The sequence below is a fragment of the Oryctolagus cuniculus genome, chromosome 8 (genome assembly GCF_051225735.1).
Source record: "Oryctolagus cuniculus isolate XC-2025 breed Fujian yellow rabbit chromosome 8, ASM5122573v1, whole genome shotgun sequence".
NCBI classification, from domain to species: domain Eukaryota; kingdom Metazoa; phylum Chordata; class Mammalia; order Lagomorpha; family Leporidae; genus Oryctolagus; species Oryctolagus cuniculus.
Genome location: NC_142874.1, coordinates 98626252 through 98914609, shown reverse-complemented (window position 1 = coordinate 98914609; position 288358 = coordinate 98626252). Strand labels below are relative to the sequence as shown.

At 38.2% G+C, this 288358-nt stretch overlaps 1 long non-coding RNA gene and 1 other non-coding gene across 2 annotated transcripts; one reads left to right on the top strand and one right to left on the bottom strand.

The window, feature by feature from the left end:
* Positions 1-35595: 35595 nt before the first annotated feature.
* LOC127483383 (U6 spliceosomal RNA) lies at positions 35596-35702 on the bottom strand. Its single transcript, XR_007909556.2, has one exon. It is a non-coding gene; the product is annotated as a U6 spliceosomal RNA (small nuclear RNA).
* A 35646-nt stretch (positions 35703-71348) lies between these two features.
* Positions 71349-192870, top strand: LOC149125098 (uncharacterized). Its single transcript, XR_016212572.1, has 3 exons — positions 71349-71493; positions 182115-182213; positions 192168-192870. It is a non-coding gene; the product is annotated as an uncharacterized LOC149125098 (long non-coding RNA).
* Positions 192871-288358: the final 95488 nt, after the last annotated feature.

Here is a 288358-nt window from a genome sequence, read left to right as displayed (position 1 = left end):
GCTGCTGTCTGAAGCCAAACACAGTTATCTGAAGCTTTACAAAGTTTTCTTGGCACACTATTTGGGGTTTCCTTGAAAGACATATCACATTGCTGTCACCTCTCATTTTTCTGGGATTTGTACTGCAGTTTCTCTGCAACAGCTACACTAGGCATTGCTCCATTCAGGGACTCCATCCCTGCATTACAACCCTGCCTGATATCCCAGGCTTTTCTTTGACTTCTTGGGAGAAGTTGCCATGCCCTCATAACCCTTGCATTCTTCACATCTGCAAACCCAGCATCATTGGATGGCACCAAGATGTGCTGACAGCAAGAAACATGCCTGCACCTTGCAAACCTGAATCAGAAGCTGATCCTGGGAGACCAAGGCACCCCCAGTACTCTTCTTATGAGAGGATTTTACCCTGGAAAATCTTTGAGACAAATTTGTACTTGTAGACCTCCAATGGTATTTTGATGGGAGGGGCTGCCTTGAAAATCTTTGAAATATCTTAGGATCACTTTCACATTGTCTTACTCATCAACACAGGATTCTCTGTTAATTGTGCTAATCTCTCTAGTAAATGGTTCTTGCCTTCCATTATCCTGTCCAAAACATACTACTTTCCCCTCATTCTTTCTCTGAACAAGTGGCAAAGTGCTCAAATCTTTCTACTTTGCTCATTTTGGCTTCCAATTCTCACTGGAAAACTTGCCAGCAATAGTCAATGACCCAAATACAGCCTGAACACTTTGCTGCCTTGAAATTTTGTCTGCTGAATAAAACTAGTCTACCATTTGTAAGTCAGTCTCCTCAGAAGTCTTAAGACAAAAAAATCCATGTTTATTGCTGCAATGTAATAAGGATGTGGTAGGTTCCAATTCCCAATGGAATCCACAATTTCTTCTTAAACCTCACCAGTGATACGGTATAACTAGTTAGTGTTAGTTAAAGTTTAGGTTGGCTAAAATTCTTATATTCCTGCAATGTAATTTTGTTTCTTTAACTGTCTGATGCACCCATCATCCCAGGATGCACTTGTCACATCCAAGACCAAGGTGCATGTTCAGACACCACGCTGTTTGTATATCCAATTGTGATACCAATCCTTTTCTTATAAAGACAGGTGAAAGACAGAAGAGAGCTCTCTTTCCAGCACAGACGTCACTTACATGTACCACCCTAGATTTCTGCCTTTAAGCTTCAGACCAATCAGATAGACCCCTCCCACTACTGGATGCACTTCTATGGCTGAGGAACTGTCTTAAGGTGTTTTGTCCCTCTCATTTGTAGACAATGCTATGATCCATGTCTGTTGGGTATTTCTCAGTGTTGGCAGCCCACGCACATATGTGAATGTGTGTTTACTCCCTCACTGCTAAATGAATTATGTTCCTATTTGCACATACCAGTCTCTGCCCAGTACTTCTATCTTGGAAGAAGACAAGAACCTGAGTTAAAAATACTATATTCATTGACTAAATCATATAAATGAGCCACATAGGAGTTTGAAATAAATGGAACAGAGCAGTAACCCCCAAAACAACACTGGGCAAATAAACCTAGGTAACAATCTATCCAAGTTTTCAAAAAACCGCTAGATCAAATCCAATTGGTCAGTTTAATTTTTTCCTTATTTTTAGAATTTTGGATAAGTTTTTGATATATAAATCTGGTTACTCTTGTTCTTTGTATTGGTAATTGTTGGAGGCCAGCCACAGCTGTAAACATTTAAAAAAAAATCCATGGGAAATTTTGGTAATTGCTGCTCACCAGACCTTGGCTGGGAACATTATTCTCATGTGTTCATCTTCTGGAGACAGTTTGTCTTTACAGTTAGTGTCGTTGGTGACCAGTTAGCTCTTAGCATTGGGCCATAACTGCTGGAAGACATTTAGCCAAACCAGCATTGTTCTCCATGTTGTCTCCTGCTCACACATGGCTTTTAATCTGCTCCCATTTGTTTAAAAGAAGGAGGGGAAGCAAAGAGCTCATTATCCCTGCATCTGGTTGCTTGATGCATTACTTCCTACCATGACATCAGTTGCTGCATCAGGAATCTGTGGGTATTTCCTGGTCTAGGGGATGTAGGCCCTTGCTTCTGGTCTGGGACAGTGGAACAGTGCCAGCAATGTTTAGGTGGCAGCCAGTCTACTCACTGTTAGTTGGGGCTTGACAGCTACTGCAATCTCTGTGCTCTGAAATTAATATTAGCTGTGAGGAAATCAGGTTTAATATGCAGTGAACTTTTGGTTCTCGGCATATGAATGTGTCTTCTGCTAGTCAGGAGGGACTTAATATTCCATGCACAGTCAAGCCCTCCCTGACTGCAGGGGTTGGCTTTGAGAAATATAAAGCTGGGATTTCTCAGCTCCAATGTCTGAAGATACTTGGATATGGTTGCCACCCTGAAGCATAGATTCTATGCATGGGATTCAAGGACCCCAAGGATTTGGCTCAGTAGGGATAGCAGAGAAAACCCTCCAAAATATTAGGCTGCTGGAGCTTCAAGATTAACACTGAAATATGAACATGGGTTTCAGTTCATGCTGGTATACACTTGATAAAGGTGTGGGATTCAACACCCCTAGATTTCCTAGATTGTTAGTCTTGGATAAGCAGGGCAAGTATGTTTGTGGCTCTGGGGGAAAAATTCTTGAGTAATGCATCTCATCAAGCCAAATACCTCCTTTGGTTTACTGGAACTTTCAGTGCAGTATTGCCCCATAGATGCCAGATACCCTAGATGCAGTGGTAAAAATGGCTCCCAAAAATATCTTGGACATTGGGCAATATTAGATATAGATTAACATACAGGGAGCCTGCAAAGCAGGCTGTGTTATGGGACCACACTTTAAAGTGGCAAAAAGGAGATCTTGGGATGCCAGATCTCATCTAAGACAAGGTATTCAAGTCGGCTGCTTAAGCTTACTGAGCTTGCAGAGTCATAGCTATTTTTGTCTTCTCAGGTTCTGCTGAGATTTTTCATCTGTATATTGTTCTGCAACCGTTCATATGAACTCACTCCTAAGTGTACTGTTTTAACAACTGATGTTGGGCCCATTAAAGCCCATGAGTCAAATGGTAGAAATAGCATTTCAAGTGTTTAATAATAGGGGCAGGGCTGAAGAGGAAAATGTATTCCAACATGGGAAGAAGTCTAGACAGTACTCATAGGGTATCAATTGCTTTAAACATTGCTCAGTGACCTCATAATCAGCACAGGAGGCATTCTGGTCTGGCTATAAAACCCACAGAGAGAATATCTCAGGTATGGAAAGATTAGATGTAGACATAAGGAGTTTCACACTGTGAAGGATCCAGGTTCATGCCACAAATACAAGAAAGGTGGTCACTGGAAGTGGGATTATCTCCTCCTCTAAAGGGAGTAGAGGACTCCCACTTAACTCATGGCTTTGTTGAAAGATTTATGGGGCCTCAGGACTCAGTAGACTTCCGTATCCTAGGTATCTCATGTCAAGACCCTTTGGTGATTACTGACATCACAGGTAAGGGTGTTATGTTTTTCTAATTGTCAACAGGAGTCATAGTTACTCTGTGCTAACTTCTCATGAAGGATCCTATCTTAAAGAAGTTGTATTATTATTGGAAGTTGGTGGTAAATCTCATTCTAGGAAATTTATTTTACCTTTAGTTTGTTAATGAAGAAGTTCCTATCTCTCACCTGATTTTAGTACTGTCTAAATGTTCAATTTCTTTACATAAAAGGGATTTTCTAATATCCCTGTGTGCTTATTTCAAGTTAATTGCTTCTAAGTTTAAGTCATTTGTTATGATAACAAGCACTGAGGCAGACCCCAGCCTGCATGATCTTACTGCAGAAATGTGAAACAGTGTGGATTCTCATGTCTAAGTTCAGGTAGCCCCTGTACTTATTCATACCATATCTCTCAGAGTCCTCTTACGTGGCAAGGCTACATTTCCTCATTGGCATTGGTCTCTTATAAAACCTGAAGCCACATGGGGACTTTAACCCTTGATAAATTTCTTAAACACATATTGTTGGTTCCGTGACAGTCTTACTGCAATACCCCATTCTATACATTAAAACAAAACAAAACAAAACAAAACAAAACAAATAGGGAATATATAATGTTTCAGGACCTCAGGAGCAATAATGAAGCAGTCATTCCACTTCATCTTATTGTGACAAATCCTTATACTATTTTAGATACATGGAAGAACCTCATAGTACACAGTCCTAGACTTAAAATATGTTGTATTCTGCATATTACATTAAGCCTAGAATCCCACTTTTTGTTTGCTTTTGAATGTACTGATCCCTCTTCAAATATAATTCAGTAGTATACTTGGATAGTTCTATTTCAAAGCTTCAGGGATAGCCCTTATTTGTTTGGCAATGCTCTTACAAAGGAACTCAGAAAGGTCCAATTAAAGATTGGAGCCATTCTACAATATGTAGAAGTTGTTTGCAGGACCTCCAAAGAAGACTAACATGAACATACGATCCAGGTGTTAAATAGCTTTGGGAAGCAGATGTACATTTTTTCCCAAACAAACTCAGATATCTAAATAAGAGATAAACTGCTTCACATATATTCTGACCCCAGAGCAGTATGCTCTTTCACTTAACAGAAAGGAAACCATATTATATACAGGGCCCCCACAGACAAAGAAACAGCTAAGGACATTCCTGGAATGGCACATTTTGTAGGATATGAATTCAAGGAAGGTAGTTAATAGCTAAACCTTTATATAAGACTTTCAAAGGCCCTAACCCAGACCCAAGTCATTGGACAAGAAATAAACAGGAGATTTTCCAAAGAATTAATGAGTTACTAACAGAAACACCATTACTAGGAATCCTTAAATTAGACAAGTTTTTCATCCTGTTTGTTACAGAGAAATAGGGAATAGCTCTCAGTGTACTCACTCATTCACAACCAGTGGTCTACTTTTCTAAGCAACTAGACTCAGTGGCTGCAGGGTGACCTGCGTGTTTAAGGGCAGCTGCTTCTTTGGCATTTTTGGTGGAGGAAACCACCAAGCTGATTGTAGATCAACACTTAAAATTCAGACTATACCACGTGCATGGAATTCAGAAATTAAAGGATATCAGTTATTGACAGGAAGATACCTTATGAGATATCAGGCACATTTTAAAAATATCTATTTATTTATTTATTTTAAGGTTAGAAATACATAGAGAAAGGAGGGAGGGAGAGTGAGAGAAAGAAGGAGAGGGAGAGAGAGAGGGAGTGAGAGAGAGAGAGAGAGAGAGAGAGATCTTCCATCTACTAGTTACTCCCCAAATGTTTATAATGGCCAGGTCTGCACCAGGCCAAATCCAAGAGCCAAGGGCTTCTTCTGGTTCTCCCACATGGGAGTCAGAGGCTCAAGGACTTGTACCATCTTCCACTGCTTTTCCAGGCTCACTAGCAGGGGGCTGGATCAGAAGTGGAGCAGCCAGGACTTGAACTGACCCCATATGGGATAGAATGAGCTCAGCAACGTGATTACACTAAAGATGTCAAAGTGTGGTGGACTTTCAACCACAGGGTCATGCTTCCAGCTTTCCAGTGGAAAATTATTAAGGGAATATATGAGTCTACCCATCTGAGAAGAGCACCCTTGCTGCAAATAGTTTCTTGTGTATTTGGAAGGAAAGACTGCATACTGTTAAAAGGGAAATGACCTGTTGCCATTCGTCTATTTATAAATTAGTCCTGGTGGTCACATCAGGCCACCATCTTATTTAACAAAAGATAGGAACATATCCAGATGAAAACTACTGAATAGAATTTGATAATATATCACCAGCAAATGATATCTACAAATATCTACTACTCTTTATTCATGCTTTCATGCAATGGAGAGAGGCTCTCCCAATGGGTGTCAGAACATCCATGAACAGAAAAGACACAAAACATATCTAAAGTCTTTCTAGAGGAAATAATTCATTGCTTTGGGCTATTAAAGTTACTTCAAAGTACAATGGACCTTCATTTGTGTCTAAAGTAACTCATCAAACAGCTACTACACTAGGAATCTCTCATCATCTTCTTGCATTGGTGACCTCAGTCACCAAGTAAAGTTGGAAAAAACTAATCATTGTCTTTAAAAGATTCTGGCTAAGCCTTGAAAAGAGACCTCAGAATTATGAACTAGGCTATTGCCTATTGCCCTCCTCAGGATGACAGCACCTAAGTCTGCTTTAAGATTTAGTGTGTTTGAAATGCTATATGCAAGACTCTTTCTCATTTCTGGCATCTTCTATAATTCAGGAACACAAGATCAAATAAAACAGTCTAGGTCAGGTACAAAAGGCTCTACCTGACTAGAGCAACAAAGTCGCAAATAGCCAATTTCCCTAGATGAGGAGATTTAGTTTTGTTAAAAATATGGAAGGAAGAATCCTCTTCTGACCAATTTAATCCTAAATTGAAGAGATTTTACCGGGAGCTACTTAGCATCCCCATTGCAGTTAAATTACAGGGCACTCAAACCTGGTTATATTTGTCAAGAATTAAGCTTTTACTTCTAGAGTCTTCACAGGTGCATGCAGAGGGTGAATCTACCTACTCTTGTGAGCCATTTGAAGACATCAAATTTCTCTTTAAAAAGCAAAAAGTAAAATAAAATAAATAAAAATAAGTAAAATGTTGCATTTTGTAATATGAAGGCGATATGTTCACTAGAGGAGACATTGCAAAGCTTTATACCAAGGTTAAATTTTTCTCTAATTTGGTTAAGGAAGACTATCAGCACCCACTGTTTGAGAAACAATACAATGCAGTCTCCTTTCCTAAGTGTAAGCTCACTTTTGATCTGTTTTTCTGCAATTATGCTCAGTCTGAATGACAAATTTCTTTCCTTCAGAGTTGAACAGCTCCTTAAAGTAATGATGACCATGCAGAGGCCACAACCGTTGGCAATAACTGATGAAAATGTTCTGGTTCACAAGGAAGATCCCATCTGGTGAGATAGGTAGAGCTTTCCATGCCCGGGATAGGCAAGGGCTGTTACTCTAACTAGTAGAAGTAAATAATAAAGATGGATTATCATCCTTCAGCAACCACTTAAGATTAAGGGCTGAACAATCTCTAAGGGGGGAATGATATGGTGTAACTAGCTAAAGTTTATGTGAGCTGGAATTCTTGTCTGCAATGTAACACTATCTTTTAACCATAAGATAACTATATCCACCTTCCCAGGAAGTACCAGGGTGAATGTTCAAACCACATCCTGTTTATATATCCAATTGGAGTACCACCCACTAACTTATAAAAAGGGGTAGAAGGCTATCTTTCTGCTGCCTACCTCACTTATAGGTATCACTTTGATTTTCTCTCTTTATTTTCTAGACCGGTTTCAGATGGATATCTCCCACTGTCCTACCCTAGGATGGACTTTTCTGGCTGAGGTACCATTTTTTTTTCTTTCTTCCTCATTTAGCTTTAGTTGATGTTGTTTGCCACATCACGCATGGACTCCACACAGGAATAAACATGTCACTTTTCAAGTCCATTTTAAAGAAAACAACTTCAAGAGAGGGTTATCACACCACTTGGCACTTCCACGTCCCAAGTTGGAGTGCTTGGGCTCCAGTCCTGGATCTGATTCAGGCTTCCTGGAATGCACACCCTGGGAAAGAGTGGATGATCAATTTAGTAGTTTCACCCTTTCTACTCACCTGAGAGAACAGGACTGAATTCTTGGCTCTAAGTTTTATCTTGTCCCAATCCCTGTTGATGGAACAAGGATATAGCCCCTGCATTCTTAGATCTGGTCCTATGCTCTGTAGGCTTCTCTATCCCATCTTCTGCATTCTTTTCTAAATAACCTGCCTGCAGAGTTTAAAAAGCCTTCAAAAATCGAGCTCAGCTTCACCCTGCATCCTATGGCCCTTATCTGGTTTATGCTATATAAACCCAGCCCATGAATATACTTTTGCTATTTGCCGCATGTTCACTCTGTGTGCATGCTGGCAGTTAACCATCTCTGCAAATTTATATCCCTTGAATAAATTAGTTTTTGGCTTAGAGTTCATATTCTGCCTCCTCTCTGTTCTGCCCCCACTTTCCTTACACCTGCTATTTGAAACTGGTCTATGAAGGCCAATGAATATATAAAATGATGATATTTTAAAGCTATAGAGGTAGCTGTACTTCCAAATTGGAAATACATGCCTAGCTGCTTCAAATATTAATCATAATGCAGTTATCAAATTGACTAGAAACTGAAAAATGTTGCAATGTAAAGATGTTTCCTAAAGAGTAAATTAAAAATGTCAAATAAAAATAGTCTTGTAGATCAAAGTTTTGCTTTTCTAATTTGTCTCCTATTATCAAGTCTATGCCTTATTGTAAAGAGCTAATGAACAATAGCTCTTTATTTCTACTTTCCTTATGTTCCATCTATCCCATAGCCAACCAAGTGTAGGTATCACAGGTTTCTACTTAGGGAGTCATTGGGCTAAACAGAGTTGAACAATTTCAACTCTGATTTACAATGTGGCGGCCATTGTAAACTGTAATGTGGTTGACATGATGCCTCCAATAAATACACTTTTAAAAGAAAAACTGCTTTGAAATGTTACATATTAAAATTTCCAAGGTAATAATAAAATGGAGCATTACTGAGATTGCTGACTCACTGTGCTATAATCTGATGAAGAGCTGAAATACTTGTTTTACTTTAGGATTTCATTAGATCTAAAATAGCTTTGTTTCCATTGTGCCTCATAATAGTTTAGATTTTGGAAATGCCATATATTCTCACAACATGTACAAAACTATTAGAAGTTATTTTTAGACATTCAGGTGTTCTGAACTGTAATTGCTATGTGGAAAGAAAATAATGCCATATTCCAATACTGATACAATCAAAGTGTTCTGTTTAGGCAATGTCAAACTTTTCTTCTGGGAATTCCAGAATGCTCTGTCCTATTTAACATAGCATATGGACATAGCATATACTATTATTGTAGTCTTCTTTTCTATTAAAATGCTAATGAGTTAAAAGGGATTTCATTTTTATTAAGGAGGTTAGAGGTACAAGTGTGGGAGAGTGAATTAAAAACAAACCTACTGGGAGAAGAGATAAGAATTCTAGACATCTGTGTGATTCTTCCTCCCACATATCAAACTCAGAATCATACAACCACAGGGATATTAAAATACAAAGGAACGCTGGACCCAAACTTATAAAAGAATAGCAGACTACACTAAAAGAGTTCAATAAAAGCAAGCAATGTTCTTATTTTACTCATAAATAATGCTGATATTCATAAGCCCATAGGCATACACAGTGGGTATTTTTACCTTTTGTTCTCACTGTCATTTAAAAATTTACTGTATTTAAGAAACATGTAACAATACCAGCATTTTATTATTCTGGGCTTTTCTTATCACATGCCTGCTTTTCTCTTCCTGACTTGCCTTTGGCTAATTCAGTATTCATCGTTGCCTGCTTTTGCCCTGTTTAGTCCTTATTCCAAACACAAGCTTCCCTTCCAGGTTTCAGAACGATTCAAGCCTTTCTGATATGTGGTCATTCAGAAGGATGGATTAGCTTTCCTATAAAACCAGCAGAGGATGTCACATTTTAGAATTTTAGTCAAATGTTAGGTAACTAGCATTTTTTAATACAAATATTTATTTATTTATTTATTTGAAAGGTTGAGTTACAGAGAGAGAGGGAGAGGTGAGGAGGGAGGGAGAGACAGGTCTTCCATTTGCTGGTTCACTTCCCAAATGGCTGCAATGGCTCGAGCTTGGCCAGGCCAAAGCCAGGAGCCAGGAGCTTCTTCCAGTCTCCCACATGGGTTCATGGGCCTAAAGACTTGGGCCATTCTCTGCTGCTTTCCCAGGTGCATTAGCAGGGAGCTGGATTGGAAGTGGAGCAATTGAATGTAAAACCAACACCCATATGAGTTGTTGCAGGTGGCAGCTTTACTTGATATGTCACAACACCAATCCCAGTAACTAGTATTTCTAAAGCCAAAGATCTTTTCAGGCTGACATTCACTTGAGTTGCTTGAGACATTTTGTTTACCATGATGAGTACTAACAAAGTTGATGAACCTGAAGGAAATAGTGCTGTTCACTGTGGTCCTACTGGAAAAGGGAAAGGGAGGAGTTTGCCAAGTTGGATGTCTTTCAAAGCTGGACTAGCAGGAAGGGAGTTAACTGCTATAGTGATATACTTAGAATCATCAAGCAATAACAATTCCTGAGAAAATAAACAAAAGCCTTTTGTATTTAAAATTCCTACTTAATGAGCAACTTTGCCTTCAAGATTTGAAACTTGACTTTAATCACTCCTTTATCCTTGAAATACTTTTAAAATGCAAATTTTAAAAAGGGATCACATTTCCAAAAAAGATTGTCATGATGTCCTACAAATTCAAAATGTCCAAAATAAGGAGTAGCTGTTTTCTTCCAATATTTTATAATGCCAAATCAATTTCCTTGATAGACGATATGAAGATTTATTATAGTTTCCAACTGGACAACCAAGCATTGTCCTGTGTAAACACTTCCTACCTCATAGCTAACTGTTCAGCAAATACCTATTGCTTTCAATTCTTTTCTGTTACTCCCCATTCCTTCTGTCACTTTCTTTCTGAGAGATCATCCATAATTCATCCTGCTGCCAACGGATACCTTTTAAAACCAAAGTGCGGTTTTTACCTCTCCACTGCCAGAGACGATGCCATCACAAGACATCATGACATCTGCAGTGTTTTAATGTATAACTTTGATCCCCCAAAACCATTTTCCACAGGTCCAGTGTTTTATCCTTCACTTAAGCTTCAGGAAATATTACTTTTTCAAGTTTCCTAAACAGTATGTTCCTTTTCACACGTTCACATTTTTGCACTATTTGCTACCTGGCTCCTGAAGTTCTTCCCTCCCTACTTAAACAAATACAATAATTTACAATCCAGAACAAGTCTAGAAAATCTTTGCAGTTAATACCTCCCACATGAACATCCATACATCCTCTATCTGCCTTTTTGAAATGTGTGAGTATATGTGTTTGCTCCTACTTCATCTCACAATAAACACAGACTCCTTTCAGCCTCCCAACTAAGCTGTGAATTCTTGGAAGAACCACATCAACTTTCATTTGTTAGTATTTATTTAAGTATGATTTGAAAGGAAGAGACAGACAAGTTCCCGAATTCAATCTGGGTCTCCTTTGTGGGTGGCAGGGACACAATTATCTGTGCCACTGCCTTCTTCCCAGAATGCTCATTGGGAGGAAGCAGAATTGGAAGTGGAGCTGGAACTCATACACAGGCACTTTGATACAGGATGTGGGCATGTAAATTGGTGCCTTTATCACTGCTCCAAACACATGTACCAACACCATTTTTCAACCTTCACAATTAAAAAAAAAAGGTTGTTGGGCAGAATAGATAGAAAAATTCACACTAAAAAGTGTGATTCCCATCAAAGAAACAGGTACATGCTAGTGCATTAACAAATTCAAAATGGCAGAATGATAGTATCTTAGGATAGAAAACTAAACCCTAGTTATTGAGGGCTCAGTACAATATGGTTTTAGAAAACTAAACTGCTCCTCTTGTTTGTTTGTTGTAGATATTAAGAAGCCCATCTGCTTATTGCTGAGTTGGATAAGCAAATTCCTTTCTTTTTACAGCCTACCATACCTTTCTATAGTGATTTAGATAGAAAGGGCAAGTGTTAATGGCCTTGTCATGATTATCTAGATCATATGGTTTTGAGCCCTGGGTAAAATCTTCGTAACTTAAGTAACCTCTCAGCTTCTTTGACATTTTGGTGTTCTTTCTCCTCTCTTGCCATGAAATAACAGTCTTGCATCCCATCTTCATTTTATTCAGTGTTTCGTTCTGATTTTTCACAGCCATATTTTTGGTTGACTTAACAAATAGAAGGTATGTTTTAATATTTAAATTTTTTAGATGTAGTTAGGAAACACCTTTTATTTTTTGGTAAATGTCCAATTCAAGGAGATAGTTACTCAAATGAAAGGAATATAGGTTTTCACTTACATTTAGATAGTGTTATATGCTATTATATTAGGAAACTTGAAAGCTGTAGTTATTGATATTCTATTGTAACAAACTAAAGAAGAACCACACGAGATATGTGGGATGTTTTTTGCTTTTGTTTTTTTCTTTTTTCTCCTCTGACTTGGTGTTACTACTCAACCTGTGAGTGATTTAGAATTGAAAATGCATGAGGGTAGTGTTAAGGCCATGCTTGGCATGCCCACATCCCATTTTTCAGTGCCTAATATGAATTCCAACTACTCTGCTTTCTATCAAGCTTCCTGGGAAGCAGTAGCTGATGACTTAAGTATTTGGGGCCCTGTCACCTTTGTGGTGTAATGGGTAAAGCCACTGCCTGCAGTACCAGCATCCCATATGGGTGCCGGTTCGAGTCCTAGATGCTCCTCCACTTCTGAATGTCTTAGGCCTGAGACTGGCCCCTGACCAGGAGGAGACAGTACAAGCACTCCCTGACAAGGCAAACGGGAGAGGTAAGGTTAACAGGTCAAGCACAGCGCAGCGAGCACCCATGAGTTCTGTCAAAGCAGGAACTACTTTATTGAGGAAGTATACAGGCTTATAAAGCTTATAAAGCTTATAAAAGACATGCGCAGTAGGGGAGCCAATCAGTGAAAAGGTCATGCAGGCGTGGGTGGACCACGCACAGGGGCATCTTAAGCAAGGTATAGGGATCATGCACTGTCCACGTGTCTGGAACTAAAGTGGACCTATCCCTGCAGGTGGTCCGATCTTGCGTGGCTTAACTGCAGCGGCCACAAACATGCCCCCCCGAACATCTGCCAGGCGCCATGTTGTCAGGAACTATTTTAGGCCATGTCCAATAAATGAGTATGGATGCATGGATACTAATGAAATCTACATCCCTTAAATGTATACTGATTTTGCAGGGAATATTGTATCATTATGAATTGTAATAAACAGTGGTTTCTACGAGAACAACTACTACGAAACAGGAGACCCGTCATATTTTGTTGTTAAAATAAGTATGGCACAGTGACTAAAGTACCAGTTGGAATACCTGCATCCCATAACAGACTTTTTTTTTTCCATCTGCTTGAAAGGCAGAGCTATGGAGCAAGGTGAGAGAAAGGGAGAAAGGGAAGGGAGGGTATCTTCCATAAGAAGTAAAGAAGCCAGGACTCAAATCAAGACTTCTATGTTGGATGTGAGTACAGTGCCCGTGCAGGTGGTTTGGTTTGAATTGCAGCTCTGCTGCCAATTCCAGATCTGCGAATGTACATCCTGGGAGTCATCAGGTAATGATTCCAAGCACATGGACCCCTGCCACTCATGTAGGAGTCCTGTGTTGAGTTCTGGACTCCTGGCTTCAGCCTGGGTCAGCTCTGGTTGTTGCAGTCATTTGGGAATTGAACCAGTGAATGGGAGTTCTCTCTGTTTTCTCTCTGTCTGTCTTTATCTCTGAATTGTTACTTTTCAAATAAAATCCTAAAAAACTCATTATTTTAAAAATTATTTAATTCATAAGTAAAAGATCAGCCTCTTTATTTTTTAGGTACATGCTCTTTTTAAAATATCTATTTAGAGGAAATCCCCTGGTTATTGGTCAGAATGGAGAAATTGCATTGTCTGTAGCTGCATTTTGTGATAGTCCCAGCCTCTATTTGCTCCTTTTGTCCACTAAAATAAATCACACTGTAACCAGTATCCATATATTTTTGTCTCCTCAGAGAACTCCCTTTACCAAGGCATGTCCTTTATTTCAAGGTCACTGCATTAATGACAGCACATTACTCTGGTGAGCCAGTCCAACTCCTTAGCTTGCAAAATGTTGAAATTTTGCTAAAAGCAATTCTTAAATGAATTGTAACTATTTGGCCACTTCAGACTCAAATGATCCCATCTGGATTTGCTAAATTGGACTGTACAGAAGAAAGTGAAGCTTTTTCTAAGCACTAGGCTGTCTTCCACTTTGCTCCTGAGATGGCCAAAGAATACAGCTTTCTCTTCTGCCTCCTGAATTACCTACGGCACAGCACAGGGTAATCCTTCCTATGATTGTTCATGCTCTGTTCTTTGTCTCCTGACATTGGAAGCTTTTCCATTTGTCTGGTATTTCCACTCCATGATCAAATTAATTTATGTCTACCCCTCTACTCGTCTGCTTTCAAAACCCAGGCTTAATTAGAAACAAATCTTTGTGTTAGATAAGCAACAAAGGCTGCAGTGTAGAGGAGAAGGTTGATGGGAATCTGTCCACATTATTTACCAAATGGCTCAGTATTTCCAAACAGCTGATGACAGACCAGTCATCAATCCAAATTCATTTCCAGGGAGGCACATAAAAACTTTACTGCTTAACAGAGCTCAAAATATCCACCTGTCCCTCTGACTACGGTGCAAACAGAGACTATTCTGCTGATGCTGGGCATCTTCTCTCATCTTTTAGATTGGATTCCACCATCTGATGTTAATTATATCGTTAATGTTTGTAATTACTGTGGAGACCTGAAATTTTTATTACCTCAGGTTTAGGTGATTGTGTAACCAGGGGGAAATGACAGGTCACAGAAAACACTTCTGAATCTACATGTATGTGCGGAACACAAAGGCTGTTGCGGACTCCGTAAGTTCAAGCTACAAATGCACTCCTGGCTCTTCAACGTGTCTACCTAATGTTTGGGCACCTTTACTTCCTGGCTGTAGGAACAGTTCTGGCCTCCCAGGGCTGCAAGCACTTTCACAGTATAACCAGTGGTTAAAAATCTTGGTTTCAGTACTCTATACTTTGTGTGTCTTTGTGGGTGCAGTCTGTTGAAATCTTTACTTAGTATATACTAAGTTGATCTTCTGTATATAAAGATAATTGAAAATGAATCATGATGAAGAATGGGATGGGAGAGGGAGTGGGAGATGGGATGGTTGCGGGTGGGAGGGAGGTTATGGGGGGGAAGCCACTATAATTCAGAAGTTGTACTTTGGAAATTTATATTTATTAAATAAAAGTTAAAAAAAATCTGGGTTTCGACCAACTGTTGTTGAAAAAACCTGGGTCTGATTACTTGTCGCTGTCATGGCTTCTTACCACAGTATATGGTGCATTCTAGCTCTGCTTTTCCTCAAGATGGGTTAAGCACGGTTGCTATTTACCTAGGTTTTCAAAAGGACTTTTTTTTTCTACTCACAACAGCATGCACCTGCTCAGTGATGCCACTGAGGTCTCTGTAAACTCAGAAGCAGGCATTGCATACACATCTCTTCTTAGATTCAGTGTTCTCAGGGCCAGCACTGTGGCTTAGTGGCTAAAGCTGCAGCCTGCAGTGCCAATATCCCATACTGGCAACAGTTTGAGTCCAGGGTGCTCCACTTCTGATCTAGCTCCCTGTTAATGTGCCTGGAAAAGCAGCAGAAGATGGCCCAAGTCCCGGGTCCCTGTATCCACATGGGAGACCCAGAAGAAGCTCCTTGCTCCTGCTTCAGTTTAGCCCAGAGCGCCAGCCATTTGGAGATTGAACCAGCAGATGGAATCCCTCTCTGTCTCTCTCTCTCTCTATTACTCTTTCAATAGATAAATAAATCATCAAAAAAGGAAAGGATCCTTTTTCCTTCATGAAATTCCAACTTAGAATGATTAGGTGATTCACTTTGTTAAAGAACTCTGTTAAAATAAGCATTCCTCAAGCATCGTACATCTATGCATGTATCTATGAATTCATATCTTAAAATTTACAATATGGGCCCAGTATTTTGGCATAGAAGGTTAAGCCTCCACCTACAGTGCTGGCATCCAATATGGGCACCAGTTCAAGTTCCTGCTGCTCTACTTCTGATCCAGCTCTCTGCTAATGCACTTGGGAAAGCAGCAGAGGATGCCCCAAAATGCCTGGGTCTCTGCCACTCCCTTGGGAGACCTGGAAGAAGCTCTTGACCCCTGGCTTTGGCGTGATGTAGTTCCAGCCATTACAATCATTTGGGTAGTGAACTAGTGGATGGACTCTTTCTCTCTCTTTCTCACTCTCTCTCTCTCTCTCATCTATCTCTGGATCTCTGACTTTCAAATAAACAAAGAAATCTTGAAAAAAACATGTTATAGATGCATACACATATTAAATAATTAAGTCAATTATGCCATTTGCATTTGTGATAAGCAAATAAGAATACTATTTCATAAATATCGTAACAAACACAATAACACAAGTGTTGATATTTTCCTCATTATTTGCCTGAAAAAAAAAGGTTATTATACTATTCCAATGCATAGTCTGAGCTCTTCCAATCTCATGACAGGCTGCATGTAAATCTATGTACCAGTATTATTTATATGTATTTTTAATGCAATGATCTCTTTTGAATTATTTGTGACCATTAGATAGAAGGGAAATGTGCAGCAAAATTGGATCCTGTCTAAAAATCCAGTAATGATTTTTTTCAAAAATATAGAACGCTCTGATGCATTAGGCTTTTACACAAAGTGAAATCACTATGCCGGAACCATAGTCATTTAATAAAAATAAAGGAAAACCTGTTAGAGGCAAATACCTTAGAATATAGTAATAGCCTTTCACCTTTCCTTGCAATTTTTCCACTTGGCTCAAAGAATCTTGATGCTTTTAAGTGTTTTTAAGCAGCTGGCAGAATGGATTTTTCAATATATCTTGATTCCCAGAGGCTTTGCAAGTTTTGCAAACCTATAGCGAACCATAATTTGTGTAAGTGTTATTTTCTTCTATGGATGGCATTTCTCCATAGACGTGGGCTTGCTGAGTGGTCAGAGTGCTGCACTTTTTCTCTGCGGCATACTCAGAATCTAGTGCCATCCCAAAGGCTAAAAAATTACATAAATGAAGAACAGATTTCAAGTTAAGGGAACCAAGAAGCCTCAGCTGGTGGAGAATGGCTTCACATACTTTGTAATGGTTTGCATAAGAGATTGCATCCAAGGAGTAAAGGTATCTACTAAAGTTTTTATTTTAATCACTCATTCTTTTCTAACTCATGAATATAACAGTAAGCAACACATAGGAAATCTAAGTCACAGTTTATAACAAATGTATGGACCCCTCCAACTTCTTATCATCCACTGATTGAATATGCATTGATCATTGTTATGGATTGACTCATGTCTCCCCCAAATTCAGCCAAATGCAAGGAAGAGAAAATAAGAATTACCACGTTTACTCAAAAAGGGAATAGAATGACCTGTGGGCAGCATTAGTGCTCTCTAGAAGCAATGTAAATATTTCAGCAATTTCACAGAAAAAAAAATTCCTGTCACTATGTCAAACTGATTGAGTTGGTGTAAGGATGTGTGTGTGTGCAAGTGTGTGTATGTATAGTTATGTGTGTGTGTGTGTGTATACATGTTCTTGAGTGACTAGCTTCATAACATTATCTGAAGGCACTTTTTTTTTTTTTTTTTTTTGCTTTTTTAAGCTACATCCTACTCTACATTTTTCTCTGATGTTGAATTGGGAGAAAATGTTAGAGTCACACATTCAAAACTCCTATGAAAGAGATCCGATAACACCTTTTTCACTTACACCCCATTGGCCAAGTTGTAGTCATTCAGCTATGCCTAATTAAAGAGACTGAGGCATTACTGGTGTATTTGAACAGGAAGAAAAATGTGGGCATATTTTTGGTAACTGTTTGGTAGACTGGATAGATTGCAAGTCTCTAAGTAAAATCCCTTTAATTTATATTTATTTACATTTAATTAGAAAGAAAGGTACACAGGAACACACACACCCAGAGAGAGAGAGAGAGAGAGAGAGAGAGAGAAGGAGGGGTGGGGGAGAAGACAGCAGGGAGAGAGATTTTTCCATTCATCGGTTCACTCCTCAAAGCTCACAAAAGCCAGGGTTGGGCAAAACCAAAGTCAGGAGCCTGGAATTCACGTGATCTCTCATGTGGATAGCCTTCACCCCCTGCCTTCCAGGGTGCACATTTGCAGGAAGTTGGAATTAGGACCAGGCCAGGACTCGAACCAAGCACTACAATAGGGACATGGGTGTCCTAATTTTTGTCTTAGCCATTGTGCCAAATATCTGCCTAGAAACTCCCTTTAATAGAAATGGAGAGATCACTGCTCATTTCCTCTAGAAAAATTGAAAAATCCTCTCAAAACTCTGTTTAAGAAGTGAAAATGAATTAACAAAGGTGAATTATCAGCTTATCACATTTGATTCCACAGAGAATTACCCTCTTCTCTCTCTCCCTTTCTCTCTCTCTTTCTCTCATCCTCTAAACTTCCTGATAATCCAAGTGTGTGAAGAATAAACTTTCATCTATTTATTGAAGTAATTCCATTTTTATTTTAAGTAAAACTCATTGTCTACTCCAAAGGGTCTTTTGACTCAGGAAAAGAATACTAATTAAAAGGATACATTAATATTTGTTCCGCTTACAGAGGGTCAGAATACAGATGAATAGAAAAGCCATTTTGTTAAATGGCTTTCTAAGACTTTTGTTATCTCGGTAAAGAGGAACAAAGATTTTTCTATTCATTTCTATTGAATGAGGACCATAATATGGTACCATCATATATAATAAATGTTATTTGAATAATACCATTTAACAAACTTGGTCTGGTCTCAAGGTGGTGTGAGAATCAGCTTGCTGCAGGGAATATGATAAGACAATGGATATTCTCTAGTATTTGCTATCTTTTGATTATACAAGACTTTGCTACAGAACAGACAAGTCGTTGATTTTCACTGAATGTACTAAAATATATCTTGAGGTTATTGCTAAAAATTCAGGAAAGCTTGTAAGGCAATGTGAATGAATTCTCTGTGAATTGCTCTGAACCTAGGGTCCATATTAATTTTAAGTATTGTGCACAGCTCCATTTGGAAAAATCACCTTACGCATATCTGCTTTAGGCTACAATGGGTATGGGAAACAGTTCACTCCATGATTTTAATAATATAGATCCAAAAAGCTGTATTTAGAAACACTCACAATAATGTTATAATTGTAAAATTAGATGGAATAAATATACTACTTGGAATTTTCATACACCTTACTTAGAGATTTCACTTGATATATGCAAAGTATTTGCCAATACTGATCAATTGCTTAGTAATTATTCAGCAGAGCACAGAAACAGGATTCCTCTAATTTAGCTGCATATTCTTTTTGTTCTATGTCCTTGTGCACGGGCTTCGGGATTACATTGATGTTCTTGAATCTGAAATCTTTTCTATTAAAAACAGCACATTTTAGGGCATGGGTATTTGATGCAGTGGCTAGTAGAACGTAAGATGCGCTCATCCACTTCCAGAGTGCCTTGGTCTGAATCCCAGCTCTGATCCAAACTTTGCTTTCCTCCTAAAAGCATCTCTTGGGAAGCAATAGTACTGACTCAAGTACTGTGGAACCCGCCTCCTACTAGGCAGACTCAGATTGAGTTCTGAACTCCTGGCTCCAGCCAAGCCTATTCCTGGCATTTGGGGAGTGAATCTGAGGATGGAAAATCTTTCTTTCTGTCTCTGTCTCTCCATCTTTCAAATAAATAAACAGCATATTTCTAATTGCACATTAAAATGTCATTAAAGTGGGTGTTTGCAGCTATAATATTTTGAGAATCTACCTTTAGGTATGCACTGTGTCAAAAACTAAGCACAGAAAACTCTAGGGATTAAGTATTATTTAGTTCAAATTTAAATCTAAGAGAAATGAAGAATCAAAACTTTAACTGTCAAACTTCATGTTAATCAGAGCAGAGATTAAACTCCAGATCTGCCTCACTGCATGTTATTTACCTAATCTACTATATTAAAATATGCCCATCAACTCGATATTTTGGAGGCTGGATATGAATTGAAAGTGAACCCAACAGTAGGTTTCTGCATTTAGAGTTGGGAATAAAAGTCTTTGAAAATAGTAACCTAACAGCGTGAAGTTTCCTTGGGAATCTGCTGCTGTGGTGACTCCTCAAGGTTGTCCACGTAGCGACTTTGTGGGCTCTCTTGGCTGGAGTTTCCCCTGTCTCTGCCAGATTAACTCCCATTCTTCTGTTTCTTCATTGTCTCTTCTAACCCACAGAAAACTCTGTTGCTCCCAATATGTTTTCCTTACAGTTCGTATCTATTAGGAAAATGTGGCATTATTACTTATTTTTAAAATTTTTTCATTAACATAAACAGAATACTTTGTGCATTCCATAAGTACAGTTGCAAGAAGACAACCACACTTCACTCAGTTTCCTTCTCCCCACAATACTCTTCTCTCCCTCCCTTCACTTCATCAGTTTTTAAAGACATAAATTTAATCCACTCTGTATTCACAAGCTTATTTCACCACTAATCATAAAATACAACATGCAAAAAATAGGAAGACCACAGTTCCACAGGAGTATGAATATGAGCTAAAAATGACAATCATATCCCAAAGTAACCATTTCATTCCTATATTTTTTGTATTCAATATTAACTGTCACATATCTGAGAAAACATATGATATTTGCATTTTTGAGACTGGCTTATTTCACTAAGCATAATGGTTTCTAGTTGCATCCATTTGTTGCAAAAGATGGGATTGAATTCCTTTTTATGGCTGGATGATGTTTCATCGTGTATATATACCATATTTTCTTTATCCAGTCATCAATCAATAGACATATAGGTAGATTTCATATTTTAGCTATAGCAAATTGAACACAAAAATCATGGAGGTACACAGAATTCTTCCTTTTCTTTTTTTTTATAAAGATTTATTTATTTATCTGAGAGGTAGAATTACAGAGAGAGAGAGACAGAGAGAAAGGTCTTCCATCTGTTGGTTCACTCCCCAGATGGCGACAATGGCTAGAGCTGATCCTATCCAAAGCCAGGAGCCTGGAGCTTTTTTTGGGCCTCCCATGCCAAAGTGCTTGGACCATCTTTCACTGCTTTCCTAGGTCATATGTAGAGAGCTGGATCAGAAGATGAGCAGCTATGACACGAACTAATATGGGAACCCAATGTCACAGGCAGAGGCTTAGCCCACTATGCCACTGCACCAGCCCCCAGATAACTCTTCCATATGTTGATTTGATTTCCTTTGGGTTAATTCCCAGGAATGGGGTGGCTGGGTCATATGGTATATCTATTTTTGGATTTCTAAGGGATCTTAATACTGTCATCCATAATGGTTGTACTAATTTACATTCCCACCAACAGTGCATTAGGGTACCTTTTTTTCCCCACTTCCTCCTTGCCGGCTTTTATTATACTTTTGATTTTTGGATGACAGCCATTTCAACCCGGGTTAGATGAAACCTCATTTTTGTTTTCGTTTGCATTTCCCTGATGCTGGTGATCCTGAGCACTTTTTCATGTGTCTGTTGGCCATTTGAATTTCATCCTTTGAAAAATGACTGTTCATGCCCTTTGCCCATTCTGGGCTGCATTGTTTGTTTTGTTGTTATTGAGTTTCTTGAGCTGTTTGTAGATTCTGTATGTTAATTCTTTATCAGTTGCATAGTTTGCAAATATTTCCTCCCGTTCTGTCAGTTAACTCTTCACTAAAGCACTCTGGTACTGGCACAAAAATAAGCACATAGACCAATGAGACAGAATAAAAGAGCCAGAAATTAATCCACACAGCTACAACCAACTATCTTTGACAAGCCTGCTAAAACCAGCTCCTGGAGAAAGGAAAATCTCTTCAACAGACCGTGATGGGAAAATTGGATCTATGTGTGCTAAGTATGAAACAAGACACCTGCTTTATACTAAAACCAACTCAGAATGGATCAATGACCTAAATTTATGACCTGATACCATCGAATTACTAGAGGAAAACATTGGGGAAACTCTGAAAGACATTGGTGTAGGCACAGAATTCTTGCAAAAGACTCCAGAAACACAGGCAATAAGAGCAAAAATAAACAAATGTGATTACATCAAGCTAACATGCTTCTGCACTACATAGGAAACTTGCCATTTAAATGCTAATTTTCCCAACTAGATTGTAAGCTCCTTGAGGAGCATCTCAGATTCCTTTGGAGTTTTCACTCACAGTGACTGAGTTGGGCAGTGGATGATAATTAAATGTCACCTATATAAACCATAGTGGTATTATGTTATAAAAGAAAGAATATATAACTGTGTGAGTACTTTATCTGGACTTTGTTTTCTGTTCTATAAATTGAGGCTCTGGGCTGTGTAGCATCCGTGTTAATTCCAAGTCTACTTTTTCATACACACAAGGACTGTGCTTTTACTGTAAGAAGGAAGCAAACGCTGAAATCAACTGAGATGTAACATTTTGCTATATTTTTTCTAATCCTTCTATCATATTTTCAAGAAATATAAGAACTCATACCATCTATATCATAATGATAAATTATAATATACATATAAAATACATAAAATAAATGATAAAATATGATAAAATTTTATCATAAATTATAAAAACTCAAATGTCATGGAGGTAAAAGTAATTTTCTGCATACGATTCTTACTTCCTTTTGCTGTGATAACTCAGTAATTAAAAAAACCTTTGTTTTGTAAAAACACATGTATGGATTATTTCAAAGTTTCATTTTAGTGGATAAAATTATCTATGTTGATGTTAACACTCATAAATAATTGGGATGGAACCCTATAATTATTGTTGCAATCTTCTGAGTGTCATCTTGTCATTCTTTCTCTTGGTGATATTAGATAAATCACTTAAAATGAAAAGACTGATTCTTAGTCTAAAATGACTCCACAGAGCCAGCTCTTCCATCGGTTTACTTCAAATTCTAATCTATCAGTTAAGGGATTTTCTTTCAAATTGTATAGTAATTGTGTTTTGCAGATGAACAAAGTAAAAATACCATATTTTCACTCATTTTGTCAATAAAAATAGAGACCTATTTCAGATGATTTGACACATGTGCAACAGAAAGTAGAGACTTCCCTAAATGACCCAAAGGAAATAAAACATAATTACTTGCCATGTACTCATTGAAAATACTTGATATCAAGAGATTCAGGGCAGAGGGTAAATGATGTAATAAAGTACTTCTTGTCTGGTCAGAGTAACACATTAAATACATTAAAATAATTGTTTTCCCAACAGGAACAAACATCATATAATTTCTGACTTTCAAAGATTATCCCTTTTTCTATGATGACAAATCTTCAATGCTCTCAAGAACCATAAACTTGTAAGCATAAAATGATAACGCTTCCACAAATACATGTGAAAGCCTACCAAGTAAGAGATTCATTCTTGGTGTCTTTGCTTGTAATGTACTGTTAAGGAAGATTCAGATGTTGGTTTATAGCTGAACCTCCTGGATGCACAAACTTTTGGAAAGTGGAATGTAAAGTATACTAAGGAATGAACACAAAAGTGACATGGTATATGGTTTTTATCACATACTCCTTACAGTCCTCAGAATCAGTGATGATAGTCAAGTGATAAAAATGTCTGCTTAAATTAACACAAATAAATTTTTAAAAAAATTAGGCAGCAAAAGATGAACTAAGGGTGAAAAATATTCTTTTCTTCAATGGATTGGTAGCAACTTGCAAAAGTGACTGCAATCAAGGGTATTTAAAACACTGTACAAGCCAGATTAGTGACTTGAGTTTTTAATTCAAAAGCTTTGGTTAATATTACTGTCTACATTCAATGCAGAGCTCAATGTCTAAAAGCTGGTCAATAAACACTTTAGTACGCTCTTTTCTAGTGATCTGAATTCAATAATGTTACCTTTCTAGAAGCTGCAAAATGGAAAGTGAAAGAATGATTTATGAAGCTTGGCTATGCATGGCCAGATAAGAAAGCTTTAACTGATGCTTGCAGGATTCTCTTTAATGAAGTACAAGTTGCCAAGATAAGTTTAGGTAAATGAAGCTTCTGTCACATTATGTTACAGTGAAAAAAAATGACAGACCCAGCCCAGCAGATGGAGGTTAATACAGAATGCTGGTGTCAAGCAATGTAGTCTAGGTAACTGCACAAAGAGGGAGCAGATGCATTAGTGTTATTACTGTAAACAAGTTCATAATACCACAACATATTCATGGAATCCGTTCAAATTAAGCACAGCAGCTTTCTTTGTTTAAGTTGTCACTTGGGCTGTATGCAGATTATATTCCTGAGCCATCAATTCCTTTCAAGTCAAAGCGCCCATATTCACAACTGACTCCTATTTAGATGGTACTGTTAACCTTAAAACCCCTAGTGTTTTGCCCTTTCAATAATTTCTTACGGCTGCATCTGAATACTTCATTGAAAATGTGACTTTCAGGACTATGACTTAAATGAATACATTGCCATTCCTTCATATCTCTGGTTTTCTCAGTTTGAATTCAAACTGGAATGGTGAACACAATGGATTGGGGGAACTCAGCTGTGTCACTTAAGCAAAACAATGGGGAGTGGATCTGGGAATCTAAAATGTCCTTTGTGATTTCAGTTCAGGAGGCTCTGGGGGTTGACTTTGCTTCAAAGGAGTAATTGCCTTACATCCATCCTGCCATTTCTCTGTGGGAAAGGCTGCTGGGCCCCAACTACTCTGGAAACAGTCAAGGGTGTAAGGAGGGAGTTAATTGCTCTGTGACATTTGACACTGAACTTGCCTAACAAATGAATACTAGATTCCTCTTAGTCATTAAACTCCATCAGTTACAGATTTCTTTCTAGGTGTAATTACACACACACAAGCATTGACAATAATAGATATAAGATGTGTATACACACCCACATACACAGAGATGCTTAGAAGGAAAAAAAAACCCACTCAATTCAAACCACATGTGTTCTGTAATCATCAACACAGAATATCAGAATTTTCATATCTGATGTTGAACAGAGAAATTTTTGTAGGAGTTGCTCATATTGCAAATTGAATTACACTCAGAAATGTATGAACCACTATTCCCATAGATTTGAGAAAAACTCCTAAATATTTGATGCTAGACTTTTGTGATAGGCTTGGAGCTATACTTTTGAAATGACAGTGTTTTTTTTTTTTTCCCTTTGTACTATTTGCTGAACTTTTTTACTTAATGTACTGTTAACTTTACTATCATTAAATAAATTAAAAATAGATCTTTGTAAAAATTAAAAGTTGGAATGTGAGAGGGAGGAGGAAGAAGGGTTGGAGTGTGGGAGGAAGGGAGGCTAGGAAGGGAAGTATCACTATGTTCTATATATATGAAATACATGAAACTTGTATAATTTAAATAAAATTAAGTGGCAGGTGATACATGAGGATGAACTGTATGTGCAAATTTTTGATTTTAAAACTTCTTTGTGCTATGTTTTCTCAATAATTTATTAGAAAATGTACTTTTTTTTTTTTTGCCAGGCAGAGTTAGACAATGAGAGAGAGAGAAAGAGACAGAGAGAAAGGTCTTCCTTCCATTGGTTCACCCCCCAAATGGCCACTATGGCTGGCGCGTTGAGATGATCAGAAGCCAGGAGCCAGGTGCTTCTCCTGGTCTCCCATGCGGGTGCAGGGCCCAAGTACTTGGGCCATCCTCCACTGCCTTCCTGGGCCACAGCAGAGAGCTGGACTGAAAGAGGAGCAACCGGGATAGAATCCGGTGCTGCAACCAGGACTAGAACCTGGGGTGCCGGTGCCGCAGGCCCAGAATTAGCTTAGTGAGCCATGGCGCCGGCCAGAAAATGTACTATTTTGGCCAGTACTGTGGCACAGGGGGTAAAACTGCCGCCTGCAGTGCCAGCATCCCATATGGGCACAGGTTCGGGTCCTGTCTGCTCCACTTCCCATCCAGCTCTCTGCTGTGGCCAGGAAAAGCAGTAGAAGAAGGCCCAAGTCCTTGGGCCCCTGCACTCATGTGGGAAACCCAGAAGAAATTCCTGTCTCCTGGCTTCTGATCAGCACAGCTCCGGCCACTGTGGCCAATTGGGGAGTGAACCAGCAGATAGAAGACCTCTCTCTCTCTCTCTCTCTGCCTCTCCTTCTCTCTGTGTGTAATTCTTGCTTTAAAATAAATAAATAAATCTTTTTAAAAAAAGAAAGAAAATGTACTATTTTGACTTATCCTTTTTAAAGTTTATTTATTTCTATTTATTTGAAAGACAGAGTGACAAAGAGACAGAGAGAGAACAAGAGTGAGAACAAAAGCCAGAGAGGTCTTCAATTTGCCTGTTTACTTGCAAATGCCTGCGCCAGCCAGGGTCCAGCGAAGGAACTCCATCTGGGTCTTTCAGGTGGGTGGTAGGAACCCAAGAACTGGAACCATCATCAGCTGCATTCCCAGATGTGCATTAGCAGGAGCTGTATTGGAAGTGGAGGCATGACTCTAACCTAGACACTTGGGTATGAGATACAGGCATCCCAAGCAGTGACTTAACCAATGGTGACACAATGCCTATCTCTACTTACTCTCATCCAAAATCTTCCCTTTTTGACTAGGAAGCATTCAACAAATGTGTACTTAATAGAGAATAAGTAGATCTTTTATGAGTCAGGTATTGCTTGTTGTTAATAGGTCTCAGATATAGGGACATCTGAACAAGAACAAGCAAATTACTTTGGCATATCCAGTTTTAAAAAAATAATTTTATTAGCAGAAATGACATTATCCAAGTCCCCAAATAGAACCGTTGGCAGCCCAGAAACATTCACTATCCTCTCCCATTTTCCATTTTTAAAAGCCTTTGACCCATTTAAGTCTTGGTTTGTCAATTATGCGGTCAAACATTTTCTACAATAAAGTTCTTCCACTATATTATTTAAAGAACTGAGATTCAGACTCCAGAATAAGTTAAAAAAAAAAAAAAAAGGATCCAACAGAATGTGCCTGGGACACAGCATCATTTATTCCTTCTCTTACACCAGTTTCTAGTAAACTTTAGACCTACCTACCCAGAAAACCCCGTTTTCAATAATATTTTCAAATATTCATTAGCTGGTATCCTCCCCCTCAATGTACCCACACCAAGTTCTAAGTCAAAGGCATTTATAACACAAAGGCCAGCCTTTAGAAATTACTCTTACAGAGACAGATTTCGTGTGGAGCTGAGGCCTCCCCGTTTTGTTGTAAGGATCTCCTACTGTGCTGTCCACCCCAGGCACACAGTTGTCCAGAGTTTCAGCTAAGACACACTGAGCCTACACATAGTAGAGCTGTGAAGGAAAGTTGACAATAGTGACTCCACTCTATGTCCCAGACTTATGTTGTGGTGACCACTCTGTGAAGCTCCTGACGTGTCAAAAGAATTATTTGCTGTGTAGCAATGGGCAGATGATCTTACCCTGAAGATTGGATAAACTAAACTCTGTCCCAGTAAGCATGATGTGGTCTGACTTGGTCTGGGCTAGATCAGTGAGCTTGTAGAAGTAAATTTATCTTCCAATCATAATTCTTAAAGTCTTGCTTGCTAAACTTAATGGAACCCTGCAAACCTCTTCCTAATGGGTTGCAGTTTGCTCCCTACTTGAATGAGTGCTTCCCAAACTGCTATTTTCACATTCCAAATCAATGCCTTTGGCTTCACATCTGAGCACCTGAGCCTCTTTGGTGACAGACAGCAGATTGGACAACATGCTTTCTATGTTAATAATGGTGCACTTACAAACTTACAACACTCCTCACCTTACTCAAGATTCACCAAACTTACTGATTTCCCCACTCAAAGCCCTTGGGCTCATTTGCCATGTGCCTTCAAGTCTCCACGGGGCCCATTTGGCCCCTCACTATAGCCAGCTCCTCACCGCTGCCTTCCTTGATCAAATGGCACCACACTTTATCATTGCTCTTTGCTCACCAGACTACTCTGTGCTCTATGCTTTCAGTCATTCTCCTACTTTTCAAGAAAGAACTCCTCTTTCCTTCATCTAGTAACTCTGACTTATCTTCCTAATTTTGGGATTTTTTAAAAAAAGATTTATTAGCTTACTTGAGACAGATGGAGAGAGAGAGAGAGAGAGAGAGAGAGAGAGAGAAAGCTCCCACCTGCCATTCACTCCCTTTCATCACAAAGGCTACCCGGACTGAAGTTAGGAATGAGAATTCCATCCAGGTCTTTCACATGGGGTTCGTGGCAAGGTCCCAATGACTTGAGTCATCACTGCTTGTGGGTGATCCTGTACCTGGCTGGGAGACTGCCCATGCAGGGCATGGCAGCCGGCAGGAGCCCCAGGCACACTCCCCCCACTCCCGCCAATCAGGTAAACTGCTTCTGGGTGTGGCACAGGCCAATCAGGAAGGCTATGTAGCCTACATAACCTTCAAGCTGATTGGAGAAGCATACTAGTGCCAATATCGGCTCTATCCTATAGAATTAGTGTTGCCCTGAATTAGCTATGACCCTTCTACCTGCCATTTAAAAGGTGTGCTTGATCGTTAATAAAACAGACATGTTCCCTGAAACTTGTCTCTGGTGCTTCTTGTTGAAGAACGCGTCCCCCCACCATCCCACAGTGTGGGGGCCTCGCAGGACGAGCCCGCACCTGCTGTCTCCCAGGGTCTACATTAGCAGAAAGCTAAAGTCAGAAGATGGAGTAGGGCATCACGTCCAGTCACCCCTACATTGCATGTGAGCTTCCTAATCATCATCTAATTGCTAGGCTAAAGACCTGCTCCCTTATTCTCAGTTTTAACTCAGCTTCTTTTCTTTGAAAACCAAGAGTTAAGCTTTCTGTATTCTTCAAAGCAACCATAAGAAAAAGAATTATTTTTTTTGCATTTTTAAAATGTCTGTCTTTTCTAACATATTTTAAGCTTCATATGTCCAGAGACAATGTTTGCTATGTTCACTGCTACATCCCATGGCCTATTAAACCACTGAGCATTTAAGGACAGTTGTTGGATGGGTAAATGAATAAATAAATATAAAACACAGTGAGTAAAATATTTTTGATTTACATCATCAAAGGGTTATCTAAACTCTTGGAAACTCAATTAACATTCCCCCTAAGCACTTAAAAATTCTTAGGAACCCACTCCACTAATTATATTGAATGTTTTTATATTCACTGTTATAAAATCTTGTTATATAATTAACTATATTTTAGAAAATGTTTGAGAGCTGGCGCCGCGGCTCTCTAGGCTAATCCTCCACTTTGCGGCGCCAGCACACCGGGTTCTAGTTCCGGGTGGGGCGCCGGATTCTGTCCCGGTTGCCCCTCTTCCAGGCCAGCTCTCTGCTGTGGCCAGGGAGTGCAGTGGAGGATGGCCCAGGTGCTTGGGCCCTGCACCCCATGGGAGACCAGGATAAGTACCTGGTTCCTGCCATCGGATCAGCGCAGTGCACCGGCCATTGGAGGGTGAACCAACAGCAAAAAGGAAGACCTTTCTCTCTGTCTATCACTGTCCACTCTGACTGTCAAAAAAAAAAGTTTGATTCCATAAGCAAATTGTGTAATTTGTTTTTTGATTAATTGTATTAATATTTGCCATTGATTTAGTATTGATTTATTTGCTTATGTCTTCAGTGTGTTTGAACTTCTAATCATAGGTTTATTTAATATTTGTTAAGGATATTTATTATTCATAATCAGTTACATGTAAAAATACTCCCCAGATTATCATTGTCATTTTTAACATAGACTTTAATTTTAGATAAGTTTTAGGTTTGTGGAAAAATTGAATAGAAAGTATAATTGTTCTTTTCCCCACTAGTCTCAGTTTTCCCTATTTTTATCATTTTGCATTGATGTGTCTTGTTTGTTACAACTGATGACCCAATATGAAAACATTAAACTTCACTGAAGTTAATAGAGGGCTCTCTGGTTTTACTGGAAGCATAATGTCATGTATCTACTGCTGCAGTACCACACAGAAATGTTTCTCTGTGGACCAAATCCCCTGGGCTCCACCTGGCCACCCTTCTGCTCCTCCTTCCCCTCTGCCTTTGATAGCTCAGCTAGTGGGCTCCAGAGGTCTGTACACTGCATATCTTCAATTTTTAGGTTATGTTGTCTATATTGTTGTCTAGACTATGGTATATTTAATATTCTATGAAGTGTAATCTATCATGTAAACATTTCTTTCTGTGCAGCTAGTAGTTAAATTTAGCAGTACAGTCCAAAAGAAATGAAATCATTTGTGTATCCTATTTAATTATTGTATTCATGTATGTTCCCTAACTAGGAAATAAACAATTTGGGAGTAGGAACTGGTTATATTCTATAAAATATTTTGAATACATACCTATGCTTTTATACATAACAGAAACTGTAAAGTTATAAACAGACATTTGTTGTGCATAACACTGTAAAGAAAATACTCCAGATGGGTGAACAAAGTCATGACTCACTTCCGTGAGGTCCTTTCTCCCAAGAGTGAAAAGCTGAAAAGATCATTTACTTCATTCTAGCGATATTGAATGTGTAGGTATTCACATTTAACAGCTCTTCAACTTGTCTTGACAGGGAAGAGTTAAAAAGAAAGGCTGGTCTTCTTGCCTGCTGCCTTGCCTTTTCTGATTCTTTCACTGTGACTTTCATGCCTATTCTTCAAATACTTGAGACCCATGCTGCCTGTCTTCTCTCCTCCTGCTCTACCCTCAGACAGTTTTATAATAATTTCTTTTAGGTGCCGTCTGCATTGTTATAACAGAAGCTCTTTGAAGGATGGGGTTATGACTAATTCAAATTTGCTTCTTCTATATTCCCTAGCACAGACTCCAACACAGAGCAAGTCCTTCCTGTCTTCATCTCTCCCTCTGAAAAAATAAATAAATAAAAAACAAACATAATAAAAAGCTGAAAGCAATACTGAAATACAGTAAGCTTGGAGTACACTTGATTTCCAGTCCTTGACAGTCTCTCAAAATATTCATGTAACCTCCTCTATTGCTTTTTTCAGCTACTTCAGAATAATAAAGAAGTAAAAAGAAAAGTAATTATGTTAGAGTTCTAAATTCATTATTTAAGAAATTATGCTTTCATAATTGTATTTCTAGATAACAGTTTTACTTATGTCAGACTTACTAATTTACTAATTTATTAGCTGCAGCTTGATTAGCCAACATGAAAGGATCTCTACACATTCTTGGAAAGTATGATTTTCATGATACAAGTATATCATAGTTCTAAACATTACTAGACCTGGAGATTTATATTAAGTTCTCCAGAGGAAAAACATCTAAAGTATATTTCATTTTAAATGTGCCTTGTAGTTTTATTTTTTCCTTATCAAATCATTGTCTTTCTGTCCATGTATCTATTTTCAGACAAAAATGATAAAATAGCTGCTCTGTATTGAGTATTTATGATTGGGACTGGGCTAAATGAGTCTTTTGCATGAATTCAGCACATCCCACAATAAAGCTATTATAAAGAATATTATTTTTCTCATTTTATAGAGAAGGAAACCAAAGCTCAAATAGACTAAGTTTTCCAGTGTTTCAAGTACAAAGGAAATAGTTTAGTAAAGGTTTCAAGAAGAATATGTCTGATTCAAGTGCCTTTAAAAGCACATATATTTGACTTAAAAACTACTGCCGGAATGTGTAGCACTGAAAAGAACATTCATGCATTGAACTTTGGTTAATAAAGCAAATCTAGAGTGTGTCCAGTGAGGATCTTAATTGCAGGTGCTTAGCCATTGATAGTTTTTTTTTTTTTTTTTTTTTAGATGTGTTTATTTGAAAGACAGAATTACAGAATTACAGGCAGAGGCAGAGGCAGAGGGAGGTCTTCCGTCCACTGGTTCACTTCCCAAATGACCATAATAGCCGGAGCTGCATCGACCTGAAGCAGGGAGCCAAGAGTTTCTTCTGGGTCTTTCATGCAAGTGCATGGGCCCAAGGACTTGGCCCGTCTTCTACTGCTTTCCCAGGCCACAGTAGAGAGCTGTATCAGAAGTGGAGTAGATGCCAACACTGCACGCGGAGGCTTTACCTGCTATGACCACAGCGCTGGCCCCAGATTTGTTCTTAATAGTATTTCCTTGATTATTCTACATACTACATTTTCCCATTTTCTATATCCCTGTGAGATTTTAATATCTTGGCTATGAATTATCAGCATAGACCAATGAGTATGACTTTCCGGCTTGGATCCCAATTTTGCTACTAAAATATGCTTTTATTATGCTTTTTCTTTTTTAAGAAAAAAATAAATTTTACATTTAGTATGTAATAACTGCACATATTTCTAGGATATGGTGTGATATTTCTGTATATGTGTACAGCATATACTGATCAAATGAGGGTAATTAGAATTTCCCTTTCCTTATTTTTTCTTTATATTTGGAGGCTTTGAACTTCTGTCTTTTAGTTCTTCATAAACCATATTGCATTAACTGAGGGCTATATTCACTCTACTGTGCTCTGGACCATGGGAACTCTGGGTAATTCACCTCTCATCTCTAATCCTCACAAGTATGCAGAAAGTATAACAAGAGTGCCCACTATCATGCTGTTTTAAGATTTAGTTTCTATAATTAAAGTGCTTAAAGTATGGCCAGGACATGGAAAAAAAATGGACACATCTAAACTCTTTTTCTCATCCAAAAATAATTAAAGCATATTTGACTGTGGATGACAACGTGAGAGAAGGAAAGGATGGAGAAGAAAGGGAGAGAAGGCACACAAAGACGGGATCTCCAGAGGATGAGTAAAAGCAATGGGATGACAAAAGCACACATTCCTCTCTCTCTCTCTCTCTCTCCCTTTTTTTTTTTTTTTTTTTTTGCAACAAAAGAACAAGACTTTATTGTATAACAGAATTGCAGATGTGGAAAGGTGCTCCTAATACAGACAGAATATTTCTGTTTCATAGAGCATCTGGAATGCCACAGGATCTCTGAGTTATCAGGAGCTAATGTTAGACAGCCTTGGCTTGTGATTAATTTAATATTCAGAGAAACTTTTTTTTAAAGCCTTGTGCCATTCATCATCATAATGTCATTTTTGCAATCCTAAAATGATCTCTCTCTCTCTTTTAAAGATTTATTCATTTATTTGAGAGTCAGAGTTACACAGAGAGAGAAGGAGACGGAGAGGCAGAGAGAGGTCTTCTATCCACTGGTTCACTCCCCAGTTTGTTGCAACAGCTGAACTGCGCCGAATCGAGGCAAGGAGCCAGGAGCTTCTTCCGGGTCTCCCATGTAGGTGCAGAGGCCCAAGCACCTGGGCCATCTACTGCTTTCCCAGGCCATAGCAGAGAGCTTGATCTGAAGTGGAGTAGCCAGGACTTGAACCAGCACCCATATGGGATGCTGGCACTACAGGCGGCAGCTTAACCAGCTACGCCACAGCGCCGGCCCTGTAATCTTTTCTGTTATAACAACAGTGGTTCTCCACCAGTTGCCAAGTTTGGATTCTCATCCAGCACTTCCTGCAAGGATATCCACTTAATTGAGAATTCTCGGATTCTCCAGGCAGCATTGGTTTCCCCAATACTTAAGGGCATTCTATTCTGCTTCTCTGAGCATTTGGTCTCAGTCACTCCATAGCTCCTGCCCTGTGGACCTTCAGAATTGACCATATGTCTTGTGGGGAACTCAGGCATGCGTTTGAGTACCCTCAATTCCTCCATTTGGTCTCCAGGCGCTTGGGACTGACTAAAGCTCTCATCTTTTCTGGGTCCCTCTGGGTCAGCCTGAGGCCCTTTGTCCTGCTTTAGGATTAGAAAATGTCCCTTGGGAGACCTAAGGGCCTACGATCCACTTCTCTGAAATTTTGCTCCTTTTTTAAAATTTATTTTTACTTTTTTTAAAAGATTCATTTATTCATTTGAAAGGCAGAGTTACAGAGAGGCAGAGGCAGAGAGAGAGAGAGAGAGAGTAAAAGAGAGAAAGAGGAGAGAGGTCTTCAATCCGCTGGTACACTCCCCAAATGGCTATACAAGCCAGAGCTGCACGGATCCAATGCCAGGAGCCAGGAGCTTCCTCCGGGTCTTCCCATGCAGGTGCAGGGGCCCAAGGACTTGGGCCATCTTCTACTGCTTTCCCAGGCCATAGCAGAGAGCTGGATTGGAAGTAGAGCAGCCGGGACTTGAACTGGTGCCCATATGGGATGCAGGCACTGCAGGCTGCGGCTTTACCTACTACACCACAATGCTGGCCCCTTGCTCCCTTTTGTCCCTGTTTCTTTAGCCTCTGCTGCTAGATAATTGTTCCTAGAGCATTTTATTTAACTACTCTAAGAAACTCATAGGTTTTTTTCTTAATCTCCGGATATGCATTGTAGTTGGGTACTTTGACAATCACTGTGTCTCAGTTTCATCTATTAAATGGGGCTAGTTAGAATATGGTTCTCATAAAAGAATTGTGGGGATTATATTCATTATCTAAAATGCTAACAGTGCTGTTTGGCACACAGTGAGGATGGGGGTAATAAGTGTTAGCCATCATTATCGAAGATGTTAGATTTCTTCTTAAAATTTTATTTATTCCTATCCTATTGAAAAGAGGGTGGGGGAGAGAGAGAGAGAGAAAGAGAGAGAAGAGAGAGAGAGAGAAATCTACCTGCTAATTGACTCTCCAAATGCCTGCAGCAGCCAGAGCTGGGTAAGGCCAAACTCAAGAAACAAACAGGAAGTCAATCCGGGTTTCCCTTGTGGATAGCAGGGACCCAAGAACTTGGGCCAGCACGTGCTGCCTCCCAGGGTGTGCAGTAACAGAAGTGAATCAGAAGCAGTGGAGTGGGATGCAGGCACCCCAAGGGATATCTTAACCACTACACGAAACATCCACCCTCCCTATATGGTGCAGTTCGTGACCCCACGTGCTGCTCATTCCGGCTTTCATGCTGACTGGTTTCAGTTCACCTATCTTAATTCTGTTTCTGAAGCCTGCGCAATTTTTTGTTAGTTTTTTGTTGTTGTTGTTTTTGTGATTATTTTTTATTTTTCTGTTTGTGTGAAAGGCTCAGAGGAGAGTATTTCTGATTTTGGAGTTAGAACAGATGATAACTTATGTTTTTGTATATAAAGGTAACATTATGTCTAAGCATCCGTCCTCTGTGGCACTGAGTGTCCTGCTAGTGTGCCCTCTTGCTGTGTCTTCACCAGGAGCTATATTTCCCCACCTGTGCGTGATCTCTGTCTCCTCCTCTTCAGACCTGAGTAGAACAGTTGTAAAGGAAGATACAGATACAGGGTTGGGGTTGGTACTGATCTACTTTCTCTAAGCCTTGCATTGCATGTATACTTTTGGTCCCAGAAGGAATTAGACTGTATGAAATGATGTGAGTTGCATACTGTAGAGGCTTCAGGAACGCACAGAGATTAGCCTTGAGACTGTTCATTATTGCTTTCGTCTCCTAGAGTTGTTCTTAATAGGGTTGGAGCCTACTTACAGATTGGACTTAAATTCAAGAATTGGGATAACGTTCTGAAAAGTCAAAATTTTTTTTTTATTTGACAGGTAGAGAGTTATAGACAGTGAGAGAGAGAGAGAAAGAGAGAGAGAGAGAGAGAGAGAGAGAGAGAGAGAGAGAGAGAAAAGTCTTCCTTCCCTTGGTTCACCCCCCAAATGGCCACTATGGCTGGCGTGCTGGAGCCAGGTGCTTCAGCCAGGCACTTGGGCCATCCTCCACTGCCTTCCCATGCCACAGCAGAGAGCTGGACCAGAAGAGGAGCAACTGGGACTACAACCCACTGTGCATATGGGATGCCAGTGCCACAGGTGGAGGATTAACCAAGTGAGCCATGACGCTGGCCCGAAAAGTCAAATCTTCTTTTTTTTTTTTTTTTTTTTAATATGGAATGCTTCACGAATTTGTGTATCATCCTTTCACAGGGGCCATGCTAATCTTCTCTGTATCGTTCCAGTTTTAGTGTATGTGCTGCTGAAGCGAGCACCAAAAAGTCAAATCTTAACAGGAGCTAAAATAGTCTTAGGTTATCTTTGCCACTAACTTTTTTGTAGACATCTAAGAGGATGCAGGAGAAAAGGAGAGTCAAACAGACTGTCTTACCTCCAAACAATGTTTTTTGCGGGGGGTGAAGGTAAGTTAGGAGGGCATTGATCTACTCTGTCTTCCTTCCAATAGAAAACTCTGATAATTACATTATTGTTAACATTTTGACCTTTTTCCCCATTCTGACTGAAGAGGGCAGTGGGAAGTAGTTTTGAGTAATGGTTTATTCACATTACTCTCTTCTTGTTTAGTAGCCCTCTGTCCTTGCTTGGTATAGGGTGGTCTTTGTCCAGCAGGTTCCCTGAGGGGACATACTCCTTTCTGAGGAGAAAAATAGTCCCTACCATAATAGTTCCCAGTGATTAGGAATTTCTGCCTTTCTTCTAATCACCAAATTCCTATTCTTCCTTTTCAATTAAATGTATTGATCACCCTGTCATCCTATGAGTGTGAGGGTGTGTCAGTGTGTGTCGGGGAGGGAGGATGAGAAAGGGGTTCTTGAAAATTTCTGTGGTTTGCAGCTTTTCTTCAGTACGTTAGTTTCTTTTTTTTTTTTTTTTGCTTTTCATTATCTTTATTTTTTTTAACTTTTATTTAATGAATATAAATTTCCAAAGTACAGCTTAGGGATTACAATGGCTTCCCCCCCATAACATCCCTCCCACCCGCAACCCTCCCCTTTCCCACCCCCCTCCCCTTCCATTCACATCAAGATTCATTTTCGATTCTCTTTATATACAGAAGATCAGTTTAGCATACATTAAGTAAAGATTTCAACAGTTTGCTCCCACACAGAAACATAAAGTGAAAAATAATAGATGATTTTTTAAATGATGATGAAATCAGATCAGACCTATTGTCATGTTTAATCCCAGTGAGAGTCAAGTTGGGAATTGATAATTTCTTTTTTTTATATATAGAAGATCAGTTTAGTATACATTAAGTAAAGATTTAAACAGTTTGCACCCCCATAGAAACACAAAGTGAAATACACTGAGTACTCGTTATAGCATAAAGTCTAAATGTACAGCACATTAAGGACAGAGATCCTACATGAGGAGTAAGTGCACAGTGACTCCTGTTGTTGACTTTACAAATTGACACTCCTGTTTATGGCATCAGTAATCTCCCTATGCTCCAGTCATGAGTTTCCAAGGCTATGGAAGCCCCTTGAGTTCTCTGACTCTTATCTTGTTTAGACAAGGTCATAGTCAAAGTGGAGGTTCTCTCCTCCCTTCAGAGAAAGGTACCTCCTTCTTTGAAGACCTGTTCTTTCCACTGGGATCTCACTCACAGAAATCTTTCATTTAGGTGTTTGTGTTTTTTTTGTTTTGTTTTGTTTTGTTTTTTTCCCCAGAGTGTCTTGGCTTTCCATGCCTGAAATACTCTCATGGGCTTTTCAGCCAGATCCGAATGCCTTTAGGGCTGATTCTGAGGCCAGAGTGCTGTTTAGGACATCCGCCATTCTATGAGTCTGCTGAATATCTCGCCTCCCATGTTGGATCACTCTCCCCTTTATTTATTCTATCGGTTAGTATTAGCAGGTACTAGACTTGTTTATGTGCTCCCTTTGACTCTTAGTCCTTTCATTATGATCAATTGTGAACTGAAATTGATCACTTGGAGTAGTGAGATGGCATTGGTACAAGCCACCTTGATGGGATTGAATTGGAATCCCCTGGTATGTTTCTAACTCTACCATTTGGGGCAAGTCAGCTTGAGCATGTCCCAAATTGTACATCTCTTCCCTCTCTTATTCCCACTCTTATGTTTAACAGGGATCACATTTCAGTTAATTTTCAACACTTAAGAATAACTGTGTATTAATTACAGAATTAAACCAGTCATATTAAGTAGAACAGACAAAAAAACTACTAAGAGGGATAATGTATTAAGTTGTTCATTAACAGTCAGGGCTATGCTGATCAAGTCACCGTTTCTCATAGTGTCCATTTCACTTCAACAGGTTTCCTTAGTTTCTACCACCGAATGCCCAGGGGCCACTGCCTGGCATTGTCACTTGCTAGGATCACTGTGGGAGGATAATGAAGCTCACAACTGTCCTTTGGTGTAGAGTTTTTTTTTTTTTAATTTTTGCATAAGTGATTATCATGCATTGAAAGTTGACAATTCTATGTGTTCCTCTTGCCCCTATAGCTGCAGTTGTAAACCAGTTGCATCACCTCATTGGGTAAATTGAAATAATAAAGAAAATTTTAAGGAATGAAAAAATAAAAAAAACAAATAAACCCAACCCACCCCTATTGGATACTTCATAAAATAGGAAATAAGAATGTCCTTGTTCATACAAGATAATCTTTAACTTAAAATACTAACTTGAAAGAGCATTTGCTTTTAATAAATTAGGTTATCCTACCAGGTCTTAACTCTAGTAGACTCAATGCATCTTCCTCCTTTAAAAAATAATTTTAATCCTTCATTTAGTAACTTGCAATGAAATACATAAATAATGAAATCTATGTTTAAAAGTAATTATATAAAATTTTATAGTAACCAAAATGGAATATAAGTATAAAAAGAAAGTAATTTATGATTGATTAATATGAATTTTAATATAAACATAATTAAGCATGAGTATACTAAAAGAAATACATGTAGTCAAATAATGCATGTAGTCATCTGGTTTTATCCACTTGTGATGAGTAAATTTAGATTATAAGAGGATCGAAGCACTTTTTGTTAAAGAATACAACATGGGATCCTGGAATAAAACTAGTGTCATAAAAAGTAGTAACATGCCACCAGCATTGCGGCATAGCTGACATCCCTTATGGGTGCTGGTTTGAGTCCCAGCTGTTCCGCTTTTGATCAGGCTCCCTGTTAATGTGCCTGCGAAGGCCGTGGAGGATGACCCACGTGCTTGGGGCCTTGCCCTATGTGGGAGATCTGAAAGAAGTTCCTGGCTCCTGGCTTTGGCCTGTTCCAGCCCTGGCCATTGCCACCATTTGAGGGTGGGGGTGAACCAGCAGATGGAAAATCTCTCTCTGTCTTTCTCTGTCTCTCTCTCTCCCTCTCACTCTGTGACTATGCCTTTCAAATAAATAGAATAAATCTGTTTAAAAAACAGTAATAACAGACTACATCATAAAAGAAAGACAACTATTACTCAACTCAGAGTAGAATTTATTTGCCAGGGCGTATTATTATTGAAGTGGAAAAAATAAGTACTGTATTTATGCAAGTGTACTAGGCAATATTTGCTATGGGTGATGTGTGATATCATTCAGAAATTATGTTATGACACAGTCGCCGTAATAAAATGTATCTAATAGCACCCAAAGAAAAGTTTACATCCAGTCTTTGGATGTTTGCCAGGACACACTTGTTAGTCATTATACAACATGAAAATATTTTTCATTCTTCCATGTCTGGATATTCAAAAGATCTACCATTCTATTCAATAAGAATTGACATCAACCAATTGCTTGAGTTAGATACAAGAGACCTTTGTGAGACCAGATAATTACAGTTAGTCGCTAGATTGTTACACACTGATGAAGCCAGGGGCCCCTGGCCTCTACCTGCCTCAGGAGGTTCAGACACACTGCTGTTTTAATCCACCAGCATTTCAACATTTTAAGAACCAACACAGCTACACCAAAACGAATACCTGAATATAACTTGTATTGCACAGGATTCTCCTCACTGTTGCAGGCATCTAGGGTCCTTGCTTCTGTTTAAGGGCTGTGGTTTGAATGTGGTTTGTCTCCTCTGAGACTTGTGTTAAGACTTGATTACCATTGTGGTAGTGTTGGGAGGTGGGTCTTTGAAAGGTGATTCAGGTGTGAAGAAGGACTAGGTTAATTGTGGCAAGAATGAGTGAGCTCTAGTTTGCATGGGACTGCACTTGTTGCTGAAAGAGCGGGTTACTATAAAATGAGGCAGACCCTCAAGTTCTGTCTCTTCTATCACTCGCCCACTTCAATTCCGTTTTCTGCCATGTTTTGAAGCATACAAGCCTTTGCAAGAAGCCAAGCAAATGCCAGGGCCATGTTCTCAGGCTTCCAAGTCTTCTTTAGAAATCATCCAGTCTTCTGTATTCCGTTATAGTGACAGAAAATAGACTAACCTGCTGTCAGTGGTGTGTTCCCGATTCCAGTAACAATGCAAACAAAATTCAGAACTTTAAGAACAAGTTTGAGGTGAAGGAGGATAAAACAAACCACATGTTTTCCAGATAAAGTGAAACTAATCCTGTATATCTATGATTAACTAGAAGCATTTTTTATGTGCTACCTTAAAAGCAATATGAAAAGATGATAGAGAGAAGGCACTATCCTTTTGCCATAGAACCTGAGAATAATATGAGAGACGAGGTTTCACTTTACGTATGAAATAACTCATGTGGTCAAATGCTGTATATATTGGCATGTGTAATCTGGTGACTGCAGCTCAAACAGACTATAAATTCAAATCTTCTCAAGTTATCTGATAAAATAATACTAGTGACACTAAATATCATCTCCTGCTTTGCAGTTGAAACAAGGTGACCATCAGTTTCTTCTTTGTGGAGCGATTTACAGCTTGGGAAATAATTGCTACTGTGTCATTTGCATTCTAGACATAGTCCTTTTTATTTTTTTAAAGATTTATTGATTTATTTGAAAGTCAGAGTTACACAGAGAGAGCAGAGGCAGAGAGAGAGAGGTCTTCCATCTGATGGTTCATTCCCCAATTGGTCGCAAGGGCTAGAGCTGCACTGATCTGAAGCCAGGAGCCAAGAGCTTCGTCCGGGTCTCCCATGTGCGTGCAGAGGCCCAAAGGCTTGGGCCACCTTCTACTGCTTTCCCAGGCCATATAGGAGAGCTGGATTGGAAGAAGAGCAGCCAGGACTAGAACCGGTGCCCATATGGGATGCTGGCGCTTCAGGCCAGGGCGTTAACCCACTGCGCCACAGTGCTGGCCCTGACACAGTTCTTATATTAGGGGACCATAGCTAAAATTAAGTAAATCAAATGCACAGTATCTTAAACAACTCTATTAACAATTGACACCTGTTATAAAGAGATGCAATGTCAAATTTACTTCCAAATGAAAAATTTTACCATTTATTGCATTGTACTTTTTTCTCTCTGAAAAGGATAGTTGTTTTTTCCTTATCCTCACAGTATTCACCTAACCAATAAAATATAAACATCTAGATGAGTCTTGAAAATAGCTTACCTTTCAAATATCTACATGGCTATGTCAACTTTAGTTGGTGTTGAATAGTAGAGGACTTGTCTATAAAAAATTAAATATCTTAATTTTACTTCTTTTTTTAGAAACTTAATTAACTTTAAAGAAGCATCCAAGAATGATACATCTTTTGCAAGTACTTAGACATAATTATAATACAACTCTTTGAGGACAGAGGACCTGCATGGGAAATTAGTGCACAGTGATTCCCGTTGTTAATTTAATAATAATTTGTATGAAGTCAGTGGTCATCCAAGGCTCTTGACATGAGCTGCCAAGGCTATGGAAGCCTTTAGAATCCACAAACCCTGTCAGTATTTAGACAAGGCCATAAGCAAAGTGGAAGTTTTCCCCTCCCTTCAGAGAAAAGAACCTCCTTCTTTGATGTCCACTTCTTTCCACGGGTATCACCCACCAAGGTCCTTCATATAGGACATTTCTTTGCCACAGTGTCATAGCTTTCCATGTCTGAAATGTTCTTGTGGGATTTTAGCTGGACCAGAATGACTTAAGGGGTGATTCTGAGGTCAGAGTGCTATTTAAAGCAACTGTCATTCTATGAGTCTGCTGTGTGGACTACTTCCCATGTTGGAGCATTCACTCCTTATAATTCTATCTACTATTATTACCAGATACACAATCCTATCTATATGATCACTTTAACACTTAAGATGGTATTTTTGCCATCCAACCTAAGGGTATTTGGGATACCATTAGATTTTAAACTGTACCCTTAGAAGTAGTCCATAGGAATGTATGCAGAATTTTATAGCTTTACGGTTACAAACTTCATATACTTCATAATTACAACTTTAGGAATATTTTGATACTTTTAATAGTTTTTTTTTTAAGATTTATTTTATATACTTGAAAGTCAGAGTTACACAGAGAGAAGAGAGGCAAATAAAGAGAGAGGTCTTCCATCCAATAGTTCACTCCCCAGATGGCTGCATTGGCTGGAGCTGCATGGATCCAAAGCCAGGAGCCAGGAGCTTCTTCTGGGTCTCCCATGTGGGTGCAGGGGCCCAAGGACTTGGGCCATCTTCTACTTCTTTCCCAGGCCATAGCAGAGAGCTGAATTGGAAGAAAAGCAGCCGGGAATCAAACCTGCGCCCTTATGGGATGCTGGTGCTTAGGGCCAGGGCTTTAACCCACTGTACAATAGTGCTGGCCCCATGAACATGTTGATTCGTACCGCCATGGCTACCCTCCTACCCTTACTGCCACCCCTCTTCCTCCTCCCTCCAAGATATAATGACTTTAACAGCCCTTGTCTTGACTGTTGAGGAACAGTTTTGTTGTTGTTGTTGTTGTTTTTCATTTTTTTCATTCAAAGGGTTGAACTCTGCTTAGTATGGAGTTGGTCTTCTGTGTATACAGTTAATCAAAAATGGATCTTAGTAGTGAATGGGACTGGGGATGGAGGAGGGAGGAAGAGGAGCGGTGGGAGGTCAGGTATGGTGGGAAGAATCACTGTATTTATAAAGTTGTATTCCTTCAAATAAAAGATTTCTTTAGGGGGCTATACAAATAAAAGAAAATTCTAAATGTTTAACAAAGCTTAAATGTATTTATCACAAATAGAGAATTAGGGCATATTTTTGACCAGAAAAATAGCACTAAAATTATGAAATAAAATGAATAACTGAAATTTCTATTCCTTCTGGTTATAAATGAGATTTCAAAGAATCTTTAATTTGTATGTGTTAGAATTATTATTATCTTATTTTGACTATACACTTCCAATTTATATAATTTTGCTTTTGGATTATGTAAAAACTGATTAGTTTGTTGAAGATTTTGGGGGAAATTTCAGTAATATTGCATAGAAAATGTAATTAAATAAAAAAGAATTCTCACAGTTTTAAAATGATATAGACAGAATAAAAAATTCAAATAGCACAAAAATATTTCCCTCACTCTTCCGAATTACAGCCCCACATTAGCTCTGAGAGGCAACTGTCATCACTAATTTATTTTTAAAATTTCTAGAGACATTTCATTAATACAGAGTACTTTAATCAACACATTATCTGAAGATGGGTTCCAGTTTACATTGAGCTAAGCTCTTTGCTTTATCTCTCTGTGTCTCCTGTAAAGTTGGTAAATCAATAACTTCTTAATTCTTTAGAAATAGAATTCAGTGGATTAAATTACTGACTAGGGTTTTTAATAACAATATATGGAGGGAGAAATTTGGTATAGAAAGCTAAAACATGGCTAATTTCCATGTTATGGGTGAATCCATACAGATAGAATCTAAACAAGAGAAAGTGAACGAATAGGCCACCAAAGAGAAGCAAATGAAAGAACCAAGTATTTTTTTCTCATTATTTATAGACACCCTCCAAAGAATAATTGAAGTGTTAGCTGCCCAATAAATATTGCTATATGACGAATGAGTGAGTGAGTTGTTCTGAACTCAGAGAGAGGCTACTAAAACATTCTTCTTTATGTCAACATCTGGTTCAATATATCTAAAACTCGAACAAAATCAAAAGCAAAATTTTTCTGTGCCTGAAGGATAGGAAGTTGACAAGATTAAAACCTTAGCCAAGCAAATAGTAAGTGGGAGATTTGTAATGGTCATAAAAAACTTGATATTCAGGTTAAAAGCTACTATCACAAAATATGTGAGTGCCACAAAATACTATTACTGTGTCTACATTTTAACTTCTGGATTTTTCTAAAATTTATGGTTATCTCCAGGACAGGCATTTTCAGTAGTGGTTATCAGTTTGTCCTTTTAAGATAAAGATTTTGTATTTACTATCAGAACATCATAAACTCAATTTTTTCCCGTGAAATGATATTTGCAGGTGAATTTATTGTACTTGACAGGGACCAGATTTATAGCCCTGGTACCTGAATCACTGGCTTATACACTAACAATATCACCTATCATTTGATACCAGGAAACTATTTTTTTTTCAAATTTCCTATATAACATAGCTATTTACTCCAAAAACTTCTTGTTAATGGTTCCTAAATCTATTGCTTTACCTATATACATACGAAGCAATTATTTTTCCTACCCAGAGATCCCATTCAGTTATTTGGTTCATTTGTTATAAATCATCTTGAACAAAATCCACTATTAAAATTTTTGCTTAGGGGACTGTTTTTGTGGTATAGTGGGTTAAGCTGCTTCCTGCGGTGTCAGCATTCCATATGAGTGCCAGCTCAAGCCCATGCTGCTCCACTTCCAATTCAGCTCCCTGCTAATGTGCCTAAGAGTTGGCAGAGGAGGGACCAAGTGCTCTGGCCCTCACACCCACAGGGGAGACCTGGAAGAAGCAGCTGGCTCCTGGTTTAACCCTAGCCTGACATTGGCTGTTGCAGCCATTTGGGGAGTGAACCATTTTTGGGTGGAAGACCTTTCTCTCTCTTTGTGTGTGTCTCTCCTCTCTCTCTCTCTCTCTCTCTCTCTCTCTCTCTCTCTCTCTGTAACTCTGCCTCTCAAATAAATGAGTCTAAAAAATTTTGCTTGGTTTTTCAGATTAGAGGATGAGCAGATAGGATTATATTGTCTGAAACCCTAATTCAATTGGACTTTCATCTTAATTAAGATGTGTAAACAGGAGAAGGGTAAATTGTCTTCTTTTCACTTGATTCTCATTTGAGATATATTAAACACAACAGGTAAAGGGTCTCATCATCTGAAGCTAAAAGATCAAAATTCTAACCCAAACTTTATATCATTAGCAAATAGTTAATATCTGTATTTCAGTTTTACTATTTGTAAAATGAGCACAATAATTTGTATATGCCATGCAATTTGTTGATTTGATAAATAAATATAAAAAGATTAGGATAAGACCAAACACAAAATAAAGACTTCAAAACACCTGATTGTTGACAGTGATGTTGATGCTGGTGATGAGGAGGATGGTGATAATGTTGATTGGCATGATGGAAGAAAGTCAACATACTTAATAAGCCGTAAGCTAAAGGTCAGGTTTGTGGGTTCTTATTTGACAAAATATTTTTCAGATAACTTTAATTATAAATGAGGATAATAGTAATTAATTATTGAGTACTCTACATCAGAGCTTTGAACTATTCACATGATCAATCAACTGTCTGCTTGTTTTTTAGCTCAGAATTATGGGAATCAAGCTATGGCATTTCATAGCCTAGAAGTAGGGATGCCTTTAGGAGTGTCCTGTGAGCAGGAAAAATAAAATTCCAGTATGTTTCATAATAAAATCTAAGAATTTCAATATTATATGTCCACTGAATGTCTATGCTTTTATCATGATCCTGATAGCAAATTTAAGATTGATAACTTACACGTTGAGCTAAGTATAGAAAAATATCCAATTAATGATATGTAAATAGAGAAAATATTGTTCAATTACTTGTCACACTCTGTGGAGAACGAAATAAACTTCCGTTATGTGAAGGACTGTGTCTCCTCCCCACACTCAAATTCGTATATTGCAGCCTTAGCCGCCAGTTTGAAGTATTTAGAAATAGAACTTTTGCTATTAATTACATTTAAATGAGTTTATGAGGATAGACTTGTGTCTTTATAAGGGGAGGAAAATAGGCCAGCACTTGCTCTTTCTCTCCATAATGTGTGTGCATGCATCGTGAACATGACTGTCTTACAGCCAGTAAGAGAGCTCTCACTAGGAGCCTGATCTGCCAGCACTTTGATCCAGGATTTTCTGGCCTCCAGAACTATGAGAAACAAGCATCTATTGTTTAGGCCATGCAGGCTATAATATTTTGTTATGGCCTCATGAGCAGATGAAGACAAGGTTTACAATCATTTTGAATGAAGTGATCCCTCTCTCAATTCATGCTTTGATTTTTTTTTTTTTTTCAAAAGGGAGTAGGTTTCCTACTTCTGATGTGACTGTTTAACACATGGACCATACAGGGAATAGATGGAAGTGTGCGGCAATTTTAAACTCACTGCCTAAATAGATACGAAGGTATATAACAAAGACATGCCTTGCATTCTTTGCTGTTCTAACCTTTATCCCTTAGAGAGACACTAGAAAGAATGAATTCTACCAGTATCATTACGGAGTTGCTCTTAAACAAACAGAGTTCACAGTAATGGTATTAGCTGGTGTTCTAACCTTTATTCCTTAGAAAGACACTAAAAAGAACAAATTCTTCTGCTTTCATTATGGAGTTGCTCTTAAACAGAGTTCAGAATGATGGCATTAGCTCATGTTGTAGTCTCTCATAAGAAATAGTGATAACTCATTGGTACATTTGTGTAAGCATTACATAGATAAACAAGATAATAATAATTCACTCATCTATCCATTTATTCATTCATTTAAAATTTTTTGTTTGAATAGTTATTAGAGGCTAGACATTGGGGCTAACATTACATGATTGAAATTTTTCTTTGATAGCAGATTAATAACAATCAAAAAGTCATAAATAACCAATATATGTGTTCATATTTTATAACTGACTGGTCTTCTCCATGATAACTACAAAGAATGCCAGTGTTAAAATGATCTTTCTAAAGACACAATTGATAGATCATTTTCTAGTGTGCCTTAAAAACTTAGCCACTTTCTCATCTTCTGATATTAAAACTCAAATGAGTGCAGTGAGAGAACATTTGACAAAAATGGATGCCATAGAAAAACTCTAACTTGTTTAATAAACTAGTGCTAAAACATAGAAAGAGTACAGCAAAATCAAGATATTAAAAATATAATTTTATGGATTAAAATTTTAAAATGCATAAAAGTAAAGAGATTCAATGCAAGGTTCTATTCTCTAATGACATTTGCCATGAGAGAAAGAAAATGCCCTTCATGCAGAGGAAAGCATGATGATGCGTAATTAAAAATGAAAACACCCCTCACCCAGTAATGCTGGGTGTGCTTCCTATCATTTCTGACTTCCAAAACTTATGTGAGAGAATATAATTGACAAAGCCAAGACTCATCATATCCCTAGGTAAGGCCAGCCAGTAGGGTGTCCAAGAAATTAAGTTTGGGTATTTGCAACCCTGCAGTACAGGAAGGCACAGGAAAAGGAGGCAATGGGTGCTCAAGGTTAATTGACCACAGATTAGGTAATTAACTTAGTGTATCTAATTTATCACACCAACTTGAAAAAAATTACTTTCCCACCAGTTTCCACATTTTGCTGTGCTATATGAAGAACACTGCTATGTCGGATTGGGCACAGAAGTATACCTATAGCTAAAAGGGAAAAAGAAATAACAGCTGATTCTTAGTACACTTACTTTTATGCCAGTATATCCCAATTTTAAAGTTAAAGAAACTGAGACAAAAAGGTAACATAGTATGTCCAAGTAAATGGTGGGGAAACCTGTCTGCATAATACCTGATCTAATCAACACCCTATAAATGGAAATCATGGGAAAATTTGAAGAGCTGACTGTCTATCATGAGAAATGTATGAGGCCAGCCTCAGACCTTCATTTATCACCATGTGCCACATAACTCACCGAACTCAGGACTCTTCTGCCCAACGGTACCTGGATAGAAAGAGAGGTCAGGGCTTCTTGAGGCTATCCTCTATCCTGGTTTCCAGAAATGGTTGAGCCATAGAAAATGATGGATTACTTACAAAGAACATGAAGATCTAGATGATCAGCCCCCAAGGAGCTTCACCTCAGTTTCCTAAGTGGTGTAGCCATCTGATAGACACAGTAGGTGATCCACCATAAACAAGGCATGCACTGATGTTCAAGACCTACCATAGCAAGCCCTCTTGGGTTACCTAGTTGCCCTGCTAAGTGGCCCTCTAGGAGGCTCCACTTCAGAGATTAAAGGCAGAGGACTATGTCAGCCTCATGTGTTAACGCGGAGCAGGGGTTCAGTTATGCCAGGACAGAAGGATGTCTTACTCATAGCTGACCTATGATCTCAGTACCAGAGTCTACCTGTCACCTCCATCAGCCCTGATGTCTCCCCATGGGTTAACTGAACAAGGATAGACAAAGCAAACTTTGATAGCAAATAAGGAAAAATGTAAAGGAAGGGTGTATGATCACTTATTGAAAACAGTTAAAATTTGAAAGCATGAAGGGATAGAAATGGTATCTGGTATAATCCTGGCTTTTAAAATTCTTTGTCATATATTAGAGCCAATTCTCTTAAAAAGTAAGAATATCTAACTCTTGAAATTACAGATCTAACAAAATCTGGAGCAAAAGAACTAAACTCCATTTTTAAAGACCTGGATTGATATGACAGACTAGGAAGCACACAGGGCTTTATGAAGAACAAATTCTGTCACTTTGATAATGGATATCTTTCTATTGACAGAATAACAGCATAGTAAATCAGTGAGAGTCACTAGATAAAATTTATTCTGACTTTAGAAAGACTTTGATTCAGTCTTGTATGATGTATTAATCAAGAATTGTGGAAAAGTGGGATGATGACCTCACTGCTTTTAAGTGAATCAACATCAGGTGTATTTAGTCATTCAGAATATTGCTATTAATAGTTCCATATATTTGGAGTCATAGGATACATACTATCACATTCAATTAATGCCATAATATAAAATGGTCTGAATAAAATTTAAAGTAAATGTGAATTAATATCTGCATTACTAATATTATTGTTTATGTTTGAGTTGATTGGATAACTCAAAAGTGGATGGAGAAAACTGGCATGCTAAATAGTTAGCAACATGATATTTTAGCATGAGAGGAGTAATAACACAACAAATGAACTACTTTATATCCTTTTGTGAATATACCTATGGAGGATATGTTGTTATTACATAATCTGTAGTCTTAGATCTCTAGATGATCACAAATGTAAAGAATCACAGGACTCAGGATTTGGGAGAGAATATAAATGTTGTCTTGTCCAGACTTCCTCAGTTGAAGGCATGTCTGTAAAACCCTTGCCATAAACAGATTGTGGAGAATCTGTAAAGATAAAGTATAGAACATTGAGAAGAGAATCTATTAAGAAAAATGTGATAAAGTGTCTTGTCCCATTTTTTTAATGAAAGAGAAGTTTCAGAAACCGAGTGAAATAGAGAACAACAGGACATTAGGTGACGCCATTTAAGCATGAAATTTTGTGTAAAGACTGGGGCACTACTCTTGAGAAGTTCCGCATTAGTAGGTAGAAATAGAAAATATTTTATACAAGTAAAAGTGATATGTGTGTATGTGTATATGTGTGTGTGTTTGTATGTTGTAGAAATTTAGAATAAATTGGTTCCCCCAAAAGAATGACAAATATAAAAGCAATGAAAAGGATGGAAGAATAAAATAAAGATTATTTTAAGGAATTTGAAAAATAAACAAATGAGAAAATAAATCTTTAATGGTAAAGCAGTAGTGAAATCTTTCAGTGCTGGAAGTCAAAGTGCATTTTTTCATTGACTACTTTTTTCTTTTTTTTTTTGACAGGCAGAGTGGACAGTGAGAGAGAGAGACAGAGAGAAAGGTCTTCCTTTTGCCGTTGGTCCACCCTCCAATGGCCGCCGCGGCTAGCCATTCTACAGACTAGGAGAGAATTGAAAGACAATCCAAGTCCTAAAACACTCACTCACACACACACACACACACACACACAGAGAGAGAGAGAGAGAGAGAGAGAGAGAGAGAGAAACAGTCAATCCAGAATATTGTCTTTAGCAGTGCTCTCATTTATAAATGAAGATGAAATAAAGACCTTCCAAAACAGAGAAGGAATCTGTTACCATCTGTCCAGCCTTAAAACTAATATTATGAATGTGCTCTACACAAAAAGAGCGCTAATCAGCATCATGAAAGAACTTGAAGGCAGAAACTTCCTAATAAAAGTACAAAGGAGATCCAAATCAAATGCTAGGAATATCTATGAGAAAATAATAGGACCAAGTCATTACTTATCGATAACAACCTTGAAGGTTAAGATCTATATGGCAGATTGGATTAAAAATCAATACAAATCACTATGCTGCCTACAAGAACCACACCTCACCAACAAAGATACACAAAGACTGATAGTAAAAGATGGTAAAAGATATTTCTTGTCAACAGAAATAAAAATGATTAAAAGTAACCACCCTAATAGCAGACAACGTAGACCTTAAGAAAAAAAATTGTTAAATGAAGCAAAGAAGGGCACTTTTATAATGATTAAGGGATCAGTTCAACAGGAAGTGATAGTAAGTGGATATGCAAAGCTCCTGGACAGCAAAGGAAATACTGAACAAAGTGAAGAGGCAACTGAGAAAATGGGAAAAATATTTGCAAACTAAACATCTGATGAAGGATTACCATCCAGAATACATAAAGAGCTCAATAATAACACAACCATACATCCAGTTAAGAAATGGTATAAGGAAATGAACAGACATTTTCCAAAAGTTGAAATACAAATGAGCAAAGAACATACAAAGAAAATGCTCAGGATCACCATCTATCAGAAAAAGGCAAATAAAAACTGCAATGACTTTGTCTCTCACCCCAGTTAGAATGGCTATCATTCAAATTAAATAAAATAAAAAATTCTGGTGAGGATTTGGGGGTAAAACCTACCCTAACACACTTCTGTTGTGAATGTAAACTAGTACAACCATTAAGGAAGAGGGTCTGGAAATTTCAAAAAAAAAGAAATCTGAAAATGGATCTACTATATCACCCAGCCATCCTACTCCTGGGAATTTACCTAAAATAAATAAATTCAGCTATGAAAGAGTTATCTGTTCTCCCATGCTTATAGCAACTCAAATGACAATAGCTAAGATATGGAATCTATCCAGATGTCCTTCAACTGACTGGATAAAGAAATGTGGCATATATATATATATATATATATGCACTATATATAATGGAAAACTTTTAAGCCATAAAAATAATAAAATCCTGTCTTTCACAATAAAATGGATTGAATTGGAGTTCATTATGTTTAGTAAAATATATCAGTCCCCAAAAGACAAGTACCATATATTTTCTCTGGCTTGTGGTATATAATATGTAGACTACCAACAACAATGTAATGTTTATGAGTGAAATTGTCATCTTGAGATTTGATTATTATTTATAGATCTTGTATATGCCCCTTGGAAACAGTGGCCTTTCTGGTTACTACTTGTTGAATTCTTTATTTAGTGAAAGATTAAGTGTTTGATTATATAGTAAATTGAAAATATGCCATTGCAAGCATTAAAAGAAATTTAAGAAAAGAGGAGGAGGGATACTTGGAGGGTGGAAGGAGGAAAGTATCATTATATTCTTAAAAGTATGTATATGAAATATATGAAATCTGTTCCCTTTACAGAGAAAGGGAGAGTGAGAGAAGAGGTAGGCAAAAACTGTACTTAGTACTTTGAAGGTATTTTTGTGTTCACTCTTTTATCTTAGAAATTTAATTATATTACTTCATAGTCATGTTATTTTCCTTTGAATAATTTAATATATTCTTTTTTTACATCCTACAATTTCTCTTTGTAAGTCTAGGTATAGATTGAGTGTATATTACATATTTGGACTTTCTCATATGTGCTTCCTGGAATTGAAAATTCTCATGCCCTTTAGCTAGTCACTTTTATACCTTCAAATATCATCTTTTCCATTTTCTTTACTTTTTTTATGGCTATTCCTAATACAGATATGATGGTAAGTTTGTCTGATGAATCAAAACTGCTTTAAGATATGAATTTCAATGACTGTCTATTCCTATCAAAATATACCATAAAAATAAAAAAAAATTGACCTAGAAATGAAAATAACTTCTTTATGTTTAAATTTTGGTGCAAGAATATCTTTTGCCTTTGTCCTGATTTGCTGGACTATTATTATTATTATTATTATTATTAAATATTTATATACTTGGAAGACAGAAAGAGAGAGAGAGAGAAACACTTAGATCCACTTGTTCATTTCCCAAATGGTTGCAAATGGATGCTGGGGCTGAACCAGGGTGAAGCCAGGAGCCTGGAGCTTCATTTAAGTCTTCCACATGGGAGGTCAGGGCCTAAGCAGTTGGACAACCTTCTGCTGCCTTCCCAGGTACACTAGCAGGGAGTTGGGTAGGAAGTGGGGCAGCCAGGAAACAAAACATCACCCATAAGGGTTGATGGCATTGGAGGCCAGGGCCTTCACTGCTACATCACAATGCCGACCCCCACTATACTATTTTGACTATGTAGTCACTTGATTCAATATAATGTATTGGTTAAATGTGTTATATGTTGTAATTTTCTTTTTACTTATTTATACTTATTTGCTTATTTACGCTTATTTAATAGTCTATATGAAAAACCACCATTGTTCCTGTATTTTGAACATAAATAAGATTTTTTTCATTAACTGCTTTATAATCTTTTCCATAGCAAATGATGAATGAAAATGAATACGCTGATCCTGCTATGTTTATCACTATTGGCTGATGAAGTTTGAAGAGATAGGAAAAAAATTTTTAAAAAATCCATTATATGTATGTGTGTGAGTGTGTGTGTGTGTGTTTGAAGGTAGATATAAAATGTTTTTCTTTTTTATTCTGAATGTTTATTAAATCTCTGAATTCCCTATGTGCATTTTTGCACAATGTTGCCCTACATTTTCATGTAGTTAAAGCAGACTCTCAACCCCTCACAGCACGATTTCTAATAAAAAGTGTGGAATCATCAAATGTATTCCAGTTTGACCTAGAAAGCTTTGACATTCAAAATCTGAGTGGTATGAATGGCTAGGTCAAGATGCAAGTCTAAATTAATTGGGAACTTTAGTTATAATTACTGTTGAGGAAAGGAATGATATATATTGGAACATATTTTGCATTAAAGTGATACCTTTGTAATATAAATGAATAGTTATTAATAATATGGCTAAAACAAAAGTGTGTTCAAGCTAAATTAAATAATCCTTTCAGTTATACTGATTCAGAATTACATACAGTTACTACTGCAATCAATTGTGTTGAAAAGCATTTTTAGCAAAATATGAATGTATAACCACAATTTTTAGAACAGTAGTGAGATAAGTATGTATTTATTAAATAAGTGCTAAATTGTTTTATATGCTTTTAATTTTATATAAGTAAAAAGCAGAGATATAGAAATATAATCGGTATGCATGATGATTTTTAACATACACAATTATATTATTCCATACATATCTGTTTCTTTCATTTGCATTGTTATTGAGCATGCTGCTAATTGTCCAGCATTGCTTTTTATACCTACACAGTATACTTAGTTCAAGAAATTTAAATAATTAGACAGAGGTATAATTGTAGCCCTTTGCAATTGTTAGAGTTACAATTCAGCATCACAATAAAACACTTTGTAAGCTTCTACAAACAATAATTTTAAGTGTAAAAAAATTACAAAGTTTGCAAAGTTCTAAAATTATATCCATTTCTTCTGTTTGTTTTTTTTTTTTTTTTATAAATTACCATTCAGTTATTCATTGAAACACTCAGCACAAGCAAACACACACACATTCTAAACTAGTAATGGAATTAAGGAAAGTAACTAGACGAACATCTGTCCTTCCCTGTTAGCGCCCCATAAAAATTAAATTCTAGTGATAAAATAAGTTAACATTTAAAATACAATTATCAATTTGATCTTAGTTCTTACAACTGCTAAATAAAATAATGAAATATTTTTATACATTCTATAATGGGACTCTTCTTAAAGAAATAATAATTTAGCTGAACTAAGGCAGGATAGAAAATGACTCCATCTAGACAAAAGTCTGACAGTTTAGGAAACTTGAGATGGTTAGGCCCTTAGTTTGATGAAAAAAGTTTTCTCGGGGTCATGAGGTTACTGAGGAATGGTGGAGAATGGGTATGAGACAGTCAGATTAACTTGTCCAGATCATGCTGAAATGTGCAGTTTTATTTAAAGATTTTATTCATTATCTATGTAACAAGGGAGAGTCAAAATATTTTAAGCAGCAGACTACAATGTTCATATTTTCTTTAAAAAATTTCACTCTGCAGCAGAAAATGAATTGAAAAAGGATAAAAATAGAATCCAGGAGGCTGGTGAGGAGGTTCTTTCCTGGTCCAGGCGACCCATCACAGACACTGCAACGAAGGAGAAAAGTACATTCCACAGATATTTAAGAAGTGAAATGCACAGCACTCTGATAAAAAATACACAAATGTTATGGGCATGAAACAATTGATTTTTTTTCTAGCTTAAACCATGTGTACCATTGAGTCAGAGGATGATTTCAGAAGATGAAATGTTGAGATTGAGACATGATGAGCTTGAAGGACCTCTACACATTCCCTACAATGGCTGAGATAATGTCAGATGACATCAAGGGGTGGCATAGAATTGAAGACATCAGAAAACCCTCATGTAATGCCGGTAGGAAAGTAAAATGGTACAGGCAGTCTGGGAAATAGTTTGATATTTCTTCAAATGATTTTACAAGTAGAAAAACATATGACCCAGCAATTCCACACTTTGTATCCAGGACAAAGCAAGACATGTGTTCAGACACAGATCTGTGCTCAGCATTGATGGTAGCATCATTCCTAACAGCTCAAAGATGGGAACATGAAGTGACAAAGGGAAACACAATGTAATATGTCCAATAACAAAATATCATTTGGGTTTAATGTAACTGGCACAAGAAGCTAGTCATAAAAGAGCACATAGTAGATGACTCCATGCATATGAACTATTCAGAACAGTAAAATCTATAGAAATAGAAACTCGATTAGTGGATTTAGTTCTGCAAACGTGGATGGGAGAATAAAAAATGATAACTAAAATGCGTGAAATTTTTCTCAGACAGTGAGAAGTGTTTTATATCAGTTAAATAACACATGATTTATATCCCTATATAGGTATTTAAGAATGCAAAGTGACCTTGAGAAACAACAGTAGTTGGAACTCAGAGAAGTGACCCTGACAAAGGGAAAATATTTGAGGCTGTTTGTAAATAAGTACATTATAATTAAATAAAGCTAAGCATCCAAATTGCAGACATTCTGTGTGTGACTATTGATATCTCATCATATATATGCAAATATACATATATATATACATATATATATATGATGAGAACATGAGGATGAGTCTGTAGAAGATATTGAGAAGAAGCAATGAGAAACAAAGTATAAAAAAGAGGATATGGGACTGTGGTGGTTTGAAGGAAGTCAATACAGAGTTTTCTTTTTGCTGTTGTATTCTGGGGGAAACAGAATGTGTGAATGGTTTAAATGAAATGAAGCATCCAGTGTAATGTAGTCTGAAAAACTCCCATTATACTGACTGAATTGAAACCTACTATTTCAATGAGAGTCATTTTGTGCAAAAATGATAGAAAATGTGACCAACAAAAGGATTACAGATTTCATTGAACAGGAGGCTATTTCAGAAAGTCTATGAAAAAAATGAAGTTAAAAGATATTTAATCAGATGCAAAATACTTTTGAGATTCATGCAGCTTTTTAATAGTACACATTTTCCACGAACATTTTGAAGCTGCCCTTTGTACATGGAAGAATGTGGTGGTGAGATATGTGTGTGTGTTTGTGTGTATGTGTATATATATACACACATATATATGTATATACATACATACATATATACACATACGCATACATATATAGTGGTGAGATATGTATAGATAGTGATTTTATATATACACACATATATGTATGTGTGTGTGTATATATATATATAAAACAAATAATCAGTAAAGGGACTGGGAAGGAGCAGATAATTTGGTTTGGATCTTATGTTATTGATAGACCTTAATTTTTACAGTTACATACTGCAAAAGAATGACCTCTACATACCTCGCATGAGATTGATGAAGCAGGGTTGCACCAAGCCCTCACTTTCTGAAAACTGAGTTATTTGAAGAGTATTGCCACTAAACACATGTCTGTATCAATACTTAATAGTGTTCTAGAACTCAACTTCCTAAATACATAGATATCTAGATATTGATTAAAAACAAAAACCAAGCAACTTCATAATGGTTATAAATAAAGAAATAGGGCAAAATAACTTCCGAAGAAGTGTGGAAACGTTTGCAGGAATCTACACTGCATCACCTTCTTTATATGATATTGCCTGTTTCTTCTGTGCGGATTGAATGGGTCATTTGCTAGATAATTTCTTCGATAGTCATAAGAAGCTAGTCAGCAAAAGGCATTAAGTGAAGAAATGTGACTGATGGCATTCTTTCATTTACCAATATTTCAGTAACTTATGTTATGGTGAATGAAATGGACTCAGTGCTAATATTCTACTTTCACTCAACTTTCAAGTTTTATTTGTCAAAATCTGTAAATGTGTAATAAAAACCAGTCATACTTTATTTATCTATGTCTCAGGGACTCCAAATCCTTCTCAACTCAGGAGACAAAAAAGCCAAAACCAAATAACCACAGTTGTCATCCATGATAAAATTTACTGGACACCTGTATTAGTTTTTTCTGGTCATTATAACAAATCACTGAGATTTGGTAGCTTAAGACAACAGAAGTGTATTCTCTCCTAGCAATAGAGTACAGATATCTTGCATCAGTTTCAGTGAGCTGAAGTTATGGCATTAGCAGTGCTGCCCTCCTTTGAAAAGCTCCAAGGAAGAATCCTTGCTCTTCTGACTTCTGATGCCTGCCTGCATTCCTTGTCCTTTGCTCACATCACTCCAATCTCTGTCTCCATGGTGACTGTGAATCCTCCTCTTCTGTGTGTATCAAATCCCTTTGCCTCTCATGGGAACATATTTGATGATATTTGGGACTCAACCATACAATCCAAGATCATGTCCTTCTCCATATATTGTTTTTTTCAAAGATTTATTTATTTATGAAAGACAGAGAGCGGAGAGGCAGAATGAGAGAGAGAGAGAGAGAGAGAGAGAGCTCTTCCATCCAATGGTTCACTCCCCAGTTGGCCACAATGACTGGAGCTTCGCCGATCCAAAGCCAGGAGCCAGGAGCTTCCTCCAGGTCTCCCACGTGGGTGCAGGGGCCCAAGGACTTGGGTCATCTTCTACTGCTTTCCCAACTGCTTTCCCAGGCCACAGCAGAGAGCTGAATCAAAAGTGGAGCAGCTGGGTCTTAAACCAGCACCCACATGGGATGCCGGCGCTTCAGGCCAGGGTGTTAACCCGCTACACATAGCGCCGGCCCCCAATCATTCATATATTGTAACTTCAGTTTCTGAGAGGTGGAACCCTTACACGATTAGGTCATGAGGGTAGAATCTTCTTGAGTGGTATTTGTGCCACTATAAAAGAGGCCCCCCGGGAGCTTTTCTTCCTTCTCCGCCTGTGAGGACACAGCAAGAAGACTGGCATTTATGAACCAGGTGGAGTTATGTGCTGGCATCTTGATTTTGGACTTTGCAGACGTAAGAACCCTGGAGAATAAAGCTGTTCCTTATAAGCCTCCCAGACCAAAAAGGATCAAGATAAGTCCTAAGAAAATTAACTCAATTATAATGAAATATTATGTTACTATAATTCAAAATCATTTGATGTAATTAATAGAGTGTTAATGAAGTATATAGATAAGCAATATATTTATATTATTTTTAATTTAAAATTGTTTTTGTAAGAAGTCTTAATTGTCTCCACAAATAAGTGAGATAAAGGAATCATTTTACTTACTAATTTATAAATTGGTAAAACCTGCAGGCTTACCCAATGTGTATAAGATAAAGACCAACACTGTTTGAATGTCAGACTCCCTCATTTGAAAAATTTGTTTCATAGCTTTAGAAGCTGTGGGTACTCCATCTATTTAGAAACCTTGCAATTTCAGAAAAAAACAAATAGGGAGAGACCACAATCATTCTTTTCATCCATGTTTCAAATTCTTATGTCCCCATGTCAGACTCAGCTTTGACTGTGGGGAAGAAGAAAGACAACACTGGCGACCAGCTCACACTGTGCGGATGAAGGCCTGCAACAGCTCCCACAGGGGCAGGGAGCGCAGCAAGGCCACGGGATGTATTGATCAGGCTTTGCAAAGCTCTGTTTTCCCCATTTCTCTCAAATTTCTGTACCATAACAACAGCTTCCTATCATGCACAGTGCCACGATGTGTTGGTACAGGTGACCCCCTTTCAAGTTGTCTACCTGCCAGTGACAGCAGATCCTGTCATTCATGTGCGAGAGCAATGGGAACTCAAATATTTAGGTATTACTTTGGGCAATTTCCTAATATTATGGGTCATCTGGAAAACAAAATACTTAATAGAACTGCTAATTCTTTAAAATGACAGTTTCCAAGTTTGGTGGTCTTTTTTCCCCTATGTGTATATTAATATTTAACTCTATCTTTAAATTCTTTTAATGATTTATTAAGCAGAGAAAATAACTTTGACATATTTTTTAATTGCTCTGTGTTTTAGACGATCAGAGACACTTCACTTTTCAGACCCTGTTTGACTTTGAACTGAATTTGTAATATTATTTAACTGACACATCTATCTTTACATAGAAGTGTAATTTTTAAAAACATCTACAGGCTGCCAGAACAAAGTTCCGCATATCAGAAGTCTTAAGCAACAACAATCTATAGTTTCACAGCTCTAGCGTCTAAGTCTAAAATTTGGCAAGGAAGGCTCCTTCTGGGTGTTGTGAGGGAAGGAGCTGTTCCAGGCCTTTCCACTTGGCTGAGAGATGGCTGTCTTCATGTTCACACACATTCTCCCTGGACTAAGTCTCTGTCCAAATGTTCTCCTTTGATAGTGACCTGTTTTCCCTGGATTGTCCTTTTATTGATCTTACCTGTGAACGAGGTCACATTTTCACTTGTTCAGGTTAAGACTTTGAATTTGTAAATTTGGGGAGGGACACAATTCAACCTATAACACTATTATTACAAAGGTTCCATATATGAGCTTTCTAAATAGTATTTATTCCCTGTTGCTTATTCATTCAGGAGATTTGTTTGACAGTGTTTATTTTTAAATGTTCATGAAAAGTTGGACTAAAACATAATAAAAATTCTGGTGCAAAAAATTTTGAAATTCATGTATATGAACATTTTTCAAAAAGTTCAGGAATAATGCCTCTTTGAAAAGCCATGCATATATTTCAAAACCTTTATACCTTAAAAAACTTATTTTAGTTCCAGTTTTCCAAGAACAGTTTTGAAGTACTCTCATATAGTTCAGAAAAAGAAAATGTGGTGGGATGTAACAAAATTGATTAGAATTAGAAAAAAAAAATTCCAAATCCAATGCATTAAGAAGCCAGAAATTATTTACAACCAAGCAACATAAGGTAAAAATAAATGATAGAAATGTAGCCAAATCAATCACAATTTATAAAAAATCAAAGCGCCTTATTACAACTTGAAGGGCATGCCCATATTGTAACAGTGAAGCTAGAAAGGAAGGAAGTTTTCCCTTGAGTGTTGGGGATCTCCCTAAGCATTAGATGGACAATTTTCTTCTAAAAAAGAAAGAAAAACACTGAAAATCAGTCTGAATCTCCTGATTATTCATCTCTCAGTTGCAAATGTGGTTTTTACAAATAAAATTTATATAAAATTTAAGGCCTCAGTTTCAGTGTTTCCTCTCTTTGATGCTTGTATTTGTTAACATGAAGTGTCTGTATTTATGCCTTATTATAAAAGTAAATTTAAACCTAATATGTCAGGAGGTTTTTTTTTTAACTTTTGAAATTTCTACATTCGTGCTGGGGATCCTGATAGTGTTTGAAGTTTTAATATATGTACTTGTTTTCTTGGAGGCTTGCATATCATATGTTACAACATACTAAAATAATATATCTTCCTTATCATTTATAATTTGATCTCGACTTTTGTCTGAATTTTATAATTTGTGTGCTTATTGAACATCTAGTATCTTCTAGGTGTTTTCTGGCTAGTAGGAATACAGCAGCTGTCAAAGTGACAATTTCTTTTAGAATTTGTTGAATTTTTGGGATAATAGATGACAAGCAATGAGCTGAATGAATTATAAAGCATACTGAAAGCTATTATAGACTAGTTACAGGGCCAGGGAGAGTGATGAAGGCTGCTGTGTGGGAGGGAGGTCTGTATCATAAAGTAGGTTCTCAAGGAAATCCATATTGAGGTGTTTGAGCAAACACTTGAAAGAGATGGAGCAAGTTCTCTTAAAATCTAGAGGAAGCATAAAACAGTGTTCATCTGATGCAAAGGTCCTGAGGCAGGGGAACAGCAGTGAAGCTTTTGTGCTTAAGAGTGTAGTAGACAAGAAAGAAAGGGAATAAATGATGAACTTGAAGAATTAATGGAGAGAACTGGGATCTGTATTAAAAAACTCAAGGTGTCTGCATAGTGTAGTGGAGTATTTAAGATATACAAACTCAAGAAGATTAGCTTCCTTCACTAAATGTCAGCATAGACTTCAACCACCCTTATCTCCCACCCCAGTCTCTAAAACCACATTAAGCTAATGTTTCAGAAAAGTAAAGAAATTTATTTCCCAAGTAATGACACTCCAGAAAGCATTATATAAAATTTAGAGATAGTGGAGTTGATTTCCTTCAGTTTCGTTAGTGTGCTGATTACAAGCCTGCAAAGCATTGCATGCTTATCATTCCCATTGCAATTGGCAGCAGAGAAGGAAGACTGTGTACCTAATGCTGAAGTTTGAACTATTAAGGCACAAAAAAAATTGGAGCTTTGCATGTTGAATATCATCTCTGATACTATTTGGTGATCAGAAGGACATTTAAAACAACATGGGACAAAATTGTAAAAAGAAGAAACTATTAAGAATTGTCTTATACATACAAGACTTTGCTTTTCTCCTAGTAATTTATACCTGATTGTTAATATTAAGACAGCACTTTATTCATACATTGATACCATAAATAATTTGATAGAGATATGTTTAAGTTAACTGTTTAATACCCTACACACAATATATTTTATAGATTTCTTTTTTTTCATTTTCAAATGCTTTTTATGTGTCTCTTTGAAACTTCAGAGTAAAGAGAAACCCTTCAGATATTGCTAAAGATTACTTCCAAAGATTTAAATTATTTGATAATTTCAATCAAACAGGAGAGTCTGGAATAAATTTTGTGCAATAGTTTTTGATTAAGGAGGCTTCAGTCTATGTGGGCATGCTGGTGGTTACAAAGACAAAATAAATGTCACAACTTAAAAGATAAAATGTTATTTGTCATATTTGTATCTTGAAAGCCTCTGTGAATAGAAATGCAAATCCTCAGAGGCAGAGAAGGCTGTCTGCCATCTGAAGTCATTTTCAGAGGAGTTACTAATTTCAAAGGGTTAGGACTCCACAGAGATAGCTCCTGTCTCCAGTACTTGGTGAAACAATACATTGGCTCAGGATTATTTTTATTGGATAAATATAATGCTAGTAATAAAAGCAGAATTACTTTCCCCAAATTGAGAAATAAGATTAGTGAGTGCTTGAATCAATTAAAACTGATAGGAAAGGTCATGTATAATGTCCTATTATGGTGCATATTCTGTACTTACTAAATTCAGCCTGTTTTAGATCCTGTTAGTTGAAAAGATCCCTACCATTAGGCAATTTATTCATTGTATCTAGTCAACATTTTTATGAAAACACAAGTTAAATGCAAAGAGAGTGCCTTTTCAGCAAAATTTTAATGTAGTTCTTGTTATGGAACAAAGAAAACCACACTTTACCTGCTACTGAGTACAATTAAGTATAATTACAATCTAATGGGTTTGCTAAAGCATCTCATGATAAATGCCATTAATTCTGTGTACTGTGAAAGGTATCATACACATTGACAGGTTCAATTTGGGTAATCAAATGAATACACAAATATAAGACAACATTTAAGGATTGTTCCACAACCCACTGAATGATTTGCTAGTTTCAGGAGTGATGAGCGATGCTCACATAATCTTTTTAGTTATATGATTTAGGATGAAAACTATGATTCTAAAACTACAAAGCAATGTAATTTACCATAGGATCTCTCAGATTTTATGGCAAAAATATACTCGCTACTGTGAGGATAAAAGGTTTATTAAAATCATTTAACATTTTCTTTATAGGAAGCCTGAAGTTACTTGTAATTTTTGTTTATTATATTTTATGTTATAAATCGTAAAAGTCATTTAGCTGCTAAGGATAAATGAAGATTCATATAAAATACACATAAACTAAACATTACAGGTTTATAGTTTTTCAGTGTGAGTCATTGAACATGCAAAAGAGTTTAGCAATTTGTTTCATCTGATGATAAATTTGAAGGATTAATGTTTATGCCAAGAAACATGGACTTATAATGGAGTCAAAAGGAACAAACCATGTGGAGACTTGCCCATGCCATTTCACTTAAAGTTTGTTAGTGTGCTTGCTAACAGATGCTGTGCCATAGGTATGATCCATGCTCTATGTGTGAGTGGATCTTTGTGGAAATTAAATCCTCATGAGGGTAATCTAGCTCTCTAAAGGATATCTGGATAATAAGTAGGTCAGCGAATTAACCAAGGCTACAATAGCAGTTAGAGTAACTCCCCCTTATTCACAGGGAACACATTCTAAGATTCCCAGTGGATCCTTGAAGACATGGATAGTATCAAACCCTACATATTCTCTGTGTTTTTCCCCCTATACGTAATTGTATGTCTGGTACTTAGGGCCCAAAACAAGCAGATTCAAATTCCAACAGGTCACAGAACAACTCGAAGTTGTTTGTTGATTTATATCTCCTATACTCACAGTGACAGTGAGGAGTGCACAAGGAATAGCCTTGCCCCTGATGGTGGTGGGGCCACAGGTGATATCAACTTTTGTGTCTATGGTGGCAGTCAGATACACAGAGAGACACCTACACACCCACATACAGCCACATACACCAATAACTACCTACAGGCACACATCCACACAACCACAAGCAACAACATGCATCCCCAAGCAGGCACACATGTGCCCACATCCATCCCCAAGCACCTTCATATGAGCCTGCATCTATCCCCCAAGCAGCCACATATGTGTCCACATCAATCCACAAGTAGCTGTCCCTAGGCATGCCCACCAGTTGCTTATATGGCTTTACCGACAGAAATGGCCCAGAGACAAACTGTGACATAACAGACTTGGTGGGCATCTAGCCACACAGGCAGATCTGTCTGTTACCATAATTCCAGTTACCATAGAGGTATAGATATATGGGAACAAAGACACAAGAAGGCATGGGCAAAAGGAGTGGGGATGGGATATCATCACTTTCCCCAGTTCATCTTCTTTACAATAATATGCACATGTAGGTTGCCGGCACTGCAGGCAGCGACTTTAACTGCTTTGCCACAGGGCGGACCCCCTGAAATTCTTATATTGATGTCTGAAATGGAAATTAGACCATCTCCACACACACACACACACAATTATAGTTGGAAGTGATGAAAGTAAAGGAAACAAGGGGGAAGGAAGGCTTCCATAACTCACCTGAAGTAGCAAAATGTTACCCTGGTATTCTGTGACAAGTCATATGTGTGTGTTACAAAACAAACAGCAACCTCTAAGAAATACATCAAAGAAGGCACACTTAAACACTCTATAAGTAAAGATGACTGCCTAAAAAAATTCAAGTAAACCACAGACAATAAAAATGAAATAGAAGAAATAGAAACAAAAGAAAAAATCTTAAGCACAAACATATCAATAATTACTTGAAATGTAAATAGTCTTAGGCCAATCAGAAACCAGAAATTGACAGGGTAAATATTGTAGGCAGTGTAACAGTTGGTGATGCAAGACACTGAGGCCATCCTAAATAAATGGAGAAATATACCATGACTATGAAGCTTCAATTTTATCCACAGCTTAAATGTAATTGAAATTAAAATCTCAGTAATGTTTTTTGTACCTAAAGGCAAAATTTTTCTAAAATTTATATGGAAAGGTATAAGAAACATAGTGGCTAAAATAAAGAGAATAAGTAATAAGGAGAATAAAGTGAGGGAAAATAAGTTTTACTATATAAATACAATAGTTGAGATTAATGTGTTGTTGTATATAATGTGTATGTTATAGGCAGAGAAAAGATAAAAAAGATTAATGGAACAGAATAGAGAATTCAAAAATACATGAACGTCAACCTGTTCAGTTGCATTTGACATGGTATAGCATCAATTTAATGCAGACTGGATAGAATTTTATTTTTTTATTTTTTAAAGAGTTTTATTTATTTGACAGGTAGAGATACAGACAGTGAGAGAGAGAGACAGAGTGGTCTTCCTTCTGTTGATTCACTCCCCAAATGGCTGCAACGGCTGGAGCTACGCCAATCCAAAGCCAGGAGCCAGGTGCCTCCTCCTGGTCTCCCATGCGGGTGCAGGGGTCCGAGCACCTAGGCCAATCTCCACTGCCTTCCAAGGCCACAGCAGAGAGCTGGACTGGAAGAGGAGCAACCAGGACTAGAACTGGCACCCATATGGGATGCTGGTGCTGCAGGAGGAGGATTAACCTAGTGTACCACGGCCCTGGTCCCATGGATAGAATTTTAAATAAAAGATGTTAGAATAATTGAACAACTATGGGTTAAAATGAATTTTGCTCTAAAATTAACATATTAGCCTAAATTAAATCAAATAGATTATGAAGTTATATGTAAAGTATACACTAATATGGTTTTTATTGAAAGAAACAGGAAAACATTCTCAGAGTCTCCACAAAGGCAGAGAGTTCCTAGACTTAATACAAAAGGCACAACTGATAAAAGGAAATGTATAAATTGGATGCCATAAAAATAAAAAAAATTCTTGAAAGATGTTTATGTAATGAACAGACAAGCTGTAGAGCCAGATATTTCCAACAAATGATCACTATTTAGAATGCATGAAGTTTCCTCAAAACTTAAAAGTAAAAACAAAAATAGCACAATATAGGAAATGGTCAAGATATAAATAGACAATCCATTTGAGAGTATATACAGATGGCAAAGAAACAGGAAAATATGCTCGATTCCATTAGCTATTAAAAAAGTGCAAATTAAAACCAAAATGAGCTCTTTATCCAAGTATGCCTATTCGAATGTTTAAGATAAAAAAAACAAAATAATGCAAGAAAAGGGGCTCGGCATTGTGGTGAAGTGGATAAAGCTGCTTCCTGCAAAGCTGGCATCCCATATGGGTGTCAGTTTGTGTCTTGACTGCTCTGATTCTGATTCACTTCTCTGCTGATGGTCTGGGAAGAATCAGTGTAAGATGGCCCAAGTGCTTGGGCCCCTCCAGTCACGTGGGAGATCAAGATAAAGCTCCTGGCTCCTGGCTCCTGGCTTTGGCTTGGCCCAAAGCTGATCATGGCAGCCATCTGGAGAGAAAACCAGTAGAAAGAAGATATTTCTCACCTTTTTCCCTCTTTTTCTGTAACTATGACTTTCAACAATAAATCAAATCTTTAATAAAAGAAAAAACAGTGGTGATGTTAAATTCTAGTGAAGATGGGAAGAAATGATATCAACTGCATCACACACCCTTGGCAGGAATGTAAAATGACACAGCCATTCAAAACAATGGTTTCTACAGTCCTTATGAAAGTAATCATACAATTTTCATATGATCCAAAAATTGCTCTGTTGGTCATTATTTCCAGAGAAATAGATAACCGTGCTCATGCAAAGTTCTTTACACAAATGTTCATGGCAATTTATTTATATAACTTCCAAACTGGAAACAACTTGCATGTGTTTCAACAAATGAATAGTTAAGCAAACTGTGGTAGGTCCATGCCATGAAAAGATTACTCAGCAGTAACAAGGAATAAACCATCTATATACTTAATGACTTGGCTGTATCTCCAGGTAATTACCCTAAGTGGATAAAACCAATCACAAAAGACTATATACACTAAAATTATGTTTGTATAAAATTCTTGAACTTTCAAATTTGTACAAAAAAAGAACGAAGTTTTAGTGAGGTTATAATTACTTACATAGTCCATTTCCGCTTAAATGAATATTACAAAGTTAAGACTGAATGGAGAAATGGATATCAAAATTTAACTATACCTTTTGTGATTTAGCCCATATGTAATGATTCAACTAACGGCTATATGATTGACATAACCCAAATAATATTTTGAGAGGATTACCTAGATATAAATGTAACAGAGGGAAAAATAAGATACAGCAGTGGGGTTAAGTGGAAGGGTAAGTTAGAAAAGTTATTACCTAGTCCTCGGTTGTGCAATGATTTCCTGAGGGGCTGAGGTGTGATAGACACATTTGAAAGCTATTGTGGTGGTTGCATCGAATCTAAAATGAATTTTTATTCAAAGAAACAGAGAGACAGGTGTCATGGATGATTTTATGATTTTAAATCTTAACATTATGAGACAGAAACAAAAATAGGAGAGTATTGGAGTGAAAAGGAAAAAAATAAGTTTACTGGTAGTTGTGCATTTGAGATGACTGCAATATATACACATAGCACTGTCCACAGTAGGATTTCTCAGTCTTGGTGGTGCTGACATCTGAGCCAGATTACTTTTTGGTTTGGCGGATGTGTACAATGTAGGGTATTTAATAGCACCACTGCTCTTAACCCAGTAGATGTCAATAACATTCTTCCACTACTTATCCACTGTGATCATCAAAGGAATTTCCACACATTGCCAAATGTTCTCTAAGAAGCAAATCCACCCTGGGTGAAAACTACTGGTCTCAAAGAGATGTTGGTTTACAGTGAGATCAAGATTGGAGATTCTGAGAGTAAATGATTCCTTAGTATTTGCTAATAATGTGTACTTTTAAAAATATTGATTTATTTGGAAGACTTTCAAAGAAATGGCTAGAGAGCCAGGAGAAGAGAAGAGAAGAGAAGAGAAGAGAAGAGAAGAGAAGAGAAGAGAAGAGAAGAGAAGAGAAGAGAAGAGAAGAGAAGAGAAGAAGAGAATGAGAGATTGATTTTCCAACTGCTAGTTCTTTTTCTAAATGGCAACAAATGCCGGGCTGGACCAGACCAGTGTTTTCCCAGGCACATGATCAGGGAGCTGGATGGGAAGTGGCATGACCAAGACTCTAACTGGTGCTCACATGGGTTGCTGGCATAACAGGTGGCAGCTTAACTTGCACCACAACCCAGATCCCTGAAGCTTATTTTTTTAAAAAAACGGGTTAAAAATCTTGACAACACTAATGGAAATTTTTGACCATAATAGTGATTTCCTCCTTAGGAGCATATCCATATGAAATACACCTTGAGTTGACTGATAACTTTTAAATTATGGAGAGGTGGTTAACTTAAAAAACAATAACTCCAGATCTGGAGAGAGAAAAGTCTGTGGCCCAAATTAAAATTTGAAATTTTACCATAATTCAAGTATCATATGTTTATGACATATGTTTAGTGTATTTTACAGAAAGATATGCTTTCAATCTAAGAAATTTGCCATTTTGAAAGTATATAAGGTAAACACATTATATAACATAGACTACTTAAGCCATGATTTTTTTACAAAAACATTTTACTCTGTCCATTACTTCTATTTTACTTTCTATTAATTATTCTGAGGAGACAATTGTCATTTGTAACAAAAGATAATGTGTTCTAAATTTGTATTATTAGGGCTGTCATTGATTTGAAATATCTATAACTTTCATTTATTGAAATTGGGAAGTAAATTTCTAAAGAAAAAAGCTTGTCTATACATTCAACATCTTTTAATGTTTCATAACAAAGCCATAATACTATCACAAAACTTCAATAGGTGAAATGAGTTTTATGACCTATATTAAGATGAATATTTGTACTTTAAAAATATTAACTTGGGATGCACTTTTTTTCTTTCAGAAGAGCAAATCTTTTAAATCTCTTCAGGATTCTACAAGTATGGAGCTATAGCCTCAGCATTTCCACAAAACAAGAGTATTGGAGAGAGAGAAGAGAGCTACTTCAAATCAAATCTGCTATTCACAGTCACGTAGTATAAATTATTACATTAGCCACTCTGAGAGGTTTGCAATATAGCAAACTCTAATGCTGTCCAATCCAGTGTGTTAAACAATTTATACACAACTCTTATATATGTTCTTATATATACTTGGTATCTAGTTTGTGTTATTCCTCTTATATACATTTATGTAGAAAAATGTTGCCCTTTGCCATGCCTAGCAATTACTGAATACTCAATAAACGTTCTTAGAGAATTTCAAGATAATAATATTATTACATTATATTATTATAATAATTTAGATAACTGGAAAAGCAATTATCAATTCACTTACTATTTTATATTTTAGTGCATTTGTTTGTGTTTTTCAATAGACCATGACATTTTTTAGAGATGGAGTCATCATTTGTTCTTTTTTTAAAATCATTCTGACCCTGACACTAACAAAGTATGTGATAGAGCATTAGTGATAACCTTCTCTACAACTGCCAGGTGGTAGTCAAAAAACACCTCTGCTTCATTTTTACAAAGGAAGTTTTCAAGGACCTTTCATTTTTTTTCAGTAGTTAAGAAAGTGTAGATTAAATACTGGTTGATTGAAGAATACAGTTGTCTTTATGAATAGAACACTAACAGCATCCAAAAGTAATACATTAGTCAATATTTCCAAATGACAGCATTTGTGCCTATGTGTGTGTACATGCATGTGTGTGATATATAGGTATGTATGTGTGTGTATACTTGTTTTGGTGTGGGTCTCAACATATTGCTGAGTAAATATTGGCTAGTGGCATCATTATTACTATCATCACCAATGTTACTGCTGTTGTTTGCCACAGACATGGATAGGGCAATACCACTGATACCAGTGTGTGTGACATAAAACTCTCTCGTGCTAAAACATCCTAGTGCAAATGGAAATTATCCAGTGTGATAGAGTTTTAGGTCTAGTTTCTTAAGACTAGAGAAAAAAAATCATTTTTTTTTCCTTTAAGAGTTATTCGGAATTTCAACCATAAAAAAGGATGGGCTCATGTAGATCTTCTCTGTAAAAATGAAAATATTATTTAAAACAGATAGTTGTCTGAAGGCAAAGTTATTTCATCTAGTCTCCTTTTTTTAAATTTAGTAATATAGTCAAAGAATAATGCAAAATCTAATTATCTAGACAAACTAATGTATTGTAATATATACACTCCTGCCTAAAACATTTAAAATTTAATGAACTTATTATAGCAATGCTGTATCCATAAACATGCATCTGTTTTCAAAGAGGTTATCAATGACACCATCTGAAGCTGATGATAAGAGAGTAATGACTTTCAGACCATAGATGTCTGTATTTGTCATGGCCATATTTTTACATTTGCAGCTTTCATATTACTTTAGTTACAGTTTCATATTTATTTCTGTAAACACATATTTCAAGTGGTGGGTGGAAATTAAGGCAGCCAGATGGCTCAGTGAACTAAGTGACAGAATGGAATCTCAGAGATCCAAGTTCCCTACTTCACTTATCTTCATAACCTCACAACTCAGAAGATGATCTTGGGTTTATTGGCTCCTGTTAGGTAACTGTTCTAAGTTCAGGATTTCTCCCTGACATAGTTGTAGCTTTCTAAAAATATGTATCACAAAAAGTTTTCACCTCTATTTTATTAAAGACAGCTTCACAGAACCACATGCAGATGGCCTAGCACTGTCATCAATATAATTGAAGCACTTCTATACCTTTCAGCCTTCCATACACTCAGACTGAAAGTCCATGTAAACATGCACAGGTGCAGAAACAGTTGGTGACACCAGGTTGACAAGTGAGCAGGCCAAAGTGGGCTGGACAGAGAAATTATAAACTTGAATGGGGGGCTTGTAGCAGTTTCTACTGATTAGCAATGAGAGCAGATCAACAAGAAAAGAGACAGTTTCCATGTCATATTCCTAGGAAGCCATAAAGGCCATCATGACCCTGGAGACACACAGAATGACTTTAAAGTTCAAGGCTAGGTAGGGATCAACTCTTACTGCAGTATATGATCATAGGCAAGTCTGTTTTCTCGAAACCAGATTAAAGAATAAATGATTCAAAGGATAGCTGAGACATTTTAAAGAGATAACACACTCAATTTAGCTTACGCATAAATTCAACAGAATATCATCTCAGTGGCTATATTTCCTGTCCTAGACTGTGTTCAACACAATGTTGAATATCTGGCTCCACTTGGAATATTATGGCCTAGGTTTTAGCAGGGCTTTTAGGAAGAATGGTATTTTTCAGCCAATCTTGTACACAAATATAGCCAGGTGATAAAATTTTGATTAATAAGATAGCAACGAAAGTGCTGTGCATTGCTTTCTGAAAAAGAGGATGGTGGCTGGTGCCGCGGCTCACTAGGCTAATCCTCCACCTTGCGGCGCCGGCACACCGGGTTCTAGTCCCGGTCGGGGTGCCGGATTCTGTCTCGGTTGCCCCTCTTCCAGGCCAGCTCTCTGCTGTGGCCAGGGAGTGCAGTGGAGGATGGCCCAAGTGCTTGGGCCCTGCACCCCATGGGAGACCAGGAGAAGTACCTGGCTCCTGCCATGGCTCCTGCCATCAGATCAGCGCGGTGCGCCGGCCTCAGCACGCCGGCTATGGCGGTCATTGGAGGGTGAACCAACGGCAAAGGAAGACCTTTCTCTCTGTCTCTCTCTCTCACTGTCCACTCTGCCTGTCAAAAAAGAAAAAAGAAAAAAGAAAAAGAGGATGGTAACCTTCTTTTTTCTCTTGCATCTTCTGCTAACTGGAATGTGGACCTGATAGGGGAAGCTCAAGCAGCCATCTTGGGCCACTAAGTGTGTGTTATGCACTGAGAGTGGCAGATAAAAATGGCAAGATGAAAGTCTTCGTCAGCAATTTTGTGAAACCACCTTACCAGTCACACATCTACATCATGAAATGATTCTATGACATGAAATGGAAATATAATAGCATTTTAAGAATGCTGAGTTGTCTCTGCTACTAAAGCCACCTTCTCTGAAATTGTGTGCCAGAGAAACACTCTGTGTCTTCATAGAGTTTACATCATAGTGAAGAAAAAAAAATAAATAGAAAAATTCAGCTTGCCGATTCCTAGATGATATATTCCATGTGATCTGGAGAATCTGTGCAGTATTGGATTCTGTGTTGATGGTTTGTTAACAAAATATTTTCCCACACCCAATATAAGACCTAGTGAACTCAACCCCTTCAGAATCAGCCTTTGAGAAATTAATTTTTTCATGAAAGACCAATATTAGACACTATACAACACAACTCTCTGCTGCCTTCCTTGGATTTCGGAGTTAAAGGGATTTTTACAGCTCATGCTTTAAAATATTGTGCAGAGTGCCTATTCAATGAAATACACACAAATATAAGGGCTGGTGGCATTTGAAGCAATGATAAGTATACTTTTGGATCAAAATGTGAAGTTTTGTGTGTTCTGTTAAGAAGTGTAAAGAGTTATTGGGGTGCCAGCGGGGTTGGGGGGGGTAGGGTCTTTAGCCCCGCCTACCACATTGAAGTACTGAGTTTTGTTTCTGTTTCTGGCTCCTGCCACTGACCTGAATCCTGAATATGAAGTGCTAAGAAAAGTAGGTTAACAAATGGAGAGAAGACAGTAGCAGAATATAAGGTTCTATGAGGAAAAAAGGCCAGCAGGTGCAATAGAAGAAAATGAGATTGGGAAATAGAGTGAAGGAAGGAAACTACAGATGAGGAGGTGAGTTCATTTTTTTTAATGCAGAGACAGGCAACTTGGCAGAGTCAAAGAAAGCACAACTGTGACTAGAGTGAAATCCTGGGCAAAACTCTAAGCCCTGAAAGATCTTTGCACATTTAAGGAACTGAGAGAAAGCCAGCAGGAAGAAGAATAAGTGAAGGAGAAACAAGCAGAAAATCAGCTGGAGATTTTGATGTTTACTCTCTATAGATCAAGTAGTTATCATGTAGGTTAATCTCTCTAACAATTGAATGGAAACAGGAAAATGTAAATGGCTGATAAATATTATTAGAGAAATAAAAATGAGTGATATTAATAATCTTTCTTCAATTCTGGGCTTGAACAGTTATATCAATAACTAAAGATATTAGAGACTAATATATATATATATATATATATATATATATACACTCTCCATATATCTCAGACAAGGATTTTACTTGTCATATTATCGTTCCTTCATTCTACAAATTGCCCTAAGTTGCATAAAATAAACCAAATTTTCTAAGTCAAAAAGCGCTGACATGCAAATTCAATGTTTAATTCACAGAAAAAATATTTTATTAGCCTTAAATAGAAAACAATATTGGCACAATATTTGTGCTAGATCTTGTAATGGATGAGTAGATTATAAATAAAGATGATAAATTCCTGAAATACAGAGTTTGTAGACTATGCATCTGGCAAATACAGAATTCTTTAGAAAGTAATCAAATATCTGCTGATAATACATGTACCAGAATGTGTTGTTAATAGAAGTTACATGCTTTTCTAAGGATAAATAGGCTAAAACATTTGGCATTTACATCGTAAGGAAAGTATTTATAAAATGAAAATTATCATTAAAACTCTTGCAGTGCAGTTTGAACTTGAAATCAAATCAAATGGATGACAACTGATTAAAAAGAAAAAAAGAATCAAATTCATGCTGATAAATGTGACACAAACAACCAAGCTGAACAAATATTCTAAGACATTTCTTAGGGAGGTTTTCTTATAATAACATCAGCCAACAATTCATAGATTTCTTTAAATCAGTATAATAGCATCATCTACAGAATTAGCTGTTCCAAGAAATGGCTACATAATCAGAATTGTTTGAGTAATGCCCTTTCATGTTTCTTAAATGGTGATTCATGCTCACTGCATGATTAAAAGAGTGAAATTTTGCACCACAAAGTCTTTGGACAGCAGTAGCTCCTTTGGTATTCTTAACAGCATACTTTGTTTTGAAGATAATGAGGACATTATAATCTGTTTGGACCTTTTGTTTAAAAATTCCCACCAGAGACTCTTTTAAGCCATTGTGGTTTTCAGTGCCTGATTCCTTCCCAGCCCAAGTCTGGTTTTGCTGCAGCTTCAGCTGTTACTCATGCTTGTTGGGGCCTGTGTGCCATTCGTGGGAAGATACTCACCATGAGTGAGAAATCCACTCACTTTAAGTGCTCTCCCTTGGGGGCATAGCTTGGATCAGATTTTCAATACAAGATTCTTCTTTTTTGAAATTCTGAGCACAGTGACATATGTTAACTTGCCTTGCCCCAACCTGAACAGAAATGAAACAGAACTAATAAGTGGCATGTGGTAATGATAGGAAAGTCCATAGTAACTGCCTAGCAGGAGACATTATTATACCCTTTGAATTCTTCAGAAAGACAATAATGTTCCTTCAGGAAAATCATAGTAATTTTTGATTGAGGTGACAAAAGTTTCATCTTAAATAACGAACAATAATGGACAAGTGAGTTGAACAGGGAATTCCTGTTTTCTTAAACATGTCATTGACCTGCATAGAAAACAAGATAATATACCATAGGAAAAACACTTCACTGGCAGTAAATTTGTCCGAGGAGTATAAGAGTTGATTAGCACAGGGAAGAGTCCAGAGAATTCTTTGAAGAACTGCTGAAGAATATAGAACAAGATTAACCAGAGTTCTGAGGCTAAAATATTGAGAATAATCAGAAATAGCCAGACAAAGCAAATCAAAAAGCTTGAGTCTGGAGATTTGGTACAGAGGGTTGAATTTCTACTTGTGATACCAACATCCCATGTTGGAGCGCTGGTTCGAGTCCGGGATTCTTTGCTTATAGATCCAGCTTTTTGCTAATGCACCTGGGAAGACAGAGATTGATGGCCCAAGTATTTAATTCCCTGCCACTCATGTGGGAGAACTGGTTTGAGTTCCTGGCTCTTGACTAGCTTGGACCAGCCCTGGCTGTTATGGATGTTTGGATACTGAAAAAGTAGATGGAGGATTAGTCTCTCTCTCCCTCTCCCTCTCCCTTTCAAGTACATGAAAATAGATATATTTATTTTATAAAGTGTATGGAGACTGAAGGAGCTATATGAATGGGGTACCGGTGAAAGAATGCCAAGGGTTTGGCAATTTTTGAAATTAGATGATGGGTACAGAAATATTCTTATATCATTTGCCATCATTTTATGTATACATGAAGTTTATTATAATCAATTTTTCTAAGAAAACTATTTTTCCAGAACTGATCCCATAAACTGTCCTGTCCCATATACATTATATATTATAATGTTTTCAGTCTCCCAGAAGATGATTGGTTAATTCTTACAGTCTTTCATTTCGGTTGACCTTTTATCACACATACAGAAAATGAAAAAAATAAACTGTACTTGTATCTGCATGTATATATATAAGATTTTGTATTTGTTGACTTTATGAATTTCTATTTACTACATGTATGTAGCATATAATATATACACTCAATACTATCAGAAAATCACTTGGCATTGTGAAGACTTCAGCATTTTAAAAAATTATGCCTTTTAAGTGACTTTCAGACTAATAATAATGAATAATTGCATAATTATGCTCTCAAATAATTTAATGTTTTATCTTGAGCTTTTGAAGCTTGTGAACTTTTTCTATGTTAATTTGAAGCTTGAATTCTGGACACCCTGTATTCTTTCAAGCTTTCTGAGGAATCCTTAATGGGATTATTCAGGTGCATTTTAAATCAAAGGATAAGAAATGACCTAATTTCAAATCCTGACTTAAAGCTTCAAATTGCACAAAATTTTCTAATATTTCCAATATTTAATAAATCAGAAGATAAAGGGGAAGTGTAGATGTCAGGAAGATGGCTAAATACAAAAACGCTTATTGACCGACTGATGAAATAAATCCATAAATGCATTATGGTTTTCTTACCCTGCAAAACTACTTGCTCCACAAAACTATTGAAACCTATATTTGCTGAAGATGGTAGATGAGTCAGCAAAAGAAAAAATAAGGCAAAATAAAATAAAATAAAATAAAACATACATAGGAAGAACACATAAATACATGCATACATATATTATTTTACTAACTCTCATATAATGGCTTAGTTAATTCACATGAGAATTGTTTCTGAGGATAAACAATTGAAACCCAAGGTTCACTGAAGAGATTCTCTGCGAGGTACTCTAGCAATTTCTACAAAAATCAGTTTTGTTTCTGTTTGCCTTGAGGTAATTTTATACCAGGAAGGGACTAATGCAAAAAGAAAGGAGATAATATTGACCTAAACTCTACAGTGATGTCAACCTTGATTTACTTACATGACCAGGTCACTGACAGTTTATTTCCAAAATCAAAAGTCCTGGGGCCAGTGCTGTGGCATAGTGGGTGAAGCCACTGCCTGCAGTGCTGGCATCCCATATGGGCACTGGTTCGAGTCCTGGCTACTCCACTTTTGATCCAGCTCTCTGCTATGGCATGGGACAACAGTGGAACATGGCCCAAGTCCTTGGGCCCCTGCACCCATGTGGGAGACCCAGAGGAAATGCCTAGCTCCTGGCTTTGGATCTGTGCAGCTCTGGCTTTTGTGGCCATCTGGGGAATCAACCAGCAGATGGAAGACTCTCTCTCTCTCTCTCCCTCTCTCTCTCTCCCCCTCTCTGTAACTTTGCCTTTCAAATAAATAAATAAATCTTAAAAAACATCCTCATTGTGATAGATTTTTCAGTAAAATAAATGAAGACACCTTAGCATAACTGTCTTCAAGTAGTAATTTAAATTTCACAATATGTAAATATTATTCTTAACTTGCTATATAGACTGTTAGAACTACCCTGCTGTTTTATCTGAAGTCTTTCATTCGTTATTTCAAAATAAATGAAAACTGAAAATTACAAGTGTATCACTTTTTAATTTCTTTAAAGTCTTGAGAGTAGTTTCAAAACCAAAGCATGATGAATTTCCTGTAATAAACACAAGAACAGAAGACATATTGGAATAGAAAACTGCCTTTGAGGAGGCTAGCCAAGGAGAATGTGCATTTAGTGATGCTTCAGGTACAGATTGTGCTGGGCTGTTTCCTTTGGAAACTAGAAATAAAACATTTCTGAAGGCCTTCAGACAATGTTATTTACCTTTTATTGCAGATGGCATCATCTGTAATCTCATGCTTTTTGAGAAAAAAGGTATACTAAGAAATAATTAGCAGAGCAAAAGAATAAAGAAAATAGTGAAGGAATGAGACTACAAGACCAGGAAGAGAAAGAAATGGATGACTACAAAAGAGGGTGTGGAGAAAGCAGCTGGTAGAAGAACTTCTGGATTTGGCCCTCGCTGGTTACATGTCTTTGGATGCATTATTTGCTATCGCAGCACCAGGCAAAACCATTTGTGCAGAGTAGCTGCCCATACAAAATACCCACAAAATAGTAAATGTGATAAAAATATACCTAGTCCAATCTTCAAAATAATTTCTACATTTTTAAGTATTAACTTTAGAACTAATGAGCTCTAAGAGAAATACCTCATTAATTTATAATTGCAATTCATAGTTAAGATTTTTGTGTTGATGACAGACAAAAGTTTCATGATTTTGAACTTTTAATTATAGATGCAGTTTCATGTTCTAACTATATTAGTAGCAATTCAAAATTACTTGAATTCAAATTATTTCAGTATTTTACCCTGCTGTCTAATTCATCCAAATTTATATACACTCTTTTGACAGGATTCCTAAGGTAAGAACTGCCTCTCTGCAAACATGAATTCTTAAGTCATTGGCGTATTACAAAGAAGTAACATAAAATCGATACTTTTCTGTAAGTTCATACTGAATCTCCAAATATATGATTTTTTTAACCATTACTATTTTCACCTTACACAATCCTAAAATAAATGTGAGGGAAATGTTCTCATCCCCATATACCCTACAGTCAGATAACATCATAATTGGAGTGCTCAGTTGCTATGGTGAGTATCACTCTAGCAGTACTTTCATGGGAAATATAAGATCATGTAACCTCCCATCAGAATTCTGAAAATTTCTCAGGTCCAGCTAGCACACTGATGATCAGGCAGTGAGAAACGTGCCTATGGTAAACATAGCTTTAGAATTTTGCTGTGTGAATCTCTGGTTTCATTGCACTTTCAAGTTCTCTGAGAGGGGACAACAGTTTAAACAATGGCCCCACTCTTTGTATTATAGCCTTGGGTGTCTTGTTTTCTTAGTTCTTACTGTGCTTTGGACGTTTATTTGAGCAAACATCTCAGGACATGGAGAAGAACACTCTTTGAGCCAGCTTAGTTTTAATAGTTTTGCTCTCTCAAGTGCCTAAGTGATTCCTACTGGCTCTTAAGAGCTCATTGGCAAGGTATTACCTAGCTGCTTGGACTTCCAGCACCAAGGCCTGTTGCTGACAGAGGTGGTATGGCTGCTTTTGGTTGTCACGTGGCAACACTTGTCACGTGGAGGAAGAAACGATGCTTACATGGCCTTTAAGTTACCTGCTCAGCCTGCATGTATCTTACCATGGATTTGTAACAATGATGCACTCCGGATTTTTAATGTGAGTATGAAATAAGGTGGTGGTGTCACTGTGTGTGTGTGTGTGTGTGTGTGTAGGGGAAACCTACGCAGGTGCAGTTGACTCCCTTAAAATGATCTCTTTTTCTACTGAAGCTGGAAGATATGTCATGATGTGTTTATGAGGAAATTCATGCCGAGGCATATTGCTGCTTTAGAGATCATAAAAGAAATCTACTGGGAACTGCAAAGCAGATAATCTGAGAATTTCAAAAGGTTATACAATAAAATCTGGGAAAGTGTCCTAATTGTTGCCCTAATGACTCACCATGCTCAGCTGCTCCCTTCCTTTCTCATTGCTGCTAATACTCATTTTATGTAAAAACCTGAACTGGAACTAACTAGAACATCTTTTAGGGTAATGTTAGTTTCTAGGCCATAGTAATTTTCAATTAAAATTGCACAGTTTACCAGGGACTTGAAAGTCGGCGACAAGGATGCTGTGTTATGCATGTTTTGGTTTTTCTAATCAGCCCCACACCCCACACGTTTCTTAAAATTGGCAACAAGTTTCTGGTTTGTTTTCGGTTTTATGCCACAGTGCTTATCTGGTTTCCACTCTTCTCTGTGGAGAGGAGACAAAAATCTCCCCCAGCCTTAGGTTCAGCTCTCCTCCGGCTGTCATGAGGCCTGCACAGCTCAAGATAAGAGAAGAAAGCACTTCAAACAGCTAGGAATTAATCAGGCAGCCTGGCTTCAAGCTTGGTGTTACAACTGAGCAATTCAGTTTCAGGAGCTCACTTACATTAACTGAAATTAAATGAGACAGGCTCATTTAATTCTTGCGTATAAAAGGCTCTTGAAGCACAGTTTAAACCAGTTACTTTGTGATGTCATGGAGCAAAGGGGCTAATTGAGCTCATTGGAAATGGAAGGGCCCCTGGGTTGGAATCAGAGCGATTGGACTAGCTTCTGAAACAATTTCCTTATGTCTTATTCATACCTTTATAGTATCACATTTTCTGCCATGCATTATCGTTTAACCAGAACACTCACCCCTCCTCTCATGTCAGCACTATTTGTAATAGAGGAAGCTCTTTAGGGAATATACATGATAGTTTAATTGTCCTGTGAACCAATGCAACTTAAGGCCTTTGTCATTGTGCCTCAGAACAACTTTTCTACATTTGTTATCTACATTTAGTTATCTTGTTAAAATAATTCTAGAAAACAGACTTTTACTATATTGATGGAGTTTAATAAAGGGCTCAAATGCTGAACAAACACAATAAACTAAAATATTTCTCTGGCACTTTTAAAATGAGATATTTTATTTCACTAATAAAAAATATGTACAAATATTCACATTTCCTTCATGTTTCTGTTGGAATTAATTATTTTAATAACTCTCACATAAAAGCAACATTAAATCTCAAGGATATAGTTACAAGAAATAGGACTAATAACTCTTTCCTGTAGTTTGGAAACCATGTCCTGAGCTAGTTTAATAATAAAGGTTATCTAGTTCCTAATGAAATTAATAGCCAATCAGAGTAATCAATGAATGCTAATGATACAGCTAAATTTAAAATCACAGACAGGTTTAAATCTATGACTGTAAATTCAGAATCATCTGCTTTAATGATTAAACAAGTTGCCCTCCATATATCAGATGCTACCCTATCAGTTTCATTGAAGATATTGAAAGCTTTTTCTTGTTAAGCTGTTAGTAAAGCAAAGGAAACATTTTTCTATGTTATTGACAAGTTCTTAATGGATTTACTAAGTGGCCCCTCAACTAAGCTTTGGTCATGCAGAGACAGAAATTTAGGGGCAAATCAACTGTTTTGGTGTTGATTAAAATAAGAACCTTTGTGAAGGTTCAACATATTTCAAATATATTTTGTGGTTGGGAGCTCAATAACAGCACATTAATTAAGATTTCTTTACTCATTTTCATGAAAATGTGATTTCATAAAAACACAAATTGAAAATCAATAACACTGTAAAGTGTTGGATGTTTTTATTATACACTGATTTCTGTGGAGACAAGATTCAAAACAGGTGATCAATTCAGAAGAATTTAAATATGAAAGAACTCTGACTCAGTAACTTGTTATTGTTCCACATGAATTAAGAAGTTGATTGATGATGTTCACCCCCAACAGGTGCACATTCTATCAAAGTGTGATAGATATGAAATGATCTGAGAACTATTGTATGCAATAAAAATATATAATAGTGTAACTAATCCAAATGTTTAGCAATATAAGAAATGATAATCAAATGGATATGGAGTTATCTAATGGAATATTAGATGATGAAAAAGGATGCTGTAATGTACAAGTGTACATTTTTTAAAACATTTATTTGATAAATATAAATTTCCAAAGTAAAACTTTTGGATAACAGTGGCTTCCTCCCCCCCATAATTCCCCTCCTACCCACAACCCTTCCATCTCCGGCTCCCTCTCCCATTCCATTCACATCAAGATTCATTTTCAATTCTCTTTATATACAGAAGATCAATTTAGTATATATTAAGTAAAGATTTCAACCCTTTGCACCCACATAGAAACACAAAGTGTAAAGTACTGTTTGAGTACTAGTTATAGCATTACTTCACATTGGACAACACATTAAGGACAGAGATCCTACATGAGGAGTAAGTGCGCAGTGACTCCTGTTGTTGACTTGACAATTTGACACTCTTGTATATGGTGTCAGTAATCACCCTAGGCTCTTGTCATGAAATGCCAAGGCTATGGAAGCCTTTTGAGTTTGTGGACATCAATCTTATTTAGACAAGGTCATAGTCAAAGTGCAAGTTCTCTCCTCCCATCAGAGAAACGTACCTCCTTCTTTGATGGCCTGTTCTTTCTATTGGGATCTCACTTGCAGAGATTTTTCACTTAGGTCTTCTTTTTTTTTCCCAGAGTGTCTGGCTTTCCATGCCTAAAATACTCTCATGGGCTCTCCAGCCTGATCCGAATGCCTTAAGGGCTGATTCTGAGGACAGAGTGCTGTTTAGGAATCTGCCATTCTATGAGTCTGCTGTGTATCCCACTTCCCATGTTCGAACATTCTTTGTTAGCAAACACTTGTCTTGTTTATGTAATCCCTTTGACTCTTAGTCCTATCAGTATGATCAATTGTGAACTAAAATTGATCACATGGACTAGTGAGATGGCATTGGTACATGCCACCTTGATGGGATTGAATTGGAATCCCCTGGCACATTTCTAACTCTACCATTTGGAGCAAGTCAGAATGAGCATGTCCCAAATTGTACCTCTCCTTGCTCTCTAATTCACACTCTTATATTTAACAGCGATCATTTTTCACTTAAATTTAAACATCTAAGAATAATTGTGTGTTAATTTAAGAGTTCAACCAATAGTATTAAGTAGAATAAAAAAATACTAAAAGGGATAAAGGATTAAGTTGTTCATCAACAGTAAGGACAAGGGCTGATCAAGTCAATATTTCTCATAGTGTCCATTTCACTTCAACAGGTTTACTTTTTGGTGCTGGCTTAGCTGTCACCCATCAGAGAGAACATACGATATTTGTCCCTTTGGGACTGGCTTATTTCACTCAGCATGATGTGTTCCAGATTCCTCCATTTTGTTGCAAATGACTGGATTTCATTTTTTTTTTACTAATGTATAGTATTCTATAGAGCACATTTCCCATGATTTCTTTATCTAGTCTACTGCTGATGGTCATTTAGGTTGATTCCAGGTCTTAGCTATTGTGAATTGAACAGCAATAAACATTAAAGTGCAGACAACTTTTTTATTTGCCAATTTAATTTCCTCTGGGTAAATTCCAAGGAGTGGGATGGTTGGGTCATGTGGAAGGGTTATATTCAGGTTTCTGAGGAATATCCAAACTGATTTCCATAGTGGCTTTACCAGTTTGCATTCCCACCAACAGTGGGTTAGTGTCCCTTTTTCCCCACATCCTCGCCAGCATCTGTTGTTAGTAGATTTCTGTATGTGAGCCATTCTAACCAGGGTGAGGTGAAACCTCGTTGTGGTTTTGATTTGCATTTCCCTGATTGCTAGTGATCCTGAATGTTTTTACATGTGTCTGTTGGCGATTTGGATTTCCTATTTTGAAAAATGTCTATTGAGGTCATTGGCCCATCGCTTAAGTGGGTTGTTTGTTTTGATGTTGTGGAGTTTCTCTTTGTAGATTCTGGTTACATCTTCCTGTTGAATTGACCCCTTAATAATTATATAGTGCCCCTCTTTGTCTCTCCTAACAGTTTTTTGTGTTAAAGTTTATTTTGTCTGATATTAAGATGGCTACGCCTGCTCTTTTTTCATTTCTGTTGACATGGTATATCTTTTTCCAACCTTTCACTTTCAGTATGCATGCATCTTTGTTGGAAAGATGTGTTTCTTTCAAGCAGCAAATAGGTGGGTTTTGTTCCTTAATTCATTCAGCCAGTTTGTGTCTTTTAACTGGAGAGTTGAGGCCATTAACATTCAATGTGACTATTGATAAATACTAACTTTGCCCTGCCATTTTCCCAAAGATATTTCTAATATATGCTTTGTACTTCCTGTGATCTTTTACTGGGAGGTTTTCTTCGTTTAGCTTCTTTCATATTGATGGCCGTGTTTCTGTGTGTAATACATCTTTAAGCATCTGTTGCAGGGCTGGATGAGTGGCAACAAATTCTTTCAGTTTCTGTTTGCTGTGAAAGGTCTTTATTTCACCTTCATTCACAAATGATAGCTTTGCAGGATATAATATTCTGGGCTGGCAGTTTTTCTCTCTTATTACCTGGGCTATATCTCGCCATTCCCTCCCAGCTTATAGGGTTTCTGACGAGAAGTCAGCTGTGAGTCTGATTGGAGATCCTCTGAGAGTAATCTGACATTTCTCTCTTGCACATTTTTGAATCTTTTCTTTATGTTTCACTGTGGTAAGTTTAATTACAATGTGTCGTGCTGAGGATCTCTTTTGGTCATGTTTGTTAGGGGTTCTATGAGCTTCCGGTACTTGGATGTCTCTGTCCTACTCTTAACCCGGGAAATTTTCTGCTAGTATCTCACTAAAAAGGCCTTCTAATTCTTTCTGTCACTCCATGCCTTCAGGAACTCCTAGAACCCAAATGTTGGGTTTTTTAATAGTATCCTGTAGATTCCTGACACTATTTTTTAGATTTCTAATTTCCTCTTATTTTCTTTGGTTTGACTGTATAGTTTCCTGTTCTCTGTCTTCTAAGTCTGATATTCTCTCTTCTGCTTCACTGTTTCTGTTTTTAAGGTTCTCAAATGTATTTGTCATTTGATCTATTGAATCCTTCATTTCTTCTTTTCTTTTTTACAGAAGATTAGTTTAGTATACATTAAGTAAAGATTTCAACAGTTTGCACCTCCATAGAAACACAAAGTGAAATATACTGTTTGAGTACTCGTTATAGCATTAAATCTCAATGTACAGCACATTGAGGACAGAGATCCTACATGAGGAGTAAGTGCACAGTGACTCCTGTTGTTGACTTTACAAATTGACACTCCTGTTTATGGCATCAGTAATCTCCCTATGCACCAGTCATGAGTTTCCAAGGCTATGGAAGCCTTTTGAGTTCACCGACTATTATCTTGTTTAGACAAGGTCATAGTCAAAGTGGAGGTTCTCTCCTCCCTTCAGAGAAAGGTACCTCCTTCTTTGAAGACCCGTTCTTTCCACTGGGATCTCACTCATAGAGATCTTTCATTTAGGGTTTTTTTTTTTTTTTTCCCAGAGTGTCTTGGCTTTCCATGCCTGAAATACTCTCATGGGCTTTTCAGCCAGATCGGAATGCCTCTAGGGCTGATTCTGAGGCCAGAGTGCTGTTAGGACATCCACCATTCTATGAGTCTGCTGAGTATCTTGCTTCCCATGTTGGATCACTCTCCCCTTTATTTATTCTATCAGTTAGTATTAGCAGGTACTAGACTTGTTTATGTGCTTCCTTTGACTCTTAGTCCTATCATTATGATCAATTGTGAACAGAAATTGATCACTGGGACTAGTGAGATGGCATTGGTACAAGCCACCTTGATGGGATTAAATTGGAGTCCCCTGGTATGTTTCTAACTCTACCATTTGGGGCAAGTCAGCTTGAGCATGTCCCAAATTGTACATCTCTTCCCTCTCTTATTCCTACTCTTATGTTTAACAGGGATCGCATGTCAGTTAAATTTCAACACTTAAGAATAACTGTGTATTAATTACAGAATTAAACCAGTCATATTAAGTAGAACAGACAAAAAAACTACTAAGAGGGATAATGTATTAAGTTGTTCATTAACGGTCAGGGCTATGCTGATCAAGTCACTGTTTCCCATAGTGTCCATTTCACTTCAACAGGTTTCCTTTTTGGTGTTCAGTCAGTTGTCACCGATCAGGGAGAACATATGGTATTTGTCCCTTTGGGACTGGCTTATTTCACTCAGCATGATGTGTTCCAGATTCCTCCATTTTGTTGCAAATGACTGGATTTCGTTGTTTCTTACTGCAGTATAGTATTCTAAAGAGTACATATCCCATAATTTCTTTATCCAGTCTACCGTTGATGGGCATTTAGGTTGGTTCCAGGTCTTAGCTATTGTGAATTGAGCAGCAATAAACATTAGGGTGCAGACCGCTTTTTTGTTTGCCAATTTAAATTCCTTTGGGTAAATTCCAAGGAGTGGAATGGCTGGGTCGAATGGTAGGGTTATCTTCAGGTTTCTGAGGAATCTCCAGACTGACTTCCATAGTGGCTTAACCAGTTTGCATTCCCACCAACAGTGGGTTAGGTCCCTTTTCCCCACATCCTCGCCAGCATCTGTTGTTGGTAGATTTCTGCATATGAGCCATTCTAACCGGGGTGAGGTGAAACCTCATTGTGTTTTTGATTTGCATTTCCCTGATTGCTAATGACCTTGAACATTGTTTCATGTGCCTTTTGGCCATTTAGATTTCCTCTTTTGAAAAATGTCTATTGAGGTCCTTGGCCCATCTCTTAAGTGGGTTGTTGGGTTTGTTTTGGTGGAGTTTCTAGATCTCTTTGTAGATTCTGGTTATTAGCCCTTTATCTGTTGCATAATTTGCAAATATTTTTTCCCATTCTGTCGGTTGTCTCTTTACTCTCCTGACTGTTTCTTTTGCAGTACAGAAACTTCTCAATTTGATGCAATCCCAATAGTTGATTTTGGTTTTGACTGCCTGTGCCTCCCGGGTCTTTTCCAGAAATTCTTTGCCTGTGCCAATATCTTGAAGGGTTTCTCCAATGTTCTCTAGTAACTTCATGGTGTCAGGTCGTAGATTTAGGTCTTTAATCAATGTTGAGTGGACTTTTGTGTAAGGTGTAAGGTAGGGGTCTTGCTTCATGATTCTGCACGTGGAAATCGAATTTTCCCAGCACCATTTATTGAATAGACTGTCCTTGCTCCAGGAATTAGTTTTAGATCCTTGATCAAATATAAGTTGGCTACAGATGTTTGGGTTGATTTCTGGTGTTTCAATTCTGTTCCATTAGTCTATCCATCTGTTTCTGTACCAGTACCATGCTGTTTTGATTACAACTGCCCTGTAGTATGTCCTGAAATCTGGTATTGTGATGCCTCCAGCTTTGTTTTTGTTGTACAAGATTGCTTTAGCTATTCGAGGTCTCCTGTGTCTCCATATGAATTTCAGCATCATTTTTTCCAGATCTGAGAAGAAGGTCTTCAGTATCTTGATTGGTATTGCATTGAATTTATAGATTGCTTTTGGGAGAATGGACATTTTGATGATATTGATTCTTCCAATCCATGAGCATGGAAGATTTTTCCATTTCTTGATATCCTCTTCTATTTCTATCTTTAAGGTTTTGTAATTTTCATCATAGAGATCTTGAACGTCCTTGGTTAAGTTTATTCCAAGGTATTTGATTGTTTTTGTAGCTATTGTGAATGGGATTGATCTTACAAGTTCTTCCTCAGCCATGGCATTGTCTGTATATACAAAGGCTGTTGATTTTTGTGCATTGATTTTATACCCTGCTACTTTGCCAAACTCTTCTATGAGTTCCAATAGTCTCTTAGTAGAGTTCTTTGGGTCCCCTAAATAAAGAATCATGTCATCTGCAAAGAGGGAGAGTTTGAGTTCCTCCTTCCCAATTTGTATCCCTTTAATTTCTTTTTCTTGCCTAATAGCTCTGGCTAGAACTTCCAGAACTATATTGAATAGCAGTGGTGAGAGTGGGCATCCCTGTCTGGTACCAGATCTCAGTGGAAATGCTTCCAACTTTTCCCCATTCAATAGGATGTTGGCTGTGGGTTTTTCATAGATTGCTTTGATTGTATTGAGGAATGTTCCTTTCAAACCCAGTTTGCTTAGAGTTTTCAACATGAACGGGTGTTGTATTTTATCAAATGCTTTCTCGGTGTCTATTGAGATAATCATATGGTTTTTCTTCTGCAGTCTGTTAATGTGGTGTATCACATTGATTGTCTTGCACACATTAAACCATCCCTGCATACCAGGGATAAATCCAATTTGGTCTGGGTGGGTGATCTTTCTGATGTGTTGTTACATTCTATTGGCGAGAATTTTATTGAGGATTTTTGCATGTATGTTTATCAGGGATATTGGTCTGTAATTCTCTTTCAGTGCTGCATCTTTTTCCAGCTTAGGAATTAAGGTGATGCTGGCTTCATAGAAAGAAATGGGAGGATTCCCTCTTCTTCGATTGTTCTGAATAGTTTGAGAAGAATTGGAGTTAGTTCTTTAAATGTCTGGTAGAATTCATCAGTGAATCCATCTGGTCCTGGGCTTTTCTTTGTTGGGAGGGCCTTTATTACTGTTTCAATTTCTATCTCAGTTATGGGTCTGTTTAGGTTTTCGATGTCTTCCTGGTTCAATTTAGGTAGGTTGCATGTGTCCAGGAATCTATCCATTTCTGATAGGTTTCCCTGTGTGCTGGCATACAAGTCCTTGTAGTAATTGCTGATGATTCTTTTTATTTCTGTGGTGTCTGTTGTTACATTTCCTTTTTCATCTCTGATTTTATTGATTTGGGTCTTTTCTTTTTTTAGTTAGTGGGGCCAATGGGGTGTCAATTTTGTTTATTTTTTCAAAAAACCAGCTCCTCGTTTGGCTGATTTTTTGGAATGTTTTTTCTTGATTCAATCCTGTTGATTTCTTCTCTGATTTTAATTATTTCTCTTCTCCTACCAGATTTGGGTCTGGTTTGCTGTAGGTTGTCTAGATCCTTGAGGTGATTTTAAAGCTCATCTAATTGGTGCCTTTCCAGTTTCTTGATGTAGGCACCTATTGATATAAACTTCCCTCTTAACACTGCTTTTGCTGCGTCCCATAAGTTTTGGTATGTTGTGCTGTTATCCTCACTTACTTCCAGAAAGTTTTTGATTTCTCTTTTGATTTCTTCTATGACCCATTGTTGATTCAGGAGCATGTTGATCAATCTCCATGTGTTTGCGTATGCTCTAGGGATTCCTGAGTTGCTAATTTCCAACTTCATTCCTTTATGGTCTGAGGAGCTGTATCGTATGATTCTAATTCTTTTGAATTTGCTGAGACTTGCTTTATGGCCTAGTATGGGGTCAATCCTAGAGAAGGTTCCATGTACTGCTGAGAAGAATGTAAATTCTTTAGCTGTAGGATTGAAAGTTCTGTATATATCTGTTAGATCCATTTGGGCTATAGTGTCATTTAAATCTACTGTATCCTTGTTGATCTTCTGTCCTATTGATCTATTTCTGAGAGTGGAGTATTGAAGTCCCCCAGTACTATTGTATTGGGGTCTAAGTCTCCCTTAAAGTCCGTTAACAAATCTTTTAGATAAACTGGTGCCCTGTAGTTAGGTGCATATACATTGATAATTGTTATATCTTCTTGTTGTATTGATCCCTTAATCATTATATAGTGCCCCTCTTTGTCTCTCTTAACAGTTTTTGTGGTAAAATTTATGTTGTCCGATATTAAGATGGCTACGCCCGCTCTTTTTTCATTTCTGTTGGCATGGTATATCTTTTTCCAGCCTTTCACTTTCAGTCTGTATGGATCTTTGTTGGAAAGATGCATTTCTTGTAAGCAGCAAATAGATGGGTTTTGTTCCTTAAGCCAATCAGCCAATCGGTGTCTTTTAACTGGACAGTTCAGGCCATTAACGTTCAATGTGACTAATGATAAGTGGTAACTTTGCCCTGCCATTTGCCAAAGATAAGTTCTAATATATGCTTTGAATTCCCTGTGATCTTTTGCTGTGAGGTTTCCTTCCTTTTATCTTCTTTCATATTGATGACCGTGTTTCTGTGTGTAATACATCTTTAAGCATCTTTTGCAGGGCTGGACGAGTGGCAACAAATTCTTTCAATTTCTGTTTGCTGTGAAAAGTCTTTATTTCACCTTCATTCACAAATGATAGCTTTGCAGGATATAATATTCTGGGCTGGCAGTTGTTCTCTCTTAGTACCTGGGCTATATCTCGCCATTCCCTCTTAGCTTGTAGAGTTTCTGATGAGAAGTCAGCTGTGAGTCTGATTGGAGATCCTCTGAGAGTAATCTGACGTTTCTCTCTTGCACATTTTAGGATCTTTTCTTTATGTTTCACTGTGGTAAGTTTAATTACAACGTGTCGTGGTGAGGATCTCTTTTGGTCGTGTTTATTAGGGGTTCTGTGAGCTTCCTGTACTAGGATTTCTCTGTCCTTCTCCAAACCTGGGAAATTTTATGCTAATATCTCACTAAAAAGGCCTTCTAATCCTTTCTCCCTCTCCATGCCTTCAGGAACTCCTAGAACCTGAATGTTGGTTTTTTTAATAGTATCCTGAAGATTCCCGACAATATGTTTTAGATTTCTAATTTCCTCTTCTTTTCTTTGGTCTGACTGTATCCTTTCCTGTTCTCTGTCTTCTAAGTCTGATATTCTCTCTTCTGCTTCACCCATTCTGTTTGTAAGGCTCTCTATTGTGTTTTTCATTTGATCTATTGAATTCTTCACTTCAGTCACTATCACAGTTTCCTGTTGTACTAGTTGTTTCGTTTCATTTTGATTCCTCCTTAATATTTCATTTTCATGAGAGAGATTTTCTATCTTGTCCATTAAGGATTTCTGTAGTTCAAGAATTTGTTTTTGAGAACTTCTTAATGTTCTTATCAATTTTTTGAGATCTGCTTCTTGCATTTCTTCTATGTCATCATCTTCATAATCTTGAATTGGGGTGTATTTTTCATTTGAGGGCGTCATGGTGACTTCGTTGTTTTTATTACCTCGGTTTTTGCGTTTGTTATTTGGCATATTGGAGATATTTGGTTTCTTCACTGTGGTGCTTTTTCTTGTTATACTATTACTCTAGATTAAGTGGACTATCTGTTTTTGATGGAGCCTTAGGGCTTGAGATGGGTGTGGCCTGAGAGCTCTGTTTGGTGTGCCAAAGGTGACACTCCCAGGTTAGGCGTGGTAAATCTCTCTCTCTCTCTCTCTTTCTTTTTTTTTGATTCAAAAGGGAAGTAATTCCACACAGCTGAACGAAGTTGGAGGTAGTTAGCAGGCAAATGATATACCCACAGGAGCCAGAGATCAGAAGCTCTTTCCCAAGGACCACACAGTGAATCTGTTCGGCCCTCAGAGTGGGCTCAAATTCTCCTTCAGTCTCCCACTGGGTTGCCAAAGTTACGGAATTGTAGCGTCTCTGGAGAGTGCTCACGTGAATTCCGTGAGTTCTCTCCCCCACCATCTCTTTTTTCACAGTCTCAGTTCAGTAGCACCACAAATTTACTAGGTCCTAATCTCCTGTTAATTCGCCCTGCCCAGAGCCAGGTTTTTCTGCTGGGCTCAGGGCCGGTGCAGACCTGAGGTTGCACTGCTTATGACGTATGTCCAAGATGGCGCCTGCTCTTTGTCTTGCTCGCCCTTGAGAGGTGAGCGGAGAGAGAGAAACCCGTGTCCGTACCATTCACCTTTTTTTTTTCCTCTCTCTCTCTCTCTCTTCCAGTTAGCCTGGTGAACTCCCCCCCCCCCCCCACCGGGGGTCGTTCCCTCTAATCTCCTCTTTCCGCTTGTCTGCTGGTTTCTCAGGCTATTGAGGTTCGGCTCACCTCATGTTCCAGCGCTGGTGTGTTGAGTCTGCCGCTGGTGTCCCGAACTGCGGGCTCCCATGCTCTCCACGCAGGTCCCCTGTGAATCACGCGTTTCAGAAGAGTTTCTTCTGCTGTTTCCTCCCCTACTCTTCCTTGAACCTGCAGTATCTCCACTTTTATTAAACTATCTCTCCCCGGACTATCAGTGTGCTCCCTCCCTATTCCGCCATCTTGCCTCCTCTGTCATGTACTTTTAACAAAATATGTATTTTTACTATTACTATTATTTTCAGTTATACATGGAAAATGAAATACAGAAAGATTAAGTTATAGTTCCAACATTACACAGAAATAAAGTAGAAGATCCAGGACTTAGATTCAGCAGCATTGGCTCATCAGATTTCTGAATAAGAGGATTAACAAAAAAAAAAAAAAAAAATTGTTGAATGTGTTTACCCATTCAACCCACTCAGTTGAATGGGGAGCAACTCGGAGATTCAAAGTAATGCTAATGTTTTCTTTAGATGAGAGTTATATATATACTCATTTTGTTAATTTTCTAAAACTCACATATACTCTGTACACTGAGAGCTATTATTTAGCTGCCAGTCTCTATCTTTTACCTGGAGAGTTCAGGCCATTTACATTCAAGGTTACTGTTGATAAGTAACAACTTGGCCTTGCCATTTTTCCATAAATATTCCTATTGTTTACTTTGGATTTCCTTTGTACTTTTCCTGGGAGATTTTCTGCCTTCACCTTCTTTCTTAGTGATGACTATGATTTTGTGTTTCTGTGTGTAACACATCCTTAAGCATCTTTTTAAAAATTGGATGAGCGATGACTAATTCTTTCAATTTATGTTTGTTTTAGATCTTTATCTTACCTTCATGCATAAATGAGAACTTTGCAGTATTCTGTGTTGCCTTTTTTTTGTTTTCTCTAAAGACTTCAAATTTATCTCACCATTCTCTCAGCCTGTAGGGTTTCTGATGAGACGTCAACTGTGAGTCTAATTGGAGATCCACTAAAATCATCTAATCCTTTCTCTTTCTATGCTTTCCGAAGCTAAGACCCGTATGTTGGTCATCTGATAGTATCCCATAAATCTCTAATACTGTTTTTTTAGTTTTCTAATTTATTTGGGGATGGGGTCTGACAGTAAAATTTCCACATATTTGTCTTCTAACTTGGATATTCTTTCTTCTGCCTCACTGAGTCTGTTGTTAAGGCTTTCCATTGCATTTTTTTTTTTTTTTGACAGGCAGAGTGGACAGTGAGAGAGAGAGACAGAGAGAAAGGTCTTCCTTTTGCCGTTGGTTCACCCTCCAATGGCCGCCACGGCCAGCGCGCTGCGGCCAGCGCACCGCGCTGATCCTATGGCAGGAGCCAGGTACTTCTCCTGGTCTCCCATGGGGTGCAGGGCCCAAGTACTTGGGCCATCCTCCACTGCACTCCCTGGCCACAGCAGAGAGCTGGCCTGGAAGAGGGGCAACTGGGACAGCATCCGGTGCCCAGACTGGGACTAGAACCCCGTGTGCTGGAGCCACAAGGCAGAGGATTAGCCTACTGAGCCGCGGCAATGGCCTTTGCATTGCATTTTTATGTGATTTCTTGAATTCTTCATTTCCAATATTTCATTTAGATTTCTCTGTAATCTCTGAACTTCACAGGGAATATTTTCATTCATGTCATGTATGGTTTTCTTTAGTTTTTGCATTTGCTTCTGATTGCTTCTAAGCAATCATATGATTGACTTTTTGAATTTCATTTGTGGCATTGCTTCAATCTCTTCATCTTCATATTATAGTTGAGGTGTTGCTGTGTTCCTTTGGGGATGTCATTTTGTCTTCCTTGTTTTTCTTTTGTGAATTGATGCCTTTATTTTTAGGCATTTCTGGAGTTTTTTTTTTTTTTTTCTGATGGTTTTTATCTTTGGACTATGTCTTTGTGGTTTAGTGGTGTGTTTGCTCTTTCAGTGAAAACCCAGAGGTGTGTGCTGAGTGTGGCCAGGGAGCTTTGTTCAGTGTTCCAGAGTGTGGCAAGTATCCAGGTGACACCTAAGTTGGGGGTCATAGTTCTCTCCATTTTTATCAGAGGAGAGGTTTTAATCAACTCTGTTGGCATAGTCACACCCTCACCTTCTCTCTTCCAAGGCGATCAATGTGGGTGCAATACTCATTGGCACTGCCATAAGGACCACACAAAGAATCTGTGCAGTTCTCGATGTAAGCCTGGATCCTGTTGCCATGACTCACTCCAGGCAATCAGGGAGTTCTGAGTGTGTGGATCTGCTCACAATGATTGCCCAGAGACTGAACTATTCCCTATGCCCTTACATGCAGTCACAGTGTTCCCATTGTCTCAGCACACAAAACTCTCACAGTCACAGGGTGCTGAGGATCTGCTCCACGCAACTGTCTGTCCTGTCCACAGAGAGGCAGAAACACTCCCAGAGCCAGCTGCCTGTGCGTGCTCCACCTAGGCAGTTTGAGCCCCAGAGCCTGTGATGTGTTGGTAGGCTGGGGGAAACTCTTAGTCTCACAGTGCCCAGCCCCCTGACAATCCTCCAAGCGAAGCTCAGGCATCTCAGGCATCTCCTCTTGGTTGGTTGCTGGGCACACAGATACAAGTTGGTACAGCTGTTACGTATGTCCAAAATGGAGGCCAACCTCTCTCAGCCTGTTTCCAGGGCACTGTGGTTGGGGGGATGGGAAGAGAGAAATATGCCCCCCCCCCACCTTTTCCCTCTAGGTTGATAGGTACCTTATCCCCGACAAGGCTCCAGGCTCCCCTAGACTAGAGTAGTAACTTCCCTCTCTATTCTACCATCTTGGAATCTTAAGTTGCAGAACTTTAGAATTCAGTGCTTTCTGATGCCAAAGTTAATACACCTAATCATTAAACTCATTTGATTTTTATATGCTTTTAGACTTGTTCATATGAAAAATTTTAACTATATGACACAGTTGAAAGAATTTTATAAGGAACAGCTGTCGTATTAATCTTTTTGTATTGCCGTAACAAAATAAAACAATAAAACTAGGTGATTGTACTAGAGAAATTAATTTTATAACTATTCTACAGCTTGGGCATTCCAAGATCAAGTTTCCAGCAGGGTTTGTTTTCTGATATGTTGTCTTTTCCCAGTTTGTAGGTGAATGCTGCCTTGGTGTGGGCATACGTGGCCATGGCCTCCTCTGTGTGTCCAGAATAAAAAGGGAGCTAGAAGGAGGGAGAAGGCTAGGGAGAGGAGGGGGAGGAAGAAGGAGAATGAGAGGAAGGGGGAAAGTGGGAGATGGAGCAGAGAGAGAGGAAGAGGGAGAGGAGGGACAGGAACAGGGAGAGGAGATAGAGGGGTCAAATATAAATAAACGTTTTTCTTTGTGTAGACTCTTTCACTGAGTACAACATTTCTGAGATTTATCTATGTTGTAATTGTCAGTAGTGTGATTTGTTTTAATGGTAAAGTGTATTCTATTATATGAATATATTACAAATTATATACAATTTATCCTATTTTGGCAACAGCCCTTTCTATAGGGAAAGGGAGATATTGTTTAGAAGGACTCTAGTCCTATAGGGTTGGAGACCCATTCTTTATCCTCATTTAATGTTATTTATTTACTTATAGACCCAGTTTTCAAATACATTCACATTAATTTTTACAGCTCAACATATAAGTTTGAGAGAATAGATAAATTAACTCTATTTACTTGCCACTTAGCTTCTTCCACTCATATTTCATTATATCCAATACATATATGATTGCATTCTATTCCTGTGTTTATCCATCTAACCATCTTATTGTAGATTCATTTAAAGGTGAGTTAGATAATCATGTACTTTCCACTAATAGTTTACAATGCATAAGATTAATTAAACTTCAAATTTTGTTGCTTTTTATATAAAATTTACATATAATAAAATGGCAATAATGTACAATCCAGTGAAGCATAGAAAATGCAAACACCCATTCAAAATCTAGAATTTTACCACATCTGTGAAAATTAAATCATGCTCTTCCAAGTTAATCAGTCACCTAACCTCTGGCATATGGAGACCATTGTTCTTTTTTTTTTTTTTTTAAATAAATTTATTTATTTGAAAGTCAAAGTTACAGAGAGAAAAGGAGAGACAAAGAGAGAGATCTTTCATTCACTGGTTCAGTCACCAAATGCCTGCAATGCTAGGGCAGGGCCTGGCTAGAGGCTAGAGACTTCTTCCAGGTGTCCTGTGTGGGTGCAGGGGCCCAGGAACTCAAGCCATATTCCATTGCTTTCCCAGGGGAGTTGGCAGGGAGCTGAATCCGAAGCAGAAATGGCACCTGTATGGGATGCTGGCACTGAAGATAGTGGCTTAACCTGCTTTGCAGCAGCACCGGCCCCCCCATTACTGTTTGATACCTCTCTCTCTCTCTCTCTTTTTTTTTTTTTTTTATTTTTTGACAGGCAGAGTGGATAGTGAGAGAGAGACAGAGAGAAAGGTCTTCCTTTGCCGTTGGTTCACCCTCCAATGGCTGCCGCTGCCGACGCGCTGCGGCCGTTGCACTGCACTGATTCGATGGCAGGAGCCAGGTACTTCTCCTGGTCTCCCATGGGGTGCAGGGCCCAAGGACTTGGGCCATCCTCCACTGCACTCCCTGGCCACAGCAGAGAGCTGGCCTGGAAGAGAGGCAACCGGGACAGAATCTGGTGCCCCAACCGGGACTAGAACCTGGTGTACCGGCGCCGCTAGGTGGAGGATTAGCCTGTTGAGCCGTGGCGCCAGCTTGTTTGATACCTTCCTAAGATCATTGATCAGATTCACCTGTCCTAGAATTTTTCAAAAATGGATCAGTGACATGGGTTTTTTGTGTGTATAGCTTCTTTCACTGAATATAACTTCTCTGATATTTATCCATGTTGTTGTGGTTGTCAGTAGATTGAGTTTGTTTTCATGTGATAGTATATTCTGTTGTACAAATATATTACAGATTATTTACAAATCATCCTATTGAGAAAATGGCCCTTTCTAATTCTTGGCTATTATGAGTAAAGCTGTTATAAAGAGTTATACAAACTGTTTTATGGGAATGTACTTTCTCTTCTCTTAGGTATTAACGTGTGGTGAAAATTGCTAGATCATAAGTGTATATAAAATTTTGAAAAATGTCAAATCTTTTTCAAAGCAGTTGTGCCATTTTTTACTCTCAACAGCACTGTATAAGAATACCAGTTGTTCTGTATTCTTAGCCCCTCTTGTCATCAGTCTTTTAAAGTTGTAGACACTCTCTAGAAAGTATAGTAATAACTCTGTTTTAGATTTACATTGCATTTCCTTGATGATAATTATATTGAGTATGTTCTTATGTGTATATTGGCTATTCACATATCTCCTTTGAGTGAGGTATCTTTTCAAAATGTCTGAATTAAATAACTATATTACAAGTTGACAAAACCATTTATGTACCCTAGATATTAGCAATCTCTCAGACAGACATTTTTCATACGTTTTTTTTTTTTCTGCTTGTAGTTTTCATATTCATTTCCTTCATGGTGTCCTTTGATGAGCAGAAGTTTCAAATTTTGATGAAACCTAATTTATATACTATTTATGGTTGTTGCTTTCTGAGAGTTCTTTAAGAACCTTTTGCCTACTTTAAATCACTAATTTATTCTCTTTTGTTTTCTTCTTGTACTTTTATGCTTTAGCTTTAATGATGAGGTTTTTGACACACCTGGATAGAATTTTTGTGTATTACTTGAAGTGGAGGTTGAAGTACACTGTTTTTCAAAGGATAGCCATTTTTATTGTACTGGGGTCTCCAGTGGTTGTAGGGGGGAGAAACTGATTGAGTTAGTGTAAGGAATTGGCTCACACAATCATGAAAATGAAAAATCCCAAGCTACACACACAGCAATTGAAGACCCAAGAGACTTCATGGTGTTGTTCTAGTTTGAGACTGAAGGCCAGAGAATCAGGAGATTCAATGAGGGAATCTCCAGTCTGAAGACAGCAGACTGATGTTGTAACTCAAGAAATCAGGCAGGTGCAATTCTTCTTACTTCACCTCTTTGTTCTGTTTAGTTCTTCAACTGATTGGCTAAGGCACACCAACATTATGAAGGGTAATCTTTACTCAGTCTCTGGAGTCCAATTTTATTATCATCCAGAAAAACCCTCAAGGACACACCCAGGATAATGTTTGACCAAGTGTCTGGGCCCCCCACAGCTTATTCAAGTTGACATGTAAAGTTAACCATTGTGCCATTTATTCCAGCTTCAATGTTGAAAAGACTTTTTTTCCTATTGAGTGCTTTAGTGTATTCATTGAAAATCAAGAGTCTATGTAAGAATGCATCTCTTTCTGGGTGAGTGATATAATTATTATGTTTATGAGCACATAGAACTCTTGGTGCTGATTCTTCTTGTTGCTTTCATGAAGTTTAATGAGGATAGCAGGTGTGATAGCACAAAAGGTCAATTGTTAAATCAGACTTACTGAATTCAGAGAACTTACCCAGAGACCAAGCTTGACTAATAATGGAAAGGCAGGCAAAACTTTTCTATAAATTACTAGATAGTAAATATTTTGGATTTGTATAGGCCATACATGGGAGTCACACACCTTTCTTCTTTATATTTCTGAACAACTTTCAGCTTATGAGCTAAAGAGTCCATATAGTCACAAGTCACAGGGAAATAATGAAGAAATCTGAAAATCCATATTGTAGCCTTCTAGGTCTGTATTTCCTGCACTAAAATACATTGCAACACAGATTTAATATCTGGGATTTCTGATATGCATAGCATCCTTCATCCTCTAATAATTTTACACCCTGATGATTTAACAGCTGACAGATGGATTCTGGCATACCAAAGTAGAATAATTCCAATCTAGATAGAAGGAATATTATCTTCTAAAAACATTTTAGTAAATATTACCAAGGGGTCTGGTTTATGTGTTTGCAAGATTTGCCAGGGAAATTTCTTTCTTTGACCAGGCTCCCTCCACAGGTGTGTCCATGATAAGGAATTCATTAAAGACCAGCTTCCTTCCAAGAAAAATGTGCAGATGGTTTATTTACATTGTATAACCTTAACATGAAGAATGATAGTGGAAACTGCCAGCTACAATTGAAGAGGGAGAAATGAACAGGGAACTTGAGAAAAGTGGAAAACTAGAAAGAATCACTGTAAGGAGCCTGATAAGCCACGAAGAAACTAAACAACTTAGCAGGTGTGATTAATGTATTACTTTAAGATAATGAATGCTAATCACACAATGTGACTGAATTCCTTAAACATGTGAATGGTAATGGAAAAAGCAACTTACAAACACTATTATATAATAAAACAAAATTGTAGCATTCACAGTAAGGTGAATATTTTGTATACTCAAATATATTTGTTGAGACCCTCCAAAGAACATATATTTATAACTCATAAAATCTAATGCAGCCAGGTTTTCCATCTACTGTTAGCTACTTATTTTTTAAATTGGCAACTTGTGTTTTAGAACCATGTTACATGAAAAAAAGATATTTATCTTTGACCAACAGATAAGCATAGTTACATCTATCACCTCCCTCAGGCTTACTCTGGAGCATGGACTTACTGGGTAGAATGGCTGATGGTATCACTCATCCTATTTACATTGTTCTTCCTAGAACAAAAGTGTATCATTTGGGATAAACTAAATATCATTATTTTTGCAAAGACTCAAAACCAAGGATAATATTCTGATCATGGAGGGGAGGAAATTGAGGCTCAGAGTGCTGAAGTGGCTTAAAGGACAAATAGGTAACAAGAAGCAAAGTGAGGACTTGAGCCCACGTCTCCTGAACCCAATCCAGATGTAAAAACTCAGTCTCATTAAATGTCTGACCATTGTTTTATAGCTTTAGAGTAAAGGAAGACAAAATAGATAGGTGCCATCTTTGTTAGTGACTGATGAAGAGAACGTAGAGACCTGACTTGGGTTTATAGAGTATTCCATATATTCACGAGTAGCCTATCTGAGTCCTGACTAATTGGCAAGCTAAGGGAAGATAAATTTGAATACTCATACACACTCTATGTTTGTGTGTGTGTTAAGAGGCAGATAAACAAAAAGAGACACAGAGAAAGTACTCATTCATTTGTTCTCTCCCCAGGTGCCCACTAAGGCTCAGTTCTGGTTGGGCAAACGCTGGGTACTGGGAACCCCAAACAGGTCCTGCGTAGGTGGTAGAAACACAACCGTCCAAGCCATCACTACTGTTTCAGGGTGTACATTCTGCAGGAGGCCAGAAGACCAATAGCTCTGGATTAAACCCTAGCACTCCATGTGGGAAATAGGCATCTTGCACACCATATTAACCCCTAAGCCAAATGCCCATGCCAGAACACCCTTTAAGATGATTGAAAAGAAGCAGATACTAAAGTACGATATTCAATGCACATTCAGCTGTGTTTGGTGCATTAGGCAGTGGGTAATTGGTAATGACTAAGGTGTGGTGGCAGAACTATAGAATATCATGTAAATGAAGGTTAGCTTTAGTGAGATAGAAAAATAGAAATGGTAATACATCAAAACTACACTGAGGCTTGAGAGTAATTAGAGTTATTAATATTAGCTGCTGTGAAAATGAGTCATTATTTTGCGACAAAAGATAGAAACCCACTAAAACAAGTTATATAAGCAAACGAGAGTTTTAGTGAAAGACTGACAAGGAAGAACCTGGGGCTCTGCTATATGAGTTATATTGCAGATTCATGGGTATGAGGACTTCCAAAATACTCTTCAGTAATCTCACTACTTTATGACCTTATGCCTTTTTTGCAACCACTTTATTCTCTCAGATAGTCTTGATAGTTGATCACATTTAATGTGTGAAAATTAAGTTCTTTAAGGTAGAATGAGATTTTTGGTGGTGGGGATTTTATGATTTTATTGAAATAAAACACTGTGAAACAACTTATCATCCATCCAAAGAATTATGTAATATCTTCAAAATATTCTTGACTGACACTGGTGAAGAATGTGCTGCTGAAAAGTTGGCATTACTTGCAAATTTCAGAAAGAGTCAGAGAGGATTAGTGCTCTGTCTTCAGACTGTGTGGGAGACTAAAATACACCACGGATTTAGCATAGTTTTCCAGAGCATCATGAGCCACTAAATTGAGAAAAGAGCTAAGACAGGAAACCTAAATGCATGTATTTATTTATTGCTAACCTGCTGGATAGCTATACTGCAATCAAGCTGTGAAAATATTAGAAAATAGAGGGATGGACAAGAGTGAATGAAAGGGTCTTTTTTAGTGCATCTCCTATCTTGAAACTATTCTAAGAAAACAGAAAACATATTTCTAGTCACAGTTGAGTATATTTTTAGGAATGGTTTTGAAAACTTGAAAGAGACTTCAAAGAAATGTAAATAGAGTGCCCTCCTCTCTCCCACTCCCGCTAAGGTCAGTTTCTTGGCTGTGTTCTTTGCAGTTAAGACAGTCGTCTTGGCTGGGATCAGCCTACTGGGAAACAATTGCATGTTGGGCAGCTGCCTTTTCCATGAGAGATGTGTCCCTTCTGAAAATCTATTTCTGGTACTTTTGCAGGTTGAGAAAACAGTCATCTAGCTGTCATTCCATATGCTGCACTGTATGCTAATTTGACAGGAATCTACGTTTCAGGCACATTAGCTTCTCCAGGGCATCACTCTAAGAGAGCAGACTGGATCATGAGACCACATTAGCAAGAGGAAGAGTTCCAGAGCCCTGTGATGAGGCCCACTGCCCATTCACGCTGTCCTTCTGAGACCTGAGCTCATTTGGAGATGGTTAATCAGAGTTTCAGATGTCATCCCTGAAAGCCATCAGACGTTCTGGTGATGGATGCGATATTTACATGCATAGGAATTCTTTGTAGAATTCCTGATTTCAAATGAAAGGCTCCGCTGTTAAGAGTGGGCAAGGCAATTCATAGCATTTTTTGTGGCTGTAATTTGATAGTGAATTATCCAAAGTTTACTTATTTGGGGAACTTGGGCTCACACTGCAGAGTTATTCATTTTAGAAAATATGAAAAATTAAAAAATGAAACATAAATGGGAATGTATTTAAGAAGTGTTTTGAAGAATTGTTTATTATTATAATGTAATTAAAGTACTTATGGTGATACATCTACCTGGCAGTAGTAATAGTGGCTGACATTATTGAGAACTGAGAATCAAGTCCAATGAAGGACTCACAGACTGGGCTATAAAAGTGACTAGTCACAAGGAAAATAAAACAAGCCTTCATACTCTGGAAGAGTTAGAGACAAAGAGACTGATAATGAGGTAAGCAAAAAAAAAATCATCCTCAGGTTTTTCCTTTCACTGTGGGAAGCTGAGAGGATATAGGACCCATTTCATTTCATAAGATAGTAATGGATGGGGAAGATTGTGGTCATTTATTTCATATTATTCTGTAATTCTCTTTATTATTTCTTCTGTAACATATGTTCTTGAACAACTAATCTTGGGTGCATCTGTACCTGTCCATTGTGCCAGCCAGGTCTTCTGTTATAGGATCTTGGCATTGCAAGTCATGTGCATAGTATACATATAAGAAGTTTAATTAAAACAAGGTGAGAGGATAATGACAATGATGTGTGTGATTTCTGTAAGCTAAGAGGATAGAATGTTTGCTGCGAAAGGAACAGATCATTGGTTTTGCTGTATGTGTTTCTACATCAGGGACTACTCAGTCTTATAGATACTGAAATTCAATTTTTCTGAGCTCTACCAGGGCTTAGAGGCTCTGTGGATTCAATGCTGATTAAACTCTCAAAGGACTAGTGATAAACGGCGATGTCAATTTATTTATAGTAGAATATCTATCTGCCCTTCAGTGGCCTCCCCAGTTTGTCCAGTGGGAATATTAGCAATCCTCACTGGGAAAATGTTTACCAGAATTAAACTAGACTGTTCAATAAGTTGGCCACCTAAGAGGGAGGAATTACAGTCTCAGAGTACTTTTAACCCATTTAAATGAGTCAATGTCAACAACATGGATTCCATGGTTGAACACTTTTAAATAAGAAAACAGAGGCATTTGCTCTCCCATATTTCTTATTGTCATCACTCGGTCTTGGCTCCTATTTGATTCATTTATTCTTGGAACCATTGGCAATAACTTGTTCTTCAAAAGTATCTTTTCTGAAAGTGCCCACTGGCCAGTAGCCCCTTTCACAGCAACATTTACGGCCTTCACCCCAGATCCCTTGAAGTCTGGATCTAAGTGTTAGTACAGAAAAAGAACCACTGAGCTAATGAACTCTGTTATACATATATTACTAGCTGCAGTTCCATTTATTTCGTATTTTCTTTAAAAATATATACTGAGGAGCAGAAGCTGTGGCATAGTAGGTTAGGCCTCTCCCTGTGGTGCCTTCATCCCATAAGGGTGCTGGCTTGTATCCCAGCTGCTTCTTTTCCAATCCAGCTCTCTTCCATGGCTGGGAATGCAGCGGAAGATGTCCTAAGTTCTTGGGCCTCTGCACCCATATGGGAAACCCAGAAAAAGCTCCTGGCTCCTGGCTTTGGATCAGCTTGACTCCAGCAACTGCAGCCATTTGGGGAATGAACCAGTTGATGGAACACCTCTCTCTCTCCCTCTCTCTGTCTGTAACTTTACCTCTCAAATAAATCAAATCTAAAAAAAAAAAAAAAAAAAAAAAAAAAAAAAAAAAAAAAGATGTACTGAATTCATCAGGTAAAATCTAAGGTAGTGCATGTGGAAACAGTTTCTATATTTAGGTAATGTGAATTGCTTAGAAATATCTCACACTGAAGATATCATGATATTTTTTGACTATACTCCAGATAAAGGAGTACTACATAGTTTGTGCTATAGATACATAATTTCTGACAACTCTTAATTTACTTTCTATGGGAGAAATCATAATTTGTCTATTTTATTTAATTCTGGAGGTATCTCATTTATTCATGCATTTATTCATACATTAATTAATGTGGTATATTCCAATCAAAATAAGTACTCTAAAATTAATAATCAGATTATACCAAAGATCTTACATATAATGGGAGGATATATAAATACTGTTAGTAATAATACCAATAAAATGATAAAAATGGTATCTACCATTTAGTTATTGTTTCCTGTCTGCAATCTGCCCACAATACATTAGAAATTATTAGTATCCATTTTAACAAAATGAGAAGTGAAGAAAAGTGCCTAAAGACCGACAACATTTAAGTGGCACAACTTTAGTGTTAATCTCTGCCCATCTTACACTAAAGTTGGCACTCTCATTGCCCATATTAAACTTTTAGAGAGAGTTGTCACACAATACCATGTAAAATATAGGAAAAGGATGCTTTACAAGAACAGAAGGAGGTGGCAAGTGGTTCTGTTCAGGGAATTTTTCAAACCAGAGACATGACAGGAATGGAAGCTTTAAAGTGTGAGTCAGAAGATAAGACAGGGCAAAGAGAAGGAGCGAGAGAGAAGCTGGCCCTTCCTTCAAGAGAATCTCAAATAGTTCTATAGCATTGACCTCTAAGAGAAAGTAAAATATAAAAACTCAAGAGTTAGGTAAAAGCCAGATTGTAGAAGTCTTGCATGTTTTCATAAGAGGTTTGAACTTTGTCCTGTCAGCAGTGAGCACTCACTGAAGAATTTTAAAGCAGGCAAGACATATACTACATGTCTGAGTATATATCAACATTTAAGATTATCCTCTACTTTCTCAGTTTAAAGCTACATACATACATACCCAAAAATGTTTTTTGTACATTAATTTTTCTCATTTTTGGTGAACTAAGTTTATTTTTAATAATTCAGGCACATACTCACACCACTACAATATTATATAAAAATTAATTTGAAATTATTGCTTCATCCCAGTGTTTTATTTCACAAATCTCTATTCAGTATCCATGGCATTCATGCTGTCTAGTAGACTTGAGATGCTTTCCGAGGTAGCTCATATCCTTTCCACAGATTATCTCTTTTCAGTCCTGTAAAAGTTGCCTTGATATAGCACATTGTGAATTCATATTTCAAGCTGTCATTGGATATTATGCTTCAAGCTGCAAGAACCCCATCTCTTAAAATAATGAATTCCATTGAAGAGGATTGGAAATGGAACTCTTTCTATCTTCTTAAGATTACAGGAAATATTATTAAGTGAGCCTCTTAATGAATGCCCATGGTGTGCCCCACATTTTAGAGATTCCTCTGTATACATTTTCTCATGATCCAACCCAGGTTATTTATAAAGTAGATGGTGTTTAACATGTATTGTGTCATATAGATTGCACTTCATGCATCTTTTGTTGTTGAGCAAATGATCATAACACATTCAGTAACTAGCAAAGATATTTATTAAAATTTTCATTTATTTTACATTGCATGTTTTCATCCTCACTCATCATTAGATAAACTTGCGGTAACAGTACATGAAGACTCCTAATTTTTTAATGATTTATTTATTTCTTTGAAAAGTGGTGCCACAGAGAGAGGAAGGGAGTGAGAGTGAGAGTGAGAGAGATTACATCACTGGTTCACTCCTCAAATGGCCACAATGAACAGGGTTGGGCCAGGATGAAGCCAAGAGTCAGGAGCTTCTTCGCTTCTTCTAGGTCTCCAGCACGGTTGCAGGGACCCAAGGACTTGAGCCATCTTCCACTGCTTTCTGAGGTGCACTAGCAGAGAGCTGCTGGATCAGAAGTGGAGCAAATGGAACTTGAACTGGCTTTCATAAAGAAAGCCAGTGTCTGCTTTGTAACATGCTATACCACAACACTGCCCACCCCTCCCCACAAATTTGTTTCCATTTCTTCAGAGTTTAGAATTCACGTCATTGAATGGATATGAAATGTTATCTCTTTATTGCTTTAATACAAAATTTCTTGTTTCTAATAATATTGTGCATGTTTCATTGGGTTTCGTGCAAATTTTGTTTTTTCTCTTTAAATTCTTACTTCTATTCCATAGTTATCTTTGATTTCACTCTTTTTAAAATTTATTTTTAGTAATGTTTCATATATTTTGGATTCAAGTTCTTTGCCCATTTGAAATATCTCATCTGGGCTGGCGCCACAGCTCACTAGGCTAATCCTCTGCCTGCGGCTCTGGCACTCTGGGTTCTAGTCCCAGTTGGGGCACCAGATTCTGTCCCGGTTGCTCCTCTTCCAATCCAGCTCTCTATTGTGGCCCGGGATGGCAGTGGAGGATGGCCCAATTCCTTGGGCCCTGCACCCACATGGGAGACCAGGAAGAAGCACCTGGCTCCTGGCTTCGGATTGGCGCAGCCCGCCAGCCGTAGCAGCCATTTGGGGGGTGAACCAACGGGAGGAAGACCTTTCTCTCTGTCTTTCTCTCTCACTATCTAGCTCTGCCTCTCAAAAAACAAACAAACAAAAAAACAAAAAACAAAACAAAACAAAACAAAAAAACAAATATCATATGTTCTCCCTGATCGGCGACAACTAACTGAGCACCAAAGGGGAAACTTGTTGAAGTGAAATGGACACTATGAGAAACAGTGACTTGATTAGCTCTTGTCCTGATGGTTGATGTACAATGTAATACGTTATCCATTTTAGTATTTTTTTTGTTCTAGTACCATTGGTTGAACTATGTAATTAACACACAATTATTCTTAGGTGTTTAAATTTTAACTGAAAAGTGATCCCTGTTAGGAATTTGGAAAGCATTATGCTAAGTGAAATAAGCCAGTCCCAAAGGGACAAATATCGTATGTTCTCCCTGATCGGTGACAACTAATTGAGCACCAAAAAGGAAACCTGTTAAAGTGAAATGAACACTATCAGAAATGGTGACTTGATCAGCCCTTGCCCTGACTGTTGATGAACAACTTAATATGATAGCCCTCTTAGTATTTTTTTGTTTGTTCTACTTGATACATTTGGTTGAATACTGTAATTAAAACACAATTATTCTTAAGTGCTGAAACTTAACTGAAAAGTGATCACTGTTAAATATAAGAGTGGGAATAAGAGAGGGAAGAGATGTGCAATTTGGGACATGCTCAAGCTGACTTACCTCAAACAGTAGAGTTAGAAACATACCAGGGGATTCCAATTCAATCCCATCAAGGTGGCATGTACCAATGCCATCTCACTAGTCCCAGTGATCAATTTCTATTCACAATTGATCATAATGATAGGGCTAAAAACCAAAGGTATCACATAAATAAGACTAGTGTCTTCAAATACTAGCTGATAGAATAAAAAAGGGAGAGAATGGTCCAACATGGGAAGTGAGATACACAGCAGACCCATAGAATGGCAGATGTCCTAAACAGCACTCTGGCCTCAGAATCAGCCCTTAAGGCATGCGGATCCAGCTGAAATGCCCATGAGAGTATTTCAGGCATGGAAAGCCAAGACACTCTGGGAAAAAAAAAAAAAAGAAAGATCTCTGTGAGTGAGATCCCAGTGGAAAGAACAGGTCATCAAAGAAGGAGGTACCTTTCTCTGAAGAAAGGAGAGAACTTCCACTTTGACCATGGCCTTGTCTAAATATGATCAGAGTCGGTGAACTCAGGGGGTTCCATAGCCTTGGCAGCTCATGACAAGAGCCTAGGGTGATTACTGATGCCATAAACAAGAGTGTCAAATTGTTAAGTCAACAACAGGAGTCACTGTGCACTTACTCCTCATGTAGGATCTCTGTCCTTAGTGTGCTGTACATTGAGATTTAATGCTATAACTAGTACTCAAACAGTATTTTTCACTTTATGTTTCCGTGTGGGAGCAAATGTTGAAATCTTTACTTAATGTATGCTAAACTGATCTTCTGCATATAAAGAGAATCGAAAATGAATCTTGATGTGAATGGAAGGGGAGAGGGAGTGGGAAAGGGGAGGGTTGCCGGTGGGAGGGAAGTTATTGGGGGGGGGAAGCCATTGTAATCCCTAAGCTGTACTTTGGAAATTTATATTCATTAAATAAAAGTTAAAAAAATATGAAATATCTCATCTGATACCATGTATTCTCCTTGGACTTTGCTCACCATATCTTTAATTGAATGGGCGTTTCACAATTTAGTGTCACCAAATAAGTGGAATATTTTCTTCTGGATATTCAGCAACATTTCAATTAGCTGTCAATTTCCAGAATCCTATCACATTTGGATAGAGAAAGCAGTACAAAAAGAATACGCAAGTGTGCTAGTATTACAGAGTGAATGATGACGAATTCCAGATAGAGGCAACTAAAAGATGATAATAGGCTTTACTGGGAAATCGTGAGATGATGTAATTTGATTTAAGGAAAGGAGTACTATAAATGTGAGATAGTAAATAAAAGGATCAACTCATGTAGCACACAACTCTGAGTACACACATCAGTTATCCCTTTTGTTTACTCTATGGGATACTGCAGTTCTTGATAGTTTAAATATCAGATGTTTTCTTTGAAGTTCTTTGACATTTTCAACAAATGTAGGATCCATACTTTTAAAAGGAACAAAGTTAGAATGTGAAATGTCATTCGCTATTATTTTCTTGAAATTCATGACTGAATACAAGGTGCATCACTATCATGGTATGTGTAATATGGCAATGGATACTTGCAAAACACCTTGCTTCCAGAGCTTAATACTTTCCTAGTAGCTAGAAAAAGGTGTGATATTTATTTAAATGCATTTCTGATACAGGGAAAAGCCAGGAGGTCAAAAGAAATCTGACAAAGATTAGAGTGTAATTGCTATTGCCACATCAAATGAGGATGGCTTTGTTATTTCAACTCAACTTCAATAATAGAGGGTTTTATGTAGCTTATGGCACTCATAATGACTTTAGACAAGTTCCCTCTTCTGATTCTCAAGTTCCATTAGATTCACAATATAATACATAATATCCCTATTTTATAGATGAGGAAACTGAGGCTCCGATGTTAAGTGATGAGTTTCTAGTTATGGGCCAGTTAACTTTCAGCTGAGCACATTCAGGTTATTAGAGTTGTGCTCTAGGTTTTTGTCTCTGTTTTGTTTTTTCCCTTACCATACAAAATCCTTAATCATATGTGGGTCCCCAATGTTCTCAGATAGGCTCATCTTTATATTCAAACCAGTATCCTAGGAGAGATGCTAGCTTTATAGATGTCTGTGTAGTGATTTTCAAATATGCATGAAATTCCTTGACAGCTTCCATCAAAAGATGAAGTCTTAACTCCCCTCTTCTTGAATATGAACCACCCTTAGTTACTCACTTCTGACTAACAGAATGTGGGCGAAGTGCTACTGCATGACTTCCATGTTAGGTCATAAAAGTAACAAATCTTCCCTTTGTCTCTCTTGGGACATTTGTTCTTGGAAACCATGTCACTGTACTGTGAGGAAGCCAGGCAGCCTCATGGAATACCTGGTTGCTGGAGTTGAGGCCATAGCACAAGATAACGGTCCAGCATCAAATACCAGACAGGTGTGTGAAGAAGTCTTCAGATAGTTTTAGCTTCTTGGTCCTAGAACTCTCCACACAGATGCAAAGTGGAGCTCCAAGAAGCTGTCCTCCACAAACCCAGACCACAGATCTGTGAATTAAATAAAAGTTGTCACTGCTTTAAAACAACAGTCTTGGAGTATTTTGTATACAGTTAATATGACACAGAGATAGTTTTACTCAACTAAAGGTACTCAAGTGCATTTATTTATTCCCTATCTGCTGACACTGTGCTTTGGCCAGGGTGAAAGAAAGAAGCAAAGGTGGAAGGGAACCAGAATGTGCAGGCTACATATGAGCATCTTAGCTTATACGTACATATACTATTCCAAAGAATTTTCAAAATGATCAATACAAATGTATGGTTATGTTCTTCTACTTGTGTTATTTATTTCACAGAAGAGTAGCTGGAGATCAGCATCAATATGGGTCTTGCCTTGGAGCAGACAATTGGTAATTTGTAGGGGACAGGGTTAAATCTAGTTTGTAGGACTCAGAGCTAGTTTTCACAATTTTACTTTTCATCTGTTTGCATGATTAGAATGTAGCTATTTTGAGTCTGATAATCTACCGTAAGTAATACTTAAGCAATTTAATAATGGCTATAGTTGAAATACACAAATAGGGCTTCAGGAACATAGATGATAAAATGGTTATTTATTCTTACTACTCTTCCATAAAGAATGAAGATTTCTTCACATTTACATAGGAGCTTATAGTCATTTTGATATAACAATGGTTTGGGGAGAAGAAAGATAAGGTTTCTGAGGTAAGGGCAAAAAATATGGCAAAAGTATAGAGTTCTGCTTCCTGGTTCATAATCTGTTCATGACTCTGCCATGTCCAGCCACCATATATGCTGAACTATGTGGCTGCCCAACCCTGAACAGCAATATCCAAACTGCAGGCTGAAATAAGTATTTTCTTCAACAATAAGCATCTCTCAGTTATTTTATTTAAAGCAATGAAAGGTGGACTAATATGTTGGCTATGCTCCTGACTTTAGCTCCCTACTGATGCAGACTTTGGCAAGCGGTGGTGATGGCTAAGGCACTTTGGTCCCTGCCACCTACATGGGAGACCTGGATTGAGTTTCTCGCTCCTGCTTCAGTCCAGTTCAGCTCTGGCTATTGTGGGCATTTGGAGAAATAACCAAGAGATGAAAACTCTCTCTCTCTCCATGAATTTTTCAACCAAATCAACTAATTACAAAAAACAAAATAAACTCATCTTTTAATTCTACTTTCCCATAAAAGGTTTGAAGTTCCCTTATATATGTATATACACATTTGTTTACAACACATATTTTAAGATTAGAGATTTTGGGTGGAGATGATGTGATGGTATAGGAAAACTAGGGTGAGAGTATATAATTGCTGGAGTGAATCTTGATGGTAGATCAGAGGTAAGGTAGGTGCAGAAGTACAAGGGCTGGCTGTACCTAGCTATAAAGACAACTGTCTCAGGTTATCAGGAAGTAAAGGAAAACAGGTGTACACACGAAAAAGAAGCTGACAGATGTGGTAGCAGGAGTAACAGCGATGTTGTCATTTGATTGTGCTATTATTCTCTGTGCAGTTAAAATCGTTGTAATAGCTGGAGAGAGAAAGGTATAAGTTGGTGGAAGAATAATAGGACTAAGTATACAGTGGGCTGGGAGAGGGAGACCATGGACAGACAGGGAATGTAAGAGAATTATGGGAACTCACTGCTCAGTGAGGAGCCAGTTTTCATCAGAATAAGAACATGAAGAGAACCGTCAGAAGAAAGCTGTGGGATGTGAACAATTTCCCAATGGTTGACTGCACATTTCAGAGTGCATTGAGCCTAAAGTTTAAGAGTTTGATTAGAAGATGCCCAGATGCTATAGAAGGAGAGCCCTGGTTATATTGGAAGACCTAGCATTGTGAGGCTTCTCATGATGTCTGAAGGAAACAGAGAGGAGAACAGAAGAAGTGACACACTGCGCATTTCCACAAAGCGAGGCAGGGTCCCCCAGGAAACATCAGAGACCCTGTTACTCATCCCCCTTCTGCTGATGCTAACAATAAAAGCACAGAAGGAAAGCAGGTGTTACAGTGTGTCACTCTTTTCCCTGTTGAACTCACTGTTCCTGTGTACAGTAAGCCAACAGATGTCAACTGCAAACACTGGTGAGGCTCTGCTTGAAGGTTTCTCTAACCACTGGGAAGCATTAGATCCATGGGAGCCTGTCAGACGTCCTGGGGAGCTGCATTTCTCAGAGTATATTTTAACTACTAACTGATACAAGTCGGTGTACAAGACCCCTGACTCCCAGAGTGAGGGAAGTCTGAGGACTTCTCTATGCAGTCTCCCAAAGGTATCCTATGAGACTGAGGTACAGTTGCATAAAATGATCATTTATCAACATTTTGTAATCGGTAATATATTGTGTGTATCATGGAAACTTCTTCACAAAAAACTAGCGGAAATTATAAAAATTATTTTCTTTTTAACGTAGCCATACCCAGTTTCACATGCTAGAGTCATGGCCACAGAATATTTTATCATCTTTGATTCAAATGCTATTTTATGCTGAAAATACATTAACACATGAAGAATGGAAGTTATAGATGCAGTAAAAATGAAAAAAGGAAACATAATTTAGTATATCACTTTTTCTAAGAGTAGTTAATATCATAGCATAAGTTTAACATTAATCTAACAGAGAATTTGAGATAGAGTGTAAACAAAGGATGAGGAACAGGTGGATCAGATAAGCGGGCTGGATTCCTACAAAAGAGTGAAAGTCAACAGAATGCATAAACTGTTACATTAATGATTGGTTTGGAGACTTTACAGAAAGTCATGGAGTTGTATTAGAAAAAGCTGTGGCACAGCAGGCTAAAGCCCTGGTCTGAAGCATCAGCATCACATATGGCTGCCGGTTCTAGTCCTGGCTGCTCCTCTTTCGATCCAGCTCTCTGCTGTGGCCTGCGATAGCAGTGGAGGATGTCCCAAGTCCTTGGGCCCCTGCACCCGCATTGGAGACCAGGAACCGGGAAGAATCTCCTGGCTCCTGGCTTTGGATTGGCACAGCTCCGGCTGTTGCGGCCATCTGGGGCGTGAACCAGCAGATGGAAGACCTAACTCTCTGTCTCTACCTCTCTCTGTAACTCTGTCTTTCGAATAAATAAAATAAATCTTTAAAAAAAAGGAATCAAAAGAAGTTAGGATGATTCTCTGGACACAAGGCTGGAAGGCAGAGCACTAGGTGGATGTGGTCATTCATTTTTTCAATCATCCTATTAATACTCATTGATTTCTGAGAAGTATGTGCATGCATGTTTATGAAAAATACATATTAAAAATTCTGTCATTTATGTTTCTATATTTGCACCAGCTCCAAAAGTATCTGTACCATACTATTATAGAGGAAAATAAGTTCTTTCCAGGACAAAAATGTGATAGAAGGGAAGGAAAAGGGAAGGAAGGGGAGTTAGAAGAAATAAGTAAGACTGCATTGGTCTTTGGATTCTTTTCATGTCTAGCATATTTCCACTTCCTGTATTTCACAAAATATATCATTCACTTATGGAATTGCCTAATGTCTTTGTTTCTTAGATGCTCACTGTATGGTATGAGTCTTTCCATCAGGGGAAAAGATTTTATTTGTTGTCTCAGTAGAGAAACCATCATTAAATGCTAGAATAGTTGATCTCTTTATTGCTCTTTTTCTTGTACTTTTTTGAAAAACATTTCTAAGATGAAAGGGGAAACTCTGGTTTCTGTACATTTTGCTGGAATGTATGCATTTTTGAGGACATCCTTGATGGAGCTGTATTAAACTGCTTTTTCTCAGGCAACCAATCTCAGTATAAGTAGCAAAATTTGCTTGCTTTTTTTTTTCTTTCTTTTTGCTTTGAGCCACTTAATATCTCCCAGCTTTAATGTCTCTTCTTCATCTAAGATTTCTTCCCACTTATTGTCAAGTGAGGTTATATATGGAAAAACATTTCACAGTAATCAACAGAAATTACTAAAGTGTTAATGCCCTCTTACACTAATTAATGTACTTAGCTTAAAACACATAGCAGTACTTTCAATACCTAAGAAATGTTTCAAACATTGTCTACAGAGCAGAATTATTTATTAGTTCCAGAATATCTGCCAGCAGATATTCAACAATGCAAGGACAGAGTTTTTTTCTTTATTCCTCTGTCCGTTTCTTCCTTTCATGTTTTATCTTTCTTCTGTGTTTCTGCCTTCAGTATCAATCCAGTCTTGGAGCACCTCTAATTGTGTATTGGGAAATTTAATATGTATTAGAAATGAAATGCCACATCTGTAAATAATCATTGAAATCAATGTAGGGGAAGAAAGTTTTTTTTTTTTTAATCTATATTTTAGTCTTTTTAATTGTGAACTGGGAGAGTTATAGAAGGATTTTTTTTTGAAAAGCGCATATTTTTTCTTTTTCAATTTTATCCCTATGTATGCTTATATTTTGTTTTTCTTTTTTTAAGATTTTATTTATTTATTCATTTGAAAGGCAAAGTTACAGAGAGGCAGAAGCAGAGAGAAAGTGGGAGAAATCTTCTATCTGCTGGTTCACTCCCCATATGGCTGCAACAGTTGGAGCTGCACCAATTGGAAGCCGAGAGCCAGGAGCTTCTTCCTGGTCTCTCACGTGGGTGAGGGACCAAAGCACTTGGGCCATGTTCTTACTGCTTTCACAGGCCATAGCAGAGAGCAGGATCAGAAGTGGAGCAGCTGGATCTCAAACCGGCACCCATATGGTGTGCCGACACTGCAGGTAGCAACTCTACCAGCTATGCCAAAGCGCTGGCACCTTACTTATATTTCTTGATTACTGCAAATAGTTCCTTTATTTTCGATATTATTTAAGCAATTTAAAGCACCTAATTTATTGTTGTTAAATATATTTATTCATGTTGAGTAACAACTATGAATTTCTAGAACTTTTTCGTCATCCCAAACAGAAATTCTTTATTTTTTAAACTCAAGCTTGGTTTTTTCAAATTGAAGTGTTAAAAATCCTAACAAATATATGGAGAATTAAGAGTATTAAAGTTGTTTACATTAAAATAAAATCACAAAAGATAATATTTAACCAAATGGGGTTTCTTTCTTTGGAAGGTTTCGGGACTGTATCACATACATTCTCTTAAAAGAGTATAAAGCTGTATCAATACCTTACTGATTTCCATTATATTTTGAACATTTTTTCATAACAAAAGAAAATTGATCTTCGTCATTATCTTTCCATTTTTCATTCTTGGTAGAAATTGCCATTGTCATGCTAATCCAGAAGTCCCAGCCAGTCTTAAACAACATCCTTCTTATGCCTGCCAAGTAGATCTATTTTTTCCAACTGACCTTTCAACAGTAGCCTTTGAAAGACAGATTGGAGCAAGTGGACTTTTTTATTCAAGAGGACATAGATGTGGAATTGCAAAGGTGTCTAAATTATTTTCTAATTAGAAAGACAAATTCTTCTCAAGTCACACTGCAATTTAAAAAGATGCTTATTCTATGTAGCTGTGCTGAATGGCACGTATGATGATGCTTGATTCAAATCCACTACTGTACAAGGACATTGCATCCTTAAAAAATAATCCATAAGAGGCCACTTCCCTAACAGTATACATTAGCTGCATATTTACCTGAGGCCAGATACACTTGATAAGGACTTTCAGAATCAAAGCTACTTCTCGTTTCCATGAAAAGAGTTCATTATTTTTAGAGTACTACTTGGACTTCTAATGTGAATTATATAACTGCTGTAGTTACTCTGAATTTCATTAACTCAGGGTACTTCAACAATAGAATATTGTGTCATTGACTACTTCAAGTGAGCTAGTGACAAAACATACCATTTTATAACTAAAGATAATTCATTTGGATAAGATTTGTAATGTCCTGTCTTTATTTCATTATTTTTTCCCAGAGTAAAAGCAGAAAGTTGTCATTTACTAATATTAAAAATATCAAATTATATTAAAGGTAAAAGATAGAAGCTAATGTGACGAACATTATTTTCACATAGACCCAATTATTAGATTTTATCTTCTCTGATAAAAGTATAGTGTGTACTATTTATAAATAAATTTTGTCTGTATAAATATAAATACTTTATAATCATATAAAGATAAAATATATTATCTGGAACTCTGAGAATTTTGTATATGTAATTTTAGGAAGATTAGTGTTATAAGTCATATTTTTAAACTTCTAAATTTAGTCCTCTTTTAAGACTAGCAATATGGGGCAAGTCAGCACCTGTGGTGCTAGCATCCCACGTGGGCACCAGTATGAGCCTTGTCTGCTTTACTTCCCATCCAGCTTCCTCCTAATGGTCTGGAAAAAGTAGCAGAGTATGTTCCAAGTGCTTGGGTCCCTGCAACACACGTGGGAGACTGGAAAGAATGCCCCTGGCTTTGGTCCGTCCTAACCCTGGCCATTGTAGCCATCTGGGGAGTGAACTAGTAGATGGGCCATCTCTCTCTCTCTCTCTTTCTCTCTATCTATCTCCCTCTCTCTTTCTGTGTGTGTGTGTGTGTCGCTTTGGGTGTGTAAATTTGACTTTCAAATAAATAAATAAACCTTAAAAAAACAGAAATGTAATAGCTACTTCTATGAAGAAATGGAAACAATTCATATGTTAGCATCCTACCTATTGTACAGTGAATTTTAACTATATATTTGTTAAATAATGTACCATGTAGCATTATCTGTATCAATAAAATTAGATACTTTGAATACAGATGACATTAACTGAAAATAAAATGCGATTTAACTTAATTGAATTCTTTCAGTTTTGCATTTTGGAAATCACAAAACAGCTCTTGACTTTTGCAGTTCAACACATTAGCATCTCTTGTGGATGAATGAACACATTTTCAATAAGAAACCAATGAATTATGGAATCTTTTCAATGGTGACTTACAATAAGCAATAATTCATGAAATTTATATTCTTTACAATCTGTTTCTCTCCTGTAGAAATGTCATTTGGTTGATATCTCCTACAGCCTGCTTAATCTTTTGTAAATATTTACAAGTCTGAATCATTGGTATGAATTTTGATACTACTCAAGGAAAAAAAAAAGACCTTAGAAAAGGGGAGAAAAGACAAGAAAGGGGGAGAAATGTGAAAAATAAACAGGGAAAATAGATATGTCTTTATAATACAGTTAATAATATGGGAAATGCTTTGCAATTGAAATGATATTTCTTTAATATAGCTGAGATGTTGTTTTTTCTTTGACTTCAGCCAGGCTTTTGGAAAAAATGACCTATAATACATACTCACCCACACACAGACACACATATTCACAGGCACACTAACTTTAGAAAGTCTTTAAAGCAGAATCATTGGTAATGTCACCTTTCTGATGATCGCCTCTTCAGTGAACTTAATAGTTCATTTTGATTTAATCAGAAAGTTGTCAAAAGTCAAATTTAGTGTGTACTATGCAAGTATTTATTTTTTTAAAAGATTTATTTATTTATTTGAAAGTCAAAGTTAGAGAGAGAGAGAGAGAGAGAGAGAGAGTCCTCCATTCACTGGCTCACTCCCCAATTGGCCACAATGGATTGGCTGCGCTGATCTGAAGCCAGGAGCCAGGAGCCTCCCCCGGGTCCCCCACGTAGGTGCAGGGGCCCAAGGACTTGGGCTGTCATCCTCCACTGCTTTCCCAGGCCATAGCAGAGAGCTGGATCCCAAGTGGAGCAGCCGGGTCTTGAACTGGCGCCCATATGGGGTGCCGGCGCTTCAGGCCAGCGCGTCAACCTGCTGCACCACAGCACCAGCCCCTGTAAGTATCTGTTAAAGAGAGAATTCTGTGTCCTTTTATAAGACATTTCCCTTTCCACCTGATCACTGCTAGTGATTCTCTCCAGTGCCAACATCTAGTTCCTATATACTCATTAGCTTTTACAGGTAGCAGTCCATACATCATGATTAAATTTTTGCACATCTATTTCTTACTAAAAATAGTTTAAGGGCATAGGCTATGTTGATTGTTTCATACAAGGCCTATTTTCTTCATCCTGGATTATGGCGAACTCTTCCGAAGTGTATCCTAGATACCACCATTGCTCCTCTTTCAGTTGGCTTAAGAGGAAGTCAAATTTTATGATTCTTTTGCTTGAAATCTTTTCAATGACTCCACATTTTCTTCATACTAAAAACCACAGCCCTCATCTTCGCCTTAAAAAAATGCTTTTTAATTTGGTGCTGTATATCTTTTAGGAAGCTTTACTCTAACCTATAATGAAGAAAATAGACATTGTATAAAGTAACCAGAGCAGTTTATGCCCTTAAGACATTCTTAGTAAAAAACACAAGGATGGGAGAATTGAATCATAGTGTAGCCTGCTACAAGAAACAATGAGAAAGTGTACTTACATGGAATGTTTAAACTGGTATGTCTGTGCTCTCAGCTTTTGTACTCTCTCCCTCACTCATTTGCTTCCAGCTGCACTTGCCTTCTGGCTGTTTCTTGAATATGCCATGTGCTGTTCCTCCCAGAATGCTCTTTCTCCAGCCTTTCCTATGGTTAACTCTTCTTTACTGGAAGCCTTTGCTCTGATGTCTCACCTACAGGAAGGCCTCTCTCAACCCTGGCCTTGAATTTCAAACCCTGCCCCTCCCCCCCACCAGATCCCCTGCTAATGCTGCTGTCTCTTCCTGTTTGTCCTCCCTGATTTTCTCACAGTGCACTTTATTTTTGTTTTTATTCAGGTTTTATTTATTTTAGAGACACACACAGAGAGAGAGGTAAACAGAGATAGGAAGTGGAAGAGAGAGAGATATCTTTTGCAGGAATCCGGAGTCAGGAGCCAGAGCTGAGAACTGAACCCTGAGATGTAGGCATCTAAATTGTTCACCTCCCATTTTTAATTATTATACAATTACTTTATTATGTTTTTTCCTAAAAAAAAAAAAAACCTGTCTCCACTGCTGACTCATGCTGAATCATTGTAGGGTTTTTTCCTTCTACTTTAATCTGTTTTGCCTTCTGACATATCACCAAGCCCCAGCACATCTTAAATTTTCCATATTTGTTCACTATCTGAACAAGAGCATAGATGACTAAGTGGTTAGCTGATATCAAATGATACTCTGACATGACTGAATTAACAAAAGACAAGTAAAGAACTCAAAGAAAACACTTACCTACTTTACAACTCTATCAATGGTAGTATGAAATGTTTAATTTTATATCAAAATAATCTTAATATATGTGCATTTTGCACAGCATCTCTCATTTGTAATTTTTATTTCTGTATGCTAAAAGTCATCCATCACATGTGGTTTTTCCTTTCAAGGACAATGCAACCTCTTAGAAGAAAACCCAGGTCCCCAATGTAACACTGTTTTGCCACATCAGAAAATTGTGGAGAAATAAATAACTCAGGCTTCATCATTATGATAGCTAATGGCTTCAGGGATGACCCTAAAGCAGACAATATGGTCCAAGAGCCGTCTCCATCTGTGGCTTGCTGTCAAGGGAAATCGGTTTATATCATTTCTTATTTCTTTCTTGGTCCAAATGACAAGCACCCCATGCCGTGTTCAGCCCCGAACTTCAATGACTGGTGAAAGATGACAGTCTGTGAATTGATAAGTAGACCTAACTTTCTGTAGAGCTGCAAAACCAACAGAGCTATTCTGCCTCTATAAATTGTGCTCTGTGTGTGTACCTAGAAACACGTGTGATTTCCTCTGGAAACCTGTCAGAATAACTTGAAATGTTGTTTGCATCATGATTCAGAAGTGATTTGGAAAACAGTAATACAGTACCTAGATAGCAATGACGGATTAATGGGCTGTCATAAAGGTATTCTGTCATGAAAAGACCTTAATGATCCTTCCGGGAACAGACAATTGCCCCAAGAAAATTGTAGACAAAATCAACCCTTCCACAATTTGTGCTTCATCCTTTCCATCAGTATAAAATTTCAGAGGATTTTCATGCTTTAGTTCTACAGTTTGATATGTGGTTTGAACTATCTTTAAATAAAATCATCATTATCACTAGAATTACCAGCAATAGAAAGAGCTGCTTAAATCTTGAGTTGTGCATGGTACTGAAAGCAGCAAAGTGATTATGGATCTGGCATCTTAAAAAGTCACAAGAAGACAAATAGATGAAATTGTACCTGCACATAATAGGTCTGGTCACGGCTGGAGTCATAATAAAGCTGACTTGACGAATAATGTGCAGGATTGCTAATAACATCTGTTCTTTCCTTTTGATCCACTGATGTCTGATTTGAGTTTGATCTGACTTTAATGGGTAAAACAACAACCATGATAGAAAGAAAAACCGATATAATGGGATCTTTTCTGAGTGATGATATTTATAGAAGCAAGAGTCTTCATTTCTGTGTAGGGAAAAAAAGAGAGCAATAAACACATTAAAAAATAGATAGAATGCAACCTAAGGTGCTATTCTATGCAATTACCATCCCACATAGAAATACTTTGTTACACGATTTGACCTGGTATTTATTGAAATAAATTGCTAGGTTAGTAGGCAGGTAAGGAAAGAGTACAGATTGTATGCATCTCATGGAAATGCCTCCATTATACCATATATATCATTTTAGAAGTAAGAGATGAAGTTAATAAAATTTTCATTTTGGAAAAGAACCCTCTGTGAAAATCTCCACCAGGAGTTCCTACTCCATGAGCTTTGAGTGTCAGATTGGCCTTCAGCTATGGCAGTGAGGCTGAGAAGCTAATGAAAGCAATATTATCTATAGACATGTGGCCATTTTGATATGAAGCCTAGGAACTTTCCAGAAATTCTGCATATAAGTGTGGGAAGTACAAACATGAAGATTTAAAATTATGTATTCCTGGTACTACTCTGTAAATGATAGGCTACTTTAGAAATATACACCGTACCAAATATAGTAAGATGAGCATATATATTGCGGATCTCCTAGAAAATGGCAAAGGAGCTTTGAAACATCAGGTATGCCACATTTACTTCCCAAACTTTGATTACATTGCATTTCATACAAATTTAGTCAAAAGTCCACCTTATCAATTCTAGACAGCCACTTAAGTTAAATCCACATTTCCTCTCAGAGCTTAATCTCAGATTTGCTATAAGCTATATTGTCATGAACAGAGTGAAAGCCTCGGGTTGCTTTTTTTTTTTTTTCCTCATATGGTGGTCACAGTACTTATTTATAGAATTTTTTTGTACATGTGAAAACTTACAACTCATGAATTTCCTGGTAACTTCTAAGATTTACATTTTACTTGGTATGGACTCTTTAGTGTGGGCCTTTTCAAAAGCAGGGTATTTTTAGAGGCAGCAGTTTCCCTCACATATGGTGGTAGTATATTCTGATTTCTCTTGGTTAGCTATGAACACAAATCACAAAATATTAATATTGAGACAGGAAATGCAATTACTTTCCCATTCTAAATTAATACTGCTAGCATACATGAATCATATCCCTGAAACCATATTTTGTGATGTTCTTTCTGCTGAATAAAAATTGAGAGTAAATTTGGTACTCTGACTCTATCCAAATGGCAAGAATTCTGATATATGGATTTCATTAGATGTGCATTCAGAATTCCTTTCATGCTACAAACAATTGCTGGAAAATAATGCACTCTGCTATTTGCCTACATAACTGAAAATATATGGAAGAATTATGAGCATGCAGAAGTCCTGACCTAATTAACATGGTGATATTAGAGTTAATGGATATAGCCTGATTGTGCTAGGGATATTTTGGACTGTTATAAAAATGAATTGAAATTTAGTAAGACATGGATTTTGGCATTATTAGTCTTAATAAAAATAATAACTATTGCAGTGCAAATAAATGGGTAGTAGGAATTAGACAGAATGAGTAAGTTATATGCTTACTCTTAAAAGCTTCTGTTAATGTTCATTTAAATTCAAATCAGAATCCAGTAATGAAAGATAAAAGAGCTAGGTTAGTAATCAGATACAAGGAACAATGGGCATTGTTTCCCATTCAGTTGGATTTGGTTTGTGATCAAAGGCATCTTGAAAGACACAAACTGAAGTGCAAGAAATCATGAAATGTATTTCAAAGATTATGTTTGTCCATCAAGGAGCAGAATAGCACTGTCAAAGATTTGTCAAAATAAATACAGAGATACCATTACTCTCTCTGTCTTCCCAGGAGCATTTCAACTGCCCATCAGTGGAAGTAATTTTCCTGTTTCAGATACTTAGTGTTCCTTGCGTGCTTTCTTTACAGGTGTCCTCTGCCATACAGGATGTTGTTTGAAATAGACTTGTCACTACTTACTATGCTATACAAAAAGAAACACATGTGAAGTTTTGCTTCTAGATTCTCTTTGAACTCTCCATTAACAAATGAAAAGCATATTTAAAACTTTTGCAATGTGGCCACTTTTTGAAATGAGATATGATCATCTGTTATCTAATTGAGTACCAAATAGATTTTCAACAAGATGCATAAGAGATTTAAATAGATCCTGGAAAAATTGAAGTATAAAAAGTATTTTCTATTTCATTTCCAATAAAGCAATTGATAATTTTTAAAATTTTATTTAACTTATACAAATTTCATGCATTTCATATAAACAGATGATTTAGGAACATAGTGATACTTTCCAAATAACCCTTCCTCACACACACATTCCAATCTTTCTTCCCCATCCCTCTCCCATTCCCAATATTAATTTTTATAAAGATCTGCTTTCATTTTACTTAATGATTGTAAAGTTAACCCTGCACTAAGTAAAAGATTTCAAAAAAAGAATATTAAAAAAAACACTTTCTCAACAGAAACAACAAGGGCTCTCAAAATGTCAGTTTCTTTTTAATACATTACATTTCAGATACTCTATTAGTTACCTTGGATCAAGGAAAACATGATATCTCTTTTTTGGGGGACAGGTTATTTCACTTAGTATAATGGGTTCCAGCTGCATCCATTTTGTTGCAAATGAGAAGGTTTCATTTTTTTCTTTTACAGCTGAGTATTGCTCCATAGTGTATATATACCATAATTTCTTTTTTTAAAATTAATTAATTTATTTGAAAGGTGAGTTACAGAAAGGCAGAGGTAGAGATAGAGAGTGAGAGGTCTTCCACCCACTAGTTCAATACCAAATGGCTGCAATGACTGGAGCTGTGCTGATCTGAAGCCAGGAGCAAGGAGCTGCTTCTGGGTCTCATACGGGTACAGGAGCCCAAGCTCTTGGGCCATCTTGCACTGCTTTCCCAGGCCATAACAGAGAGCTGGATTGGAAGCGGAGCAGCTGGGTCTTGAACCAGCATCTATATGGGATGCTGGCTCTGCAGGCGGCGACTTTATATGCTATGCCACAGTGCCAGCCCCACCATAATTTCTTTATCCAGTCAACAGTTGATAGACATCTGGATTGATTCCATACTTTAGCTATTGTGAATTATGCTGCAGTGAGCATGGGGGTACAGGTAACTCTTTCATATGCTGATTTTTCTTGGTTTGGGTATATCCTCAGGGTAGGATGGCTGAATCACAAGGTGGGTCTATATTCAAATATCTGAGGTATTTCCATACTATATCCATACTGCAGGACATTAGGATAGGCAAGGAATTCTTGGAAAAGATCCCAGAAGTACAGTTAATCAAAGCCAAAATTAACAAATAGGGTTACATGATGCTAAGAAGGTTCTGTACTGCTAAAGTAACATTCAGTAAAGTGAAGTTGCAACCAACAGAAATGGAAGAAAATATTCACAAACTAAGCAACTGATAAAATGTCACTATCCAGAATCTGTAAAGAGCTCAAGAAATTCAACAACAAAACAAACTAGTTAAGAAATGGGCAAAGGATTTGAACAGGCGTTTTTCAAAAGAGGAAATTCAAATGGCCAACAGACATTTGAAAAAATGATCAGGATCACTAGCCATCAAGGAAATGCAAATCAAAACCGCAATGTGATCTCAGCTCACCCCAGTTAGAATGGCTGTCCTAGGTGGGGGGATTAAAATGGAAGAGTAGGGAGGGAACTTACTGCTCTAGTCTGGAAGATAGTTTTAAAAAAGTGAAAAAGGAGTGTAGTCTCAGGGAAGAGTTAGGAAGAAAACAGCAGAGAAAACTATGCAAATTGGAGGGACACAGTGGACCTACATGGAGGTTGAGGACATGCACAACTCAGGACCCCTGCATCTGAGAGCCTCTGTACCAGCATTGGAGAGCAAGGTGATATAAGGCTGCAGCAGCCCAAGCCACTGATGAAAAAGCTACAGGAAGAGCCTAGAGAGAATACAGCTTGGAGACCTGTGGGGATAGTGTACCTCCCAAAATAGAGGGGAAAAAACAAAGGGTGGCAGGTTTTCTCTCTCCCAGATCACCCGGCAACTGCGTCCTGTAACTAGCTGTTAGAGAGCAGGCACCATTTTGGACATACATAACAGCTACACTAGCTCTTGTCCATGCTCAGCAAACAGCCAAGAGGAGACTACTGAGTCTGGTGGGGAGAACAGATGGGGTCTGTGTGCTCATGACTATGGGAGGCTTGTGTGTCAGGACTGTGAAAACACTGAGGCTGCCTGGGAGGACTCAGGGTGTGGCTGGGACTTTGGGCAGTCACTTTGGGAGGCTCCACATGATCAGGGCTCCCTGGTTACCTGATGATGGACATTGCTGGGGAATCTGGGCTTACACTGAGGACTGCACAGACTCTTTGTGTGGTCCTTGGGGCAGAGAGGAAGAATAAATATACTCATTGGGGCTAGCGTCCAGACACTGTTCTTTGAGGAGAGGAGCTCAGCTGAGTCTACATCAATAGAAAAGAACAAACCTTCCATCTGATAAAAATAAAAAGAGATTTACCATAACAAACCTGGGTGTGTCACCTCAGACACACCCTTCACCAAGGGCCACTGAACAGAGCTCCTTGGCCACAACCCTCATATGCCTCTAGGTATTCCCTGGAAGCTGGCACTCCACTACTCCACACAGACATTAGGATAGGCAAGAAATTCTTGGAAAAGATCCCAGAAGCACAGTTAGTCAAAGCCAGTTAATCAAAGTCCACTTTCAGAAATAGACAGATCAACCAGACAGAAAATCATCAAGGAAACAGCAGAATTAATAGACACTATAGACCAAATGGACTATTCATCTGGACCAAGTGGGATTTATCCTTGGTATGCAGAGATTGTTCAACATTTGCAAGTCGATGTGATATATCACATTAATAAACTGAACAAAAACATATGATTATCTCAATGGATGTAGAGAAAACATTTGATAAAATACATTGCCCTTTCATGATGAAAGCTCTAAGCAAATTTGGTATAGAAGAAATATTCTCCAACACAATCAAGGCAGTTTATAACAAACCCAGAGTCAGCATTTTTTTGAATGTGGAAAAGTTGGAAGCATTCCCACTGAGATCCAGAACCAGGCAAGGATGCCCACTCTCAGCATTGCTATTCAATGTAGTCCTAGAAGTTTTAGCCAGAGCCATTAGGCAAGAAAAAGGCATCAAACAGGTTAAAATTGTGAAAGAGGAAGTCAAACTATCCCTATTTGCAGATGACATGGTTCTATATATAAGGAATCCAAAAGATCCACCAAGAAACTATTGTAATTCATAGAAGAGTTTGATAAAATAGTAGGATATAAAATCAATACACAAAAATCAACAGCCTTTTATTTATATGTCCATACTACCCAAAGCAATTTGCATATTCAATGTAATCCCAATCAAATACCAAGGACATTCTTCTCACATCTAGAAAAAAAAATACTAAAATTCAGGTGAAATCAACAAAAACAAAGCAAGAGGCAACACAACACCAGATTTCAAGACATACTACAGGGCAGTTATAATAAAAAAAATAGGCATATAGATCAATGGAATAGAATAGAAACCCCATAAAATAATCCACATAACTATACACCCAACTAGTTTATGACAAAGGAGCTAAAATCAGTCCCTGGAGAAAGAAAAATTTCTTCAGCAAATAGTGTTGGGAAAACTGCGTCTACTTGTGCAGAAATATAAAATGAAATTATTACCTTATATTTTGTACAAAAATCAGCTCACAATAGAACAAGGATCTAAATCTATGACCAGATACCTTCAGATAGAGAACATTGGAAAAATTCTGCAAGACATTGGCACAGGCAAAGACCTCTTAGAATAGACACTAGAAGCACAGGCAATCAAAGCAAAAATAGACAAATTGGATTACATCAAGCAAAGAAACTTCTGCACTGCAAAGAAAATATATATAACATAGTAAAGAGGCAATAGATAGAACGGAAGAGAATATTTAGTAAACTATGCAACTGATAAAGGATTAATATCCAGGATCTATAAAGAGTTTAAGAAACTCAAAACAACAAAACAAACAGTCCAATTAAGAAATAGCAAAGGGCCAGTGCCACAGTTCACTAGGCTAATCCTGTACCTGCGGCGCCGGCACCCCAGGTTCTTCTTTTTTAATTTTTATTTATTTATTTATTTTTGACAGGCAGAGTGGATAGTGAGAGAGAGAGACAGAGAGAAAGGTCTTCCTTTGCCATTGGTTCACCCTCCAATGGCTGCCGCTGCCGACGCGCTGCGGCCGGCGCACCGCACTGATCCGAAGCCAGGAGCCAGGTGCTTCTCCTGGTCTCCCACACGGGTGCCCGGGTTCTAGTCCTAGTTGGGGTGCCGGGTTCTGTCCCGGTTGCTCCTCTTCCAATCCAGCTCTCTGCTGTGGCCTTGGAGGGCAGTAGAGGATGGCCCAAGTCCTTGGGCCCTGTACCCTCATGGGAGACCAGGAGGAAGCACCCGGCTCCTGGCTTCAGGTCAGCGCAGCGTGCTGGCCATGGTGGCCATTTGGGGGGTGAACCAATGGAAGGAAGACCTTTCTCTCTGTCTCTCTCTCTGTCTTTCAAAAAAAAAAATGAAATAGCAAAGGATATGAACACACATCTTTCAAGGGATGAAATTCAAATGGCCAACAGACACATGAAAAAATGCTCAAGATCACTAACCATCAGGGAAATGCAAATAAAAAGCACAATGATTTTTCACATAACCAAATTACAATGACTATGACCCAAAGTCTAAAATTAGTAAAAATTAAAAAAAAATCACCAAGGATATTAAAGATCTCTATAATTAAAATTATATAACTTTTTAAAAATTTATTTGACGGAGTTAGACAGTGAGAGAGAGAGAGACAGAGAGAAAGGTCTTCCTTCTATTGGTTCATTCCCAAAATGGCCACTATGGCTGGAGCTATGCTGATGCGAAGCCAGGAGTCACTTCCTTCCTCCTGGTCTCCCATGTGGGTGCAGGGGCCCAAGCACTTGGGCCATCCTCCGCTGCCTTCCCAGGCCACAGCAGAGAGCTGGACTGGAAGAGGAGCAACCGGGACTAGAACCCAGTGCCAACATGGGATGCTAGCACCGCAGGCAGAAGATTAACCAAGTGAGACACAGTGCTAGCCCCAGAAAATTATATAACATTAAATGAAGAAATGGAAGACACAAACACAAAACATAGAAAATTGCTCCCTGTTCCTGGACTGAAAGAATAAATATAATCAAAATTTCCATATAAACAAAATTAGATTAAAGAGTTAACATATCATGATCAAATTGAGTATATTCTAGCAATGCAAATGTGGTTCAGTGTTTGCAAATCAATAAATTTCATAAGTTGCATCAAAAATGAAGAAAAAACCCAGATGGCCATCTCAATAAATGCATGGAAAACATTTGATAAAATTCAGCATCTTTTCATAATTAAAATTCTCCACAAATTAATTATAGAAGGAATATATCTCAAAATTATAAAGGCTTTATATGAAAAACAACTGCCTGTATCACACTAAACAGGGAAAAGATGAAGCATATCTCCTCGTATCTGGAATAAGACAAAAATGCCCACTTTTACCACTCTTATGCTTTACAGTACTGAAAATATTAGCAAGAACAATTTGGAGGAGAAAGAGGCAAATAGCATCAAAACGGAAAGGAGAAAGTCAAAACATCCATGTCTGCACATGATATGATACTGTATCTGGAAAGTCCTAATCATCCCACAAAAAGCTTTTAGAACTGATAAACAAATTCAGGAAAGTTGGGGGTTACAAAATAAACGAAACAGTAGTTTTTTTTTTGTATACTAATTATGAACTCACAGAAAGAGAAATCGGGTAATAAATCCATTAAAATATTTAGGAATAAATTTAACCAAAGATGTGAAAGATCTAAGCAATGAAAATTATAAAATATTGAAATATTGAAAATATTGAAAAGAAATTATGAAGGACAAAAAAATTAGAAAGATATTCCTAACTCATAGTATGGAAGAATTAATATTAAAATGTCTATACTCTTGAAAGAAATCTACATATTCAATGCTATCTCTAACAAAATACCAATGACACTCTCTACAGGATTAGTGAAAAAATCCTAAAAGTTATATGGAATCACAAAAGACCAGAATACCCAAAGTGATTCAGAGGTGGGAGAGGGGAGGGAGGAGGAAATCAGGGTGGAGGAATCATAAACCTTACTTCAAAGAATACCATAAAGCTATCATAATTAATACAGGATGGTACTGACATAAAAAGCAGATGCATAGATTAATGGAACAGAATTGAGAACCCAGAAATTAATCCATTGTACATCCACTGTTAATCCACTATACATGGAACCAATGGATTTTAGAAAGTGCCCAGACCATACATTGGAGAAAAAATAGTGTCTTCAGTAAATGGTAAAACTGGATGGATATATGTAGAAGAATAAAATTAGATCCCTATCTCTCAACATATGCAAAAACCAACTCAAGATGGATCAGAGGCCTAAATTTTAGACCTGAGACGATGAAGTTGCTGAAACAAAATGTAGATGAAACACTTCAAGACATTGGTATAGGCAATGATTTCTAGGATAAGACCTCCAAAGCTGAGGCATCAAAAGCAAAACTAGAGAAATGAGGTTATGTTAAAATCAAAAGCTTTTGTACAGCAAAGTAAGAGTGAAGAGACATGCAAGAGAATAGGAAAAATATTTGCAAGTTACCTATCTGACAAAGGATTAATATCCAGAATATATCAGAGACTTTAAAAAGTTAACAACAAAAATACAACCAATCCAGTTAAGAAATTGGCATAGGACTTAAATAGCTCTCAAAATAAGAAATACAAATGACCAAATATGTAAAAAGATGCTCAACATCATTAGCCACAAGGAAAATGCAAATCAAAGCCACAATGAGATATCATTTCACCACTGTCACATTGACTATTATCAAAAGACAGAAAGAAACAAATGCTGGTATGTCTCTTAAACATTGTTGATGGGAATTTAAATACAGCCACTGAGGAAAACAGTTTGATTTCTTTAAAAATTAGAAATTGACTTACCGTCCAATCCATCAATACACTACTGGTATACTTCCAAAAGACATAAATACATTGTATCAATGAGATTACAGAATCACCATGTTTATAACAGAAGTGTTCACAATAACTAAAATATGGAGTCAGCCAAGGTGTCCATCATCAGATGAATGAGTAAAGAAGATATGGTATATAGGAATGGAATGGGATATTATTTCAGCTATGAAAAAGGATGATATTCTACTATTTTGATCAAAATACTTGCAACTGGGGACATCATGTTGAGTGAAATAAGCCAGACACAGAAAGAGAAATACTACATATTCTACCTTATATATGGGAGCCAAAATTAACAAAGAAAAAGAAAGAAATGTGTTGTCTATCAGTATTTCTGCAAATACAGTTTTGCCAAACTTTGCTTTATATATTTGTCAAACTAATGATTCAGGATGACATACCCTATAGGTTTAATGATCAGTGATTATTTTTAAATTTACTGTATATGAGTGAAATTGGCATTTTCATTTGATAATTGTTTGTAGCCCTTGTAAATATTCCTGGTGAACTATAATCTTTTTAGTTTTTACTTGTTGAATTATTTTTTGTGGAGCATAAAGCCTTTGATTATAATGTAAATTAAAAATGTTATTTCAAAAATCAAAAAAGGAGGGAATGAAGAGGGAAGGAAGGAGGCGTGGAGAAAGGGAGGAAAAGGGGTATTATTATATTGTTAGAATTATGTCTCTGAACTGCTTTGGATCTATTCTCTCTGTATTGATATCACATTAGCATGAGGATTAATGATAATTGTATCTAGTAATTATCATGCACTTGTGACTCTGGGAATCCTATGTATGAATAAATTATTTAAACTAAAAAAAAGATAACAAAATATCAGCATGTTGTACATGACTTCATGTGTTCTACTACACATGCAGTTGGGGTCTCCATTGAGGGATAAAGGCGAAGAAGGATTTGAAGAAATATTGACTGAGAGTTTTTTAGATTCACTGAAAACTGTAAACCCATATGTTCAAGAAGTTCAAGAAGATGTACATAGCTAAAACGATGAAATGTAGGTAGAGAAATAGAGCAGTGGAACAGAATAGAGATTAACACACAGTTATGAGGACATTTTAGGAAGTGCTTGTGTGCTCATTATCTTCATATGTTTCATAGATATATACAAGGGTTTCACTAATGTATGTGTTTACCAAGTGTATCAAAATTTACACTGCAATATATGAAGGTTGCTTTAATTTAACATTTATGGATTTCTTGTTTCTGGAATTTTCCTTTTAATATATTTGTATGGTGGTTTACAGTTTTTTTTTTTTAAATACAAATTAGTACTCAATAATGCTGTTAAAATATTTCCATAAGTGCAAAAGACTACCAATATAAAAAGAATAATCTTGGCAGTAAAGAACAGCACTCCTAACAGCTTCATAATTTAGTTATCAAGAAGTTAAAATTATTTAAAAATATTTTAATGTCTATATTATGGCAGCTTTCAGGCATGGCAAGTGGCCTATTCTTGCTTTTTAGGCGGTGTTCCATCTGTTAAAGAATATTCATTGAGCAGTCACATCATATATAGCAGTGTGGAAAGGCAATTGTAATACATAGTAAAGTTGAGATGTCTTGCTGCCTTTAGTGTGTAGCAGCTTAATTTGGAGCTATTTATTACGTGTATTATTATTATTTTATACTACTCCTTTACCTACATACCTATGTTTGTGACATGATCAAATATGAGAAGAATGGCATATCTCTATTTTACTGTATTAGGATGATGCCATTACCTGATTACTGAGCCATTCTTATTTAGATAAAAACATTCTTCTACTAAAAAGCATGTCCAAATTTATTATCCTATTTCCTAACACCAGGTGCTTTCAAAGTTGGTGAGATCTGTAGTTCCAAAAATTCATTCATAGGTTATTCATGGAACTCAAATTGTCCCAAATAGTTCCTCATCTCTAAAATAATGTGCTAATATTTTGATTTTTCATCATTTGAAAAATTTGATCTATACATTTTCATTTTCTGTTTTTTAAAAAGAAATGAAAAGCATATTAAGCATTGTTTATATTAAACTAAATAAGCCTTGTTTGTAATAAAGTAGACCCAATTATGAAAAGAATATTGGATTCTGAATGAGAAAGACAGATCACTCTTCTTGCTTTCTAAGTTCACTTTACCATAGTAAATGATCCTGCAACAGGTAGGTACTTATATCTCCTTTTTCAATCTATTGTGACTATTGTGGATATGATTGTTTTGTAATGCAAAAAGTTGACCTGCAACATGCCATTGGATACTCTTATTTCACTGAAAATTGGCTCATTCAATTCATTACAATTTGTGTCATCTTTCCCGGAAGAAATGTATCAACTCCAAAAATGAATTTAATAATCAAGGAATCATAAGAGAAGATGTAATTTTTAAAGTGAATAGTTAGTGGCAAACAACTTAAAATAGAAAGGAAAAATACTGATAATAGCGTCTATTGATAGAGTGCTTTGGTGTTTACTAAATACTTTCACATAGATTATTCCACTTAATCTTCGACACACAGCTATCTACTAAATCTGGTTTTTGTGGAAGATCAAGTCGATGCAAGAAAATAAAGTATGTCTATTTCTTTCATTTGTTACTGGCACCATGTTTTGAAAGTGGCAAGTGAAATGGGTTGCTGAAACTGCGCTAGTGAGTGGTACAGTTGAGACTTCAGCTCACGTTTTCTACTCCAGTTAGTTGAGGTTGGGAAGTACACTGAAATGTTTACTTTGAGTAAATATCTTACCCGTGGTGACTCTCAGCAGCTCAGGGCTCTAGTACACTTAATTGTGGAGAAATTTGGCTGCCAAGAAGCTATAGAAAATACCTAAGAGAGCAAATGCAGTCTGATTTGGCTGATTTAGCCACATAGGAGAAAGGAAACTATTACTAACTTTGGAAATATTGGGATCACATTGGGGTGATCAACTCCATTTCATTTAGCATGGACAGATAATCAAAATCATTCAAGAACTGGATTTCAGGGATGATTATTTTTTATGTGACGGATAAAATCAATTGCTGTATCTATTGATTGTCTCCTTTTCGAAATATGATACTGACTATTTTCTCCATAACATGCGTCAGACCTCTCTGGTGACTTCAAATATTTGACATCGCCTCTCTTGGAGATCAGAGGTGGTGACACCACTAAGAGGAAAAAGAGAACAAAATATCACTTAAAAGTATAATGCATGGTTTATTTGATAAATGAAACATTAAGATAGATGTAGAGATGTGCCCTAAGAGACACACTTAGGGCACACATTAGGACACACCTGTCCTAATGTCACTTTCCAGCTGCATTGCTTAACACCCCCAGAAGTAACCAGTACCCACAATTTGTATGGATTATTCCTTTGCTTATTGTCTTTTTATTCCTTTGTTTATTTTCTGAAAAGTAACATATCTCTGTAAATATCTATGAATACCTTATTTAGAAGATAAATTTCCCCAGAAGGAAATATGAAATGCAAAGCACTGACTTTTGTGAAGCCATACATTCTAAAAATTCATTGTAACATACAAAAAGAGGTTTTGAAACAGAAAAGCAAGTAGTATTTCATTGAGAAAGTTACACAATAAGTTTATTCTTTCAATGTTATTTTTTATTTATTACCATTTTTTGAAAGGCAGAGAGACAAAGAAGCAGACACAGAGATTTTTCCATTCACTAGTTCAGTTCACAAACTCCTGCAATAGCCAGGATTAGAACAGGTTGAAGCCAAGAGCCAAGAACTTAGTCTAGGCTTCCCAGATGGCTGGCAGTGACTCAAGAACATGAGGCACCACCTGCTACCTCCTTGGATGCACCTAAGTGGGAAGTGGGAGTGGAAGCAGACTTGGGAAATTGAATCAGGCACTTTGTTTTGGATATGGAGTTTTCCAAGCAAGATCTTAACTGCTGTACCAAATGCCTGCCCTGTATTCTTTCAATTTTCAAAGTTAGTAAATGAAACTATTAGTAACATAATTGCTTGAATGTCCTTTTGGGGATACCATTTTGGAATTTACTACTTTACTGAAACATGGCTCACTGAATAACAGACTTGCAGTAGATTTTATCTGATTTTTTTTTTTTTTTGCCCAAAGTTCTGGCAAAGTATGTATCTTGACCTCTTCTATTGAAAACTATTTATTCTGGACAAGATAATTTATTGACAAGCTTATCTTGAATGCAGAAAAAACTCTTCTACTGATTATTTCTGAAAAATATTGATATTATTTATTCTATTTTATATATATATATTTATATAACTTCTCAGAAGTAATGGTATTGAATAGCAGTTTTAAGTAATTTGTTACAGATTTGAAAGTTAAAAAAAAAAACATTCAAGGTTAAAACCTTAATTTTTTTTCTTTTTTGCTTTCAATGAATCAGAAAATCTTCATTGATCATTTCCTACACCCTGATATAAAAACTTTCTAAAGGACTTAAAACATCAAGCATCAAAAGTTGTCAAAAGCATCAGGATGTGGTATAGGAAAGATGCGTAAAATAAATACAGAGGAAAGGATGTTGAGTTGTGGCTGATGCATGTGTCAGGCAATCAGTCCACTAGGCAGCCATGTCTCCACTAAATTCTTCTAACCAGATCCTCTGGGTCAGGGAAGAGGACTGTACAATGCAGGCAGGACTCTACTGCCTTCAACATCATGGAGAGTTAGGTGTACCTCATGACCTAGTTTGTTAAGGGTACTCCTTCCTTCTTAATATGTGATTTCCTTTGCTTCCCAGGTGCCACCATCTCCTGGTTTCTCTCTAACTTGCTGTTGTTCCTACTCTTGGCTCATCTAATTACTTGTCTTCAGTATGAATGTACCAATGCCTCTCTTCATGGAGATTTCCTGCCTCAAGTATTCCTATTTTGATCGCAGCCTTTTTGTCTTTCTCCTAAATTATATGGTAGCTTTCTAACAGGCATCCTTGATTTCATTCCCATAACCTCCTTTCTTGGCCCACTCTTTAGACTCAGCTCAGAAGCTACAGTGATTTTTTTAAATACAGAAATCAGGTAATATTTTGTTTCCATTCAAAACCCTATTGTGGCTCCCTCATTTCACTAGTGGTAAAATCTTTACAATGGCCTTTAAGGTCGGGGTCATCATAATTTTCCAGATTGTAGCTCCTAATTCCTCTCTCCTAGATCATTCCATGGTAGTGCATTGGTCTCCATAGAGTTCTGGGAATATTTATACATACTCCTACTTAGAGTCTTTTCTTCAGTCTTCAGCTTAGAATTTCCTTCTGCTAAATATGTTTGAGCTTGTTCTACATCTTTCATGGTGGTCTTCAAATTTTCTTTAGTTTCTCAATGAAATCTATTTTATTTTATCCTATTCAACATATCAATTATTCCTCTAACTCATTTTCCTTGCTCTTTCTCTGCACTTTATTGCATCTATAGCATTTCTTACCTTCTTTTCCACAAATTAATTTATCCCCTCATGATGATTAAGGCTTAACTTCTGTCATCGCTAGAATGAAAGCTAACCAAGAACAGGTATTTCTTTCCAGTGGTACATTTCCAAGGACTAGACAGTGCCTTGCATGTAATAGGCACCCATGAATGTTGTATAAATAAAATTAAAGAGATAGTTGAAGAGATATGGAACTTCATTATATTTATATTCATAAAATATTTCTTGGAGCTTGGTTTTTGGCATAGCATGTAAAGCCGTGGCCTGCAACAAGTGCATCTCATATTGGAGTACTCATTCAAGTCCTGGATGTTCTGCTTCTAATCCAGCTTCCTGCTAATGTGCCTGGGAAGGCAGTGGAAAATGACCCAAACACTTGGATCCTTGCCACTCATGTAGGAGATCAATATGGAGTTCCTGGCTCATGGCTTTAATCTTAAACACAACAAACAAAAAACTTTACTTCAGCAAAGGAAGCAAAGGATATATTGCAAGAGGTTCTCATAAAGAAGTGTCTGAACTTCAGAAGTTTTGCAATTACAGTGAGAAACAAAAATAATACACTAATTTTAATACAGTTGATAAATACCATGCTAATTTTATGTACAGTTGATAAAGACTATGTAACTGGAAGAAGAGCTCAAGTTTTAAAAAAAAAAATTCAATTTGAATATTGAGAATGGACATCTGGGCCATAGAACCTAAGTGGAGCACAGATCTGGAAATGTGTAGAACAGAGAATGAAGTAGAAGCCGAAGGGACATGATGAAATGACTCTAATAATGAAAGGACTAAGAGTCAAAGGGAGCACATAAACAAGTCTAGTATCTGCTAACACTAACCGATAGAATAAATAAAGGGGAGAGTGATCCAACATGGGAAGTGAGATACTCAGCAGACTCATAGAATGGCGGATGTCCTAAATAGCACTCTGGCCTCAGAATCAGCCCTAAAGGCACTCGGATCTGGCTGAAAAGCCCATGAGAGTATTTCAGGCATGGAAAGCCAAGACACTCTGGCAAAAAGATCTCTGTGAGTGAGATCCCAGTGGAAAGAACAGGTCTTCAAAGAGGGAGGTGCCTTTCTCTGAAGGGAGGAGAGAACCTCCACTTTGACTATGACCGTGTCTAAACAAGATAAGAATCGGAGAACTCAAGGGGCTTCCATAGCCTTGGAAACTCATGACTGGTGCATAGGGAGATTACTGATGCCATAAACAGGAGTGTCAATTTGTAAAGTCAACAACAGGAGTCACTGTGCACTTACTCCTCATGTAGGATCTCTGTCCTTAATGTGCTGTACACTGAGGCTTAATGCTATAACGAGTATTCAAACAGTATATTTCACTTTGTGTTTCTATGTGGGTGCAAACGATTGAAATCTTTACTTAATGTACACTAAACTGATCTTCTGTAAAAAAAAAAAAAAAAAAAAAAAAAAAAAAAAGAAATTATCAATTCCCAACTTGACTCTCACTGGGATTAAACATGACAATAGGTCTGATCTGATTTCATCATCATTTAAAAAAAATCATCTATTATTTTTCACTTTATGTTTCTGTGTGGGAGCAAACTGTTGAAATCCTTACTTAAGGTATACTAAGCTGATCTTCTGTATATTAAGATAATCGAAAATGAATCTTGATGTGAATGGAAGGGGAGAGGGAGTGGGAAAGGGGAGGGTTGTGGGTGGGAGGGACGGTATGGGGGGGGAAGCCATTGTAACCCATGAGTCGTACTTTGGAAATTTATATTCATTAAATAAAAGATAAAAAAAAAAAAGAAATGACTCTAAGAGTGGCATCTTAGAACTATCACCAAACAGGCCAGCGCCGTGGCTCACTAGGCCAATCCTCCGCCTGCGGCACCGGTACCCCGGGTTCTAGTCCCGGTCCAGGTGCCGGATTCTGTCCCGGTTGCTCTTCTTCCAGTCCAGCTCTCTGCTGTGGCCCGGGAAGGCAGTGGAGGATGGCCCAAGTGCTTGGGCCCCTGCACCTGCATGGGAGACCAGGAGGAAGTACTTGGCTCCTGGCTTCAGATCAGTGCAGCATGCCAGCTGTAGCGACCACTTTGGGGGTGAACTAACGGCAAAAGGAAGACCTTTCTGTCTGTCTCTCTCAATGTCTAACTCTGCCTGTCAAAAAAAAAAAAAAAAAAAAAAAGAATTATCACCAAAGGCCACATAATAGCCCCTATAAGGGTATACTGCTGGCTTATTTGAAAGGGAGGACATATGGAGTTTAATACCATAATTTCTGGAGTTTACCTGCCAACTGCTTTTGTGGTCAATGTTCATGGCCAGTAATTTTGCTTCTCTGTGTCTTAGTTTCCTGCATCTGGTACCAAAGTTAAGAGGGTCAATATTGTCAAAAACTTAGAACAGTATTTAGGGACTGCATTGAGTCTATAGATTTCTTTGGGTAGTTGGGAGATTTTAACATATTAATTATTCCATTCTGTGAACATGAGGCTTTTTTTCATTTTCTTTTTACCCTCAGTGACTCAAGAAAAAGTGTATAATGGGTACCAAAATAAGATCAGGAAGTAGTTCTAATATTCTATAGTACAGTAGTGTAACTATAGAAATATATACTCCATAACAATCATACATTCCAAAATAGCTGCAGAAGACTTCCAAGGTCCCCAGGACATACAAATGAGAATATTTGAAGAGATACAAACTCTAATCACCCTGATGTGATCGTTACAGTGTGTATATATGTCAAATTACAATATTATATCCTATAGATGAGTGCAAATATTAAATGTCAACTAGAAAATAAAAATTATAAAAAGTAATAGTGTCTGACAGTGAAAGTCATTTGAGGATTAATTATTGGCAATAGCAATAGTAATAATTTCCCGATGAAGTGGAGCACTGCATAACGACATCCAGAACTCTTGCTCCTGGAAGGGCCTCTGCATGGAGATCCAGACGCACATATACAGCGGCAATTCAAAGTGGCTTTCAGACATCCCAGTGAGTGATTGTGAAAAGAACTGCTGTGGACAGAGAAACTTGGGAACAATGCATACTCATTATATACACCTCTTTCGGGGGTTATCATTTCTACTAGATCTGCTCCGTTTTGTACTAAAGCAATCAGATAACTGTTGAGCTAAATGATTTTCCAAAGACTATTGATTGCAGAAACTTTAGTTACAAATATCTACTGCTTTAATGGAACTGGCACATTTTTATTTGTAATACATTGACATCTTGCACATCGCATTTCTTATGCCTAATTCATGCCAGGTTTTTGTGCTACTTTGCTACCTGATAAATGTCTGATTTTGTCAGTGTCATTATCTCATCCATATAAAAGTGTTAGAGCTTTCATAATGATCCCTTCAACACAATTTTACTTCAAACCTGAGTATTAAACAAACTTTATTTACAAATAAGAATGCATATTAATTATAAATAAAAATTAGCATTGCAAAGATTAATAAAAAACCTTCAAATAATATTGAGGTTTTGAGAAGAAGCATTAGTTATACCCACATGGTTAATTTCTAGCTATGTCTGATAAATAAAATGAACACGATGTTATCAGAGCTGAAGAAAAAGAAAAATATGGCTAACAAAATGAGGCTATATACTTTACAAGTAGATTGAGATGTAAATAAACTTTTATTATTATCCTGAGGAAACAATAGTTTACATAGCAGCATTTCATCATGTTAAAATTATTGGGGCGAGCATTGGCACAGCAGAGCCCCAGCCTAGGTTCCCAACTCCTGCCTTTGACTTGGTCCAGTCCTGATTGTGGTAGTCATTTGGAGAGTGAAACAGCACAAGAAGATTCTCTCTCACTCTCTCTCGTTTTTTCTTTCTGGGTCATTTAGATAAAACTTTAAAAATATATAAAGTTTAAAAATAAAATCCCTGTCATTTGGCATTTCTAGATCTATGCCTGCTTCTTTTCTCTCCTCTTATTTGGTTCCAGACAAAAGTGCCTCCCAGTTATTAATTGAGCACACGAATCCTACTCCCACCTTCAAGACATTTTATGTATCTTTTATGTATCATCTCCTATATGCACAAGGACTTTCCCTTCACAAAGCCCCATGGATCCATTCTTTGCCCATTCATTTCTCGTGGTTTTTTGTTTTGTTTTGTTTTGTTTTGTTTTGTTTTGACAGGCAGAGTTAGACAGTGAGAGAGAGACAGAGAGAAAGGTCTTCCTTTTTCCATTGGTTCACCCCTCAAGTGGCCGCTATGGCCGGTATGCTGTGCCGATCCGAAGCCAGGAGCCAGGTGCTTCCTCCTGGTCTCCCATGAGGGTGCAGGGCCCAAGGACTTGGGCCATCCTCCACTGCCCTCCCGGGCCACAGCAGAGAGCTGGCCTGGAAGAGGGGCAACCAGGACAGAATCTAGCGTCCCAACCGGGACTAGAACCCGGGGTGCTGGTGCTGCAGGCGGAGCCACAGTGCTGGCCATTTCTTGGTTTTGATGACCTCTGTTCACTATGGTATTCAAAATGAAAATAGGTTCAGTATGTATGTCCCAGTGTCTTCCACTAATTTGTTTTTAAATATCTCTCATTAAAATCTCTCCTTTATGTATCTTAGCTATTTATTTCCTAAATTTTGCCCTAGTGTGCATGTCTCTCTCACTTTCCTTCTCTGTGTGTGTGTGTGTGTGCGCGCGTACGCAAGAGCAGATATTGATGTCAGTGTTGTTTACTTTTGAGCTAGTCTCCAGTCACTCATGGTAAATAAGTCCATCACCCTAAATACTTCTCATACTTACCCTTTTCTATTGCTACTACTATGAGCTTAGCGCAAGATCTGATCATTCAGCAATTTACAACAATTTCTTTCATGGTCTCTCTTCCTACTGCCCCTGTACCATTCGCATTCCTCTCACTATATGAGTGTACTTCAAAAAAGAGTATGGAAAAATGGAATTAAAATATCAGTTTATTTTGCTGTTAAAAATTGGAAATTTCATGCACTGTCTCATCATAATAGGCATTTTCCATGAACCTTTTCAAGACTCTGAGTATGTGATCAATATATCTGTCTAATTATCAGACCACATGACTTCATCAGAATTTGTCCATGTTCCTCCATTGTCTGTCAATATAAGGAGTAGTTCTTTATCGCATTCGGTTTCCAGACTCATTTCTTCCCTTTATATTCCTGCTCTCCAGCCAGAATGAATTAAGTATGATTTCCCAGAAGTTGTCATTCTGCTTATTTGTAGAGTCTTCCCTGTGCAGAGGATGTATGTTGCTTCCATATGCACTAATGCTGGTTTCTGATCCATATGACACAGCTACTCTGTGAAGGCTGCTTGAAACCCACTGTGGACACAATTTCCCCTCTGTTCTCCTGCATTAACACTTAAGTACTGTCCACGCTATGCTAATTGCTAGTTTAAATTTCCTGATTAGGTTACAAGGTCCTCAAAAGCAAGGAACATATGGTATTCTTATTTTTTCTATGATTTTTCAGTTTCTATTGTGTCCTTTAACTTTTCACAGATAGCAGTGTCATAAGAACTGTACATTGTGTATTTTAGGGCAAATGAGATTAATTTTATTTATGTCATATTTGACAAGCTTAATTTTATTCCACTTGACAAGCTCTATTTTTCTGTGAGTTTTTTGTGCTTTGTAAATGTTAGATATTCCATAGTGCCTTGGATGATTTTCATAAATCTATTAAGTGTCTTGCTTTCTCCAAAGATTAACTGTTTGAGAATATACCCAAATCTTTGCAGTATATTTTATAACAAAAATTACTTTTTTCTTCCTTTCTCATTATTAAAGAGCACAAGAGAAATGGGGTGATTGGTTGAATAATGCTCATAATTAAATACCTTAATTTTCTTTTTACACTTGCTTTAGCTCATTAACATTATAATAAATCCTTTTGGTGTAAGTTTCAGTTAATTGTATTACATAGTTATGGTTTTTACATGAATGTATCGCAATTTTTATCCAAAAATATAGCTGCAATTAGTCACAGAGCCTCCAAGTTTGTCCTTTTGTCACCTAAGCCATGATTTCAGGGAAATGCAGGCTTTTGTAGCTGTTCTCTTCTGAGACCACAGAGAACTACAGTTGAACAAAAAAAATGAAGAAACTGATGACTTCCTGATACTTTGAGAGCATGGTCTGTATCTCATTTTAACTGTGCTTTTGATCATTGTTAGAGAATATTATACTTAGATTCATATATCATGGAAGCCATGAAAATTTACCACTTGAATCTCCTGCTCTATAGGGTTTATTTGACTATTGACACAGCTGTTGACTTTCTGGATCTGCATTTGTGATCAAACTGTCTCTCATGGCCTGCTGAGCACCTAGCCAGTGGCTAAACACACAGAAATACTAATGGAAGCTTTTCAAGTGACATGTAGGGTTCCTTCTGTGGATAAGTTTGGCTTGAGTACTCACTATGTGCCTGACCAAACCTTTTTGCACAGTGCTGGAGTCTTCAGATCGTTCTACTTGATCCCCCTTCCTTCACTCTCTCGTTTCACAGGCATCATACCTCATGTAGCAGGAGTCCATCTTCTTTCTTCTCCTGTTAAGTCCCCAGTAACTATTTTGTGAATGTAATTTCCTCTTCATGTTTGTTTCCCAGCAGACTCAAACTATTGTATATTTGAAGTGTTTTTGTTTTGTTTTGCTATCACAGAAAGATTTCTAAGAGTAGAGGGAAAATATGACAGGGAAATATGGTCTATATAATATTTTGGCAAGACACTTCAGCACTTTCAGATTATTATCAGTTCCCTCATTAATTCATTTAACTTTCCTTGAATAACTACAGCAGAGAAATCTTTAACAGACCTGAAACTAAACATAATTCTCTATATTTTCCTTGACTGCCTTTCGTTTTTAGTTCCAACTTAATTTTTCTTTATCCATTTGATAGGATTCACCAATTTGAACCACCTCGGTGCATATGTTATAGTCGCTTTTTTCTACATACCTGTGTTTAAGACATCCCCTGTTAGATATCTCTTCCTCCTTCTTGCTGCTCATCTTCATGTGCCATCTGTTCCAGCCTGTCTCTACTTAACACCTTCCTATCTTGCCTTCCAGTCTTACCACCCACAATTCCACCTGCTTGGGAAGACTTTCATGATTCTTTCAAATATATTAAAATATGTCAAGCTGCTACAAATGTTGCCACATGTGCAGCTTTTCAAGGAATGTATGCCAGTAAAATGCAACCACTAAAACTAAAGATGAATTAGAATGTGATTGCTGTCAGTAATGTTCATATATATATTTATATATATGTATATCTCACATAATAATATTTTGGTCCATGATGAACCATATATTCAATGCTAATCCATTACACCATGATAGTGCTGAAAATTCCTATCTCCTAGTGTTGTTGTAGCCATTGTAATGTCATAGTGCAATGCATTACTCATTTGTTTGATGATTCTATTGTAAACAAACTGACTTGCTGCCCATCAAATAAAAGTATAATGTATGTGGTTATGTACAGTATTTAATGCTTGATAATGGGATCAAATGACCATGTTAGTAGTTTCTGGATTTGTTATGGTATAATTATTATTTTACAGCAGAGTCCTTCTACCCATCTTCCCACCAAAAACCATACCCCCTTTACTGTAAAGAAGTAGGTTGCACTACATCTACAGTGTTATGTCAACACACGCCTTACCTTGTATTGAGTGTATTTCTTCATTGCATCCATAGGCAATGTAGAATGACTGACCTACACTCTCAAGGTTTGTGTAAGTCTACTCCACGATGTTCACACGGCAAAGAAGCCACCCAGTAACAAATTTCTCAGAATGTGTTTACATTGTTTAGTGACTCATGACTGTGTCCTAAAACTTTATATAAGCAGTACCACACTCTCTCACTTCCTCTCTAAATGCATCATGATACATTGTACATTCTTTTTTTTTTTTTTTTTTAGGGAAAGGGTTTATTGGGGAACACCCAACAGATTGGAGTGAAGGGGCGGCGAAGGGAAAGAGAGAGGAGTATGAGAGAGAGAGAGAGAGGAGCTAGCGAGGAGAGAAGAATCAAGAGGAAGAGAGGAGAGCAGACTGGAGGAGCCAAGAGAGCAAGAGAAGCCAAGAAAGAAGAACCAAGAGAACACGTGTTCAGGAACAGGCCCTTTTAAAACTTTGCCCGAGGGTGGGCAGGAAGCAGGAGCAGCGAATCCCATCAGGATGGGGGTGGAGCTTGACCACAGAGGTTGGGCCATGTGGCCACCTGGCTAAAACTGTGCCAGTTTCCTATTATTCCCCCCTTTTGTCTTTTATAAAGCAGGATTTTTTGGGATTACATTAGTCCCAAAAGTCCAGGAGGGGTAGAGGGACGATGATCTATCTTTAGAGCTACTCCCTGCAGACATGGGGCGATGAGGTACTCTTCGCTGACATGGGGTGGTGTCTCAGGCCACTGTCTCCTGGGTGGGGAGCCGAGTACATTCCCATAGCAGCACTTGGTTGACCGCCTGGTTGCTGAAGGCCTTTGTTTGTTCCATTATAACCTGCTGTAAACACTTAGACACTGTAGTATAAAAAGACAGGGTGAGAATAGTAACCAATGATCCTAAGAGTAGCATTAACCAGGTAATGAGAGGATTTCATAGAGGAGAGGAAATGGGGAAGGGGTCTCTGGACCCTTGTGGGGACAGTTTGATGGATGTGGCTTAAAGCTGATTCCAGCCAAGACTGGGAGAAAGCCACTTAACTTTTGTAGGTAGCAGGGTTTGTCTGTAGAGAAATTCTGAACAATCATACAACATTAAGTGGGGAGAGGACCATCAGTAGAGCCATTGGTGTTAGAGTAGAGAATATGGTTACAAAGGAATGAGGCTCAAGTGGGCTAGATACAAAGGACAGAGTTGTTATTACAGAACCTAAGAAAGGTGCTATCTGAGCTACAATTAAGTTTTCTGATTGAGAGGAACATAGAACCTTATGGAAGGGGCTTGATAATAATCTGGTGGGCTTTAGGTCTTGTAAGTTAAGAGGCCCAGACTTATTTATCTCTTCACATAGGGTACATCCTAAGGGAGGTGTGAACTTCCTTGGGAAGGCACCCTGTTGACTTCCATTACCCAGCTGGCCTGGGTGAGCTGGCCAGGTAAAGGCAGGTGGCATCTCCAACAGGAAATTTACAGTTCTGCCTGCAATGTTACATTCTTCCAAGTTCTAGGATATACTCTATAAAATTTCTAAAATGAAGAGAAATAGTAACATTAGAAATTAGAAATTTTCTCTGTGCAGGTATTTGGTACAGTGACTAAATGACACTTGAGATACCCACATTTCATTAGGAGTTCCTGGGTTAGGTTCCTAGCTCTGCTCTTTATTCCAGATTCCTGATACTGTGCACTCTGGGAGGCATCTGGTGAAAGCTTAATTATCGGTGTTCCTTCCACCCACCTGGGATACCCAGACTGAGTTCCAGGCTCCTGGTTTCAGCCTGGCCCAGTCCTGGCTATTGTGGGCATTTAAGAAGTGAAACAGTAGGTGAGAGCTCATTTTATCTCTCTGCTTTTAAAATTAAAAAAAATATTTTTGAGTAGATTTTTCATTTATGTTAATTGTTAGACACCAAAGTTAATATGACAAATTTATGTATCTGTATCTGAATTATATATAAATACTATTGTAAGACTCTTACTGTGCATGGGACATAATCATTTTACAATAATACCCTTGTACTTGAAAAGAATCTGTGAATCACTTAGTTTTTTCTTGACCAACTTCAAGAAATAATGACTACCTAGTATCGTAGTATGTGTTGTGCGGAATTTTAAAGATAGAGCAGCCCACAAAGGACACAGAAGAGCTACCAAGTTTGCTGTTCTTGTTCTATTTAGTCTCTAGTTTGCCTTTAAAATAAATAAAAAGATTGCAGTTATTCAGAAGCAGCGGCTGGGGAAGATCTTTAGGTGAAACACACAAGCTGGGAGCCGCCAAAATGGCTGCCGAATTTCTATGGAAGAAGCTTCCAGAAAAGTGCGGCAGAAAGTTTCCTATCTACTGCTCTGAGACTCCAAATTCAGATCCCAGCTGACATTCCTAATGGTATTTAGGCTTGTGACAAATCTGATTTATTTGGGTGTTCTTCCTCTGCTTCCATAAAGGAACCGCTGATGTGGTGACATATTAGTCATCCTGCCTCCAGAGCAGCTTCTTCTGCTGGTAGCGGAACCTCTGTTCAGCAGGACTATAAATTTCTTTCAGAAGCAATGTCATGTTTCTTCTCTGCGTGAAGACTCTGTTAGGTCCTCTGTCAAACAAATCCCCTGACATCCATTTTCTCAAGTCAAGATGTCTGGCTAGACAACAATTTAGTTAATTAAGGGGAACGCTTCACAAAATGCTGGTTGAGTGAGGGAGGAGGGGCTGGGGCTGGGTAAGGAAATGTGGGGGCTTACAATTTTATGATTTAAGTAAAATTAGAATTGAAATGTTTCATTAAGTATTATTGCCTCTAATATCATTGAAATCAGTGTTCTGTTCTTTTCATGTTTAATTCTAATGACTATACAAACCAAACTGTGTTCTCTGTAGTAAGGCTTTTATCAAACAGTTTTGTCCATTGTGTTTTCTTTCACAATCAGTGCAAGGGTTACCTTTAGCTCAGTGGGAGTTAAACTGCCAATCACTAGATGTTTTCCCTAAGCCTCATCATTTGTTTTTGTTCATGCCATTAACTGAGCTATTTCTCACATTCTGTTCCTACTGTGTTTTCTGAAATAAGCTCCAAAGAATCCTGTTCTTTCCTTTCTTTTTTTATTTTTTGTCTTCCTCTCCAGGCAAAGGCAACGTCTATGCTTAATGTTTCTCCTTACTTGATAATATTTTAAACAAAACCATAAAAATAGTATTGATGCAGGAATAAACACTTTTCTTTGCTTAATTTGCTTTATCTAGTAGACTCTGATACACATAATTGTGGTTACCATTAAATTGACACCTTATAGGGTAGAAACTTTTATAATGATTTCCTTTTTCCCCTATATGCAACTCCAAATTATTTTTCTTTTCATTGTATTTTTAAAATAAGAAATATGAATAAATAGAGCAAGGTGTCTCAGTGGTGTGAAAAGTTCAGTGTGTTCTTTTCTTTTTTCACTGGCAATATGTCTAAATTACTTTATAATGGAAATTTTTCAGCCACAATAAAGGTCATGTTTTCATTCTCCTGGCAAATGTCCATTAGGTAAGAACATTCAAGGAAATTATCCTGTGTCACTTTCCATACTTAATTGAATCAGGGATTTCCCTTTGGCTAATAACTATCAATATGTTATCCATATAGTATAATGAAGCTATTTTTGAATATCTCAATTTTATCAGATGCTTAAGAGACAAAATAAAATGATATTATTCTGTTGTGATGTATTTCATCCTAATAATATGTAAGCAATTTGTTCCTATAAAACATATCTGTGTTTAGGCCTGCAAAGCATGCATTAAGGGTACTTGTCATATAGTATATATTAAATATATTTAGGATTTGTTAAGTAATACTTTATTAACAGAGATAGATGCCTCATCTTTTTTTAAAACAATTATCAATACCTTAGTTTCCTAATCAGTAGTTAGTATTGTCCCACATATGGGTATAAGTAGATTTCCTCAAATAGGAACAAGAAGGTTTTTCTCAGGTACCATGTCATTAAGGTCTACCATGTAGTTAGTCAGTCAATCAGATTGATGGAAAGGTAATGATTATAATTATATATTAAGTAAAGCTGATTTCTATGCTTTCCCTTTATCTACTTATATCTGACTAAATTATTTGTTACAACACTTGTAATAAAAGCAAAATAGGTTATTTGAAAACAACCAAGCCTACACTGTGAAATGAATAATCAGTTTAAAATTTGTGCAACAATTCAAGTAGCTCAGTTTTCTGATATTTGGTATTGTCTAATTTTTTTTAAGATTTATTTATTTGAGGGGCCGGTGTTGTGGCTCACTTGGTTGATCCTCTGCCTGCGGCGCCGGCATCCCATATGGATACCGGGTTCTAGTCACAGTTGCTCCTCTTCCAGTCCAGCTGTCTGCTGTGGCCAGGGAGGGCAGTGAAGGATGGCCCAAGTCCCTGGGCCCTGCACCCGCATGGGAGACCAGGAGGAAGCACCTGGCTCCTGGCTTCGGATTGGCGCAGCGCACCGGCCGTAGCGGCCATTTGTGGGGTGAACCAATGGAAGGAAGACCTTTCTCTCTGTCTCTCTCTCTCTCACTAACTCTGCCTGTCAAATAAATAATAATAATAAAAAGATTTATTTATTTGAAAGGTAGAGAGAGAGAAAGAGAGAGGAAGATAGAGGGAAGAGATCTTCTATACATTTGTTCACTCCTCAAATGGCTACAATTGCCAGGGCTGTGCCAGACCAAAGCAAGGAGTCCAGAGCTTCTTCCAGGTCTCCCATATGTTTGCAGGAGCCCACGTGGGCCATTTTCTGCTGTTTTCCCAGGCACATTAACAAGGAGCTGGATTGGATATGGAGCAGCTGGAACTTGAACTGGTGGCCATGTGGGATGCCAGCACTGCAGTCCTAGGCTTAACCTGCTGCACCACATCTCTGGACCCTATCTGATTTTTTTTCAAATGTCATTCCAATTCACATGTAATTGTATTGCATCAGGGCTTTAATTTCCTTTTTGTAATAAACAAAATATTGAATAGCTCTTGAAGAACTCTTGAAGAATTCATTACTAGTGAAAAGGTAAGATGAATAAGCTCCTTTGAAAAACATATTGATAATTTCTTATAAGGTTAATCATGCACTTATTATACTTTGCAGAAATCTCATTCCTACTTATTTTTCCAATGAGTTAAAAATTTTCCATCTCAGAAAAAGAAATTTGTTGATATCACCAAAAACTAGAAACCACAAAGTGGATGGATAAACAGGTATATTTCTAAAATGGAATACTGTTAGTTATAAAAGGAATGAGGCATTGATTCCCACAACCTTGAGGAATTGTAAGTGAAGGGTGAAAGACGCCAAAAACCAGTTATTGCATGGTTCCATTTATTTGATTCTCAGAAAAAGATAAGACTATGGAGATGGAAAATAGTTCACATTTGTCTGGGTTGATATGAATGGAAATATTGACTACATGTGGTTCACCATGAATTTTTAAGGTGATGGTGCTTTAAGAAACTTTGGTGGTAGATACTTGACTGTATACTTTTCTCAGACTCACTATATACCACAAAATGAGAACTTCAATATATGCAAATTTTGAGAAAATCAACCAATATGGTAGAGGATCCCTTGTTGTATGCAGACTATTAACTGAAAATGTGTGACTTCATCCTGCTGAAAGAGATGGGGAAAAGGAGTTAACATATATGAGTTTGGAAACAGTTTTTGACAGGACAATATAAGGCTACAGAAAAAATAACTGTACATAATAAGTATTGTAATCAAGTTTGTAAATTTAGTTCTCACCAGTCTATGAGAAATCAATCCTGAAATGTATTTACTGGTACATGGGATTAAAAAAAAAAACATAAATCAATTGTAAATAATGAATTCAAATACAAATGGAGAAGGCTAAGATAAACTTTGTGGTGTTGAAATTGAGAAATTCAACTATGGACAAATGTTTATTTTCACATAGATGTCGTTAGATGTATGTATGTGTATACCTAAGAACATAAATATACGTATATACTTGGGGAGTGTACATCTACATGTTTCTGTTTAAAGGGTCTAGAAGCACTAAAACGTCAATAGCAGATAGCACACCTAGCATGCAAAAACTTGGTTTCCAAATCTCAGTCTCCAGTAAAAGAAAACCATTTCCTGGAGAGATGACTAATTCAATGGATTGGTCCAAGAAAATACAAGATGAGTCTCAACCATATTGCAGTGCCAGTAAGGGAGGAAATAAATAACATGTTAAAGGACACAAGAGTCAGCCTGCAAGAGCTTCTAACAGCCAAAGCTGGAAGAAATGGGGAAAAAAAAAAAAAACACCACAATTAATGACAGTAATAGATGGTAATCCAAAGGTAGCTAATTATCCATGAGTCCATATTGATCACAAATGAATGAGTGAATATATGAAACAGTAAATATTTCTCACAGAATTTCAAATAATGAAAATGGAAAGAATGATAGAAATAACAAATTTCAGACAAATACTGAAATGAGAGGGTAAGAAGAAGAGAATGTATGTTTACAATCCACAAGGTATTTCTGTAAAAGAATCTCTGTTGGTTTCCACACATGTCCACAAATTCTTTGATGCTCTTTCTCCCAGGACATGGAGCTGCATCCCTCTCCTTTTTTATTTAGGGCCTGGACTTAGTGACTCACTTCTGAAAAATGGAGAAGAGAAACAGAAAAAATATGCCTTTGCAGTGGAGAAAACTGGCAGACAGCACCATCGCCAGGTGGGCGAGGTTGAATCATCAGTAATAGGCCAGGTTGACGGGAGGGATCTCTTGACATGATGCAGTGAGAAGGACAGCTCACATCTATGGTTTCCTTCCCCAGAGCCTAAGTCTTATTCTATTAACAAGAAACATGAACTGAACACGAATTTAGAGATATTTTATAAAACACCCATGTACTTTGTGAAAGTTTCAAGGTTGTGAGAAACAAAGAATGATTGAGAAATGGTCACTTGATAGAGAGCAAAGAAAGATGGAAAATAAATGCAATGTGCTGTCCTGGGACCAAAAATGAAAACATAAAAAAAAAATCATGGCATCTAAATAAACACTATAGTTCAGTATTTTATGACAAGTTTAGTTTCTTAACTTTAATAAACATATCCTGGTTGTATGAAGGTGATATTATGAGGAAAATTAGATAAAGTTTTTATAATAACATCTTGTCTCTGTAGTTATTTTGCAAATCTAAATTATTTCAAAATGGAACATTTAAATGATTTTGAGGAATTATTTGATGCGCATTCAGGATTGTGAGTCACTCACTACAGAATAGCTGAGAAGTGTCCTTCCAGATTTGGTTGTGAACCTCTGATTCATTGCCTCACCAGGTCTGTACAGTCTGCTCAACTTTTCTAGGTTCCATGTTCCATGTGCTATGAAGACTGCTCAGAACGTTCACGGCTCTGTGTAGAAACATTTTTTAAATTGCAAATGACTGCTTCATCTATTTTCACCAGTCCATTGTGGAATAGATACTTTATGTAATATTCAAATTTCAGAAAAGCCAATGTGCATGATGTGATTCATGGATCTGGTTCTGAAATGTGTGTGTTCTATTTAAGGACTGGATTCACAGAGGCACTGAGGCCTTAGAGGTTATCAGGCTTGCTCCAGACATTAGAGAGTTTGGTAGGAAGAAAGTGTAGCCACTCAAGAATTTTAAGTCACTGGACAACAATTCAAAAGCATGTGCTAGATAAATCCTTCTGAAAGTATGAAGAACAATTTGTAAGAGTGGGTGGGATGATTTCAGAAGGTTAAGTATGTTGCTTGTATCAAAGAAATAAACAATTGGAATTTAAGAATTCCAGGTAAGGTCCTTTTGCCTGAATTTTATATGGTAAAGACATGTCTAACACTCACTGCTTAAGAAATAATCATTTGTCTATACAGTTATGTCCTAATGACCCACCAATCAATAATAGACTGATACATATCAGTGGTCTCATAAAATTATATCATCTGGTGATTCTGTGGCCACCTTAGTTTGTATAAGTGTACTCTGTGATGTCTGCACAATCCATTTCTTTCTCATTTTTTATTTTTATGATGCATTTCTAAGAACATACTTTTTATTTTTTTTTAACAGGCAGAGTGGACAGTGTGAGAGAGAGACAGAGAGAAAGGTCCTCCCCTGCCGTTGGTTCACCCCGCAATGGCCGCTGCACACCGTGCTGATCTGAAGCCAGGAGCCAGGTGCTTCTCCTGGTCTCCCATGTGGGTGCAGGGCCCAAGCACTTGGGCCAACCTCCACTGCACTCCCAGGCCACAGCAGAGAGCTGGCCTGGAAGAGGGGCAACCGGGACAGAATCCGGCGCCCCAACTGGGACTATAACCCAGGGTGCTGGCGCCGCAGGCGGAGGATTAGCCTAGTGAGCTGTGGCACCAGCCAAACATATTTCTATCATTAAGCAACACGTGACTGTATACAAATTTGAAATGTTGTATATCAATAGTCTACAAATGTTAAAGATAAATGCAAAATAGAAATACGTTGTCATACACATTATCAAGGATTCTATTTCTAGTTTTTAAAAACCTCATGAAGATGTATGAGTACACCATAAAAATTAGCAAGGATCAAGAACTAGATGTCGTTTACTGATATATATCCTTCCCAAATTCATGTTTTGAAGTCCTTGTACCTAGTAGTATCTCAGAATGTGATCTTATTCAAAAATAGCATTTTTTTTTTTTTGGTGGATGGTCAAGTTAAGATGACCACAAGTATAGGCCCTAATCTAATATGACTGATATCTTTGTAAAAAGGTTGGCTACATGTACAGAGGGAGGACCATGTGAAGACACAGGGAGAATGCCATGTGAAGATTGTAGTTAACTTCCCATGACCCAAGAACCACTGTAAGCTTGAGAGAGGCCTGGGAGCAACCCTTCCCCACCACCTTCAGAGAGAGGGTGGTCCTACCAACACATCATCTTATACTTCTAGCCTCCAGAACTATGAAATGGTAAGGTTTTATTGTTAAACCCCTCAGTTACTCAGTTAGTGGTACTATACTATGCTAGTCCTAGCAAACCTGGATACTGGGTTTACTAATCAAAAGCACAACAAAACAGTCATTTGGAAACAAGTTCTATCACATATTTTATTTAAAAAATCCAGATTAAGAAGGTAAAATGTAATTTTCAACAAGCAAGGCTTTTTAAAATAATGAAAATGAGCACTCTTTCATATAGCCAGTGGAAGAGCAAATTGTTATATTTAATACATATATTAAAATGTGCTTAATGTATGATAGCACTTTGCACAATGATTGGTATATTGTAAGAACGCAGTATGTGATAGCTATAATAAATGGAGTAATTATATATCTGTATTAAAATTATACATGCTATATAATGATAGCAATATCAATAAAGTATCACTGGATAGAAACTTGGCAAAATGTGTCAAAGGCCTTAATATGTATATACTGTAGTCTGTCAGTTCCCATTCCTGGAAATGTATTCCCTTCCTCTATTCTTTAAGAAAATTTGACATTTTGAGATTCCATTATTTTTTATAACCCTTGTCTATACTGTTAAGGAACAGTAGTTTTCTATATACTACTTGTTGAATTCTTTATTTAGTGGAGGGTTAAACTTGTGATTACAAAGTAAATTGAAAGTATGTCATTAAAAGTTAAAAATAAGAAAGGAAGGAGCAGAGAGGGTGGGAGCGAGGGAGGCAGCATAGGGAGGGAAGAATCATTATTCTCTTAAAAGTGTATGTATGGGTACAAAAACTCTGACCTTATTTAGACAAGGCCATAATCAAAGTGGAAGTTCTCTCCTCCCTTCAGAGAAAGGTACCTCCTTCTTTGATGGCCTGTTTTTCCCACTGGGATCTCACTCACAGAGATCTTTCATTTAGGTCATTTTTTGCCACACTGTCTTGACTTTTCATGTCTGAGAAACTCCTATGGGCTTTTTAGCCAAATCCGAAGGCCTGAAGGGCTGATTCTGAGGCCAGAGTGCTGTTTAGGGCATCTGCCATTCTTTGAGTCTGCTGTGTATCCCACTTCCCATGTTGGATCATTCTCTCCTTTTTAATTCTATCAATTATTATTATCAGACACTAGTCTTATTTCAGTGATCCCTTTGACAATCCTATCTTTATGATCATTTATTAATTTACGCTGATCACTTTAACTAGTAAGATGGCATTGATACATGCCAACTTAATGGGATTTGGAGTCCCATGGCACATTTCTAGCTCTACCATTAGGGGTAAATCCATGTTGAAATCTTTACTTAGTATATACTAAGTTGATCTTCTGCATATAAAGATAATTAAAAATGAATCTTAATGAAGAATGGGATGGGACAGGGAGTAGGAGATGAGATGGTTTGCTGGTGGGAGGGTAGTTATGGGGAAAAAGCCACTATAATCCAAAAGTGTACTTTCAAAATTTATATTTATTAAGTACAGGTTTTCTTTAAAAAAAAGTGTATTTATGGGGGCCAGCACTGTCGCATAGTGGGTAAGGCCTCCACCTGCAATGTGAGCATCCCATACAGGTGCCGTTTCGAGTCCTAGCTGCTCCACTTCTCTCTACCTCTCTACCTCTGCCTCTGCCTCTGCAGAGATTGATCCATTGATTCCCTTCACAAATGCTGACAAAACAGCTGCTTGTGGCACAGGAGCCAGGAGCCAACAACTCAACCCAGATCTCCCACATGGATAACAGAGGCTCAACTACTAGAACCATTACTGCTGCTTATCATGATGCGCATTAACAGGGAGCTGGAATTGAGAGTGGAACCAGGACTTGAACCCAGCACTCTGATATGGGATATGGACATCTCCAGCTGTGACTTAATCCCTGTGCCATTCTTGCTTTCCGTATCTAGTAGTTCCTGTTCCATGCTTAGGAAAAAAAGAGAATCACATGGTGAAAGAAATGAAAAGAATGAAAGCTCAGGGAAGTATAGAAGCACTGAAGAATGACAGGGATAAAGAGAATGAGAAATAAAATTTAGTTGCATTGTCTGGGAAAGATTCCTTTTCAACTGACATTTGAGCAGATGTCTGAATGAGAAGCTTCAGAACTCAGCCATGCACAGATCTGTGGGGAAAGATCTGTGGTCTGCATGTAGTAGAGCCCATCACAGCAAGACACCAAAGGGAGGCCCACAGATTCTCCTTTTCTGTAAATGATATGAGGAGGCCTAGGGAAGTGCCTACACATGCTTGGGTTGTCTTCATAACCATTTGCTGAAGCACTATTTTTGAATGCTATTAGTCTTCTACTCGTATAGAACACCATGTGCTGTTGTCTCTCAGTCTTCCAATCTACTGATAAAATAAAAGGATCTTGAAAATTTTCTTTTAATGGTGAAAGAGAGGTGCTGTTAGGGTACTAGTGGGAGAAGTTCTTCTTTATTTTCAATGAGGGAGGATACTCTCTTGTGTTTTGCAAAAGAGAATGAGCAAAGAAATTAATTTACCCACAGAAGTTCACAAGCAGCATCACAGACATTATAGTTTCTGAACTTGAGTTTCAGGAATTACTGAGAGTTATTTGAGTGAACACGGAAAAAGAAGCCATTCTGGGTAGAGTAAGCAACATGTGTATAATTCTTGAAGCTATTCAAGAATTCCTGTGGTTACAAATGGAGAGAAAAGTAGATGGAAAGAGATCTATGCAGAGGAAGAAAAGTGTTGGCAGGTCTCGTGAGAGCAGCTGAAGGAGGATTTTACATGTACTGACAACAACATATTATAAAAGGAACCAGAACAGAAGTGGACCTCAGTTTCAGTCAATATCTTTTGAATATCATTCTGTAATTAAATTCAGAACATGCGTGTGTTCTAAATATAACATTGTCATGTATCGCTTAGGGAAGCACTCTGATAATGTTCCCTTCTTCATCAAGAAAAAAAAAAACAGTGAATGCTATATTTTAAATACAGGAAGTATCTTTAATCTAAGGAGTTCTTTTCAGGCTGCTATTACAGAATATCTGAGACCAGGGAACATACAGAACATTTACTGGTTCACAGTTCTGGAGGCTGGGAAGCCCAATATCAAAACTGCAGCATCTGACAAGGATTTCCCTACTGCACTGCAAGCTGGAAGAAAGCATCCTATGCTGGCAGTGGGGGGAGGTGGAGAGAAATCAAGTTCACCTTTTTTATACCAACCCTCTCTTGTGATAACAACATCGACTCATTGATGATGGTGGAAACCTCATATTTCAATCATCTCTTAAAAGTCCCCTCTCAATACTGTTTCAATGACAAATTTCTTGTTTTCTTGCTTTCCTATTTACTTTTAATTGATTGACACTGCTATGTTTTAAGTTTATGCAGGTTCATTATTATATATAAACATACATATTGTCACTAGATATTTTGGACACTTTGACCATCATCTCCCAAGTCTCCCCTTGCCACAGCCTCATGTGAGCACCATCTTACCTACTCTGTTTCTGTAAGTTTGAGTTGTGTAGTTTCCACGTGAAAGTGAAATAATGGAAGGTTTTACCATGCCTGGCTTATGTCATTTAATACATATTCCAGATTCAACCATGTTGCGGCAAATGGCAGAATTTCCTCCTTTTATGGTATCCTATTGTGTACAAGTTTTTATACCACATTTTTAATCAATTCTCTCTTTTATGGCCATGCAGGTCGACCTACATGTTGCTTATCGTAAGTAATGCTACAATGAACATGGAAGTGCTCATATCTCTTTGACATACTGATTTCATTTCATCTATTTTCATGGGATTGCCGGATCATATGGTAATTCTAGTGAAATTTTGTGTGGATCATCCATATAGTTTTCTATGATGCTTGCTTTAATTTATATTCTAAGCATCAGTAACATGAACTTTGGAAGGAGATAAATATTCCAAACACAGGAGCAGAGAAACCCCAAATCATAGTGTTAGGATTTTCAGCTATGGTTTTGAAATCTTTATTTCCCCAAAATGACTACATTTAGTGATAATATATTATCAATTTTTGAAAATTTTCTAAATGTAATGTAAATGAGTGAATTGACATCTTGAGATCTGATTATTGTTTATAGCTCTGTCTATAATCCTGAGGAATAGTTATCTTTTTACTTCAGATAAAAAAAAAATCTAAATTTAAACCTATTTCAACAGTCCTAGGATTGCAAAGAAATCCTTAGCTTTTAGCCCTTTGAATAATAATAATGCATGCTAATAACCCTGAAGTTGCCCATGGCATTTCCTGTATGATGATGTCCTTTTTCCTTAAAATTTCACCTAATATAATAATAATAATAAAAACCGATAACAATATATTTTAGCAATGGCTAGCATGTAAAATCACTACTTATAGCACATTTTCAATACTTATTCATTTTATGCCACTCAAAAAGCTTATGAGATAGCAATCATTATTGCTATCATTTCGCAGGTAAAGAAACTGAAGTAGAAAGAAGAAATTTACCTAAAGCATATGTTCACTAAGTGGCAAGCCAGGATAAAAATCTCTGGATATAGTTAAAAAGGAAATACTAGCACTTAACAAAATTACATATATTTTCAAGTGAAAAATTGTAAGAATTTAACAATACTTGGTATTGCATTTTCCAACCTAAGTCTAACTCTCATTTGAATTCAATACCTAAATTGTTCTTAAGTTTAAGCAAAATTGGCTGGTGCAGTGGCTCACTAGGTTAATCCTCCACCTTGCGGCACCGGCACACTGGGTTCTAGTCCCGGTTGGGGCACCGGATTCTATCCTGGTTGCCCCTCTTCCAGGCCAGCTCTCTTCTGTGGCCAGGGAGTGCAGTGGAGGATGGCCCTAGTACTTGGGCCCTGCACCCCATGGGAGACCAGGAGAAGTACCTGGCTCCTGCCATCGGATCAGCACGGTGTGCCGGCTGCAGCGCGCCAACTGTGGCGGCCATTGGAGGGTGAACCAACGGCAAAGGAAGACCTTTCTCTCTGTCTCTCTGTCTCACTGTCCACTCTGCCTGTCAAAAAAAAAAAAAAAAAGTTTAAGCAAAATTTTCAAATTGTTTGTTACATTCAGATTACTTGCTTCATTCTTTATAATAAATTAGAATATTACTTTTTAATAAAATGGAAGAAAAAATAATAAAAGATAATCCCCTCCCAAACTCATAGTTTCTTTTGAATTAATTAACGACCGATCCTAGAAGATCAGAATATGAGGAGAATCCAGGAGTCATTGGTACTATCTGATGACAATAGAAACACATACCTCAACCTCCCTGAGTTGTAGGGAAGATTCCTTGGGCGAAATGGGTCATCCCTTATTTCTCCATTGTTTGAATTTTCACTTGAAATTTTTCTCTTAAGACTGGTTTAGTAGCAACAAATCCACTGACCTAGTAATAATAAGATATTTAATAATACTTCAAAAATTTTGAAAGCCACAGAAACATAAAAAGTATGGTTCTTTACTGGCGTCATGTTATAAATAAATGAAAGTCAAATAGATTATTGCAAGCATGCACATGCTAAAATACCATCAACAAGGGAGTATGGGGAAAATGCTGAGAAATACAGATGTTCCACCTTATAGCTTTTCTGAAGTTGAAGACATCACTTTTACTGGATGATCAAGAAAGTCTTCATTGAAAGAAAGGTAGTGTGTGTGTGTGTGTGTGTGTGTGAGAGAGAGAGAGAGAGAGAGAGAGAGAGAGAGATGGGGGAGAGAGAGGGAGAAATAATCCTACTTTCATTGTTATCTTAATTCTTAATTCTTAATTGTTATCTAAAATTCAATGATTGCTTCCTACTATTTAGCAATCTACAATCATTCTAAGAGACCTTAGGGAAAACTTCCATTCTAGAATGTGCTCCAGATCATACTTTGGAGCATGTTCTGATATCTGTAATGATCTAGACTTGAGATTTACTCCTTCACACACAAAATAAGTTAATTTTGTAGACTTTACTGAATATTGAAGTTGGGGTTGTGATGGGGGAAAGTCAGGGAACCAACCTTCTAGTACCATGATATTTCTGTTCAATGAGTCTCTAGTTGCATTCAATAACACTGCTTTCTCTTGAGTTTTCTCCCTTTCTGTCTTCCCAAAACTCTTTGACTGTGTATTCCCAGTCCTCACACTGAATTCTCTCATACTTTTCTAAAAATTATTTCCATTTTCTATGGTTGTTTCTGGTTAAAAAAATTATGAGCGCCTTTGCATATTATAACCCCAAACAGGAGAATCTTTCCTTTAACATCAGGCATTTTTTCTCTATAATAAATTGATCTTATTAATTGGAAGAATGATTGAAGTAAGTCGCAAATGAGTCAATAGATGTCACGGAGGAATATGATATATTTCAACAGGAATAAATTTATAATGCACTAAGAATGTGCCATAGTGGGACATTTATGAGAGATGATAAGTGTCAGCACAAATAAAATAAAGTTTATATCATTAATAATAAGAATATATTAGGGTTTTTTTTAAAGAATACAAAAATTGGTGGATAAATGGGGATGAATCTAGATCTATGGAGTGCATTGTAAAGACCATTGTAATGAGTCTGATCCGAATGATAATACAAGCAGATATAGACACCACCAAGACTGAAAAGATTAGAGAAACACCATGAAGAAACTGCAAGATTTTCTATTGCTCTGAAGTTAGTAAAATGATTCACTTCTAGCACAGGTGCTAAGATTTTAACCTATACATAGAATACATAGAATACCCATTGCATACGGGCTTCTGAATAAAACAAAAATGAGTATTGTATCTAAGGACACACATCATTTTATGTCATGTAATTAAGCTTATCAATGATGGAAATCTGGCTTGATATTAATAATAATAGCTAATGATCATAGATTTATGAACAGTCTTATTACAGGCAGTAGTGAAAATTCGTAACGTTCCAGCATTGAGGTAAATATTCAAAGTCATCTGAAACCAGTCATTCATCTACTGAACTATTTTATTGAGTATGTACTTTGTGTCTCAGTATACCAGATTGTATATATGTATATACAATCAATATGTACTGTAGATTCATATCATAATATAGAAGGTTATTATATAAGAAGCACATTTTTAATTTTTTTAAAATATTGATTTTATTTATTTAACAGGCAGAGAGGGTGTGGGAGAGTAGGTGAAAGAAAGAAAAATAGAAAGAAAGAAAACAAACAGATGTAACTCTCCAATTCTCTGGTTCATCCTCCAAATGCCCTCAACAACCAGAGGCAGGGACTCAGTCTAGGACTCCATGTGGGTAATAAGGACCCAACTACTTGAGCCATTGCTTGCTGCCTCCCTAGAGTGCACATTAGCAGAAAGCTGGAATTGGCATGAGAGCCAGGACTCAAACCCAGAGAATACAATATGGGTTGTAGACAGCCCAAGCTGTATCTTAATTGCTGTGCCAAACACTTACCCCAGAAACAACAAATTTTGATGTATGTCATAAGAAGATGATTGCATTGAGCTGGAAGAAATGTAATAGGAAGGTGCTGCATAAAGTCTTAAGCCAGAAAATATAGAAAAAGTTCTATCATTTGTTGTATAAACTGTTGAGGAGCATGGGTAAGGAATTTTTCTTCTAACTGCTGCATGGAGGTATCCTCTTTTAGAACTATGATTCAGGATGGCTATAAACAAGTTCTGTCTTTTATTTAGGTAGCCTGCGTATCTACTGAAGAATTTCAAATTAGTAGAGCAATTCAAGATCTTCTCCTTCCATTTGTGCTAAATTCCTTTGAGTCCTTTGGAGAACATTTACAAAGCTCCTATCAAAGCAATATACTGGAGGAGTATATCATTGTCTCTGGCTTTGAAGAACTCATTACTGGATCACTTCCCCCACCCCATCCCCATTTTATGCAGCATTTTTGATCCATTATGTGTTTTCTTCATTCTATGTTTTCTGAGTTCAGTTCTTATGCTCTCATGTGCTCTTCCTTCCCTTCCTTTCTTTATCCGTGGAAATCCATCTAACTTTTTTCTCAGTGAATAGCCATGCTGAAGTTCCATGTGTAGCCCTTGTAGAAACATCAGTGCTGCATAAAAAGATCAGGGGTGGGACGAAAGGGGAGGAGGTTGTGCGGGAACTCTGCAGGAAGCTCTAAATCTGCCTTCTTTTATTATAGGTTAAGTAAACGTGAAAAAAGCTCTGGAAAGCTTAAGTGCTTTTTGATGGTGCTTCCTTCAGAAGATGGAGAGAGGAAAAGGAGCCAGGGAGGTAGCATCTTAAACGAGAGGCACTTAGGACCAGACCACTTTATTATTACTCAGCAAGTCTTCCCAGTCCTGAAGACAATATCTGGAGGATTTATGGTCCATGGAAATTGTTTCTTAGGCAACCTCCAACAAAATGCCTAAGGGAAGGAGAAATATGTACCAAAAAAATTGAAAAAATAAAATAAGTCAGTTCTTAGGTTTAAAAAGATATAGGAAGAAATGTCTAGGGTAATAGGTGAATAAAAATGGATTCATATCATAGATAATAAGTAAAACATTACTACAACATATTCTGCAGAACAACTATATTATTTGGTAGTAAAAGTATTTTATCAGATTACATACATCAAATAAATATTTATTACTAATATAAAATAAGAGAAGGTAAAATGGGGATTTGCAGACATTTGCTAACTAGACAAAAATGATTTAAAGATCAGTAATAGACATTTTTTCTTTCAAAATTTACAGATAGATTTGTACCTGGATGAAGATATCTGTTTTTAATTTGGTGAGATCACCATAATGTGACTACTTATATAAAATTTACAAATGGCTTTACTGTTGTAGTTGAACAGTCTATTCATGTCAAATACCAGTGTAAACCAGTGTAGAAGAAAGGAAAATATCTTACATCTATCACTGGATCCATGAGCAAAGCTCCCATGAGAGTAGAGAAAAGCATACTAATTCACTTAATATAAATTTTGTGTGACACAGACACTTTCATCAGAAATGATGAACCCAACCAAACTCGTAAATTTGTGTATTTTTTGTTTAGCTTTGATGGAGAAGTACATAGCTGTAGAGATGTGTAATTAGACAAAGGAGATCTAATCTAATGATCTTAAAATAGTGTTGGGGAATAAGGTAACAAGACCTATTTGTTCAGATTCCTTTGGGAGTCTCTATATTTTCAGAGATGAGGATGTTCCTTTCTTTTTGGCTTAGGGACATCTTTCAGGAGGTCCATGCTAGAGAAAGTCATAGAGTGACCTTCCTGGACATTCTGACCTACATCAGAGAAGGGCAAAGGGGAAGTGAGAGCAGACTTCCCACTTCTGCCTTTGTTCTCAAATACCAGGAGGCTATATTTGAAGATAATGATGTTAAATCTCATCAGTAGTGAATGACAAGCCCTACCAAACAGCAAGAACAAAACTTATCAGGTTTTCTTCTTGCTTTTCCATTGTTTTCCAAAGTGACAACTCTGATTGGGGTTCCTCTTCTTGTAGGTACATCCCCAAAGCAGTGATCAGCCCAGACTTGAGGCTTTCAATATGCTTTAGTATGAAAAGAATGCCCTTCGTTTGTAAATCTGATTGTCAATCAGAGGCTCATGTTAACTTTACTGTCCTTTAAACGCATGTATCTCTTACAAACTGTACATCAGTGCTTTTGATGCATTTCATTTTGTGACATTCCCTCATCCTCGCCATGCACCTTGAGTGCCAGTCAAATGGAAATAGAAACTTTCATGTCATCAAACTATGCAGTGTCTATTTATATTGCTGGAATGTCTGCTTTTGTGGTCCGTGCTCGATAGTGTATTGTGACAACAGTAACTGTGTTAATCTAATAGTTCATTGAAATGTGTTTCTTTTGGAAGATTCACTACAGGGTGGCTGAGCAGATCTTCCATTATTTGGCATACTGAAAATGTATAAACATAGGATTTTTTTCCCCAAGAAAGCATTCTTAATTATGATTCTATTATTCATTTTAGTATTCAATTTAAGGATCTGATTCCATGGTGGTAATGAAAAATAAGGCTCAAGTTCCTCCTTGGTTGTACAATTTGCCAACAGTGAATCAAAAAGGTTTTAGTCTCATTTCAACTTCAAAGTAATGAGCTGTACTGACAGCTGAATCAGTAATGTCTTCCAGTCAAAGTAAAGAAAATATCAGAAAATATGATTGCTTTATAATGGTGAATGTTCTACTTAGGTCTTGAACATGGAATACATATTTTATTCCACTGCTATAAAACACAACAGAAATTTTACTACTATCTTAAAACCCCTGCCTTGTCATTACAACTTATCATATGTATCTCATAATGCGTTTGTTTGGGGCATCTGTTTCTTATAACTCAATGGAGTCTAACCTTGCCCTGTTTCATGCTATGGACAACTGCTGGGCAGCAGGGTCAGGCTTCAGAAATGTCAGTCATAATGACAAAGTGAAAACCACTAGTGACAACTGTTCCTTCCATTTCTCTCTGAATAAGAAACACTCAGTCAATTGTGATCCCAGCATCTTTGATGTTGTGGTTAAAGTTCACCTCACTGATGATTTTAATAAAGAAGGCCCTCTTATACGTATTGAGCACTTTTGAATTATACTCTTTGCTTTGAAACACATTGGTTAGAGGGCAAGATATTTGGCATCTTCATTTGGTAGATACGAAAGAAAATGCATAAAAATTTTTCAGTGTATAACTAAACAGATAATTTACTTATGACTTAGCAGGTAACAACTCTTCATCTAATATGTCATTATAATATCAATAATTAAAGGACAGATTCTCAGAAGATTGGGAATGGAAGGAGAAATTTTATGGTAATTCTTTCATATACCTCAAATGGTTTCAGTTTCAAACATATTGAAAGAAGCAGCAGAGAAGACAAGAGCTGCTGTGTGGTAGTGGTAGCTGATGCCAGCACCAGATCCAGATCTCAAGGACTTTGTTCAGTTTCTTTCACTTCTTGACAATGATTGGAATAGAACCAATATGTTTCATGAATAACAAAAGGGATCACATTGTTCTTTTCATCCTAAAAATAGAGTGAAGGATGAAACAACCTTAAAAAAATTTCAAAGTAAGGTTGTAACTACTTTTTATTTTTTCTTTACTACATATTAGATGGTTAATGCAATAATAAGCTGGAATGTCCACATTCAAAAAGGTATTACTACTGAAAGTTTTTGTAAGTTCATATTTTTGGGTCTTTAAGGCCATAAATTTGTACATAGTATCTGAATTGGATAAATTGTATTTTATAAAGACTTATGGATTTATTGGAAAATCAAATGATAGAGAGAGGAGAGAGAGAAAGAGAGAGATCTTCCATTTGTTGGTTCATTCCCAAAGTGTCTACAATGCTAGGGCTGAACTATGCTGAAGCCAGGAGCTTCATCCGGGTCTCCCATAGGAGACTTGAACCAAACACTTGAACCATCTTCTGCTGCTATTCCCAAGTCATTAGAAGGGAGCAGATTTGAAGTGGAGCAGCAGGGACTAGAACCCACACCCATATGGAATACTGGTGTTGCAGGTGGCAGCTTTTACCTGCTATATCACAACGCTGGCTTCATATTCAATTTTTAAATTGATAACAATGAATAATATTCAACATAAAATTGTTCTCAGGTAAAGAAGCTTACATAAACCACATTTTCTTATAAAATTTATAATTGTTTTATTTCTTTTCTTTTCAATAAGTATTTCTTTATTTGAAAGGCAGAGTTGCCAAGTGAGAAGGAGACACACACAGAGAGATCTTTCATTAGCTGGTTTTACTCCCTAATTAACTGCAATGGCCATAGCTGGACGAGGCTGAAGCCAGGAGCCAGGAATTTCATCCTGGTCTCCTAGATGAGTGCGAGGGCCCAAGCACTTGGGCTGTTCTCCACTGCTTTCCCAGGCACATTAGTAGGGACCTGGATCAGAAGTGTAGTAGCTAGGACCAGAATCAGTATGCATATGGGATGCCAGCTGCACAGAGTAGCTTAAACCATTATGCCACAACCGCGGTTCCTATAATTTCTTAAATGAAAGTTATTCAAATTTATTTTCTACTATAAACTAGGCATTATTTCTCACATAGTTTATCATTTAATTCTCAAAACTTATGGAAGTATATAGAGAGGTGACATTATTTGTACAAGGATAAAAAGCAAAATGTCATTAATTGGTAAAATCAGAATTTTATTTCAGAAACATAAGGTTTCAGATGATAAATTATTTGCTTTATCCTATTCAGCAATATTTTAAAAATTTAAATATTTTAATGAGATGAAGATATTAAATATAACAATATTAGAATCAAAATTTTAATAGCTCATTGGAAATTCAGTTACTGAATTTAAGATACTCAATAGATAAACAGAATGCATAAAGTCAGATCAATGGTCTGAGCTATCAAATGACAAAATTAAATCCTCACAATGCAAAAGAACATTCAGGAGAATCCAAGAATGTGAATAACATGAAAAATTGAGAACAAATCCTGGGCATCTAATTGAATAGACATATTGGAAAAGAATGAAAAAGCCACTAGTGGAGACACAAACAGTGAATAAAAAGGACATTTATAGGTTGAAAGAGGTGAGTTTTCAAATCATGAACATGTCTTGCCAAGCGTAGTTAGTGAAAACAAGGTACACATCCAGACCCATCCTTGTAAAACTGTATCAATTTCAAGGATGGACTGAAAAGACATTTAAACTTCGTAAGAATAAATGAGAGTCAATTTTGTATCACACATCTTATTTGTACCAATGAAGTCTGGAAGGCAGAGAAATTCTCTGAAATGAAATTCAGGAAGCAATACAGCTACTCCCCCACTCCCACTCATTAACTATATGAAAGTATGTGTATATCTCTTAGTTATCTGAAAGTATGTGTATATCTCTCATTTATCTGCAGCTCTCTGCATAGCTATTTATAAGTGATTTATACATTCATAGAAAATTACTTAGGATAATGCTAGAGTTGAACAAAAATTTTATCAGAGGCCGGCGCTGCGGCTCAATAGGCTAATCCTCACCTTGCGGTGCCAGCATACTGGGTTCTAGTCCTGGTCGGGGCACCGGATTCTATCCTGGTTGCCCCTCTTCCAGGCCAGCTCTCTGCTATGGCCAGGGAGTGCAGTGGAGGATGGCCCAAGTGCTTGGGCCCTGCACCTCATGGGAGACCAGGAGAAGCACCTGGCTCCTGCCTTCGGATCAGCAAGGTGCACCGGCTGCAGTGTGCCGGCCGCGGCGGCCATTGGGGGTGAACCAATGGCAAAGGAAGACCTTTCTTTCTGTCTCTCTCTCTCTCTCCCTGTCCACTCTGCCTGTAAAAAAAAACTATCAGAAAAATATCTAAAATTAGAAGGCAGTTAATTTTTAAACATTTTACTTATTTTTATTTATTAGAAAGGCAGACAAATGGGGTGAGGAGGTAGAGAGACTAGAGGCTTCAATCTACTGATTGACTCTGCAAATGCCTGCAGCATGCAGGGTTGGGCCAGGCCAATCAGAAGCCTGCAGCTTAATCTATGCTGCCCATATGGGTGGCAGGGACCCAAGAACCTCAGCCATCTCTGTACTTCTCAGGGTGGGTATGAGCAGGAAGCTGAAATCAGAAACAGAGTCAAGACTCAAACCCATGCATTCCAATGAGGGACATAGGCACATGAAGTGACATCTTAAGGGTGAGAAATGCCTACTTGAGGTGCAGTTTGTTAAATTACAGTTTATTTTCTTTTTTAACTTTTATTTAATGAATATAAATTTACAAAGTACGATTTATGGATTACAATGGCTTCCCCCCCATACCGTCCCTCCCACCCACAACCCTCCCCTTTCCCACTCCCTCTCCCCTTCCATTCACATCAAGATTCATTTTTGATTATCTTAATATACAGAAGATCAGCTTAGTATACATTAAGTAAGGATTTCAACAGTTGGCTCCCACACAGAAACATAAAGTGAAAAATAATAGATGATTTTTTTTAAATGATGATGAAATCAGATCAGACCTATTGTCATATTTAATCCCAGTGAGAGTCAAGTTGGGAGTTGATAATTTCTTTTTTTTTTTTTTTTTTTACAGAGGATCAGTAAGATTTCAACAGTTTGCACCCCCATAGAAACACAAAGTGAAATATATTGTTTGAGTACTCGTTATAGCATTAAATCTCAATGCACAGCACATTAAGGACAGAGATCCTACATGAGGAGCAAGTGCACAGTGACTCCTGTTGTTGACTTTACCAATTGACACTCCTGTCTATGGCATCAGTAATTTCCCTATGCTCCAGTCGTGAGTTTCCAAGGCTATGGAAGCCCTCTGAGTTCTCCGATTCTTATCTTGTTTAGACAAGGTCATAGTCAAAGTGGAGGTTCTCTCCTCCCTTCAGAGAAAGGTACCTCCTTCTTTGAAGACCTGTTCTTTCCACTGGGATCTCACTCACAGAGATCTTTTGCCAGAGTGTCTTGGCTTTCCATGCCTGAAATACTCTCATGGGCTTTTCAGCCAGATCCGAATGCCTTTAGGGCTGATTCTGAGGCCAGGGTGCTATTTAGGACATCTGCCATTCTATGAGTCTGCTGAGTATCTCACTTCCCATGTTGGATCACTCTCCCCTTTATTTATTCTATCGGTTAGTGTTAGCAGGTACTAGACTTGTTTATGTGCTCCCTTTGACTCTTGGTCCTTTCATTATGATCAATTGTGAACTGAAATTGATCACTTGGACTAGTGAGATGGCATTGGTACATGCCACCTTGATGGGATTGAATTGGAATCCCCTGGTATGTTTCTAACTCTACCATTTGGGGCAAGTCAGCTTGAGCATGTCCCAAATTATACATCTCTTCCCTCTCTTATTCCCACTCTTATGTTTAACAGGGATCACATTTCAGTTAATTTTCAACACTTAAGAATAACTGTGTATTAATTACAGAATTAAACCAGTCATATTAAGTAGAACAGACAAAAAAACTACTAAGAGGGATAATGTATTAAGTTGTTCATTAACAGTCAGGGCTATGCTGATAGTTTATTTTTTTTAACTTTTATTTAACGAATATAAATTTCCAAAGCACAGAATATTGATTACAATGGCTTCCCCCCCATAACGTCCCTCCAACACACAACCCTCCCCTTATCCACTCCCTCTCCCCTTCCATTCACATCAAGATTCATTTTCAATTCTCTTTATATACAGAAGATCAGTTTAGCATACATTAAGTAAAGATTTCAACAGTTTGCTCCCACACAGAAACATAAAGTGAAAAATACTGTTTGAGTACTAGTTATAGCATTAAATCTCCATGTACAGCACACTAAGGACAAAGATCCTACATGAGGAGTAAGTGCACAGTGACTCCTGTTGTTGACTTAACAAATTGACACTCTTGTTTATGGCATCAGTAATCACCCTAGGCTCTTATCATGAGCTGCCAAGGCTATGGAAGCCCCCTGAATTCATTGACTCTGATCATATTTAGACAAGGCCATGGTCAAAGTGGAAGTTCTCTCCTCCCTTCAGAGAAAGGTACCTCCTTCTTTGATGACCCATTCTTTCCACTGGGATCTCACTCACAGAGATCTTTCATTTAGGTTGTTTTTCCCCCAGAGTGTCTTGGCTTTCCATGCCTGAAATACTCTCATGGGCATTTCAGCCAGATCCGCATGCCTTAAGGGCTGATTATGAGGCCAGAGTGCTGTTAGGACATTTGCCATTCTATGGGTCTGCTGTGTATCTCACTTCCCATGTTGGACCATTCTCTCCCTTTTTTATTCTATCAGCTAGTATTTGCAGACACTATTTTTGTTTATGTGATCCCTTTGGTTCTTAGTCCTAACATTATGATCAATTGTGAACAGAAATTGATCACTGGGACTAGTGAGATGGCATTGGTAAATGCCACCTCGATGGGATTGAATTGGAATCCCCTGGTATGTTTCTTACTCTACTGTTTGAGGTAAGTCAGCTTGAGCATGTCCCGAACTGCACATCTCTTCCCTCTCTTATTCCCACTCATATTTAACAGCAAACACTTTTCAGTTAAGTTTCAGCACTTAAGAAGAATTGTGTATTGATTACCGTATTCAACCAAAAGTATTAAGTAGAACAAACAAACAAAAATACTAAGAGGGATAACATATTAAGCTGCTCATCAACAGTCAGGGTGAGGGCTAATCAAGTCACCGTTTCTCATAGTGTTCATTTCACTTTAACAGGTTTCCTTTTTGGTGCTCAGTTAGTTGTCACCTATCAAGGAGAACAAGTGGTATTTGTTCCTTTGGGATTGCCTTATTTCACTCAACATAATGTTTTCCAAATTCCTAACAGGGATCACTTTTCAGTTAAAATTTAAACACCTAAGAATAATTGTGTGTTAATTACAGAGTCCAACCAATGGTACTAGAACAAAAAAAAAAACTAAACAACCAGTTTAAAAGTGAATCCACTGGGGCCGGACCTGTGGCATAGTGGTCTGGGCCTCTGACTGTGGTGCAGCCATCCCATATAGGCACCAGTTCATGTCCCGGATGCTCTTCTTCCCATCCAGCTCTCTGTTATAGCCTGGGAAAGCAGGGGAAGATGGCCCAAGTGCTGAGGCCTCTGCACCTGTGTGGGAGACCCAGAGGATACTCCTGGCTTCTGGCTTTGGATTGGCCGAGTTCTGGCCATTGGGGCCATTTGGGGAGTGAACCAGTGAATGGAAGACCCTTCTCTCTGCTTCTCCCTTTCTCTGTCTGTAACTCCATCACTCAAATAAGTAAATAAAATATTTTTTAAAAAAGACTCTACTAAAATATACAGTTTATACAAATAAAAGATGATACTATGATCTCAAACAAAACTGTATGAGTAATATTGTGTAAGGAAACAAATCTATATGGAAATACTTAGGGACTTGAAATTATAATAATTTGAGGAAAAACGAATCATTCAAGTCAAAATGAAAAGAAAAGGAAAAAAGGTTATTGAATTAAAAATCAAATACAATATGAGGAATAAGCACACATGTTTATTACTATAGTAACTATAAATAAAATAAAATTCTCTCTTAAAATTTGTTAAGAAAGATTTATTTATTTATTTGAAATTCAGAGTTACACAGAGAGGTAATTAGAGGCAGAGAGAGAGAGAGAGAGAGAGAGAAAGTTTTCCATCTGCTGGTTCACTCCCCAAATGACCACGACAGCTGGAGCTGCGCCAATCCTAAGGCAGGAGCCAGGAGATTCTTCCAGGTCTCCCACGCAGGTGCAGGGGCCCAAGGACCTGGGCCATCTTCCACTGCTTTCCCAGGCCATAGCAGAGAGCTGGATTGGAAGTGGAGCAGCCAGGACTCAAAAACATCACCCATAAGGGATGCCAGCACTGCAGGTGGCAGCTTTACCCACTACACCACAGCGCCAGCCCTGCAATTCTCTATTAAAAATTTCTAGCCCAATTCAGATTACCAGAGAAACGACACTTATGCGAAAATAACAAAGCAAGGTATAGATAAAGACATGGACATGATATAAATGAAAGTGAACCGCTCTGATCTTGTGGTAAGGCAGAACTCAGATTTACTGAATTCTATATTGGAAGATGTAGAGTTGTTTTTGTGAGAAAGCTTCATTATCCTTGTTTCACAGATGAAAAAAATGAGGTACACAAAGTATTGTATATGCAATTTACCAGTTGACTGGTACTCACATGAATATAATTTCAATACAAGACTTGAAGCACAATTCTTTGCACTATCCATTATACCAGATTCCATTACCCAAAAGAATATGAAACACAGAGTTAGAAACTTCCACATGCTTTAACAGTTAAGCTGCTATGAATACAGTTGACAATCTATTCCTCACTTTTAAATAATCATCAATACCAGATAGCTAACATTTAGTGAAAAGGTATTGTAATCAGACATGTCACAATGACATAATGGTTCAATAGAATAGAATAGAGGAAACCAAACTTTTTCAAGTGCAAATGGCAATTCTATATGTGCTATATATGTAACTATCTGCTATGTGTAGAACTGTTTAATAATGGTATTGGGTAGCTGATCATCCATTTGGAAAAATATAGAATTATAGAAATACATTGGGGCCGGCATCATGGCACAGAGAGTAAGCACTCACCTGCAATGCTGGCGTCTTATATGGGTACTGGTTCAAGCCTTGGTTGCTCTACTTCCTATCCATCTCCCTGCTAATGTGACTGGGAAAGCAGTGGAATACGGCCGAAGTCCCTGGGCTCCTGCACCCATGTGGGAGATTTGGATGGAGTTCCAGGCTTCCGGCTTTGGGCTGGTCCAGCCCTGGTGGTTGAGTCCATTTGGGAAGCAAATAAAAAATGGAAGATTCTCTCCCTCTCTCTCTGTAACTGTCCAATAAATAAATAAGTCTTATAAAAGAGAAATATCTGATCATATACATAAATGCATTTAGATTGATTTAGAGTTCAACATGTAACAATAATTAAATTGATAAACAGGATTTTGGTGGAAATATTAGGATCTTTTCAGAATTGGGAAGGGAGTAAGATCCTCTTATTCCCTGAAATCATGATGAAAAAGCAAACTGCTTTCCTGTACAAAAATTCAAAGTCTGTAAAAGGATAAAAATAAACCAGAGGATATTGATAACATATTGGGCAGAAAATATGTTCTTGTTTCTCTGAATCAAAATGATTCTAAAGTGTCTAAGAAAAATAAGCAACATTGTGAAGATATGTTTGAGAAGTTAGAGAAGAAGAAATATAAAAGTCAGATAAACTTTTGCATTGATGTGTATTCTCACTTCTAATGAGTGGGGTCTGTTTCATGGGGAAGCCACCAATCCCATCACACAAATCATCACACTGGGCAGGCCAGCTTTCCTGGGTGCTTAATGCTTTGTGGCCATCGTCTTGGAATTCTTACTGTTTTATTTTTGCTTTTGGCTTTTGTGAATGAACTCTTAATAGGACAGTAGAGGATGCACGAAAACATGGAGCTCTGGATCAGGTGTGCTGTCACCTTGTTCCCTTTTGTCATTCACCTGGGATGGAGTCTTCTTTTTCCTTTGTGTTGAGGGGGTCTAAGTACAGGCTCAGAAAGGAAGGTTCCATTTTTGCACTTGTCCTCTATGGCAGCTTGGGGCCCATGCATGGGTGCTAAGGTGGAAAGCTGACACTTGCCCAAGTTGGTCTCTGGGTGGGGCAAGACTGTGGCCATCCTGCTTTGCTGGTTGCATCACCGCCTGCTCAGTGAGCTACTGGGCAGCATTCCATTGTCTGGCCACATCCAGGAGCCAGTGGGTCCAGGTGCCAAGACTTTAGTCCCCTGGAGTCATTCAGTTGCCATGGATGGCAGCCACAGTGAAAATAAGATTTTGCATCCTTTAGTTTCATTTTTTATTGGGCCCCACAAACCACCAAGCTGTCTATGCTTGCTGTAGTTAAGATAAGGAATTTGGAGAGCAGCATCGGTATTACTCTCATCAGATTGATCAAAAAATGGTAAAGGTGATAGTGAGGCAGTGAGGAAATGGGCTCTCACCTGGTGAGATGGGGACAGTCATCTACAGGATTTTCTCAAATGTGTAAATTTTATTTACTTGTTTGTTTATTTGAGAGACAGAGAAACTGAGAGACAGTCTCCCATCCACTGGCTAATTTCCAAATCTCTGCAATGGCAGGGCCAGAAGCTCGAAGTCAAGATTTCAGTCAAAAGTCCTACTTCGATGGCAGTAACTCCCCTAGTCGAGCTATTTCCATTGCCTCCTAGGGGCTGCAGTATCTGGACTCTGGAGTCAAGAGCCCCAGCCGGGACTCAAACCCAGGCACTCCAGTGTGGGATTTGAGTGTCTTAGCTGCTGGGCCTGTGGCAGAGCCCACATTTAGAAAACTGTTTAAAAGTTCTTCTCGGGGCCGGCGCTGTTGCACAGTGGGTTAATGCCCTGGACTGAAGTGCCAGCATCCCATATGGGCACCGGTTCTAGTGCCCACTTCCGATCCAAATCTCTGCTATGGCCTGGGAAAGCAGTGGTAGATGGCCAATTGAACTAATGGATGGGAAGCTCTCTCTCTTTCTCTCTCTCTCTCTACCTCAACCTCTCCTCTCTCTGTGTAACTCTGACTCTCAAGTAAAAAAAAAATAAATAAATCTTAAAAAAAAAATAAAGTTCTCCTCTTGTCTCAGCATTCTCACTTTGTGGGACGTTTCAGATGTTAAAAGTAGTAGTAAGTAAAATCAAAATCTCAAATATGGTATTGCATTATCATCTATGGAAGAAAAATTTGAGCAAAACCAGCATGTTCATCAAAAGTGAAATTATTAAATTGGTTCATTTAAACTATGGAATACTGGGGAGCTAATAAAATGAAATGAAATATGTGTGGGTACAGTAATCAAGTGAAAAGGCACAGAATATTATATCCATATAATCACATGCTGTAAACAAATGATTTATAAACCTATATGCATTTATATATATATATGTATGTATATATGTAACTTTATTTGAAGAGAATGAATGAAATAATATGTACTCAACTGGAAATGATGATCAAGTCTTCAGGACAAGGAAGGAAGAAGCTAATGATTTAAATATTTCATGCTATGTATTTTGTCATTGAAATGATATGACCATTTTTTACATTTCTATTTGTAAATTATACTAATGGAATTGTACTTATATGTGTGTATGCATGTGTGTGTGTGAATGCTTATATATTCTTATCTAGGTATAGGATTCACTTCACTCCTGTGCAATAAGCACATAACCCTAACAGAATATCTTCTAATAGTGTAGGAATTTATGGCTGCACTAAAATTGCTGTCATTTTTGACAATAGATGAGTTACAACAATTAGCAAAGTATTAGTAGTCAATGATTGCATAAACTTTGGGATTTGATTTTTATATATCCAACATGGCACCACTCTTAGGTAAACAAAATGAGAAAGTTGGTAAACATATTTCTCACATCCCTCCTTCTAGGACTTCGTGTTGATTTTTTTTTAACTTCATAGGAAAAAATGTCCAGAATTTGTTGCCTTTATATAAATCTGTTGGAGGAATGTTAATACACTAACTTAGTCCTTTGTTTCTCTTGTGCTCTGCTTCTTTGGTTTGATCTTAAATTGATAAGCTCAGAAATAGCGTTTCCTTCATTGTTTTATAGTCCAAGCTTGGTTCTGACTTTCTCGCCTTAGATGAAATTTCTGTGTTGCTAAGGTTGGACAAAGCATTCAGTGGCATGATATTGTCCACTGAGGCTACCCTCTGTTTCCTATATTTTATTTCTGAAGGAATAATTCAGAGTTTTGCTAGGTAATAACTAATTCATCCACACTACAAGGAATAGCAACAATATTCTTCATTGTAGAATCCTCCTCTATGAGTTCAAAGATATAATGTCTCTTAGACTATTTTAATGATATCCTTCTCTTTGATGTTTTACTGTTTTGCTAAGGACCAGGGTAAGTTTGCCAGTCATGCTAACCATTATTATCAGAAAAAGCACCTTTTACACTGAAAATACTATCCAAATGATGCTCATTGGGACTGGCATTGTGGTGCAGTGAGCTAGGCTGCAGCGTACTAGGCTAGTATCCCATATGAGCACCAGTTTCAGTCCTTGTTGCTCCACTTCCAATCCAGTTTCCTGTTAATGCACCCGAGAAAACAGCAGCAGATGACAAAAATCCTTGAGCTTCTATCACACATATCGGAAACCTGGATGGAGTTCCAGTCTCCAGTCTCCTGGCTTTGCCCTGGCCCAGCCTAGACCATTGCAGCCATTTTAGAAGTCAACCAGTAGAAGAAAGATCTCTCTCTCTCTCTCCTTCTCTCTCTCTCTCTCTCCTTCTCTCTCTCTCTCTCCCTCCCTCCCTCCCTCCCTCCTTTTCTTTCCTTCCTCTCCCGTGCGTCTCTTCCTTTTGCTCTGACACTGCCTTTCAAATAAATAAAATAAATCTTAAAGAAACATTTGTTATCATCAACTGTCACTTGAACACAGGCACAGTGGATATGCTACTTTCCTCCTATCCAGCTGTGAGTCAAGCATCGTTCTCATCTTGTGACAACTTTTAAATACATGCCTAAATCTTGATTATCCTGTAAATTTTGACACCATGTTTAAGAGAAGCACACATAGAAGGCAGAGCAAGGTTTTATCACCCACCTTGGTTTCTTAAACTCATCTTATACCAAACTACACACTGTTTAATGACCTGAAGCTTAAAATAACATAAGGTGAAGAACGAGGAAACCATTGATGTACTGAAATGCCAATATTATTTGCAGAAAAATGTTGGAGTGTGTTTCTGGTCATTAGAATTCTGTGGTTGATTTTCATCCCCAGTCCTGGAAACCAGGTAAAAGCTAGTAACCTGAAATTCTTTCTACGTTATTTCAGGTGCAATTCTCACACTGAATGTTTTCAAAGGAAACAAAGCTTTCCATAGGCACAAAAATGATGTTTATGTAAAGACATATCCTCTCTCTGAATATTTGACTATGCTGAGGTGGGGAGTGCAGAAGGTGCTTGTGATGTTCCCTCTGAATTTTGTCTGTTTGTTTGTTATTTTGGTGTAGAGCCAGTGCCTCTGCCATGTAATTTTGTAGAAGAGTGGGACTGTGTATATTTGATGTTCCTCTTTTCCATCCGATGCCTAAATCACCGTACTGCACTCTGGTCTACTAACTGGTGACTCACCACGTTTATTCACTTGCCCTCAACCCTTCTCTTTTTTCTGTATTAGATATTAACTGGAACCTGCTTTCTAATTCTGAGTAATTAAAGAAGCATAGTTAATCTTTTTAGCTAAATGTAAAATGACAAAAAGTGTGATAACATCCTTTTAGCACTCCATTTATTCCAAAGTAATTTCTGAAGTAAGAAAAAATTCCAGAGTTCGTTAATTAATGTATAACTAAACTACCAGAGATATGAATTGAGGGCACAAACAACTCTTCCCCCACCCACACACAAAGGAGTCTATATTTCTACATTGTTATCAAATTATTTTTAAGAGGAAGAAAAGAATTTTAGAATATTCTTCTTCCAAAAAAGATCTGTTAAGAGTGAGTGCTGGCCCCCTGCTGTTGCCAGCTCCCTACTGGTAAATGTAGACACTTTATACAAATAACAATGAGAAGCAATCACTCCAGCATTCTTCATGTATACTTTCCCCATTATTCTTTTTCTTAGGCTCCTCTTTTCTCTGCTTATTTTAGTTTATTTCCTCCCTTTATTTTTAAATCTCAGAAAATACAATTTTCCTGGACTTTATCCTCAATGTGGTAATTAAGTGAATTCTTTTGGTGAAGTGCTAACAGATGTGTAGCATTTCATTGACACAAGAAGCTACTGTTCACTGTTTTGTATTTAGAACTCAGTTATTTTCCTAAAGTTTCAAACAGTATCACAGTGTTTATTTTTAGCTAAAAATTTTTTCGGGACAAATTAATTTTAGCTATAATCATGTGTCCTATTTGAAAAGACATTTCGACTTCAGTCAAATTTGAATTTTTTTTTAAGTACTCACCTCCAGGGGTCTTCCATTTTGGATCATTTTGCATATCATTTGCATTAAATCTCTGCTGTTATAGAAAGAACAGCAAATGAGGAAGAACTAAATTTTAAGAATTCTATATGACCATGCATAAACACTTAAATTTATTATAAAGATCATAATAATAATAAATTTAATGTATAGATCATATTTGTGATTTTTTAATATGTGTAAGATTAGTAGAGCTATTAAGGTACTGAAATAGTCAATACATATGTAGAATCTTTAAAGTAATATTGCCAGTATAGCTCTGTAATGACTAATTCTAAGGTGAATATTTAAAATGTTTTATGAGAGCATCAGAAACAAAAAGGTCATGATAACAACTCTTCAAATTGCATCTAAGGAACATGCTTGGTCTTTGCAAAAATATACAATTGTGTGAAAGCTCTGGGACAAGAATTTTGTCATTTAAGGTCTTCACTCTGAATTTATATCACAATATTTTTGCCTGCATCTTCTTTGAAGCCTTTGCAGTAAATAACATAATGCTAAAATAATAGTAATATTAGTAATGGGAATAAATAACAAAATAAAGAATGGGAGAGCTATAAGAAGTCATCCATTACATCATCTAGAATGAGCCCTCAGGGTTGTCTCTGATCTGTAGAGTATTATTATAGCTTCAACCCTTATGGATATAGTTATGTACGTATTACGTACATACATGTAGTATCACCAGCCCTAACTCATTTATTTCATTTAAATGAGACAGTTGTAAAAAAAAAAAAAGGATTTGTTTACTTTCTGCATGCAACTGGACCATTTTGTACTGAGAATATACAAAATCTCAAATACTTAATTTGAGAGAGAATATGAAAGAGTTATTCTATAACCCAGTTGTTTGCAAAATCTAGGTGGAAAAACATGTTTGTCCGACTGTCCATCCAAAAATATCATGAATGCATGTCATTATCTGTCTTATATTTTAAGTAATTTGATGTGTCTCTGATTATAAATCAAGTGAATATATCATTCTCAATATTGAAAATTCATTAAGCACATAAAAACTCTAAGTTCTCTTATTGAAAACAATTTGAGTTTATATGTTTCATGATTTATCTGTGTCCTTGGCAGTTTAATCACGTGATTCAGCGCAATTGAATATGCTGTATCACTGGGCTTTATACTAATTGGAATAGAAAGGAGAAGTGGTAAATGAAAGAAGTGATTCTAGAAACACCTCTACAGAAGAAAGGTCTGTGTCAAGGAGCCTTGGCAGCGAACCAAGATGAAATCTACAAGGGCTTGTTGAGTCAAGGTTTTCCTGTTCAGCAGTTGGAGTTAATTCGTGTATTCATTCATTCAACAACTGCTTCTTGAATGTGTATTTTGTGATAGACTCCATGCCCTCATGCCCTCCACTTCCCTCAAACAACCTTCTCTTGATTCTCAGAAGTCCATTGTCTTGTACAATTTTCACCCACACAAATGCATTCTGACAATCTCATCGCATTTATTTCACTCAGATTCAACACATCTGGATTTAGTTTTTCTTACTTGAGGAGATATATTTGAAATTAAAACCATCGATAGGAAAACAAGATAGTTTAGGAAAGCACAAGCTCTGAAACACAACAGAATCTTCTGCATCTTCTGATTTACAATGAATTCACTGAGAATTTAAGTCAGTGTTTGCAGATTCTTGCTTGTTGACATACATATTTATGTGGTAATAGTATTTAAACTGGCCAGTGCCGCGGCTCACTAGGCTAATCCTCCACCTTGCGGCGCCGGCACACCGGGTTCTAGTCCCCGTCGGGGCATCGGATTCTGTCCCAGTTGCCCCTCTTCCAGGCCAGCTCTCTGCTGTGGCCAGGGAAGTGCAGTGGAAGATGGCCCAAGTCCTTGGGCCCAGCACCTGCATGGGAGACCAGGAGAAGCACCTGGCTCCTGCCTTCGGATAGGTGTGGTGCGCCAGCCACAGTGCACCGGCGAGGTGGCCATTGAGGGTGAACCAATGGCAAAGGAAGACCTTTCTCTCTGTCTCTCTCTCTCACGATCCACTCTGCCTGTCAGAAAAAAAAAAAAAAAAAAACAGTATTTAAACTGGTGAATGCCAGCAAATCTATAAATATTCTTTGTGAATAAATTTTTGTTAGAGTCCAGTAGGAACAAAAATTCTAGTAATTTCCAATTTCTATTTAGTACAATTCAAAGTCATTACAAAATGAGATAAAGCTTCCATAACTGAAATCACCCAATATTTTTACCATGCTTTTGTTATACTTTGTGTCATGATGCACTTCTGCCTTATATCTTAAATATTTTATATATCTGCTATATATTTTAAAGAAGTCTAAATCTAACAATAATGCATTAAAACTAACACAAAACCTTTAGATTATTTTGCAGCATATCTGCTACATGCAACTGTTAACTGCTACATGCAGCATGTTAACATGCTAACCCTAACTGAAAAATATGAAAAGGCAAAATACTTCTAAACCCTTATACCATACAAGTGTAAACTACCTGTAACTCCTCTAAAACTTTATTGTGCGTTAGTTAAATGCATTTAGATACTGCAAGTATCTCTTCTAAATCTTATTATGTGATAATTAACTGATAAAAGTTATCACTGGTAAACCTGACATTGCTAAAAACATATTGAATCAGAAATACAATAACAGACGCTGGCATTATTTAACATTTACAGTATGCCAGCGTAAGCTTTGTGTTTTCGACAGAATTACTTTATTTGATCTTTGCAAAATTCCTATAAGGTTATTCTATTATTAACCCCAATTTACATATGATAAAACTAAAATTTTAGAGAATTAATGATGTCCCCCAACTAGTCAATTATAATTTCAGGATAAAACTTGAGTATGTGTGACTGTGGTGCCTTCTTTCTTTCTTAATCACTGTTTCCCACCCTGCCACATTTATTTTTTGAGTAAACCTGAAAAGGATGGCAAGTGTCATTTATATGCAGTTGGACACTCATATCCATCCAACTGCCAATTATTGTAAAGCGGTGTTATAGGATCTGTAGTGGGGAGATCCTCTCAAAGGTCCATGAGATCAGTCATTTCAACTGAAAAGATAAAACTGCATTGATTGTGTGCACCAGGAAGGGAGAACCATGCTAGACAGGCTGTCTCTGAGCAGAGGGGACTGCCCATTATATGTAATGCTTTCTGGGAAATGTAGAGTGCAGGGCTTGGGCAATTGTCAAGGGCATAGGTGAGTTGCAAACTGGGTATGACTGTTGTTGACTGGTTGGCCTCAGAAGAGCGTTTAATGGACTGCCTTGTTCCTGAGTAGCTGAATTTCGGAAAAGAGGGACTGTCACTTCAGCTAGCAAATTGTTTTCAACTGAATGGATTTTGAATTATTCTGATGGCTACTTAATTCCATAACTAAAAAAACATGAGTTTTTACCTAGGAGTGCTGGAATACGTAAGTTCAGTTATGGCTAACATTGTAATCTATGCCTATTTGGTTATTAATTTAGATCATTTTTATAGGAGAACAAAAAATCTGTCCATTTCTTGGATGTATTATATCTCAAAATCTTTATATAACTGTGAAAATGATTTTTTATTATTTTGCTGATTGCTAAACACCTCTTAAAATTCAGTCCCAGTTATATGGCAAAACTTTTTTTCTTAAAATTGGAATAATGAATACAGTATTGTGGCCTACTTGGGATGTCTCTTTATATGAAATAGTAGTATTTAATTTAGTAATACCTTACTAACAAAATGTCTTCTTTTTAATTATATCTAAAGAAAATTATTTCAGCATCATTAAAATAATGTTTTATAAATTAAAATAATTCTCATTAAAGAAATTATTCTTGTAGAACTTTTAGCAAGTATATTATTTTAAAAAGTCTTTACTGGGCATTTTATTATCTTTTCTACAAGTCTTTCATTCATATTCATTTAAACGGATTTATTTATCAGCCTATTTAAAAGAAAGAGTGACAGGGAGAGAAGGGGAGAGAGAGAGAGTGATCTTCCATGTACTGGTTTACTCACCAATGACCATAAGATCCAAGTCTGGGCCAGGCTGAACCAGGAGCCAGGGAAGCCATCCCGGCCTCCCATATTAGTTATTAGGAGCCCATGTACTTGGGCGATCATTTGCTGCATTCCCAGCTACATAATGTGCATGAATGTAACTAGCAACATATGTTATGGTTGTAGGTGAGACTTCTGAACTCAGAGTGTATTATTTGATTTTTGGTTTTACTTTTTCAAACATGGGTGACCTTGAGTATGTTACCAAACTACTCACAACTGTTTCCTCCCTAATGCAATGCAGAGTGTTTCTGAATCCATCTCATGGGGGTACCGTGGGAAATAAGAAAGTACCCATAGAATCAGCATTGTACCTGATAAAAAGGAAACCTTCAGGTGTAGCCATGATGACATGCACAAATGATGAAGCTAGAGACATCACCCTACCTGATCATAACCTACTACAAAAGGGCTGGCATTGTGGTGCAGTGGGTTAAGCTACTGCTTGTGATGCTAGCATACTATAAGGGCACTTGTTCAAATCTGAGCTGCTTTACTTCCAATTCAGCTCCCCACCTGCTAATGCACCTGGGAGAATAGTGGAGGATGGCCCAAGTTTTGGGACCCTTGCACCCATGTGGGAGACTCAAATGGAGTTCTGGGCTCCTGGCTTTGGTCTGGACAAGCCCTGGCAGTTGTTGCCATTTGGGAAGTGAAGCAGCAGATGGAAGAACTCTTTCTTTCTCTGTCTCTTTCTCTCTCTGACATTTGTGTTTCAAATAAATAAATAAGTGTAAAAAAATCTGTGAAAAAGTTATGGTAATCAAAACAATATGGTCCTAGCACTGACACAGGTGTATAAACCAATGGTACAGAATACAGAGCTCAGAAGTAAATCCACATGTGTGTAGCCAATTGATCTTTGATAAAGATGTAAAGAACACACAATGGAGAAAGGACAATCTCCTCAATAAATGTTGTTGAGAAATCGGAATATCTACATGCTGGGAAATGAAACGATACCCTTATCTCACCTGTGTACCAAAGTAAACTCAAAATAGTTTAAAAATTTACAGGTCAGGCCTGAAATTGTAACTTGGTAGAAAGAAACAGAGGGGAAAAATATATTGATAATTGTCTTGACAAAAGTTTCTTGGATATGACCTTAAACTAACAGATAACAACAGCAAAAATGGACAAATTGTATTGTGTCAAATTGAAAAGTTTCTGTATTACAAAGGGAAAACCCAGCAGAGTAATAAGCTACCTGTGGAATGGGAGAAAATATTTGATAATTATACATCCAATAAAGGTCATTATCCCCAATATATGAGGAACTCAAGCAGGTTAGTAGCATGAAAATAATATAAAAATTGGCATAAAAGTTGTTTTTTCTCAGAAGAAGACATAAAATAACTAAAAGACATGAGATAAAAATCCTCAACTTCACTAGCCATCAGGATCAGGGAAAGGTGAATTAAAATCACAGTGAGAGAATATCTTATGCCTGTTAAAATGGCAGTTATGAAAAAGATAACAATATTGATGAGAGAATGGAGAAAGGTACTTTTGTACATCTGTGATAAGAATGTAAATGAATACAATAATTGAAACTTAAAAACAGGGGCTGGTGCCTTGGCTCACTTGGTTAATCCTCTGCCTGTGGTGCCGGCATCCCATATGGGCGTCGGGTTCTAACCCCAGTTGCTCCTCTTCCAGTCCAGCTCTCTGCTGTGGCCCAGGAAGGCAGTGGAGGATGGCCCAAGTGCTTGGGCCCCTGCACCCACATGGGAGACCAGGAGGAAGCACCTGGCTCCTGGCTTAGGATCCGTGTAGCTCCAGCCATAGCAGCCATTTGGAGGGTGAACCAAAGGAAGGAAGACCTTTCTCTCTGTCTCTCTCTCTCACTGTCTAACTCTGTCAAATAAATTTTAAAAATTAAAAAAAAAAAAACTTAAAAAAAAACCTTAAAAACCTAAGCTAGCACAAAAGAAAGATATTGCACAATGATGTGTTGTATACTTGAGAATTACTAAGTATTTATTTTAAAGGTTATAAAAATTAGTAATATGTGAATTGATGGGTTTGCTAATAAGTTTCACTTAATCATTTCACAATACATACATATAGCAAGACATCAAATTGTAATTAGATCTGTAGATACATCATCCTTTGGAGAGTTGACATGTATATCTCTGCTATAGTTTGGAGATGGTCTGAGTGTGACGCTCAAGTTTTGTGCGCTGGAATCTTGGGTCCAATATAACGATATTGAGAGCTGGTTAATCTTTAAATGGTGGAACCAAGTGAGATATATTTAGTCATATCTTCATGTGTGGATTTTTGCTATTTCACAGGGAGGGTCAGGTTTTGTGGGACTGGATTAGCTTTCATGAGAATGATTTGTTGTAAGTAAGCCTGGTCTTTCCCCCTGAATTTCCCTTCTGCATGCCACACTCATCACTCCTGCATATACTTCTGTCAAAGTGATGTCATCCCCATGAGTTGAAGAGCACTATACTCTTGAATTTCCAGAACTGAGCTAAATATATCTCCTTTGTTTATAGTGTGCCAAACCTCAATTATTTTGTTATAGAAACACAGCATGAATGCAATTACATGAAGCCTATTCACATAAGAAATACAATCTTCTTCATGTCTTCAGAAAACATTTTATGACCTTCATTTGAGTCTAAATATTTTGGTTCTTCTAAGTCTTCTGTTTGTCTTACAAGCTTTATTCTAAAACTTTAAAACATATACATTGACATAATTGGAATGACTTTTTCATTTCTTTTTTGGAGAAGAATAGTAATAGTGGTTTGAAGAAAAACAGCCTGTAAGACACATTGCTGAACATTAATACAAGGAAGAAGGCAAGACTGAGATTATAATAAATGTCCTAATTTTAGGAAACACTGATTCAAAAAGTATGCTTGGTTTTTAAAAAGATTTATTTATTTATTTATTTATTTATTTATTTGAAAAGCAGAGTTACAGAGAGGGAGGGAGAGAGAGAGAGAGAGATAAATCTTCCATCCACTGGTTCACTCCCTCAATGGGCACAATGACTGGGACTGGGCTGATCCAAAGCCAGGAGCCAGGACCCAGGAGCTTTTTCTGGGTCTCCCATGTGAGTTCCAGAAACCAAGCACTTGGATAATATTTTACTGCTTTCCCAGCCCATAGCAGAGAGCTGGATCAGAAGTAGAGCAGCCAACTCTTGAACCAGCACCCATATGGGATGCTGGTTCTGCAGGCAGTGGCTGCAGGCGCTGGCTCCAGTAGGCTTATTTTTATAGTTACATCTTAAGATTGTATTTACCTCATTCAATTCAATTAACAATTAACCATAATTAGTCACATTTAATGGAGCCAGTTTTAATTTTTACATGTAATTTAAAAATTCTAATCTAAGACTTTGAAATATAGTCCTATAGAAAAAACAGAGAGGGGACAATATTGTGCTGCAAGGGGTTATCAGAGTCCCTGTTAGAGTCCTAGCTTCTCCGCTTCAAATCCACCTGCCTGCTGTTGTTCCTGGGAAGCTACAACAGGAGATGGTCCAAGTACTTGGGCCCCTGCCACCCATGTGAGAGACCAGGATGGAGTTCCTGGCTTCTGGCTTCTCTAACCCAGCCCTGACTGTTGTCACCATTTGGGGAGTGAAGTAGCAGGTGGAAGATTCTCTCTCTCTCTCTTTCTGTGTCTCTACTCCTCTCTCTCCACTCTGCCTTTCAAATATATAAAGATCTCTTAAAAATTAGGAAATAAGTAAATTTCATTTTCACATATTTGTCCTTTATATTTTCCATGATGATACCACCTACTGTTGCAGTGGATTTGTTTCTGGTCGGAGGAGCATGGTGGGGGCAAGAGGCACGGAGTCACCACACAGACCCCGGGAGTCAGGTGAAAGCGGACCTGAGGCAAGCAGCCTGCAGACTCGTTTATTTCAGTTGCTACAGCAGCTTATATAGCCAAGGCAGCCAATCCGGTAAAGGGGCGGTCTATGCTCTAACCAACCACACCCTGTTGCCAGGCAGTTTCTGAAGCCATCCAATCACAGCCTGTTGCCAGGCAGACTCTGCTGTCATGTGGTTTCCAAAACCATCCAATCACAGCCTGTTGCCAGGCAGTTTCTGTTGCTGGTGGCCATCTTGGCATGGCCTTCTCATTCCACCACATTTCCTCCTTTTCGTTTATTTTTGAGCAACGGGAGGCATGATTCTTGGCCATACCATTGTTGACCCTGTTTCCATGTGGTCTCCTTACGTGGCTGTGCCTGTCTTAGGTTGTCCCCCAGGGGATCTTACCCTACGTTGACTAACCAGTGCTCAAAACGGGAGACCACAGGATTGCTTGCTCAGATGGGGGTAGGAATGAGGAACAATGTTAATCAGAAATGGCTTGACTGCACACAGGCTGTGGGCCATTTGAGTGGCTGACCAGAGCTAGTGGGGTATAAAACAATAATGGATGTGGCTATGGGCAGTTCCTCAGGGTAGGATGATAGAGCAGGTGCGTCTGCTAACAAGGCTGACTCTCTGTCTTGTTCAGCTGGTTCTGGTTGGCTGTCAGTTGCAGGCTTGATGTTTCTAGCTGGTACCCAAATGAACTGTCCCGCATTCTCTGGAAAGACACAAGCATATCCTCGACCCTTGTTTAGCAGAAGCCTTTTTGCAGGCTTTGGAATCCAGGGCCTGAATTCTGTGTCCACTCCTATGTTTATGGCAGACATGCAGGTGGGATGGGGTCTAGCAGCTGCCCTGAGAGCCTGGGGTTCCTGGGGACTGCCACAAATGTGGGGATCCTCACTGGGTGTGGATGGGATGACCTCGCATGGGTTATTGCCTCGAGGTCATCAAAGTTCATCCCATGAGTATTTGCGGGATGGCTGACCAGGCATTGCTGCATTGTCTGCTGTCATGTCATTTTCACCATCAGAGCTCTCTCTCCCTAAGTCATCAACTGTTGTCTGTGAGACAGGGACCTGGAGTGTCAGGCTCTTATCACTCACAGATTCATTATGTTTGGTAATCTGCACAGGATTCTGAAAGGGGGTATCTTTCCCATGTTTGATTGCTTAAGAGCGGCATGACACACCAACTCTAGCCAAAGGAAAGACATGTACAGCACTGCTGCCATAATAATGCAAATTCCTAGTACCTCAGATGTTGATGGCATTCTACAGGGGTTCCCTATGCTAGACAGACAGTGGTGTATCAGACAGTACATATGCCCTGTGCTTAGTGGGGGACTTCCTTGATTCGTTAGGTCAAGGCCATATGCCCACACGGTGTCTCCAGAGTGTCACCTCTCTCGAATGAGGGAAGATGACATGGTTCCGAATTCTGGGATAATCAGTCCCTTATGTGAATACGCCGGGCAAACCGAAAGTAAAAGGAGGAACCGAGAAGCACGAAACCATCCAATCACAGCCTGTTGCCAGGCAGTTTCTGTTGCTGGTGGCCATCTTGGCATGGCCTTCTCATTCCACATTTCTCCCATCAAAAATATGGTATGAAGGGCAGGTTGGACAGGTGAGCAGCTTTAGAGTCAGATGTGTGCTATCCACCCTCAGCCTGCAGTGCTGCATTAGGGATCTTTCTGTCAAAGAATTTCATTTCCATTGGAAGAATCTCTCTCTCTCTCTCTCTCTCTCTCTCTCTCTCTCTCTCTCTCTCTCTCCTCTCTCTCTTTCTGCCTTTGTCTCTTTTTGTCTACTTCCCGAATAAATAAAATTTAGTTTAGTTTTTCCATAAGACACATTTCCCATGGAATTTCATATTTTTATGTATTTGAAAAGTAGAGAGACAAAGTTTGTTGGGTTTTTCAGAGACAGAAATCTTTCATCTGCTCTTTCATTCCTCCAATGCCTATAGCAGCTGGGACTGAGCCAGGCTGAAGCCAGGAACTGAGAACTCCATATAGGTGTTCCATAGGAGTAGCAGGGACCCAGGTCATCACCCAGCTGCATCAAAGATCACTCATAAGCAGGAAGCTGGGATGCAAAGCAGAGCTGGGAGTGTAACCCAGGGACCCTGTTCTGAGATATGGATTTTTCTGCTGGTGTCTTCCCCACCAAATGACCACTTTTTCTGAAAATTTTTAAGTACAGAGTGGCCTTCTGAATTGAAAAGTTCATTTGCCCAATGAATTGATAATATTAAATGAAAATTAAACTAATACACATTAATAAAAATGTGCTATTAAGTCACTTTTTAAATTCTTTAATTTTTTTTAATTTTTACTTTTATTTTTTTAAAAGATTTTTTAGGTTACTTTGAAAAAAATCTTTGCCTGTGTACAGGAGCAAGAGTTTGATCAACAAGGTTAACTTATTTTACTGTTCTCTATGATTGTAGCCTGAACTCTTAAAACTGGGCCAGCCTTGCAAGGAGGATTCTGGCAGATGTGGGGGGTGTTTCAACACATGAGCCTACTCCTGGAGAATGTGTTTCAAAGTAAGTTATATATTCTTTTTGTCTACAGAGGCCAAGACCTCTTCAACAAATATTTATTTTCTTTGAAATGCGTTGCCACAAAGTGTTTGTTTTCTTATGGTTATGGCATATGCTACAATAGTATTTCATCTGATTTCATTTTATAAAACTGATTGTATGGCCGGCGCCGCGGCTCACTAGGCTAATCCTCCACCTTGCGGCGCCGGCACACCAGGTTCTAGCCCCGGTCAGGGCACCGGATTCTGTCCTGGTTGCCCCTCTTCCAGGCCAGCTCTCTGCTGTGGCCCGGGAGTGCAGTGGAGGATGGCCCAGGTGCTTGGGCCCTGCACCCCATGGGAGACCAGGAGAAGCACCTGGCTCCTGCCATCAGATCAGCGCGATGCGCCGGCCGCAGCGTGCCGGCCGTGGTGGCCATTGAAGGGTGAACCAACGGCAAAAGGAAGACCTTTCTCTCTGTCTCTCTCTCTCACTGTCCACTCTGCCTGTCAAAAAAAAAAAAAAAAAAAAAAAAAAAAAAAAAAAAACTGATTGTAGGTAAGTTCTGAGGAAAATTTACTATCTCCTGCAAACAGAACCATAAGCAATTCTCCTGGATGCCATTAGGAGTATAGCCTTCAATTCTGCTTTTCTAGTGATATATTTGCTAGGAAAGTAATGCTACATTAACATGAAAGCAGTAAGTTAACAATTAGATTGAAATTTATCAGGCAATCAATATCATCACTTATGAAATATAAATTCAGGTAACAAATAAATAAAATTAAGGACTAGCAATTGTCCACTATCGTTTTTTCAGGTTTGATAGAACAATAAAATTTTACTTTCAAAATTTGATATTAAAAAAGCCAAAATAGGAACAAGATTCTCGGGTAAATATCTCATTAATAAACACCATGTAACTTTGATTAAGTTAACACAGGATCAAAGATTGTGAGTGTCATGCTATAGCTAGTGTTAATATATAAGATAGCTCAGTTTATAGAAATCTCTTACTCTATTGAGGTTTTTGTTTTCTCTCCTGCACAAATCTCGTGTGAGTTTCACCATCTGTTTTTAAAAGAGCAATATACCTGTCTAGCCTCCAGCTATTTTGCCTGTGACTCCAGCAATCAGATGAAACATTCAATAACTTGACAGAAATAGCAGCTCTTTCTGTTGGGAAGGCTCCACCACACAAACAGCTTTTACCTCCCTATAGGTGTGAGCTTCAAGCCTGTTTTCTTAGGGCTTGGCATGTCAACCTAATAGCAGTTCACGGAAATGCCTGTGAATTGCTGGGTGGTTGGGGTGCAGGCAGCAGGCAGGATATACCTTTTGAGTCTAAATCCAAAGTAAAGTAAGATGTCTTGGTTTGTGGGATATACACTGAACCAAAGAGAGGAGAGTTAAAATGTACATATTATTTCTGGGGTAAGTGGGCACTGACTTTAGAAAGAACATATAGAACATCCTAATCTTATTTAGATTCCTTTTTAAAAAAGAAGAAAATATGATTTTTAGTTCACAGTGTAAAATGTAATGCTTTTAAGATTTATTTATTTACTTAAAAGCAGAGTTACAGGGAGAAAAAAGGAGGGATGGAGAGAGAGAGAGAGAGAGATTGATCGTCTGTCTGCTGGTTCACTCCCCAGATGGCCACAATGGCCAGGGTTGGGCCAGGCCAAATCCAGGAGCCAAGATCTTCTTCCAGATATCCCACCTAGGTTGCAGGGACGCAAGAACTTATGCCATCTTCCACTGCTTTCCCAGGAACATTACCAGGGAGCTGAATTGGAAGTGGTGCAGGTGAGACTCAAACTGGTGCCCATAAGGATGCCAGCACTGCCGGGGGCAGCTTAATCCACTGTGCATCAACACCAACACCTAAAATATCATTCTATCTTACTTTAACTTACAGTAAAATTTAAAACTATTCTATCAGTTTTCTATTTGAAAAATATTCTTCATTACAGAAATATGAATAGCTAAAAATGTGAAAAGAAATCATAATGGACAGAACTTTAGTTGACTCTCAATGAGCCTCGTCCTTGTAAAATCCCTTCCTGGCTGAATGTGAGTAGAAGCATTGATGGTGAGTGACATAATTCTCATGACTAGCACCCTTAAAGAAACATGTTTCCTCCAGCTCTAAACGGAAGGGTAAAACAGAGAGAAGACGAGTGTAAGAATGCCTGGCTTTGAACGTAGAGGGGCCCCAGTAAGATAATCTGAGAATAGGCTCTAGAAGCAGACAGCAAAAATATGGACGACAGCCAGCAAGAAAACAAGGGCTTCAGTCTTCTAATAAAGGGATCAGGTTCTACCAACACTCAAATGAACTGCCATCCCCAGATTCTCTGATGAGAACATGGTTGAAAACACCTGCGCTTTAGATTTGAAAGACTCTAAGCTGATGATGCACCCCACCCTTCCTATGCTTCACTGAAAATGATTGCCCAGAGGCAGGGCTTTGCTGTTGGCAGTGCTTGCATACTTATCAAGGGCCCTGGGTGCCAGTCCCTGCTCTGCTTCTGATTTCAGGTGCCTGCCGATGCACACCCAGGGAGGCAGCGATGATGACTCAACTAGTGCTATCCCTGTCACTGATATGGGAGACCCAAACTCAGCTTCAGATTCCCGACTTAGACCTGGCCCAGGCCTGGCTCTTGTGGGCTCTTTGGGATTTGAACTGAAGAATGGAAGATCTCTCTCTCTCTCGCTCTTGCTCTCTTGCTTTCTGTCTGCTTCTGTCTTTCTGCCTTTCTTTCTTTTTTGTTAATATTTGATTTATTTATTTGAGAGGTAGAGTTATAGACAGTGAGAGAGAGAGAGAGAGACAAAGTATTCCTTTGGCTGGTTCACTCCCCAGATGGCTGCAAAGGCTGGAGCTGCCCTGATCCGAAGCCAGCAGCCAGGTGCTTCTTCCTGGTCTCCCATGTGGGTACAGGGGCCCAAGGACTTGGGCCATCCTCCACTGCCTCCCCAGGCCACAGCAGAGAGCTGGATCGGAAGAGAAGCAGCCAGAAGGAGAACCGGCACCCATATATGGGATGCTAGCACCGCAGGCAGAGGATTAACCTACTGTGCCACGGAGCCAGCCCCCTGCCTTTCAATAAATAAAAATAATGTCTCACATTTGGACAATAATGATTTATGTAACTACTTCTCTGTTATTGGGTGTTTGACAATTTAAAGTATATAGTTTTTTTGTTAAGGGTGTAGCCTCTGAAAGTAAGCTACTTATGTGTATATTTTGATTTGGTAAAATAATTGCAGTGTGACTTCGTGAAAGTTACTTAACATTTATGTGTTTCCATATTGTAAAATAGATCTAATAATAATATTTATATCTTAATGTGTGCAAATTAAATGAGTTAACACTTATACAATACTTAGAAGACTTCCTGGAACATAGAATGATCCTCAGTAAATGTTAACTATATTTTACTCCAAGCTTTTGTTTTTATGATTTTTATGACAAATGGATTATAATTGTAAAGGCAGATAATTAAATCACTGGATCAAATTTTAATACAAAGTAAGACAAAATTATTTCCTATAGAAAATAGCTTGTAAATTTTAAATTATGGAGAAATTTGAGAATGCTAAATATTTTAATGGATGGGAACAGTTTCCAAAAATAGTAAGTGGTTAATTCTACCTGCAATGTTAGTACTTGGATAGTATTTTAGGTCATGTTTTGCCTACATTGAGACTTACTTAGCATAGAATTTTTTATTTCCTTGGCTCAAATATAGTAACACTTAAATTTATTTGTTTCTACTGGATTATTTTAACTGAACCATTAGAAGAAAAGGGAAATATATTCTTTAATCACATCAAAAAGAAAAGATGGCAATATACTGTTATAAAATCACGAATCAATACATAGTGCATATACAAGTATACATTCCCTGGGGGACAAAAATCAGCACTTGCTGTCTTGGCACATACACATCAACTAGAACAGAGGTCGCCAAGCACAGATTTTATTAATCTGTAGATTCTGATTTAATAAATCTATGGTGAAGTCCAAGCCTCTGCATTCATAAAAAGACCTTGAATTAAGCACATGCTGCCAACAGACCTCATTTAAAAAAATTATTTATTTGATAGGTAGAGTTAGAGAGGGAAAGAGAGAGACAGAGAGAAGGAGATATTGCATCCACTGGCTCACTCCCTAAATGGCTGCAATGGTCGGGACTGGTCCAGGCGGAAGCTAGGATCCAGTAGCTTCATGTTTGTCTCCCATGTCAGTGCAAGGGCCCAAGCACTTGGGCCATCTTCTGTTGTTTTCCAAGCACATTAGGAGGGAACTGGATTGAAAGTGGAGCAACCGGGACACAAACCGATGCCCTCATGGGATGGCAACACTGCAGATGGTGGCTTAACCCACAGTGCCATGATGCAGGCCCCCAGACCTTACTTTAAAGGCAAACAGGCAATCATCAGTCTAAACCAGCAGAACTGAAGGCACGTATGCCTGTTTACCATGGACAAAGGATCTTTATTGAATTTTGGCTTCTCTAAGAAAAGGATCTATTATTTTTGGTAGAGCAGAAATCAAAGAATATGTTGGCAAACATAATTTACAGCAACTTCAAAAATTCTATGCCACAATAACTATGATTGTTACAGTCAGTTTTACATATAGGGTAGCATAGTTTCCAAGATCAGAATGCTGGTTCATCAGAATTTAACCCTTGCATCTAGTTGGCGACTTAGAGATCACATGTGGCATGTGGGCAGATTACCTGGAGAATATCTTCGCTACAAATCGACCACTTAATAAATTCAATTGTCCACAGGCACTCAAAAAACAATATTGACTCAGAGCCCATGATAATTCTTGGGCCACTGCCAATTGTACTGGAGAACCTGCTGCAGAGGCATATTTGCACTGGCTCTGCTTTTAAACCTATTTTATTTACAGCATAAATTGAAATTACTAGGCAGTAATAAGCTTTATCTTTTTAATTTCCTTTTTTTAAGTTCCCGTCATGATTTTGCTTTCTAAAAGCTTTTCCTTTTTGTTTGATTAATTAAGCAAATTTATACGCCCATTTACAAGGCATTTCCCCAAGTGTTACTGGAAAAACTAGACATACATTTTATATGCCACGTAAAGGGGGTTTGAATTATAAAGGATCCATCTAAATGATACATAAAATTTCTCCTTTACAATTAATATACGCACAAGGAAACTAGAGCTAGCAGGTTAGCACGGGATTAAAGTGCTTTCACCGGATCCATCATTTTCCCAGCACCAATCTCTGGCTGACTCTCTGCTCTCATATAATTAAACAAAGCTTCTATTAGGTTTAATTTCATTAAATGAACTAAGTATTTTCACTTTGTCTCTAATGTGATGACAACGTATCCAAGGAAATGGAAAGTGAGGTAACTTCAGTTTGCTGGAGTTCACCTTTAAGAACAAAGAGATGCCTCATTTGCTGCTGCCTGGTATCACAATATACTTTCTCTGGCCTTTCACTTGGCTCCAGCTTGGGACAGGCATATGCGACTGAATGCGTCAGTGTCATTGGACCATATATGAATCGAATTACAATAAACATTTAGAAAAAGGGAGTTAAGATATTTTATGGACTAGTGTTAAAAACAAAGAACCAAAAATGCATGCAGAGTCATCTACCCTTGCTCTCAGGATTCCTTTGCTTTCCCACACTCACACCAACCTCTCTTACCTATGTAGCTTTATCCAAAATAATTGAACTGAACCTTAGTTTCACGCAGTTTTACTAAGCTTCATAAACTAGTCTAACTCCATAGACAAAACTAATGTATATGACTATGGGATTGTGTTGGAACTTCACTTGTATTTGGGTTGGAGAACAGGGAAAAATTCATGAACAGGTTTCTTGGAGTGCACGGAAAAGTATGTTTCAGGTTTCTGATTAAACACAATCTTCATAGACCAATGATTGTCACTTCCAAACACACAACATTACGTAATATGAGTATTTAGAAGAGGTAGCAACTGAGAAGGTCTGGAAGGAAGTTAACAAGGACAAGCCGACACGACTCAATCTCTCAGAGCCCGGGGTGTCTCCACTGTGCTCCCTCACCACTTACCACAACCACTGCATCTCTGTCTGATCCTTCCCACTGCACACAGGTGCCGTCTCTGATTTTCCCTTGACAGAAGATCCAATTGAAGAAGCAAACACCCTCTTTTCAGAGCGCAGATACACTTGTGTGATTTGGTTCACTCAAGTGCCCATTTTTGAAATGAAATAAATGGGTCACATCCACTAGGTGAGAATTTAGTTTAATAGAGATTAAAAACATGTAGAATATCAAATATGCTTGAATGTGGCAGTTGTTTGAGCCCTGTTTAGCAGAATAGGAAAGAGTTTCATTCCTATTTTAAAATTGAACCTAGAAAGTCCTAGTGCCAGGAAGAAGGAAGATTACCCCTTCCTGCTCCCCTCCTTCTTCTCACTGGCCCTGGTCACTCTCTACCTCCTTTCTCACCTAAATCTCCTGCCAAGCACCCTTTCAGTTCCCTCTGCTCTTTATCCCCTCCTTTATGAACTATGGTCACCATGTTGCACAATAGAGCTCCTGAACACATTGTTCCTAACTGAAATTTTGTTCCCCTTGACCAACATCTCCTCAAATCCTCCTCTTACAATAGAATAAAATAATGGACAACTATAAGGACATTGGTGCTTTGGCTGTTAATAATATCAGAATGTATATAACATCATTACTCTTTACTGCTCTGTAGATTTTAGGGAAATTCTGATTTATGCAGTAATTACAAATTACTTAAAGATTTAATACCCTTGCCATATAATTTACTTCTCTTGATGTATATAAATATTGGCCCATTCTATATTCTTTAGATCGTTTGTCAGATTTATCCATTCTAATTACAACTATACCAATAGGTAGTGAGATAACAAGTAAACATAAATCCGATGCATGTGTTCCTTGATTTTTCTTCTATCTAGTTCGAGAATTTGGAGGATGCGCAAATCTTTTCATTTCCTTATGAATCTTTCCAACTACTCAGAAACAACATTAATGATTTGAAAAATAAAGCCTTTGTATCACATTTATTATTTAAGTGTCAAGTTTTCACACTTCATCATCAAACCAAGAATTTTGTCATCTTGTGAAAAGATAGCAAAATTGCCTGCACTGGTGAGATTTGTAAATTGGAGCTGAGTGTGAAGGTAACATGATGAGAAATGCACATTAACCAACCCAGAGTTCAATGCAAGATTAACACTTCAGCCAAGACGTGTGTGAAAGGTTGCTAACACAAACTAAAGATTCAAACTTAAGACAAGGAGGTTCATATAGTTACATGATTAAAAGAAATTTCTGGAAATGAGAAGTACAACTTCTCTTGCCTTGGCATTTAACATATTTTAAAATATATTTTAAAACAAAACAGAACTTACTTATCCTAAGCCAGATTCTTCAAGCTGCTTAAGGAAACATATTTCATGCCTCTCCCCTCGAAAGAGAAAGATATTAGGGTTGTTTAAGGTGAAACACAGGAAGCCTGCTTAATAACTGGAAGAGCAAAAGAAAGCAGAGTAGAACATGAGCTTAACTCTCAGCATATGCTACCCACTTTATGCCTTCCTTCACTATAGAGTACTCATTGAGCGTTCAACGGCACACAAGCTTCCTCAAATTATCCATGTGCAAGTCACTGAGACAACTCTCCAGCTATAGAGTCTTCAGACATCTGGCACTTGTCTTCACGAAGAAGAAGAGGTTATCAGTCTATTTATTTGTCCTCTTTTTCTTTTTGCTAGCAGACTTTAATTTTAGAACACTTTTAGAATCACAGCAAAACTGAACAGTCAATGTAGATTTGCCATATACTTTCTGCCACCACAGATGGCCAACATCCCCTGTTATCAATATCCTCCACTTGATCAGTACATTGATTGCAACTTATGGACCTATATTGGCACACCTTAAAATCCTCTATGCTCCAACTATTCAAATCTCCCTCCTGCATAATACCTAGTAACTGCTGATTTTGCCATCTCCATAATTTTTCCTTTTCCAGAATGACATATTGGTGGAAGCATACAGAATGTAGCTTCTTCAAGTGGCTGTTTTTGCTTAGTAATATGCATTTAAATTTTCTCCATATCTTTTCAGGGCTTGATAGCTCATTTCTTTGGATGTACCACAGTGTGAGTATTTGGTTTTATAAAAAACTGTCAAAATTCCATCATGGCTATACAATTTTGCAAGCCTATCAGCAATGAACGAAAGTTATTATTGCTCCACATCTTCATGTATATTTCATGTTTGTAGTGTTTTAGTGTTTGGATATTTTAATGGGATTGTAGTTGTATTCACTGTTGTTTTAATGTGTGCTTCTATGATCAGATATGATGTGGAACACCTTGTTGTATGCTAATTTCTTATCTTTATACCTTCTTTAGTAAGGTATGTGCTCAAGTCTTTGGATCAATTGTTTAAAAAGATTTATTTAGAGCCGGCGCCGCGGCTCACTAGGCTAATCCTCCACCTTGCGGCGCCGGCACACCGGGTTCTAGTCCCAGTTGGGGCGCCAGATTCTGTCCTGGTTGCCCTTCTTCCAGGCCAGCTCTCTGCTGTGGCCAGGGAGTGCAGTGGAGGATGGCCCAAGTACTTGGGCCCTGCATCCCATGGGAGACCAGGATAAGTACCTGGCTCCTGCCATTGGATCAGCAAAGTGCGCCGGCCACGGCGGCCATTGGAGGGTGAACCAACGGCAAAAGGAAGACCTTTCTCTCTGTCTCTCTCTCTCACTGTCCACTCTGCCTGTCAAAAAAAAAAAAAAAGATTTATTTATTTATTTATTTAAAATGCAGTGTGACACAGAGGGAGAGACAAAGAGCAGATCCACTGGTTCACTCCCTAAATTGTCATATGCACCAGGAGGAAGCCAGGAGCCAGAAACTCCATCAAGGTTTCCCACATGGGTATCTGGGGCCCAAGTACTTGGGTCACCATTCATTGCTTGGCATATTAGCAGGAAGGCAGATCAGAAGCAGAGTAGCCAGGACTTGAAACAGCATTCCCAAATGGCAAGTCAGTGTCACAGGTGTAGTACCTGCTGCATCAAAACGCTGGTGTCTGGATATTTTTTGAACCAGTTTGCTTTCTTATTGTTGACATTTGAATTTTTTTTTTAATTTTGGAAAATAGAGATGTATAAGATATCTTCTTCAAATTGTTTCTTTCCAGCCTGTGGTTTCTTTTTCTTTTCTTGATATTGGCTTTCACAGAAAATAAATTTTTGATTTTAATGAAATCCAGCTTATCAGCTGTGTCTTTCATGGATCATGTCTTTAGCACTGTATCTAAAAAGTTATTGCCGTACCCAAGAGCAGCCAGATTTCTCCTGTTATCTGTGGAGGAATTATAGTTCATGCATTGAAATCCTGGTCCTCAGTCAGGCAATAGGAGACTTGGTATTGGTAGAACCTTTAAGAGGTACAGGATTGGAGGAAGTTCATAGGTAATTAGGGGCCCTGTTCTTGGAAGGGGGATAATCTACGAGTTCCTGAGCTAGTTCTCATCAGAGATTGTTATAAGAAACAGCAGGCCTGGACCCACTCAGCTCTCTGGCTTCCTGTGTTATTTTTTTATATTGTTGTTGCTGTTTTTTAATGGTATTTTTTATTTATATAAAGAGAGCAGATTTCAGATTTTATCTATACAGATTTAAGAGCATAATGATACTCCCCACCACTTCCTCCTTTCCTTCTTTTTGCCATCCTTCCTCTCTCCTTTCATATTTTTCTTTCAGTCTCTGCAATGAGGTATATTCAATCCACTTGACAATCGCAAGCTCAGTCCTCCACAAAATAAAGAATTCAACAAGTAGTAAGTAGGAAGACCACTATCCCTTAGGAGTATAGATAAGGGCTATAAATGATCATCAAATCTCAAGATGTCGATTTCACTCGTATGCATCTCTTTTCACACAAGCCCCCACAATGATGCAATCTACCATGAAGTGGCACAGCAAAGAGGGCCAGAGCTGCACCACTACTGACACCGTGCCTTGAAACCTCCAGAACCGTGAGTTAAGTAAACCTTTTCTCTTTATGAACTTGGTCTGTCTTGGATATGTCACTATAGTAATGGAAGCAGACTACCAGGTTTTATAGGTTTGCATTCTGTTTTATTTCTTTTAAAGATTTATTTATTTTATTTGAAAGGCAGAGTTACAGAGAGACACAGAGAGAGAGATCTCCCATCCACTGGTTCGCTCCCCAGATGGCTGCAACGGCTGGAGCTGCACCAGTCTGAAGCCAGGAGCCAGGAGCTTCTTCCGGGTCTCCCACATGGCCCAAGAAAGGGGCCCAAGGACATGGGACGTCTTCCACTGCTTTACCACACCATAGCAGAGAGCTGGATGGGAAGTGGAGCAGCCAGGACTCAAACTGGCGCCCATATGGGATGCTAGCTCTGTAGGCAGAGGCTTTACCAGCTATGTCACGGTGCCAGACCTTATGTTTGCATTTTAAATTTAGGTCAATAATCCATTTTGACTTAACTTTTGTGACTTGGAGAAGGTTTATGTCTAGACTTTTCTTTCTTTGTACGTGCCTATCCAGTTGCAGCACCATTTGTTAAAAGATTTAACTCTTTGTATAGCCTTTGTTCCTTCATTAAGCATCAACTGATTCCATCTGTGTGGATTTCTGGGATCTCTATTTTTTCCTAATATTCTTCCTTGATAACTATAGCATTATCATAAGTCTTGATATCTGTTAGCTTCCATCCAATAAGTTTGTTTTCTTCAATATAGTGCTGGTTGTTCTGAGTCTTTGGCCTCTCTGTATAAACTTTAAAATCAGTTTTCAACTACTACAACACAATTTTTTAGGATTTGGATTTGGATTATATTGAATCTACAGGTAAACTTAATTTATTTTTTGATTCCTTTCACCAGAGTTTTGTGGTATTCCTCAATAAATATTCTCCATACTTTGTATATATTTTTAGTGCTAGTGTAAATTTTATGTGTTTATAATTTCAAATTCTAATTATTCATTGTTGGTATATAGAAAAAGGATTTATTTTTGTATATCAACTTTGAAGAATTGTATGCTTTTTCTTTTTATAAAGATTTATTTATTTGGAAGGTAGATTTACAAAGAAGCAGAGGCAGTGAGAGAGAAAGAGAAAGGTCTTCCATCCACAAGGTCACTCCCCAGATGGCCGCAGCTGCCCAAATTGAACCAATACAAAGCCAGGAGCCAGGAGCCTCTGCCAGGTCTCCCACATAGGTACAGGTACCCAAATATTTGGGCCATCTTCCACTGCCTTCCCAGGCCACAGCAGAGAGCTGGATTGGTAGTGGAGCAGCCGGGACTAGAACTGGGCACCCTTTTAGAATGGTAGATCTTGTGCTTGACAGCTTTACATTTAATTTGCCCAACTTCTTATTTTCCCTAACATCTGTTTAAGATTTCCTTTTACCCCATTATTTCAGATGTATAGACTCATTTACCTCTGCTTTCTTCAAAATCAGTATATTTAATAGATTTCTTCCTCTTCATTTAAAAATATAGTCAAATCATTTCCCTCTTTTCTCACTGTCCCATAAAATTGTGTATTTTTATTTATTTATTTCATATTGAAATTGAATTCCTTCAGCTCTTTCTCAGCCTACTTGTTTTACATTTTTCTTCTTAGTGCAAAATTTTTTTGAGAATCCTCAGTATTTCCTGTCCCAAGTTCTGAAAGTGTGGTTCTCTTGACCCACTGACTCTTGTTTGGCTTGATAACTTACGGAAATCCTTCTGTAAATATCACCACTGCTGCCTGGTCAAATGGTCTTTGTTCAGTCCTCAAATCATTTGACCTTCATATGGCAAGTAATATTTCCACTTTAACAGAGCAGGAATATGGAGTCTCAAACAAGAACTCTCTACTCCAACTCCTCAATTAGGTATCTACTGTTGTATAACAAACTCAGTTGTCTGAAGTGTTACATATTTTTTCTCATATTTTCTTTGAGTCATAGGACATAAACTTTCTATACTTTGTTTCCTCATTTTTAAAGTGCAATGAAGAATACATGCTTGTTATTAAATATTATATTAAAAATTAAATAAGTTCATATTTTAAAAATTTGGCCCAGATCCTGGCATCCTGGCTGAGTGTAAGAGTTTAACAAATACTATTTATTAATATTAGACTTCATAATATTGTATGAAAATTAAATAAGATTATATATATGTTATAATATACTTTCGGTGCTTGACTTGGCAAAGGATATTTATTATGTGATTTTGTTTATTAAGTCTTGTTATTATATTATAACAAACTTTTATGAAGTGCTTCCTTTATGGCCAAGTTATGTGCAGTCCACAAACAGGCACTTTGCTGTAAGAATTGGAAAATAAAGATTCTCTGTAGGTTGCTTATCTATTACTGGAAATTTTGACATTTTCTTATGAAGAATGAGAAGGAAACTGAATAGCAGTTACTGGATTTCTGTGTGGAGACTGAAGCAAAAAAGGGTCTTCACGACAGGCTAACTTTTCTCAGAGCAGTTTTAGATTGTGTTAAACAAAAGAAATGCAATAATTATATACAACATGGGAAGGGTTTGGTGGCACAGCAGGTTAAGCAGCTACTTGTGATGCCAGCATTTCACGTCTGCGCACTGGTTTAAGCCCTGGCTGCTTTGCTTCAGATCCAGCTCCTTGTTAATGGGCCTTGGGAGGCAGTATATATACCCAAGTGCTTGCGCCACTGCCACCCATGTTGGAGAACCAGATGAAGTTTTTGCTTCTGCGTCAGGTAAAGGTCTGACTATTGTAGGTATTTGGGGAGTAAACAAGCAGATGGAAGATCTCTCTCTTGTTCTTTTTTCAACTAAAGAAATAAATAAATTAATAAAAATGCATATAACATATAAACAATCAAAATGTGAGGGCTCACTATTGCCTACATTAGTGGAGCATGGGAAGTTTTAGGGAGCAACTCTGTAGTTCAATCTCTTTGTTTCCTGGATGTTATTTGGCCACCAACTGGTAGGGTTTCCATGGCTGAATTAACACAATAGGAATGTTTTGTGATTCTGTTTAGTAATAGGTAGAGATGGAAGAGAATATCCATAACTGATGACATTGTATTCACATTACTGGAGTTTACTTGAAGAAACACACAGCTAATTCTAATTAGTTTCATATTTACAACATGAAGGAAATAGTTCAGTCTGAAAGAATTTAATTATTATCCAGCAGATGTTTCAATATATAATATGCTTGGTGTTAGTGGTATTTTCTGTTCACCTAGCCAGTCATATAGGAGAGTTGATAGGCAATTACATGAGGTGGGCTTCATGGCCCAATGGTTAAAACTCATCTTGGAATCTCCACATCCCATACTGGAGTGTCTGGCTCAAGCCCCGGTTTCTCCACTTTTCATTCAGCCTCCTGCTAGGGTGCATCTTGAGCTGCTGCAGATGATGGCCCAAGTATTCAGTTTCTCTCCTTCACCTATAGGAGATCCGTATGAGGTTCTAAACTCCAGGTTTCAGCCTGGCTCAGCCTTGAAAGATCTCATTCATTCTCTCTTTCTCACTCTCTCTCTCCCTCATCTCTCTCACTCTGTTATTCAAATTTAAACATTAAAAATTAAAATTAAAGTCAAGACTATGACCAAATATTCAGCAAGGTAACTGGGGTAATTCTCATGATGAAGTGAATGTGGGAGGTTTTAGGTGTTTTCTTTTTGTTTAACCAGGCGTGAATCCTGAACATATTCTCTACCTTAACATTGGAGCATAATGTTTGCCCAGCTTAACATTTGCCCAGCTCTCACTCACCAAAAGCAAGTTTCACCAGGAACAGTAGGGACAATTTAATTATTTCCTTGTACTCCTCTGATGGAGGCGATGATGATCTTCAGGTAGGTAGAAAGGAAGAGAACTGGAAAGGCGTGGTGAAAACAGATTGAACCCTCTTTTAGTATGTCATTGTTGACTGAATATTAGTCTGATAAACACAGTTGGTTCCATAAATCCTCATAGTGATTAGAACATTTTATCACAGCTTATTAGATGGTGATAAAATGTATAGTTCTGTAAATGTCCTCATATGTGCAAGAAATTACCAACGCTGGTTTATATGGAACCTGTACTACTAGTTTTAATTAACTGAAATCATCTGCTTGGAATTATGCTCTCAATTTAGCTCACATTTCAATCTCCATAAATTCTTTCTTGGTACCTTACTCTTTAGAATGCAAATGCATCCTGTGCCAATCCCCAGGAATGTCTAATGGCACTGAGCAATGGCATGTTGTAGGGTATTCAGCAATCATAGGGGATTGCAAATGTTACATTAAACTAGCTTTGTTACACTGATTCAACCTGAAGGACAAACAAAATTATCATTCGCACTGAATTTGATACCTCTTTTTTTCCAGATGATATTAATATTTTAATCAAAGGTAGTCAATTTTACCAAAGGACACTCTATTTTCTCTATTTTGTACACAAAATATTAGATTAATTTTTAAATAAAATTATAAGTGCAAGTGATAGTGTTCTTAAAATACTACTAAAGTTTTTCGCACATTATAATGTTCAAATCATTTTTCTAAAAGAAAATAAAATATTATCATCGATGCATAAATTTTTGGCCATACCAACATTTTTCACAATCAGTTTTCTTATTAGTCTCTCTTTTAGAAATTGAAAATAGGGGTCTGTGTTTTCGTACAACTGGTTAATCTACTGCCTGCAATGGCGGCATCTTCTATGAGTACCCATTTGGTTCCTGGCTGCTCCACTTTCTATCCAGCTTCCTGCTAATGCACCTGGGAAAGCAGCAGAAGATGGTACAAGTCCTTGGGCCCTTCTCACCCACATGGGAAACCCAAATGGAAAACCCAAATGGAGTTTCTGGCACTTGGCTTCATCGCGGCCCAGCCCTGACTGTTATAGCCATTTGGGGAGTAAACAAGTGGACGGATTCCATCTCTGTCTTTCTCTATTGCTCCCTCTCTTGCTGTAACTTTGTATTTCAAATAAATAAATTTTTAAAGAAAAAAAGAAATTGAAAATAAAACATCTCAACACTGACATGGGACTACATGAAAGAATATCAAATGGAAGTATATTATAAATACAAATGATAATCATCACCTATGGGTTTAAAAATTCATAATATCTAGCTTTCATAGGCATAGACTGGAGTGGAATAAGCCATGATACTGGCACTATTTAAAATACCTTTAAAAATCTACTGAAGAAATGTTATACTTCATGAAAAGGTAGTTATTTGCCAGTTTCTTTACTGAATGGCCTGACTACCAGGTCTGCAGAGACATAAGTGCATATAAAATTTTCTGGTTTTAATTTTGCAGACACACTGAAAAAGTCAGAGTTTGATATGCTTTTACTTTTAAATAACTATCACCAGTCCATGGATGGTTCTTTGCAAACTGTAGGTGCTTAATAAATATTATTGCCTCACTATGTAACTCAATTGATGCTACATCTTATTTCTTGTGCTTCTTGGCAAAACAGACTAACAGAATACAATGGGCTAATTTGCATCAGACGGGTGAGCACAGAGAGTGTTTAATTCAGTCTAATGTTCCTTCCGAATAGTTCAGTATTTCATTGAATTGCATCTCTTCCCGTGATCAGGCAGAGTGAGGCAGAAGCTCTCTGGGAATAAAGTGATCATCCATGTGATGAAAATTAACTCCTTCAGAGCACCAGGGAGTTAATGGTAAATTATTTCTTCTACAGTACTAAAATGAATCAAATTGTCAATTAATCATTTCCCAGGGTATGCCAAACTACAAGCTACATTTTTAAAAACTGTCTTGAGAACGTAGCCTGTGTCTTCTTTCTAGTTTGTTTTCTTGCTGGGCCTTATGAACTTTTCAGCTTTCCTCCGCTCTTTGCTTACTGTCATCCAGCCAACTTCTGAATGCATGTGGAATGAAAGGTATGAATGTGTCTGATGTAGACAAACTCTGTGTAATGCAGTGGTTGACCACCTGACAGCATTTTCTCTGGTGATGTTGACCAACCCCTGATTTTGTTCCCCCAGTGGACTCAGATAACATGAAAACTTCAGTCCAGTTGAGGTGGTCTCATACTGTGTTTCAGAGAGGGGTTGAATGTATGGATTATAGGACTCAGTATGATTCATGAAATTTGAAGGGTTTGTGCTGGGTAAGATTTTATTCACTGATAAGGCAGGATACAAGAAATGCACGACCTCTCTTCTACCATAGAAAGTCTGTATGTATCTCCAACTGCAGGAGCCATCTTTCCACCAAGAGAGGAAACCGGCCCAGGAAGACATAAAGACTAAGGGGCATGGAAGGGCGACTTGGAAGAAACTGCGCCTTGGAGGCACGATGGAGACTTCAGATAGTGCCAATCCTTAATTCTGTCTCAGCTCTGACAGGTCAGAGAAGTAAACAAAATATGAGGGAAACTTTGGCCTACTATATAGAAACAAAATATTCTTTACTGTTCTCACCAGTTGAGACAGAGTCATCTGCTAATTGCAGACAAATGAAATGCTTCTTTTGGGTCTATCTTATTTTATGGGGCATAATATGTGTTTGGATAGAATTGGGAAGATTTTTAAATTATCTGTTCTTATCAAGATTCCCAAACACAGACTGGGTCTTGGTCTCAAGATAGTCAGTGGAGAAGGCATTTCTTATCATTCTGTAGTCTCAACAGACCATGGTAGAAAAATATTTAAAATCATCTCTAACTAGTAATAATTATTTAAGTATTCTTGAGTGAAGTCAAATTTGCTCTATTTTAAAACTCAAAGAACATATTTATTCCGAATGCTTTGAGATATTTAGTGGAGTACTTTGAGAACTCTATTTCTAGGATTAAGAAATTTTCTAATTACCAAGCATAGACAATGTTTTGATTAGGCTTTATGATAAAAGGAGACCAGTTGTGTGCAATCTTCCTTGGAATCAGTGTCCCCACAAAGTAATAGAAAATGATTTATGCAACTGGATTAAAGAAAGCAAGTACAAAATGGCACACTCCAAAGTCAATTTGTGTATTCTCAGAAGTAATATTATCAGCAATAGAAAGAGTTAAGAGAATGTAAAAGAAAGGGAAAAATGCATAAATGGGCACTTCTATGTAGAGAACATTTTATATTTCAGCAGAACATGAAAAAATAATGTATCTGAATTGTTACCTAAAGATCACAAATTCATTTTTTTAGAAAAGTGGCCTACAGCCAAATATTACCAAAGAATAATATCATAATGGCATTTCAGATTGAAGAAAAGCACATTTCATAGTCCTAAATATAGTAAAACATATTCATCTGAACATCTGCTTATTTCAGATGAAAATTCTGAAGGGTTTGTACTGTGCTTGTATGTTCTTGCATATAAAGTTGGAGGCAATCAGTGGTTGGAAACAAAAAATCACTTGTGTGTTTTTACAGTGGTAGAGTCACTTAGATAACTAATTACTTGATACTCATGTATCTTTTTAGTTTACTGTATTGCCAAGTGAATGGCCCAATAGAGTACCCAAGACTAAAATCCTGTTAACCTTGACTACAAAAGAATGGCATACACATCTTACTTTTATCTGTCTGCAAAAAAAGAAAAAGAAAAAAATGTTGGTTGCGTACTTTCCTTCAAGCAATCCCATCTTTCATTGCTCCTGGCTGTGTGAAATACTATTATAGTTGAAAGAGAATTTGCATAATGCTTTTGAAGGGCTTAATAGCTATAATAATTTTAATCTATATGAAATGTTTATAATATAGACAAAGCTGAAATGTTTTTATTGTGAGAGGATTATTAAGGCATATCATCTAATCAAGAGAATATGGTGGTAAATGAATAGGTGACTCTTGAGGGTTTATGTTTTGCAAATAGACTTAAAAATTCCCTGCACTGAATTGGCCAATGGCTCCCTTTAGAAAGCAGATACTTAGAAAATGAAGTCCTGTTTTAATGGTTTTTCTTAAAACTGATTTTTTTTTCTAAATGTGATATCTGCTCTAGGCTTTGAGATTTAAACGCCTATCATATAAAAGGACCTCTTTAGAGAAAATTGCTTTCACTTTTCATCCTACTTTTGACCAAGTAGGACTCATTCCTCAACCTGGAGTTTAAGAAAATTAATAGGGACAAAAGGCAAAGTGAAGATTTCTCTGGGTATGACTTAGCAATTGTAATATAAGTGGTGAATTTTGTAACTTAGTATTAATACTAATGGTAAATTCACTTTATGTGGAAAAAAAACCCTTTCTCTTTCAATAATTGAAGTTTTAGTCTTAATGAGTATCTTCGCTCTAGATCTACTGCTTAGGATACAAAATCATATGTTTGCATCTGAAACTAATTCTTCATATTGGCTGTGTTACTTTTCTGACCTTCACCTCAGTTTCTTCATATTTAAAGTTAATACATGAAAAATGACACTGTACTGTTGTGAGGAGTAAATGACTTGCTATATGTGTAATTTAGTAGCACATCAATAAACATATAAACCTATTTATCTATAGCTAATATATAAGGCAGTAGTATTTCTTTTAAACTGATGAACTACCTTAAGTTTTGATGTTTCTGTCTACTCATCCAAAATCAGTTCTTCAATTTAAATATCAACGAAAATCATAAAATTTCCATTATCTAAGTGACTTAGAACTTTCTGGAAGAATTCATTCATAAATAATTATATATAAACCTATACACATACACACATACATATATTTATTGTTTTAAACAAAATAACAGTTACACATGTATTTGTATATTTTTACACTATAAGCTTATAGATTGCACGTATCAACTTTAAAACATGTAAACAGCAATAGCTGGTTTTTATATTAGACGCATTGTTAAATACTTTATGGAGGTTTTGATGCTTTGTAGAGATAATGCATAGGTATTTTTAATGCAAAGTATACTTCAATCTTTCAGGGCATTGAGAAGAAGTTTTAGATCTGCTTGTTTTAGGCCTGTCAAATGACTGCTGTTCCTATTGGTTATTTGCATCTGGCAGTGTTAAGACAACTGTTGCATTTTAGTCATGTTCCATGTAACACATCATACATGTTAATGAATGTATCATGTCTTTATTTGAAATGAAAGACTCCATAGTTTCTGGTGTTATGTTTCCATGAAGCAGCGTGAAGAAATCCATGATGAATAGTTGTGAGATGACTAGCACAGAGCCCCAGGTAGTGCTTATGTCTGGTAGGGACAGTTGGTCATGCCAAACGGATGAACACACAGAGCCCCAAAGTCATGTTGTTTGTGTAGGCTTAAGCTTCACTTCAAGGATGCTGGGCTTGGCCTTTGAAAAAAATGACCTGCAAGTCACCATGAGAAAAATAGCACTGTGCAAAGAAAATAAAATGTATACGAAATACGATAACTTCAGAAGTAAGCTATTTTTATAGTAATGTTGGAAACAACATTTTACATTAATAGTGATATATACATCTTTTGAACATTGTATTTTTGTCTTTTAGAAATAATGTTGCTTACAAGCCTAACATGACTAAAAGTTATCTCAAAAACTTGTCTTTCTTGTTAATAGTGTTCTAATTGTACCAAATAGTAGCCCTATATTATTGCTTTTGAATGAATGATTAAATGAACTATTATTTCTCAAGGATATACATCTCAGGTAAAAATAGATGTTTTCCGATTGAAATTCATAAATGAACGTATGTCTTTGCCATATGAATCTAGCAATTACCTAAACAGAGAAAATATAGAACAATTTTTCTTTTTTTTTTTTTTTTTTTGACAGGCAGAGTGGACAGTGAGAGAGAGAGACAGAGAGAAAGGTCTTCCTTTGGTTCACCCTCCAATGGCCGCTGCTGCTGGCGCGCTGAGGCCAGCGTACCGCGGCCAGCGCACCGCACTGATCCGATGGCAGGAGCCAGGTACTCATCCTGGTCTCCCATGGGGTGCAGGGCCCAAGCACTTGGGCCATGCTCCACTGCACTCCCTGGCCACAGCAGAGAGCTGGCCTGGAAGAGGGGCAACCGGGACAGAATCTGGCGCCCCGACCGGGACTAGAACCCGGTGTGCTGTCGCCGCAAGGTGGAGGATTAGCCTAGTGAGCCGTGGCGCTGGCCTAACATTTTTTCTTAATTACCATTAAGGGGCAAGCTGAACATGTTTTCTGTCCAAATAGAACATTCTTTACATTAAGTAAACATGTGCTGGCAAGATTTTTGTTATATAAAATCAATTAGATTTCTATTGAATCATATTTTCTTATTTTTAACTGTAAATTATTTTAATGAAAACAAAATAAATATCTGTTTACACTTGCCCCACTTAAGAACACATGCTTTTGGAGCTCTGTATTTTGAAACTTTTGGTATCATTCCATCTCCCTACCACACACAACCACCACCTGGCACTCTGCATTGATCGTCCCACAACTTTTCATCATGGTTTTCCTAATATGAATGCACATAGCAGGTTCTCAGTTAAGATTTATTAGGAGGAGTGAATAAATGTGTACAGATCCTCTAATGTTTAGACTTCTTATTTTGAACGTTATATCTTTAAGTATGTTCATTTTGAAATATGGGTCTCGGGGACCTATACTGATGCATTCTGATTAGGTAGATGTGGGAAGATGTTCAGGAAACTGCATTTCTCTGTACTCTAAGGAAGGTAGACTGTGAGCCACACTTCAATAAATACATCAATCTAGCTTTTCTACTTAGAGAGTTAGAAAGAGAATTAAATGAATCATTAAGGATCACTACTGACAAGGCATCAATCTTCCATGTGTTTAGACAAAGACCACCAGTTTGGGAGACTGTGGTTTGCAGTGGTTAGCATCCAGGCTCTATATCAATTTGCCTGGATCCGCTTTCATGGTACAGCACATATTGGCTGTGTAATCTTGGGCAAATAATTTCACCTTAATAAGTCTCAGTTTCCACTTTATCTGAATGAATGCAGAACTGCTAGTTGAATGTGTGTTGTATCTACCATATCTTGCTTTTGCAAGAATGTTGTGGGATGAGTTAGTATATATAAAATTTTTGAAACAATGACTAGCACACAAGAAGTACTAAATTATAGCTATTCCTACCACTATTTCCTCGAATGTCAGTCTGGTAGCTGCTTTTCAGTACTTTCTTTGGGTAGTTTTGCTGACCTTCTTTTGACTAGTATTTTCTTTTATTATTATAGGTAGCTTAGTTCTTGATTGATTAGTACTTTTATACAATGGTTATAAATTTACACTTTCATAGGTTACCATTACTGATGAAAAGAATGACAGTATGAAAGAAGAATTTTTAATAATTTATTTTGAGAGCGACGAGGGAGAGAGGGAGGAAGAGTGAGAGGGAGAGGAAGAGGAGGAGGAGGAGGAGAGAGAGAATTCTCATCCGTTGGTTCACTCCCCATATGCTCATGATGAGTGGATCTGGATTGGGGCTAGATCAAGGATGAAGCTAGGAATAGGGAACATAATCCACATCCTACATGTGAGTAGCAGGTGCTCAATTACTCGACCCATCACTGCTGTCTGCTCCCAGAGACCACAAGCTAGAATTAGGAGCCAGAGCTTGGAACCAAACTCAGGTTCTCTGCAGGTGTCTTAACTTGCATCTAACCACTAGGCCAGTCATCTGCTCCAGAAGAACATTCTGCATGCTGCTTCACACATCTCACATTCATCATAGGAACAGTTTGCCATTAGGACCCATTCCTACTTTTTAACATCTCACTGACTTTTATATGACTGACCTTTTTCTTTTACTCTCTTGTACTTGATAAAAAAAGACACAAAGTCATCTACAATGACAGCATGGAAAGATCTACCATTATAGATCGTACATAACTCTATATGAGGGCATTCAGAAAGTATAAGCCATGATGTCTAATATATAAAGTTTGTTGCCAGCCACGCTTCTCTCTAGACCATTCTGTGGACTGAAAATATATCAGATGGCAAATTTTAACAATCTGGTGAATATATTCAAATTTAGAATGCTTGGAAGAATGCACAACAATTGATTGGTAATTGTTCCACCCATAAGGTGGAACTTACTTAATCTTACTTAATCCTATGTTTACAGTTATTTAATAAACACACTCAGATACTATCCTAGAACCTGGGTGTACAATTGTGAAAAAGAAAGGTGTCAGATTCTATTTTTTAATTAATTTATTTTTAAAAGATTTATTTATTTATTTCAGAGTCAGAGTTGCAAGGGGGAAGAGAGAGAGAAAGAGAGAGAGAGAGATCTTCTGTTCCACTGGTCCACTCCCTAAATGGCCACAATGGCTAAGGCTGGGCCAGGCCGAAGTCAGGAGCTGGGAGCTTCTTCCAGGTCTCACATGTGAGTGCAGGTGCCCAGGCACTTGGGCCTTCTTCTGCTGCTTTCCCAGAGTAATAGCAGGGAGCTGGATTAGGTGTGAGCCGCTGGGACTCATATTGGTGCCCACGTGGGATGCTGGCACTGCAGGCAGGAGCTTAACCTTAACCTTCTACACCACATTGCAGCCTCTGGATTCTAATTTTTATGAGAGCTCTCATATATCTCACAATCTATCGAGCAAGAAAGGAGTTAGGACACAGTGTAAACAAGCAAATAAGTACATTCTTATTAGTAGTCTACTTCATTTTTGGAATAAATGAATTTCTCCCCACAGCGTTTGTTTCATTAAAGTGGTCTGGCCAAGGAACCTTATGACTTTTCCTTCTAGTAAGATTTGTCCATTTTTACATAATTATTCCCTGAAATACCAGTAACTGGGGAATCTACTAAACTCAAAATCATTTGCAAAATCACTTTCTGGCTTCTCAATTCAAACCAGCTCGCATCTAAAATTCTTCTGGGGGCAAATATTTAGCCTACAGAACAAGATGCTAGTTTGAGCCATCTGCATCCCATATCAGAGCACCGGGTTTGATTTCCAGCTCTATCTCCTGCTTCCAGCTTCCTGCTGATGTAGACCCCAAGAAGCAATGTATTACTTGACTCAGCTAATTGAGTCCCTGCCACCATGTCAGGGACCTAAACTGTGTTCCTGGCTCCAGCTCTGGGCCACTTCTAGCAGTTGTGAGCATTTGAGGAGTGAGCTACTGGAGGGTAGTAAACTCTCTCTCTCTCTCTCTCTCTCTCTCTCTGCCTTTGTCTCTTTTTGTCTACTTCCCGAATAAATAAATTATTAACTAATAAAATAAAATTCTCCTGGATGGTGAGAGTGTGGAATAACAAGCCCTATGATAAGCTTCAGTTAAAGTTTGAGTTGCTAGGGACTCTCCTTGGAACATAGTTCATTTCTGTGGCAATGTAAAGGAAAATTGCTATTAATAGAATATAGGATAAAATGTAGCAGCAGTAGGCTAGAAGCAAGTGTCATAGAAGAAAAAAAAAATCGATGAATTTCAGACTAACAAAGGAGTTGGATTTTGATCATCTTTAAAGACTTTTGAGGAGAGCAGCAATATTCATTAAGACCGAACTTCTGAGAGAGAGTGCTGCAGCAGCCTACAGAATGAATGATCTCCTCAACTACACAATTCAATGTTTCAAAAATGCTTAATTAAGAAAGATCTAACACTTTTAGACTAGTGTGTTGTAATCTATCGTTTTCGGAATCATCACTTACTCAGTTGAGAGGAACGACCTCCGAGCCAAGCCATGTGATCCCACATAAATTCAAATTTTATAGATTCTTTAAATTACTATAGATCATTATAAATTATAGACTCAGAAAATGTAGGTACTATTATAAGTGGATAAATTCTTCAACTTAGTGAAAAACTATTCATTTATTGAGTTCCAAGTATGTATAGTGCCACAGTTTTAGGTCTTGGGGTGTAGGAGTAAACCAAGTGGAATGCTGTTAAGGAAGCATGCATTCCTGGACTAAGAAAATGAATATATGAAATATATGAAAGCATTATGCAAAGTATTTAAAATGGTGATGAGTGTTTTTGGGAAAAATGAAGTAGAGAAGCTGCATATGAAAAACCAGAAGAGCAAGATGCAGAATTTCTGTTTTAAATATAGGAATGTAGGGATGGAGAGAGGCATGGTTAGGAAAGGCCTCGCTGAAAAGATGAAATCCAATAATAAATGAGGTAGAATTGGGATATAGTCAACCCTTCTGGTATATATGCATATGTATCTGAATATTCTTACTTAACTTTTTAATTTATTGGAAGTTGCATACTCCATTATTCTTTTTTTTTTTTTTTTTACAGGCAGAGTGGACAGTGAGAGAGAGAGAGACAGAGAGAAAGGCCTTCCTTTTCCGTTGGTTCACCCCCCAATGGCCGCTGCGGCAGGCGTGCTATGGCTGGCACACCATGCTGATCTGAAGCCAGGAGCCAGGTGCTTCTTCCTGGTCTCCCATGGGGTGCAGGGCCCAAGCACTTGGGCCATCCTCCACTGCACTCCTGGGCCACAGCAGAGAGCTGGCCTGGAAGAGGGGCAACTGGGACATAATCCGGCGCCCCGACAGGGACTAGAACCTGGTGTGCTGGCACCACATGCAGAGAGTTAGCCGCGGCGCCAGCTACATACTCCATTATTCTGCCATTAGAATTAGGAAAAGCAGAGGCAGGCATTTGGTGTGGTGTTTAAGGTACCACTTGGGAAGCCTACACATCATGTTGTAATGCTTTGGGTTTGAGACCTAGATCTGCATCCAATCCCAGCTTCCTGTTAATATGCAGCCTAAGTGGCAACAGGTCAAGACTCAAGTCATTAGATCCTTGCCACCCACATGGGAGATCCTGATTGAGTTGTGGTCTGGCTTTGGCCTGGCCCAGTCCAGCTGTTGTGTGCATTTGGAGAGTGAACCACTGGATGAAATATCTCTGTCTCTTTCTCTCTGTCTTTCAAATAAATCATAATTTAAAAAAAATAAAAATAGTAGGCATTTTCTTCTTTCCAACAGATGTTATTGTACTATCAGAAATGAGAATGTTTCTTAAATAGCCAAATAAGTTGCAGATGACTCCGAGAGACTAGCCTCTCCATAATGACTAGGCTAAAAGTAAATATCTACTTGGCACAGTAGAGCTTTCCATAAGCCACAGCAAATAATCCCGTCTACTCCCCTCAAAGTATGCTTTGCAGCTTCTGGGTTCCAAACAAGGCGGTGATGCTCACAGTCATATGTTCTGGAGAAACCAATTGAGATTCTACCTCTTCCAAAGATGATCTAAGCCAGAGTCTTCCCAGTTGTATGTTGCACATCTCCGTGGGAGTACATTTTGGGTAGTAGATAAATAGCAGGCTTGCTCCCTTGTCCATTGCAGAATTTGCAAATGAGTCATGACAGTTTTTGCCACAGAATCCTTGCCACTGCTTCAAATTCTTCTCAAATTAGCCTTCTGGGAAGCCAGTACCATTCTACATGAGATGACTTTTAAGATAAAACAGAAATATCTTCAGCCAATGGAGAGGAAAAGCTTTTTAGAAAAATCGATTCTACACACAGGTCCCCTACTGTTCACCTCGATGTGGACAGGGGACGATCCTCCAAGTGGGCAACAGTATCATTCAACTCCTTGATTTCCATGCAGAATGTAACCTTGTTGCCAGACCATCTGGTAGCTTTCAGTCATCAACATAGAATATGTATGTGCCAGGTACTTGCCTGAGAGCTCAATCTTGAAATAACTATTTTTTAGCTCCAGGAAAAATATGGTTGAGTAAATGCTTCTCATAAATATTGATCTAAAAGACATGGTACCAATTCATTTCTCTACATAGGCTCAAGTTAGAGCACTAGAAAACAGTGCACGTGGGCTCACTTTTGCTTAGCAGTGATTTCCACCAATTGATTCCCCTATCAGCTTTCCAATTCTACCAATATAAGCAACAGATGAATGATGACACTTTCTGCATTTTCTATAGATATAAAAGACATTGTTATTCAATATCATTTTCATGTGAGAAATTGTATCTAAGTTTAAAGCAAGAAGATGTTTATTTTCCCTGAAAGCAAATTCTTATCTTTCAGATGACAGGAAGCCATGGTATTTCAGTCTGTTTCTTACCTTGGCTGCCAGGAATTTCAAATATAAATTAAATTTTCAGTTGCAGTAAAAATCTCCTCCATATTTTATAATTTAGTTCTCATCCTTTCTGTTGGCTATTGTCTGTAGATCCCGACCTTTTTAAAATAATGTGTGAAGAATGTGAGTTTTATTTCAGACACTCCTGTGTGTGTGTGTGTGTGTGTGTGTGTGTGTAGATACGTGCATGCTAGAAATTAATGAATCAATAGATTTTGTGCATATATGTAATGGATACTTGGGTGCTCATTCTTCATTCTTATCCAGGCTACTGTAGCCATTTTCCAACTCTTGAGATTATAGACTGCAACAGTCTCGGGGCTGTGTCTCTCATCCAGGATACACCCCTCAACAACAGGAAACCACATCATCTATGGTGGTGACCTTCCTAGAAGAAAGCTGATGGCTAATCACCAGTTGCTGTGAGAACATCAGGGGGATGCCATTCATTGCAATTTGGAGCAGTTCCGAAGGCCAATTTTGAGCTCTGTGTGCAATACTATGAAGCCTCACCTACAACCACACTATGCATGGGTTTCTCCCTCTGCTCTGTCTTGTTCTTCTGACTTTATACAGGTGAATCTTCCAAGATCAATACTAAGTAAATATGTACAGAACTTCCCGCCTCAGAGTCTGTCTTCAGGAGACTTGATTTAAATCACATCGCTATTTCTTTCTTTTTTCTTTTCTTTTAGATAGGAACAGCATCTTCTAGACAATGATGAGTCTAAACAGAATATTGAATTAGTTCAAATGGTAAATGGTAATAGTTTTCAATTTTTATGTGTGTCCTTTTAATTAGTTTTTAACAGATTCAATGTAGTTTGTAGATACAATTCTAAGAAGATAATGATATTCCCGTCCTCCCTCCATCCTGCTACCCCTCCTATCCTCCTTCCTTCACTCTTTCTGTCTTTTTGTAGTTTTTGATATAATTTTTTAACAAATTACACATTAAAAAGGTTTAATACTTCTCTGAATAAGAAGTTTAACAAGTGAAAAGCAAAAGAATGCAGTTTTAGTGGGAATGTAGACACTGCTATAAACAATAATTGAACGGAAAAGTCACCATTTCACCCACATACCTTAAATTTTAAAATAATCACATATAATTAAAACTATAGTACTATAACATTCTTAACCATTGGCTGGACAAAAGTATCAAATAAAGATTCACAAAACTATATTTGGAGCAATACTGATATACAAAGGCATTTCTTTATTTCCTTTTTTTTTTTTTTAATTTTAGCTCTTATAGCTCTTATGAAACAATGTTGTGGAACTATTTCTTTTTCTTTTTCTTTTCTTTTCTTTTTTTTTTTTTTTTTTTTTTTTGACAGGCAGAGTTAGACAATGAGAGAGAGAGAGAGACAGAGAAAAAGGTCTTCCTTCTGTTGGGTCACCCCCAAAATGGCCGCTACAGCTGGCAGGCTGCACCAATCGGAAGCCAGGAGCCAGGTGCTTCCTCCTGGCCTCCCTGCGGGTGCACTTGGACCATCCTCCACTGCACTCCCGGGCCACAGCAGAGAGCTGGACAGGAAGAGGAGCAACCAGGATAGAACCCAGCGCCCCAACCGGGACAAGAACCTGGAGTGCTGGCGCCGCAGGTGGAGGATTAGCCAAGTGAGCCTCGGCGCCTGCCGGAACTATTTCTTGTATTTCATGTACCTACTATTGTCGCTCCTCCTCTTCGTGGAGGAACGACACAGGACCCTGCGTTGTTCTTTTGTCTGCTCGGCCCTCCCCGGGTTTGCTGCTGGTTCTTCCCGGGTTGGCTACTGTCCCTTCCACCTCCGTGGAAGGGCAATTCCCCCTAGCCACATTCCCCACTTCCGCAGGGGAGCGGCACACCGCCGGCCGGCTCTCTGGGGGGCTGCTCAGGTGTTCCTTCAGATGTTCCCCTTAGATGTTCCTGGTGCATGCTGTCTCTCTCCTCCTTTATAGTCCTCCTCCACCAATCCCAACTCGGCTGCCCACACGCCGAGTACGCTGCTCTCCTCCAATCAGGAGCGGCTCTTGCAGCTTGTCAAGTTGGTGAGAGGCAGCTGGGTAGAAGCTGTACGCTCCTCTCCCAGCGCCACATTGTGGGAGAGCAGATGCATAGAATAAGTCTTGATTCCAGTAACTCAGTCCAGTCCGGGTTGCTCCCCACATACTACGTAAACTGAGATACACATTTTAGTCATAGCAAATTTTCAGGATTTGTATAAAATGTAAACAGATACTGGAAATCATTATTATTTTGTTTGTTTAGGGTAGACCTTCAAAGCAAAACTATGAGTCTCAATAATGGGCTGCTGAGTACAATTTTTAAAAGGGTTTTTGAATATATATAAAATTCTTTTATTAGTTAATCAAATGTAAATGTCATAGTGATATGTCAATCTTTGAAGCAGGAAAACTGACTGTAAATTTAAGAAATTACACTCCAATTTAAATTCCTAGTTTCAAAGCAATCTTTAAAGTGACAGTTTAGACATTAGTGTAACTATGTAAAAATGCATTCATTAAATTAAAAAAAAAAAGAAAAAAAAATCATGGAATTTCAAAATGTCCATTTCACTCCAATGCATTACATTTTAGGTACTCTATTAGCTACCTCAGATCAGTGAAAACATATGACATCTGTCCTTTGGGGACTGGCTTGTTTCAGTAAGAATAATGGTTTCTCCACAGTCTTCACACTGAACATGGTTCCTACTGCGATGACCTGCCTCTGGCAACCAAAGAGCTCCAAGCCTGTGCAACCACAACCAGTGGTTGTCCAGAGACCCAGCACCCTGCACCCTTTCGTGTAGCCATGGAGTGCCCACGGTCTCCATTCACAGGGCTCCCACTCACTGGGTGCAGAGGTTTAACTTTCTGCTACCAGCCTGTCCAGTCAACAGAGAGCCAGCTTTGCCTGAGCTGCTTGAGCCCAGGATCCTGTATATGTTGGGAGGCTGGAGATGCCTCACAGTTCCATGTGGGTGCCCAGCCACCTGTCAATCCTCCCAGCCAGGCTCAAAGTCAGTGGATACTGTGGAGTTTTCCCTCTGCTAAAATCTCTGGATCGCATGCATATGCAGGAGCCACTGGCTAAATGTTGCCCTCTCCCCGCCACTGCCACCAGTACTACTGACAAGATGACATCCTGTCTCAGCTAATTGCTGTACACAAGAGCTAAGGCTTCCACAGCTGCTGCCCAAACCCAAAACGGTGTCTGCTCTTTCTTAGCCAGGCAGCAGGTGCTGTTGTGAGGAGGATGGGGTGAGGTAAACGTACCCCTCTGACTTCTGCTGGGTCCACTGGCAACTCCTAGTTGTGGGGAACAACCCGGACTGGACTGAGTTACTGGAATTAAGACTTATTCTATGCATCTGCTCTCCCACAATATGGCGCTGGGAGAGGAGAAAACAGCTTCTACGCAGCTGCCTCTTGCCAACTTGAGTGATGACCTCCAGGAGCTGATCCTGCTCCTGATTGGAGGAGAGCAGCGTACTCGGCGTGTGGGCAGCCGAGTTGGGATTGGCGGACGAGGACTATAAAGGAGGAGAGAGACAACATGCACCAGGAACATCTAAGGGGAACATCTATCTGAAGGAACACCTGTGCAGCCCCCGAGAGAGCCGGCCGGCGGTGTGCCGCTCCCCTGCGGAAGTGGGGAAAGTGGCCAGGGGGAACCGCCCTTCCACGGAGGTGGAAGGGACGGTAGCCAACCCGGGAAGAACCAGCAGCAAACCCGGGGAGGGCCGAGCAGACGAAAGAGCAGCGCAGGGTCCTGTGTCATTCCTCCATGAAGAGGGGGAGCGACATAATGGTGCCGTGACTCGGGTATGAAGCCTAGGCAGGGTTTAGTGTCGTTCCTCCACGAAGACGGGGAGTGACATAATGGTGCCGTGACTCAGATATGAAGCCTAAGCAGGTTTAGTGTTGTTCCTCCATGAAGAGGGGGAGCAACATAATGGTGCCGTGACTCGGATAGGAAACTTAGGAGGGAAGAAACGGGAAGAAGCAGGAAAATACCGGAGAGAGAGACTAGAAGAGCCTAGGGGAAAGCCGGACGGAAAAGGTGCCGGAAGAAGCTATTGAAAGCCTAGGCATCGACTTGGATACAGACTGTGGGAAAGAAGTTAGGATTTAAAGTGAAAGCAAGAAGAAACTTAGACTTAGATACGGAATGCAGGTTGAAAGTGAAAGTGAAACCTATAAGAAACTTAGACTTGGATACGGACTATGGGGAGAGGCCAGGAGAAATGAGGGAGGAATATTGTTGGAAGAAAACTTAGGGAAACATACCGGGTAGAAAAATATGTTAGGGAGGATGAAGCTGCGAGTGCAGGCCGAGGCGGAGACGTAAGCCAACTTGGAATTCTTCAAGTCACCCCGGGGAGCAAGAGGCGAAGATCTGGAACCAGAGGCAGAGACGTGGGCCGCCAGGTTGGAATTCGCCAGGTTAGTCCGGGGAACTTGGATTGAATGCTAGTGGCGGAGACGTAAGCTACACTGTGTGACTCGCGGAAGCCGCCGCGTGCAGAGAGAGCACGGGGCGTGAATAGATAGGGAACGTGGGGCTAGCGCGAGGCCGTGGTGCAGACGCGAAGGGCGTGGAGACCGCGGAGTGTGCACGCGAAGCCGAGCCGCGCAGAGCCAGGAGCCCGCCGCAGGGCGGGCACCGGGAAGCCGCGCAGATGAGAGAAGCGCGGGCTGAAGCGGCTCAGAGCCGGGAAGCCGCCGAGAAGCAGCCTCGGGGCGGGCGCCGGGAAGCCGTGGGGATAAGAGAAACAAGTTTAGAAGTAAAATGAGAGAAATAGGAATGCTGGTAAATAGAAGTAAAATAGGAGAAATAGGAATGCCCGGAGATAGAGAAATAGAGAAAAATAAGGCCTCCCCTCAACATGGCAATGAGAGAGCTTGGATTCGGTCTGCCTGATTGATAGGACTTGTAAGCACCTGTGGGTGGCTGCAGGTCACCGAAGACAGGCACTTTATCAACATAAGTCTCCCCACAATACGGCAATGAGAGGGCTTGGATTTGGTTTGCCTGATAGGGCTTGTAAGCACCTGCAGGCAGTTCTAGCAGAGTAGAGCATGCGCTGCAGGGCACCGAACACAGGCACGCATCAGCACCTAAAAACCTCCTCACAACATGGCGAAGAGAGGACCCGGATTCGGTTTGCCTGATTGATAAGACTTTTAAGCACCTGTGGGCAACTCTAGCAAGCAGAGCAGAGTGTGTGCCGCGGGACACCGAAGACAGGCGCGTATCAACGCCAAAAAATAAAAAGAAAGGGGGATCTGTGGGGAGCAACCCAGACTGGACTGAGTTACTGGAATTAAGACTTATTCTATGCATCTGCTCTCCCACAATATGGCGCTGGGAGAGGAGAAAACAGCTTCTACGCAGCTGCCTCTTGCCAACTTGAGTGATGACCTCCAGGAGCTGATCCTGCTCCTGATTGGAGGAGAGCAGCGTACTCGGCGTGTGGGCAGCCGAGTTGGGATTGGCGGACGAGGACTATAAAGGAGGAGAGAGACAACATGCACCAGGAACATCTAAGGGGAACATCTATCTGAAGGAACACCTGTGCAGCCCCCGAGAGAGCCGGCCGGCGGTGTGCCGCTCCCCTGCGGAAGTGGGGAAAGTGGCCAGGGGGAACCGCCCTTCCACGGAGGTGGAAGGGACGGTAGCCAACCCGGGAAGAACCAGCAGCAAACCCGGGAAGGGCCAAGCAGACAAAAGAGCAGTGCAGGGTCCTGTGTCGTTCCTCCATGAAGACGGGGAGCGACACTAGTAACCACTAGCCCCTAGGGCTCCAGTCTGGACTCATACCATGCTCTCCCTCCAGCTGTATCAGAATGGGTTGTTGCAATCTGGCCTCACCTCTGTCTCCAAGTTGCTGTCCCCTCTGCCTCTCAGCTCCTGAAGTCCTGTGTTGTGTCTGTGTTTGTGCTGCACATCCACACCCTCCACAAAGGTGCATGCTGGTCCTCTTCCTTTTGTAGAATTTCCATTATGGTTTTCTTTAATTCTCCCTTAAGAATGCACTACCTACACTTTTTTTAAAAAGTTTTGTTTTAATTAATTAATTTATTCATTTGAGAGGTAGAGTTACAGGCAGTGAGAAGGAGAGTCAGAGAGAAAGGTCTTCCATCTGCTGGTTCACTCCCCAAATGGCCGCAGCTGCCGGAGCTGAGCCAATCCGAAGCCAGGAGCCAGGACCCTCGAGCCTCCTCCATGTCTCTCTCCCACGCTGGTGCAGGCACCCAAGTACTTGGGCCATCTTCCACTGCTTTCCCAGGCCGTAGCAGAGAGCTGGGTCAGAAGAGAAGCAGACGGGACTAGAACCGGCACCCATGTGGGATCTGGCACCACAGGCGGAGGATTAACCAACTGTGCCACAGCGCCAGCCCACTGTTGGGTTATGGATCTGAGACTTTCCCCAATTAACCCACAAAAAACAGTCACAGATGCGAAGGCAAGAGGATTTATTGTTTTATTGCCAGCTAGCTGGGGCTCCCACCGACACATACAACATAGTGCAGTGTGGGGGTGAGAAGCCACGCCTCTTTCCTTCTCAGCGTTTTTATAGGCTTGAGTAAACAAGTACATATGTCACTGCACACGTAGGCTAGTTCCTGATTCTTTATATGGCAATTACCTAAATTTGGGCATTTTACTGGTGTATCTCAGCAGTCTGGGGACTATGCGTCACATAAGGAAGTGGTCACACAAGGAAGTGGGAGACCATTAATTTCAGGAAGTATTTACTAAGTTTCATTGTCTGAGAATTGGGCCTTTCTGTCTTCCTAGAGTTTGTGAAGCTTGTCATGGAGGTACAATTGTCTCTCTTTTTTACCCTGAGCATCCTGCATTAAGTCTTTGAGCAAGCAGCGCAGTACAGAAACAAAAAAGCAATTGATATTCAGCAGCAGTTAGTCCTAGATATTCTTTCATTTTTTCATTTTTTAAAACTTTTCAGCCCAAGCTTATACATTTTATAGTCTTCTACTTCTGACTTTTAAACAATTTGTGTTCAGTTTCTATTACTTTGTCTTTCAATTATGATTATTGATTGTCTTCTTCAATATTACTTTTTATTGTCTTTGGTTTATTTGTATTTATTAACATGCCAATTCAAATTGGGAAGCATTCTTTCCTTCTCTCTCCTATCCTTTTCTATTCTCCTCCCATTCCTCCTCTCTTCTCACTTTGCCTCCATATTCAGCCGTGTTTGCCAGCTCCGCAGTTTCCTTTGCTAACACCTTCCAGGATATCCAGGAAAGAAACTCATTTTTATATTTCTTAGCTATGCTATCTGACAATCCAGTCACCTAGTATAAGACTGGGATCAGATTTTCTCCCAAGTTTATGATTTTTGTCTTCTTGCAATTGCAGCATCAGTAAACCTGAAACACCAGGTAGCTGACGGAGGATTGTTTTCTCCCAGATATTTTTTCAGATTTATTTATTTGAAAGGTAGAGTGACAGAGAGCGAGCGAGAGAAAGGGAAAGAGGCCTTCCATCCTCTGGTTCACTCCCCAAATGGCTGAAAAGGGCAGAGCTAGGCCAGGAACTCCATATTGGGCTTTCTTGTGGGTGGCAAAGAGTCAAGTGCTTGGACTGTGTTTCTTGGCCTTGCCAAGCACACTAGCAGGGAGCTGGATCAAAAGTGGGTTGACCAGGAGATGCAGTGTCACAAGCAGTAGCTTAGCACACTTCTTTTCATAAATATTGGAACCTCACTCAGAACACGGTTTTAAGCATGAAGATGTACTTTGATTATCCTATTGGGCAAGGAGAACTTTCATTCCCTTTACCCCAACATGACCCAGGACCAGTAAACCACAGCTAAGGTTTCTTGATATTTAATACTTATTTTGGTACGTGGAAATGCTTTTCTTCTTTTTTGGCTTTAGTTATAATTTTTTTTGACAGGCAGAGTTAGACAGTGAGAGAGAGAGACAGAGAAAACAGTTATAATTTTAATATCCATTTTTGTAATTTACCTATAATTTTAAGACCTTGCAGTAGAAGAAATAGGATAGGAGAAATCAACATTCGTGATACAAACTTCATGTTATCTTCTTATCTGCTTTTCAATTTAGGTGTCATAAATACATACTTATTTCAATAAACTTACAATTAATATTATTGTTTTAGTGTTTCCTTAATACACATTCATAATTGATATACTTCACTTTATTTTAGTACTCTGATTCATTAAAAGTACTTATTTTCATTGATGCTATTTTCAAATTTTTATGGCTATTAAAACACTACAGTGAGGATCTTTCAATATACATCTTTCATGTACTTGCTCAATTATTCGCTTAAATTTAATTCTTAGACATCAAATTTATGGGTTAAAATGCATATATCTGAGATTGGAAAATAAAATTTATAAACACAGCTTTAAAAACTGCTTATTTGTAAAAACCAGAAAATAAAATTTAAATCAACTAATTTCCATGTAACTAAATTATTACTTGGAATTCAATTTCAAATGAGATTAAGTTGATAATACTACAATCAATCAAAATTAATAAGCAATGATGATTTTTCAGCAGTATGCTCTATTTTATACACCTTTTGATAGAACAGTTTGGAAACTTTTTGCTTTTGCATGATGTCTTTGCATTTTTTTTTTAATTATTGAGGACACCATAGTATTGCTTTTTGCATGGATGTTAAGAATGATTCCCCCCTCTGGTTTTCCCAGTTGTGTGGATCATGGTACCACCAAGGCCAAGAACACAAAAGCTGGAGCAGGTTTTGGAGGAGTAGAGGCACAGTAGAGGTATTTTTTCTTCAATTTTAGGTAACACAGTTGACAAGCTTGCATTAAATAAAAATTTACAGGGAGACCTGCTGTCATCTGAGCTCCTGCACTCGGCCCCAAATAGCCTAGGCTAAATGTCAAAATGGAGCCAGTTACTTAAAGTTCCAAGTGATCAAACTGAAACTAAGCCATTTATCTGAATTTCCAGAAAAATAATAGCTAAATTTTCCCAAACAGGCCTGTTTCAAGGGAATGATGATGAAGTTATCTGTGCCTTAATCCTTGTTCCTCTCGAGAGATGAAAGGAAACTGGAGAAGGCCAAACTTCACACAGATGGTGACCTAAATTGCCTGCACCACTGTCAAACATTCAGAATGAGTAGATGAAAATGATGCATTACAGCTTAGATGGAAGTTCCTCTTCTCTGATCAGAATGTAGATCCCAAAGACCCTTTGCAGTTGAACTTGCTTTATGCTCAGGCCAAGGGACGCCATCTGGAATGGTTCGCTCACTGTCGCCTTTGACAAGGTTTGTGATATCTCAAACTCAGATATAATATGGACCTCATGTGAATATAAAAACAAATGTGGATTATTAGTGTTTCACCTCGTCCTTTATTTCTCTCCTTTTTTCTTTTTACTTGTTCATAGTTGAGCTACTTATCCAAGATAAATACTCTAGTTTCAACCAATTCTGAAAATTTTAACTTTCACTCAGTGGAGTACATGATAAAATTGGCAGAACTTGGGGAAGGGAAAGTAAGATGCTAAGAAAGCAATGTGAAAGCGACTGTAGAAGTTATCCATTCCAAGTTCAGGCGGTGTGTGATTACCCCTAAAGCAGTCTGTAGCATGCTCCCAGAATAGCACGTAACCTGTTGCAGGATACCTCCAGAGCTGAGACTCACTTTCTTCCATCTCTGAAATCGATGCTCATCAGTGATTTTTCATACTGAGCCCCATTTTGACTTTCAAAATTTTATTTACAACTCCTGCTTTAGGACAACAGAGTTTAAGCCATAGAATATCACATTATTTATTACAATCTCATTAATTCTTTGTTCTTTTAGAAGATTGATAACATATTAAATAACTCATTCAAAAATACTTAAAATTATAAATTTAATATAGTACATAATTTAATAATTAATAAATTTAATAATTTTTATTTTTTTCAACATCATTAAGTGAAAGTGGATTTACCCCCTCATGATGCGATGCTGTAAAGAATACAGTGACTTAGACTAATATAGTCTAAAGCTGCCACTTTGGTTCAAGCTGAGAAACAGACAGTTTTATCTGCTATTGCTCTTTATTCTCAATGCAAATGTCAACACAATTAAAAAATAAAACAGTTTCTTAGCATTATTATGAAAATAATTTTGATTTTGCAGACACTACAAACATCTCTGGAACCTCCAAAAATCTGTGAACTACAGTTTGAGAATGACTCTTATAGGAAAAAAAAAAAAAACATTGGAAGTGAAATGATTAAGTAAAATAACAGCAGCTTTTATATGGACATTTCAAAACAAACTTGTTGCAGCTTACGATTCTTCTTAAGGATCAGTCAACACTACCTTTTCTCGCTAAAAGTTTGTCTTACACACTGAAGGTTTTATGTTTCTTGGAAAAGCTCATATGACATTCAGTATTGCATCCCTAATAAGTACCTGTCACTTTGATGCAATCTTAGATTTAGTTTGGTTGTGTGTACACATTTCTTTGTCTACCTTCACTGAAGATGTAGTTTCTGCATTTGGAACAAGGACAATCTAACCTCAGCTAATGGGAAACATAATTTTGACCTGAGGTATGACAACTTAGTAGTTTGATTTTTTGAATGTTGCATTGAGTTGAGTCTTAATAAATGGTTTAATGATTCAAAATACTTTGAGATGGATTTCCCCAGTGTTTCTGTAATAACTATGCAGTGTCTGAAAATGCTGTTGATGTTTTGAGTCAAATGTTTAATATAGCTTCTAAAGATGTCTAATTTAGGATTGGCAATTGAGAATCTAACTCAGTTCATTACTTAGTGGGCAGAAGGAAATTGTGAACCACACAATGGTACAAGAATGGAGCAATGATGTCATAAGCAATACTGAAAATGAAATAGTTAGTTCACCTAATGAAATAGTTAATTCACCTATCTTGGAATGAAATAACCAGTGAAAATTCATCATATGATTCTCCACTGGGCCCTAACATTCCAAACGTAATAGAACATACCCGTGTGGGGAGCAACTCGGACTAGACTAAGTTACTGGAATTAAGACTTATTCTATGCATCTGCTCTCCCACAATATGGCGCTGGGAGAGGAGAAAACAGCTTCTACACAGCTGCCTCCAGTTCAGCCAATAAACTGTAGGACTTGCTCCTGATTGGAGGAGAGCAGCGTACTCGGCGTGTGGGCAGCCGAGTTGGGATTGGCAGAGGAGGACTATAAAGGAGGAGAGAGACGGCATGCACCAGGAACATCCAAGGGGAACACCTGTGCAGCCCCCGAGAGAGCCGGCCGGCGGTGTGCTGCTCCCCTGCGGAAGTGGGGAAAGTGGCCAGGGGGAACCGCCCTTCCACGGAGGTGGAAGGGACGGTAGCCAACCCGGGAAGAACCAGCAGCAAACCCGGGGAGGGCCGAGCAGACGAAAGAACAGCGCAGGGTCCTGTGTCGTTCCTCCACGAAGAGGGGGAGCGACAACCCGGAGTTCACAAACACTATCTCTGCCAGTGGCGTTCCTGCCTCTGTTTTGCTACTAGTTTCAGGGAGTCTCAGCAGTCTGCTATTCCAGCAACAGGTAGTTCAGCCACTTTGACTTCTATTTCCCTCAATGTTATAAAATAATATATTTATTGGAAAGACTTTTGTTAAAATAGTAAAAAGATACTCCATTGTGGTGCTTACAAGATACATATTACTTCTTTTGTTAGAACTCAATTAAGTTAAAATTCTATTTATAACACATAAGATGGAAGATTAAAGTCTGCAACAATTACGGTAAGCCATTCTCGGTGCATTCTACATTACTATTTCATTTCCACAATAACTTCTGAAACACACATTTTTTACAGACAACTGAAAAGACAAAAAAGCTTATGATTGAACAAGCTGTCATTTACACTTTTGAAAGTACTTTGCAATCCTGGCATCACAAAGTCTTCATCGCTTATAAGCTAATCATTATTCCAACACTATAAATAACAATGTAGGATTTGGTTTAATAAGCATTCGTTGAAGATCTCTTTTGCCCAAGATACAACATCAGGATCTGAGAAAACACAGCTCCTTAAAGAACCTCTGAATCCTGTTAGATGAGGAGTTGAACAAAGCAAACTTTAATGCCAAGTGGTTTGTGATGAATACCGTGATACCGATTTAATGATGCCTGATGAGAGGTCAGAAGAACAAGGAATTATCTTTGACTGGCAAGAGCAGCTGATGTCTTCACAAAAACGCTGTACTAACTTAAAAACTGCATGTGACAGTGAGAATGATGATGTAAACAATTTAAGCAAAAAGAAAACCTTAAATCATCATCCAAACCTGATTGTAGGGGTCATATTCTGAAAATATGTAATAGCCAGAAGGTAGCCAGGAATGTAGTACACAAAGATATTGGGGAATATATGGAGAAAAAATAATGATAACAAAAATGGAAGCGCACCCGCGTGAATTCTGGAAATTGTCTCTGTTTCTGTTTGTGTGTTATGCTTCAGTTCTCAAATTCAATTAGATTGGTCTCCCCATAGGTCCAAATGAGATTGTGGGGAGAGAAAATTTGGTCCTTTTATATGATCTTTATCATAAGAAAAAAGTAGAGTAGCTTTTAAAGGGTAGGTCTGAGAATTGCTTTTGAAGTTTACTCCACAAATATTGATTATTTAATGTGAGCCACACACTGCACTAAATGCTGAGTACAGTGATGAAACAAGTTTGTGTGTTTCCTCTCCATTTTGAGTGTATAGTTTGCTTGAGGGCAGAGACATCAAAGAACCAGAGAAATATTTCATTATAAATGGTAATAAGTGTCTTGGAAAATAATTAAAAATATGATTAAAGGTGATTTCTGGTATTTCTGATTTATATCAGGAAGTCAAGTTAGTATTTGCATTTCTCTGTGGTAGATGTGAATTTATAGATTAAGTTACCATTCGTGTGTACAGTTTATTTCCGCTAATAGCAATGTTATGTTGAGGAAAGAGTGTGAACTTTGAAGCATGAATTTTGATTGAAATTCTGCCTCAGCTAATTATTACCTCATTACTTTTATCTGATCCTATTAATCTGTGGAGACACTACTTCCTGCTTTACAATGTTGTATTAAAACTTAGGAGTAATACATATGATGTTCCAAAGATGGAATTTCTCATGAGTTTATAATATAATCACCAGCACCACAGGCTTTCAATGAACTTTCAAGATAATATAGTCCATCACTCAGAAAACATATTTGAATGATAATCAGACAAAATATTTGCCAACCAACAGCAGACTTTGACCATATTAAAGTTTGGGGCTAAAATTTCATCAAATACCCCTCATCCAACATATCCCCACTCCCCAGAGTTAAGAAGTAGTTGGCAAATAAACTGAAGAAAACATAAGTGGAAAACTGAGTATCAAGTATCTTTCCCGGAGGTCTGGAATAGAGAACAGGGCTAGAATCTACAGCCAAATTGATTCCCAAATATTATGTTCCCCACTGTGCCCCTAGTCTACACCTCTGAAAGTTTAGTTTTTCTGAAAGACTTTCTTTCTCATGGAATCCTTTAAAGATGGTGTCCTTTACAGCTACTTAATTTTTTCAAAGACTTTAGGGTTTGATTTTCATCTTATAATTGAGTCTCTGCATCAAGAATGTATCTGTTTGAGCTAGGACAAAAAGAAAATATCTCTACAGACCAGACCTAAAGTCTTTACTTGCATTATAAACACTTAGTCCTGCCCTTCTGTTATTTCTTACTTTCAACATTGCTTAAACGTTTTATTTAAATTTGATGTTTATGATTGTAATAGAGGTAGGGAAGAACAATGTCACAATACAATTTGCATTTTGTCATTCTGGAGTACAATGCATAAAATAACCATATGTGAAATCTAATTTAGACTTCTCAGTCTATAAAGAAGATAGCGCACACTTCTGATGAGGTACATTTTGAGGTCTCCAGGGACTTTTGACCAGCTTTATGTTAATTGGACAAACTTTTGCTGTGCTACTAGCATTTTCATAACCCTTTTATACAAGGTAAGGGTGTGTGTGTGTGCATGTGTGTGTGCACGCATTTTGTTTTACCTCCAGTGATTTTGACATATCAAGTGATAACACAACCCTTCCATATGAACCTTTAGTTCATTTTATATCAGTGACTTATGTTTCCCACATGGATACCAATTTCCTTCACATCAATCTCCAAAGAAACCAGCTGATTTAATTCATTTTCTCTGGTCTGTCCAACCTTCATGATCCCAACAACCAGTAATGGGATATAAACATTAATAGAACAAGTAGGATATAATCTGTAATAGGGACTTCCTTCATTATGGAACATCTCTGATTCAGCATTTGTATTAATGCATAATTAAATAGCTATCTCTTTAAAGCCTTTACTTATATCAAAGCTGTATCTCCAGAACACCTCATTTCCCTATGAGAGAGAGAGAGAGGAGAGAGTGAGGAAAGAGAGAGAGAGACTCCCTACAGTATTCACTTTTAATGTAACTATTAAAAATGCAACACAGGAATTGAAAATGTGCCTAAATCGTTTAGTAACCTTTTTTGACATTTTCATTACATTTCCTATTACTGGAATCAAAATGGGAATAAGATTACTTGAGAAGTTTAAAGACAGCCCTCCATGGCAGACTGTGAATTGTGACATGCACTGTAGGATTTCATATCGTTGAATGTGAGGTGTAAAAAAAAAAAGCAGGATACAGAGTAGGAGAGTTTCGATTTTGCTTCCCTGTGGACCTCTCTCTTGCATGTAGTTGGGAATAGGTCTCTCACCACTGGCTATGGGAGCTAAGACTGAGACTGATATGTTTTAGGGAGGACTTAAACATGAAATAGTAAGCTAGGTTTATTAACATTAAAGTTCTTTTAAATTATAATACCCATGTTTGACTCATAAGTACACAGTTAGGAAGTAGTGTTTTTGAAATTGTTTTCAACTTTAACCTGTGCATCTAAAGTAGCTAACGGCATGGATGTGAAGGAAAAGGCTTCAAATGTTCTGCCTTTCCTGTTGTAAACCAAATGCTATATTTCTCCAAGACAACTTTCATGGCCATGAGTATCTAGCCTCAGCGAGCCAAGAGCAAAATAGTGACTGTTTGTAGAACTCCTGTTTTATGCTGGGCTTAGTGCTTTCTATTTTACTTGCACTGTCTAGTTTAAACTACATAATAACCCTATGAATTTTACAGCAGTAGTAGCCCTTTTAACAAAAGCAAAAGTCTTACTTAGCCTCATTTCTTGCTAATGCCAGGGGATAATGTGGAAATAGTTGGAGAGGTGATATAGTTCAAACCAAAAAACTTACTTTTCTTAGAGCATTAATCTAAAGATGCAGATTAGACTCTTTTGCCTTGTGCTTAAGTGCATAGAACAGTCAGTGTGTGTTCAACCCATAAGGCTGATACTTGTCGTGTATTCGTTTATTCAGTGTCTTCCAAGTGCAAGACATGGAACTAGCTGATAGAGATAGTATAAGGAATAGAACAGACATGAGTTGTACTAAGTGAGATATATAAAGCAAGAGAGAGACTGGGATTTAATCTTGATCAGTGCTGGGGGATTAGGGAGCCAGGAAGAGATAGTGGCTACGAATAGCCTAGTCAGGGAATGTATCACAAAAATTATTGTTATATTTACTTGTAAGGGACTTCTCAAGGGTTATTTAGCAAATAATTGATGTCATAAACAAGGGCCTTGACATTGCAGGAAAAAGTCCGATCCTCTTAGGAAATAACTCTTCGGCCTTGCCCAAATCTTCTGGCTAAGGCTCTTCCCTTTTCCAGACACAGCAATTGCATAGGGAGTGGCTAAGCGAATACCTTTAGCCCAGTGGGCTACTTCTCTTCTCCATATGTGTCAGTTTTGTAATGGAGCTGTCAGCCAAGGTGATTTATCTTTGTACCATGTGGTCCTTTAAGAATTTCTATCTTGGATAATTGAATGTCACTCATCCAAGGAAGCTCCAACTCCTTGCATTAGGATGTCAGGGGATACGTGACAATCACAAGCTGGATGGCCACATACAGCAATGCAACATACATTACCAGATTGGCTACGTGGCTGACTCTCTGGAAAGGAGAGGCAAAGAAGCCCTGCACTGGCAATCCCAGAAGACTGCCCAACCTGCACCCAACTGAGATGCTGTACCTCACTAACTGTAAATGCACAATTATAAAGGTAAATGTTAAGACATACCATAAAAGCTACCTTTACTGTACCCTTTTGTCTTGACATGTCTTTAGCTTCAATGAAATGCCAAGAAATAGGACATTGAAATTAGGAAAAAAGATCCTATTCTTGTGATACTTCACTGATAATCAACATTGTTCGTTTAACGTACTATAATGTTGCCAGATAGTTAAAACACTCTCTTGAAATTCATTTTAAATAATGTATGTAAGTCGACATTTTATTTGAAATAAAAGATTTAGAGTAGAGTGAATTCAGTGGGACTTTGATAGTATTTAACGTCCTCTTTTGGCTTATCAGTAGCTTCTACCTTAAAAAATTATGAGTTAGTTTTATAGTGTAATTTTTTTAATTTTTAGAGATTTAGTGTTTATCAAATAAATAGAGACAAAAGTATGTGATGTAAAGAAAATAATCAGTATCACAAATTCCTAAAAGTTGGGATCAATATTATAATATATGGCATGTATGATATTAATTAGTCACATTTTCACTTATCTCCCACCTATAAGCTGAATAAAATGCAATGCAATGCTGAAAGCATCATAAACTTATTTTTTAAAAACCATAAAATAATGACTTTCTGCCTTGCTTTGACATTTCCTTTTGTAAAATACCTCTGCTTGTTAACATATTCAATTTTTTTTATGGGTTAAATTTAGTATTCAAGTTCTGGGGTGTCTATTCATTAACATCCTCCTGCTGTTCACATTTTATTAATGAAACAACCCATCACCCTCCTACCAGCAGACACTTAATTTCTTCCCAGAATCCATCTGCTTTTCATGAGCTTCCAAAGCCAAATTCCTTGACAAAATCAACTCTAACAAAGCCTTAATTTTTTGGGTCAATTACCTACCAAAGATAGTTAGCTATTTCCCAGTATCCAATGCTCCAAAAGTGTATTTTCGCTGGGATTATTACTTGCACGGTTGAGATAGATGATTAAGGAACACAGGTGTTCCAAGTAGAACTTGCCATTCGAGTTTTGAATACAGACATCGGGCACTTTGCTGCTTTCTTAATCTATCTTGCTCTCTGTCGTTCCTTCTCTCTCATCCCCTTGCCTCCTTCCTTTCATTTCCCTCCTTTTTTTTTAGCCCTTATTGCTGAGATCTCTTTCTACGTCCCTCAAAGCAAAATCAAAGTCGTTATGCAACTTAGCACCCCACTGTCTTTCGGATCTCGCCTCTATTACCTTTCCTTCACCTGTGTTCTAGGTCTGCTGCACTGACTCCTTGTCATTTCTCAAACCATTCAAGGCCCTTGTTTTCTGTATTTCTAGAATGTGTTTCCTCTGATGACCTGCATGGCTTGCTCCTCCTCTCTTCATCTTCTTCACATCCTCATTCAAAGACTAGAGAGGTAGGAGGTATAGGTCTGAGAGCAGGGAGCCGAGAGCCAGGCTACCCGAGTCTCGGATGATTTGGCTGCTTTCCAGCCCTGTGGATATTGGACAAGTTGTTAACTGGCTTATCTGCTTCATTTTCTGTACGACGAAGCTAATAATAGTGCCCACATTGTAGAGTTGTCATGAGGATTAAATGAGTCAAGATGCGTAAAGCACTCAGAACAGTGTCTGGCCCTAGTACTAGACAAGTGTTTTTAGGAAGCAAAATAAAAACTGTCAACTTCTTAATGAAGCCTTCTCTGATCCTTTATTGAAAATTTCATACCACTCTAACCCCAGCACTCTCCTGCTTCTCCCATCCACTTTATGACTTCCAAGAATTTACTTATTTTGTTTTGTGTCTTCCATCTTTAAGAAACTCTAAACTCTATGAAAGACATGAATTTTCATTATTAATTAATCAGTCCAGGGACAGAGATATAATAGGTTCTCAATAGCTCTTTGTTGAAAAAATGTGTAATGAGTAACTTAATGCTTTTAAATTAGACTTAAAAATCAGTTAAAGCTCTGAGATGCATGAGACCTGCAAATCCTTTAGGATGCATGTGTAGTATAATTTGAAATATAGCTTGTTATATTTTGGAGGTTTTATCCTACAAGGACAGGGTCACTGGCTTGCTATCCAGAGTGACATTTGAGTGATGTCACTTTAACTATGAAACTCTGCCGGAAATAAATTGCCAATATAACTTGCAGGCAGAGAAGTCAGATTAATACTATTTGGCTGCATTCTAAATGTCATTGTTTTTATTTCAAAAGGCCAGGAAATAACATTTAAAATATTCATAACAACCACCATTCAGCAAAACAGCAACACTTGAATGACTTCAAATTTCAGTGTTTGCCACCTTATAGAGACTTTAATAAGATGCAATATCTGTTGGCACGTAGTAGGCCTTTGTTTAAAATATCTTGGAAATACGTCTTTCAACCTCATAAAACTCTACTTTTTCCCACAAAACAAGAGAGAGTCTGTATGACTTGAAAGCATTGTTTGAGTAAAGATAAAGAAATAGAAATAGAAAAAAAAAGTAAGACAAATTGTAAATATATGCATTTTGTTTCTTTTTCATGTTTCCCTGAAGAATGATTAATAATTATAGATTGGTAACTGTTTAGAAGTTGTTAATTAAAAACCTATAAGTGCTATTCATTTCTTTTCTCACAAATTCACATAGTGTGCTTGGTTATAAACATTAGGAAGCTAACATATTTTTGAATTTTTAAAATTTTGTTGACATTGATGGTGGGTCTGAGAATTAGAAGCTTGAAAACATTTAAGAAAGCACATTTGCTCCTGAAAACTCAGTCAATAAATACATATATTGGGAGGTATTTCAAAGAGTACTTCATTGCCGGCGCCACGACTCACTAGGCTAATACTCCGCCTGCAGCACCCTGGGTTCTAGTCCCAGTTAGGGTGTCGGATTCTGTCCTGGTTGCTCCTCTTCCAGTCCAGCTCTCTGCTGTGGCCCAGGAAAGCAGTGGAGGATGGCCCAAGTGCTTAGGTCCTGCACCCGCATGGAAGACTGGGAGGAAGCACCTGGCTCCTGGCTTCAGATCAGCGCAGCGCACCAGCCGTGCGGCCATTTGGGTGGTGAACCAACTGAAGGAAGACCTTTCTCTCTGTCTCTGTCTCTCTCTCTCTCTCTCTCTCTCACTGTCTAACTCTGCCTGTCAATAAATAAATAAATAAACAAATAAAATAAAATAAGAGTACTTCATGAAGATTTATTTCAAGTTTCTTAAAAAGCTTTTTTTCTTTATAGATTTGAAAGGCAGAGAGACAAGAAAGAAAGAGACAGAAGAGAGAGAGAGAGATTTTCCATATCATGGTTCACTCCTCAAATGGCTGCAACAGCCAGGGGTAGGCCAGGCTGATGCTAGGATCCGGGAACTCCCAGAACTCAAGCCAACACTCCAATATGGGGTGAGGGCATCCCAGGTGGAGGCTTACCTTGCTGTGCCACAAAGCGTGCACCATATTTTTATTTTAGGGGAAATATTTACTTGTAGATGGATTAAGTATATTAGGATAATTGGATCAGTTGCTTAACTGAAGGGTAATGTAACTCACAAAGGAAAAGGTTATTGTTATTGCTTTTCAATAAGTAAATGCACTGACAAGTTTATATTGTGCCCTTATTTATGCAATTTTAAAATAATTATGCCTAGAAATGTATAGTGTAGGATAATGAAAAGATGAAAAGACTATAGAAAGTTTACAAATCACATATCTGATAGAAGACATATTCAAAATATATAAAGAACTTTCAAAATTCAATAATAACATAAAGCCCATTGAAAAATTAGGTGATGGATTTGAATACAAATTTCATCAAAGAAGATACTCAGATGGCAAATGATTACATGGGAACAATTCGCAACATCACTAGTTGTTCAGGGAATGTAAATTGAAGTCACAATTATATATTGTGTCACACATGTTAAATTGTTTAAAATTAAAGTTACTGGCTTTACCAAGAGTGGCAAAGATTTGAATCAACTGGAATTCTCATCCACTGTCAGTGGGTATGTAAAATATAATACCACTTTGAAAAACAATTATGCTGTTTCCTTTTTTTTTTTTTACCATTTATTTTATTTATTTAAAAGACAGAGCAACAGAGAGAGAGGGAGTGATAGGGAAGGAGATCTCCGACCCACTAGTTCATTCCTCAAGGGTCACAGTGCCTAGGGCCTGGCTATTGAAGCCAGCAGCCTGGATTCCTTCTGGGTTTCCCATGAGAGTGATAGGGACCCAAGTATTTGGGCCATCATCCACTGCTTTCCCAGGCACATTAGAAGGGAACTGAATCAGAAGTTGAGTAGCCCGGACTTGGGTCATGGCTTAGATATGGCATGCCATCAGTAACTTAACCCTGAAATCTCTTAAAAACCTAAACATACTCATACACTTACTGCATTTTCAGTTATTTCTCTAAGTATTTGATAAAGAGAAATGACAGCTGATTTTTGTGAAAAAAATTACAAATGAGTGCTCATGGAAGGTTTATTTGTGATAGTCAAAACCTGCAAACAACCCAAATGTGCATAAAAAATTATAATCAAATTGTCGTGTATTGCTATGCAGAATAAGGGAGAATGAACTACTGCTACATCTAATAACATGGATGAATCCCACATGATTGTGCTGAGTGAAAGAAGTCAAAAAATATGCTAAATGATGTCACAAATTTGAAATTCTGTAAAATAGAAACTAATCTTGAGTGACAGAAAGTGAATTAATTGTCCCCTGGAGTTTGGAAGGGAGAGGTGGGTCTGAGAGGAGGGCTCACAAAGAGAGGCAAGGAAACCATAAGTAGGTGTTGTATAGTTTACCTTCTTGGTTGTGCTAATTAGCTTTTCAGGTGTGTTAGCTTTTCATCATGTCAATTATAATACCTGAGAGGAGCAATGTAGTAGGGAAGAGGTTATTTCAGTGTACAGTTCGTGGTTCATAGTCTGAGATCCATTAGTCTGGTGTCTGGAGGAGGCTGGCAGTGGTAGAGCAGGTGCAATGGGATGATCACCTGAGGAACCACAAAGCAGAGACAGACACAGGAAGTATGCTTGGCTTACATAATCAATCCTCTTACAAGAATTTCCTTCTGAGCCCAAGACCCCAATGACATAATACGTCTCACTAGGTCGAACTCTCGGATGCTATAATTAGATTAAGTCTCCATCCTTAATCCATCCAACATTAACATCAGACTTTGCGGTTCAAAAGTCTATGGGTGCCGGCACCGCGGCTCACTAGGCTAATCCTCCGCATGTGGCACCGGCACCCCTGGTTCTAGTCCCGGTTGGGGCGCCATGTTCTGTCCTGGTTGCTCCTCTTCCAGTCCAGCTCTCTGCTGTGGCCTGGGAAGGCAGTGGAGGATGGTCCAAATGCTTGGGCCCTGCACTTGCATGAAAGACCAGGAGGAAGCACCTGGCTCCTGGCATCAGATTGGCTCAGTGCCGGCTGTAGCAGCCATTTGGGGGGTGAACCAATGGAAGGAAGACTCTGTCTCTCTGTCTCTCTCTCTCTCTCACTGTCTAACTCTGCCTGTCAAAAAAAAAAAGTCTATGGGTTTGGGGATCCAAGGCATGCTCCATCTGTAATAATAAGTAAACAAAAATGTTAGAATTTATCAATATATACAATTTAAGTATGTGTATTTCACTGCACATCAATTTACTGCCATATAGATGTTTGAAAGAACACATTGTAGAGAGAAGAGAGAAATGAATGTTTCATTCATATGATAATCATGGCTGAAACTATACATGGAAAAACCCATATCACCAACTCTGCAACCAGAACTTAGGGAGGTAAATAAGAGGCAGAGAGCATGTATCCTTCTATGAAGGAGTGTGGGATGCAGCATCTGCGGTGCCTATGGATTAGAGCAGGCCATTCTAGCCCCAGGACTAATTTATCCATCTCAAGAAATTTTAATTTGGAAATTTTCAGTTCCATAGATAAATAAAACACTTACCTATCAAAAATGTTCTTAATTCAGTATTCAGTTATTTATATTAAACAGGACTTAGTATTTTAATATACTCATCTATTATGATATCAAACATAGAAGAAAGAAAAAATCTGCTTATTTACAGCATTTACTCAACTGCATTCAATTTTACAACTAAGATCATTAATTATTTTTAATATAGAGCTGAACATAGATATAATGTAGAAGCCAATTTGTCTTATGAACATTTTGTTTTAGAGACTGGCTGATTAAAGAGTTTGCAAAACAGCCCTGAAGAGTTTCAGTTGTTGGTTATTGATTTTCTTGGTCTATGCAGCAGTGGAAAAGATAATTATGTTTCCTATATTACATCTTCTATACAAGTAGATTGTTCATCAAAAAAAAAGAGAAATAAAACCTACTTGAAGTATTTACGGACCAAAAATTGTTTGATAATCTTAAGAATATGATATAGCTATAGAAGTAATTATACTCTGAGTGACCTCTTCTAGACTTGGAAATATAATACTAGACTTATATTACTAGATATTATAATGTGTAACTGACATTTTAAAAAGTAAAATCATATGTACTCTGTGCTCTAGCTCTGTGTGAGAAAAAAATGAATCTTATGTTTTTATCTAAGATTTAATTTCAATTTTTATATTTAAACAGATCATTTTTAGTAAGTAAAATGAGACCAATCAGTACATATAACTATTTCAGTAATATATTGCTGATTTAAATTTGTTCAATGTAGACTTGTATGAGGCTGTAAAATCCCTAGAGACCTTAGTCTCAGACATACCTGAAAACTTTCATGATGAAATACACAAGGAAGATCCCATCAAGGCTCCAGCAGAAGGAAGACTAATCACTGTGAACAACACAGAGTTGTCCTTAAAACATCCCTATTTTCTGGAGAAGCAGACTTTGTCAGAGCCTTGTCTCAGTAGTTTAAAACCATTTGTCCCATTATAAACTGTTCTAGCTTTCTTCTGTCACCTAAAGGCTGAAATAAGGTGATACCACAGGAGAAATCTTGAGATTCTTCAGCTCAGAAACCCAGGCTCATTTACTTCAAGACTGAGATATGCCTTAAACCATTAGAATGCTTTCTATCCCTCACATAGCACTACTGCATCAACAAGGTTTCAGTATAATGGTAGTGAATTGTAGCTGAGAGAGCTGCAAGAAACAGATTCTCCATCAGGTACCTGTGATCCAGAGACAAGGGATGAAAAAATCGCACACAGAAGAACACAAATGCCTTGGCACCTACAGTTACAGAAAGCATAATGCACAACACAACTTCTAGCCAGAGTAGCGGAAATACTCATTCTAAAAGCCTGTTTACTGCGTCTTCTATTAGTCAATACGTGTCCAGGTTTCAACAATAATACTCTGAGACAGGATAAAACAGTCTGAGGAGACAAAACATTCAACCTAATTAGACTCAGATATGACACCTGTGGCTGAATTACAGAATGGGCTGTTTATTTCTTTAGTCAATTTTATTGTGGTATGGCAGGGAAAACCGCTGTCTGCAGTCCTGGCATCCCATATGGGTGCTGGTTTGAGTCCCAGCTGCTCCACTTCCAATCCAGCTCTCTGCTATGGCCTGGGAAAGTGGTGGAAAATGGCCCAAGTTCTTGTGCCACTGTACTCACATGATAGACCCAGAAGAAGCTCTTGGCTCCTGACTTCGGATCAGGACAGCTCCGGCTGTTGTAACCAGCGGGGGAATGAACCAGAAGATGGAAGACCTCTCTCTCTCTCTGCCTCTGGATCTCTGTAACTATGCTTTTCAAATAAATAAAATAAATCTTTAAAAAATTGTTGTGGCCGGCGCCGTGGCTCACTAGGCTAATCCTCTGCCCAGCGGAGCCAGCACACCGGGTTCTAGTCCCGGTCGGGGCGCCGGATTCTGTCCTGGTTGCCCCTCTTCCAGGCCAGCTCTCTGCTGTGGCCAGGGAGTGCAGTGGAGGATGGCCCAAGTGCTTGAGTCCTGCACCCCATGGGAGACCAGAAGTACCTGGCTCCTGCTGTCGGATCAGCGTGGTGCGCCGGTTGCAGCGCGCCAGCCACGGCAGCCACTGGAGAGTGAACCAACAGCAAAGGAAGACCTTTCTGTCTCTCTCTCTCACTGTCCACTCTGCCTGTCAAAAAATTAAAAAAAAAATTGTTGTGTGTAGTTGACATGTACAACATGATGTTAAAGAATACATACACGGGGGGCCAGCTCCGTGGTGCAGTAGGTTAATCCTCTGCCTGCGGCACTAGTATCCCATATGGGCACTGGCTCTAGTTCCAGCTGCTCCTCTTCCAATTCAGCTCTCTGCTGTGGCCTAGGAAAGCAGTAGAAGATGGCCCAAGTCCTTGGGCCCCTGCACCCACATAGGAGACCTGGAAGAAACACCTGACTCCTGGCTTCTAATGGGCACAGCTCCAGCCGTTGCAGCCATTTGGGGAGTGAACCATTGGAAGGAAGACCTTTCTCTCTGTCTCTTCCTCTCACTGTCTGTAACTCTACCTCTCAAATAAATAAATAAAATCTATAAAAAAGTAATACATATATAGGGAACTTCATGGAAAATTAAAATTATCTTTTAATTCCATTATTCCACAAGCTTTTTGAAGTCCCCTCATACACCGTAAAATGTTTACTATAGTGAGGCAAATTAATATAACTACCATGTCACATGAGTACTACTTTTTATGATGAGAGCAGCTAAAATCCACTATTATATCAAATCTACAAAATACAACTCAACCTTGTGAGATATAGCACTCCTGTTAGAATTTAAACAGCCAAGCTGTTCTTTCTTTGGAGTGTGTGTGTTTGATTTTAAGTCCAAAGGACAACACTTGCTTTCTCTAAGCATTTCTCTCCTGACCCCCTCATACTCTTCTTAAATAATACATGAATAATATTTTATCCTTTGGAAAGAACAAGGTTGTGATATAGCAACTATTATCTGACTCCTGTTGTGTCTGCTCTTATCATGAATGTATTTGAGGTTGATGTAGATATTCATTTTCTATAATAAAGTCCTTTTTTTCAACATTTATTTATTTATTTTGAAATCAGAGTTATAGAGAGAAAGAGAGATCTTCTGTCTACTGGTTCACGCCCTAGATGGCCATAATGATCGGGGTTGGGCCAGGCTGAAGCCAGGAGCCAGGAGCTTCTTCTCTACCTTCTACATGGATTCAGGGGCCCAAGCACTTAGGCCATCCTCTGCTGCTTTTCCAAGTTCATTAGCAGAAGCTGCATCAGAAGCAGAGCAGCAAGGACTTGTACGGGTGCCAATATGGGATGCTGGCATCACAGGCAGCAGCTTTACACATTATGCCACAACAGTGGCCCCTGTAATAAGCTTAATCTTCCCAAAAAGTTAAAAAAATTGAATTAAGTCATCACCATAGACTTGAAGATCCTGAAACATCCTATGCTTGCTCAGCTTTTGTAACTAGATTTCCCAGTTCATTTTGTCACAATTTAACCTTTCTTGGCACCGATTATCCCACTGTTGGACAGCAGTCCTGCTCTCATATCCAGCACACTGACTGAAAGTCCTTATTTTCTTGTCAATTATTAGTATTGTCCCAAAGAACAGGAAACTGATCAAAGAGTATAGTATGAGATATCTCACCATATATTCTTGAGCATGTTTATGTCCTTTTCCCCTTATCTCACCCCCTCTCAATATCAAAATGTAACAGCTGTAATTAAGCTTTATATACTTTAATTATTACTGTATGTCAGTATTTCTTCAGCACAATTCCACGCTGAGAAAATGTTTTCAAGACCTTTTCCCACTTAGCTATTTGTCCAAATAGCCTCAGGCAGGTAATACACAATGAAATTTCAAAAATTCATGTTTTATAAATTTTGATGTAAAGTGATAAGTTTTCCTTATTCCATGTTAATGCTAGCAATCAATACATATAATTGTTAGATATTTTGCTTTCAAAATTTCTAAACAGAGATATGGGAATATAAATATATTTAAACTTTTTGAAAAAGATCCATTTATTTTAATTGAAAGGCAGAGTTACAGAGAGAAAGGGAGAGATAGAGGAGGTAGAGAAATCTGCAGGTTCACTCCCCAAGTAGCCACAACAGCTGGAGCTGGGCCAGACTGAAGTCCGGAGTCAAGAGCTTCATCTGGGTCTCTCATGTAGGTGGCAGGGGACCAAGCACTTGGGCCATCTTCTGCTGCTTTCCTAGGTACATTAGCCAGGAGTTTGATTGGAAGTAGAGCAGCAAGGATTTGAACTGGTGTCCATATGGAATGCCAATGTTGCAGGCAGTGGCTTAATCCCCTACACCACAGACCCAGCTATCATTTATCTATCTATCTATCTATACAATCATTTTATATATTATATATACCTTTATATATAATATATATATAAAACATATATTTATATATTTTATATATACATACATTTTAATTCAACAAAAACAAGGTGGGATTTATAACAAGCTAAAACATTTATGCCAGCATTATTGGTGTTTGGAAAGTAAAAAAGGACACAAAAAAACAAGGCTGCTGGTTCACTCCCCAAATGGCTGCAACAGATGGAGCTGAGCTGATCTGAAGCCTGGAGCCAGGAGCTTCCTCCACATCTCCCAAACAGGTGAAGGGCACAAGGACTTGGGCCATCTTCTACTGCTTTCCCAGGCCATAGCAGAGAGCTGTATTGGAACAGGAGCAGCCAGGAGTCAGAGGATTCACCTACTGTGCCACAGCGCCAGCCCCCAAAATATCCTTTCAGGGGCTAGGCCTCTGCCAGTGGTACCAGCATCTCATATGAGGGCCAGTTTGTGTCCCCGTTTCTTGTTTTCTAATCCTGCTCTCTGCATGTGGTCTGAAGAAGCAGTGGAAGATGGCTTGGCCCAAGTGCATGGGCCCCTTCACCCACCTGTGAGACCCAGAAGAAGCTCCTGGCTCCTGGCTTCAGCCTGGCCCAGCCCCTGCAGTTGCAGCCACTTAGGGAGTGAACCAGCAGGTGGAAGTTCTCTCCCCTTTCTGTCTGTGACTCTGCCTCTCAGGTAAATGAGTAAAATTTTTCTTCCATCAGCTTGTATTTTACAAAAAAAATCAGAAAAGATGAATTATCATGCCAGATGATTTTTCATTCTTTTAGTTTGCTGGAAATTCAGTATTATTTAGATAGCAGAACTTACTTTCTTTCTACAAGCTTTTATCCAAACCTCTGGATAACCCCAGGATGATATATTAAATTCAAAGCCAAGAGCAGAACAGACTACTTGAGTAGGTAACATTAAAAATAATTCATTAACGTTGTGACTTATGAGGTGGCTGCTTTTAGGCTGAAGGCCAGGGAGGCGATATTCTAAACAGTAGTGCTCACTGAATCCTTTCAGACTGAGACCACATCATCATATATTTGGTGTCTGTGTAGTTCCTGGAAAAGGCACGTCTGTCCTCAAATGTTCATGATTTGCTGGTATGATGTGTTGCTGTTCTTTGGGAAATTTGTTGAGTCTTCATTTCTTGATCTGAGAACATGGACTTAATGTATCTGCATCACTTAGTGATTTAGCTAGCATAAACTATATAAATCCCAAAAGTACCTATAAAATGATTGCCACAAAAGCAGCTGTTGAAATGTCCATGTGAATATATAACTGAAGAAAAATGATATAGAATTGCTTGTATCAGATGATCTAAGAGGTGGGCATTGTTGCACAGTATTTTAAGCAGCCTCTTATGATGCCCACATATCATATTGAAGTGCTTTGGATTGACTCTGCCTCTACTTGCAATCCAGCTTCCTATTAGTGTGGTTGGAGGCAGCAGTAGCTGCCTCCAGGAGTGGGTCACTACCATTTACAAATGAAACTGAAATAGAGTTACTGGCTCCTGGCCTGGCCCAGCCTGGGATGTTGCAGGCATTTGGGGAATGAACCAGCAGTGGAAAGATAAATCTTTCACTCCCACTCTACCTTTCAAATAAATAAATAAATCTTAAAAGAAAAAAACATACAAAAGAGCAGAATAAAATATTCTAATTGTATAATTCTTTTTGCTAGCAGAATTAGAGATGACATGTAGTACTTATTTATAATTTTCTATATGATCCTGTATTCCCTTATGTATAAGAAATAGTATTTTTATTCATCAATGACTACCTATGTATAGGATTTTATAGAAGTCAGCCCAAAATATGTTTGTCTAAACAATAATTTCTACCTGAATTTTTCTATTGAATTATATAATATATATATATATTATGTCATAATTATATCTGTTATATATTATATAATATATATTATATCATAATTATATCTGTTAATAAACACTAGAGGATATGCAAAATCCTCAATATACTATTAGCACCTAACAATGTAGAAGATTTAATTGGAGCAGGCAAGAAGCCATTTAACGTAGTGGCTAAGATTGCTTTGTCACTCGTTGAAGTGTTTAGGTTTGTTTCTACCTCTGGTTCCTGATTCCAACCTCCATCAATGCAGGTGCTTGGAGGCTGTCATGATGGCTCCAAGAGTTGCATTCCTGTCACCCATGTTGGGGACTAGGATAGAGTTCCAGGTTCCAACTTTGATTTGGCTCAGCCCTGGTTGTAACAAACATTTGAGGAGTCAATTAGTAACTGTAACATATCTCTCTCTCATTCCCTTCTCTCTCTCTCTCTCTCTCTCTCTCTCTCTCTCTCCTTTACATACATAAAATAAACTTAAAGTACTTTATTACAAAATTTAAAGACAAAAAAGGAAGAAATAGAGGAGGAGGGATGAAGGAAGGGAGGGAGAGAGGGTGGAAAGGAGGTATTGTTACATTCTTAGAATCGTATCTATGAAATACATAAAATATGTTATCTTTATATATAATCAAAATAAAATTTTAAAAAGAAAACAAATAAATAAAAATTTTAAAAGCATAAAATAAACTTCAAAAGAAGCAAAATGTTTGGAGAAGAATGTTGTAAAAATTCCATGAAGCTAGGATGTTTTTATAATCAGAAATGAAATAAGTACAAAAAGACACAGCATTCTGCCAAGTGGTATGCAAATTAGGCTCTCCCTCTGGGGCTCATCCATCCATCTATTCATGCATATATATCCTGTGTCAGTATAACCTTTATAATAATCATGGTTGATTAAATAAGATGGTTTCCCCCAATAGAGACCAAAGAATACAGAGGTCAAATAAGTGAAAGACTTACCTAAGCTGCCGTTAGACAGTGGTGGAATAAGGATGAATCCAATTTCTTAGACTCATATTTGACACTTGTCACTGTCCTACCGTATCCCGTTTCCACCCTTGATCTTAACTAATATGTGTCGTTCAAGATCTGAGTACCATATTTTGTCTCCCAAAGCACTCTCCGGTGCTTCTACATTCATAGGAGCCCATACAATCTTCACTGGGGAAAAATATGCTATGATTAGAACGTTTGCCCTCTCCAGAATTTTTATGTCCAAATGTAGTCACAAATGCGATGGGACTTGGAGGTGAGTAGGTCATAAGATTGGAGAGATCATGAATGGGATTAGTGTCCCAAAAGAGAGGTCTGAAAATTTGATTTGCACCTTTGCAGCAAGATGATCCTCCTCTGACTGAATTTGCTGGCATTATGATCTTAGAGTTTCTAGTCCCCAGAACTGTGAAAAGTAAATTTTCGGCCGGCACTGTGGCTCACTTGGCTAATCCTCAGTCTGCGGCACTGGCACCCGGAGTTCTAGTTCCGGTTAGGGTGCCAGATTCTGTCCCAGTTGCTCCTCTTCCAGGCCAGCTCTCTGCTATGGCCAGGGAATGCAGTGGAGGATGGCCCAAGTGCTTAGGTCCTGCACCCACATGGGAGACCAGGAGGAAGCACCTGGCTCCTGGCTTCGGATCGGCACAGTGCATCGGCCGTAGCAGCCATTTGGGGGGTGAACCAACGGAAGGAAGACATTTCTCTCTGTCTCTCTCTCTCTAACTCTGCCTGTCAAAAAATTAATTTTCATTGTTTACAAGCTACCAATCTTATGATATTTTATTATAGATGCCATATAGAATAAGGGAAATTATCTCTTTTCTGGATTTAAATAGCACTTTATCTGTAACTTTACCTTGGTTCTTAGTCTCTAAGAGAATAAGGTTTAGATAAATAGGTTGCCTGTATTTTTGTCTTTCAAATCAAATGTGTATTGAACATTAATATTCTTATATGCTCCTTTAAGACACAGAGAAAAATTCTGATCAATATGGAAAAAAATTACTAGTCTTTTTAGTCATGCATTATGTATTAATTTAATTTTAGGCAACAAAAAATTCTGAGTTTAAGAAAGTGATATGCAGAGCAGATTGCATAAATAAATTATTTTTCATGGTGAAAGCAGGTGAAGAAGTTACATTTGGATTGAAAATTGGATAGGGCCAGCACTGTCGTGCAGCAGGTTAACACCCTGGACTTGGGCCGGCGCCGCGGCTCACTAGGCTAATCCTCCGCCTAGCGGCGCCGGCACACCGGGTTCTAGTCCCGGTCGGGGCGCTGGATTCTGTCCCAGTTGCCCCTCTTCCAGGCCAGCCCTCTGCTGTGGCCAGGGAGTGCAGTGGAGGATGGCCCAGGTGCTTGGGCCCTGCACCCCATGGGAGACCAGGAAAAGCACCTGGCTCCTGGCTCCTGCCATTGGATCAGCGCGGTGCGCCGGCCGCAGCGCGCCGGCCGCGGCGGCCATTGGAGGGTGAACCAACGGCAAAGGAAGACCTTTCTCTCTGTCTCTCTCTCTCACTGTCCACTCTGCCTGTCAAAAAAAAAAAAAGAAAAAAAAAAAACACCCTGGACTGAAGAAGTGCCGGCATTCCATATGGGCAACAGTTTAAAACCCTGCTGCTCTGCATCCCATCCAGCTCTCTGCTATGGCCTGGGAAAGCAGGAGAAAAGGGCCCAAGTCCTTGGGCCCCTGCGCCCTTGTGGGAGACCCGGAGGAGGCTCTTGGCTTCGGATGGGTGCAGCTCCAGCCATTGTGGCCAACTGGGGAGTGAACCATCGGATGGAAGGCCTCTCTCTCTCTCTCTCTCTGCCTCTCCTCTCTCTATGCAACTCTGACCTTTAAATAAATAAATAAATCTTAAAAAAAAAAATTGGACAAAAGAGGATCAGCCATCTAAAGAACCAGGAGGGGGAAAATATCAGAATGATAGGGTCATGAGACAAAACATGAGTTTGACCATTTGAATAAAGAGAAAGGAATCCAAGCCTGGAATTTGAGGTAGTGGTTAAGATGCTGCATTGGGCACCCACATCCCATATTGGAGTGCGTGGGTTTGAGTCCTGACTCTACTTCTAGTACCAGCATTCGTTATAATGCATACCTTGTGAAGCAGCAGCAGATGACTAAAGTACATGTGCCCCTGCCAACCATGTGTAAGACATAGAATGAGTTCTAGGCTCATGGCTTCAGCCTGACCAAGCCTTGGATGTTGCAGGCATTTGGGGAGTAAACCAGGAGAAGAAAGGTCTCTCTGCCTCTGTCTCATTTCTCTCTCTTTCTCTCTCTGTCTTTCAAATAAAGAAAGACATGAAACCATGGAAACAAATAAAGACAGAAACATAGGAAGAAAAGAAAGAGAAGGAATGGGAAGGGAAGGGTAAAGAAAGAAGGGGAGGGAAGGGAAGGGAAAGGAGTCCTATATTTCTGGCGTATAGTGGTATAACGAATAGGGAAATAGTAGTCTAAGAATTACATAAGGCTTTTCCATGAATTCTGGTAGCTTCATAAGTCATTGTACTGTTCAGTGTAGGGAGATATCATAAGGTAAATTATGTTTTACAATGATCACTGTGTATTGACTGGATTTTTGATAGAAACAAGGAAATCAACAATCTTAAGAAAAAATCAAGTGATGGTTGCTTGAATTAAGGTTTCAAATAAAAGGAAAAGAAATTGAGCAAATTCAAAACATTACAGGCAGCCAGCACTGTGGCGTAGCTTGTGTGTTTGGGCCCCTACACCCACGTGGGAGACCAGGAAGAAGCACCTGGCTCCTGGCTTTGGATCGGCGCAGCTCTGGCTGTTGTGCCCATCTGGGGAGTGAACCAGTGGAAGGAAACCCTCTCCCTCTGTCTCTTCCTCTCACTGTCTATAACTCTACCTCTAAAATAAATAAATAAAATCTTTAAAAAAAAACGCTTTTATAAAAAAAGCCTACAGCTCAAATTTGTTTCATTAGCCAAAGTAAGTTATATAAAAGTGTGTTTGTGTATTTCAGTTAATCTCTGCAGTTAAAACAATCAAAGAGACTTCAAAGAAAAGAAAGAATTCTGTGAAATAAGTATTGATTTAATTTTTAAAAAGTTTTTTAAAGATTTATTTATTTGAAGCACAAAGTTAGAGAGAGGCAGAGGCAGAGGCAGAGAGACAGAGAGAGAGAGAGATGTCTTCCATCTACTAGTTCACTCTCAAAATGCCTACAATGGCCAGAGTGGGCCAGTCCAAAGCCAGGAGCCTGGAGCTTCCTCTGGGTTCCCTCAAAGGGCTTGGGACATTTTTTGACGCTTTTGCAGGCACACTGGCTGGGAGCTAGATCAGAAGTGAAGCAGCTGGAACTCGAACCAGTGCCGGTGTGAGATGCCAGCACTCTTGGTAGTGGCTTTACATGCTGTGCCACAGCATCAGCCCCGGTTTCCTTTTTAAGCTTATTTTTCATATTTCTGACATACACATATCCCTGATTTGATAATTTCCAAAGAGCCAGGTTCCAGATATCAACATTTGGGAAACAGTCTCTATAATCTCTCTATAATCTCAATCAAATGTTAATATTTTCCTTTTTAAAAGTGATATAATTTCTTAATGGCTATTTTCCTATCTTAAGGAATAATAAAATGTGTATTCAAGAAAGAGCAGTACAGGGGAGATTTGCTGGCAATTTGTTTAATAATTCTTTCTATTAGAGTCCCTTGAATATTCCAACTGATAATTTTTCTTAATTATTTTACGTGATCCATTTGTGATCATCAGTCTGCTCTGTATATATTTCAAGGAGTTTTCTCTGAAAAGTAGCAAATGGTTCTTGGTGCCTAATAGGGGGTGTTAATGATTGACTGATAGGATGTAATCCAGGAAAGGGATTTTCCAGTGCTGTCTCATTAGCCAGATGACCTCCAGACATTGTCAGTGCAACCTAGCGAGGTGATTGATCACCAGAGAACAGAGGTTAGTAACTCTCCCCCAGGTATTAATGTATAGCATCTTCACTTACCCCCCTCTCAGGCTTTTCCAGGAAAAGATTGATTTATTATGCAGCTTCAATGGGGATTTGTCAAACTCTTAATCAAGGAATCCTATATTGCCACAAGTAAATCAATGACACTTTCAGGCAAAATGACTTTTATGGCACATGAAAACATTACTCTATGGGCAGGTAGTATTCTGTAATAGTAAAATATATTCAGGTAGCAGTGAAGCAGAGACAGACCAATGGCAGGAATAAAACCATATGTCTATTCATTTCCCGACAGATACTACTGTAAAGTCAACTGTTTTTTATTGTATCTTGGGATACATCACCACAATTGAAAGCTCTTGGGGATTTAGAAAAAAACTACAAAAGACAAGTTGAAATAGCTTAGGAAGAAACATACTTGAAAGACAATGTTTGAGGTATATATATATATATATATATAGAGAGAGAGAGAGAGAGAGAGAGAAGGCAATGATTTGGGAAGAAATCTGAAATGTCTGAACCTTTGATTAACTATCCCACTTAAATGCCATCGTCCCCAGGGATAGAGCAACCAGCAGGTGCTCTGTTTATTTCATGACATATATTTTGCTTGAAAATCAATAAGCAACAGTTTATTTAATGATAATAACTAGAATTCCCATTTTTGATCAAACTATGTAATAACTAATGTGGCTTTAAAAGAATGTAAATAGTGTAATTTAAAGACAGCAAAGTCTAGTTACCAAATCAAACAATGAACTCTTCTGCCTGCCTTTTCTATGGCTAGCAGTATATTCTTTACATCTGAAAATAATTTGAAAATACAAAGTACAATACTCTCTGTTTTAGTATTATGTGATTATTGGTAGTCCCCAAAAGAAAGTATGTGGAATTCCTAATCCCCAGTAACCCTGAATGTGACTTATTTGGAAATATAGTCTTTGCCTATTTAACCAAGTTAAAATAAGATCTGAAGAGTGGACCCTAATCTAATATAATTGGTGTCCTTATAAAAGGAGAAATTTGAGCAAACATGAAGAGAGAGAAAATGAAGCAAAACAACCATGTGATGACTGAGGCAGAGACTGGATCAATGCAGCAGTCACTGAAGGAATTTCAAGAATTTCTGGTCCAAACTCAAGGTGAAAAAGAGGCAGCAGAGTGTTCTACCCAGAACCTGGCAGCATGGAATTGCTTATTCTGGGTTTCTGGTCTGCAGACTTATGAAACAATAAATTCCTACCATATTAAGCCATTTACTTTATGGTACTTTGCTATGGCAGCTTGGAAAACTAATGATCTCCCTACATCAAGGACACAAACCAATAATTGTCTTGCCTTGCCTTGAAAAGGCTGTTGCCACTTGGACTGGCTAATTCTTTGCAGTACTGCCTCACAGTAGTGTTGAAATGGACGATTCATCGCACTTGGCCTGGAAGTTATATACGTTGGACAAGGCTACTTGAGAGTGAGAACCCAATGGATGGAACTGAGGCCATGAGCTCCTGTGTAAGAAGAAAGGGGACCCTCTTCTTGGTGATGGGCATTTTATGGAGACAGGACTTCCTCTTCCTCTAGAGATGATAAAATGTTAAACATGGGGCCGGTGCTGTGGCACAGCAGGTTAAAGCCCTGACCTGCGGCACTGGTATCCCATATGGGCGCCGGATTCTAGTCCCAGCTCCTCCTCTTCCGATCCAGCTCTCTGCTATGGCCTGGGATAGCAGTACAAGATGGCCCAGGTCCTTGGGCCCTTACACTCACATAGGAGACATAGAAGAAGCTCCTGGCTCCTGGCTTCAGACTGGCTAAGCTCCGGCCGTTGCGGCCATCTTGGGAGTGAACCAGCAGATAGAAGACCTATCTGTTTCTCTGTCTCTCTATCTGTAATTCTGTCTTTCAAATATGTAAAAAAAAATTTTTAAACAATATTGAAATCCCCTAGTCAAAATTGCTATTTTCAGAAAACAATCCAAAATTTGGTATGACTATAAAATAATCATCTGATATTTAACCAAACAGGCAATGACAACTGCTTCTTCACAATTTCACCAAACAATTCAAAAATCTATGAAAATTGTAAGTCACTAGGACCACACCAATTCTCATTTGTTTACTGTAATGTTATTACCCATAATAAATTTATTTAAAGAAATCAAATATGACAATAAAGCAGGGGGAAACTCACTGATACCATAAACTGTTATCATGATGCCAAGCAAGTCATGAATTAATAACTGAGGCCTATACTTCAAGGACAAAATGCTACTTCTAATATGGAGAGTACAATTTTCATTGCAAGAAAAGTTTTGCCACAATGTTCCTTTAAAGGAATCTCACACTCTTAGAAGCATTGTTTGTCTTTTAGGAATTGCAAGGACATCCAAGATTCACTTGGAGGTTTTCATTCCTTATCTGTCTTAGAAGTATATAAGAGGAGACTTCAAAATCTTCATGGAAAATGGAATTTTTTTCCACTTAAACGATGAGTTTATTTTGAAATCCATGTATAGTATTCTTAAAATATGCATTTCTATGAACTTTTAAAGATCACATGAACTAATATATGATGACCACATGAAAAGGCCTCTGAAATAATATACATTAACCAAAGTCTTCTGTACATGGATGTAGAATATATTCCAGGAATCATCACTACTAGCATTTTATAGTTTCTAATACCCCCCTAGCAACTGCTAAACTTTTGCTCAGTACTTTATATCTACATAACCTTATACCTAAGAATTTACAAGAATTTTTTTATTTTTGAGATAGAATTTTTTCATTTACGTTGGAGTCAAAGGCTTAATGATCCCTAAATACAGAGTTCTTAGACCCATATATTTCTACATGACTAACCGAATTAAAGAATTACTTGAACTAGAAATGAAACATACTAGATTTTGTAATTATGTACATTGGAAATATCATATCACCATGAGGTTTTTTTTTCCCCCTTTGGGAAGAATATCCTAATAGAGGGGGAAAATAAATCAACAATTTATTAATGACATACTACAACTTATTAAGAATAAATATTGCTCTTATAAAATTTATAATATCAAACATTTTAAGGGAATTCAACATGCATTTCAGTGGATTTTAAAGTGAGTCAACAATATCATGAAAAATTCAATTTCATTATAGTTATCATTTCAAGATAAGACAAATAGCTCCTTCACATGCACTCACACACACACACACAGAAAGAAAGAAAGGAATAATATGGACTTGGTCTTTTCACAAGAAAAGTAGGCTTTGGATGTATATGAGAGAATAAACTAACAGAAACTTGCTCTCAAATGTAAAGCCTCAAAAATGACCTTATTGATTTGCCTTGGGACAATCTGCTTCCAACACAGGGTTTCTTTTCATCAAATGGATGTCCTTTGAAGTCAATTAAACTTGGGCATGGCACTCCTACAACTGCAATCACTTTCAGAGCTGAAGGCAACAACTATTTGACAGAGTGACATGGAAATCAGACCCTGATATGGAGCACAATTTTCAACCTTCAAGCATGTGGGAAATATAAAGCAAGTTTATTTGTGTGATACTGAAAATTGAACTATTTCAGGGCTTTGGAGAATAAATAGACAAATTCAACTGAACTTTTCATAACTTTTTTAAAATGCAGGCCTGCAGAATTTTACTTTGTTCCCAGCTGCCAGCTTTCTTGTTAAGTGGGTGGTCTTGCCTACAAGAATGATCATGCAAGAGAAACAAGAATAGATCTAAGACAATTCAACTACCACAGACACTGGAAATGCCTAAATGTGGGTTATTGGTATCATGTATCTAGATAAGAAACTTCTGTTAGGCTCAAATATTAGAAAAATCTGTGATTGATACCAAATTAATCTCATTCAACAATTCTCTGAATCTGATAATAAAACTAAACTGCTAATTCAGAATATCTTTACTCCATGAGGTAGCCATTGTTTTGCCTATTGATAAAAACAACATTATTTTAGCAAAGCTAGAAAATCATGTTATAAATTCACCCAAATTCACAGTATGTAACTCACCATTAAAGGTTAAAAAGGGAAAACTTAGTTCACATATGTGAACTCAATGGAAATTACTTTAAAATAGCATAAAAGTTGAAAGACATTATTTTAATACTTCCATTTCTGTGAATTTCATGGGAGTAGAAAAGTTTCTTATTTGTGAAAAATACTACCTAACTAATTGATACTACTTCCCCATTCGTTTCATGAAATGAAAAATACAGATGACAAATTGCATATTCACTTTGGCTAATGGTGTAACTCTGTTAAAGCTATACAACATTTTCTCTTAGGTAATGTTATGACACCTATAATAAAATTACTTTTGAAAGAGAGTTTTAAAAATAATTACCTAGGAGTCAGAGATCTTAATCTAAAAATGAATAATCCATTCATGACTTTGCATATTGTTATGGGAATATTTTCCCATGATCACAGAAAATAGAAAAAAATAGTAAAATGCAAAGGCATTTTCAAATGCACCAAAATATGAACTTAATACTTCATTTTAGCATTAAATTTTCTTATAAAAGATGGCTCAGGGTGCCGGTGCTGTGGACTAGTAGGTTAAGCATTAGCCTGTGGCACTGACATCCCATATGGGTGCAGTTTCCACTTCTGGATGCTCCACTTCCGATCAAGCTCCCTGCTGATGGCATGGGAGAGCAGTGGAAGATGGCCCAAGTTCATGGGCCCTTTTACCTGCAGGATATCTGGAAGAAGATCATGGCTCCTGGCTTCGGATCAGCCCAGGTCCAGCTGTGGTGGCCATTTGGGAAGTGAAGCAGCAGATGGAAGACCTGTCTTTCTGTTTCTCCCTCTTTCTGTCTGTAACTCTTTCAGATAAATAACTAAATCTTAAAAAAAAAAAAAGGAAATAGTTCAGGGGCTCAAGTGTTCCTGCTAATTTGTGTTAGTATATTTATTGCTATTGCCTTATATTTTTCCAACATTGACAAATGGTATCTATTCTTCTCTCTAAAATCATTTTCTCAGATTTCCTATTTATTGCAAGTTCATTTATTTCTTCACCTCAATGGAAGTGAATAATTAGAATGCTGGTAATTTACAGTAAATAATATTTGATCACATTCAGAAGTTTTATCAGAAACATCTGTTTTAAGTGACGTGATAGTTTCATTACACGGCAATTCAGGTCAAACAAGGCCAGAACAGTTCCACCCTTATCCAATGGGACTATGGCTTTATAAAAATAAGAAACCTAACTCTCACCTCCCACCTCCCACCAGATGATGTCCTGTACCACCTAGGGATACTTCAGAGTTCTCTTCAGTTAGAAAGACCCCACCAGATGCATCCACCCTGTCTTGAACTTCCCAGTCTTCTGAACCATGGGCTGAAAAAACTTATTTTCTTTATAATGTACTCTTTCTATGGTATTCAGTAATAGCAACAGAAAATGTGTTCACACCTACTTTCCATCATCCAATTTCTCTCCATCATGTTGTCAGACAGGTCATTTCCTTGTTCTGCCGCAATCTCCTTATTTCATCCAGATTGTAACTCTGCCATTCCGTATCATTAGCAAACATGCATCAGTTAGCAAGCAATCCTTTTAAAATTCAGTTAGTTTTCTTTTACATTGTTGATCCTTCCATTTTCACTGGGTTGATGTGGATATAGGTAAATCAAAATTATTTTTTTTTATAATTTTGTCTTAGGAATTAGATTCTTTTTTTTTATTTTTATTTTTTAGTGGGAGGTAAAATAGCAAGGTATATTAGGGAAGGGACATCCGTAAGGACGGATGGGCACCTCTCCAGACAGGACCTGAGAGAGTGCCCAGTCGCTCACACTGGGGGTGGGGAGCGAGGTTACATGGTTGAGTAGAGAGAGTACACCTAACCAGGTCAGGCGGGCGGCTCAGCAGAGAGGCAGAGGACTGAGTGCCCCATCCAGGCGGTTTTTAAGGAGATTGGTCTTGCTTCCCCACCTGCACTCCTCTTGGAACAAAGGGCTTTTTGGATGTAAATATAAAAACTTCTGAGTTTTCCCCTGAAGGTATCATACAGGAGGAAGGCTAGCTCAGACAGGAAGAAGGCTAGCTGGCGGCGCCTGTCCTGAGTTTAGAGGAAGGGTGAGGAAGACCCCCTAGAGAATAGGGATCCAGAGCAGCGTGTTTGAAATGCAGATACTGGGCTGCATCTGGGAGATTGTGGAAGATTTGTCAGGCAGAAGGGGCAGGGACCCCCACCTGGCAGGTTATCAGGTAGAAGGGAGCAGGGCAGGATACAAATACTGGGCTGCCCCTGAAACATTATTGGAATGACTTTGAGATGCAGATGCATATGATGGACATAGACGTCTTCTCTTTAGGCCTGTCACACACACATAAGCTCATATCTGACTTCCTTTCCTAACATTCCCCCCCTCAAGAATCAAATACCCAAAAATTCTTTTTTTGGGATTATGGATGGAATTCTGTTTTCTATAGCTTCTTCAAAGCTGGCATATGGGCGTCGAGGGGGATTTGGGTATTTCCTCTTGCTATCTGTCTTATGGTGTGCAACAGTGGCCTAGGAAAGACTGTCCTGCTCAGTCCAGAGGGCTGCTCAGGTCATCCAATGGAATGGGCTGGAAGCCTTGTCTGACGACCATTTGGAGTTCAATAGCTTTTATTCTGTTAGAGACAAAACGAACAAGGGTATTAAAAACACACGGTCCAAAGAGAAGCATCAAGATTACAGAAGTTATTGGGCCAAGGAGAGGAAACAGCCAGGATTTCCATGACCAGATGTCAGGCCAGAAATCCCAGCCCTGCTTGGCCTGGTCCTGGAGGTGCTTGGCTTTTTCCAGGAAAAGTACGAATTTGGGTTTGTACCTGTCCAGTCTGATTGACCCAGAGACATTTTTCCTGGAGCATGGCACAGATACCTCCCAGAGCAGCAGTTAGAAATATTGGACAATATTTCTTTCTTTCATAACATTTTGTGACTTCCACACACCCTCTTCAACTTACTTGAAACATTCCATCATTTCCATTCCAGTCTAGAATAAACTAGCCATCAGGATAAAGTCATTCTTACAATTAGATTCTTAATACCCTTTACTTCATGGTCCATTGTTGAGTAAGCAAAGCCATCCATCCTCTATTCAAGCCACTTCAACTTGTTTCTGTCTCCCATTTTTCTAGCTTCATCATTTTCAGATTTTCAATATTTTATATAGTTTTCATCTTCTTCCTTCTACTGACTTTTCTCATAGCACATTTGTCAATCTTTCAGTATCCTTTAATTGCTAAATATTGATTAACTAAGGGCATCTCTATGAGTTCTTTCCACCTGTTCCATGAGGATCCTCTCAAGGCTATGTCTTGAAATAAGGTCCATGACCTCAAGACAAGAATTCCTGTACATCTGTTAAATCTCTCCTAAACTCTAAATTCGTTTATGAAATTGCATACTAGATATCTCCACATTGATTTGTACTAGTTTTCTAATTCCTGAAAGACAGAACATATCTTGAAAAAAATCTTAGTTTCTTCTTCCTTCCCCAAGCTATATTTTGATTAGTCTTCCCCAGCTGAGTAATTGGCAGATCATGTAGCCAATTAGTGAAATAAAATTCTCCATGTCATTCTTGTTTTCTTCTTTCCCTTCAATCCAAACATTCAAGTCATTAACAAGTCCTCTGATAATTTTTTTTTCATTTTTTTTAAATTTATTTTAAAGTCAGAGTTACACAAAGAGAGAAGGAGAGGCAGAGAGAGAGAGGTCTTCCATCCACTTGTTCACTCCCCAGTTGGCCTAAATGTCCGGAGCTGAGCCGATCTGAAGCCAGGAGCCAGGTGCTTCTTCCTGGTCTCCCACGTAGGTGCAGTGGCCCAAGCACTTGGTCCATCTTCTACTGCTTTCCCAGGTTATAGCAGAGAGCTGGATTGGAAGAGGGGCAGCTGGGAATAGAACCAGCATCCATATGAGATGCTGGCACCGCAAGCAGAAGATTAATCCACTGAGCCATGGCGCCGGCCACTTATAAAGGCTTTTATCATATAAGTTTACCCATATTTCCTGGTATTGCCAATTGCCTGATTTTTGTTTTTCTCAGAGTACATAGATGGCATATCTCATTGAAGTATTTCTTCATCTTGTATTATATCTTTTGGTTTATACATCGAACTCCCCCAGTATAGATCAAGTTCCTAGAAAGCACTGCTGTTATCATGTTCATTTAAGCAGAACTGATTTGTAAATAACCATCATTAGTATATGATAATAATTATTGTATATTAAAATTGTTTATCAAATGTTGAGGATTCCAAGATGGCTGAGTTGGGGAATGACGTGTGATGTTTATGAGGGGAGTATAACAAAAGAAAAGTGGAGGAAGTGCCTTCCTTGAAGAGAGTTGGAGAGAAGTTTGCAGTGGAAATTCCACAGAAAGAATAAAGAAGCATGGAGCATCAGCCAGCAGGGGCACCACCCGTGGGTGGCTGGAGGAGACCCAAGGGGAGAGCAGATTGTGGCAGCCCATGTCACTGGTGATATTGCCCGAGGGAGTCCCTTGCTGAGTACACTGACTGTAAGTCTGGCCTGCAGCACAAGTTGGGGGCAGTATACCCACCTAACACAGGGAAGGAAAAGTACATTTCTTTCTCCACACGCACCCAACAAGGACACCAAGAGACCAGCAGGGAGGAAGCACCATCTTAACACAAGTAGAGGCTGCAAGAAACTAGGTGATTTTTATCAGAGGGGTAAACCCACATTCCCCAATGATTTTGAGTTTGACCTGGAGTGTTGGCAGGAGGCTGCACACCCACTTAGGACTGTGAGACACTCAGATCCCCTCACCCTATAATAGGCTCAGGACTCAAACTGCCAAGGCTGAGCACCCATAATGGCTCTGGGATATCTCTTTGTGGATAGGATAAGCTGATGGAGCAGAGAGTGCTTCCCTACACCCTGTGGCTGTTGGAACCTTGTGCACTATGGTAATTCTGTGATGAATGATAGGGTGTGGGGTGTAGCTGGGTCTCTGGGCAATCACTGTGTCTGGCTTCAGAGGCTCAGAGTTTTTCCCTGATTGCCTGGGATGGGTCATTGCAGAGGGTTCCATACTCAAACTGAGGACTGCACAGATCCTTTGTGTGGTTCATAAGCTTACATGGTTGGGGGTTGTAGCCACTGTGTGCTAACCCCAGGCATTGATCACCTTGAAAGACAGGAGATGAGCCTGTGGTCATGCCAGCAGACATGATCATCCCCTCCCCTTGCTGACATTAGAGGAGATTGACCATGCCAACAAATTGGAAGATCTAGAAGAAATGGAAATATTTCTGGACATATGAAATCTACCAAAATTGAGTCACGAAGTCATAGAAAACCTAAATAGTCCAATAACCAAGATGGATATTGAATCAGTAATAAAGACCCTCCTGACAAAGAAAAGCCTGGGACCTGATGGTTTCAACTGTTGAATTGTACAAAACTTTTAAAGAAGAAATAATCCCAATTCTTTTCAAACTCTTAAAAACAATTTTGAAATGGAGGCATATGTGTACATTGTTACTTTTCTGTGCCAGCTTTTAAACTCTAAGGTGTACATGTGGTGAAATGATTCTGCATTTTTTCTAAGTTAATCTATGGTGCTCACATTTGCTGAACATACTTCTTTGAATTCTCCTTCTTGGAACCCAAAAGTACCTTGAGTAACTAAGTCAGAAGGAAGGGTCTAGGTATGTTGCAGTCACCATTCTCAACTGAGTCCACTTCCATGTTGTATCAGCACAGGCATCAGATATGTCAATGAAGAAGCTTCCCATGGTACTAGTCCCCACTGATCTGGCACACCCCCAGATCTAAGGTCCCAAACATTGTGGTGCTAAGATAAACAACACACTGAGCCTTGAAAGAAGTCCTGATACACAGAAACTATTTTTGTGTTACTACATTTATAATAATTTCTTTAATTTATTTATGTGTTCTGTCTTCTGACTTTATATATTTATCATTTGTTTATTTATTTAGTTATGTAAAGACCACTGTGTTTACTGCATTGGAATTTTCTCAGAGAAATTGAAACTTGTCTCCCAAGTTGTGTTTCCTTTTACTCAGGAAGGACCTGAGTGATTTTAATTCTGGTACTATATGGGGCCGGTGCCGTGGCTCACTAGGTTAATCCTCTGCCTGTGGCGCCATCATCCCTTATGGGTGCTGGGTTCTAGTCCCGGTTGTTCCTCTTCCAGTCCAGCTCTCTGCTGTGGCCCAGGAGAGCAGTGGAGGTTGGCCCAAGTGCTTGGACCCCTGCACCCGCATGGGAGACTGGGAGGAAGCACCTGGCTCCTGGCTTCAGATAGGCACAGCGCCGGCCATAGTGGCCATTTTGGGAGGTGAACCAACAGAATGAAGACCTTTCTCTCTGTCTCTCTCTCTCACTGTCTATAACTCTAAAAGTCAAATAAATAAATGGAAAAAAAATGTTGGTACTACAGATTGATTGACTTAAGTTTGATTATATAATTACTTTGTTTCCAAAAACATATTAATCTTGGAAGAAAATAATAATTTTAAACCATTTCAGACTACCATCCAGGCTTCTTTTCCATTCTTAGTACTATACATATTTATCAGTGTTTATATATGTACTATACATAAATTATATAATTATTTATTATAATGATACTATAATATGTTACTCTGTTAGTCTCAGTTTTTCAGGGAGGAAACTGAGGTACAGTTTCTTTCTGTTCTCATAAGTGCTATTATTAAAGCCTGGATCCAACTTAGCTCTTACATTTCACTAACTACTGCCTCTATAGAGATAGAAAAATGAAGAATGAATCAGTTAGAATTTCTTGGACACTTCAGTAGAAGCATTTAGAATGTCTCAGTTGGTTGTCTTACAACTATTTTAGTTTTTGTGCAGTCCTATAGCTTAAAAATTCAACAGTTGATTTGATGTGAAGAAAATGGGTATCTGTCTTACATAGAAGCTACATACAAAACATAGAACTTCTCCTTTATGTTTGCAACATTATTTAAATTCTATTTAATTCAAGGAAGAATAGAACTGATGCTTAATTGCAAAGGACAAAGAAACCCAGGAAACAGAAGGCATTCAGTTCAGCATTCACAGGAGAGGCAGCTGTTCTTTGAAAACATGTACATTTGATCACATGGAGCACTATGACCTGTGTAGATTGCAACAATTCAATACCCAAAAGTGCATGCGTCTGAATGTCATTTTAAATGGTGCCACTCCGTATGTACTTCACCTTGTACATGTTGCTTCGATAATTACTGCTTTGTGAATATGTAAAATCTGCATGAAAAAGATTAAAGTAATAGCAATCTGTTACTAGAATTCCTCTGTATCTTTTCACTGTCTGTGCCAATGGCACTTCTTTATAGTTAATATGATGTCCTTAATAGACAGTAAAAAATCCATTTTTACTATTCATTAAAAAAAAAAGAATTTGTAGCCAGTTCCCGAAACTTCAGAAGAAAGGAAATGACGAATGCCATTAAAGCAAAGTCCAATTTCTAAAGCTAATTATAGGAGACCAAAGTATGGATGCTATTATTAACATCATCACTCCATCAATCTGGTGGAAGATTTTTAAAAATTTATTTAAGGATTAGAGATTTCACTATTCCTCTCTGCCTACTCCCATTTCCCAACACTCCCCCATGTTCTTCATTTTCTTTTTCTTCCTTTACCATCAATCTGCAACTTACTGAAAATCTGTCTTTGAGGTAAAGAGAAATTATTAAGACTTGATGAAATGATTTTAGTATTGCTCTGTTTTTCAGAAGTCTGAAGTGACTGCTAAATTTATCAGTCTCATCAAAAATCCAGAAATGGATCGCATACCCAGTAGTATAGTGCATGATTCAAGCTTACTTGAGACTAAGTTCTCCCTCTTATTTTCTCTTCATATTTTCATATTTTTTCTCTTCCTTTCCTTTTTTTTTTACTTTGAAAGCTGATGAGCCATAAAGTCAGTTAGCTTAACTCCCTAGGACTCTTCTAGAATCTGATGTGCTATTTTTGGAGTATCACTTGCATAAACTTAACTAACTATAACTAACTTGACCTTTCATGTGTTCCTTTTAACATTCTTGTTTTAGCTCAGCCTGTGCTAACACTGAAAGGCATTTGATAGATGTTAAGTAGGGTATGATGATGACTCTAAATGTGTCAGGGTATGATGATGATTCTAAATGTATGACAGAGGAGAGAGACACATATACTTGTTAGCAGAGATGCTGTGAGATGAGATTATGATAAACATGTTTATCTAAGGCGTGGATACCAGAAGACTCTATCAGGAAATGTACTCAGACAATTGGATGTATATTGAGAGCAAAGTTGGAATAGGGCAGAAAGTGGAGCTCTTTGGAGAGATCAGTGAGCCCTGGAGCTGAACACATCCCTGGACAATGTGACTGTATCTGATGCAAAGAGCATATGTAAGACTCACAGTGGAAATGATATATTATTCCTGGTTATTTTTAAAGATGTAAATATTTATTTTCTAGTCAATTATAAAGAGAGAGGGCGAGACAGTGAGAAAGAGAGAGACAGAGAATCTTTCATCCATTGGTTCACTCCCCAGATGGCTACAAGAACCAGGGCTGGGCCAGGCTGAAGCCAGGAGCCAGGAGCTTCACCTGGGTCTTCCACCTGAGTGGCAGGTCCCAAACACTTGGACCATCTTCCACTGCTTTTACTAGGCTATTAGCAGGGAGCTGAATTAGAAGTAGAATGGCGAGGACATGAACTGGTACTTGTATATAAAATGCTGGTGTCACAGGCAGTGGCTTTATCTGCTAGGTGACAGCTTCTGCCCCTATTCTTGGTTATTTATAGTGATGAATATTGCATGTCTTTGGAAAAAACAATAAGTGCTTATTAGCTAAAAGAGTTAGAAATATCATTGATTATATCTCAGTGTTTCAATTATAAAATGCGCCTATAACAAAGTTTTTAGCAATCATTTGTAATATGTTTACAACTTTTTCAGTTGAAGAAACTGAAGTTCAAATATTTATAAATTTAGAATTCTGAAAATAGTGAAATATAATGATATAATTTAGTATAAAAATAAAGGCAGGATAAGCACACTTAAGTTTGGTTCTAAGTTTCAAAAAGTTTGGTTCTAAGTATCAAAACAAAATAAGCATAGCTAACAGTCTTGTCTTTTAAGACAAATATCTTACTTCTGTTAACATATAGGTACAATATCTCCAATGGGGTAAAAACACTGTGAGGACATTTAAGAAACCATCAATAAAATTCCTATAATAAACACAGTGTCAAAGTTCAAGGTCCCGTTCTTGAAATCTTCTGCACATTACTGTTATCATGGATTTTAAACTTGTCTCTGTTCTCTAAGAGTTTAAGCCAATTGCAGGTGTTTTAACAATGTAGTTTGTCGCTCCCCGTCTTCGTGGAGGAACGACACAGGACCCTGCGCTGTTCTTTTGTCTGCTCGGCCCTTCCCGGGTTTGCTGCTGGTTCTTCCCGGGTTGGCTACTGTCCCTTCCACCTCCGTGGAAGGGCGGTTCCCCCTGGCCACTTTCCCCACTTCCGCAGGGGAGCGGCACACCGCCGGCCGGCTCTCTCGGGGGCTGCACAGGTGTTCTTTCAGATAGATGTTCCCCTTAGATGTGGTGCATGTTGTCTCTCTCCTCCTTTATAGTCCTCTTCCGCCAATCCCAACTCGGCTGCCCACATGCCGAGTACACTGCTCTCCTCCAATCAGGAGCAGGATCAGCTCCTGGAGGTCATCACTCAAGTTGGCAAGAGGCAGCTGCATAGAAGCTGTTTTCTCCTCTCCCAGCGCCATATTGTGGGAGAGCAGATGCATAGAATGAGTCTTAATTCCAGTAACTTAGTCTAGTCCGAGTTGCTCCCCACAGTAGTTGTAATGATTTCTTTTGGAATTATTTCTACTGGAAATTTACAATATTATTGTAAAACCAAAAAAATTCTAAGGAATTTTGTTTGAGCATTGATTCTATGTTAGTGATATATATAACAGAAAGCAACTCAGGTATGACTTTTGCTTGGGCCCAACTGCTGTTTATTTACCCGTTTTTTGTTTCACTTCTATTTCCTGACTTAACAATAATTTGAACATTTGTTGATATACATTTCTATTTTAGGTTCCTATCTCAAATATACTTCTCTCCTCCTTCTCTGTTACGTAGTCCAAACAGCCATTTTCTCTTGCTTGCCAGTCCTAGTAATCAATGAACCATAATAAAGAAGGGGATGAGAGAGAGTGCAGAAGGTGGGATGAGTGTCAGGGTGGGAGGGTGGGTATGTGGGAAAGAACCATTACATTCCTAAAGTTGTACCTATGAAAAATGCAGTCATTAAATAAAAAATAAAAGCATTTTTTTAAAAGAATAGCCCTTTCTCTGTTCTTGACCACAGGTAATCTACTCTCTACATAAAAGCCCTGGTAGTTATTTTAAATACAGTATTATCATGCCACACCTCTGCGTTCTAAAGCTCAGACTTAAATCAGGCCCTCCAAGAGCTTACACCTCCGAATGCATCTTTAATAACCTCTTTTGCTCACACTACTCCAACTGGTTCAGCCTACCTGATGTTCCTTGCCTATGAAACATATTCAATTCAGGACAATTTCCATTGTTCTTTGTTTCCTCCAGAGAAGCTCAAGGATTTTCTTCTAAATTTCTTAAGGTATGTGTTTCTGTTTTTCTTAAAAAAAAAAAAAAATTCATTTAAAAGGCAGAATTACAGAGAAGGCGGTAGGAGGAAGAGAAAATTCTTCCACCTGCTGGTTCGCAAATGACCAAAATATCTGGGGCTGAGCCGGGCTGAATTCAGGAGCCTGAAACTCCATAGGTGTCTTCAGCGTTGGTGGGAGGGGCCCAAGCACACGGGCAGTCCTCTGTTTCTTTCCCAGGTGCATTAACAGTGAGCTGGCTAGGGAGTGGAGCAACTGGGACTTGAACCAGCACTTCTATGGGATGTGGGTGTTGCAGGCTTCTGCTTAACTCACTGTGCTACAACAGCAGCCCCATTCTTATCAGAGAGGACTCTGGCGTGCCTCTAATGCCTGGTGCTTTCTTTTGTCTTTACCTTCGTTTCTTATTCATACCTTCTTTCATGCTGAAAATGAGAACTATAGCAAACATATCAAAGAATGTAAGCTATATAGGGGAATTTAAGGAAGCTATAAAATGAATGCCTCATGTATTTATTGTCCTACAGAAGTCACAGAATTTGGGCCAGCACTGTGGCACAGTGGGCTAAGCTGCCACCTGCAAAGCTGGCATCGCATATGAGCATGGGTTCTAGCCCCAGGTGTTCTAGTTCTGACAGATCCATCTCCCTACTAATGTACCTAGGAAAGCAGGGGATGGACCCAATACTTGGGCCCCTGCCACCCATATGGGAGACACTGATGTAATTCCATGTTCTCAACTTTTGCCTGGCACAGCCTCAGCCATCATAGGGACTAAACCAGTGGACTGAAGATCTCTCTCTCTCTTTCTCCATCTCTCTCTCTCTCTCTCTCTCTCTCTCTTTCTCTCTGTGTTTCAAATGGATAAATAAATCCTTTTCTTTAAAAAAAAAAAAAAGAAGATACAGAATTTTGCCAACACCCGTGAAGCACAAATGTACCCTTCATCCACCTTATAACATCTCGTCTCTGTTACCCCAAATAGGTGTACCTACTATTCCAAATTATGTTTCTTGTTTTTTTTTAAAATAGATTTACCTCATCTGGATATATAATCAAATGATTCATTACCTAGTCCATTTTCTATGCAAGATATCATGCTGTATTTTTATAACCTGATATTTTTAACTCATGAAAGTGCTGTTTTGATTCATCCATGTTGATGTGCATGGCTGGAGTGATTAAATTCTATCACTTGATTCATTGTATGAAGAACTCTGAAAGGTCTGAGATGTTACCCTACCTGTAAACCCATCAGTTAGCCTGTCACAGTTGCTTGCATGCTACCAGGAGGCACAAAACTCCTGGGTTAGAAACAGAACTTTATCACTCACAGCACAGCAAACAACATGAGTATCAGCACATTGCTTGGTACCCTAAGCTGCAATTTCCAGAGGCTGTTAAGAAGATGGCCAGGTGCACCTGTGCGTATAATAGTTGCATTACAAGAAATAAACACATAGATTATGAAATGCAAATCTATTATAATGGGAGAATAGCAGGCTTGCCCTAAGATATCACTTTACTAGAGAGTAAGGAGTCCTGCTTTTGCTTTAGAATGAGGCATAATATCACTTTTTCATGGTTGTAAGAAAACACGCCCTTTCTACCAGAGGGAGACACTATGTGTTCCAAGGCTGGTGGCTATGTGAACATCCTTGACAAAAATACCCCAGAACAAAGAGTAGTCAGTGCCTCCCTTGCGAAGTGAATAGAAACACAACAGATCTATGGAGAATCATATCTCAGAAACCATGCCCTCTTGTTTATATCCAAAAGAGTTTTATAGGATATACTCTTTTTAAAAAGATTTTATTTATTTTTTTGATAGGTAGAGTTGCAGAAAGAGAGAGGGAGAAACAGAGACATGTCTTCCACTCCCCAAATGGCCTCAATGACCGGAACTGAGCTGATTCAAAGCCAGGAGCTAGGAGCCCAGAGCCAGGAGCTTCTTTTGGGTCTCCCACATGGGTGCAGGGACCCAAGCACTTGAGCCATCTTCCACTGCCTTCTCAGGCCATAGCAGGGAGCCAGATCAGAAGAGGAGCAGCCAGGACACGAACGGGCCCCTATATGGAATGAAGAGGCTGAGCCTACTACACCACAACACTGGCCCCTCTGGGATCTACTCTCAAAAGTGGGATTGCTGGGGATCGTTTCAGCAGCAGTGTGTAACTATTTTCATTGCATTTCATCTTCAGTAGTGCTTTATATGTCAAACTTCTAATTTCACAGAGCACAGCATTCCATAAAGCATGGCCATTATTAATAGTGACAATGATAATGTGATTACAAGTTGTGTATTCTTAACTAGTCTGGGAACAGTGAGAAATCTAGAAACAGCAAGTCTAAAAAAAGCTTGTTTCCTGTATCTTGTCTACAAAGTATATCAAATAAAACTTCTATTAACCAATAAGAAAGAGGCATTTTTGTAAACCAAAATGTTTAAATATTTACAACTTCAAATTGCTTTATTATATAACATTAAGTAGCACTTATTATGATGGATCATATGTAGTTAAAAAAAAAACCTATGATACGATCAAGCATATGACCTGGTAGTTTAAGATGTCTGTTCGTGATATGCGCAGGCAGATAGTATTAAACTGACTAGGCTCTTGAGCTAGAGACCAAGTGCCCCCTGCCATCTGAGTGATCTCGTGCCCCTGTGTGATCCCACCTGTATCCACCCACCTGCCAATTAGCCTACGTAACCACTCCCCTTTTGGAAGTGGATAAGAGGTTGGGGAGGGCCCTAGGCCAGCCCTATTCTTCCATGCACCTCTTGGGCCCACTGCCATTTGGCCGCTTCTCCCCCAGTTCATCAGCCCATGCCATATCTTTGCTGTCACTGCTGCCCACACGGTTTTTCTCCGCGTAGCCCTGACCTGTGAACACATACACATGGCCCCTGATCTGTTCTCCTGGAATGGAACTCCTGGTTCACCCTTCTGAACCCCCTCTCCCTTAAATAAAGCCCTCTTGTTCCTGAGTATTTATCTCACTCTCTAAATAAATGTTAAACCTTACCATGTTGTCTGGTTCATTTGAGCAGGTATTTAGAATCCTTGTCTAAACATATGGCAAGGACCCCTAAAATATTAATTTTAGAATAATTAATACTTTTAGAATATAGTTAGATGATGTCACTAGGACTTCCATGTTCCATGTTAGAATGCCAGGGTTGGATCCCTAGTTCCAGTATCTGATCACAGCTTCCTGCTAACTCAGAAGCTGGGAAGCAGCAGTGATGGCTCAAGTGCTTAAGTTTATGCCACTCACATAAGAAGAGAGACCTGCATTGAGATTAAATCCTAACATTCAGGCATTTCACAGTGAGCCAGTGGGTGAGCTTGTTCTCTCTCTCTTTCTCTCTCTTCATCTCTCTCTGCTTAAAAGTAAATAAATAGGGACTGGCGCTGTGATGCAGCAGGTTAAGACCCTGGCCTGAAGCACCAGCATCCCATGTGGGTGCTGGGACTCGCGGCCAGCACCAGGGCCAAAGAGAGGGAAGCAACCTTCACCCGCAAAGTCTGTGCGTGCATCCCCACCAGGGTGCTTTGGAGCCCTGCATTCCCATGGCTGGGTGTGCAGGGAAAGCACCAACCCAGATGGAGGAGGGAAAAGGTACAGGCAGAGAGATAGGGTCAGAAGCCACAAGAAGTCCACTCCCACCATGCTGCCTAGTTTTAAAATTTATTAAAAATTCCACATGTTAAAGGTCCCTTCTTAAGAAATTCACGTTATAAGTCCCTCTGTGGTCACCATATGATATCGGAAATAACCCCCTAAAATATGTATGAAAATGTGGCCCCTTAAAGTTCCCCGGAAGTGCCATCTGGGATTCCACATATATTATTTAAATTTGGGGTGCCATATGGTATCACCATATGCTTATTAATAAACCCCCAATATTAATAAGCCTGAGAGGGTTCTTGCCTAATGTTTAGAGAAGAATTCTAAATACTGGCATAAATAAACAAGGCAGCATGGTACATGTTAGGCTTTTATTTAGTGTGAAAGATGCGTAGGAAAGTGAGAGCTTTATTAAGAGAGAGAGGTAAATCTGGGTTCACACTGAGCACCAGGAACCAGCCACGTGGAGGAGCATCTATGCCAGGAAGCCTAGGGTGGGTGATCCAAAGGCCATGTGCCTTGGAGGTGCAGAGCTACAACCAGCCCCCTCCTATCAAGAGGCCAGAGAAAGGAAGAGAAGGGCGGTAAACCTGGGTTCATACTGAGCACCACGAACCAGCCACATGGAAGAGCATCTAGGCCAGGAAGCCTAGGGCGGGTGGCCAGAAGGTCCTAAGGTGGGTGGGCACTCAGGTGTGGCCAGGTAGGGGCATGAGGTAGCACAGGGGCGTGGTGAAGGCGTGGTCTTCCAGCTCACAAACATAATCAATTTTAACCTATATGCCTGCGTACTTCAGTTCGAGTCCCAGCTGCTCCACTTCCAATCCAGCCCTCTGCTGTGGCCTGGGAAAGCAGTAGAAGATGGTCCAAATCCCTTGGCCCCAGGACCCAGGTGGGAGACCCAGAAGAAGCTCCTGGCTCCTGGCTTTGGATCAGCACAGCTCCAGCCATTGCAGCCAATTGGAGAGTGAACCCAATTGAACCAAGAGAGAGGAAGACCTCTCTCTCTCGGCCTCTCTTCTCTTTGTGTAACTCTGACTTTCAAATAAATAAATAAATCTTAAAAACAAGTAAATAAATAATTTTAAAAGCTCTGTTACCATATACATTTACCTTGGACTTTTTATCAGTAATACCCTTTCCTTTTTACTGTCTCTGATGTTTTATTCAGTGAAAATGTCAAAGTTTTAGGAGCAAGATATGCATAATTATGTAAGGAGTGTTAACTGCCTGGAATGATTAGCATAGAGCAATTGTTTCAAAAAGGAATAAATCAATAACAATAAGGCAAGGTTATTTATATCACCTTAATGTTCTTAAAAATTAGAACATCTTCAAAAGCATAAAATGCTTGAAACTTAAATCACTTGCCTGCTGTGGCATTTTGCAAAGTGTGCTTGGAGAGAAATGCTGCACAAAAGAATTAAGTATTTGTAACTTTTTTAAAAAGTTAATTGCTTTTCTACAAGGCTCAATGGAGGCCTGGAAAACTCTCACCTCCAGGTCTAGGTTGCTTGCTTTCTGCAAGATTCTAATGTGAATTGAGTCCCCTTATTGCCTACTTAATAATTTGCATGTAATCAACAGTCCTATTTGGGGATGTTGCTTCTTGGTTTATTTTTATGTAAATGAGAGACATTCCAAAACAGCTCTACAATGAGCCTAATGACATTGTTCAGGTTGAATATCTAATTACTCTCATTATCCACTACTTTCATAGACTTAGGTAAATTGGGTGGGGTGGAGGCCTACGCATTTTATCTTAAAAAGCAGTTTCAATTTTAGTTTATGGATGATGTGGCATCATTAACCAGCCAGGATTTCCAAACTTGAGTTTATTGGTTCTGAAATGGAATAAGCATTACAGGTTGACTGTAGGTTGCTTTTCCCAGACATCATCATTCACTGTATTAATGATGAGAATTGCCAGAGGGATCAATTCAATCCATCTTTTTCACACATAGCCAGTATGTAATGAATAGTCAAACTGTCTTGTCACTCATGTTTATAAGAAAACATTTGCTTTCTGGCAGCTGTAAACTTGTACATTAATAGTGACTGAACCCAAATTCAATTGGTACTATATTTATTATAAAACTATAGAAGAAAATTCCAAAGGCAAATACATTTCTAGGTATAAAACATATTTCAGTATAGAAATGTCTTCCTCAGAATTTTCATTATTCTAAAAATGAGAGCCTATGTTTTCATGAGCTGTTGTCACTCAGGGTCTCTCCTATATTCCATATGTAAAAATAAAAGTAAGCCTCTCCCTTGCCAATCCCTGAGAGATATTTCTTTAAATACTTTATGATCTTAAGAGAATTGTTTGGCATGAGTACAAATATCACTGAGCTTTTATTAAAGTGTCTTTTACACTGTAGTATTTAATGTAATCAGGACAGGAGCCAACACATATAGACTAATAAATAACTTAATGTCTTACAATAATATCTGCTGTGGTTGCACATAATCAGAATTATTATCTTCCCAGCAGATGGGTGCTTAGCCGGTTGGATAAAACTTTTATCTGAACAGATTTCGCAAAAAATTAAAAGAGCCTGAATATCAGAGAATATTTTAGTTTTTGTCATTTATTTACCATGAAATAACTGAAATACTATGAAATCTACTTGCAGACATTCAAATTCACCTAAAGCTTACTAACTGAGGGGTGGTCATAATACCTTTTATTGCTTTCCATTTACTCTTCCTTAATTTTATAATTACAAAAATATCACCAAGTGCAGTGAATATGAAGTTAGCTGTAAAACTTCTCAGGATAATGTTCCAGGCATTTAGCAGCCTTTAGCCATATGGATTTCGCATATACAGTTCCAAAATGGCTCTTATCCATATACATTTATGGAGAAACTTTAAAAAAAGAAAATATATTTGGGTGATGTTAAGGACAAGTGTTAGTAACCATGAAACTGAGTTTGCCATAGACCAGATATCACCCATTTGAAACCACTGGGTGTGATCTTGCCTTTTACATGAGCAACTTGTAGGGATATTCTTGTATCAGCAGTAGTCCAATTCTGGAAAAATTTTTTTAAATGTTTTCTTTATTATTTTGCTTTCAAAGTTAAGTCCACTAGAAAATCTTCTTGGGGCAAGTACTGTTTCTGTTTAGAAGCCAACAGCTGGAACCATGTGTGCCCAACCCCAGCAGCTGTGTGTTTCTGTGGCCTGCATTGTATGGCCCCAGTGCTTGAAGTAGCCATGCCCCATCAGAGAACAGCAGTACCAGGACTTTTCCTTTCCCCTGAGACACCCAGTCCAGAAGGCAGTGACTGACTGGAGGGCCTGGTAATAACAGAGGAGGGCAAGAAGAAATACAAGTCCCTTTGTTGAGGGGTGATCCCTCCAGAGCTCCCGCCAGAGGACAGCTGTGAGGCTGGGATCTTACCCAAAATGGCAGCTTTGCTTGGCTCCCTTTCCTGCCCATTCTGCTTCCCCAGTTTCTTTTTCTCAATCCCCTGGCTGGAGTCTGCTTATTAGAGAAAGCAACTAAAGCAAATTGTATCTGTGCCTTCATATTGTGTGATATGAGCTAAGAGTTTCAGCAATAGTTTTGGAATAAATAAATATTAGCAGTGTGAGTAAAGAAGAGATTCCTGGTTCAGAGGATTTCAGTAAATTTAATTTATTTTTCAATTCCTTTTTTTTTTTCTGTCTTCGTTGAGGGAATAACTTGACATGAAGAAAGATTGTAAATTCTTAGAAACTATGCAACCTACTTCTTAAGACTCAGTGGAAAAATACTAAATTTGGAGAGTGTGAGGGGGCATAAGATATGTAGAGCAATTGTGCCGTTTTGGGAAAAAAAAGTCTTAGTTTCTAAGATTCTACAGTGTATAAATCTCAGTTATTCAATGTAATAATCACACATACACTTACACACAATCTTTTGGGATAAGTAATAGAACAAAAGCTAATTCCAAGAACTCAGTTGCAAGAAGAGAGTGGCAGAAAGATCATTTAAAATAATCTGAATAGTGCTGATGCTGATATTGCAAATAAAATATTAAATCACATATTTTCAATTTTAAAGTTTAATTACAATTTTAAATGAAGTATTCTTAATGGAAGTTAACTTATCTGATATTATGGTGAGTTCCTAAAATTTTGTACTGCATGATTATTCTCAGTTCCATATGAGGATCTAGAAACTGATAATAAGCTATAAACATAATTATAATCCTAAGAACTTTAAAATCCTTTTCTCTATGGTTACTAATTTGTGCATGAGAGGCAGAATCTTTGATTTTTTTTTCTAGGAATGCATTTCATTTTAAAAGAAAAGATTTTAAAATAACTATGTGTGAGATTTTTAATGATCAAATTGTCATGATTCTTAACTCTAGGAAGAGAAAATAATTAATGAATAACTTAGTTGCTTTTAATGTTCCACAGTTTAGTGATATACAATGTACAGTGTCTCAGAATCTTTTAGCCTAGATGAGCAGTCATCTGATACATTGCTTCTTTGGTAAGAGTATAATAGCCAAAGAACAATTACTAGCTTTGTGCAGCTGGCATTTTATCAATGGAACTTCCATTAAGTGAGCCTTCCATCTTGTTAATGTCATGATCTTTTTTCAGGACCTTGACATCATTATAATGCGTCAGTGTAGGGAGGAAAAAAATGTACTTTTTAAGTGCTGTAGATATAAATGTATATTCCTGTCTCTGGTCAATTAGCATTTAAAGCTTTCTTGCTGCAGTCATTTTAAGGACTACACAGGAATAATATAGATATAAAAAGTGTATCATCTTGACAGGGAAATATACTAGTTTCCCAACTGCTTGTTAACATTCACTCTTTACATATGGCATCCCCTAAAAAAGTAGTCTTTTACAGTGTTTCTTACGGTTTAGTCAGCATTCTGTTTCACTTGCCCTAATGGGGAAACTTAATCTGAATTAAGTGAATATTCATAAAGTTGGCATTTTAAACAGCTATTTCCTGTATTCAAAGAATCATCTTAATAGATAGAAATGAAATGCCTTAAAAATGAAATGGTCTTTATTCTTAAGCAGTTTTATTGTTGTTGTGCTTTGTGGGGAGAAAGTAGATCAGGAAGTAGAAAGAATAGCAACATGCTCAGTTGAATAAGCCTAGAATGTTACTGTAAGTGGTTATGCCTGCATAATGCCAAAAGGAAACATCAGAAATTTAAAATGTCAAGCAAATACCTAATTTTTGATTAGTTGATCTACAAATAACTGATTTGTTAGTTGACTTTTTTCCAGGGAGATTTTTAATAAAATTGGTCAAACTGTGAGCACTTTAGGTGACTTAATTGAATTAGAAAAGCATTTATGCCTTCCAAACAAATCTTAATGAAAAATCCTTTACTAGATAATAATTTATAACTATAGCTCTGATTATAAGGTAATTACCTCTTGATGTCTTCAAGGTGGTTATAAATAATTAAAACTACCTACTTGGGAAAAAGATTTCAGAAAAAAAATATTCCCACTTTAAAAATAATGAGTGCCGGCACTGTGGCATAGAAGGTTAAGCATCCTCCTGCAATGCCAGATCTCATAGGGGCAGTTGTTTGATTCCTAGCTGTTCCACTTCTCATCCAGCTCCCTGCTAATGCACCTGGGAAAGCAGTAGAAAATTTCTCAGATTTCTTGTTCTGTAGTGTACAAGCAAGGCAGAAATATGAAATAAAATCACAGTATTCCAAGGCAACTAAGAGAGGATTTTTTCACAAGAATGAGAGGTAGCTACACTTAAGTGTCCCTACCATTGTTTCTAAGATTACTGTTGATTTCCAACTTCATTCCTTTATGGTCTGACAAGCTGTATCGTATGATTCTAATTCTTTTGAATTTGCTAAGACTTGCTTTATGTCCTAGTATGTTGTCAGTCCTAGAGAAGGTTCCATGTACTGCTGAGAAGAATGTAAATGCTTTATGTGTAGGATGAAAAGTTCTGTAGATATCTGTTAGATCCATTTGGGCTGTAGTGTCATTTAAATCTACTGTCTCCTTGTTGATCTTCTGTCCTGTTGATCTGTCTGTTTCTGAGAGTGGAGTAATTGAAGTCCCCCAGTACTATTGTATTGGAGTCTAAGTCTCCCTTTAAGTCCCTTAACGAATCTCTTAAATAAACCAGTGCCCTGTAATTAGGTGCATATAGATTGATGATCCTTATATCTTCCTGTTGAATTGATCCCTTAATCATTATATAGTGCCCCTCTTTGTCTCTCTTAACAATTTTTGTGTTAAAGTTTATGTTGTCCAATATTAAGATGACTATGCCCGCTCTTTTTTCATTTCTGTTGGCATGGTATATCTTTTTCGAGCCTTTCACTTTAAGTCTATATGCATCTTTGTTGGAAAGATGTGTTTCTTGTAAGCAGCAAATAGATGGGTTTTGTTCCTTAACCCAATCAGCCAATCTGTGTCTTTTAACTGGACAGTTCAGGCCATTAACGTTCAATGTGAATATTGATAAGTAGTAACTTCGCCCTGGCATTTGCCAAAGATATTTTCTAATATATGCTTTGAACTCCCTGTGATCTTTTGCTGTGAGGTTTCCTTCCTTTATCTTTTTTCATATTGATGACCATGTTTCTGTGTTTCTGTGTGTAACACATCATTAAGCATCTTTTGCAATGCTGGAAGAGCTCAGGAATCCCTAGAGAATATGAAAACACATGGAGACTGAACAGCATGCTCCTGAATGAAAAATGGGTCATAGAAGAAATCAAAAGAGAAATCAAAAACTTTCTGGAAGTAAGTGAGGATAACAGCACAACATACCAAAGCTTATGTGATACAGCAAAAGCAGTGTTAAGAGGAAAGTTTATATCAATAGGTGCCTACATCAAGAAATTGGAAAGGCACCAAATAAATGAGCTTTCAATTCATCTCAAGGATCAAGAAAATCTGCAGCAAACCAGACCCAAATCTAGTAGGAGAAGAGAAATAATTAAAATCAGAGAAGAAATCAACAGAATTAAATCCAAAAATCAGCCAAACAAGGAGCTGGTTTTTTGAAAAAATAAACAAAATTGACACCCCATTGGCCCAACTAACCAAAAAACAGAAGAGAAAAGACCCAAATCAATAAAATCAGAGATGAAAAAGGAAAGATAACAACAGACACCACAGAAATAAAAAGAATCATCAGAAATTACTACAAGGACTTGTATGCCAGCAAACAGGGAAACCTATCAGAAATGAATAGATTCCCAGACACATGCAACCTACCTAAATTGAACCAGGAAGACATAGAAAACCTAAACAGACCCATAACTGAGACAGAAATTGAAACAGTAATAAAGGCCCTCCCAACAAAGAAAAGCCCAGGACCAGATGGATTCACTGCTGAATTCTACCAGACATTTAAAGAACTAACTCCAATTCTTCTCAAACTATTCAGAACAATCGAAGAAGAGGGAATCCTCCCAAATTCTTTCTATGAAGCCAGCATCACCTTAATTCCTAAGCCGGAAGAAGATGCAGCATTGAAAGAGAATTACAGACCAATATCCCTGATGAACATAGATGCAAAAATCCTCAATAAAATTCTGGCCAATAGAATGCAACAACACATCAGAAAGATCATCCACCCAGACCAAGTGGGATTTATCCCTGACATGCAGGGATGGTTCAATGTGCGCGAAACAATCAATGTGATACACCACATTAACAGACTGCAGAAGAAAAACCATATGATTATCTCAATAGATGCATAGATAGCATTTGATAAAATACCACACCCTTTCATGATGAAAACTCTAAGCAAACTGGGTATGGAAGGAACATTCCTCAATACAATCAAAGCAATCTATGAAAAACCAACAGCCAACATCCTATTGAATGGGGAAAAGTTGGAAGCATTTCCACTGACATCTGGTACTAGACAGGGATGCCCACTCTCACCACTGCTATTCAATATAGTTCTGGAAGTGTTAGCTAGAGCTATTAGGCAAGAAAAAAAATTAAAGGGATATGAATTGGGAAGGTAGAAGTCAAACTATCCCTCTTTGCAGATGATATGATTCTTTATTTAGGGGACCCAAAGAACTCTACTAAGAGACTATTGGAACTCATTGAGGAGTTTGGCAAAGTGGCAGGATATAAAATCAATGCTCAAAAATCAACAGCCTTTGTATACACAGGCAATGCCACGGCTGAAAAAGAACTTGTAAGATCAATCCCATTCACAATAGCTACAAAAACAGACAAATACGTTGGAATACACTTATCCAAGGACATTAAAGATCTCTATGATGAGAATTGCAAAACCTTAAAGAAAGAAATAGAAGAGGATACCAAGAAATGGAAAAATCTTCCATGCTCATGGATTGGAAGAATCAATATCATCAAAATGTCCATTCTCCCAAAAGCAATTTACAGATTCAATGCAATACCAATCAAAATACTGAAGACCTTCTTCTCAGATCTGGAAAAAATGATGCTGAAATTCATATGGAGACACAGGAGAGCTCGAATAGCTAAAGCAATCTTGTACAACAAAAACAAAGCCGGAGGCATCACAATACCTGATTTCAGGACATACTACAGGGCAGTTGTAATCAAAACAGCATGGTACTGGTACAGAAACAGATGGATAGACCAATGGAACAGAATAGAAACACCAGAAATCAATCCAAACATCTGTAGCCAACTTATATTTCATCAAGGATTCAAAACCAATTCCTGGAGTAAGGACAGTCTATTCAATAAATGGTGCTGGGAAAATTGGATTTCCACATGCAGAATCATGAAGCAAGACCCCTACCTTTCACCTTACACAAAAATTCACTCAACATGGATTAAAGACTTAAATCTACGACCCGACACCATCAAATTATTAGAGAGCATTGGAAAAACCCTGCAAGATATAGGTACCTGCAAAGATTTCCTGGAAAAGACCCTGGAGGTGCAGGCAGTCAAAGCCAAAATTAACTATTGGGATTACATCAAATTGAGAAGTTTCTGTACTGCAAAAGAAACAGTCAGGAAAATGAAGAGGCAACCGACAGAATGGGAAAAAAATATTTGCAAACTATGCAACAGATAAAGGATTAATAACCAGAATCTACAAAGAGATCAAGAAACTCCACAACATCAAAACAAACAACCCACTAAAGAAATGGGCCAAGGACCTCAATAATTATTTTTCAAAAGAGGAAATCCAAATGGCCAACAGATGCATGAAAACATGTTCAAGATCACTAGCAATCAGGGAAATGCAAATCAAAACCACAATGAGGTTTCACCTCACCCCAATTAGAATGGCTCACATTCAGAAATCTAGCAACAATAGATGCTGGAGAGGATGTGGGGTAAAAGGAACACTAACCCACTGTTGGTGGGAATGCAAACTGGTTAAGCCACTATGGAAGTCAGTCTGGAGATTCCTCAGAAACCTGAAGATAACCCTACCATTCAACCCAGCCATCCCACTCCTTGAAATTTATCCAAAGGAAATTAAATTGCCAAACAAAAAAGCAGTCTGCACCTTAATGTTTATTGCAGCTCAATTCACAATAGCTAAGACCTGGAACCAACCCAAATGTCCATCAACAGTAGACTGGATAAAGAAATTATGGGACATGTACTCTAAAGAATACTATACAGCAGTCAAAACCAATGAAACCGGGTCATTTGCAACAAGATGGAGGAATCTGGAAAACATTATCTTGAGTGAATTAAGCCAGTCCCAAACGGAAAAATACATATGTTCTCCCTGATCAGTGACAACTAACTGAGCACCAAAGGGGAAACCTGTTGAAATGAAATGGACACTATGAGAAACAGTGACTTGATCAGCCCTCGTCCTGACGGTTGAAGTACAGTGTCATACTTTATCCATTTTAGTAATTTTTTTGTTTTGTTCTAGTACTATTGGTTGAACTCTGTAATTAACACACAATTATTCTTAGGTGTTTAAATTTTAACTGAAAAGTGATCCCTATTAAATATAAGAGTGGGAATAAGAGAGGGAGGAAATGTACAATTTGGGACATGCTCAATAGGACTTGCCCAAATGGTGGAGTTAGAAACGTGCCAGGGGATTCCAATACAATCCCATAAAGGTGGCATGTACCAATGCCATCTCACTAGTCCAAATGATCAATTTCAGTTCACAATTGATCATACTGATAGGACTAAGAGTCAAAGGGATCACACAAACAAGACTAATGTCTGCAAATAATAACTTATAGAATCAAAAAGGGAGAGAACGATCCATCATGGGAAGCGGGATACACAGCAGACTCATAGAATGACAGATGTCCTAAACAGCACTCTGGCCTCAGAATCAGCCCTTAAGGCAGTCGGATCTGGCTGAAGATCCCATGAGAGTATTTCAGGCATGGAAAGCCAAGACACTCTGGAAAAAAAAAAAAAAAGACCTAAATGAAAGATCTCTGCAAGTGAGATCCCAGTGGAAAGAACGGGGCAATCAAAGAAGGAGGTACCTTTCTCTGAAGGGAGGAGAGAACTTCCACTTTGACTACGACCCTGTTGGAATAGGATCGAAGTCGGCGAACTCAAAAGGCTTCCATAGCCTTGGCAACTCATGACTAGAGCCTAGGGAGATTATTGACACCATAAACAAGAGTGTCAAATTGTTAAGTCAACAACAGGAGTCACTGTGCACTTACTTCTTATGTGGGATCTGTCCTTAATGTGTTGTCCAATGTGAAGTAACGCTATAACTAGTACTGAAACAGTATTTTACACTTTGTGTTTCTGTGTGGGTGCAAACTGATGAAATCTTTACTTAATATATACTAAATCGATCTTCTGTATATAAAGAGAATTGAAAATGAATCTTGATGTGAATGGAATGGGAGAGGGAGCGGGAGATGTGAGGGGTGCGAGTGGGAGGGAAATTATGGGGGGGAGCCATTGTAATCCATAAACTGTACTTTGAAAATTTATATTCACTAAATAAAATAAATAAATAAAAATAAAAAATTAAAAAAAATAAAAAAAAGATTACTGTTGAGGGATGTCTTGGACTACAGCCACTCCTAGGGAAGTTGACCAGGGGCAGAGGCAGCTATGGGTTGGCAGAACTCATTAGAATAATGTGAATTCTCAAATGTGTTAATGAAACACAGAAACCTCCTAATTTCTTGTAGCTCAAGTGAGGTTAGACGGTTCAAGTATATAGCTTCAGTCAGGATTCATATATTACAGTAGAGACAGTGGGTTTGTCTCCTAGATTTAATAACTCCCTGCTAAGGATTCTCACTGGACTGACCCATTTCCTACAACTGCTTAGCTTTGGGGCTTAACCAAAGTGGAAGAAACATCTGAACTCTAAGAGTCATGGTCAGACATGTTTGGATTTTTAATTTTTGGAGTATAGAGATTAAGTTAAACCATAACCAAAAAACCCTTTCTTGTTTTCTTGCTTTCTTGCTTTCCCACTGCCCAAATGTAGTTGTGTCCAAGGCCTAAGGCTGCGCTTCTTCTCATTCCTACTGGTCTGCGTTCTCTGGCAGTCTAGCAGTTGCAAACATTCCATTTGGTGTACACTTCCTAAATCTGAGCGAAACATTCCTTCACTGATTTAGTCTAAAACCTATAATTGTCTGTTGGGTTATCTAGCTGAAAATAGTAATTTAAGACTCCTAAGGACAATGCATTTTGTTTAAAATACTTATTTATTTAAAGTCAGAGTGACAGACAGAGAAATATCTTTCATCTGCTGATTCACTCCCCAGATGGCTGCAGTGGCCGTGGCTGTGCCAGACCAAAGCCAGGAGCCAGAGACACCATCTGGGTCTCCCACAAGGGAGGCAGGGGCTCAAGTACTCAGGTCATCTTCTTCTGCCTTTCCAGGCACATAAGCAGGGTGTTGGATCAGAAACAGAACAGCCAGCTGGTCTTGAACCACCGATCAGATATCGGATGCCAGGATCATAGGCAGCTGCTTAACACATTGAGCAAGATATCTGTACCTACAATGCTTTTTTTAAAAATTATATTTGACAAAGATACTTCTTTGTAATTTCTTTGGGTTATGACAATTTTACATTCCTCACTTAGTCTCTACATGCTTAAATAATTTCTTACTCTCTCCAGTTGTTACTTCTTATTTGCAATCATTTTCCAAAAAAATCTATCTCTGAATTTTTTCGTGATACTCATGTTTTAATTTATCCCCCTTTTCCCAATTTAACTTGGGTACCTGCGCATATCTGGTCTTAACATGTTTTTATTTATTTCATTATAAAAATAAATTCTATATATACTAAAATAAACTGTAATGAAATGTGAAAGCCTCTTCATTTTCCGTATTTCACAGTTTAATGTGTGTTGGTCAACAAATTTATCATGCATGAGCACTAATATATTTCTGAATTATCTTCAATGTGGCTGAAGTAATATATTCTGTAGCTGACAATGTTTGAGAATAAATCCCTAACCCTTGTGTTATCATTCCCCAATATTTGCCCATCTGTTCTCTTATTGTCTTAACTTGCACTTTACTGTTTATAAATATGATCAAGCATCCATTCATATTCTTATTAATAATTCACATTGCTTTTTCTGTACATGGGTTTTAAAATTCGTCTTTTTTCTTACTTTGTCTCACTATTTAAGCCTCTCTTTCCTGATGATGAAGTTATCTCTATTTTAATATTCCTAATTCACTTTTCTAATCAACATATTCCCAGTGAAATAATATAAATCATTGTTGATTTCAGCTGTAAGTAACTGAAATCCTTCAGCCTTGTGTAATGTTCTTAGGTACAAGCAGTAGATTATTTTAGAAAGACATTGAGAAACTCACAATCTGTAGAAAAGATTGAGAACTATAACTAGAAGTAATGTGTTTGGGGTAAAATACTGTAAATTATGCTCTTAAAATGACTCATCACCTACACTAACCATGTTTACTTGATATCACCAACACTGAAAAAGTGGATGCTGTTGGTGGAGTTACACACATTGATAACTTTGTAAATGTTCTGACCCCACTACTAGCTGGTCATTCACTTAAGATTTGAAAACTGGGAAATGCAAATGTGATTATTCTACATCCTATGTTCAAGAGAAGCAGAAAGCAATTATCTAGCATTTTGTTGGGTGTATGTTCTACTTCACAAGTTAGTGGATTCCCCACACATAGGAAGGGGTCTCGCAACTGGGCACCACAACAAATGACAGCAGGCTACCAAAGTTGCTTGGTAATTCCATCTCTATCTTACCTTGTCTATTTTTGGAATTTATTTGTTTTGGTCTTAATATAGCCTATAGCCAGCTCATGTAGACATACTGTTCCAAATGTCTAGTACACCCTGGGTCTCTTACACTTCTCCTTTTTGGTTTATCTTGTTTGCTCTGCTTGGATAGCTTACTTTTTGCTACTCTTCTCATTTAAAATATTTCTACTTCAAACATATCCCACTTAAAATTTGAAATTTCTCTACTAATTCTTCTTCCTTGAAACAATCATATGATGTAATGCCCTCAAACAACAACCTCAACTGCCTTCTGCTTTGTCCAGAAATTTTTCTAGTGTGTGCCATCTGTTCTTATATTCCAAATTGAATATGGACAATGTCTGTATTCTAATATATTGAAATATTCAAAAGACATAAAATTCAATTTAAAGAATCATTGAGGGGTCAGCACCGTGGCTCACTTGGTTAATCCTCTGTCTGCGGTGCTGGCATCCCACATGGCACTGGGTTCTAGTCCCAGCTGCTCCTCTTCCAGTCCAGCTCTCTGCTATGGCCTGGGAGGGCAGTGGAGGATGGCCCAAGTGCTTGGGCCCTGCACCTGCATGGGAGACCAGGAGGAAGCACCTGGCTCCTGGCATCAGATTGGCATGCCAGCCATAGCGCCCATTTGGGGAATGAACCAATGGAAGGAAGACCTTTCTCTCTGTTTCTGTCTCTCACTGTCTATAACTCTGTCAAATAAATTAAAAAAAAAAAAGAACCCATTGAAATTCAACTCCCTTGCCATACATTCCCCAAATATATGTTGGATCCCTACAGTATATGACAGCATCCTTCTCAGAGTTTCATATACAATGAAGATTAACTCAATCCTTTACTTCATATATTTTAGAAATAAAAACTCAAATAACTGTAATAAGCAAAATACAAATAAACAAACATTTCAATAAAATTATTTTGTTTGTAATGTTAGGAAGAAAATAATTTCCTATATAAAGAGCACAAGAAAGGAAGCAGGTTGATGGGGTGGAAGCTTTAGTGGGTATACAAATTAAAATAATACCTGTACAAACTGAGAGTGTAGTAGCAACAATAATAAAGGGTTTAAAACATATTTTTAATAAAGAATTGACAGCACCTGGTAATTACATGAATGCTGAGTATGAAACAAAATGCCATACCAACCCCCATTATATTTCACTGGAATTTTTTTTTTTTAAGATTTTATTTACTGGCCAGCGCCGCGGCTCACTAGGCTAATCCTCCGCCTTGCGGCGCCGGCACACCAGGTTCTAGTCCCGGTCGGGGCGCCGGATTCTGTCCCGGTTGCCCCTCTTCCAGGCCAGCCCTCTGCTGTGGCCAGGGAGTGCAGTGGAGGATGGCCCAGGTGCTTGGGCCCTGCACCCCATGGGAGACCAGGAAAAGCACCTGGCTCCTGGCTCCTGCCATCGGATCAGCGCGGTGCGCCGGCTGCAGCGCGCCGGCCGTGGCGGCCATTGGAGGGTGAACCAACGGAAAAGGAAGACCTTTCTCTCTGTCTCTCTCTCTCTCACTGTCCACTCTACCTGTCAAAAAATAAAAAAAAAAATAAATAAATAAAAAAATAAAAAAAATAAAGAAAAAGAAAGATTTTATTTACTGATTTGAGAGGCAGAGTTACAGAAAGTGAGAGATAAAGAAAGGCCTTCCATCTGCTGGTTCCCTCCCCGAAATGGCCACAATGACCAGAGTTGGGTCCATATGAAGCCAGGAGCCAGGAGCATTTTCCGGGTCTCTCATATGGGTACAGGGGCCCAAGCACTTGGGCCATCATCCACTGTTGTCCCAGGCCATAAGTAGAGACCTGGGTAGGAAGAGGAGTAGCCAGGACACAAACTGGTACACATATGGTTTGCCAGCATCACAGGCGGAGGCTTAGCATACTATGCCACAGTGGTGACCCCTGGAACTATTTTTTTCACCAGCACTTTTACCATTGTTAACTCTCTGAACTTCCATCACATCTACATATCTCTATGCTATGTAATCTTTTATCTTCTGAAGGTATTGAGTTTTATGAGAGAGCACTGTATTGAGAATATGTTCATCCTTTCCAAATTCAGTAGATCGTGTAATAGCACAGAAATAGCAAAAAAATAGAAGCTGCTATTGGAATAGGCAAAGTACAATATAGAGATTATTAACTATGACTAGGGAACAGATATTAAGGGTAAAGAGAACTCTAAAGAATATTTGAAAGATTAATGAGCACAACCAAGGAAGCTCCTAATTTGGAGGGGGAGCCCAGCTTCACAGCTGGGATTCAGATCTCACCAGAGGAGATGTGGTTGATACCCACTGGATGGTGGAGAACTTCACTGTGCTGTCCGAGGCCTGTGTTTGTCTAGAGTCATGGGGCAATCAGGAAAAGCACTTCATAGTAGTGGGCTAAAGGTGGCAAGCAGAAAACTATGGACCAAACTGGCAAGTAAGAGACACCTGTCCAGATTACAAGTAAGCTGAGACTGGCAGAACTCTTAGGGGATAGGCGTGCAGGAACAGAAGCTAGGACCATTGAGCAGGAAACCACTTTTCAGAGTGCAAAAAAGCTGTGGCCTTGCAGACTAATGTGCAGAGGGATTCAGAGCCTATTCTCTCCCTGGATGGCCCCATCTCTGAGTTGAACAATCTGCATGAATGCACTACTGTGAGTCGACCACCCATTTTCTAGGGCTGGAGATTCAAGCACACTGAGGAACTGTGCGTTGTGGTGCACAGATGAACACTTGATGTTTGCTTCCCTTGCTGCTGTACACATTCAACAAGAATAATAAAAAAATAAGAGGACAAACACCATGACCAAAAAGCAAAACTCTTTCCTCTGGCAATGCCCCTCCATTACTCTTTAGTATCAAAGTTTAAAGTTGTACCTATGGAGAAGAGAAATGCTTATGGACAAAGTCTCCTTTCTCATCATGCTGTAAAGGAGATTGGATTAGGAGTTGAGAAGAACTCCATAGATAACTGGAAAATTCCACTCTTGTGGCTACATACTTGCACACACCCTCTGATGTACACATACGAAATTCTGTATGAAAAGGAAACAACTGATCTTTCCACCTAAAAGATATAACTGTCCTGTAGAGTAAAGTAGCATTCACCATTTTTGTTAAATACTAAGACACAAAGTCCATGTAGCCATTGTATTTTATCATAGAATCTATAGAAATTTTGCTCATAAAGATGAAAGATTATGGTCATTCTCTTCTAACTTGCTTATAAAATAAATAGACATAAAATGACATGGATACTCTGTAGAATTAAACACATACCAATTAACAAGCAAAGACAAGTGTTCAAACACACAATAGTTCTTGTTTCTATAACTGGTCACAAGGCTGTATTATTTATGCTTCCTTCTACTCATGATGTATTTTTCACTTGCCTTTAGCCAGAACCTCAGCTTACAATGAAGCACTAAACACAACCTTCACCCTCAGATAATCCTTGTTTTTGTTTTTGTTTTTTTGTTTCAAATGTACTTTCCCTTGGCCCATCTGTGTAGAAGCAACACAGTTTCCTCCTGAAGATTGAGAGCAATTATTCCACGTAGTGGAGAATTTTTTCCTGTTTCCTTTTTTTGGTGACGTAAAGTGAAAAGTTTTTAGAATTGTCAGGGGCAGTCTCATTTTCAAATTGAGTATATCCATAACTTTGATTCATACAGAAAGTGGTACCAGCACCACCAAAGCTTGGGCCATAAGACAAAGCAGACCCCGTGGTGCTTGAACACCTGTGTAGAGAATTATTTTTTCTTGAGACAGTGACAAGTCACATAATAGATACAAAGCACAGATCCTTAAGGTTCTAGAGAAAACCCATGTCATCTGTAGCAAAGATAATTTGTAAAGTACTTTCCATTGTTATTGTTATGATGTGGAGTCTTAGCAGGCCAGACAACTGCCAATGAGACATCAAGTGAAACTGGTAACCATGCCCTGCCTATGATGACTTGCCTCCTGGAAAACTGCATATTTTAAAATAGGGTGGACCAGAAATGATAAATTCATAAAAAGGAAGCAATACATCAGGAAGACTCTTTTTTTTAAATTTATGTTTTTATTTTTATTTTATTTATTTTTTTATTTAGTAAATATAAATTTCCAAAGTACAGTTTATGGATTACAATGGCTCCCCCCCATAATTTCCCTCCCACTCACACCCCTCCCATCTCCCGCTCCCTCTCCCATTCCATTCACATCAAGATTCATTTTCAATTCTCTTTATATACAGAAGATCGATTTAGTATATATTAAGTAAAGATTTCATCAGTTTGCACCCACACAGAAACACAAAGTGTAAAATACTGTTTCAGTACTAATTATAGCATTACTTCACTTTGGACAACACATTAAGGACAGATCCCACATGAGAAGTAAGTACACAGTGACTCCTGTTGTTGACTTAACAATTTGACACTCTTGTTTATGGCGTCAGTAATTTCCCTGGGCTCTAGTCATGAGTTGCCAAGGCTATGGAAGCCTTTAGAGTTCACTGACTTTGATCTTATTCTGACAGGGTCATAGCCAAAGTGGAAGTTCTCTCCTCCCTTCAGAGAAAGGTACCTCCTTCTTTGATGGCCCCATTCTTTCCACTGTTGCTGTATCCAAGTTTTTTTTTTTTATATTTATATTTTATTTTATTTAATGAACATAAATTTCTCTTAATGGTCAAAGTAACTTGCACGAAGAGACGATGCAGACCACAGTGACACCCATGGATAGTACGTTGATGCCAACCACAGCTCATACTTACAAATTCAAGGAAGAGAGAATAAATTGTTCAGGAATGGGATTGAGTGATGACTGGAACATAAAGAATGGCTAGAATGAAGAATGAAGAGGCTATTGATAGAAAATGAGACTGATTAGAGGAAAAAAAGTGGCACAAAAGGGGCTTACAAAATATTGTTAATATTTTAAACAAAACCCTAAGGGCCACCACAAAAGACTTTAATCAAGTTAATAACATGAAGAACACCACGTTTTAGAAAAATCATTCTGGTTTCTGCATGTCAACAGAGGGAGTGTGCAACATAAGACAGAGAAGAAATGCCCTTGAGCAGTTTATTAAAATAGTTAGGCATGAGCTTAGGATGGTCTTCATACCTTCTAACCTTGGCACATGCATATGCCTTTTACTAAAAATCTTCTACTAAAACATCTATCTATTCATTATAATTATGATACCCCTACCATTATTATAAATTATTTCAAAGAAAAGAATTCTTAGCATGAAGACTGATCATCCACACCTAAAGAACTACTGTCTTATAGAATTGGAATTTAAACTCATTATGTATGATTTCAAAGCCAGCAATCTTTCAAAAGTGTTCATAGAGTACGTAGATATGTACGAAGATAAATTACATTACATGTTGATAACATAATAATCGCTGAAGTAAATAGTATAGAAAGAATGCAGAGAGCAGTTTATTTTGAGAGCATATTAAATTATTATGAAGTCTGAAGACATAGAGTTTTATTAGTTTACTTGGGTATTTTTCATCACTACTATACACTTCTATTTACATAGAATCCAGTATTTGGAAGGCTGCCAATTGTGAAAAAAAATCCATTGTTTATGTTATGCTGCATAAGTGAAAAATAATACATATGTGTATCTACTTTTGTAAATTAATATGGATAAAATTTTATACTTTTCATTCCCAAATATGTCAAACAAGGATTATTTTATAATTACCCAATAAAATGGCTTTTGAATATAGCTGAATTTTATCGCAGACTTCAATCTATATTTTCACTTTAGTTGTTTATTTAAAAAAGATCATGTTAATCTGATAAACATTTTAAACTCTACAGAATTATAGAATTGTAAAAATAAAATAATATATAATATAAATATATAAGTATATATAAATATAATATATATAATTCATATATATGATTTATTCTAGAAAATAGTTTAATTAGACAAAATATCAAATAAAACAATGTCTGTACATGAGAGAAAGGGCAAATAATTTGTTTGGAACAGAACACTATAGATCAGTGAACAAAGCTAATGGATTACATCTATAGACATAAAATCACATTAAGTTCACAAAAAATGTAGAGTCAAAATAATTTATTGGGGTTAGCATTTTGGCACAGTAGCTTCAGCCACTTCTTGTAATCCTGGCATACCATTTCAGACTGCCAGTTTGAGTCTCACCTGCTCTGCTTTCAATCCAGCTTCCTGCTAAAGTGCCTGGGAAGGCAGCAAAAGATGTCCCAAGTAATAGGAGCCCTGTCACCCATGGGGGAGACCAGATTGGGGTACCTGGTTCCTGTCTTTTTCCTGGCCCTGACCTGGTAGTTGCTGCCATCTGGAGAGTATACAAGGAGACAGGAAGTGTCTTTCTCTCTCTTTCTCCCTCTCCTCTTCTCAGTGTATGTGTATGTGTGTGTGTGTGTCTACATATCTCCCTCTCTGTTACTTTGCCATTTAAATACACAAATGAATAGAAAACAAGTTGTATGATATACACAATGTTTGTATCTATATTATGTTTAAAGATATATAACTATTAATATTATTGGTTAGGAATATATTAATATGAGAAGAAACACAAAGGAACATGAAGAAAGTAATAATCTCAGAACTCAGAATTGTGTTTAATCTGTGAAGTGGAAGAGTCCACAAATTTCCTCTAATACATTAGATTTATTCCTTGAATTTGAGCCAAAGCACAAAGCACTGATTTTTAAATGTATTTTTAATTTGCATATTAAAATTGTATCCTTTCAGTGTACGGTTCTTTTTTTTTTAAGATTTATGTTTATTTCGCTCAGCCCTCTGCCTCTCTGCTGGGCCGCCTGCCTGGACTGGTCAGGTGTAATCTCTCTACTCAACCATGTAACCTCGCTCCTTCCTCCCCCCCCCAACCAGTCTCTCAGGTCCTGTCTGGAGAGGTGCCCATCCGTTCTTATGGATGTCCCTTCCCTAATAAACCTTGCTATTTTACCTTCCACTACTCTCTGTCGCACGCTTGAATTATTTCTTGCGCGAAGACAAGAACCCTGCAATTTCTCCAGTAACATTTTTGGCAACCACGAAGGGATTTTGAGAAGACATCGGAGGTCAGTATTCCTTCCCTCAAGTGGGACCGGATCTGTGGAAGTGACCATTGAGTGTCTGGCACCCCACAGCTCTCCGAGAACGTGGAGTCCCCCCGGCCACGGCTTAGCTATGGCTGAAACTCCAGAGGGATTATAAGGATCGGGAGGGAAATTAGGAAGGGCAGTTGGCTGAGAGCCTGGAGACCCCCTGAGCTTGCTTTGGCTTCCCGGCGGCCGGACTGCGACCTGAGGACCAGGTCTCTCTCTTGGAGGGGTGCCTGGTCACGCTGCCTACTGCTACGCAAGCAGGGCTTAGCTTCGGTCAAGGCTAATATTGGCCCTCCAGGTAAACTCGGACAACTAGGTAGTGGGCAATCTTGAGCGATAGGAGATTTTGAACCCCACTCAGCCCCCAGACATGAGGGCCTTTCCCTATGCTCTCCTCCAGCTGAGATTCATAGGGGAAGGTGAGGGCACATCTTGTCCTCCATTGCTTTTTGCCTTCCTCTTCCTCCCGGGGCTCCCTCTCCCACTCTTTTGCTCTCCTCATCTCCATTCCTATACCACTGGCCAGGAGAAAGGAAGAGGGAAATTCCACAGGTCTTTCCACCTAGGGAAAAGCTGTTATCTGTTACCTGTTAACCCTTTCCAACTTGGTAGAAAGTTTTTCGTCTTTGCAGCTTATGGTAGCTCTGGTGCGTCTTAAAGTTTTTGTGAACTATTACTGTTGCTAAGCTTTGATTGCCTGAGTATTTAATCTGGAAAGGAGCTAAAGTTAACTATCTGTTGTAATTGACTGAATGTCTGCAGTAGTCCTGATTGATCTAGCTTTGGTTGAATTATAGGAGGATCCCAGCACTCTTGGTGAAAGGGCACACCTACCCAACCCCACAGCCAGTCCTGGTAGGTCCCGGCATGTGCAGTCTGCCCTGTAAATGGGGGACCAAAGCCTTTCTTTGCACTCTATTCCAGTCCATGTGGCCTGCCGCACCCAGGCAGGCATAGCCAGATATCTCTAGGGAGAGTGCCCCCTCCAGGGCTGCTTTTTTCCCTCTCCTGGAGGAATTTCCAATTCAGTACTACTGCTGGCCTTACCTAAGGGAGCCAGGACCTTAAGCCATTAACCCTTTCCAACCTGATGGGTTTTTCTCTTTGCAGTTAATGGAAGCCTAAGCAATGGGCTCATATGAGGATGACTAGTTCTTTTCTGTGCTGCTGTCCCTGACTTATCTGATGAGAGCCTTCGTTCACACACCTTGAAGGTTTCGCATTTTTCTATTGTCATTATGAGTCTTGATTGGGAAAACTGCAACACGAAGTTGTTTATGTTATTTGTCTGTTTTTAATGTTTGAGTGATTACCCAACTGATGAGAACCATACTAATTGTTGGCTAAACTGACTTTCTGACAGCTTAAATTCTAAACCGAGTCTTCCAACTTTGGGCTTCCAGTCAGATCCCTGGAACTCTCAAAGGATGAGACTCTAAAATTTGTTAAAGCAACAGCTATTTGAGTCAATTCAGATTATGTGACCTATGCTGTATTCATGTTTTTGCTTTCCAGCTAGAGTGGTCTTTTGAAAATGAGAGTAAATTTTGTGTATATGAGCCTTTATGTTGTTAACTAAAGTAAGCCAATACAGATTTGTTCAGAGAATTGAGTTAATGCAAACGCCCTTAGGTTTGCTCAGTGGCTCTCTTGCTCAGTTTTACATGTCTTTGATATGCTTTAAACTTGTTTCTCTTAACCATGAAGATCTTTTCAAAGTTGTAAACATGCACTAGTGTCCCTGTTGCTGCTCAGGTGTTATCCTTATGTTACTTAAAGGCATGGGAAATGTAATTTTGACTTTTAATTCAGATAATGGCGTGGTATTCATTAATAACTCAGTGCTTTAAGTTATCTAGACATCGGTGCTAAGTAAAACTTGGGAAAATGTATTATGTGTACTTTTAACATCTCAAATTTGATAAGAGAGACTGTTTGAGTTTGTTAGCATGTATTCTCATAGGTTGTCCATCCATGACAATTCAAGACTATGTAAAAGTAACTACAGGTGTAAAGTTTCAGAAGGTGTGAGCAAGTCATGAAAAGTTTTAAAATGTTTACGATTTTAAAATATTGTTTACAGAGTTGAGTGCTAATGCCAAAATTACACTGACCTAAAGTTGAAGTCTGATCTTCTGTTATAACAATGGGATTGTTTTAAAAAAAAATATGCACTAATGTTAGTAAATATCTGGAAATGGTCTAAATCATAAATCTTGGAATCTGTTTTTGCAAAAACTATAACGTCTATTTTAACAGTGTCTGCTTAATTGATTACTCTGCCATTTCTAGAGTTAGGTCCTGTAACTCTTTTTGACTCTGTTAAATAGTTCTGAATTATGTGAACTCTTATGTGCAAGGTTTTTATTTCTGGTTTATTTGACAACAAGAGACATAGAATTCATGTTCTGCCAATGTAATCTATTGTGTATTCTACTGTCTCTGTTATTAGATCTGGTCTAAAAGTGTTAAAATCACCCTGACTAATGAATGGCTATTATTTCAGGATGTTAAGGAATTCTATTTTAACCAGATACTCTAAGTTCTCTTGGCACTTTTAACAGACTTTCTGAAAATCAAAGTTCTAAATTCTCTGGACTTTTGGAGACACCCCATGGATAGGTCTGGGCCTCACACACCCAGCCAGGCCTTAAAAGTCTATCCAATAGTATTAAGCTTAGAAAGCCCTCCCTGCTAGTTCCTAAAAACAGGGCTTTCAGCAACAGCTAACTCAGATAGTCCTGAACCTATTTGGACAGGTCCTCACTGAGGACTTAAAGGGCCTATCTCTTGAGGGGGGGGGGGTACACAATAGTCCATAATGTAGATGGTTAAATGTAAATGATTGGTTAGTCTGTCTCCTTTCCCAGCCTGAGACTCTAGTCTTGTACATTGGCTTAACTTCCTAGCAAAACTAGCTACTAGGTATCCAGAGGAAAACAAAGCATTGCTAGTCCATTGGAGTGTTAATTATTTAACCCTTATCCTCACCCCTGGGGAGAGAAAACCTGCCCCAGAGAGGATATGGGCCATGCAGCAAATTCCTACTTCTGCAAACTTCAGGCAGTCCCAGTTTTCTCTATCAGGTTCCTAGATACAGGAAAACAGCACAGTTCCTAACCCAGGCTCTCGACAGGCAGCCAAAGCAGAGCCCCCTCCTTTGGGGGAAAGAGCAAACCACAGCTTTGCTCAGCTAAAGGATGCTATGACTAAAGCCCTTGTGCTAGGACTGCCAAACCCAGAGGCACCCTCCCAGCTGTACATCACTGGGAGGCAGGGAGTCACCTTAGGAGGGTTAACTCAGGATCTGGGACCTGTTAAGCAACCTGTAGGCTATTTTTCTAAAACCTTAGACATGGTTGCACAAGGATGGCCTCCACTGCCTACGGATGATAGCAGCAGCTGCCTTGCTGACAGAGGAAGTATCTAGAATTACATTGGGGCAAAATATCACCCTTTATACCCCACATCAAATAAATTCTCTATTAGAGCAAAAGGGCTCTCACTGGCTCACAGATAGTAGAATACTAAGATATCAGGTCCTCCTTCTAGAAAACCCTCAGGTAAAAATAAGGCACTGCTCTACTCTGAACCAACCTACTTTAATGCCAGTTCCAGGGGAAAGTGGTCCCCTCCACTCCTGTCCTGAGACTATAGACTTGATCTATGCCAGCAGAAGGGACCTAAGAGACAGCCCCCTGACTAATGCAGATGAGGTTTGGTTCACAGACAGAAACAGTTTTGTCAGACAGGACCTGCTTCTCAGGGTACGCAACAGTTACGGCATGGCACGTTATTGAAGTGTGCTCTGCTCCCAGAAACTTTTGCTCAGTTAGCAGAACTGATTGCCTTAACCAGAGCTCTAGATCACACAAGGGATTTGTAAGGCACCTTCACTCTGCATGAAGACCTCAGTCTTCCAGTAAGGTAGAAAGAGCCAACCAGGCTCTATGGAAAACATCACAAGTATAGAATTGTGTGCTTGGTAAGAAAGGTTTAGAAGGAAAGAGTGTTGTTGGTAAGAGGGGTTAAAAAGGAAAGAGCTTTTTAAATAAGGAAAGGACATGGTTTGTAAGAATCCTGATGGCTAGTTTACTCTAGACTGGAATGGAAATGATGGACTGTTTCAAGTAAGCTGAAGAGGGTGTGTGGAAGTCACAAAATGTTATGGAAGAAAGAAATATTGGACATGCTAACTGCTGCTCCAGGAGGTATCTGTGTCATGTTCCAGGAAGAATGTTGTCTCTGGGTCAATCAGACTAGACAGGTACAAATCCAAATTCGTACTTTTCCTGGAAAAAGCCAAACAGCTCCAGGACCAGGCCAAGCAGGGCTGGGATTTCTGGCCTGACATCTGGTCATGGAAATCCTGGCTGTTTCCTCTCCTTGGCCCAATAACTTCTGTAATCTTGATGCTTCTCTTTGGACCGTGTGTTTTTAATGCCCTTGTTCTTATTGTCTCTAACAGACTAAAAGCTGTTGAACTCCAAATGGTCGTCAGATAAGGCTTCCAGCCCATTCCATTGGACGACCTGAGTAGCCCTCTGGACCGAGCAGCAGTCTTTCCAAGGCCACTGTTGCATACCATAAGACAGATAGCAAGAGGAAATACCCAAATCCCCCTCGACGCCCATATGCCAGCTTTGAAGAAGCTACAGAAAACGAAACTCCATCCATAATCCCAAAGAAGAATTTTGAGTATTTGCTTCTTGAGGGGGGAATTTTAGGTAGGAAGTCAGTTATGAGCTTATGTGTGTGTGACATAAAGGCCTAAAGAGAAGAAATCTATGTCCAGCACATGCTACATCTCAAAGTCATCCTGATGGTGTTTCAGGGTAGCCCGGTATTCCTGCCCTGCCCTGCCCCCTTCTACCTGGTAACCTGCCCAGTGGGGGGGTCCCCACCCCTTCTGCCTGACAAATCTTCCACAATTTCCCAGGTGCAGCCCAGTATCTGCATCTCAAACACCCTGCTCCCTTCCTCCTGTCTGATAATATTTGCATCCATAAATCCTTTGTTTCAGACCTTCAAGAGAGAAGTTTTTCTATTTACATCCAAAAAGCCCTTTGTTCCAAGGGGAACAGAGATGGGGAAGCAAGACCCATCTCCTTAAACACCCCCCCCCCCCCCCCCCCCCGCCGCCTCAACTGGACTGCACGCTCAGCCCTCTGCCTCTCTGCTGGGCCGTCCGCCTGGCCTGGTCAGGTGTAATCTCTACTAAACCATGTAACCTCGCTCCTCCCCCCCACCCCCCAGTCTCTCAGGTCCTGTCTGGAGAGGTGCCCATCCGTTCTTATGGATGTCCCTTCGTTAATATACCTTGCTATTTTACCTCCCACTAAAAAAAAATAAAAGATTTATGTTTATTTGAAAGGCAGAGTTACAGAGGCAGAGAGAGAGAGAGAGAGGTCTCCTCTCTGCTTGCTCACTCCCCAGGTGGCTGCAACAGCTGGGGCTGGGTCAGGCCAAAGCCAAGAGCTTCTTCCAAATCTCCAACATGGGTGGCAAGGGACTGAACACTTGTGCCACTTTACATTGATTTTACCAGGCCATTAGTTGAGAGCAGGATCAGAAGTGAAGTAGTGGGGCCACAAAATGATGCCTATAGGGGATACTAGTGTTGCAGCCAGGGGCTTTAAGTGCTATGCCACAGGGCCAGCCCCTATGGTTCTATTTTGACTGATCCATAGGATTGTGTAGCCAGCAACACAATCCTGATGCAGAACACTTTCATAATGAAAATTTCCTTGTGCAAACCATTTGAAATGAACCCTCCATCTAACAAGCAACTCCTGGCATCTACTGACTCATAATCCGTACAATGAATTCTATTTATTTATATGAGAGACCCAGTTTGAGTGGTGGGCATCTTAATCAGTGTCTTAACCACTAAGCTAAAAGTCTGCCCCTCTAAAAGGAACTTTAAATGCAGTCATGAAATGTGTGATCTTATTTCCCCTTAACACAATGGATGTGGGGTTTATTTACACTGTTGTATCGGTCAATAGTTTATTCCTTTAATTGTTAAACTCCATTGTAGGGGTGTACAAATGTTGTCTCCTCCATTTTCTGGGTGAAAAAAAATGCAGTGTTTCTTATTTTGCCATATATCACTTTTATTCTCAATATATTACCCATACTATAATTTTATTTATGCATATTCAATACTTAATGGAGCTATTTAAAATAAAGAAAAGGAAAGCAAAGGTTTGTTGTTTAAAATATAATAAATATAAATTAATTTAAATCTAAAATTAGCTGTGGTGTAACAATGTATGTTTCTATTTTATGGAAAGCTAAGTATTGATATCTATTATAAGCATTTTGTGACCTCATTGATACTTCATTTTCATAGATAATGGGTAGAATTATCAACATACTTTGGATTGCCTTTGGACATCAATATGTCAAAAGAAAAAAATATCTTGGCTTAAATATAAAGCAGAAATTAGCTTAAGATGGATCATATACAGAAATGTAAACTATATAAATTTACAAAAAATCTACAAATTTATAAACTTTACCAAAAAATACCAAAAAAACTTCCTTTTTGAAAAAAAAAGAGAAAATCTTGCTGATCAGAAAATAGACAAAGATATTTAGACATGAAGCAAAATGATGATTCACACACACACACACACAATATAGGATAAATTAGAACTCACCAAACCAAAACATTCACTATATTTAGGGTAGCTTTAAAACATAGAAGGATAAGACTCAGACTGAGAAAACATGATTGCAAATAACATTTATTAATATGAATTGCATCCTGAATTTATGAACTCTGAAACTTTGTACTTAAGAGAATAAAATCCCAACTAAACCTTCATACACTTTAAGAAAAGGTGAAAGAACTCACCAGATACTTCCACAAAGTCTGTAAGATGGTTAAACCTTTGCAGCATCATTACTTATTAGAGAATGACAAATTAAAATGCATGATAAGAGACCACTACCCATCTATGATAAGAACAAAATATTGTTTAAAAAATCATACTATAAAGTTCTCGTGAAAATGTAAAGCAACTCGAATTTTCATATATTGTTGGCAGAATGCAAAATGGTACAACCACTCTGGAAAACCTTTTGCAGTTTCTTGCGTGCTTGAACATTTGCAAATGACCCTGTAAGCTCTTCCTGATTTTCTCCTAGAGAAATAAAACCTGTACATGAATGGTTGTAGCACCCACTGCTGTTTGTAACCACTAACAAACCAGGAATCTTTTAGCATATGAATGAATAAACAAACTTTAGTACATCTACTACAACTGAACATATTCATTAAAAGAAAGGAGACAAAAACTTCATTGAATCTCAGAAAACATAATGTATGAAGAGAGAAATTTCAAAGTACTTTATGATTCCTTGCAGGTGACATGCTCAGAAAGACAAAACTATAGTTCTGGAGAAGAGATCAGGGTTTGTGTTAAGGGGAAACGTGATTACAAAGGGAAACATGAAGGATGTTGGGGGTAGTAATGAAATTATTTTATATTCTATATGTGTGTATGGATATATAAATCTCTAGATATACTAAAAGTTGTAAAACTTTGTGCCACTGTACGTTGGCATTATTTTACTTTATTAATGATAAAGTTAGAGTCACAAATATTTTTGTGGGCCTAATTATGTAGCCCCTCTTACTGGATTCCTTGACTCTACTTGTCTTTGTTGACCTATTTTTCTCTGGGATGCTACATTCCACTCTTCTGGTTTGCTTCCTATGTCTTCCTTAATATACTTGATAGGTTCATACTTCTCATCCACAATATGAAATACCATAGTTTTTGATATTCATAAAATGAATATTTTTATTCTTCTTTTCAATAAATGACAGTATTTACTCCAAGATTTTGTATATTCTCAACGATGTAAAAAGCTTTGATATTCCTTTTGAATTCAGCCTTGTCCTCAATACTCAGTAGACCAGTTTAACCAGTGTGTTTTTTCACAGGGACCCCAATATATAGCATGTCCAAACTGAAATTCTGAACTTCTCCAACAGTTCCTAACATGGGACTTGCTCATTCTTTTATGAATTTTTTCCTTCACTGTGTAGTACAGATAATCCAGGATTGATCTCTTATATCTGTTTACCTCACCTCTAACACATGATCCATCAGTAAACTCTGTAGAATATTGATCTTGTTCCTGAGGTCCTATGAGCTCCTCC